General features: G+C 37.5%; 1 protein-coding gene across 1 annotated transcript; it reads right to left on the reverse strand.

The window, feature by feature from the left end:
* Positions 1–19428: 19428 nt before the first annotated feature.
* On the reverse strand, positions 19429–219648 carry LOC150080449 (JNK-interacting protein 1-like). The gene is made up of 12 exons (XM_090381228.1): positions 219340–219648; positions 177851–177980; positions 169188–169299; positions 158073–158262; positions 140201–140397; positions 128370–128552; positions 111468–111548; positions 77709–77812; positions 59442–59546; positions 43875–43954; positions 31963–32061; positions 19429–19501 (listed from the first exon to the last, which is right to left on the reverse strand). The coding sequence occupies exons 1-12, from the start codon at positions 219420–219422 to the stop codon at positions 19429–19431; spliced, it is 1437 nt and encodes a 478-aa protein (XP_090237354.1). The 5' UTR covers positions 219423–219648.
* Between the last annotated feature and the right edge of the window lie 43783 nt (positions 219649–263431).

Here is a 263431-nt window from a genome sequence, read left to right on the forward strand (position 1 = left end):
TTTCTTCTTTATAATGTATTAATAATTGGTTCAGAAAGTTAGGTTGAGGAAGCCTAACTAAATGGAAATACTGTAATTTAAAAAATCAAATAAAATAATTTAAATTTAAATTTAAAAAAATAAATTTTAGATTTATTTCATTTAAATGTAAAATTAAGTTGAATTTGGCATCCCTGCAAGGATACAGATAGGAGGGAAGTTCACCCCACCTGCAATTACTGAAATTTAATAGCATTCATTATGACTTTTATTTGTAAATTTTTCACAAAAGCTTTTTCTTTATTACATTAAGTCCTCCTACTATAATTAGTCTAACTACAGTCTTGCATATTTCACTATTTAAACATAATATAAACATAAATATAGTACTATATAAAATACAAAAAGATCACCTTGAAGTACTATGTACTGCAAGCTGATCTGATTGAGACGTTTAAAGGCTTTGAATATATTGGGCATACTCAACGCTGATGGAATTCTTGCTCTTGTTAAGACTGTACATGAGGGACTTAAATTCAAATTGAAGAAAGATGGTTGTAGGACAGATGTGCAGAAGTTTTCTTTCAGCAAGCTGGTAGCTGATTGTTGGAAAAAAACTTCCACCTGTTGTTGTGGAAGTAGATAGTGTCAATAAATTCAAAGAAGAACTAGGAAAACTCTATTGGTGGGGGATGAACAGGTGATGAGAAGTTTTTCTTTTTTTGGCTAATGATGTATAAGCTTGCTTTCTTGCACCAATTGTCACCACCAAATACTAAACATAGTATAAACACAGAAAGTGAAGTTTATGGAAAGTTGTGGTAGTTAATTTTCCTAAACATTTCTAATTTTTAAAAACTGAAAATCAAAATCTCAAGAAGTGCCATGTGTACTAAAATAAACCATAAATGGTCATGAGCACAACATTGCAGCCCCAGACAAATTAATTTTATACATAAGAATAACAATAGTATGCACAACCAGTCCAAAAGCATGACCACATTTTTACAACACATTTTTTTCTGGGAACTGACACTGAAAATATTAAGTAACATCAGAAATTATTATTAGACAGCCAAGAGATTTTGTTTCTTGGGATGAGTTAGCTTTTATACCTTAAAAAAAAGGTAAACCGCAGTCATTATCAATCCACTTCAGGATTGAAGCTTCCTCAACAATTCATGTTGAGGGAAATGGACCATAATCTGCCAAGTTGGTCCAGTGCAGGTTGGGAGATCAACCGTATTTAGCACTCAGGGGCTTGAAACCCCAGTCTACTCAAAGAGCATGTGCTACTGCACTACAGCTCATGGCCACTCGGCTACAGAGGCCTCATTTTTATATCTTATACCTTATTTGTCATAAATTTCAAAAGAAAATGAATTACTGGGTATTCATGAACATATTTGGGATAAATGGCACTCAAAAATCTTAAATATATCAATACCATAGTAGTCACACTGATCCAAGAATATCAGAAATGTTCAAAACTTGACTATAAGCAATTTAATAATGTTACTTACCTTATTCCATATGCTGACTGCAATTCTTATTTGAAGGAATATGTCCACAACTACATAAAATCAAAATCCACAAAATGTTTAGGAACCTCCAAATAAGCTAGTCACTCTTTTCCAAATTTAAAAAACTGCTGACATTTGAACAGTAATATATGTCCACATAAATGCAATTAATTTTTGTTATCCAATCATGATTTCTGATGTTATAGAACTAGAAACATGACTTGGTCTTTCATACATTCTTGAGTTTGTTTCCAATGTAATAAGTTTGTCTGGGTGGATTTCTACCTTTAGGAATGTTTATGTTAGTTTCTTTTAACACACAATTCTTTAACATATCTTTTCAGTATTTAAAAACTCAAAAAATTTAAGACAAGTAGCTACCATAGCTTGCTACACACTTTTCCATATCTATACACAGGTATAATTCAACTTAGAGTTTATATTAAAATCTGCTTTTGAATTTTCATTTTTCCACTTAATAATGAAACTGCTCCAGATATGCCTAGCTTCTAACCCAGTTACAGTTAAATTTCCCAAATCCGGCATCACTCATTTTCTGGCTAGTTTTGACAAAATGGGCAAATCTAACAAACCACTTGAGGCAAATTTAGTTTTCAAGTTTGCCATTCATCCAAACAGAACACCAGAGATAATTGTGCAGGTCATGTCATGGGATTGTCTTACTGCTATTTGTGAACAAGATCAGTAATTCATTGTTAATTAGTGATAACTCAGAGTCTCTGGTCTTGCAATTAATATTAACATGCTGTTTATACTGTTGAACACTGAACAACAATAGCAACCTCTGTCCATTTACTCTTGAATATACTGTATACTACATAAAAGAAAAGCAAGTGGCCCAGAGAACTGTGGTAGTTCTCTACCACAAAAAAAAAATACAAACACAGGTCTGTTGTGGGAAAGTTGCATTGTCCAAAAGTAAGACTTCAGTGAGGTAATTTTGTGCAGTATATTTTGGAAGGGGATATTATTTTATTTTTAATGTATTATGCAATTACTGAAATCAATAGCAAAGCTATTTAAGATAACTCATCTTGATGTTGCAGTTACTTTTCTCTTGATATAGACTGCACCTGGACACATATTATATACTTGTACTGTACAAATGTACAGTAATATGTACATTAAAATATAAATGCACAAAGCATAATACGATATGAGCTTAAAATATACTATAAAACATCAGTGTAAATACACCACAGATAGCTCATAAAAGAAAAACTACAATTGTAGTGTAAAGGCATCGATTTAATTGTCTCATACCGTGCCTACTTTCACGAGTTATGTATTGCACTGCCTCGAATAAGTAACACTTCACTAATAGAGAAGACTATTGTTACTTATTCTCAATGGGCACCAATCAGCCAGATGGCTGATTGGCCTATCATCAGTGGGTGGACAGGTACTTTGCTGTTGCAATCATGCCAACCCAGTTGTGAAGCTAATTCCACAATATGAGAGATGCCAAAAGGTGTACAAAATAATACTATATTAAAATATAAATGCACAAGGCATAATACGATATGAGCTTAAAATATACTATAAAATACCGGTGTAAAAACACCATAGACAGCTCATAAAATAAAAACTACAATCGCTGTGTAAAGGCATCAACTTAATTGTATCTCATATTGTGACTACCTTCACAATTTAATTGTATTTCATATTGTGACAATTAAATCAATGCCTTTACAATTGTAGTTTAGTAAATTATGATTGTAGTTTTTCTTTTATGAGCTATCTATCATGAATTTACACCAATATTTTCAGTATATTTTAGGCTCATGTCATTATGCCTTGTGCATTTATATTTTAATATAGTATTATTTTGTACACCTTTTGGCATCTCTCATACTGTGGAATCACAACTGGGTTGGCATGACTGAAACACCAGGGTACCTGCCCACCCACCAACAACAGGTCAACAAGCCTCAAAACAATGCCATCTGGGTGGTGATGCCCACTGCGAATAAGTAACAATAGTCTTCTCTATTAGTGAGGTGTTACTTATTCGAGGTAGTGCAATATATGATAACTTTTGTGAAGGTAGTCACAATATGAGATACAATTAAATCTATGTCGATTTATGCTACAATTGTAGTTTTTCTTTTATATGAGCTATCTATGGTGAATTTACACTGATATTTTATAGTAATATGTATAAGTTTTGGTATAGAAATGCATTATTTTTTTACTTATAATAATCCTTGGCACTAGTAAATTATTATGTATACATACAGGGTGATTCACTACCAGTGCGACAAACTTGCAGGAGGTGTAGGGGGCACAAAGACGAATCGGAATCACATAGCATTGCAGGGTCCGAAATGCCTTCATCATGCAGTAGAGGACGTTAAACGGGAGGTCGCGTGAACAGTGATCCCGCTGGAAGTCAGCATTTGCGAACCGGTTCCCGAGGCAGTAGGATGGACAAGTATTCAAATGTTGAACTGGCCGACATGCACCCCGTGTATGGAGCTGCAGACTGTAATGGGCACGCCGCTCTGCGCTTGTACCAGGAACGTTTCCCGCACAGGCGTGCTCCTCATCATACGATTTTCGCACGTGTGCACAGAAGGTTACGTGAGACTGGTTGTTTCACGAGAGGTACCATGAATCGAGAGTGAACGAGGACGCCAGACAATGAGGAGAATGTACTACGTCTTGCAGAAGGCAATCCGAGTATGAGTACTCGAGCAATAGGCCAATGATTGGGTATTTCCCAATTCACTGTATGGAGGATACTGTCAACAAACCAATGAGTTCATACCATCTGCAACGCGTCCAATCATTGGAGCCTGCGGATTATCCACTCCGGAGAACTTTTGCTACTTGGTTTCTTCAACAGAAATGGTTCGCAAATGCTGACTTCCAGCAGGATCACTGTTCACGCAATCTCCCGTTCAACGTCCTCTACCGCATGACGAAGGCATTTCGGACCCTGCAATGCTATGTGATTCCGATTCGTCTTTGTGCCCCCTACACCTCCTGCAAGTTTTTCGCACTGGTAGTGAATCACCCTGTATATATATATATAATCCATGGTTTGCCATGCTACTGGCAAATATCCTATTTGAATTTAGCTTATATATATATATACCTATAAAATGATCACCTGAAATCTGACAAGAACCAGGTCCCAAAGATTGCCGGATTTGGGATTACATATCAATATTTAGCATAGGTAATCCTGAAGTTCCTGTTGAGAATTATAATTCTCACAGTGGTATTGCCTATGATTTTATATGTATTAACTATATGCAAATGTTTCCTCAAAAAACTGACATTATTAAAGTTTCACCTACTCTGATAAGAGCATGTGCAACTTTACTAATAATATTAGTTTTTGAGGAAACTAATAATGATTAGTTTCCTAATGATTTTATAACATCCTTTATCAAAGTGCCACTCACTAAGCACATATACACAGTATATGTGCTTAATGGGTGGCACTTTGAAACAATTTTAGAATTTAGGAAAACAAGTATAAATTATTTTTAACCATTTTAAATATATATTGCAATCACAGAATAAATTATTTATAAAAATAAATTCAGCACCACTATTAAAATTAACTTATATAATAGTTTTCAAGTAGGAACTAAGAATCAACAACTAACTTTTTCTTATAAGCACTCTTCTGATATGATATTCCATTTTAAATGAATATATGGACTCAATAACATATTTAAGATTCTTGGTAGGAAAAAAAAATAATAAATCCCTATAATCAATCTGTGCAGCAGCTATTTAACAAACATTTAATCATATCAACCTTGGCACTAGTAAATTATTGTCAACAATGTATTCCATCACAGAAATATTTTATAGACACAGATTGTCTGATGGAAAAAAAAAATAATAAAAAGTGCAAATACATAATGCTAACCTGGATTAAGCATAAATCCAAATAAATTATATTTAAAATGATATATATAATTTTTTCCCTATTGTATCATATTCCAGAAATATACTTCACAAAAATGAAATGAATCAAATCTGGATATCCTAGATAAATTCTTTCTTGATCTATAAGTGTGCCTGCATAACATTTAAAACAGTTTTAAAGTAAAAAATATTTCTGATACCTACCTTGATAATGATACAAGTAACACAAAAATGGACTAATAACTGTATTAAAGGGGAGAAATCTAATGAATGAAAAATTCTATATTCATCTACATGCTTCTGACAGTAATAAGTTATAGGATATGATTTACAGCTTTAAAATTTCAATAGTTTTCTGTAAATGATATGCTACTTCAAAATGGACTATGATTAGGGGGAACATGTCACAAGAAAAAACAAAAAAGGGTTTTGGGTAAATATTATTTTTACAATATATAGTGTTAACAGTATATACAAATTACAAACTAAACATTTTATGCAGTAAATAAGGTTATGTGCTCTTCAAATCTTTATATAAGTAACACATCAAAAAAAAAAAAAAAAAAAAAAAAACCACAATGTTTTGAATATATTAAATTTTCATTCAGCTATAAAGTATGTTTTTTTTTGTTTTTTTTTAAATTTTATTCTTGTGTACTATATCTCTTATATTGACCAAATATCACTATGCCACAAATGGGCACCACAACAAGTAACACTGAAAATTTATCTTTAGAAACTTGTTTACGTAAAGAAACAAGTAAGCAAGCAATACTAATCCAGACAAATGGCAAATAAAAGCAAAAAAATTCAATATCAAAATCCCAATATAACAAATCAACTAAACAAACAGATGCCTACTATAGTTATTTGGAAGGACTATCTATTTGAACAGGAATTATCATCACAAAATATATAACACATTAATTAATAATTACAACACCTGCCAATAATATAATCTGCTAACAATTTTCCTGCACTTTTATGCTATTTTCACAGAATCTAGAAATGCTTACGCAATACAAGAGGTATGTCAGAGTTTAAAGTCTACTAGTTTCAATTCCCACTAGTAATATTCTCTTGAAATACAAAACCAAGAAACTTTTCCATACAATTAAAAAGACTTTTATAAGGTTTAAGAACTAGAAAAGCATTAATTTCCTTCTTATTTTTGAAATATCACTTTATTCTATACTTTATGGCATCTAAATATTCACACAAATATCAGGTGAATGCCACACTCCTTCGGTGCAGGTTTATCATCATTTAATGCACAGTTTCTATGCAAACATCTGACATCTAAACATTACAAGATGCTGAGGAGCCAAATATACTCTTTTCAGAAGACATATACAGCTGTATTATTCAGACAGGCTTAGTAGTTCTAAGCCAAGTACATCATCATGGAAATTCTAGGCAATACGTGAGGTGATCTGTGCTCCGTGGTTCCTACTAATCTGTTTGGCCCTACTGAACTCCGCTCCTAGGGTGGAGTGATCCTTTTCTGGTTTATGTTTTTAACATATTCAGAAATTAGTTTCAGAAAATAGTATAACTTAAGAGGATGTACATTACTTTGCAAAATTCCACTGTGCATTCTCATCTAATTTACAAATATACTCAGCATAGAACTACCAAGTCTATTTGAAAAATATCTCTGACCCGGATCCAGGTACTAAGATGAAACGATCTGGCTACTCAGCATATGAATAATGTCAACGCATACTCTCTCATGTAATACCTTTCTGAGGAGTGTTAGTGCCTGTTCAAGGATTCACTACTTTTTTTTTTCATAGTGTTCAGATGTCAGAAATTGTTACTAAGTAAATTTCCTGAAAGATTAGGGCATTCAGTCTGAAACATAGCCAATACATGTAAAGTATAAAATAAAGTTTCTTAAAAATGCACTTAGAGTTTCTGCAATTTCTTGAACCTCAGAAATGCTCCATATCAAGCAGTCATCATACAAATCAAGGGCTTTTAAGTCAAAAGTAGCCTTTAATTTAGAAACAAAATTAAAAACTTCCACAGACTGAATATTTGGCCTTTAAAATACCTAAGTTTTAAGCTACTCCAATGATAATATATGTAGACATTTTTTTTTTTTTTTTTGCACAGCTCAAATAATGATAATATATATCATAATTGATCATTTTGAAAGGGTGCCAAGTTCTGCAATAATGACTAATAACAATAATGATTTTGTCATATACCATATTTATTCACAGAATTTTGAGGAGCTAGTTAAGGGAAAATTTTGTTTTCGTCTTAGTAAAGAAATGTGTCACACACCTGCTAACATCTGAAACCAGAAACCAAAAATATATTCTGTAATAAAAACAGATGGAACAGAACCAGGTGTCTGCCAGGTGCAAAAACAGATGTGACTAACCAGCTTTCAGTTTTAAGGATACTAAAAGGTACACAGTGATCCCCATTGTTACTATTGACTTTAAAAATAAAAAAACTGATGACTTGTTTAAGAAATATAATGTTCAGGCCGGAAAAATATCATGAAAACTACCAGAAGTCACCGAGCACCAGGGAATTCATTTTTAAGCAACTATGTGGGATGCAGAATGCGCTGGTACCGAAGGAACTAGTAGTTGTTGGTAACTCTATTGTCAGGGAAACGGGGAACATGCTTTGTAAAAAAGATAGGTGGAACAGGACCAGGGTATGTCTGCCAGGGGCAAAGGTTGATGACGTTGTAGAGCGAATATCATCTTTTAAGGGCACAAAAGGTGATATAGTTGTACACGTTGGCACTAATAATATTAAGAGTAGGAGACCGGCAGAATTGCTTAACAAGTACAGGTCACTGTTGAAAAAAAGCCGTGAAATAGGGTTGAATTTGAAAGTGTCTGCAATTCTGCCCAGACACGATAGGAGGGAGTATATGATGAGAGCCTTGTCGATCAATTCGGCCCTGGAAAGATTGTGCAAGGCTCAAGGGGTAGAATTTTTTTCAGCCTGGACTGTACTTGTTAACAGGAGAGATTGCTTCTACAGGGATGGGATACACTTAAATAGAAAGGGTGCAAGAATATTTGCTGATGCTATCGAGGCAGTGTTAGGTGGGTCGGAAAACTGCAAGCTTGGGGGGAGACAAAGACCAATAGATCGACAGTAGCCACTGGCAGAGGTGAAAGAGATTCTTGCACTGCTTCTATGCGAATGAGCAGAAGCCTGAAAAACAAGATGCATGGTATTTCAGAGACTGCTGGGAGCCATTGCGGTACAAGTAAACACATGGGTTGTGTTAGGGTAGCTAAGAATAGAAACAGGTGCAGGTATACTTGCGTGTACACCAATGCTAGGAGTTTAGTAAATAAATTTGATGAATTTGAGGTATTGCTCAAAACATCGAAGGCAGATATTGTTGGGATATCAGAGACGTGGTGTCACACAGATATAAGGGATGCAGAACTGCAATTTGGGGAGTACAACGTCTACAGAAAGGATAGACAGGATAGGAAGGGGGGAGGGGTTATGCTATTAGTTAAGAAACACATAAAAACCAAGGAAGTGAAGCCAGTCGACATCGCTGGACAGTGCAGTGTTGAGTCAGTTTGGTGTGACATAAACATTGGGAGATCAAAATTGAGAGTAGGAGTGTGCTATAGGCCTAATGACTCTGATGAGTATAATAAGGAACTGTACAGGGAAATAGAGTGGGCCAGTAAATCAGAGAGTCTTATAATGGGAGATTTTAATTTCCCAGATATTGACTGGAATTTGGGGGCTGGTTACTCACACACTAGCAGGGCTTTTGTGGATTTATTGGATGATTGTTTTCTACATCAGCATGTTCGGGAGGCAACTAGAGGGAGTAATACTCTTGATTTGATTATCAGCAGTGATTCTTCATGCATTAAGAATCTGCAGATAAATGAACCACTAGGTGGCAGTGATCACAGTGTGCTGAAGTGGGATTTACTCAAAGAGGTAACTACCATTAGGGGTAAAGGGAAGGGTTATTGCTTCCGTAAAGGCGACTACGATGGACTGAGACAGTATTTAAATTCTATACAGTGGGACCAACTGATGATGTTACCAACAGCAAATTCAAAATGTGAAGCATTCAAAGAACTTATCTTGGAAGCTACTAGGCTTTACATACCAACTAAGAAATACTGTTTAAGGTTTAGGCCAAAATGGATGTCAGATGAACTAATGAGGCATATGGCAGAGAAGAAAAATGCATGGGATACATACAAATTAACACATGACACAGAAGCCTATGATAGATACAAGTTGATATGCAACCAAGTTACAAAGGAGGTTAGGCAGGCAAAGGCAGATTACGAGAAATCCTTGGCAAGGGATGCAAAGAAAAACAGCAAAGAGTTCTTTACTTATGTAAACTCTAGAAGGAAGGGGATGAATCAGATTGGTCCACTTGATATTGATGGGTCAACTGTTGATGATCCTGCTCAGGTGGCTAACAAACTAAATGAATATTTTGCATCGACATTCACACATGAGGAGTTATTCAGCGAGGGGAATGCCAGAGGTGTATTCAACTCTAGCAGTAAGCTACAGAATCTTGAAATAACTGGGAGTAAAGTGGAGTAGAAGCTGTTGAAGATAAACACAAGAAAGGCACCCGGGGTGGATGGGATCTATCCAGTTATATTAAGGGAGGCAGCAAAGGAAGTAAGCAAACCCTTAGCCATAATTATGAGAGCTTCCTTGGACTCAGGGGAGGTACCCATAGACTGGAAATGTGCAAATGTGACCCCAATTCACAAAGAGGATCAAAGGCTGACACAAGTAATTATAGACCTGTGAGCTTAACTTCTGTTCCAGGAAAATTAATGGAGGCACTGGTTAAAAAAGCACTGCAGGATCATTTAGACAAGACTTCAGTTATAGCTCAGACACAGCATGGTTTTGTTAAGGGGAAGTCTTGCCTGACCAACTTGATTGGATACTATGATGCAGTCACAAAAGAACTGGATGCAGGGAATAACTTTGATATTATATACTTGGATCTTAGAAAGGCTTTTGATACTGTTGCACATGGAAGACTGCTACACAAATTGGAGCAGTGTGACATTGGAGGCAAATTGCTGCTATGGATAAAGGGGTGGTTGAGGGGGAGAAGACAGAGAGTGGTAATCAATGGACACTGCTCATCGTGGACTGATGTTATTAGTGGAGTCCCTCAGGGCTCAGTGTTGGGTCCATTATTGTTTTCTGTATTTATAAATGATATTGATGATGGTATATCAGGCTTAATGTCCAAGTTTGCAGACGATACAAAGGTTGGCAGGGTTGTCAAGGACACTACTGACACTATGCTGCTGCAACAGGATCTGGAAAGGTTGAGCAGATGGGCTGAGAGGTGGCAAATGAAGTTTAACATTGACAAATGTAAAGTACTACACATGGGAAACAGCAACCCCAGAGCAATGTATCAACTCTGTGGTACTACACTGACAGTGGTAGAGAATGAAAGGGACTTGGGGGTGGTTGTGCAGGCAGATATGAAGTTCTCTGAGCAGTGCAGACGGGCTGCAAGAGTAGCTCATGGAGTATTGTCAATGATATACAGGAATTTTTCCAGCAGGGATAAGGAGGTGATTATTCCATTGTATAATGCGATGGTCAGGCCACACCTAGAGTACTGTATACAGGTCTGGAGGCCTCATTTCAAGAAGGACTTGTTTGTTTGTTTTGGTTTTTAGGAGCATTAGCAACTAAGGCCATATTGCTCCGGAATATGCGGTGGTCATTCCTTGACCTTTCCGCATCCTCCGTATTTGGTGGTGACGGGCTCGAACCCCGGTCTAATCAAGAAGCGTGTGCTACGCACTGCTGCTCCTTCCCACCTGGCTACGGAGGCGCCCATTTCAAGAAGGATGTAGAGCTGCTGGAACGAGTACAGAGAAGGGCAACAAGATTAGTGAATGGAACAAAGGGGTGCTCTTACGAAGAAAGGCTTAAGTTTTGCAAATTACAGTGTCTGGAGACTAGGCACCAGCGAGGTGATCTGATAGAGGTGTATAAAGCCTTGAATGGTTTAAGCATGCTAAATGCTGATGGGATTCTTCCTCTAGCTCAGAAAAATCACCTGAGAGGGCATAAATTCAAATTGAGGAAAGACAGATGTAGGATAGACGTGCGGAAATTTGCCTTTAGCCAGCGGGTGGTTGGTTGGTTGGTTGGTGGAACAGACTTCCATCCCTTGTGGTGGAGGTTGATAGCCTAAATAAGTTTAAGGCTCAGCTGGACAGGTATTTTGAACGAACAGAGGGGTGAAGTGGAAGTGGGTTTTTTTTTTTTGGCTGATGCTGCATAAGCTTGCTTTCTTGCATCAAATGCCTCTACTAATGCTAATGCATCCGGGTTGTGAAAAGCTAAAAGATAGAAAATGTAATTTGTTTATATAGTAATTCCAGAATTACTGTAAATAAATTAAATGAATTAGAGCTTTCAATTAGGCCAATTAATGCTGATATAATAGGACTAACAAAGACACGGTGTCATCCAGGGATAGAGAATGAAAAATTTAATTATGGGAGTACAGCATGTTTGGGGGCAGGAGGGATGGAGGTGTCGTGCTTCATATCAAAAGTTCTCTAAAAGCAATTGGACTGTAGCCAGAATCAGATCAAGTTTACTTTGACATTGAGTCTGTGTGGCAAAAGATCACATGCAGTAGAGGGAATATGATAGTCAGGGTATGTTACAGACCAAACGATACTGACGAGTATAACAAAAATATGTATAGGCAACTTGAATGTGCAAATCACGTGTAACTGCCTCATTATGGGTGACTTCAACCTACCTCTTATAGACTAGAAATCTTGGATGGGCAATAACATCATGGGGAAACAGACTTCTCAGTAATCTGCAACACATTTCTCTGGATGACTGTTATTTATCCCAACATGTCAAAGAAAATAAAAGGGGCTCTAATATCCTTTGATTTGGTTCTCACCAAGGATACCAAAACTGAATCCAAAATTTGACAGTGACATCTTTGGACACTACCCATAAAAATGGGTTAGTGTCACATATAAATGGGTTAGTGTCCAAGAAGATTTCTGTAATAAAAGGAAACGGGCTTCAGTTTCAAAAGAGAGAGAGAGAGAGAACTAACTATAATGGACTGAGGTACGTTCTTGAGCTCTAACTGGAGAGATAACAGTAAACTTCTGAATAACTGAATCCCTTGAATACTTCCCATAATGAACAGGAGGTCATTATGGGAAGTATTCAAGGGATTTTTCCTAAAAACTACCAATCCATTTATTCATTCAAGTGCAGAAGTTTCAAAAAAGAAAGATACTCAAGTGAAAGGCCAGAGAGGTCAGGGGTTTGGTTTGATTAACTTAAAAGAAAAAAGCATAGGTATAGCATGAAATATCGATTTATACAAGTATTATAAGCACACATGTAACAAAACCAACTGATGGGATAACACAGGCTGAATATGAAATTGGTTGGTGTTTTGTGGTGCACTGGCAACTAAGGCCATATTGCACTGTCAGCTGAATATGAGAAATCACTAGCAAAGAGAGCTAAAAATGGAGACAAAGAACACTTTTCACATGTGAATACATAAAGGAAGAAGATAATCAGGTAAGTCCCTTACCTGATTGAACTGGAAGGGTTATAGAAAGCCCAGCAGAAGTAGCAGATGAGTTGAATAGGTATTTTTAATGATATTTTCGGTTTGAAGACCATTAAAACCACAAGGAATTAGTGAAACGGAATTAGGATGCTGTAAATAAGTGATAGATCAATCTTCGAGAAGCGTACATAGAGAAAACTACTGAAGGTAGTTTTCTCCATGTATTCTTCTCCATACCAAATAAAGTGAATGGTATACATCCTGTTAGGCTAAAATCAGAAGCATGTGAGTGCATCACCCATTCAGAATATTAATGAGATCTTTTAAGCCTCAAAAATTAGGAAGCAGGAAAGCTTCTGAAACGTTTTAATTTCTATAAAAATTTCACACATGGTAATTTATGCAATCTTGTGTTCTTTTCTATTCTATGTGGTATTTCTTCAAAAAATATTGTTAAAAGGAAGAAACACTGCAGAAATAACGAGTTACTTTTAAGTAAAATTTACTGTGGTAAAAATTTGGTTGCAAAAGTTACAAAGTATTTGTTTACATTAGAATCTGGGGAGATTCTTCTGGACTGGAGAAGTGCTAATGCATCTCCAATCCACAAAGGAAGTGTGAAAGACATGATGGGTAACTATGGACCCGTCAGTTTGATTTCAGTAGTGGGTAAAATCATGGCGTCTCAGATTAAGGCCAATACAGGACCATCTCAATCCTTAATGGATCACAGCATGGGTTTGTAAAGGGGAAATCTTGCCTGACCAATCTAGTAAATTATTATGAAAAGTCATAAAACTGTTGAATGTAAAAGACAATTCTGGCATTATTTATATTGACTTCAGTTAAGCATCTGACACAGTTCCCAATGAAAGGATATAAACTGGAAAATTATGATTAATGGCAAGATCTTTCCTTGGTTCGAAGGATGACTAAAAGATGGGTGACAAAGTAGTCATAAATGGACATGCCTCGGGGTGGACAAGTGTAGCATAGTGTAGCATAGTGTCCCTCAGGGATCAGTGGCCACTTCTGTTTCTTATCCTCCTTAATGATACTGATGAAGGAATACAGGGAAAGCTGCCAAAGTTTGCTAATGATTTAAAGATAAGAAGGGTGCTTAATGACTATAACTAGACCATTTGGTTACACAAATTATCTGAAAAATGGAAACCGAAATTTGGGAGTTACAAGGTAGGGGGGAGTGAAATTAAAAGTGGTCCCAGGGTTCAAAGACTTAGGGATTACAATATTGTTAGATGTGAAATTTTCCATGCAGCATAAGCAGGCAGCTAGACTGCAAAGCTTGATAACTGACATCTTTTTTTTTGGGGGGGGGGATATGATAGAGGCAATAAGGCTCCAAAGGCATCAGTAATTTGAATGAGAAGATATATTTTCACTTAGAAAAGAGCAAACCAGGGAGCACAAATAAAAATTTTGGGGAGTAACAGAATGCTGGATCTTATGAAGTTACTTTCAGACAGCTTGTTATAGACCACTGGAATGAACTGCCTGCAATTGTGTCTGACGATAGCTTTACAAAGTTCAAAGTGAAATTGGATAAGTGCTTTTTTAGTGATGTGGGGATAAATGATAGAATTTTTTTTTTTTTTGGAGATGCAGAAAAAAAGTCTACTTCCCTGCATCACTCGGTGATTATAATACTAATACTAAATTGAGTTTTAAAAACGTTGTATGCATCGTCCATCATTCGCTCACCACTTCCATAAGTGGTGAGCTAACCTATCAACAAAAATTATTTGTATCAGTGATATGAATCACTGTTTGTTCAGCTTTCAACCAAAAATAATATAAAACAGGCTTCAAACATGGTAGTATTAAATTACATGTACATTCTTAATAGAGGCAAAATGAGCAATTTTCGGAAATTGAAAGGATGTTTTACAGGCTTACTACAGCTGTGTGTGTAATGTATATTCAAATCTATAATGGATATTCCTTCTTCCACCAAATGTTGAAGATAAAACATAAAGGGAAGAGAATCCAGAACCAGCTGAATTAATGCATCATAAGGACATTATGTGGTATCTCATGAAAGAATTAAATAGGGCATGTTTTTTTTTTGTTACAATGGAATAAAAGAAAAAAGTGTAAGGGGATATTCATTATTTATAATATTCTATGACTGGTAGTTATTCCTTTAGATTATTCTAAGCCTCAAAAACATCAGGCAAAACCCTCCCACCACTATACCATATATATAGTTTTAATTTCTATAAAAATTTCACATGGTAATTTACGCAATCTTGTGTCCTTTTATATTCTATGTGGTATTTCTTCAAAAAATATTGTTAAAAGGAAGAAATACTAAAAAAACAACGTGAATTACTTTCAAGTAAAATTTTACTGTAGTAAAAATTTGGTTAAGGAAGTTACAAAGTATTTGTTTACATACACCTTTACTCCAACACGAAAACTACTTTGGCAACATTTTTGGTTTCCCTGTTGAATCTGACTGAGAAGAACTTAAACAAATATGGACTTTTCTGGGGAGTAAATCAATGTGTATGTATATGTATTCTGAAAGTTGTTTTACCACAGTGTCAAATTACGTCTATACATGTACAATATTACCTTGAAACTCTACAAAGACATGGTTACAGCTGCCATCCATTAACTGTGTTTACAAGTAATAGTATCAGCATAGAAGAGAATAACCTTTAACATGGTTTGGCTTGCGTAAGCTACACCAAATTTGGTGTAGATCACACAAGCCAAAATTAAAGCAATTCTTTGGAATTCAGATCAAGAAGTTGATCAAAACTGAATTAAAAAACACATACATAAATGTAGAGGATATTAGAGCATCAAAAAAAAAAAGTAGTAACTACTTTTTTACCTGTTTTTTTTGCAAATTTTTTCACTATTTTTATCAAAATTTTATTTTTGAAAATAACTTTGCTTTAACCATAATGTCAAAATAGGAAAAAATAATAATAATTAAAAACATTACAATATAGTTTAGGGCTAAAGCCTCAGGTTATGTAAAGAGCTAACTAATTTACAAGTTAGTGCAATTGCATCATTTCAGTACATAGCCAACTACTTTGCTCCACAGTAGTTGGCTATGTACTGAAATGATGCAATTGCACTAACTTGTATATTAGTTAATTAAAAACATTTATATTATATATAGTCTTTTCAACTTTAAAAACACTTCCAAATTCCTTGGGAAAAAACTCATTCCAGGTAGCCTACATTACTGCCCAGAAATTCACTCAAGAAAGGGTTAAAAGAGAAATAAAAGTGTTTATCTTAAAGTAACTTCTGGTTGGATTCATATTATAGTCATAACTCATGCCTGTTAACAAGATTCCACAGAGAATCTAAAAATTTTGCAAATTAGTTAAGTAAACTTTTTTAAAAAAAATTTTGTGTATGTCGGAGTTGGGATTATACATGAATGTGTACCCTACTATAATTTCTAGTTCTATAGTCCAATTTTTAAAGCAGATACTTTAAACAAATCATTAATAGCAAAAATACTACACTAAAGCAAGCTTATGCAGAATCAACAACAACAAAAAAAAAAAACCTACTCATCTCCCCTCTAACAATTTGTCTAACCCCCTTATTCATTCTGATGGAAGTTTGTTCCAACAATCAATTCCCTCTGACTGAAAGCAAATTTTTACACATCTATCCTGCAACCATCCTTTTCAATTTATGTCTCCTTATGCATCTGAAAAAAAGTAACATGCACAGCTTACTTAATCCATTTAAACAGGTCTCCTTGACAGGTTTCTAGTTTCCAAGAGCTTCAATTTGTAGAATTCAAGTCTTTCTTGATAAATATCTCTTTCTTTTATGAACCTATATGTTTATAGTTTCACTGTATTATTTATTAGTATAGTTATTCCTTCAAATGTTTATTGATATTTCTTCCTTTTCACAATATTTCAATTGCCACTTACTAACCTGAGTAATAATAAATAGCTTGTCCTTGACTACGTTCTCATCATACACAAAAATCACTAAAATATCTGCAACAGTTGTGCATATTTCCATGCGAATTAAGATAAAGAATCTTAATGTGAATTATGAGAAAAATTAACATTTTTTTTATGCCAACCTAGTCTACCTTTATTATTTTATATCAGCAATCTCAGAATGTATAATAGAACTACCCATTTATTTTTTTCATTCCATGCTTCTATATAAAAAAAAAAATTTAGGGGGAGGGTTAATTCTGTGAATAAATAAAGTATACTCTTTAGATTTCAAAATTTCATATACAGATGCAGTATTTTCTATCTGAAAATGACAAATTTGCTAGGCAGTTGTCCAAAAAAAAACTTAGCAGTATTATTTATTTATTTATACAAAATATCATATAACAAAATAAAACATTTAGTACATACCTATCATTAAGTATACTATTGACGATGAATACTTTCTACTTTCTCCCAATTTTCTACCTTGTTGCAATTTCATTTCACTTTTAGTTCATTTATAAAATATAAAAATAAAGAAAAAACTCCTCTCTGTTTTAGTCTTACATTAAAAAAAAAAAATTAAATAGAGGAATAAGAACCATGCAAATAAAGTGCTGGTAAAACAATTAACCCTTTTATACTGAAACATTACATTCTATGGGAAAATGTACCTATACTTGAAAATGTCTTCCTATAATGAAGTCTTTGCATTGCGTGTGTGCATGTGCATGCATACATATTATATTATATACATGTATACATATACATTGAGTAGCAATACTCAATATAAAATATACATTCTTACATTTGTGAAGGCATCTCTTTTTGGTCAGAAAACGGGAAGAGTGCTGAAGTAGGCTTCACAATCAGATTCCACTGCCCTAAAAGTCTGAAGATACCATAACCATAACAAGAACTGTGGCATTTCAGCTGAAAGAATACCTCCACTAATTTCAAGGAATTCTTCCTTGAAATGTCTGGACAGGCTGGTAAGGAACTAGAATATCTTGGAAGACTGGCTCTTGAGTTCAAAGTGTGTAGTAACAGTAATCTGTTAACTACTGGAAAACACCATCAAAAAAGATATTGTTTCTGGCTATCATTGTATCATTTTATTCTCAACCCTACAAATTATTATATACAGAAAGTAACTTTCCTACAAAGACAACTGTCAGTGGTTTTTAAAAGTAACAGGATTTGAGAAGCATGTGAAGCAATATTTCATTCAGTTTTTCTCAAAGTAATATTTGCAGAAACCCAGAATGGAAATGGAAAATACCATCCTTAACACTGTATATGTAAAACAGTGTAATTTGCATCCCAAATATGAATTAGCAAATAAACATCTGGAACGAACTATACTAAATTCTAGTTTCAAACACTAAAACTGAATTTGAATTGATCAGTCGAACAACAAACTAATTCATAAAACTCGCTAGGTTTACACTTATCATAAACAGACCAACTGCTTGAAAAGCTTGACAAGTAGCAACCACAGAGACAACCTTTAGCAAGCCTTTTACTAACATTAGCTAGGAAAGCAGAAAGGCACAGTTGCAATGGTGCACAGAAAGACAGTGCAAAGGCAACCATTAAGGACTGGAAAAATCGCACATGGTTAAAAGAATCTCAACCCATTCTGCACTGACAGAAGAATTGTAGTACAGAAGAAATAATGAACAGCATTGGACCCTAGTTGTTATGTTTACAGTTCACACTGAAAAGACAGGATGATGATGTTTAAAATAGACTTCAAGGAGTTATCATATTCTATGATACGACTCAAACTCTACATGCTACCTGAGCATTGTGGCTCCTCTAGTTTAACATGGCCTCTAATCCATAAAATAAAAAAAAATAAAGATTCATAAGTACTGTTCAACAAAAAAATATTTCATACAGAATTACAGCATCACACTATAACTGTTCAAAATATTACCAATCATTAGTCAGCAAAAAAAGAGAAAGAAAAAGAAAATGGGGGAAAAAATGAAAGAAATCAAGCATGGCTGCCTTCTCAATACAGGATAACTTAGCCTAAATACAAACCAAGTATGTATTGCTTACTCTTTGTTTGATAATCCAGCAGTCCATATTACATATATGAAGAAACTAATTTCCATTGCTTGGAATAAGTAATTCTCATTCTTGGAAGTTGTGTTATTTATTTTGTGATGATAAAATCTACACTCTTAAATACGTTTGACTAATGCCTTAAACTTCTGAGAGAACCCTAAATCTGGAGTGAATATATATATGTGAACTCATATTTAAATTTTATTCAAATTTCAAACATTTAACACATTAAAACAAATTTCTGTAATGTGGAACAGACGGCAGCATAGTGCTGCAATTATCTTTATGTATATTTACACTGGGCCAAAAAAAAAAAAAAAAAACAGCTGCCTTATACATTCAGGTAGATGAAGTATTTTAATTATACAACTTAAAAAATATACAAGGGCATTAATTATCATTCTATATATATATCTTCTGTTGGATAAACCATCTCAATAAACTTCTGATAAAACCGACGAAACGCCCTCCTGAAATTAATAAAAAACAAAACATTACCTATCTTCAACACTTCATTAAAACAATAAATTTATAGAAGCTTGTATTTGAAATGTTAGCTCACTTATAGGAGAGAAAAGAATTATAAATGAAAATATAATTAAAATGTAACATATGAGAAGAATGTATTGCACTATACCAAGAAAAATCATACCCACCTCTCATCTGAATTTCACAGTTAATCACCGAGTTTGTTTGCATGTATTAAACATTTTGTTGAAGACGATAAATCATTGTAAGGATCATTTAATTGGATGGGCTAACCAGCTTATCAACTGGGTTCTCTCAATGCCTTGGTTGTGGTGAACAGGAAGATTTTCCCCTAATCTCTGAAGCAGACCTTCAGAGCATTCTAATATTTAAGTATAAATGGCAAAATGGTACCAAAAAAGATTTTATCTGTTAAACATTTAGTTCTGTAATATTAGTATCAGCATTTTTTAAACATGCTAGTACAAATAATAATATAGTTTATTTAAAAATGTGTCCCCACTGTGAGTTTCCTTTCCACTTGCTCCAATCAACAAAGGACAAATTGAAAAACACCCATAATAAGATGTTTACATTTGCTTGCCCACTCTATCTGTATGTAGAAGCTCTAGTCATACTCTTCACAATTTTCTGGTCAGTAGCATACCCCCAATCTCATTTTACCTTTTCACCCAACTATTTCAAATTCTGTGCTGGCATGCATAAATTCTGTATCTGGGAAAGTTTTCACACTCAAGATGATTTTGTTAAGAGATATAATATAATTCCCCCCATTTCTTTTATCTTCTCTTTCTTTCCTAAATACATCACACATACCACCACAGTGAACCTCAACCACTATTTGTGGGTGACCCCACAACATCCGTCAGGCCTATTATATCAGCATTAATTAGAATTATAATTCACTCATTTTACTGATGACACTCCTGACATTACTACAGATACAGTTAAAAACCTAAGTGTTCACGCATAGTTTAATATCAACACATATCCCTTGAAGTTATTTTTGTTTGTTTGCTCAGCATTAATTTCCCATTTGTTAACAACTTCACAACCCTCAGATTAACTTGCCAACATTGGCTGTTGTGGAAACACACATGAACTTTTGATATATGCACAAGCATTACTTTCAGCCATTTCATCAGATAAATGCTAAACTTTATTGCTCTGTTCCCACATCCATAACTATTTGTCCAAACCCATAAGGTATCCTCAATGATATTAGCAAAAACTCTTTCCCCACTTTTGTTCAAATGTATTCCATCCTATAAAACAGATTGCTTCTACATACAAGTGTGAGCTTCACTGATAAACAATTCCCCCCCAGAGAGCCTTGCAGAGAGAGTCCTTCAAGTCTGGAGTTAATTTACAAGACTTTCAGCATATTTGACCTTTACCTTTTTTTTAAATTTCTTACTCTTGACCTTTTATTCTTGATCAACACTTCAAAGTGCACAGTTGGGGTGAAGTGGTCTTCTAGGCACATCAAATTACAATTTCGTAATTGTCTGCTTTTAATAATGAGAAAAAACTAATCAATACATCTTTATTGACTTCTACTGCCATTACTGATAACATGCACCCTCTGTTTACCGGGAATGCAGGGAGAAGCTGCTGTACCGGGAAACGAGTTTGACCGCTAAAAGTTTCCCGAAGTTTCCCACGGTTCTTGTCTTGTGGTCCTCATGGACTGAAGAAGTGTGAATGTATCTCCAATTCACAATGAGGAATCAAAGGATGACATGAGTCTCCTCTACAATGAAGGCTTTCCTTTGTGGCTATTCTCAGCCTCGTGTTGTTTGGCATTATAAGGATGAGAAATGGGACGATCTGTGAGATTTCTGCTCTCCTTTTCTTTGGGTGGAATAGTGCTTTAAATATTCTGATGTCAATGTTTGCTCAGATCATGTCAATGAAATTATTCTCATAGGGATGAAATCCTTAAATTCCACACTCCATCTTAAAATCTCATCCATTATGTAAACCTTAGTTTTTCCATTAAATGTGCTACGTTTATTTCCATGAGAATGTTGCATATCACAATTGGCTCACATCCAAATCTCCAAGTTCAGTTTCTGCCTACACTAAACTCAAATCAACTGTAAAGCAGTTATGGCTAAGGTAAAGAAAACCAACACGAGAACCACGGGAAACTTTTGCCAGTCAAACGCGTTTCCCAGTACCACAGTTTCTCCCTGCATTCTCGGTAAACAGATGGTGTGTGTTATCGGTAGTGGCAGTAGAAGTTGATAATAATGTATTGATTAACTTTTTCTTATTATTAAAAGCAGATTATAGGAGTTCGTGAGTGGGCTGCAATTTATTTATCGGTACACCCTCCAGACTGCCTCAGTCTTAGGGTGTTTATCCTCCCCTACCCGCTGTTTTAACCCGATACGAAAACAACTTCTACAGACGGTGCATGTTATCGGTAGTTGCAGTAGAAGTCATTTTCCTATTGGGTTAAAACAGCAGGAAAAGGAGGGATAAACACCCTAAGACTGAGGCAGTATGGAGGGTGTACCCATAAGTAAATTTCAGCTGTGAAGGCGAACTCCAATAATCTGCTTTTAATAATGAGAAAAAACTAATCAATACATCTTTATTGACTTCTACTGCCATTACTGATAACATGCACCATCTGTTTACTGGGAATGCAGGGAGAAGCTGCTGTACCGGGAAACGAGTTTGACTGCTAAAAGTTTCCCGAAGTTTCCCATGGTTCTTGTGTTGGCTTTCTTTACCTTCGCCGCAGTTATTAATCAATCCAAACTAGATTTTAAACAGGCTAAGAGCAGAAAACTTGCATCTTGTATAAATGGTAGTTGAGCATTCTTGTCTCTTGCCAAGCAAAATTTACTTAGCTTTTCATACCAACAAAGAAATACTGTTCAAGGCTTAGACCTAAATGAATATCAGACAAACTATTGAGACAAGTGGCAGAGAAGAAAAGTGCATGACATGCTGTTGTTATGGAGGTTTAATGGCACATAAGCTGCTATGGCTATAATGTGCCCACCATGACATGCATATAAATTATCAGGTGATTCAGAAGCCAATGGTAGATATAAATTAGTCTGTACTCAAGTCAAAAAGGAGGTCAGGCAAGTTAAGGCAGATAATGAGAAGTCTCCGGCAAAGAATTCAAAGAAAAGCAACAAAGACTTCTATGCTTATATTAACATTAGGAGGAAGGTATTGAATCACATTGGGCCACTTGATGTCAGTGGGTTTACTGTTGATGACTCTACTGAGGTTTCTGACAAATTGAATAGGTATTTTGCATCTACATTCACACATGAGGAATTCTTTAGGGGAAGAAATCTCAGAAGTTTATCAAACTCCAATGGGGAATTAAATAAGTTTGTGATAAGTGAAAGGAAAAGTGAAGAGGAATTGTTGAAGCTGATGATAAAAAAGGCACCTGGGGTGGATGGGATCTATCCAATCATATTAAGAGAAATAGCAAAGGAGGTAAGCAACCTTGGATTCAGAGGTGGTCCTCACGGACTGAAGAAGTGTGAATGTATCTCCAATTCACAATGAGGAATCAAAGGATGACATGAGTCATTACACACCTGTTAGTTTAAATTCTGTTCCAGGGAAAATAATGGAGTCACTGGTTAAAGAAGTAATGCAGGACAAGAATGCAGTTACACTGCAGTCACAGCATGGATTTGTTAGGAAGCAGTCTCATCTAACCAATCTAATAAATTACTATGATGCAGTGATCAAGGAACTGGATGCAAAAAAGAATTCTGATATCATATACTTGGATTTCAGGAAGGCTTTTGATACTGTTGCACATAAAAGACTGCTGTATAAACTGAAGCAATATGGCAATAAGAGAAAATTACCGCTATGGATAAAGGGATAATTAAGTGGAAGAAGACAGAGTGCTTATCAATAAGTCCATGAAGAGTGGTTACAACTCTTCATGGACTTATTGATAAGCACTATAAGGGGGGTTAATGATAAGGGGGGGGGATTTGTGAAGTCAGATATGATATTCTTTGAGCAGTGCAGACATGATGCCAGAACAGCTCATAGGATTTTGTCAATGACATACAGAAACTTTGCTAGCATGGATAAAGAGGTGATTATACCCTTGTACAAGGCCATGGTTAGGCCTCACCTTGAGTATTGTATAAAGATCTGAAGGCCTCACTTTAGGAAGTGATGCAGATCTGCTGGAATGTGTGCAGAGAAGAGCAACCGGATTGGTGAAGGGAACAAAAGGGTGCTCTTAAGCTAGAAACCTTCAGGTGTGCAAACTGCAGATTCTGGATATTAGGAACCTGTGGGGTGATCTAAATGAGGTGTTTCAGGGCTTGAATGGATTGAGTAAGCTGAATGTGAATGGCATTCTTCCTCTTGCTGAGACTACACATATGAGGGGACAGAAATTTAAGTTGTGGAAAGATAGTTGCAGGGTAGATGTGCAGAAGTTTGCATTCACCCAGCAGTTGGGTGCTTGTTGAAACAGGCTTCTATCTGTTGTTGTGGAAGTGGATGATCTGAATAAATTCAAGGAAGAACTAGACAAATTCTTGGAGGATATGGATGGAAGAATAGTAGTAACAGTATTTGCCATACAGTGCAAGGAAGCCACAGGCATTTGCTGCAATGGCAAAAAAAAAAAAAAAAAAATCCCAACCAAGTAGTTAAGAAAACACAAATCATATGCTTCCCTCCTTACACAGATAAGCATCCAGTAGACCTTTGAATTCATTCAAACTGTCAGCCCCAACTACTTGCAAGGGCAACTTGCTCCAGCCATCAACAACTCACTGGCTAAAAGAAAACTTCCTATAATCTAATCTAAATCTCAAGCATTGTAATTTGAATTTATGACCCCTAGGTTCTAGAATTGTTTAGAACATAGTATATAGTGTTAATTGTAATGCAGCTCTAGGGATTTCCCTCAACTCTCCATCAGGCAATGCGATGAATACAAAACTCTGTAAAGGCTAGATTTATATAGTATTAGTGTGGGGTTGTGTTGTTCATCCAGCCTATTCACCTAGGGGGTCTGCTTTCACACAAAAACCTCTAGTTTACCATCCAGTGCTATGAGGAGGCAGGTCAGGCAGTATGGAATATGAAAGCACTGGCAGGGCAAACCCTGTGGTAGCCAAAGCTACAGACAGGAAAAGCTGAGTTAAAAAAAAAAAAAAAAAAAAAAAAATTAAAATTAGAAGTTGGTAGTGGAGAGATAGGAAGTGGGACTGGGTTAGTGGTAGAAGGATAGAGGGAGGCAGTGGTGAAGGTGTCCACCTGAGTGAAGGGGTGGGAGAAGACGACTTCCAGGTCAGGATGCCAATTCTGACCTGAATCAACCAACCCAGATGGTAGGAATGAAGAATATAAGGAAAGAATCCCTATATAGGAGCACCTGCATTGGTGCTCTATCCCACACTGAGCAGGGCTGGAAGCCATGGTGGCCAATGTCAGCATCCCACACCACACTGGCTAAATAGCCACAGCATGGTGTCTCCTTAGATGGGCAGGGGGCATAGGCCATCCACCCATCATCCTATCTGGGGGCGGGACATTTACTTCACTCATAATCTGCATTCTCACTCTACTTGCATTCTATTTTTATACTTTTTTCTTACATTTTACAGTATGTTTTTTATTCATATATATTTTTTCTGTTTAAGTTATATGGATTCTTTTTTTGCTCACTTATTCATCTTCTTTCTCACACGTTGGGGGGAGGGAAGAATGCAATGGTGTGTAATGTAAATTAATATACTAATACATAATAATTAAGCTAAATAAGTAAGAATATTAAAGATTAAAACTAGGGTTAGTGTATACTTAACTGTAAAATTTATAGTATATGTTCTTTCTGTCACACATTTACACTCATTCATTCTTCTGGCTTTCATTTCATTTGTTAGACTTATGCTTTCTGCACTGCACTCTCTGGGCACCTCTCAACTTACTTTAGTATTAGTAAAGGTATACGATGCAAGAAAGCAAGCTTATGCAGCATCAGCCAAAAAAAAAAAAAACGCTCCCATTTTTACCCCTCCATTCGTTCCAAATGCCTGTCCAGCTGAGCATTAAATTTATTTAGGCTATTAGCTTCCACAACAACAACAGATGGAAGCCTGTTCCACCAATCAACTACCCACTGGCTAAAAGCAAATTTCCACACATCTATTCTACAACTATCTTTCCTCAGTTTGAAACTGTGCCTCCTCAGGTCCTTAGTCTGAGCAAGAGGAAGAATCACATCAGCATTCAGCTTGCTCAACCCATTCAAGGCCTTATACACCTCAATCAGATCACCTCGCAGGCGGCTACTCTCCAGGTGGTGCAATTTGCAGAACTTAAGCCTTTCTTAGTAAGAGCACCCCTTTGTTCCCCTCACCAATCTTGTTGCCCTTCTTTGTACTTGTTCAAGCAACCCTACATCCTTCCTAAAATGAGGCCTCTGGACCTGTACACAGTAATCTAGGTGTGGCCTGACCATTGCCTTGTATAACGGGATAATCACCTCCCTGTCCCTGCTAGCAAAATTCCTATATATCATTGACAAGACTCAATGACCTGCATTGGCAGCCAGTCTGCACTGCTCAACGAACTTCATATTTGATTGCACAATTACCCCCAGGTCTTTTTCACTTTCCACTTCCCTGAGTGTAGTACCACTAAGTTGGTATGTTTCTCTTTGGTTAGCATTAGTAGAGGCATATGATGCAAGAAAGCAAGCTTATGCAGCATCAGCCAAAAAAAACAAAAAAAACTTCCACTTCACCCCTCCGTTCATTCGAAATTATTCTTACTATTATTCTTCAGTTGTGGTACGGGCCAAGGGAGAATGCAGTGAGCGTGTTTCTGTTTTTAGTACATATTTGTTAATATATATAAGCTAATGTGAGTTATTATTCAGTTTGTATTCGTTTGGACAATTACATTTGCTGTTTCACTCATTCCCATTTACCATAACACTCATTCACTCCCTCTTTCCCCCATACTGTGTCACTCTTTCACCAAAAGAGTGACACAGTATGCTTTCCTGGCTGCCTTTACATCTCCTTCCCCTACATGGTTACTTATTTGGTGTGGGGCCCCAGGTTCCTACACATGGCAGGGTAATCCTGGGGATACCTAGGTCAATCCAGTTTTGTCATGTCAGGTTACTGACAGGGTGCTGAATACAGCTATCCTGACAGATTTTAAAGTCATCATCTGGGCATGGTGGGAGACATGGGCAATTTAGCTATTGATTATTGTTTAACCGATGAGAGCTGAATTGCCCTTCTGTAGATAGTTCTGCACATTTCAAATACTTTCTGTGTAAAGGTTGTAAAAGCCTTATAATTTTCCTCTTCTATTATGAATTTGATAATAGAGAGCTATTAAGTGCTCGATAATTCATATATTCTATTATATTATGAAAACAACAGGGATTTCCTTTATTTTAGATATAGGAAGCTTCTTTTCCAGCCAACTCTCCTAGTCCAATGCTCTAATAATTCTTTGGGAAGGCAATATCAATTTTACAAAAAATGTAGACCATATTCCCCACTGTCAGAACCATAGTGTTCAGACTCCTTGGTCTTAACATTGAGCGCTCAGGACTTCTGCCTTCAAACACCATACCTCTGGCAGCAAAGAAGCCATTATGTGGATTGACATAAATTTAAATATTAAGGTCTAAAAAGCTTAATAAATATGGAGCGATTATTCTCTTCGGTTCTGTAGCTTGACATTAGAATTAAAATTTAGTGGTCTAAAAAGCTTAATGGATATGGGGGATTATTCTCTACATTCCTTAAGTCGGACTAGAACTTTTCGGGGCGTCATGTTCATAGGAATAGAGCAACTCACAATTAATCCGAAACTTTTGTCTTATGTTTTTTTTTTTTTTTGGTAGTTGTTGGCGCATAGGCTTCTGTGGCCATAATGCACCTCCCACGGTTTTTGCAGTACTTTGATCCAAGCCCGAGACCTTTGGGTTGCCAGGCAAGCACTTTATCCACCCGGCTAGCCCGGTCGGCATCTTATGTTGTAGTGTTTGTTCTTCACGCATGTGTATTTCCCTCAATGTGAATTGTTGAGGAGCCAACAAAGGCGGAGATGGATAGATGAAATTCATGAATTTTTGGGTAGTAAATGGATGGCCAGTGCTCAAAACAGAAGGAACTGGAAAGTTGCTGGAGAGGCCTTCATCCTGCAGTGGACTGAAAATGGCTGATGATGCATGTGTATAAGTGACCAATCGTCAGATAACAGGAATGGTCTACAGATATTGATTGAATTTTCACGTTAGTTTTATCTCTAAGGTTTCCGTAATAAGTAATTTGTAGTAGTTGTGTTGAATATTTATAAGTTTTGTTTCATTAAAGCCGAATGAATGTCGTTCATTTATTGCGTGGAACAAAAGTTCTGATGCATTTGAACGACCTGTCCGCACCGAAGCTGTGCTACTCCCATGGCAGATCCTACATAAACAGCGTCGCAATTTTTGCATGGGATGCTGTATACTAGGTCATGCTGTGATTGGAATGTGGTGTTTGAAGGTCGATTTCTGAAGAATGTGTATAATTTGTTCATGGGTTTTGCTATGATTTTCATGTTGGTTCCCCTGCATATTTGGTTGAGTTTCTTGTACCAGTACTCGACATATGGAATGGTAATGAAATGTATTTGGGCCTTGTCGGATTTTTGTGCAACGTTTGTTGCGAGGTTGTTGTTATTTATTTTTTCATAGGCTAATGTTTTAACTCTGTTTATATAGGTTAGCAGGTAACCCCTATTTGAGAATCTTATTTATAAAGTATAAAGCACAATTATAAAGTAGAGGAAAGTGATAGTTGGAAAGGAAGAAGAAATGCCATCAAAAATGAAAAGCAGCAGTTACTCCTCAAACTCACACTCACTCAAGTAATTCACTCATAAATCTCTTAAATAGTCAAAGCTTCCCCAGTAGGGAAGACTGGTGTTACCTATTCTTGGTAACAAAGGATATCATTGGGCTCTCCCAGATGGCACCATTTTGAAGCTTGTTGACCTCTCATTCAGTGGGCAGGTAGGTACACTGGTGATACAATGAGTAATAATCCAATTGTGAAATTTAACTCCACAATATGAGAGGTACTGGGGTACCTACTCGCCCAATGATGAGACCAACAGGCTTTGAAATGGTGCTATTTGGGTAATGGCATTCACTGAGAATATGTAACATTAGCCTTCTTTACTGGTGCAACATTGTTTATTTGAGGTAGTGCAATACAAGGCAACTTGTTGTAAAGGCATCACAATATGAGATATAACAAAAACGATGCAATTTCACTTACTTCAGTGATTTACTAAAAACTAAAATGATGCTTTGCACTAACTTGTTGGTGCCTCCATAGCCAGGTGGGCAGGAGCAGCAATGCATAGCACATGCCTCTTGATTAGACCGGGGTTCGAGCCCGTCACCACCAAATACAGAGAATGCGGAAAGGTCAGGGAATGACCACCGCATATCCCAGAGCAATATGGCCTTAGTTGCTAATGCTCCTAAAAAAAAAAAAAAACAAACAACAAACAAACAAACTAACTTGTCTGTCTGGTAAATTTCCCGTAGTCTGAGGCTTTCAGCCCTAAACTCTTTTTAGTGGAGTAAGTTAAGGCAGTCAGCCTCAACCCCGATGGGTGTTTGAGGCTGACAGCTTTGGTGAACTCAAATGTCAGGTGGACAGACACCTATGTGAGGAGGAGTCAAATAGGCAGTTTATTTTGTTTTGCTTTTTTATTTATTGATTGATTAATTAATATTTTTTGGCTGGTGCAGCTAAAGCCTAAAGCTTTCTTGCATAATATGGTTAATACTAAAAGTGATTCATGAATCGTGTTAGAGAGAGAGAGAGAGAGAGACAGAGAGAGAGAGAGAGAGAGAGAGAGAGACAGAGAGAGAGAGAGATAGAGGGGGAGGAAGAGAATAAAAACATCTGCTTTATTTGTATGTGCAGATGGGGTGTCCTTATAGGTGCTGGTCAAAATATCTCATTACAGTATTTGTGTTTCTATTTACCTTTTTCTCCTCATTATATTATTATTTTTTGTTATTTGTTTTTTAATGGAACATTAACAAAGTTTGTTTCTAAATAACTTCAGCATTCATGTTTCCAGATTTTGACCAACGATCCAAGGGAGTAAATGAATCACATAGATAATAAACGTAAGTTAATCATGTAGAGAAACCAAAAAAGTGAGTAGCCAGCAATTCTGCAATCAGAACTGTTAAATTAGATTCACAATTCATTAGACAATTCATTTTTCTTTGACAATTCCTTAGATTTACTGCCCAAAAACAAAACCAGAAACATACAAAACTAACAATCTACAAGCCCTGAAGTTTCCAGGTTTTGGATGTTGCACCGGTCTTATGATGAGGTACAAAGGCAAAAATATAAAAGATATTTTTAATTTTTAAATTAAACTATAATTGCAATATTTGGGCCTAATTATTAAAGAAAAAATTATCAACATCATTCAAATTTGATATACCTGAATGATATTACAGATCAGTCCTTCTATTTAAGTTTATAACTATATCTAACAAGATGAGTTTCAAGTAAAAGTCAGAAAATCAAAATTTTGAACAAAATTTAAATAGGGCTTTAAGCCATTTACAAGTTGGGTTCTGGACCATATGTAGTCAAACTCAAAGCGAATTTTTTTTGAGGAATTTGGAAGTTTGTAAAAATTAAAACGATGTATATAAATGCTTTTAAATGTTAATTTTTTTTTCCTGTTGTGATTTTTTATATAACCAAATAGCACAGGATTACTATCAAAAATAAAATCAATTTCATTAAAATATTAAAAAAATCGTAAAAATATAAAGTCGTAATTACATTTTTTCCCCAGTAATAGCCTCTGCATTTATATTTGTATTATTTGATTCAGTTTTATCTACTTCTGGAGCCAAATTCCAGAGAATATGTATTATTATTATTAGTATTATATGTATTATTTGATTCAGTTTCATCAACTTCTTGATACAAATTCAATTTCAGCTTGTGTGATCCCACATCACCTTTAATCTTGCTAAAAAAGTACAACCAATCTCTGAAACTATAAAAACAGCTACTATTACTTGTAAACACAAGTAATAGTAGCTGTTTTTACTATTACACAAGTAATAGTCAATAGATGGTAACATATCTCTGTAGAGTTAAGAAACTATACATATACAGATATAATCTACTGATAACGCATTGAAGGAACCTTCAAAATGTGTATCTGTGTGTGTATGCGTGTGCACATGTGTGCATACATAATCAGGTAGACATTTTTCACTGTCATGTTATTGTTTGTTTATTTGGTTTTTAGAAGCATTAGCAACTATGGCCATATTGCTCCGGGGACATGCGGTGGTCATTCCCTGACCTTTCCGCATGCTCCACATTTGGTGGTCACGTGCTCGAACCCCGGTCTAATCAAGAAGCGTGTGCTACGCACTGCTGCTCCTGCCCACCTGGCTACGGAGGCGGCGGCCCTTCACTGTCATGAGGATAAGCAATATAAACAACAGATGTTACAGAACATAGCAAGAGCCCTTCACGATGACAGACTAGGAAACTGATGGATTCAGACTTTGCAAAGAGGCAGCTAAAGCCATGTGTCAGTTACATTATTCTATTAATTATAGATATTCTGTAGTAATTTTGACTGTTTTGCAGGATGAAGAATCGAAGTTTCTGGGAAGGTAAAAGCACCTCATACTTGTCCAACTATAACTTGGCTATAGTTGGAAAAGTATTGTGTAAAATAAAGTCCAGTTCCTTCCAACATGATGGAAATGGAACCTGGGTCTTTTCCACAGTGTGGAAAAACAGGGATTGTGGCCACTGTACTAGCCATGCAGGTTACACATGGCTAGCAGTGGGGTAAACAGAAAACTGAGTTAGAAGACGCTGTCATCCAGAGATGCCAGTTTCTTCTAACTAGGAATCAGGTATCAGTTAGCAATTAGGAAAAATTGAATTAACTTCACAACAATGCATTAGTAAAAAAAATATCTAAATAAAGAATTAGCTCAAATAATTACTGAGTGTCTTTTAAGTGCCTGGCATGGCACAAACAAAAATGTAATGAGCTGAAATGAGAATCTGAAATAAACAAGATTTTATATAATTTTTTTTCTTCTTTTAATAAGCAGCTCAAAGCTTTTTAGAACCAAAGACAATGTATCACAGTTTCTTCCTTATAACACCATTCTTTCTTTCTGATAACACTATCTCTGACCACTTTATTTTAGAAGCGATACAGAGATAGCAGTGTCAAAGAAAAACGAAACTTACTGCCTATAGAGTCCAATTAAAAAATAAAATAAAAAAAAAAGATAAACTATACACAAATTATGTATACATATATGAACTACACAAATTATGTATACATATATGAACTGGGTGAAATCTTTAATAATGCTTACCCCACAGCTTCTGCAATATCTTTTGTGGACTCTTGACCCAGGAAAACATGGCATGCAAATTTCTGTTTTAATGGATGTTTAGTAACAAAACCAAAATATCTAATAAAAAATAAAAATTTGGTTTATTAAAGAAGATAATTTAATTTTAAAAATAATAAAACAAAAATTCTTTTCAGATAATATTACTGAAAGTTTTAAAGAGTAAAACTGTCAATAAATTAATATAATTCAGGTTAAACTTAAGTTTAATAGACTATATAAGACATGGCCTGTCCACTAAATTCAATTGCCAATTAAAGTTACAAGAAATACATATACAGACTGTTGGCATTTCTCAGAGAACTTTAACTGTTTTCAATTCTCAACTACCTTGAGTTTGGTACTATCCATATGTTGATATTGTTAGAATATGAAAAGGTGCTATGCTAGTTGGCACTGCTCAGAGAACTTCAGCTGTTTTCAATTCTTAACTACTTTGAGTTTGGTACTATCCATATGTTGGTATTGTTAGAATATGAAACAATGCTATGCTATGAAACAAAGAGCATTGATTGTTGTAATAATGTATTTTAATGCACTTATTGTGCAGAGCAGAAGACCTTGAAATTTTGATGCATCACACAATAGCAGTGGAAACGCTGACTAAAAAAGCTTATTCAACAGTGTGAGGAGTTCTCATGTATTCTCAATGGAGGCCCAGATTACTCCCTAGAGAAATCTGACAAGCTTGCGAATTTAGAAACGGTGATGGTGAGGAAAATGCTTGCACTGATTTAATAAGAAAATATTTTAATTTACAGCAAATACCATCAGACTTGAAGAAGTTACATCATGTCTTGTACTGATGAGAGCCTGATTCTGTGAATGCAGTCCATTACTTCTGAAGTCTGTTAAAGTGAAGTTTACTGCACAAATCAAATCAAGTCTAATCACCCTAATCAAAAGTTACTTCTCAAATTTTTAGAGAAACTGTAGCAAAAAATTACCTTTGAAAGCACTATGAGTTACTCCATAGTACAAAGGAGTAGAGTTCTCTCTTTCCAACAGGTTAAGAGAGAAGTAAGAGTATATAGTAATAAGTGTAAATTGAATGTTTGTCCATGAAAAATTAAAATTCACTCTATATATTGGCTGCCACTTTAGATATCCAGAAGTTTTTTTTTTTTTTTGTTAGCTGTTGGCGCATTGGCTTCTGTGGCCATAATGCATCTCACAAGGTTTTTTTGAACTACTCTGAGCCTCTAATCCTGCCACAAGCCTGAGGCGGGATTCGAACCCGCAACCTTTGGGTTGTCAGGTAGGCACTTTACCCACCCGGCTAGCCCGGTTGGCCATATCCAGAAGTCTAAACATGCAGAACAGCCATATTTACATTATTGGAAAATATCTCTATCTAACAAACTTGCTGTTCACTTTTTTTTTATTTTATGAACACCACAAACATGAAAGGTATTAGAACCTACAGTACTTAGTATTATGTGTGGATTGAATAGGCCTCTAGAGTTTGGTAAGTTACACTCATACTAACTGCAATAGAATACACCAACATACATGACCAAAACTTCATTAAAATAAATTAAAATAAAACAGGATAAAATTTTATGTAAAAATAAAATATACTGTACAACTGTAGAGTTAAAAGCAATAAAAATATAGATAAAATTAAAGCAGAAGGAAAACACAAAAAATTAAAATATACATGAAATATTACAAGTTAAAAGTGATAAAAAAACACCATATTAGAATATGAAAAAGTGCTATGCTACGAAACAAAGGGCATTGATTGTTGTAATAATGTATTTTAATGAACTTTTTTTATTGTGCAGAGCAGAAGATTTTCTCTCAAAGGCAACTGCTTTTGAAATAAAAGTGACTACCTCCTTTATCAACAGTGGAGCTTTACTGTCACGGCATATCCTTTAAAAACATCAGCAGGATTACGGCTCACAGCAGGTGCTACTGTAGGAATATGGGACTACTGTGTCACAGTGAATTTTTGAAAATGTGGCTACCCCAGAAGATTCTGGACAAACATATTTCAGAAGTTGGACACAAGCAAAGAGAGAGAGAGAGGCATTCTCGCCTGCTGCTACCACATACATTCCCTACTATCTGGGCTTAACAGAGTAGAACTCTAGAATATTACAGACTTGTCAGACATGCTGTGTGCAACTACCAGGATACAGTTGTGTTAAACATATGGTCCTATACCCATTGAAGGAACAAATGGAATTAAATATGAGATCAAATGTCTGGATTGTGAGGAGTATTACATTGAAGAGACAGAATGTAACTTAATGACATGGGGGGAACACATGCTAGAGCAATAGACCACAGATTGTGAGAAATCTGCTGTGGCTGAACACTTCTGGGAGGAACCACCAAATTCCTCCAGGTAATTCCATAATCGTTGATCATTCGCATAGGTATTGGAACAGAAAATGACTTAAGGGCTTGCAGATTTGTTTTTCGGAACATAATACTATCAATAGAGGCAGGAGAATCTGTATTCACAAACTCTTTGAAACCATCATTCTTGGACAGGATGAACATTTCTGCCTGGCATGATCTGAGCCATTTTCAGTCAGTCAGCATGCACTTGCGGAGGATAATTCCCATACTCCTACAGTAGCATGAGCCATGATTCTTCTAATGCTATTTAAGGATATGTTTGTTTGTTTGTTTGTTATTTGTTATTTGGTTATTTGGAGCATTAGCAACTAAGGCCATATTGCTCCAGGATATGCGGTGGTCATTCCCCGACCTTTCCGCATCCTCCGTATTTGGTGGTGATGGGCTCGAACCCCGGGTCTAATCAAGAAGAGTATGCTACGCAGTGCTGCTCCTTCCCACCTGGCTACGGAGGCACCTTAAGGATATGCCATGGCAGTAAAGCTACACTGTTGATAAAGAATGCAGTCCCCTTTGATAGATAAAGTATCATTTTATCCCTTTTAACTAGTAATATTTTGTGTATATTGTAATTTTATGTATTTTAATTCTACTTTAAATCTAACTACATTTTTATCACTTTTAACTCTACAGTTGTCAGTGTATTTTTTTTTTTTTTTATAGTTTTTATTTGAATTTATTTTAATAAAGTTTTGGTCACATATACAGTGGCAGATAAAAAAAAACTGCATCACCTTAAAAAAAGTAACATTTGTACTGAAACATAAGATACTGTTTGATTACAATCATTTTGTTTGTCGCAAAGCAAAGGTACTGTGTCAGATAACGCTTCTATTGCATCAGACAGTAATTGAAAGGTATTGGATCAGCCATTTCTATAAATGACTTAAGCTGAATTGCTGATAAAATAGGCTGCCACCAGTTAACAGTATCCCGAGTGCCGAAATTAAAGCATGAAACTAGTGATGCGAAGAAAAGACCTGGATCAAGCCGTAAGAGAGTGACTATGCCTTCCCAAGATCGATATTTGAAACGGCTATGCCTTCGTAATTGATCTAAAACTGGACTTTGAGATGGCTTCTGGTGTTGAAACAAGTGCACGAACTATCCAAATACGGCCTTCAGAATGTGGTCAGCATGCCTATCAGCCCAAGAAGAAGCCTTTGTACACCCAACAAATGAGGAAAAAGCGACTTGCTTGGGTTAAAACGTGTTTCATGGACAAAAGAGCAATGGGACACAGTTATCTTTTCTGATGAATCGAAATTCAATCTGCATGGCTTGAATGAGAAGCGATATGTCAGAATGTGAAAATTGGAGGCATACCATCCTCACTGCATAACACCTACTGTAAAGTTCCCTGCTGGTCAGATGGATGCATAATAAGCAAAGGGGTGGGGCAAATTAAGTTTATTAACAGAACTGTGAATGCAAAAACCTACACTGCAATCTTGGAGGGCCTGAAACCCATTATTAGGGATCACCACACAGATGTCCAAAACTGCACTTTTCAACAGGACTCAGCACCCTGTACACAGCAAAATTGGTAAGTTTTATACTATTTATATTTAATGATGAGTTTGACTTCTTGTCTCACAAGGCTTAAAACATACTTACACCAACATTTTCCCACGTTTTTTCTCCCTTAAGGTGCAGTCCCTATATAAGGTGCATTCCTATATATCCCTTAAGTGATATATAGGAATTTTTCTAGCAGGGATAAGGAGGTGATTGTTCCCTTGTATAAGGCAATGGTCAGGCCACACCTAGAGTACTGTATACAGATCTGGAGGCCTCATTTCAAGAAGGATGTAGAGCTGCTGGAACGAGTACAGAGAAGGGCAACAAGATTAGTGAATGGAACAAAGGAGTGCTCTTACGAAGAAAGGCTTAAGTTTTGCAAATTACAGTGTCTGGAGACTAGGCACCAGCGAGGTGATCTGATAGAGGTGTATAAAGCCTTGAATGGTTTGAGCATGCTCAATGCCGATGGGATTCTTCCTCTTGCTCAGAATAATCACCTGAGGGGACATAAATTCAAATTGAGGAAAGACAGATGTAGGATAGACGTGCGGAAATTTGCCTTTAGCCAGCGGGTGGTTGGTTGGTGGAACAGATTTCCATCCCTTGTCGTGGAAGTTGATAGCCTAAATAAGTTTAAGGCTCAGCTGGACAGGTATTTTGAACGAACAGAGGGGTGAAGTAGTGGTTTTTTTTTTTTTTTTTTTTTTTTTTGGCTGATGCTGCATAAGCTTGCTTTCCTGCATCAAATGCCTCTACTAATGCTAATAATGCTAAGTCATACCTCAGAAATATTGACATTACTGTGTTGAACTGGGCCGGCAACAGTCCATTATGTACATTGCTGGTACATAATGACGTCTAAAATTGATCAGAAGAAAGAGAAGAGCATTACAACCCAAGGCTGTAATTGCAGCTCAAGGAGGAACAACAAAATATTGAGGACTTATTTTGCCGATTTACAGTACATAATACTATTACATTAACTTGTCATTTCAGTCTGTACACGTAAATGCAATAAAATGTATATTTGGTTGTCATGATTACCATTTGCATGATTTTTCATATTTCCATTAATTATGCATTTTACACTTTTGGAGGATATTTATGACAATTAGGTATATCAGGTGGAGTCATTTTATTGGATTTCATTCAGAGATATATATCCCATCTAACCAATGCATTTTGAACATTTCTGCAACCCACAATGCAGCACAAAACACATTATTTGCAAAATTCACAAGTGATGCAGTTTTTTTGTCTGCCACTGTAGTTGGTATATTCAACTGCAATTAGTACGAGTCATTAGATTTGAATTTCTGTAGATTATAGTTTTCAGGAAATATTTATGTAGGGAGGTTGTTCCAGAAAAAGGAAATTGAAAGAATAAATGAAGAAGAAGAAAGGTGGGTTTCGAAGAAGGATGCAGACTCATTGTGGCATGTGTTTGGACTTATTTAGACAAGGGGTGGGAATATAGAAGCCAATTCGGAAGAACAGTGCACATAGAAATATCTACAGAAAAGGCATGCAACAGAAACAAAATGTCTATGAGACTGAAAATGGAGAGACTTTGTTAGTAGATGAATCATTAATAATTCTAACTGCCTTCTTTTGAATGGAGTCTTGAAGCATGATAGAGGTTTTGACAGCACCACCCTGGAGTTGGAAACGAAATTCAATGGTAAAATGGATTTGAAATTTATACAGAGTGACCAGCAAAAGAAAAGTAATGCAGAGCGTGAAAGAGAAAACTCAGTTTTTGATATACAGAGAAGGCACTATTTGTGAATTACTTATGTCAGGAGATTAGAAATCAGGTAATCCCTAACAGAGATAGTAATTGTAGAGGCATCTGATGCAAGGAAGCAAGCTTATGTAGATCAGCCAAAAAATATATATTCCACACATCCATTCCCTCTAAACGATTGTCCAGTTCCTCCTTGAGTTTAAGCTATCAACTTCCACAACAACAGATGGAAGTTTATTCCAGCAATCAACTACCCGCTGGCTAAAGGCAAATTTCTGCACATCTTTTCTACAACTGTCTTTCCTCAATTTGAATTTATGCCCTCTCAGGTTCATAATCTGAGCAAGAGGAAAACTCCCATCAGAATTGATGGGATTCTTAAGTTTTGCAATTTGCAGAACTTAAGCTTTATTGGTAAGACCACCCCTTCATTCCCCTCACCAATCTTGTTGCCCTTCTCTGTACTTGCTCAAACAAATCTACATCCTTCCTAAAATGAGGCCTCCACACCTGTATGCAGAACTCAAGGCATGGCCTGACCTGACCATTGCCTTATACAAAGAGATAATCACCTCCTTTTCCCTACTAGAAAAATTCGTGTATATCACTGACAATACCCGATGACCTGCTCCGGCAGCCTGTCTGCACTGCTCTGAAAATTTCATATCTCACTGCTCAAGTCCTTGAGGTTGTCACAGACATTCTCTCAGATGTGGCAGACAAGCTGTACTTGCTACCTGGGAGTCTAAAACGCTGATGGAACTGATATTCAGGTGACACTCAAGTCATGTGGACCCAATTTTGGCAAAGTCCGGATGGTCTGTAACAGCCAAATCCTCTGCTTGCACCTTCACGATGGACTGTTAGTAACTCTGGGTATAACCTCAAAGGATATTAAAATTAGTTTTTGTATCAAGTTTCTTTGTAACCACATCATAGTATCCAATTAAATTTTTCAAACAAGACTTTCTCTTAACAAAGCCATGCTGTGTCTGAATTATTACAACAGTCTTGCCTAGTTGATCCTGCAATGCATCTTTAACTAGTGACTCCATTATTTTCTCCGGAACAGAAGTTAAACTAACTGGTCTGTACAGGCAGTTCTCGCTTTACAAGTTTTTTTTTCCCCAAGTATCAACAAAATCGAAAATATGAACATTAATTGCAAAAAATAAATGTTAAACATTCATAAATACCGCATTCCAAACCACGTGCATAGCTATACAATACAGTGTACCCTGCTTTACGATATTAATCAGTTCCAGAGACACAATCGTATCGTTAAAATACCATAATGTGAACCCAATAACAAATTGTTTTTTGGTAATTCGTTTCATGATCTCGGAAGTTGAAATTTTCGCTGTACAACTAAGCTATTTATCTCTCTAAAATGTCATTTTTAAGGTCACGAGTGGGACCTTAAGGCCGTATAACGGGTTGTGAGTGTGGTTTGTAAATTGCATTAGTTACCAATTCAAATCATTAAAATGCACTACACTTTCATCGTTATCATATGTTCCTTTATAAGAATCAATTTTAAACACCTCTGTGATATTTTCTAAAGCACATTTCTGGAGGTCACGAGCATAAAACAATAAAAAATTTGCATTTTCCGGTTTATTGGGCTTTTCTGTTACTGCAAGAAATTATAAATGGGTAGTAAACTCGATCTTCTTGCATTTGCGAAAATACTGATAGCTGGAATTTGTGGTTTTTTTATGTTATTATGGTGAAATGTGTTACCCCTTTACTGAAATCTTCAATCACTTAAAAAAACATAAATAAATTTTCTGAATCTCTCTTCATTGCTTTTTTTTTTTTTTAAGCTTCGTAAACTTTACTCCACGTGAATCGTGTTAGTTGCAATTTGTGTGTGCCGTTAAAAAATGCTTATGCATGCAATCATGAAATTTATAATTAAAAGAGAAGATTATCTTGGAAACAAATGCCTCTTGAAACTGAGTGCCAAGCCAATAATGAGTGATCAACGAGTATGCATTTAGTCGATGATGATGAAGAATAAACATTCTTTAACATTTATAAGTTGTAAATAATTTCTCTATTATTATAATTTGCTTGATTTTACAGGCTACTTTTTCATTTCTTTCGATAAATCAATGATTGTTTAAACAAACTAATTAACTAATTTCATTGTTGAGAGCGTAACACCTAATTTTAACCTTATGTCTATGGGAAATAAATTCCTGCTTTACGAGCATGCGCTAGGAACGAATTAACTTGCAAAGTCGAGAACTACTTGTAATTACTCATGTCACCCTTAAATGCCCCTTTGCGAATTGGCGATAGATAAGGTAAGCAAGCCCTTAGCCATAATTATGAGAGCATCCTTGGACTCAGGGGAAGTCCCCACAGACTGGAGATGTCCGTGGGGACTTCCCCTGAGTCCAAGGATGCTCTCATAATTATGGCTAAGGGCTTGCTTACTACCTTTGTCGCCTCCTTTAATATAACTTGAATGATCACATCCAGCCTGCATGCCGTTCTTATATTTAACTTCAACAATTTCTCCTCCACTTTGCTCTCAGTTATTAGAAAATCAATAAGCACCCTGTTAGTGTTTGATAAACTTCTGGCATTCTCCTCCCTTAATAACTCCTCAGGTGTGAATGCAGATGCAAAATACTCATTCAGATCGTCAGCTATCTGAGCAGGATCATCAACACTCGAATCATTGATATCAAGTGAACCAATCTGATTCAACCCCTTCCTTCTAGAGTTTATATAACTAAAGAAGCTCTTGCTGTTTTTCTTAGCATCTTTTGCCAAAGATTTCTCATAATCTGCCTATGCTTGCCTAACCTCCTTTGTGACTTGATTACATACTAGCTTATATCTACCTTGGCTTGTGTCTCCTGATAATTTATATGCATCCCATGCATTTTGCTTCAGTGCCATGAGTCTCATTAGTTCATCTGATATCTATTTAGGCCTAAACTTGAACAGTATTTCTTAATCCGTATGAAAAGCCTAGTAGCTTCCACAATTACTTCCTTGAATGCTTCCCATTTAGAATTTGCTGTTAGTAACATCGTCAGTTGGTCTCATTGTATAGAATTTAAAAACTGTCTGAGACCACTGTAGTCACTTCTACAAAAGTAAAAACCTTTCCCTTTATCCCCGATGGTAGTTACACCTTTAAGTAAATCCCACATCAGTACACTGTGATCACTTCCACTTAGTGCTTCCCTTATCTGCAAATTCTTAATGCACAAATTATCGCCTTCTGATAATTGCTTCTCTGGTATGTTACTGTAAAAAACAATCCAGTAAATCCACAAAAGTTTTGCAGATATGTGATCTTGCCAAGAAATCTGAGTATCACTGAAGATTCACTGACAGGAACAGAAGAATCCTTTTTTGCAAGATATAAGACAGGACTGCGCATTAGGAGGATCGATATCAACTAAGTTAACTTTGCTCCTCTGGATAATTACCTGGGTGTCATCATTAAAAAAATTGGTAGTGGATATTCGATTTTATGCCAGTTATGTTTCAAACTAGAAGGTGGTATGCAATGTGCTGTCATCAGCAAAACTATGGACGGGATTTCGAGTCAATGGAGGTCACTAACATACAAGAGGAAAAGAGTGGGAAAAATAGCTGAATCTTGGGAAGCACCTGCTTGTTAGTTTGTTATTTGGTTTTTAGGAGCATTAGCAACTAAGGCCACATTGCTCCAGGATATGCGGTGGTCATTTCCTGACCTTTCCGCATCCTCCGTATTTGGTGGTGACGGGCTCGAACCCCGGTCTAATCAAGAAGCGTGTGCTATGCACTGCTGCTCCTTCCCACCTGGCCACGGAGGTGCCACGGGAAATACCTGCATTAGTGGAGAATTTAGAAGACAATCTACAATCACCTGCAGTGAGCAGTCAGAGAGAAAACTGGATACCCAATTACAAAATAAAAAAAAAATTTGGAAAACAATAAGATGGAAGCTTATTTAAAAGACTTCTATGCCAAATATGATCAAAAACTTTTGAAATGTCAACAGCAACTGCTTGAGTTTCACCAAACTTTTCCACTGAATTTGTCCACAGATGGATAACATACATAAGCCAGTATATCACTAGTGGGTCAACACTGATGGAATCCATACTGGTGATCACTGATCAGATGTAAAGTTTATAGATAGCTTGAGAGTTGATGTTTAATGTATTTCTCTATTTTAGAAAGAGTAGAAGTGAGTGCAATGAGACGATAATTGGATGGGAGGAATTTGCTACCCTTTTTTAGGAATTGGTTGAATATGAGCAAATTTCCAAATAGAATATCACTAGTGGGTCAACACTGATGGAATCCGTACTGGTGATCACTGATCAGATGTAAAGTTTATAGATAGCTTGGGAGTTGATGTTTAATGTATTTCTCTATTTTAGAAAGAGTAGAAGTGAGTGCAATGAGACGATAATTGGATGGGTGAAATTTGCTACCCTTTTTTAGGAATTGGTTGAATATGAGCAAATTTCCAAATAGAAGGGGAACCACCAGGGAGTAGACAGTGTAAAAAGGCAACACAGAATTGGAGTAAGCTCGGGAGCACAGGTTTTGAGAACGAGTATAGAAATACCATCAGGACATGGCACTTTCTTAGAATCAAGACTGTTCAAACTTCTGATATCCTTTTGATGGAAGACCACAGGAGGCATTGAATGAAGTGTACTGGGGATGGCTGGAAGTGGCTTACCAAGGTCTTCAATGCACAAGTTAGAAGAAAAGTAGGATGCTTGTAGGTCAGCTTTAGCTGAGGTGGCAACAGAACCATCCGGTTTTGACAGAGATGGGCAAAAGTTGTGGCCGATAGCAAGAGACCAGAATGTTCAACTACCATTTGGACAAGAAGCAAGTTTTCTACTCTTTGCTTGTTCAAAATCTAGTTTAGACTGATTAATAACTGCTTTGTAATTGTTGTGATCTTTGGTGTAGACAAAAAATGAACCAGGAGATTGGATGCAAGCCAATTGTGATATGCAACGTATTCTTCTTGAACAACCTTAACACGTTTATTGGAAAACCGAGAACGAGGATACCCACTTTTTTTGCCTATCCCTTCTAAATAATTTGTCCAAACCTTCTTTAAATTTATTCAAAATAACTACTTCCATACCACCATATGCATGTTTTATTTCAACAAACAATTACTCCTCTGACCGAAAGCAATTTACACACACTTATCCCGCAACTATCCTTTTTTTCCTTTTAAATTTATATCCCCTTAGATATGTCTTCCAAGAAAGACTAAAGATGCCATCAGCATTAAGTTTAGTTAGCCAATTTAAAGCCTTAAACACTTCATCCAAGTCTCCTTGCAGACATCTTTTGCAATAAGAGAGCCTCTTTTGTCCCCCCTCCGAACAAACGTTGCTCTTCTCCACACCTGTTCTAAAAACAGATCTACATTCTTCTTAAAATGTGGCTTCAAATATACAGTATTCAAGCCTAACCACTGCTTTATACAACAGGATAATTCCTGTTGTATTCCTGTTGTGTAAATTTATAAACAGAAAAATTCCTGTTTATAAATAAATAAATATGATGTTTATTGTAAGGTGCAAAACTACATGCAGGTACCCTGATTTTTCAAAACACTTCACGGCACTAAGCCACGAACAAGCAGTTGAGATATCATCTCGCCGGAAACATAATACAGGATAATATCATTGACAAAACCTCAAGAGCTGTTCTAGCAGCCTGTTTTCACTGCCCACAGAATTTCATGTTAGCCTGTACAATTACCTTCAGCTCTTTTTCGTTAAAACACCTTAAGCTGGTATTACCAAATGATCATTTTGGGATTATTACTATCCAAATGCAGTACCTTGCATTTGTGAATTCTGAATTTGCCATTTTTCAGCCCATCTGACTAATTTATCAAGTTCTTTGATCTGAAATCTAACATTAGCTGTCCTCTCCAAGTGTTCAATGACAGCCAAACAAAACCAGGCATCTTGTTTCACCTGCTGACAAAATTTTTATTTAGTTATTAAGTATATACAATTGAAAACTAAACTACATTTTATTTCAGAAGCTAAATATTAAAAAACTGGATTACCTGGTTCAAAATAAGAAATAGTCATTAACCAACAGTAATCATGAAACTGGTTCAGAATAGATACAACCTTAAACCATTAAAAAGAGAGAGAGAGAGAGAAAAAAAAAAAAAAAAAATATATATATATATATATATATATATATATATTAATCTTACCTATGATCATGTGGATGATAACCACAAAATGTTACATTCTTCAAATTAAAGAAATAATCATGGGTTGGCACGTGAGAAGGCTATTTTTGAGGGAAAAAAATAAATAAAAAAAAAATATATATATATATATATATATATAAATATATTAATAATAATGCTGTGAAGTATGCAAAACTTACCAATAATAGGAAGTTTACTGCAAATTAAATACAATCCTCATAAACTCTTGATTTTTTAAGGAGTCCTTATGTGCTGTAATGTAATAACTAGATCGTATGTATAGCTTAGCTTAATTTTCAGCACTCACCTCATAGTAATCCACTTAGCTGGTGGAAAGATTTACCACATACATAGTGGTTATAGGATTCTAATAACTTACAGGGATTATGGGTTTAAAACTAAGTTGTGGGCCACAAAAATTTTTAAGAAAGGAAAGTGCACCTTCCATTCTATGGTTGCCTAATTAAATTAAATGAAGAAAAAATAGAAGCTAATAGTCACGCACAAGCGACTTTCGAGATTCCTCGTCTTCAGTTAGCTATAGTGGGGGGGGGAAGAGAGCGCGCTTGTGTTAATACGGGTTGGGTTCCCGAAATGCATTTCAGTGCACGTGGAAACTTAATGGGTGCTAAATTCCAAATGGGGGAGAAATTGGCGGGAATCTTTTTAACACATTGAGTGATGTATGGCGCTTAAACCATTCGATGACAAGGGCTTCGTTTTCAAGGATTTTGTAGCTAGAATTTAATTTAATTACTGTGATGGCTGAATCGGTGAGTGGGTTGTGATTTTGAGATTGGACGTGTTGTGTTAGTTCTGTACTTGCTGAATTAGTTTTGTAGCTATTAAAGTGGTAGTATGCACGCGTGTTGGAAATTTTTGATGTCCCAAATTTTGCTGTTGTACTGCCTATGTAACATGCTTGGCAGTCTGATTGGCATCTGATCAAATATATAATGTTGTTGTAATCTTGTGTCTCGTACTCGTGTGTTGTCTTGTATGAATTGAATTTGGAACTTAATTTGTTATAAGATGTGAATATTAATTTGATGTCTGTATTTTTAAAAATCTGTTGAAGTCTTCTAGCATATTGTTGATGATATGGGAGCGCGATAAGGGGTTTATGTATCTTATTCTTGTTCACATGGTTAATAATTTTGTTTGGGTTATTAGTGTTATTATGAACTTTGGTGATGGTTTCTTTTATTAATTGTGATGGGTATTTTCTGTCGATGAATTTTTTGGTGAGGTATTCCAATTCTACAGATAGGTCTGTTTGTGTGTGGCTATATTTTACAGCGTTGTATATCTGGTTGTATAGAACTGCTTTTTTGATGTATAGAGGGTGGTGTGAGTGGTAAAGTAAGAATTTACCTGTATGTGTGTTTTTTCTATATATTTTGGTGCCTAAAGATGTGCTTATTTTGTATACAGTGAGGTTTAGAAAATTAATTTTATTATCAGTTTCTACTTCGAGGGAGTTTTTCATGTGTTGTGTTAAAGGTGTTCAGTAAAGTATCGATGGTGGTTCTGTTGCCTATTAAGAGGACGTCATCTGCATACCTCATGTATAGTTTAATTCTTCAAAGCTTCAAAACTAATTCAGCAAGTACAGAACTAACACAACACATCCAATCTCAAAATCACAACCCACTCACCGATTCAGCCATCACAGTAATTAAATTAAATTCTAGCTACAAAATCCTTGAAAACGAAGCCCTTGTCATCGAATGGTTTAAACGCCATACATCACTCAACGTGTTAAACAAAAAGATTCCCACCAATTTCTCCCCCATTAACCTCAGGGGCTCACATCTGGTGAGTATGGGCTTGGCAAACCTAAGGGTCTTGAGCTGGATATCATCATTCTTCTCTGTCTTGCTTTCTTGGTGATTCCCTTCTCTCTCTCTCTCTCTCTCTCTCTCTCTCTCTCACACAGGGTAGGGTAACTTGGGGAATTTTTTTTGGCTAGTGCAGCATAAGCCTCAGGCTTCCTTGCACCATATGACTAATAATAATAATAATAATTTGGAATTTAGCACGCATTAAGTTTCCACGTGCACTGAAATGCATTTCGGGAACCCAACCCATATATAACACAAGCGCGCTCTCTTTCCCCCCCCCACTATAGCTAACTGAAGAAGAGGAATCTCGAAAGTCGCTCGTGCGCGACTATTAGCATCTATTTTTTCTTCATTTAATTTAATTTAATTAGGCAACCGTAGAATGGAAGGTGCACTTTCCTTTCTTAAAAACTTTTGTGGCCCACAACTTAGTTTTAAACCCATAATCCCTGTAAGTTATTAGAATCCTATAACCACTATGTATGTGGTAAATCTCTCCACCAGCTAAGCGGATTACTATGAGGTGAGTGCTGAAAATTAAGCTAAGCTATACATACGATCTAATCCTCATAAATTAAAATTAACACACAAGAGATTTAAGAGGCTGTTTATTAATATAAATTACTAGGCGCCTCCATAGCCAGGTGTGCAGGAGCAGCAGTGCGTAGCACATGCTTCTTTATTAGATTGGGGTTCAAGCCCGTGACCACCAAATACGGAGGATGCAGAAAGGTCAGGGAATGACCACTGCATATCCCGGGAGCAATATGGCCTTAGTTGCTAATGCTCCTAAAAACCAAATAATAACAACAACAACAATATAAATTACTGGTTTCATTAAACCCTAAGGTTTCATTAAACCCATGTGTACACACACACATACAGGCGTGTGTGTACACATGCGCGATCACTGAATTGTGACTACCTCATCCATAATGGACAATGCTGCATAGCTCATTGTATAAAAAGCAATTTTGCACGATAGAGCAGTGGTAATTTGCACCTGGCCATGGAAGCCAACATGATAAAGTAGCATTTATGGGATGTAGTAAAGATATCATGGAGTTTCAAAAGGGGCATGACTGTGGGAACTTATGGTGTCAGGTGCTCCATATCAGAAATGGCACATCTTGTCAGTTGCTCATGGCCCTCCACGTTGTTCAGGTTCAGCAGCAGGTCACTGTGTGACAGTTGACATCGCAATATAATATGAAAAATATAAGAATAATATTCCAAATGGTGATGCACCGCACACCCAGCCATATGGGGTTCCACAGCAGATGACCCAAGAGACAACCTCTCCTCACTACTGATCATCATCCACAGTGAATTCTGTGGTGTCAACAATACACTAGTTAGACACTGGAGGACTGGAAACATATGTGCTGATCAGATGAGTCCAAATACCTGGTGCAACACCTCAACAGATGCCTTCCTGTGTCGTGCAAGCAAGATGAGTCCATGGACCCATCATGTATGGTGCCCACTATCCATGCAGGTAGTGGAGGTTGCTTAATATGGGGCATGTTTTGCTGGCTAGAATGAGAACCCCCCCTGATGCATATGGACTGTTTCACTGGTGAGGTCCACCACCAATTCTTGGGAGACCATGTGCACCCTGCCTTGTTGCATTTTTTCCCAGACAGCAACAGGATCTTCCAAGACAATGATGCACTGTGTTATTGGACCTGCACTATGCATGACTGGTTTGAGGAACACAATGAAGATATTACCCATCTTGATTGGCCTCCAAATTCACCTGACCTCAAACCAATAGAACACCTGCAGGATATTTTGGAACAGGAAGTGAGCATATTAAGTGTCCGTAGATTTCCGTTTGTAACTTGCCATCATTATTATACAATACAAGGTTATATGCCGAACTAGATAGTATTAGCTATCTAGTTCTGGATATAACATTATATAGTGGGATATAGTATAGTATATAATATTATCAATTAATCAGTAAATTTATTAATCTTGTTGAACTTCATTGTCAATTAAATTGTACTTTTAATTAAATACATATAACGACTTAGATTTTACAAACGTAACATAATTAATTAATACATAACTTGATGCGGAACTTATAAAAAGAAATTTGAAGATAATACTTGACACTTAAAAAATATATATAGATATAAAGTGTTACAACTGCATTGGGATAAAAGTTTAGGGTAATAATTTTGTACTGAAATTGAAATTTTATTGAAATTGAATTGGAATCATGACTCAGACCAGAGCAGCAAAGCCAAAGGCTCAAGCTAAATGGAGTGTTGTGGCTCAGGGAAGAACTGTGGGAGGCAGTTGCTCTCTGAATCACAGCCTTTTAAAATGCACTGCTTGCTTGATGTTTGTGGAGCAATCGGGTACGGGACATGATATTGCCAAGGGTGATGTCTTTGTGTGCACGTGATGTAAGGAGTGTGAGTAAATCAGGCGACAACTCAGGGTTGTTATGGGCCTATATGAGAGCTTGAAGGGCAGGGTGGATGCCCTCGAAGAATCTAAATTGAGGGGCCCATCAAGCTCTCAGCTGCCCACATCATGCCAGAGCTTGCACTCGATCATCATGCAGCACAGCGACAACCCCCAAGGCAGAATGCGTCCCGCAGGAATTAGCAGTTGTTGGTGACTGTGTTGTCAGGGAAATGGGGAACATGCTATGTAAAAAGGATAGGTGGAACAGGGCCAGGGTACATCTGCCAGGGGCAAAGGTTGATGACGTAGAGCAGATATCATCTTTTAAGGGCACAAAGGGTGATATTGTTGTACACGTTGGCACTACGGATATTAAGAGTAGGAGACCGGCAGAATTACTTAACAAGTACAGGTCACTGTTCAAAAAAAAAGTCGTGAATTAGGGTTGAATTTGAAAGTGTCTGCAATTCTGCCCAGACATGATAGGAGAGAGTATATGATGAGAGCCTTGTCGATCAATTCGGCCCTGGAAAGATTGTGCAAAGCTCAAGAGGTAGAATTTTTTTCAGCCTGGTCAGTACTTGTTAACAGGAGAGACTGCTTCTACAGGGATGGGATACACTTAAATAGAAAGGGTGCAAGAATATTTGTTGATGCTATCGAGGCAGTGTTAGGTGGGTCCGAAAACTGCTAGCTTGGGGGGGGAGGATACAAGGACTAATAGATTAACAGTAGCCACTGGCAGAGGTGAAAGTGATTCGTGCACTGCTTCTATTGGAATGAGCAGCAGCCTGGAAAACAAGATGCACTGTATTTCAGAACCAGCTGGGAGTCATTGCAGTACAAGTAAACACATGGGTTGTGATAGGATAGCTAAGAATAGGAACAGGTGCATGTATACTTGCATGTACACCAATGCTAGGAGTTTGGTAAATAAATTTGAATGAATTTGAGGTATTTCTCAGAACATCAAAGGCAGATATTGTTGGGATATCAGAGACGTCTTGTCACACAGATATAAGGAATGCAGAACTGGAATTTGGGGAGTACAATGTTTACAGGAAGGGTAGACAAGATAGGAAGGGAGGAGGCTTATACTATTAGTTAAGAAACACATAAAATCCAAGAAAGTGAAGCCAGTCGACATCGCTGGACAGTGCAGTCTCGAGTCAGTTTGGTGTGACATAAGCACTGAGAGTAGGAGTGTGTTATAGGCCTAATGACTCTGATGAGTATAATAAAGAACTGTACAGGGAAATAGAGTGGAGAGTCTTATAATGGGGGATTTTAATTTCCCAGATATTGACTGGAATTTGTGGGTTGGTCACTCACACACTAGCAAGGCTTTTGTGGATTTATTGGATGATTGTTTTCTACATCAGCATGTTTGGCAGGCAACTAGAGGGAGTAATACTCTTGATCTGATTATCAGTAGTGATTCTTCATGCATTAAGAATCTGCAGATAAAGGAACCACTAGATGGCAGTGATCACAGTGTGCTGAAGTGGGATTTACTCAAAGAGGTAACTACCATCAGGGGTAAAGAGAAGGGTTTTTGCTTTCGTAAAGGTGACTACGATGGTCTGAGACAGTATTTAAATTCTATATGGTGGGACCAACTGATGATGTTACCAACAGCAAATTCAAAATGGGAAGCATTCAAAGAATTTATCTTGGAAGCTACTAGGCTTTACATACCAACTAAGAAATATTGTTCAAAGTTTAGGCCTAACGGATGTCAGATAATTGGTTTGGTTGGTTTGGTTTTTTTTTTTTTTTTTAGGAGCATTAGCAACTAAGGCCATATTGCTCCGGGATATGCGGTGGTCATTCCCTGACCTTTCCACCGTATTTGGTGGTGACGAGCTTGAACCCCGGTCTAATCAAGAAGCGTGTGCTATGCACTGCTGCTCCTTCCCACCTGGCTACGGAGGTGCCAGATGTCAGATGAACTAATGAGACATGTGGCAGAGAAGAAAAATGCATGGGATACATATAAATTAATGGGTGATGTGGAAGCCTATGATAGATATAAGTTGGTCTGTAACCAAGTCACAAAGAAGATTAGGCAGGCAAAGGCAGATTATGAGATATCCTTGGCAAAGGAAAACAACAAAGAGTTCTTTACCTATGTAAACTCTAGAAGGAAAGGGATGAATCAGATTGGTTCACTGGATATTGATGATCCTGCTCAGGTGGCTAAATGAGTATTTTGCATCAACATTCATCCATGAGGAGTTATTCAGGGAGGGGAATGCCAGAGGTGAGTTAAACGCTGGCAGTGAGCTGGATGATTTTGTAATTACTGAGAGGAAAGTGGAGGAGAAATTGTTGAAGATAGACAAAAAAAAAAAGGCACCCGGTGTGGATGGGATCTATCCAGTTACATTAAAGGAAGCAAGGAAGCAGCAAAGGAAGTAAGCAAACCCTTAGCCATAATGATGAGAGCTTCTCTGGACTCAGGGGAGGTACCCATGGACTGGAGATGTGCAAATGTGACCCCAATTCACAAAGGAGGATCAAAGGGCAACACAAGTAATTATAGACCTGTTAGTTTAACTTCTGTTCCAGGAAAATTAATGGAAGCACTGGTTAAAGAAGCACTGCAGGATCATCTAGACAAGACTTCAGTTATAACTCGGACACAGCATGGTTTTGTTAAGGGAAAGTCTTGTCTGACCAATTTGATTGGATACTATGATGTGGTCACAAAGGAACTGGATGTAGGGAATAACTTTGATATCATATATTTGGATCTTAGAATGGCTTTTGATACTGTTGCAGATGGAATACTGCTGCACAAATTGGAGCAGTATAGTGTATATAGTGTGTTTAGGGTCTAACAACACCAGGAGTTTCCCCCATCTCCACGTAGTATACATTGTGGTGTGATGCAGAACACTGTAGAGGCCAGAGGTTTAAAAGTGTGTGGATATTGTGGTGTGTAATGTTTTGTACCGTTGTTCATCTGGTCTTTTAGCCATTGGGTCTCAAATGAGACCCACCGTTGCCCACACTATACCTCGTGGAGGCAGACCAGGTACACCAGTATTTTAGAGATTTACTATTTACTCTGGCAGGTCCTGCCACCTAATTTCCTAAGATTTCAGCGGCTAGAACCTAAAAAAAAAAAAAAAAAAAAAAAAAAAAAAGTGGGGGGGAGAAACGCTAGAAATTGGGTCAGGCCAAAGAGAGATAAGTTAGGCGGGGTAGAGTTAATTTTCCCTTTTCCTTTTTTTTTATATGAGGTCAATAGTGAAGATAACCCCAAAAGTCGGCGGGGCAGGCCCATGCCTCACCAGGTGAAGATAGGGGATGGCAGGGTGGAGGGTACAGAGTAACCATCCCCCTGCCAAGGGAAGGAAAGTGAACCGAGTGAGGGTACCCGGTTCAGATCGCCTAATGATGCTTCGGCAGCAAACTGCACAATGTCTTTGTCAGGTCTTCGTATGCCATTCCTGGGACATGTTGTCCCGTCCGTGTGAGTGGTCAAGTTCAGATAATGACTCCAGTTTAAGCCAGTGGTCAGTTCCAGGTTAAGTTAATGATTAGTTGTTCTTCAGATTGTAGCTGTTAGGTTTTTGTTTGGTTGACACATCTAAGGATCTTTATTATGGATGACGAGTGGTTAGTTTGTGGGAAAATTCCTGCTAAGGTTGTGGGTATGTTCTTCTTCTAGTAAAAATATCCTGCCCAAACTGTGTTAAGGCTTTATAGTTGTCCTCGCTCTCCAGGAGATATTGTTCTTGGTTTATTGGTGAGAAACGTATTTTAGTTATTAAGAGGCAGCGGAGGTCTTCGTATAGTTGGCAGTGGTGCATGAGGTGCTCCCACATCTCTGGCTGTCCACAGTGGCAGAGAGGGGTGTCACTCAATCCGAAACTGGAGAGTTTTGCTCTTATTGCGCCGTGTCCCGTGAGTAGGTAAGATGTCAGCAGTCCCGGTGAAAACCAGTTTGGGCTTTTGGGAAACATTAGTTGATTATCCAGTATGAATTTTCGGGCAACTTCCCCTTTTGTCGAAGTTGTCCAGCGGGTTTGCCAGGCCTGCTGTAGGTGGGTGAGAAGGCATTTTTTCTCGAGTTTACAATCATTCGCCGGATCAGTTGTGTAGTCTAGGCAGGTGAATGCTTTGCCTTTAGATAGTTGATAAAGCAGCCCACAGCGGACGATCTCCAGGTCTAGGGGTAGAGCACTCAAGAGGACCTGGAGGGCGTGGGTGCTTACAGTACAGCAGGCTCTCGAGATTGTCAGTAGGATTGAACGTTTGTTATTTGTTATTTGGTTTTTAGGAGCATTAGCAACTAAGGCCATATTGCTCCGGGATATGCGGTGGTCATTTCCTGACCTTTCCGCATCCTCCGTATTTGGTGGTGACGGGCCCGAACCCCGGTCTAATCAAGAAGCGTGTGCTACGCACTGCTGCTCCTTCCCACCTGGCTACGGAGGCGCCGGATTGAACGTTGAATGGTTTCTAGCTTCCTTTTGTTTACTGCTGTTACCGCCTTGTGGAACCAGACTCCTGATGCATATGTTATTGCTGGTAAGAAGACTGCCTTATAGAAGAGGGCTAGGGTCCTCTTCTTAAGGCCCTAGTCCTGATGAGTGACTCTAGCTATTAGTGCGGAGTATTTTTTGATTTTGCTTCGGAGGTAAGTAAAATGGGGTGTGAATGAAAGATTCACACCTTTTTATCCAGCAGAATACCAAGATATTTAAGTTCGGTGGAAAGCTTAATTGTTGTTTCCTGAATCTTTATCTGGGGAGGCCTTCTGATATTGAGAGAACCTTTAAGTAGGATGGAGCAGGTTTTTGTTGGGGATATCTTTAAGTGGTTTTGGGTGGCCCAGTCTTGTAGGATATTTATAGCACAGTTTGCAGAGATCTCTAGTTGAGTTCTTGAGTCTGCCGCCAGCATCAGGATCAGGTCATCCGCATAGGCCTGTGACCTCACATCACCAAGGTCGAGGTTTAGAAAGCTGTCAAGCACCACGTTCCAGAGAAGTGGGCCAAGTACTGAGCCTTGTGGGCATCCTCTATAGACTGGTCGTGTGACTAAACAGTACAGAGCACTGACGGTTACTGTTCTGTTTGCAAGATAGGTTTTTATACAATTGTACAAATTAGCTGGTAGTTTTGCTTTCAGGAGTCTGCCGAGGACGTTTGGCCACCAGAGGGAGTCAAACACCCTGGCAAAATCCACTGAAATGACAAGGAAGTATTTATGGCTGGTAGTGGCAGCTGCTTTGATGATATTCTCTAAGGCGTCCACCGTGGAGCATTCCCTTCTAAAGCCGTATTGGTTGTCAGAGTGAAGGCCAGCCTTGGAGTAATGAATTTCTATTTTATTGCTTAGAAGATGTTCTAGGAGTTTGCTTAGTATGGATAGAAGAGCGATGGGCCGGTATGACTCCGGAAGGTCTTGTGGTTTTGTCGGATTCTTGAGAATAAGCCTTAATTTTGCAGATCTCCATACTGCTGGGAAATGGCCTGCTTCGAGGCAATGGTTGAAGAGGTTTAGGATCTCATTTGGGATGTTTTCAACAGCCTTCTTTACGATCTTGGGCTCCAGCATATCTTCTCCTGGAGATTTCTTGTTTTTTACTTTTGCTGCAGCGGTGTCCAGTTCTTCCTTGGTGAAGCTGTCTTCCACTTGGGCCGTGGTGTATGTGCTGTTTTCCTCACATAGTAGTATTTGCTCTGGGGTGCTTGGTGGCGTGTGTTGATGGAACATGGCATCAAGGATGTTATTTATAGATTCGGACCATGTCTTTATATACGTGCCTTGTGGCGTCTTGGTGGCTGGGATGACTTCTCCCCTGGGGAGTTTGTTTGTGATTACTCTGTAGACCACTTCCCATGGAGCAGAATTTCCAACTGTGGAGACTAGGTGCTCCCAGGAGCGCTTCTTCCTTTGTTTAATCAGGGCTGTGTATTCATTTCTTGCCATTCGGTACTGCTGCTTGAGATACTCTACTTCCGCTTCCGGCCATGTCCGTCTTGCACGTTGAAAATTTTTCCGTCGGGTGTAAACCTCCCATCGCAGTTGTTGGAGCTCTGGGCACCACCAAGGTACGGCTCCAAGAGAAGGTTTCTTCCTTTTAATAGAGTTAATTGAGCTTTCAGTGACTAGACTTACAATTGCCTTTTGGTGCTGGTCTGCGTTCAGTCCAACTGTGCTGAGAGAGTGGGCGGCCATGATCAGTGAATCCTTAAATTGCTGCCAGTTTGCCTTGTCAATTGCAAATCTATGTAGAGTTTGCCTTATAATTGGTTATTGGCTTACTAATCGGTGCAGTTGGAAAGTTATTACATGGTTGTCTGAAGTGGTACAGCTTTCTCTAACTGTCCAGGATGAAAGGTGTCGTGCAACAGATCTTGTGGCCAGTGTGATATCAATTTTGGCTTCCCACGTTGTACTAGAGAAGGTCGGTAGGTTATTTGGTTGGTTGAGAATTGAGAAAGAACTGTTTGAGAGATATTCTTCCAGTCTTTGTCCGCTGTTTGTGCCTCGTCTATCTTGAGTTTCACTGAACCACGCTGGCGACCTGCAGTTTATGTCGGCGGGAACGATGATTTTCGCATTTGGGAATTCCAGAGAGATTCTTTGTAAGTATCTAATAATCAGGAGAATATCCTCCCCTGGCCGAGAGTAGGGAGAAACTGCGTAAAATTCCCCCAAAGGGGTGATGATATGGGCAGCAGTGAGGCATTGGAGGCAAATTGCTGCTATGGATAAAGGGATGGTTGAGTGGGAGAAGACAGATTTGATTGATTTTGATTTTATTGGCGCAAAAAGGGTACACCTCAATTTGATTACCACAGAGAGTGGTAATCAATGGACACTGCTCATCATGGACTAATGTTATTAGTGGAGTCCCTCAGGATTCAGTATTGGGTCCAAAATGATATTGATGATGGTACATGAAGCTTAATATCCAAGTTTGCAGACGATACAAGGTTGGCAGGGTTGTTAAGGACACTAATGGCAGTATGTTGCTGCAACAGGATCTAGAAAAGTTGAGCAGATGGGCTGAGAGGTGGCAAATGAAGTTTAACATTCACAAATGTAAAGTACTACATATGGGAAGCAGCAACCCCAGAATGACGTATCAATTCTGTGGTACTACACTGACAGTGGTAGAGAATGAAAAGGACCTAGGGGTAATTGTGCAGGCAGATATGAAGTTCTCTGAGCAGTGCAGACGGTCTACAAGAGTAGCTCATAGTGTCTTGTCAATGATATATAGGAATTTTTCTAGCAGGGATAAGGAGGTGATTATCCCCTTATATAAGGCAATGGTCAGGCCACACCTTGAGTACTGTTTACAGGTGTGGAGGCCTCATTTTAAGAAGGATTTAGAGCTGTTGGAACGAGTACAGAAAAGGGCAACAAGATTAGTGAATGGAACAAAGGGTTGCTCTTACGAAGAAAGGGCAAATTTTGCAAATTACAGCGTCTGGAGACTAGGCTTTATACACCTCAATTAGATCACCTGCGAGGTGATCTAATTGAGGTGTATAAAGCCTTGAATGGTTTGAGTATGCTCAATGCTGATGGAATTCTTCCTCTTGCTCAGAATAATCATTTGAGAGGGCATAAATTCAAATTGAGAAAAGACAGATGTAGGGCAGATGTGCAGAAATTTGCCTTTAGCCAGTGGGTAGTTGGTTGGTGGAACAGACTTCCATCCTTTTTTTTGGGAAGTTGATAGCCTAAATAAATTTAAGGCTGAGCTGGACAGGAACTTGGAACGAACGGAGGGGTGAAATGGGAGCATTTTTTTTTTTTTTTTGGCTGATACTGTATAACCTTGCTTTCTTGCATCATATGCCTCTACTAATGCTAATATGGACAGGCAACCGTCATTTATTCCGACACTAGAAAAAAAGCCTTGCAGGTAGCACAGCTACTATCCATGTGAAAGGTGGTCCACGGCATTAGGTGGGGTCATGATACAATGATCACTCAGTGTATTTCTCTTCTATCTATAAATGGTTTTAGTGGTGCATATTGAATGCACCTGCATCTTCTTAAAAGTGGAATTCCCATGCACAGTGGACAGACAACCTGTGTTGTGAGACAATCTGCATTGTAATAATATCATATAATAATATGCCTTGTAATAATATCACATTATAATCTGCTTTGTAATAATATCACATCCTTGAGTAAAATCAAGGATGTGATATTATTTTTATTACCATTTCATTGCACTTTGTAATTCTAAGTTTATACCAAGTGATCAATCAAGTATTAAAATTTTTCAGAGCATTGAAGGTATTTTTTCTTTCATAAAATATTCTGCAGAAATTTATTGTAAAATATTTTTGAATCATTATTAAATGAAGCATATTTCCATGTCATTCATAGTACGCTTGAAAATTTCATAACAGAAGTTATGAGTTACATACATCATACAACTGAAATGCTTTGACAACTGAAATTATGCACTGAAGAAAAGTTTGTTCCCTTAAATGCTTTAAAAATTTTTACTGATCACAAATGCAGAGTGAAGTACCAGATATTATTGGTATGAATTTCAAATATTTAATTATTTAATATTTAATCAGATTTCTTTGCTTAAAAATTTCATTTTAAAAGAGTTGAAAGGAAGGATGGGCCCTTGTAGGCAGAATAGTGGTTATAATTACTTTCCTTCCACACCAGATGGAAATGGCCCAAGTTTGAACAACACTGATGATGATGTTAGGAATTTATATGGGCTTTTTTCATAAAATAGCTGAGTTAGATAGTATCGGGCAAAGGGGTGCAAGGTTTTTTTCGTCTGGAAACACAGGGTTTTGTTTTGTTTTGTTTTTTCATCTAGCAAAACAACCAAAGAATACATACAATTATAGACATAACATGCTGATGTCTCACAGGCTTAGTTACTCTGATACTTGTTATCCTACTAACCCTAATCATGTAATGGTTGGTAGCAGTCACTGATTTTTTTTTTTTTCCAAAATTTATATTTCAAGAACAGATACCAGAAATTGAAAAATGATCTGGTATTTTGTTTGCAATTCTAGCACATAACAGAAATGCTGAAAAAACTTTTCAGAAATACATGAATCATTATTCAAATTTATCATTAATAGCCACAACTCAGCTATCATTAATAGCCAGTTCTCAAAAAACATATTTGAGAAAAAATACATATAACTGATTTAAAAGTACCAAAAGCTATTTAAATTTTCTTGGAATATGCATAGTTTTAACACACAACACATTAATTAAAGTACAGCAATACCTTGCTTAGCATGGCTTCAAACAGCACGGATTTCACTATAACACGGTTTTCAATTAAGTTTAAGTCAAAAATTTACTGTACATATTAAAACTCATTCAATAGCCTAGACATGTACTCTACATATATGCTGCATTGTTGTAGCCTAGGAATGCGTACATATATGCTGCAGTGCCAACTCTATTGTCTCACATGAACATGTGCCAATAGCTTCCCTCAGGCAGTCATTAGCAAAGTGCAACAGTGTCCAGTATTCTTAATTCCATCCTGACAAGACATGATAGCTTTTCATTTCACAATTTATTTTTTACTCCTTTAAATACAATCAAAAATATATTTGCATCTTGGCTAGAAACTGCTGCCAAACAACATGCATAGTGTTTGGCAGCATGTTTTGCCCCATTTTGCAAATTATTTCACTGGTTTTGAATTACGAATTCAGACAATTGCCAAAGACATTGCGAATAACCCCAGGGGCTCACATCTGGTATGGGCTTAGCACACCCAGGATCCTGAGCTGGATATCATCATTCTTCTCTTTCTTGGTGATTCCCTTCTATTTCTGACTCTTGCTCTCTTTCTCTTTCTCTCAAGGTAACTCAGAAATTTTTTTTTGGCTGGTGCAACATAAGCCTTAGACTTCCTTGTACTATATGGTTAATAATAATAATAATAAGATCAGAAAAGACTTTGGATTTTAAACTTTTTGACACTGCCAATGTACGTGACTGCACTGACTCACATGCAAATGACTTAGAGGATGCAACTCTCCTTGAAATTGACAAGCAAACTGCATATGAAGAAGAGGAAAACAATTCTGAAGTGGATAACACTGAAGTGGCACCAAAAAAATTTTCAACGGGGGAGGGGGGGTTGACTTGGCCTGCAAGGCGATTATGAGTGGAGATCCGTTTGTTGAATGTAGCATCAACAGCAAATTTAAAAGATGGGTTTTGATGCTACAAAAATGCTTCTTTGATGCTTCTTTTTCTTGGCATACAAGTCAAAAACTTGTATGCCAAGAAAAAGAAGAGACGACTTCACCGGACTTTATTATTGAAATACCTAAATAAACAATACAGCTTTTTTCTCATCTCTAATGATGTTACCTTTCATTAATAAAATTTTTGCAATATTTTTAATTTAAAATCCTTTTAATTGGCTATCAACCGCAAATTGTTTATAGATTTATTATAATTTGTTTATAGACTGTTTCTCTGGTACGCATTCAATTAAAACCCATTATAATTATACCTCAATCAGCACGATTTCGGCACCTCCGTAGCCAGGTGGGCAGGAGCAGCAGTGCATAGCACATGCTTCTTGATTAGACCGGGGTTCGAGCTCATGAGCCACTAAATATGGGGGATGCGGAAAGGTCAGGGAACGCCCACCGCATATCCCCAGAGCAATATGGCCTTAGTTGCTAATGCTCCTAAAAACCAAATAACAACAACAGCACGGTTTCACATAACACAACAGTTTTGGTACCAATTATCAGTGCTGTGCGAGGTATTGCTGTATGTGTTTAGAATGCCACAGCGTCCTGCCAATGTTCATTGGTCAGATGGACAAAACCATCTACATGTAAAACCAATTAATGCCATTATGCTATATAATTTACATAAAATTAACATAAAGATTTTTACTAATCAAAATATGTTAATGGAAGAAAGAAATTCAATAAAATAAGATTGAGTAAAACCTTTGGTTCTTGATTTATTTTATTGCAATACTATTTAATTATTCCTCAAATATATTAATGTAATTATTTTTTACAATATATTAAACCATGTTTTCCCTTTCATAAATATTTCTGTTTCATTTTTAGGCCCCATATTACCTAAACATGCGAGGTTCTTGTCTTTCTGATTTTTTTTTTCCTGAAAATTTTCACATATTTTAGGCTTTAAAACTCATTTTGTCGAAGTTGTGACCATTAGAATCTGGTCAACCTATGCTATTATAATTTTTAGTGTAATACAATTTTTGTTATTTTATAAAAGTATAATTATAGTCTTTTAATTAAAAAATAAATAAAAATATTACCAAAGGTCTTCTTCGGTCTACCATGTGAAGTCCTTGATCACTAATTTCGAGAATACAGGGATGCGGCTCTGTTACCACAACACCTGATGACCGTGCTTTGGCAACCTATACAATCAAAAATAATGAACTTAAGAAACCATACATTATTATTACTAACTACAAAATGGGCATCCTAAATATCATAAAGAATAGTTTATATGGATATGCTAGGGTCTGCAAAGAACACGTTCATTAAAAGACACTATTTATACATAATACTGATATAACTAGAAAAATAGCATTTCCCTGCTTAAATTTAAAAAGTGCTTAATAAACTGATAAATATACGGAATTTAAATTAAAAAAAAAAAAAGGAGTTATACCATTGAAAACTGTGATATACATAACAATGAAACTTAAAATGCCAAAATAAACCATTTGAGTATAATATTAAGGGTACATCTCAAAGTTTTAAATTTAAATGCATCTTAATCAATCATTAATTAATCAATACAGTGAAGTGTTTTCTGCAGATAAATCTCACGAAATTAGACATAATAAGATGCATTATTGTGAACTTCAATCAGTGATTATTTTATGTATCAATGTTCGGATTCAAATTCATAACTGAATAATTAAATTCATAGAAAGAAATATGCTTGATTAGAAAAACAGATAAAGCAGTTTTCAGTTTCTGCGATCCTGTTAAAAGAAAACCCCCAAAGCTAATTCAATCATTTAAGAATGACACACACAACAATTTAGTTTTTCTGGTTAATGGAGTTGAAAAACTGAAAATGCCTTTCTTTTCTTTATTTCATATGTGCATATGTTTCCAACTCAATGAAGTTTTAGTTTTTAATATTCCATAATCTACCAATGCTTAATCTATATTCAATTCCTTTGAGTTCAGCTCAAAAGAACTGCACATGAATTAGGCATGTGCAACTCTTTTGTAGCAGTGTTCAAATTGTGTTTTTACAACTACAGTAGACTCTCAATTTTTCAGGATAGATGGTAAAAAAAAAAATCCCGGATAATTGATTTCCAGGTTAATCCAAAAATACAGAAGTCCCCGACACACATAAGCGATATGTTCCAGGACTTCTTATGTAAGTTGAGTTTTACGTAACTTGGGAATGACTAATAACATATTGCTACTATATTATTATTGACAAATCTGAATTCCGCGCAATACTTGTTAACGGTTGGCCATTTTCATACATCCTTATTATTTTAATTTTCTGATCCAACTTGATTGATCGCTCTCCTTTTCTTGGTAGATTTACTAGTAGCGCTGTCACTTATTCTCTTAGTCAGCACACCATGATAACAGTCAAAATGATATTTTCTGTAACGAACTTCACAGGGTAAAGGCGAAAACTCACTATTATCACCCCACACGAGCTCACATTTTACTAAAGCTCATTTCTGAAGGTCACTACCAGATAAGAACAATTTGAAGTTTCTGGTTTACTGGGCTTTTCTGTTCATGCATCTAATTATAAACAGCTAGTAAACTCGATCTTATTGCATTTGCAATAATACCAATAGCTGGAATTCTGTGGGTTTTTACGTTATTATGGTGAAATGTGTGTCCCCTTCACTGAAATCTTCAGTCATATAAAAAAAAAACAAATTTTAAGAATCTTCTCTTCTCTCCTATTTTTTTGCTTGTTACTCCTTTTCTCACTTGTGCAATTTGTGCATGCCATGATCGTCATTCTTCATCATCATCAGCCATTTTCAATCCACTGCAGGATGAAGGCCTCTTCAGCAACTTTCCAGTTCCTTCTGTTTGTGCAATGGCAATCCATTTACTACCCACAAACTCATGAATTTCATCTGTCCATCTCGGACAGATGGTTTTCTCTTGGCACCTCTTGGGTGCCATTCTGTTATTTTCTTAGTCCATCTGTCATCATGCCTTCGAGCTATGTGCCCTGCCCAACACCATTTTAGTTCTTTAGTTTTGATAAGAATGTCCTTTAGTGTGAGTTTGCTGCCTAATTCATGTGTTTCTCTTCTTATCTAACAGTCTGATTCCCAATATAATTCGTTTCATTCTTTGCTGTGTAGTTCTCAGCTTCTCTTCCATTCTTTTGGTGAGTGCCCAAGTTTCACTTCCATAAGTCATGGTGGGGAGTATACATTGGTTCATTTTTTTACGTTTCAGACAAATTGGGATATTGCTCCTCAGTTGTTGTTGTTGTTGTTGTATTTGAGGCTTTTGGCACAAGGGCCTCTTGGGCCATATTGCGCCTGTTCATGGTTTGGGTATCACTGATTTCACATTATGATTAGATGCTATTATATAAATTTATGTGTTTTAAATACTTAAACAGATCCTCGAAATTTGCTTCATTACCAAGAATATGTGATAAGGTTAAGGGTTCCTGCAAGTTGGACATGGAGCTGAAGCTGGAATTTCGGACAGATGAAAGGTGGGGACATTCAATGAGAATATGTTTTATTGTTAGGTGCGACTGGCAAAAGAAGCACTGAGGAGGAGTCTCTCCCAAAAGCAAATGCAGATGAGTTGGATGTGAATGACCTTGCCAGAATTACATCGTTTCCAACATGTTTTTTTAATAATGGATTTGTAGTCAGTGTATGGAACTTTCAGTTGACTTTATGAGCTTTATGAACTTTCTGCCTCATCCGCACGATTTACCTTGGATGCCGACATGACCAGGAATCCAGCAGAAGGTAACCTTGTGGTTGGCTGTTTGATGATAAAATAATTTAGACCGGATCTCTTTAAGAACGGGATGAAAGGCACTGATTGCACTTAAAGAATCTGTATATATCAGAGATTGTTTGATATGATATTTGTTTATGTTATCTAGAACCAGTTTTATTGCAAATAATTCTGCAGTATAGATACTGCATTCAGTGGGAAGAGAGGCAGCTGTTAAGAAAATGGTAGAAACTGCTGCTTCACCAACAGCCGTATCTGTTTTGGAGCCGTCGGTATAGATATGAACTTTTTCTGAGTTTTCCAAAGAATGCAATTTATGTAGCTGTTGAAAGTTGGTATTTGCCAGGGAGGATTTTCCCCATCTTGAAAAGAAATTTTCACAGAGAGGTATGAATTCAGTCCAGTGAGGTTCAGAAGTAGCAAGGTCTTGGAATATATTCTTAAAATTAATTTTCCAACTGATCATGAGTTCTTGCAGTCGAATCCCTGTGGGGCAGTTTTCATTGGGTTTATTGTGATATAGCAGGGTGTGTTGAGGATCAAACAGATACTGCCAGCTGGGGGTGGGCTGGAGTACTTCCAACTTTGCTGCATAGTTAAACAATAAAATTTTTCACCTAAGATGCAGAGGGGGTTCATTTGCCTCAATATACAGGCTGTGAACTGGAGATGTTCTGAAGGCTCCAACAGCTATCCTAAGGAGACTATGCTTGTTATTGTTTTTTTGTTATTTGGTTTTTAGAAGCATTAGCAACTAAAGCCATATTGCTCCGGGGATATGTGGTGGTCATTCCCTAACCTTTCTGCATCCTCTGTATTTGGTGGTCACGGGCTCAAACCCTGGTCTAATCAAGAAGCATGTGCTATGCACTGCTGCTCCTGCCCACCTGGCTATGGAGGCACCACACCGCACTATGCTGGATAGTGTTCAGACGTAACAGAGAACTTTTCCTGGCAGAGTCGTGGACAGGTACTCCATAATCCAAGCGCGATCTTATTAAAGCTCTATTGAGACGTAGGAGAGAGCTTCTGTCAGCAGCCCAGGACATAGCAGAGACAGCTCTTAGGATATTCAGTTTTCTAAGACAAGTATTCCGGAGGTACTCTATATGGGAAGCAAAATTAAGTTTATTATCTAAACGTAACCCCAACAGACAGACATTGTTAGTGACAGGAATCAGGCTGTTTTTTAAAAAATATTTCTGGATCCGGATGTAGTTTCCGTTTTTTACAGAAATGAATAGCAGTAGACTTCTTTTCTGCTAGAGAATAACCATTCTGCAATGTCCATGATTCTATTCTAGCTATAGCAATTTGAAGTTGCCTTTCAATGATGTTCATAGTCTGCGATTAAGTAGAGAGTAGATTGAGTATTCCTTGTCATGTTGGTGATTCTCATTGCAAATAACGTTGGACTGAGAATGGAACCCTGTGGTACACCTTCCTCTTGTTCAAATGTTTTGGATAAATTATTCATATATCTGACCTGAAAAGTTCTATGGCATAGGAAGCTTTGTATAAATTGGGGTAGATGACCTCTCAAGCCGAAAGAATGAAGATCTCGAAGAACACCATATCGCCAGGTGGTATCGAAGGCTTTCTCAATATCGAGATTAATCATGACCAGATGCTGTCCCCTTATGAAGGCATTATGTATATCTGCCTCTGCTTTTATCATTATGGTTTTTTTGAAACCCATACTGATTACTATTTAGCAAGTTGTTAGTTTCCAGGAACCACATTAACTGCCTGTGAACCATTTTTTTCAGGACTTTGCCTAAACAATTGGTCAGCGAAATTGGCCTATAGTTATGTGGAAAGTAACGATCCTTTCCGGGCTCTGGGAAGGCTAGAACTATTGAGTGACACCAGGAGATTGGGTAAGCATTTTCTAAGAATATTTGGTTGTAACAGTTTAACAATGACCTTTTTGCTCTGTTTTAACATTATATAGTAGATCCCATCTGGACCAGCAGAGCTATTTGATGTTTTATTGAGTGCTCCAAAAAGTTCTGTTAATGTGAATGGCTGGTTATATGGATGTGAAACTCTCTTGGAAAAATTAATCTTATGCTGCTCTGCAGTTTTTTAATTCGCTGAAAGGTTGGTTTGTAGGAGGCTATTGCTGATATACTGGCGAATGATTCCATTAAGGCATTTGCTATTTCTCCCAGGGATGACAACTCTTTCCCTTCCCAGTTTAGTATTGTAGCTGGGGACTGAATGTTTTTGCCATTAAGCGTTTGTATTTTCCTCCAGATAATTCTGCTGTCTGTATCCTTGTTTATACTCGAGGAAAAGGTAATCCAGGCATCTTTCTTTGCTTTTTGTCTTATTTGGCAGAACGTGGCTTTCAGTCTTTTGAAGTTAATTAGATTGGTAGTTGTGGGAAATTTACAAAATAAATTCAAAGTTCTATTTTTGTACTGTTTGGTATGCGTGCGATCTTGATTCCACCAGTAATTACTATGTTTCCGTTTCCCTGGGAAAGATTTTCATATTGCAGAGGTAGCAGCATGTAATATTTGTTACATGTTCTGTGACATTGTCTATGGTTTGAGATTGGATTATTTTATTGTCTAACTGCACATGAGATGCATATTCATACCAGTGTGCCCTACGAAATTTCTAAGTTGAGCGACGTAGTGAAGGAGAGTTTGCCTGTGTTTGCAGCTTGCAGAGAATCGGAAGGTGATCACTGTTTAGTGGATTTTCAAAAACAGACCACTCTATAATACTATATATGGAGGGAGAACAGATTGACAGGTCTATTGCGTTCATGGATCCTGTCGAAAAATGAATATAGGTAGGTTCACCAGTGTTCAAATGGGTAAGTTGATAAGAGTCCAGAAGGGATTCTATTAACTTGCCTCTCTTTTCAATTGTTGGAGATCCCCACATTGGATGATGAGTATTAAAGTCTCCAAGTAAGCAGAAAGGAGACGGTAGCTGTTCTATTAGATTTTCTAGGTCATCTGAAGAAAATGAGAAATTAGGAGGAATATATATAGATGCTATTGTAAGAGTGATGCCAATTTCAATGCGCACTGCCACTACTTCAAAAGGAGTCTGAAGAGCAATATGTTTGGATGGTACGTTGTTTCTTACAAGAACCAACACTCCTCCACGTGCTGGCGAGTCGATATTTCTTTCCACTGCTGGCATTATTCCCTCGCTCCTTGTATAACTCTTTATAGTAGTCGTCTGCTATTTGAATTATGCCTTCTCTGCTATTTATAAGTACACCATCGCTATTCTTCAGTTTCAGTATCATTTGCCTTTCTGTATTACTGCCCATGGCTGCTGATTTAAATCCTTTGTTTTCCCTTAGTGCTTGTTCTACTTGTGTTAAATCTTCTTATGTCCTCTCTGAGTCTCTTTCTAATGGCTTTGCATAACTCAGTATACTCAATTTTCTCCCTGTCAGTGTTTTTCTTGCTCTTCATTTGTCGTCTTCGGTTCATCATGACAAGTGTTTCTTGACTGATTTTTTCTTCTTTGGATTTCTTTTTACCTATATGTTTCTTGGGCATTATCACTTTCAGAAAGTTGTAATATTCCTCGTCGATATCGTGGTCCTGAGCAGTCTGCAGAAGCTCAAACTTGTTCTTAAATTCCAGCACATACTGCTTTTTCTCCTCTTCTCAAAGACCTTTGTATTATTTACTCGAGTTTTTTCCTTTCTTTTCTTACATCTATATGAAGTGCGCATCTTACCATTCTGTGATCACTTCCAACATTTACCTTGTTTAGGACAGTAACATCATTCACGATATATCTTCTATTAGTGAGGATGAATTCAATTTCATTAGTTGTTAATCCATTTGGGCTCTTCCATGTCCACTTTCTGTTCCCCCTTTTCTTGAAAAAAGGGTTCATTACTGACATTCCTCGAGATTCTGCAAATTCCACAAGTCTTTCACCTCTTTTATTTCTTTCACCAATTCCAAAATTTCCTATAGTTCCACTTTCTGTGCTGTTTTGTCTCTTTTCAACCTTAGCATTGAAGTCCTCCATAATGATAGTGTAGTGAGTTTTCTGTTCATCTAGAAGACTCTCAATTTCGGTGTACATTTCTTCAACCTCTTCTTCATCATGACTCAATGTTGGTGCATAAATCATTATAACCTTTAGCGTATATCTCTTAGAAATCCTGAGTAGTAGTCTTGACACCCTTGGTGATGTACTTTTGAATTCCAAAATGTTGTTTTTTATATCTTTATGTACCAGAAAGTCAACTCCACCTTCACTCCTTTCACTGTTTCCATTGGTGTACAGCAGATTTCCACTTGATAAACTTATAAGTGATTCATTTCTTCTTCTTGTTTCAGCCAAACCAATGATATTCCAATTCACATTTTCTAATTCCTTTTCCAGCTTTAATATCCTGTCTTCACTGATGAGTGATCTTACGTTGTAACAGGCCAAGTTCAGTTTCCGTGCATGGCAGCCTGGTCATACCCAGAGAGTCTTAGCACCCTCTGCTTCCACTCTGATCCTCTTGCTGCCGTAAGAGGGGGAGTGAAAGCCGCTGGGGACTGAGGGCCATTTGTTTCATCTTACTGTCAAGTACTGGAGGGTTTGGTCTTTTCCTCTTCATGCTGACCAAGCGTCTTGAAGAGAACCACTCTAAATGTTCGTTGCCACCTAAGTGACATAACAGGGCTTACCATTGAGAAGGTGTGCATGAGTGGATTTTAGGGAGGCAGGCCAACCGGACTTCTCCTAGATCTTCTGAAATAGAAAGATATTGGATCCATTCGTGTTTTAGACTGTGTCTGATAACACACAGAATGCCTGTTTCCCTCTAAGCCCCTAAGAGCAAATAATAAGCAATCGTCGGTACTGATTGCTTATTATTGTTTTTTTTTTTTTTTTGTTTGTTTTAAATTTTACAATCCTAAAAAAAAAAAAAAAAAAATTTGAGTAAAAAAATATGTACGTCCGAAGCTGCATAAGTTTGGGGACTTACTGTATCGATAAATGTTCAGAAACCTATGTAAAAAATATGACGATAGATAAAAAATGAAACACTTACCACGCACTACTCGCATGACTAACACGATGCTTCCCTTTATTTTTTACGATGTTGTGTATGGTTTGGTCACCAACATTATAATGATTCTTTAGAGATTTAACGGATGCACCATTTTCAAACTTTTGAATAATTTCAAGTTTTTGTTTAACTGAATTTACCCATCATTTTTAACCATCATTTTTTAATCATCATTTACCCATAATTTTTTAATCATCATTTATCCATTATTTTAACTGAATTTACCCATCATTTTTAACCATCATTTTTTAATCATCATTTACCCATAATTTTTTAATCATCATTTATCCATTATTTTAACTGAATTTACCCATCATTTTTGCGATTTCTAAACAAAAAAATATACATATTTACTATAAAAAATTTTCAACACCATCTGACCTAAATAATGAAACGAAATTTGTCTTTTTGCGGTGCAATGGAACACAATAATCGACGCACTAAAACTAACTAAGCATTTCTTCTCTTTCTTTTCATTTTTTTGAGCGGCACGTGTGAAGACAGCGCGGGTTGCAAGATAATAGGCACACTAATCTCCCAATGCACCGCTTCTTGTCACTTATTTACGACTTGCAAAACTCTGTTTATACTTATTATAGTTATTACTTGAAATTTATGATTTCTGGTCAATTTTTTTTCCTTTTGTCTTTTTTTTTTTAATTTGGAGTCTTGAACTGTCCCATTTAATCCGCTTCCCGGTAAATCAAGAGTCTGCTGTATTTTCAACACCACTATTCTTATGAATTAGCATCTGAAATTCCATTCCTTTTTATCAAGCCAGTTCAAATGCATTCATCAGCTAATCAACATTCATTCACAGTTCAACTCCAAACTTTCAAACTATCTTTTCTTCTCCCTTTTAACTTTTGTTCTTGAACAACCTTCACTCTTACATATTTCATGAAAATACTATCAATAAAAGTTCAAGTCCAATGTCAATAAGCACCTCCTTCTGTTACCATTAAAATATAAATAAAAAAATAAAAAATTCACTCCATTCTCCATTTGGTTTGATACTGCTATTGTTATGAGGGTTAGCATTAGCATTAGTAGAGGCATTTGATGCAAGAAAGCAAGCTTATGCAGCATCAGCCAAAAAAAAAAAAAAAAAAACCCACTTCCACTTCACCTCTCTGTTCGTTCAAAATACCTGTCCAGCCGAGCCTTAAACTTATTCAGGCTATCAACCTCCACCACAAGGGATGGCAGTCTGTTCCACCAACCAACCACCCGCTGGCTAAAGGCAAATTTCCGCACGTCTATCCTACATCTGTCTTTCCTCAATTTGAATTTATGCCCTCTCAGGTGATTTTTCTGAGCTAGAGGAAGAATCCTATCAGCATTGAGCATGCTTAAACCATTCAAGGCTTTATACACCTCTATCAGATCACCTCGCTGGTGCCTAGTCTCCAGACACTGTAATTTGCAAAACTTAAGCCTTTCTTCGTAAGAGCACCCCTTTGTTCCATTCACTAATCTTGTTGCCCTTCTCTGTACTCATTCCAGCAGCTCTACATCCTTCTTGAAATGAGGCCTCCAGACCTGTATACAGTACTCTAGGTGTGGCCTGACCATTGCCTTGTACAATGGAATAATCACCTCCTTATCCCTGCTGGAAAAATTCCTGTATATCATTGACAATACTCCATGAGCTACTCTTGCAGCCCATCTGCACTGCTCAGAGAACTTCATATCTGCCTGCACAATCACCCCCAAGTCCCTTTCATTCTCTACCACTGTCAGTGTAGTACCACAGAGTTGATACGTTGCTCTGGGGTTGCTGTTTCCCATGTGTAGTACTTTACATTTGTCAATGTTAAACTTCATTTGCCACCTCTCAGCCCATCTGCTCAACCTTTCCAGATCCTGTTGCAGCAGCATAGTGTCAGTAGTGTCCTTGACAACCCTGCCAACCTTTGTATCATCTGCAAACTTGGACATTAAGCTTGATATACCATCATCAATATCATTTATAAATACAGAAAACAACAATGGACCCAACACTGAGCCCTGAGGGACTCCACTAATAACATTAGTCCACGATGAGCAGTGTCCATTGATTACCACTCTCTGTCTTCTCCCCCTCAACCACCCCTTTATCCATAGCAGCAATTTGCCTCCAATGTCACACTGCTCCAATTTGTGTAGCAGTCTTCCATGTGCAACAGTATCAAAAGCCTTTCTAAGATCCAAGTATATAATATCAAAGTTATTCCCTGCATCCAGTTCTTTTGTGACTGCATCATAGTATCCAATCAAGTTGGTCAGGCAAGACTTCCCCTTAACAAAACCATGCTGTGTCTGAGCTATAACTGAAGTCTTGTCTAAATGATCCTGCAGTGCTTCTTTAACCAGTGCCTCCATTAATTTTCCTGGAACAGAAGTTAAGCTCACAGGTCTATAATTACTTGTGTCAGCCTTTGATCCTCCTTTGTGAATTGGGGTCACATTTGCACATTTCCAGTCTATGGGTACCTCCCCTGAGTCCAAGGAAGCTCTCATAATTATGGCTAAGGGTTTGCTTACTTCCTTTGCTGCCTCCTTTAATATAACTGGATAGATCCCATCCACCCCGGGTGCCTTTCTTGTGTTTATCTTCAACAGTTTCTCCTCCACTTTACTCCCAGTTATTTCAAGATTCTGTAGCTTACTGCTAGAGTTGAATACACCTCTGGCATTCCCTTTGCTGAATAACTCCTCATGTGTGAATGTCGATGCAAAATATTCATTTAGTTTGTTAGCTACCTGAGCAGGATCATCAACAGTTGACCCATCAATATCAAGTGGACCAATCTGATTCATCCCCTTCCTTCTAGAGTTTACATAAGTAAAGAACTCTTTGCTGTTTTTCTTTGCATCCCTTGCCAAGGATTTCTCGTAATCTGCCTTCACCTGCCTAACCTCCTTTGTAACTTGGTTGCATATCAACTTGTATCTATCATAGGCTTCTGTGTCATGTGTTAATTTGTAAGTATCCCATGCATTTTTCTTCTCTGCTATATGCCTCATTAGTTCATCTGACATCCATTTTGGCCTAAACCTTGAACATTATTTCTTAGTTGGTATGTAAAGCCTAGTAGCTTCCAAGATAAGTTCTTTGAATGCTTCCCATTTTGAATTTGCTGTTGGTAACATCATCAGTTGGTCCCACTGTATAGAATTTAAATACTGTCTCAGTCCATCGTAGTCGCCTTTACGGAAGCAATAACCCTTCCCTTTACCCCTAATGGTAGTTACCTCTTTGAGTAAATCCCACTTCAGCACACTGTGATCACTGCCACCTAGTGGTTCATTTATCTGCAGATTCTTAATGCATGAAGAATCACTGCTGATAATCAAATCAAGAGTATTACTCCCTCTAGTTGCCTCCCGAACATGCTGATGTAGAAAACAATCATCCAATAAATCCACAAAAACTCTGCTAGTGCGTGAGTAACCAGCCCCCAAATTCCAGTCAATATCTGGGAAATTAAAATCTCCCATTATAAGACTCTCTGATTTACTGGCCCACTATTTCCCTGTACAGTTCCTTATTATACTCATCAGAGTCATTAGGCCTATAGCACACTCCTACTCTCAATTTTGATCTCCCAATGCTTATGTCACACCAAACTGACTCAACACTGCACTGTCCAGCGATGTCGACTGGCTTCACTTCCTTGGTTTTTATGTGTTTCTTAACTAATAGCATAACCCCTCCCCCCTTCCTATCCTGTCTATCCTTTCTGTAGACGTTGTACTCCCCAAATTGCAGTTCTGCATCCCTTATATCTGTGTGACACCACGTCTCTGATATCCCAACAATATCTGCCTTTGATGTTTTGAGTTTCAAGTGCAATATCTGCACTTGAAACACTGCAACAATATCTGCCTTTGGGTTTCAAGTGCAAGGGCTACTTAGGCCACATTGCACATATCAACATGATTACAGTTAACCATGATAACAGTGTAAGAAAACAAATAAGATGAATTTGAAGGGTTTTTTTTAAGAAAGCAGAGAAAACTCTTCCCTTTACCCCTAATGGTAAGGCGCCTCCATAGCCAGGTGGGAAGGAGCAGCAGTGCGTAGCACACGCTTCTTGATTAGACCGGGGTTCGAGCCCGTCACCACCAAATACGGAGAATGCGGGAAGGTCAGGGAATGACCACCGCATATCCCCGGAGCAATATGGCCTTAGTTGCTAATGCTCCTAAAATCCAAATAACAAACAAACAACAGCTCTGAAGATTCTTTAATTTGCTGAAAGATTGGGTTGTAGGTGGATATGCCTGATGTACTGGCAAATGATTTGGCTAAGGCATTTGCAATTTCTACAGGAGAGGACAACTCCTTTCCTTTCCAGTTTAATATTAAAGCCGGGGACTGCACATATTTGCCATTAAGTGTTTGTATTTTCTTCGAGATGAGTCTGATATCTGTGTCTTTGTTTATACAGAGGAAAACCTAATCCATGCTTCTTTTTTTGCTTTCCTTCTTATTTGGCGGAACTTGGCTTTCATTCTTTTAAAACTAATTAGGTTACTGGTTGTGGGGAATTTGCGAAACAAATTCCAAGCCCTATTTTTTTCCTGTTTAGCGTATCTACAATCCAGATTCCACCAGTAATTACTGTGTTTTCGTTTCCCAGGCAAGGACTTTGGTATTGTGGAGTTGGCAGTTGTAATATTTGATTAGTTATATGTTGTGTGACATAATCTATGGGCTGGAATTGGATTATTTCATCATCAAACTGAACATTTGAAGCGTATTCATTCCAGTGTGCCCTATGAAATTTCCAATTGGAGCGACCCGGCAAAGGGGAATTTACCCATGTTTGCAGCTTGCAGAGAATTGGTAGATGATCATTATTTAGTGGATTTTCAAGAACAGACCACTCCGTATTGGTACATATGGAGGGAGAGCAGATTGAAAGGGCTATTGCACTCATGGATCCTGTAGAAAAATGAATATAGGTAGGCTCACCAATGTTCAAAATTGTAAGTTGACAAACATCAAGAAGAGTTTCTATTAATTTACCTCTTCTGTCATTTTGTTGGAGATCCCCACAGCGAATGATGAGCATTGACGTCTCCGAGCAAATAGAAAGGAGGTGGTAGCTGGTCTACTAGATTTTCTGAGGAGAATGAGGAATTTGGAGGAATATATAAAGATGCTACTGTAACAGTCATGACAATTTCTGCACACACTGCCACTACCTCAAAAGGAGTCTGAAGAGCAACAGGTTTGGATGGAATATTATTTCTAACAAAGACCACCACGCATCCACGTAGTCAATACTCCTATCTCTGCTGATCATGGTATAATTTTTAATGGTAGAACACACTTGTGGATTTAAATAGGTTTCTTGTAGGGATATACCTGCTGATTCATAGCGGTTGATGAGATCATGCAAGTCGTCTTTTGCATTACGAAAGCCTCTACAATTCCACTGAAGGATCCTTTCCATTATGCGTTCTTGTTAGTTGTTTTTGTTTCTGACTGCTTTTTGATTGTATCTTGTTTATACCTCTCTATTTTTACTTTGTCTTTCTCATGAAAGAAAGGACGTGTCGTGTCCATCTCATCAGTTGTGTGAAGTTCTAAAATTCCATCATCTGAATTATTCTGCTGATCAATATCCATTTCCGTTGAAATCTGTGGTTGAACCATTGGGTTTTCTGTAGCTTTTAGTTTCACTGTTGAAGGCGCATCGGCTGGAATGGAAATTGGAGTATTGCTGGCTTGTTCAGTTGTTTGTTGTGAAGGACAATGTTTGGGAGAAGTGAGCTTGGATCATGCCCAATTCGCAATAGATGTATTAGGAGGAACTGTAACATCTGTTTGGATACTTAATGATTGGACCTGTTTAGCAGCTGTGGCATACGTATACTTTGGCTCCATTTTGATTATTTCTCTTCTCGCCTCTGAATAAGTGACTTTGTTCTCCACTTTATATTTCTGTATTTTTTCCCCTTGCTTCCATAGTTTGCATATTTTGGAGAAAGCTGGGTGATTACTTTTACAATTTGGGCAATGAGGAGTGGTAGCATTGCAATTGGATTGGTTGTGAAACTTAGTTACAGATCATAAGACTAAGTTTACTATTATTTAATGAGAACATAAGAAAACTTTTAGAAATGAACAAAAACTGTAGCTTCGAGAAAAACGCTCTAGAAATCACTGAGAATCGCTTGATCACTATAATGCTTGGCACTTGGGGCCAGGTGGAACAGGACCAGGGTATATCTGATGACGTTATAGAGCTGACGAGATATCAGATGTTGTTTCCTAGATGTGGCAACCTACCTCCTCGTGGTGTGGACAGTAACTTGTGGTGAGGTAGCATCACCATCCCCGCCAAGAGGCCAAAGGTCGTTAGTTCAGTTATTTTGTCAAAGTCAATTTTTGTTGTGATAAAAATTGACCTTTAATGTCAAGGAATAAACACAACGTGGAAAAGTGGCATATGGACAGAATTCTGGGTGGCCACAATCTGAGCTTGACAAATGACATGACACCAGAATATGGCCATCCTAACCCAGACAATAATTACAATATGCTTCATTCATCTCTTTAACTGTTTCCAATGCATTTAAGCACCATCTGATACAATAAAGAATCACATATTCGCTTGCTTTAAAACGATCACCGGTGACACGCAGCTAAAAAAAACTCTGCATGCAAAACACTAGCTCGACAAGCACTGGCATGCACAGAGTGGCGATCGGGGAGAGCACCTCTAGTGGCAGTTATGGAAAGTTCATGCAGTAAACAAACTCTTGCACCAGTCCACAAATTAAAAAGCATTTCACAAAAAAGAAGGATTCTTCTGTTTGAGGCAAAAGTTTCCTCAAATCAAACCGCTATTCCAAGATGAGGAATTCACTAAAAAATTAAATGCTTCAGAAATAAGAGCCTGGGGGGAATTCTGCTAGAACTTTTTAGGCAATGAGAAATCACAAAATTACAGTGAAGTTGTGAATGAGCTAATTTTAGCATACAGAGAGTTGGAATGCAACATGTCATTAATGCTTCATTTCCTACATTCCCATTTAGATTTTTTTTCTGAAAACTAGGGAGCAGTCTCCGATGAACACAGTAAAAGGTTTCACAAAGATATTTCTCAAATGGAAAAAGATACCAAGGGAAAATAGAGTCCAAATATGTTGGAATCTCATATGGAGAGACACCAATGGATGATTATAAAAGGCAAAAAATTACAAAATAAGTATTTTGTTATCAGATAAATATTTGATAACAAATTTTTTTGTAAATAGAATAGAATAAGGTTAATAAACCCACTGTTCAATATTTAGTATTGCATGTAATTTTCTTAAAATATATGAAATCTTTTTATCTAGAAACTTAGTTTTTGACTTTAATCCCTTCTCCCTTAAAATTGGTGGGTGCTACCAATATGCTAGCAATATCGTTGCCATATTTAAATTCAGCAATGTCAAATCTATAAGAATCATCCTGAATTTTAACAGGGAGCAAAAAAAATGTTTTTTTTTGCTGATCAGCATAATTTGTCCTTTAAATTTATTCAAACTACTCAGGTCCACAACACCAGTTGGTTCCAACAATTACTCCTTGGCTAAAAGCAAAATGTTTGCACATCTCTCCTACAACCCATTATTTTCCAATTTAAATTTACACCTTCTACACATTTCATCTGAGATATACTAAAGATTCTCTCTCTCTACATTTATTTTACTTAATCCATTTAAAGTCTTAAAAACTTCAGTCAGTTTTTCTCTTAGGTGCATAGTTTCAAGATAATACAATCTACAGAACTGAAGTCTTTTTTGGAAAACAAACCCTTTTGTACCCCCCCCCCATGTAATCTTGTTACCCTTCTCATTCATTCCAACAGATTTCCAGATTACACAGATTTCCAGATGTGGCCTGACCTTACACAACAGGATATTAACCTCTTTGTCCTTGTAGCAAAATTTCTGTATACAGCAGCCTCTCAGAATAACGGCACCTTCGGGAATTCAAGGCACCGTTATTTAGATTTTTCCGTTATCTAGAAAGTTTTATTTTTAATGTATTTAATGCAGAAATAATGAGGTCAAATAAGAAAGAGAGAGAGATTAAGAATGCAATTTTATTAACTGCACATAAAAAAACATACATGTTGATGATCCAATATTATATTCTGCCATTAATACACTTCTTCTTATGCCTCGTTCTATTTTCTTTATTATATCAAGTTTAGTCTGTACGGGTAACACAGTGACATCGTCAGCATCCTCCCCACTTAGCATTAGTAGAGGCATTTGATGCAAGAAAGCAAGCTTATGCAGCATCAGCCAAAAAAAATAAATAAATAAAAAATACCACTTCCACTTCACCCCTCTGTTCATTCGAAATACCTGTCCAGCTGAGCCTTAAACTTATTTAGGCTATCAACTTCCACGACAAGGGATGGAAGTCTATTCCACCAACCAACCACCCGCTGGCTAAAGGCAAATTTCCTCACATCTATCCTACATCTGTCTTTTCTCAATTTGAATTTATGCCCTCTCAGGTGATTATTCTGAGCAAGAGGAAGAATCCCATCAGTATTGAGCATGCTCAAACCATTCAAGGCTTTATACACCTCTATCGGATCACCTCGCTGGTGCCTAGTCTCCAGATACTGTAATTTGCAAAACTTAAGCCTTTCTTTGTCAGAGCACCCCTTTGTTCCATTCACTAATCTTGTTGCCCTTCTCTGTACTCGTTCCAGCATCTCTACATCCTTCTTGAAATGAGGCCTCCAGACCTGTATACAGTACTCTAGGTGTGGTCTGACTATTGCCTTATACAAGGGAATAATCACCTCCTTATCCCTGATAGAAAAATTCCTATATATCATCGACAATACACCATGAGCTACTCTTGCAGCCCATCTGCACTGCTCAGAAAACTTCATATCTGCCTGCACAACCACCCCCAGGTCCCTTTCATTCTCTACCAATGTCAGTGTAGTACCACAGAGTTGATACGTTGCTCTGGGGTTGCTGTTTCCCATATGTAGTACTTTACATTTGTCAATGTTAAACTTCATTTGCCACCTCTCAGCCCATCTGCTCAACCTTTCCAGATCCTGTTGCAGTAGCATAGTGTCAGTAGTGTCCTTGACAACCCTGCCAACCTTCGTATCGTCTGCAAACTTGGACATTAAGCTTGATATACCATCATCAATATCATTTATAAATACAGAAAACAATAATGGACCCAACACTGAGCCCTGAGTGACTCCACTAATAACATTAGTCCACGATGAGCAGTGTCCATTGATTACCACTCTCTGTCTTCTTCCCCTCAACCACCCCTTTATCCATAGCAGCAATTTGCCTCCAATGCCACACTGCTCCAATTTGTGCAGCAGTCTTCCATGTGCAACAGTATCAAAAGCCTTTCTAAGATCCAAGTATATAATATCAAAGTTATTCCCTGCATCCAGTTCTTTTGTGACTGCATCACAGTATCCAATCAAATTGGTCAGGCAAGACGTCCCCTTAACAAAACCATGCTGTGTCTGAGCTATAACTGAAGTCTTGTCTAGATGATCCTGCAATGCTTCTTTAACCAGTGCTTCCATTAATTTTCCAGGAACAGAAGTTAAACTAACAGGTCTATAATTACTTGTGTCACCCTTTGATCCTCCTTTGTGAATTGGGGTCACATTTGCACATCTCCAGTCCATGGATACTTTCCCTGAGTCCAAGGAAGCTCTCATAATTATGGCTAAGGGTTTGCTTACTTCCTTTGCTGCCTCCTTTAATATAACTGAATAGATCCCATCCCTGGGCCTTTTCCACCCACACTTCGGGTGGAAAAGGCCCAGGTTTAAATCCCGTCGATTTAAACCTGGTGAGAGCAACTTTATAGGTTTTTTCCAGTCTCTGGCTGAGTCAGTGGGTCTCAGGCATAGTAGCAAAGTTTTAACCCCCAGAAACTGGTTTTTCGTCCAGCAAAAGAGGCAAATCAAGCAATTTACAGATGCAATACACATGGGTATACGAATTAACATTCCAGGTGACTGTAATGTAACAGTTTAGATTATATTAAGTTTGTCACTAAGCTTTAATGTTGTTCTTCTTTTCTTCTCTGTTTTAAATTAAAATAAATGTAAACCAGCAGTATAATCCGTGATATCAGTACAGAATTCATTTTGAAAATGGCGAACGTAATAAACAAATACCAGTAATCACATGACTTGCTGTTTTCTTTTTTTCAGCAGTGCAAGACATCTGCACTTTATGTACACATCAGATCTCAATGTACCGTTATTTTTGGAATGCCATTATTTTGAGTCTACTGTATTACACAGAGAAGTCTTATGAGCTGTCCTAGCAGCCCATCTCCAATACTTGCAGAACTTAATAAAGCAGACTACAATTTATAGCTCTTTATCATTCTGCATTATTATAGCAGAATTATATTTATTTTTACATGTGAAATACTTTATAGAGCTAGGGCGAAAAATTACCTGCAGATGGTTAATAACCATAAATATGTAAAAATAAACATAAAAGTACATCATAAATTGCTTACCTTTCTAACTGCCTGACAAAGAACTTCATTGCCTTTATGAGACACTACTTCTATAGACCCAAGGAAGTCCACTAAGTATCGTTCCTTTTTAGCATTAGTTCCATCTATAGCATAAATGCCAATAAATCATTTTAGATACTTTTATTATTCAAGAAACCGAGTTGTAATATCTTAAAAATAGTCCAATATTTAAGTCATTCAAAAAAGTACATGATAATTTGTCATTTTGAATTCCATCAAATTTAATTTTTAGTAAATTTATTAAAATTAAAATAGGATTTAAAACAATGGTTCCCCAACCCTGTTAAAAATTAAAAATTCTAACATACAGAATGGTTATAAGTGCACTTACAAATTTCAATTATAGTTGGACCATTTCATACAGAAGTTGTTCTTTTAATTATTAAAATAAAAATTACTTTCTAGTATTATTTCTGGCATGAAACTGTTCCTGGAAGCCACAAGGTGGCCAAATCTTTTTACAATATAGATTCCTGAAATAGCCTAATGAATAAAAAAATTTCCCTGTACTTTAAAATAAAGTACAGAAAACCTTGATTAATGAATCACATGGGGGAGGAGAACTAAATCAGACTGTACACTAAACTCACAAGAAATATATATAGTTGCCAAAGTTGCCAAATATTATGAAAATGTGCTGTACTATGAAAAAAAATATATATTTTTTTAAATAGATGCTGTAATACTGTATTTTGCGGCACTTATAGTGTGAAAGACCTCCGTAGCCAAGTGGTCAGGAGTGAGAGTGCAGTAGCACACGCTCTTTGAGTAGTCAAGCCTCTGACTGCTAAATACGGTCGATCTGCCAACCCGCACTGGACCAGACTGGCAGATTATGGTCCATTTCCCTCATCATGAATTGTTGAGGAGGCTTCCATCCTGCAGTGGGCTGATGATGGCTGCAGTTTACTTTTATAGTGTGAAGCAGTTGAACATAAAATTTTGCAGTGTCTTTGTAGTGGCAGTGGAAACTAATTAAATATTTAAAAATATTTCTTGACTAAATGCCTAAGAGTATGAAAGAGTTTGTTTATGCGTGGGTACTTCACATACATCGTTTCTACTACCCAGGTAGTATGAATGCATCGTTTAATTATATCTCATATTGTGAATACCTTCACAACAAGTGGCCGAGGTATTGCACTGCTTTGAATAAGTAATGCTTCACCAGTGGAGAAGACTAATGTTACTTATTCTTGGCGGATACCACCACCTAGATGGCACCGTTTCGAAGCTTGTTTGTATATGTGTGGGATAATAACTCTACTATTCACTTGTCCCTATTAGACTTAAAAGCAAAAGGTAGAGGGAAAGTTATAGTAGGAGTGGAAGAAAAAAATAAATGGTGTAGAAGAATTAAAGGGACAGTAACTCCTTCAACTCACACCACTCAAAAACTCATAAATTCCTCGAATAGGCAATGCTTCCCCAGTAGAGAAGACTGTTGTTAACTATTCTCGAAAAGTCCATGAATATCAGGCTTCCCCTGGTGACCATTTCAAAGCTTGTTGGCCTTTCATCAGTGGGTGGGCAGGTACCCTGGTATCGAAGCTTTTTGGCTTACTCATCAGTGGGTGGGCAAGTATCCTGTTGTTGCAATAGTGACAACCCAGTTATGAAGAGTATAACTCCACAATACGAGAGATACTTGATGGTGTGCATGGTTTAATCTAAAAATATTTCTTGGCTAAATCCCTAAGAGTATGAAAGTTTGTTTATGGATGGGTACTGTATATACATCACTTCTACTAACCAGATTCTTTCACTGATTAAAGATTGTTTAGAATCTGAAAAGTTCACCTGTAATCTTGCTGGGGGGGAGGGGGGAATTCAGATGACTGTATACCGATGTTTGATATGCTTGAAAGGCTCAGGGAAGGAGATAATGAAAAAATTTCAGACTCCATGGCACTCTGCTTTATTGAAAATATTTAAGTGATGGCAAGTACCAACAGACTGAGGTAGTTGTATCAATGCTGTACAGACAATTCTGGTTGAGTGGATACTGACCTTACAGAAGTCCATTAAAATGAGGTTCGTTGGAGCAAGGCTTTATCGTATATACAATATTTTTCAGTGTAATACCTTTGGTATTATATATTTATATGATAAATAATCAGACAAACAGATTACATTCTTCAGTGAATGAAAAACTGAAGACTGTGAAAGATGCCAGAAAACCTGAAATCATATTGTGGTGGCAGTGGGAAAGGGAATGGAAATAAATGAAACTTGTATCAGAGACCAGATGTAAAGAATGAATTATTAATTACTATTAAAATGACCAACTGATGACTAAATTCTGCAGATAGGTGAGATAGGGCTAGGTATTCAGACATGCTGTAGAGCAGCTATTGTAATTCAAGGCACAAAAGGTGATAATGTTGTTAATATCAACATGTTGATATTAAGAGTAGGAGATCAGAGGATTTAGTTAACAAGTACAAGGCAATGGGGAGAAAAAATCGTGAGTTAGAATTAAATTTCAAAGTGTCAGCAATTCTACCAGACACAACAGAAGGGAGTAAATGAGAAGAGCAGCAATTCAGCCCAGAAGACCTTGGGCAAGGCTCATGGAGTAAAATTCTTCTGAATGTGGTCTGTGCTTGTTAACAAGACAGTAGTGCATCCCATTTTTACAGGGTTGGGATACACTTAAATAGAAAGGGCAGAGGTATAAATGATTATTGCATTGCATCTATTGGAACATGCAGCAGTCTGGAAAGTAAGGCATGGGGATCCTCATGGTAGAAGAAAATACAGGCATACCTCGGTTAACGTTACCTCTGATAACGAAGCCTCGATATAACGAAGTCCGCAATTTCAAGCCCCATTTAACATAAAAAAATATTCCATTTTTGTTTAATCACCTGAAATCTAAACAAACAAGAAATTACGGAAACCTTTGGGGCTTCTCGTGGTTGGTTCGAGAAATTTAAAAAACGGGCCAGGATTCATAGTGTAAAATTAACAGGAGAAGCTGCAAGTGCAGATGTTGAAGCTGCAAATAAGTTTCCAGAAAAACTAAAGGAAATAATTAAACGTGAAAATTTTCCACCAAATTTGGTGTTCAATGTTGACGAAAGCGGTTTGTTCTGGAAACGGCTACCAACAAAAAGCTTCATTTCTATTGAAGAAAAATCAGCTGCTGGGTTCAAAGCAGCCAAAGACCGTTTAACGTTACTCTTTGGATCAAATGTCTCTGGCGATTATAAATTAAAATTGTTATTAGTTTACCATTCAGAAAATCCGAGGGCGTTAAAAGGTAACATAAAAATGAATTTACCTGTAATATGGAAAGCAAATAGAAAAGCGTGGGTTACCAAGAAGTTATTTACTGATTGGTTTGTTAACCACTTTTGTCCTGAAGTAAAACGGTATTGTCAAAAAAACAACTTTGAAGAAAAAGCTCTTTTGTTGTTAGACAATGCTCCGGGACATCCTACTGATCTTAACACGTTGGACACATGCATTCCTGTCAAAGTTGTGTTTCTTCCAGCAAACACAACTTCCCTGATTCAACCATTGGATCAGGGAGTAATAGCATCATTTAAAGCTTATTATCTGCGTCGAACTTTAAGCAATTTAACTGAACTAGAGGATAAAGAGGAAATGACAGTTAAAACTTTTTGGAAAAACTACACCATTAAAAACGCAATAGAAAGCATTGATAGTTCTTGGAAAGAAGTCACTAAGAAATGCTTAAATGGAGTTTGGCGCAAAATATGGACAGAAGTTGTACTAGAAGAAGAAAATAACATCCAAGAATTAGAAATGAAGTTATCCAGATGGCTCAATCAAATAGGTTTCGAAAATGTCGATGAAGAGGATGTTAGAAATTTATTGAATGCAGAAGATGATGGTTTTTCAGTGGAAGATTTAGAAAGCCTTGTTAGCAACGAAGACAAAGATAATGAAGGCGAAGTTAAAGAACTTCCTGCCGAAAAAGTGTTAACAACCAAAGATTTAAAAAGGTGCTTAAGTGATATTGAAAACGTTTTAAATTTTTTTAGTGAAAATGATCCTGACTTAGGAAGAAGTGTTATAGTTAAGCGATCAGTGTTAAATGCAATAACTCCGTATAGGCAATTGTTAAATGAAAGAGAAAAAAAGCATAAACAATCAACTTTAACCTCATATTTTAAAATGTGATTTCACTTTGTATGTAAGTTGACTGTTTATTTAATAAAACTTTTCTTTGTTCGAAAAAAAAGCTTTTCATTTTCTTTACGTAGGAACGTATCCCTATTCTGGCCATAGTATTTTTACCTCTGAAAACGAAGTTTCGCTTAACGAAGTAATTTCGTGGAACGCATCCTATTCGTTAATCGAGGTATGCCTGTACATGTTCTGTGTTACTTAGGCCTAATAAAAGTTAGGACTATATATACATATATATATATATATATATATATATACAGTCAGTCCTCATATAGCACAATAGTTGTGTTCTATAAACCCTCGTGCAATGCAAAATCGTGCAATATAAATAACAGGCCCTATGGGAAAAATAGGGTTAGGTGCCGACCACCCAAGATTGAACACCCACATATTTTGAAACCAAAACATTCCCAAACACAATAAATAATCGTAATAAAATACTTACGTATTAAGTATTTTATTACTATTATTACATAATAAAATATCGCTAATGCTTCTATCATACGCAAACTTGTTCTTTGTTTGATCTTCTATCCAAACAGACGTTCCATCTCTTCCAATTCTTTGTCTTGATCTAATGGATTTTGTTACGCTTTGAGTTATTCCTGCTATGAAAGCTGTTTTTATTTTCTCTGCATTCTTTCTAATTCTCAGCATTACATGATTTAGGCCTGTAGCATGCGCAATATCACATGGTCTTCATTTCGCTCAAAGTGTTTCACGATTTCATATTTTTTTCTCTATCAGCAGAGGTGGACTGGCCATAAGCCTTACCGGGAAACCCAGGTGGGCCGGAAGCCAGAAGACGATGGAGGTCGGTGTGATTTTGGCCATAAATGCTAGTATGAGGTCACTACAAATTTTCCCGGGTAAGAATTTTTGACCCAGTCCGCCTCTGTCTATCCCCATATTGCTTTTCTTTTTCTCTCTGAATCTGTAGTGTCTTCACCAGGATGCTTCCTTTTCACACATTTTCAGTATTTTACTCATTTTTAGGGAATAAAGCACAATTACAAAATGACGAGGCACGTTTGATACACATAAACAAAGCTGCGCATGTGTAGCAAATGAATAAACAACACCATAAAGGCAGAGACACTATTAACACCTCACTAGCTCACATTTCACTAAAGCACATTTCTGGGGTTTACTACCATAAAACAATAAAAACAATTTCCAGTTGCATTTCTGCGGTTACTGGCAGTAAACTTGATCCAATTGCATTTGCGATAATACCGATAGCTGGAATTGTGTGGTTTTTATGTTATTATGGGAAAATGTGTTTCCCCTTCACCGATATAAAAAACATACATTTTCAGAATCGTCTCTTCATTCTAAATTAGCATTAGCAGAGGCACATGATGCAAGAAAGCAAGTTTATGTAGCATCAGCCAAAAAAAACTCTCCCATTTCACACCTCCTTTTGTTCCAAATACCTGTCCAGCTGAGCCTTAAATTTATTTAGGCTATCAACTTCCATAACAAAGGGGATGGAAGTCTGTTCCACCAACCAACTACCCACTGGCTAAAGGCAAACTTCTGCATATCTATCCAACATCTGTCTTTCCACAATATGAATTTATGTCCTCTCAGGTGATTATTCTGAGAAAGAGGAAGAATCCCATCAGCATTGAGCATGCTCAAACCATTCAAGGCCTTATAGACCTCAATCAGATCACCTCGCAGGTGCCTAGTCTCCAGACACTGTAATTTGCAAAACTTAAGCCTTTCTTTGTAAGAGCAACCCTTTGTTTCATTCACTAATCTTGTTGCCCTTCTCTGTACTCGTTCCAACAGCTCTCCATCCTTCTTAAAATGAGGCCTCCAGACCTGTATACAGTGCTCAAGGTGTGGCCTGACCATTGCCTTATACAAGGGGATAATCACCTCCTTATCCCTGCTAGAAACATTCCTGTATATCATTGACAAGACACCATGAGCTACTCTTGCAGACCGTCTGCACTGCTCAGAAAACTTCATATCTCCCTGCACAATTTCTCTACCACTGTCAGTGTAGTACCACAGTTATTGTTATCATTTGGTTTTTAGAAGCATTAGCAACTAAGGCCATATTGCTCCGGAGATATGCAGTGGTCATTCCCTGATCTTTCCGCATCCTTCGTATTTGGTGGTCACAGGCTCGAACCCCGGTATAATCAAGATATGTGTGCTACGCACTGCTGCACCTACCCACCTGGCTATGAAGGCACCTGTAGTACCACAGAGTTGATATGTTACTCTGGGGTTACTGCTTCCCATATGTAGTACTTTACATTTGTTGATGTTAAACTTCATTTGCCACCTTGAGGGCGCGTGACTCTCTTTAAAAATTGTTTTGTCTTTGCCTTTTTATTTACCTAATTGTTATTTTATATTGTACTTTATACGTAGTCTTATAGTTATTGTTACGCTGGTTATTTTTATTTTTAATTTAGATAAAGAATTTTTGTAGATTACTACTTAATATACGTAAAACCGTTATTTTGTTTGAATCTTGCAGCCATTGTTTTTGTATAGAGTAGTAGGGAATTCAAATTTTTAATTGTGGTAACTAGGCAGCTCTAACGTATAATTATATAGAGTAATACGCATCACTGCATTTAGGATTCTATTAGATAGCGTAGTATTGACGATTAATTAATTAAATTTGTTGATCTTATTAATTTAAAATATCATGCCCCAGACTAGAGCAGCAAAGCAATGGGCACAAAGTGGCAGGACTGCTGTGACATAGGGGGAGAACTGAGGGGGGGCAATTCTCCAACGCATCACAGCCTAAAAAAATGTGCAACTTGTGAAATGTTTGCCGAACTCTATGGAACAGAACAGAACGTGATATAGCCAAGGAGGATGTCTTTGTGTGTGCCAGGGGCAGAGAGTGTCTAGAAATTAGGCATCAACTCAGCGTTGTACTGGGTGTCTATGAGAGCTTGAGGTGTCGGGTAGATGCCCTCGAAGAAATTAATATGAGGGGCCCGTCAAGCTCTCAGCTGTGCAACTCAACACCAGAGCTCACTCCTGGGCATCAGGCAACACAGCGGCAATCTCCAAGGCAGAATGCGCTGGGCCAAAAGGAACTAGTTATTGTTGGTGACTCTATTGTCAGGGAGACGGGGAATATATTGTGTAAAAAGGATAGATGGAATAGGAGCAGGGTATGTCTGCCAGGGACAAAAGTTGATGATATTGTAAATTATATATCATCTTTTAAGGGCACAAAGGGTGATATTGTTGTACACGTTGGCACCAATGACATTAAGAGTAGGAGATCTGCAGATTTACTAAACAAGTACAGGTCAATGTTACAAAAACGTTGTGAATTAGGGTTAAATTTGAAAGTGTCTGCAATTCTGCCCAGACGCGATAGGAGGGAGTATATAATGAGAGCCTTGTCAATCAATTCGGCCCTGCAGGGAATGTGCAAGGCTCAAGGGGTAGAATTTTTTTCAGCCTAGTCTGTACTTGTTAACAGGAGAGACTGCTTCTACAGGGATGGAATGCACTTAAATAGAAAGGGTGCAAGAATATTTGCTGATGCTATCGAAGCAGTGTTAGTTGGGTCGGAAAACTGCTAGCTTGGGGGGATTCACAGACTAAAAGGTTAAAAGTAGCCGCAGGCAGAGGTGAAGGTGATTCTTGCACTTCTGTTAGAATAAGTGGCGACCTGGAACGAGGGGTGCTGGGGGTTTCAGGGACTGATGGCAGTCATCGTGAAACAGGTGGGTATATAGGATGTGTTAGGGTAACTAATAATAAGGATAGGTACATGTATACTTCCATGTATACGTATGCTAGAAGTATAGTAAATAAATTTGAAGAATTTGAAGTGTTGGTTAAGACATCAAAGGCGGATATTTTTGGGATAGCAGAGACGTGGTGTCACACAGATATAAGGAATGCAGAACTGGAATTTGGGTAGTACAATGTGTACAGAAAGGATAGACAGGATAGGAAGGGAGGAGGTGTTATGCTGTTAATTAAGAAAAACATAAAATTAAAAGTGCATCCAGTTGACATAGATGAACAGTGCACTGTTGAGTCAGTTTTGGTGTGACATAAGCACTGCGAAAGCAAAAATAAGACTAAGAGTGTGTTATAGGCGTAATGACTCGAATGAGTACAATTAAACAATTGTACAGAGAGATATAGAGTGGGCTAGTAAATCAGAATGTCTTATAATGGGGGATTTTAACTTCCCAGCTATTGACTGGAACTTGTGGGTTGGTCACTCACACACTAGTAAGACTTTTGTGGATTTATAGGATGATTGTTTTCTGCAGCAGCATGTTCGAGAGGCAACCAGAGAGAGTAATACTCTTGATCTGGTTATCAGCAGTGATCATTCGTGTATTAAGAATTTGCAGATAAAGAAACCACTAGGTGGCAGTGATCACAGTATACTGATGTGGGATTTACTTAAAGATATAATTACCATCAGGGGTAAAGGAAAGGGTTTTTGCTGCCGTAAAGGTGAGTACAGTGGTCTCAGACAGTTTCTAAATTCTGTACAGTGGGATCAATTGACGATGTTACCAACAGTAAATTCTAAGTGGGAAACATTCAAGGAATTAATCGTGGATGCTACTAAAAGTTTCATACCTATTAAGAAATATTGTTCAAGGTTAGGCCTAAATGGTTATCAAATGAACTAATGAGACTCGTGACAGAGAAGAAAAATGCATGGGACGCATATAAATTATCAAGCGACTCAGAAGCCTATGGCAGATATAAGCTAGTCGTAATCAGGTCACAAAGGGGTTTAGGCAGGCGAAGGCACATTATGAGAAATCTTTGGCAAAAGATGTTAAGAAAAACAGCAATTCTTTACTTATATAAAGAATATATATAAAGATTTATATAAAGATTTCTTTACTTATATAAACTCTAAAAGGAAGAGGATGAATCTGATTGGTCCACTTGATATCGATGGTTCGACTGTTGATGATCCTGCTCAGATAGCAAACAAACTGAATGAGTATTTTGCATCTACATTCACACATGAGGAGTTATTAAGGTTTGAAAATGGCAGAAGGTTATCAAATTGTAGCAAGGTGCTTAATAATTTTGTAATAACTGAGAGCAAAGTGGAGGAGAAATTGTTGAAGTTAAACATAAGAAAAGCGCCTGGGGTGGATCGGATCTATCCAGTTATATTAAAGGAGACGGCAAAGCAACTATGCAAACCCTTAGCCATAATTATGAGAGCATCCTTGGACTCAGCGGAGGTTCCAATGGACTGCAGATGTGCAAATGTATCCTAAATTCAAAGCAGTATCGAAGGGTGACACAAGTAATTACAGACCAATTAGTTTAACTTCTGTTCCGGGTAAAATAATGGAGTCACTGGTTAAAGACGCATTGCAGGATCATCTAGACAAGACTGCAGCAATAATTCAGACACAGCATGGGTTTGTTAAGGGAAAGTCTTGTCTGACAAATTTGATAGGATATTATGATGTGGTTACAAAGGAACTGGATGCAAAAAATAATTTTGATATCATATATTTAGATTTCAGGAAAGCTTTTGACACTATTGCGCATGGAAGACTATTGTACAAATTGGAGCAGAATGGAATTAAGGGTAAGTTGCTACAATGGATAAAAGGATGGTTGAGTGGGAGAAGACAGTGGGTGGTAATTAATGGGTGCAGCTCTCCATGGACTAATGTAATTAGTGGAGTCCCACAGGGTTCGGTGTTGGGTCCTCTGTTGTTTTGTATATTTATCAATGATATCGATGAAGGTATATCAGGCTTAATGTCGAAGTTTGCAGATGATACAAAGGTTGGCAGGGTTGTTAATGACAGTAATGGTAGTCTGCTACTGCAACAGGATCTAGATAATTTGGGCAGATGGGCTAAGAAGTGGCAACTGAAGTTTAACCTTGACAAATGCAAAGTACTGCATATGGGTAGAAATAACCCCAGAGAAACATACCAACTGTGTGGTACTACACTTAAGGTGGTAGAAAATGAAAAAGACCTGGGAGTAATTGTGTAGTCAGATATGAAGTTTTCTGAGCAATGCAGATTGGCTGCCAGGGCAGATCATGGGGTTTTGTCAATGATAAATAGGAATTTTGCTAGCAGGGAAAAGGAGGTGATTGTCCCTCTGTATAAGGCAAAGGTCAAGCCATGCCTTGAGTACTGTGTACAGGTCTGGAGGCCTCATTTTAGGAAAGATGTAGATTTCCTTGAGCATGTTCAGAGAAGGGCAACAAGGTTGGTGAGGGGAATGAAGGGATCCTCTTACCAACAGAGGCTTAAGTACTGTAAACTGCAGTGGATGGACACTAGGCACCTGCGCGGTGATCTGAATGACGCGTATAAGGCCTTGAATGGATTGAGCACGCTGAATTCTGATGGCACCCTTCCACTTGTTCAGATTATGAATCTAATGGAGCATAAATTCAAATTAAGAAAAGACAGATGTAGAATAGATGTGTGGAAATTTGCCTTTAGACAGCATGTGTTTAATTGCTGGAACAAACTTGCATCTGTTGTTGTGGAAGTTGGTAGGTTAAATAAATTTAAGGAGGAACTGTACAGGCATTTGGAGGGAATGGGGCGATTTTTTTTTGGCTGATGCTGCATAAGCTCATACACTTGCTTTCTTGCATCACATGCCACTACTACTATCACCACCACCTCTCAGCCCATCTGCTCAACTTTTCTAGATCCTGTTGCAGCAGCGTACTATCATTAGTGTCCTTAACAACCTTGGTATCATCTGCCAACTTGGACATTAAGCTTGATATACCATCATCAATATTATTTATAAATACAGAAAACAACAATGGATCCAACACTGAACCCTGCGGAACTCCACTAATAACATTAGTCCACGATGAGCAGGGACTTGATTACCACTCTCTGTCTTCTGCCACCCAACCATCCCTTTATCCATAGCAGCAATTTGCCTCCAATGCCACACTGCTCTAATTTGTTCAGCAGTCTTCGATGTGCAACAGTATCAAAAGCCTTTCTAAGATCCAAATATATGTTATCAAAGTTATTCCCTGCATCCAGTTCGTTTGTGACCACATTATAGTATCCAATCAAATTGGTCAGGCAAAACCTTCCCTTAACAAAACCATGCTGTGTCCGAGTTATAACTGAAGTCTTGTCTAGATGATCCTGCAGTTCTTCCCCGGCACCTCCGTAGCCAGGTGGGAAGGAGCAGCAGTGTGTAGTACACGCTTCTTGATTAGACCGGGGTTCGAGCCCGTCACCACCAAATACGGAGGATTCGGAAAGGTCAGGGAATGACCACTGCATATCCCGGAGCAATATGGCCTTAGTTGCTAATGCTTCTAAAAACCAAATAACAAACAAACAAAAAACAAACAGCAGTGCTTCTTTTACCAGTGCCTCCATTATTTTTCCTGGAACAGAAGTTAAACTAACAGGTCTATAATTACTTGTGTCGAAATTTGCCCACTCTATTTCCCTGTATAAGTTATTATGGCAAAATGTGTTTCCCCTTCACCGATAAAAAACAAATACATTTTCAGAATCTTCTCTTCATTCCTATTGCGTTGTGTTCAGTTGGGGTGATTCCGCATTCGACTGCCATTTCTTGTAAAAACCTCCTTTGTGAATTGGATTCAAATTTGCACATCTCCAGTCCATGGGTACCTCCCCCGAGTCCAAAGAAGCTTTCATAATTATGGCTAAGGGTTTGCTTACTTCCTTTAATATAACTGGATAGATCCCATCCACCACGGGTGGCTTTTTTATGTTTATCTTCAACAATTTCTCCTCTACTTTTCTCTCAGTTATTAAAAAATCATCTAGCTCATTGCCAGAGTTAAATTCACCTCTGGAATTCCCCTTCCTAAATAACTCCTCATGTGTGAATGTAGATGGAAAATACTCATTTAGTTTGTTAGCCACCTGAGCAGGATCATCACCAGTTGAACCATCAATATCCATCCCCTGATTCATCCCCTTCCTTCTAGAGTTTACATAGGTAAAGAACTCTTTGCTGTTTTCTTTGCATCCTTTGCCAAAGATTTCTCATAATCTCCCTTTGCCTGCCTAATCTCATTTATGACTTGGTTACAGACCAGCTTATATCTATCATAAGCTTCCATGTCACCCATTAATTTATATGTATCCCATGCATTTTTCTTCTCTGCCATATGTCTCATTAGTTCATCTCACATTCATTTAGGTCTGAACCTTGAACAATATTTCTTAGTTGGTATGTAAAGCCTAGTAGCTTCCAAGATGAATTCTTTGAATGGTTCCCATGTTGAATTTGCTGTTGGTAACATCATCAGTTGGTCCCACCGTATAGAATTTAAATACTGTCTCAGACCACCGTAGTCGCCTTTACAAAGGCTAAAACCCTTCCCTTTACCCCTGATGGTAGTTACCTCGTTGAGTAAATCCCACTTCAGCACACTGTGATCACTGCCACCTAGTGGTTCCTTTATCTGCAGATTCTTAATGCATGAAGAATCACTATTGATAATAAGATCGAGAGTATTACTCCCTCTAGTTGCCTCCCGAATATTCTGATGTAGAAAACAATCATCCAATAAATCCACAAAAGCCTTGCTAGTGCGTGAGTGACCAACCCACAAATTCCAGTCAATATCTGGGAAATTAAAATCCTCCATTATAAGACTCTCTGATTTACTGGCCCACTCTATTTCCCTGTATAAGTTATTATGGCAAAATGTGTTTCCCCTTCACCGATAAAAAACAAATACATTTTCAGAATCTTCTCTTCATTCCTATTGCGTTGTGTTCAGTTGGGGTGATTCCGCATTCGACTGCCATTTCTTGTAAAAACAAAGGCGAATTCGGTCGTGTTATATGCGATATCGTTCCCCTATTTATAAATCGTGTATGATCGAATTTGTGTAATGTAAACACATGTTATATGAGGACTGACTGTATGTGTGTGTGTGTGTGTGTGTGTGTGTGTATATATACCGGGTGGTTATAAAATAAATTTTCCTATTCAGGAGACCCTAGTGTCGACGGTGGGAATGTCATTTAGGGTATGGGGAAGCAATTTGCAAAAGAAAAAAAAATTATTTAAAATTTCCACCACCAGGGTATAAATTGGCACTGTAAACATGAGATGGAATACTTAACTTACACCAATGATCCAAAAAATTATGACCAGTGAGTCGTTATGCAAATCAAAGCAACTGCAGGTGAACTACGGCGCATGCGTAGTTTGGGACATGGTATAAAAAACACCTGATACTGAGCTCTGTTAATCAGTGTTAATCTTGTTCTTCAGATGGGAAAGGCAACAGACTTAAGCAAGTTTGACAAAGGCCAAATTGTAATGGCCAGACGAATTGGTCAGAGCATATCCGAAACAGCACGGCTGGTGGGGTGCTCACAGTTAGCCATGGTTAGTACCTACCGAAAATGGTCAGAGGAGGAAAAACCCACAAACCGCTGGCGAGGTGTTGGACGACCATGGCTCATCGATGCTCAAAGTGGACAAAGGCTCTCCCGGATGGTACGTGGCAATAGAATGTTGACTTTGGCGCAACTCGCTGATAATTCGAATGCTGGTGATGGGAATAATGTATCCCAACACAGTACATTGAACCATGCTGAAAATGGGGCTGTGTAGCCTCAGGCCACTCTGGGTACCCATGCCAACCACAGTTTACTCGCAATGGCGCCTACAGTGAGCATACAAGCATCGAAACTGGACTTTGAGTGATTGGAAGAAGGTTGTCTGGTCCGATGAATCACATTTCCTGTTGCACCATGTGGATGGCCAGACATGTGCGTTGTTTACCTGGGGAAGTGATGGTGCCTGGATGCACCTTGAGACAAAAACAAGCCGGTTGCAGCGGTGTCATACTTTGGGCAATGTTCTGCTGAGATATTCTGGGTCCATTCATCCATGTGCCGGGCACTCTGACATCTACCATCTACAGCACTGCTGACCATGTACACCCTTTCGTGGCAACAGTCTTCTCCTCTGGCGGTACCATCTTTCAGCAGGATAATGCGCCATGCCACACCACCCGGAGTGTTCGAGACTGGTTCGTGGAACATGAGGAAGACTTCCAGGTATTGCCCTGGCCTCCAAATTCTCCAGACATCAATCCCAACGAGCATCTGTGGTTTGTGTTGGAACAGCAACTCCGATCCGCAGCAGGTTTGTGTTGGAACAGCAACTCCGATCCGCGGCATCTCAACCACGGACCTTTCGGGAGTTAAAGGATCTGCTAGTTACATGTTAGTACCAGATACCACAAGACACATTTAGAAATCTCGTTGCATCCATGCCTGCACGTGGAGGACCAACATCATATTAGGTAGGTGGTCACAATGTTTTGGCTCACTGGTGTAGGATTAGATTCTAATATCAGAACATAGAAATCTACAGATATTGTTCTATGTGCTTTCCTTCAGTTGAGATGACATTCTGAAAATGGAGGACTTCGTGCGACACAGTTTCGCATAGCATCTCATTGGGGATGTTGGCTACGTGCTGGTTAATGCTTGCTTTCAAATCGACAAGCGTCTGTATGCAGCCACAGTAAACTCTCTTTCTGGTATCCCAATAGCTAGAAATCACAGGGATTGAGACCTGTGATTGGGCTGGCCAGAACTGCGGAGAGTCTCTAGAAATGATTTCTGCATGTTGAACAGAGCAGTTCCTTGACTTATCAACCAACGTGGGGAGGAGCATCATCTTGCACGATGTCTCCAAACATTGCCTTTCTTGCAGAGCAGAAATAATGTGATCTCTTAGAAGAGCACAGTACCGTGCACTAGTTACTGTAAACCTTATGGGGGGGGCATGAGATGTAGTTGCTTCAAAGAAAAATTATCCAATTATAAACTCTGCTATGAATCCACACCATACTGTAACGTATGGACTTTGTTGAGGTCTTTTTCAGGAAACTTATCGTTTTGTTAAGTTTTGTGCATTTACAGCCCCACGAAGAGTGAAATGTGCCTCATCAGACCACACGATCATTCGAGCACATGTATCTTCAACTTCCATACGAGCCAGAAATCGTAGAGCAGTCTATTCGTTGTTGCTGATCACAAGACTTTAGTTCCTGCAATACGTGAATCCTGTACAGGAACCAGCATAAAATTCAAAGCACTTTATGTACAATAGACCAAGGAAGGTTCAAATCTCTTGACACACCTCTGGCAGGAACTACTGACTGGTAGTGCTTCGCATTCTGACCATTGCAAGCGCCACTTCATCCACTACCTCCATTCAGATACGTGGTCATCCCCTGCTTGGAATTACATCTAACTCCCTGGTCACTTCAAATTTCTTTATTAGTTTTTGAAGCCCCACTGACATCAGAGGTCTTTTACCAAAACCTTTAAGTTTCCAATATTCATGCAGTGCTGCATTAGCCTTACTATTATTCTGATAGAACAGTTTTACTAAAAGGCCATGTTCCTTTTTTGTAAGAGCCATAATGGTTATTGACAGTCACGTTGGCTTTCTGCTTTTTATCTAACAAGATGTCATTTGCATAAGCAGTGTGTTTTGAAGTAAATGACAACTTTTACATATGTGCAATGCTGTTTTCCCCCTGGTGGCAGAAATTTTAACTAATTTTTTTTTCCTTCCACAAATTGCTTCCCCATACCCTAAATGATATACCCACCAATTTTCACAGCACTAACTCTAACCGTTTTGACACTAGGGTCTCCTGAATAGGGAAACTTATTTTATAACCACCCGGTATATATAATGTACAAATTAATGTACAAATTTGTATTAATAACAATTGGTTGTAGTGAAACAGCATAATAAAGAATGATATTTAGAGATATATTAGATTGGTTTAAGGACCAGGGCAACTACTAGAAATAGCAGAAATATCCAAAGACCATAATGGAATGTAGATAAGTAGGTTTGAGTAAGAGAGGATAAATGCCGACAAAGCCAGAAGTAGTAACAATGGAACAAATTATTAGGTATCTGAAAAATAAAAGTAAAATAATACAAGCAGTACTTAACGCTATAGATCCGATGCTATAGGTCAGCAGCCAAAACCAAAGGAAATATAACAAGAAGTAAGGTCTCTGTTTCTGATATGAAATATTTGTAGCAAGAGGTAAAAAACATTGAAAAGGTAATGATAAGCAAGTGAGGAGCTGAACGTATATTTCAAAGCCGACCCAACAGAGACTGGAACAGAAAGGAATAAATAAAATCTAATAATATAAAAAAATAATAATAATAATAATAAAAAGTAATATACATTTTAAAAAATATATATATACAGTGAACCCTCGCTAATCCCGATTAATTAGGGGCAGGAGTCATCAGGATTAAGTGATAATCTGGATTATGAAGCAAAAGATAGCCCTAAAAGACAAAAAAACTTAGACCACAAATAAATGGAAAATTTAATGATATAGGTTGTGCTGATGAAAATAAATAAAAAAATATCACTGTAGAGCCTTTATTTAAAAACTATAAAAAGACAATACATTTATCCACCGATAGATGGACAAATGTACAGCCAGGCCTCGCATAATGCGAGTTCGATTAACACGTGTTTCAGTTACTGCTATTTGAAAAAATTATACCACTTTTCACTTTACACAATGCAAATTTCCAGTTAAAGCGAACTTTTTTTTTTTTATGCGATAGTTGAAAAAGATTTGAACTGTGCGCTAAGCTTACCACGCGTCGGACGGGCAATAAACAAACATTTGCCTGCTTAGTTGTGTTTCATCAACCATCGGAAGAAGACGTGTCACTCGTTTGTCTCCCGCTAATAAAGTCAATGCAGACTTGCATTTAAAAAAATCAAATTTTTAAATGAGGCAGATGAAAATGTTACCGCGAAGGAGATAACAGTAAAAGAACTAGATGAAATCTTTCGTATCGCAGAGAACCTCAAACAAAAGGAATAAATATCGCAGAGGTTCTCTGTGATATTTATTTCGCCAGGGCCCAGAGAAGATTGTTGTCAGCTATCGGAAATTGAATGATGAAAAGAAAAAGTCAACGCTGTTCAAATATCTCCACAACAGTCTTTATTCATTGTGTATTTTATGTCAGAGGTTTCCAAACTTTCTCGGTCACGGCGCCCTTAGTGTCTCAGTAATTTTTTCATGGCGCACCCAGACCAAAAGAAATACCTAACAGTTCCATTTAGTAGTTAGGTCCAAACACCTTAATAAGAAATGTTGAAACTGTGAACTACTTCCAGCTAGTAGTTCGCGCAGTGTCCGACAGATGTCAAGTATCGCTGTGTTTCCCTCGAACATTTAAAATATTCCCCGGCGCACAGTTTGGGAACCGCTGCTTTATGCAATAAACATTTAATTCCATTATTATTTTCATTATATTTTACATTGTATACAGTTAAAAAATTATTTAAAAGGTATTTTTAAAATTCTTTATAGACATTCCAGAAGGTCAAGGACCAATTATAATTTTTCCTATTGACTATTATATTCGGTTAACGCGTTTCCGTTTTGCGCAATACGCTCGCGGGACGAATTAATCGCGTTAATCGAGGCCAGCCTGTATTGTCTTTTGTCTTTTTACATTTATCAGGTGCCACTTGCATCACATACCAATGCCACTTGATCGTTGCTGTGCATACCACTTAAGTACACTGTCCTACCATTAATATCTGGACACTTGTCTTTAGACAAAAAAAATAGCTTTTATTGTGTCATTTAATATTTTGTGCTGAAACCTTTTGCTTTTATGACAACCTTCAATCTTTGCATCATACCCTCAACCAGCTTTTTATAAATGTCGGGTGATATGTTCCTCCACTCAGCCTTTAACACAGCCACCAGTTCGGCCTTGTTCTTTGGGCGATCTCAATGTGCACATACTTGACAATCCAATACATCCCAAAGATGTTGGATAGGGTTCAGATCAACACTCCGGGCTGGCCAATCCAACTTTTTCACGCCCATGTCCTCAGACCACTCTGTTATTACGACCCAAGCAGTATGGCATGGTGCATTGTTTGCTGATACAGGTATGGGCCTTCCCCGAAGTATTGCCATAACGTTAGAAGTGCATAATTGTCCAGGCTGTCCTGGTATTGCACAGCATTCATGGTTTTGTTGATAATGACTAATGAGCCCAAGCCAAACCATGAAAGGAGCCCCATACCATGACACTGCCTCCAAACTTCATCGTTGGGAGGATACAATCAGGAAGGAATTGTTCCTCTGGCATTTGCCACACCCAGGAACAGCCATCAAACTGGTAGAATGTGAATCTTGAATTATCTGTCCATAGGACTGCTTTCCACTGCTCTACAGTCCAGGATTCACACTCCTTACACTATGTTAATCAGCATCTAGCATTTGTTGAGGTGATCAATTCTGTTGAACTGCTGAGGTAGTTCTGTTCAACATGTCATTTTGCATGCCCACTTTTGCAATTGTCTGTTTGAAGCCCAGTGTGCATATTTATAATCAATGGACACTGCTCATCGTGGACTAATGTTATTAGTGGAGTTCCTCAGGGCTCAGTGTTGGGTCCATTGTTTTCTGTATTTATAAATGATATTGATGATGGTATATTGGGCTTAATGTCCAAGTTTGCAGACGATACAAAGGTTGGCAGGGTTGTCAAGGACACTACTGACACTATGCTGCTGCAGCAGGATCTGGATAGGTTGAGCAGATGGGCTGAGAGGTGGCAAATGAAGTTTAACATTGACAAATGTAAAGTACTACACATGGGAAACAGCAACCCCAGAGCAACGTATCCACTCTGTGGTACTACACTGACAGTGGTAGAGAATGAAAGGGACTTGGGGGTGGTTGTGCAGGCAGATATGAAGTTCTCTGAGCAGTGCAGACGGGCTGCAAGAGTAGCTCATGGAGTATTGTCAATGATATACAGGAATTTTTCCAGCAGGGATAAAGGGATAAGGAGGTGATTATTCCATTGTATAAGGCGATGGTCAGGCCACACCTAGAGTACTGTATACAGGTCTGGAGGCCTCATTTCAAGAAGGATGTAGAGCTGCTGGAACGAGTACAGAGAAGGGCAACAAGATTAGTGAATGGAACAAAGGGGTGCTCTTACGAAGAAAGGCTAAGGTTTTGCAAATTACAGTGTCTGGAGACTAGGCACCAGCGAGGTGATCTGATAGAGGTGTATAAAGCCTTGAATGGTTTAAGCATGCTCAATGCTGATGAGATTCTTTCTCTAGCTCAGAAAAATCACCTGAGAGGACATAAATTCAAATTGAGGAAAGACAGATGTAGGATAGACGTGCGGAAATTTGCCTTTAGCCAGCGGGTGGTTGGTTGGTGGAACAGACTTCCATCCCTTGTGGTGGAGGTTGATAGCCTAAATAAGTTTAAGGCTCAGCTGGACAGGTATTTTGAACGAACAGAGGGGTGAAGTGGAAGTGGTTTTTTTTTTTTTTTTGCTGATGCTGCATAAGCTTGCTTTCTTGCATCAAATGCCTCTACTAATGCTAATACTAATTTATAACAGTTTCTGTTGATGTGCTGCATGCATAGGACCGGTTACCCTATCCATGGAGGGATGTTCTGATATTAATGGTAGGGCAGTGTACATCTTCTTCTAGCAACATTCCTTTTGGCTTTTTTAATGCCTATCTATTTGATACACTGCTTTTATGTCTCCCGACATCGAATTTTAAAGCTTCTTTATAGATTCTTTTTAGTCTTTATAGAATCTTTTTGTTTTTTAATACCTGACAGCCTGTTGGCCAATACCAAATTCTTCAGCGATTTTTTTTTCTAGGAACACCATTTTCAAGTTGTTCCTTTGAGCTTGTTAATGATAAAGTAGTGTTTTCTTTTTATTTCACTTTTTAATTCTTTAGAGCCCATAATTATATAAAATATGTAAACGTATGTACATATGTTATTATTATTGGCACCATGCAGAGTAGGTCATAGAAAAAGATCACATTTCAGAATTCATTGTCTTTATTACAATTGAAGGTATACAAAGGAAAGAGAAACCAATTAGTGGTACAGCTTCTCTCTTTTTTTTTAAAGATAAACGTGTTTAAAATGTTTTCAATATTTGTTCTCATAAGTTTCCAAAAATGAAGATCAGTGTTTTCGGTGATCTTTTCCCCTTTTCTAATGTTTTTATTGGTATACTATCAGTCTTTTAAATAACATCCTTGAAAATACCTTCAAAAATACATGAGTCGGACATCCGTCCGACTCAGAGTCAACAACAATACTGAACAACATGCAAGACAATGTAATATATGTTCCGTCTCTCTCTCTGCGCAGTCAATCAGCGCAGTGAAAGCTACTCATCTGCCTTCCTAAATCCTGTGTGTCTTTCAAAATACTCAATTGTGAACAGAAATTTTCATATTTCGATCCAGATTAACCGTAACCGGATTAGTATATATATATATATATATATATATATATATATATGAGTTAAGTTAATAATGGTAAGAGTTTTTTTAAAGGTAAAATATGATATACTAGCTTATCAGGTAAACCATAAACCATGGCGGGTACCCAACGTGACCTGGAAAAAATTAATCTATGCCATGACATAAGCAATAAATTATAAACATATATAAAAATACCATTAAAATGTTAGTTATGGCAATAAGATACATTGCAAGGGACTTTTTCGAGGGCTAACCCTTACAATGTATCAACCATAATTAACGAGCTATCCGTTTCTGTCCGTTAACACTTCTTAGTATTAAATACAGTCTGTAATGGTGGCCTCTCAGACAGCCTTTTTCCCTGTTTGGGTCTTCTGACGTTTACTGGAGAATTTTATATGTATGCGCACATCTTATATTTATACGATCATGAGTTTCTACACAAATAAGAATAACATAATGCTACGTCGGTCGCGTAGAATACACTGTACCGCGGATATCACTGGGGCTCTGGGTGATCCGACAAGTTCTTCTACTAGCCATTCAGCATCTAATGCTGCTGTCCAATTGAATCTATTCAGTGCCAATGCTGAGGCTCCTACTAACATAGCATGCTATACTAATGATCTTACCGAGATAGCAAATAATAATGTGGCGCTTACCGATATTGCCTGCGATGCTCCTGATACTACAGACGTAGTAACTTGCAATAAACATAATGGCAGCTATCTAAAATTTAATAGTTGTAACAATACACTTTGTCAGACCTGTCCTAACATGAGCAAGTACCATATTACTAATAACCTCGACGCTCCAGTTTTTTGCCATGCTAGTGGGGTGGTGTACCTCATTAATTGCAACTTATGTGAAGCTAAATACATAGGACAAACTGGAGGGGAGCTACACATTAGAATTAACGTGCATAGATCCCACATTAAAAACTTCGTTAATATTAAAGACATCGAACTACAGCACTTTCAACTACACAGCTTTAGCAATACTTCTATTATTATTAGCTATTGAAAGTAACCACAATACCAGGCTAGAATCCGAAAATATCAATATATTAAAATATAAAACACTGTATCCTTATGGTCTTAATAATAAATTTAATGGAAATTGCTACACTAGCAATACTATGAACGATACTTGTATATATAGCCTGTTTCAAATAGTGAAAAGACCCAAATCTAACAGAATAACCAAAACATACAATAAAAAAGCCCGCACACCAAATATAACTGACGATTTTAATGACATGTTAATGCATTGGGACAAACCAATTATACATGTCAAACAGATTCATGATTTTATATTCGGGTTGAAACATAGTAAAATCCGAGCCCTTGACACCATCAACTCCAACTATAGACATAATAACTTACACTTTAACCTCCTGATTAAAGACATAATTAAATTTATTTTTAGTAATAAAAAAACCAAGGTTACATATGAATATATAAACATTAAATTCAGCCACGCATTATTCGATTATGTCTGCCTAGATAAAACCATTAACGTATATATAAGTGATTTACCTATTACCAATGCACTGTTACGTACCAGATTCAGCTATAATAAACCGTTTGGACTATTGGTCTGTAACTATAAAAAAGCAGCTACTAACCTCGTCAATAGTGATATTGAGGCGGATTGCTATTGCCATTTACCGCAATATCAGACATGTGGACGCACACCATAAACACATTATCACAGGAGATTTGAACATTATAGACTATCCTGAGCTACGTGAGATTCTATCATTTGGTTTTAAATTTCGACCAAATACCGATATTAATACCTATGCCATCATTAAACAACTACATTCAGATATAATGAAGTTCTGCCTAAAGTTATCCTACAAATATAACATATCCTTGGAAGCCTTCCACAAGTGGCTTACACTCACCTTTCAGGCCATCAAGAAACAGATAAAGTCCGCAAGCATGAAACTACCACCTACTAAGATTTTTAATATAGATGCAATTAAGCGTAAGCTTAAACTCATACAAAATAAGTTTATAATTACTACTATTGATAAAGCCTCCAATAACTACAGCATCATATGTAAAAAATTTTACACTACAGCATTACTAAATGAACTTAACAACAGTAGCACATACAAAATAGTAACGGACAAACGTAACGCTATTACTAAGAAAATACGTGCGTGGCATAAAAAATTAAAACTTACCAACCATACAACTACATACCCATACATATGTTATTTGTTGTTGTTATTTGGTTTTTTAGGAGCATTAGCAACTAAGGCCATATTGCTCCGATGCGGTGGTCATTCCCTGACCTTTCCGCATGTTCCGTATTTGGTGGTGACGGGCTCGAACCCCGGTCTAATCAAGAAGGGTGTGCTACGCACTGCTGCTCCTTCCCACCTGGCTACGGAGGCGCCTGCCCATACATATACTGTATACCTAAGTTTCATAAAAATCCGACAGGTTTTAGATTTATAACTTCGTGTAGGGATAGCTACGCTAAGATTCCGCATCGCAAACTAGTTAATTTACTTCAAATTATTTTTGATAGCATAGGTCATTCAAATATTATTCTCAATAATAGACCGGTATTGAATTACATCAATAGCAACACAGGCATCAATACGATAGAACATATCAATACGTTCGACTTTAATAACTTGTTTACTAGCATCCCACATAACAGCCTAAAAACTGTGTTCGGCCATTATTATGATAAATACAAAAATATCTTACCCTGTGAGAAACACTACTGGGATGACCTTTTCAACCTTTGCATCTTCAATAACTATATATTTAATGGCAGTAACCTTTATAGGCAACATACAGGGATACCGATGGGCGCATGTAGCTCATGCATTGTGGCAAATTTATACCTACACCACTTCGAATATAATTTTAAACAAAATATGGTTCTATACAGATATATTGACGATTTGATAGTTTTTAATATGCCTGACTTCCATACGGAAGCAATCAAATATTATCCGCCTGAATTAACATTAGAACGCACCAACACTAATAATTCCAAATCTGCTACCTTCCTTGACTTGGATATAAGGATAGATAACAATACTGTACACACTAAACTGTATGATAAACGCAAAAATTTTCATTTTAATACTATTGACCTCACTAACTGGAGCTCGAATATCTCAAAAAGGATACATCGCAATACCCTAATCGCGCAAAGCATCAGAAGAATACACATATGTAACCAGACAGATTATATTATAGATACACTCATTGAATTCAGATCCAAGCTTTTAGAAAATTACTTCCCACACCGCATAATTACAAGATATATGTATAGAGCTATATTGATAGCAAACAACAAGGGGAACTATAACCTTAACGCGCAGAGTATTATAGATAAAGTCCTAAACAGGCGCTAATATAACATAGCCGTTGTAAAATTTTCGTAGGTGTTTCTTTGGCTTAGATAAATTTCGTTGGATATGTAATTATGTAAATAGTAGGCACTGCCCATGGAGTAAGTTACATATAGCTTACTCGCATTAAAAACTTGTACCTATATTTGCTCCATGGGTAGGAACTTATTCTGTAAACTTCTATTATTACTTCGAGATATACTTATTTGACGGCTTTTCTATGTGTAATACTATACAGTATATTAAATAACAGCAGAGGGCGCTGTATATAATTATACTTATTTTATCACTTAACTTAACTATTACTTTTCCTAGGGGGGGGGCTGCGATCGGTAGTTATATATGCTACACGCGCCAATACATGTGGTTTTCTAGTACCTTGGCCATACGGTGGTAAGCATTCTAATTTTAATCTTAAATCATTCTAACCCGGATACCTTACTATAAGGTTACATCCTATGTTAATTATTTTGCTTTTTCTTTGCTGTTTAACTTTCACTTTCTTATCCCTATTTTTTCATACCTCATGAACTATTAGAGTATTCGAGGGGGATTGAGGTACTATATCTATTCCTATACCTTTGTTCCGTTCGCCTTTGTTAGCTATAGCTCACACTGTTATTAATTTTGATTAGACTACCGTGGCAGCATTTACTATCAACTACGCACATATGCCTAACAATAATTATAGCTCTTTCTATAATTTTAATTTAATTTAATATTTTGGCTATCCGTCGGGCTAACAGTCATCTTGCCAGTTTACTGCTAAATTTGGGATTAATTAACAAATTTTATTACTACCATTTGGCTCTAACTTACTACAAATTTTATACTTTTGGCTCTAACTACTACAAAATTTATACATTTGGCTCTAACTTAATACTAACTTAATACTATTTTACGTATATTAGGACATAGTTATGCTGGACGATGACTACAGAAACGGATAGCTCGTTAATTATGGTTGATACATTGTAAGGGTTAGCCCTCGAAAAAGTCCCTTGCAATGTATCTTATTGCCATAACTAACATTTTAATGGTATTTTTATATATGTTTATAATTTATTGCTTATGTCATGGCATAGATTAATTTTTTCCAGGTCACGTTGGGTACCCGCCATGGTTTATGGTTTACCTGATAAGCTAGTATATCATATTTTACCTTTAAAAAAACTCTTACCATTATTAACTTAACTCATATTCATACAGACCGATGTAATGTTTAATCGTCCTAGATGGCATTAATTGGTTATGTTACTGCTTAATATTTATTATAATATTTATATTTATTATAACATTTAATATTTGCTTTGTTATACTTGGAAATATATATATATATATATATATACAGAAACACCCCGACTTACATAAGGATTGCAATCCGCGGCACGCTACACAAGTTGGATTTTACATAAGTCGGAATTTCTCTCATGCTTGTGCAGTACTCGCAACTATGCTCGCAGAATTGATAGAATCAAAAAAGAAATGTTCAACGAACATGTAAACAGAATTGTTTATTGTATTTATTCAATTTTTTATCTCATGCATAGGAAAAATTACAAAAGCATGCAATTTAAAAAAATTATAAAATAATGAAAAAGAGAGGAGACAGGCATACATCAGCAAGTTTTACCTCTCGAGCATTGCTGCCAGAATCTACATCTTCAGCTGATAAGTACACCACTGCGAAGGTTGAGGGCTGTGGAGATTTAGAAGGGGTCAGCCACTCAGCCTTACGAAAGAACATATTAATGGATGACTGGACGGTGGCTTTTTTTCTTTTCACCATAGATTCCTTTGTAGCAAGCAAGCAAGCATATTATTCACCCCTCTCTTAACTTTTAAGAATCGTTCACTGTCAGGATCCATCTTCTCAAACCTCACCATTGTCAATGCAATTTCACGAAATGCCATTGCCATCTCGCTGGTGATGAAGCTCGGCTCCTCATTTAGATCATCTTGAGCTTTGTCAGCATTTTCTTCTTTCACTGGCTGCAAGTCAATAAGTTCTTCGTTAGATAATTCTTTCTCTTCTTCTTCTATTAACTCCTCCACGTCTTTGGCATCATCCTCCAACTGAAGTAGCCTGCAACCTTTACAATCTTACCTGTAACCTCTTCATATGATTTGTCTTTTTCAAATCCTTCGAAGCCTTTTACGTGCCGTGGGCATATTTTCTTCCATGCGCCATTTAAACAACTTTTAGTAATTTCCACCCGGGCCTTATGATGGAGTGGTAAATATTGTAAGATTTCCAAAAGTCTCTTAACGTTAAATTTTTCTCCTTTACTGCAGACAATGCCTGAGCAAATGTGCGTAAATAGTATGCTTTGAAATTCTAAATAACACCCCGATCCATAGGTTCGATGAGTTAAGTCATGTTTGGCAATAGAAATATGACTCTCACGTTCAAATTGAAATCATCTAGATGCATTAGATATCCAGGAGTATTATCTAATAGAAGCAAAATCTTGAAAGGAATGTTGTTGTCTTTACAATATTTTGCAACCTCTGGAATGAAGCAGCATTTAAACCAATCCTCAAAGAGAGAGAGAGATATTGTTATCCATGCTCTCTGGTTCAATCGGAAATGCACAGGTAGGGTGGCTTTATTGATGTCCTTAAATCCATGAGGATTTCCAGAATGGTACACAAGTAGTGGTTTTAATCTGTAATCTCCCGCTGCATTAGCCCCAAGCAAGAGTGTGGCCCTATCTTTTGAAGCCTTGAAACCTGGCATGGTATTTTCTTCTTTGGCAATGTATGTTCGATCCGGCATTTTATTTCCAATACAGAGCAGTCTCGTCAACATTAATTTGCTCCGTTGAATAGCCGCCTTCATCAATAATTTTTTCCAACACATCACAAAATTTCTCTGCAGCTGCAGAATCAGCACTGGCGACTTAACTGCATACTTTAACGTTGTGGAAACTAATGCGATGCTTAAACCTATTAAATCATCCATTGCTTGCCACGAACTTGGGTTGGGGTTCGCCGTACTTATCCTTAATATCTTTATAAATACTTCTTGCTTTTGCTTGAATGGTCATTAGACTCAGAGGCACTCGCTTCTGAATCTAATTTTCCATCCATATTATTAATAGTTGTCCTATCTTCGATATAGCACTTCAACACTGTTTTGTGATCGCCATTAATCCTAAGTGCATTGATCCTTTGACATGTTCTTTTATACGCACACTGTCCTTTAAAATAGTATTCACTGTTGAAGCAGTGAGACATTATTTCCATGCAATAGATGACAAACTTTGTCCTGCTTCATACTTCTTAATCATTTTCATGATTAAGCTGGCGCTACCACCACTTGCGCTTTTCATTGGTCGCTTTCCCTTCATCATTGTAATACGTAAATAGGAATGAAGAGAAGTTTCTGAAAATTTATTTGTCATATGATTGAAGATTTCGGTGAAGGGGAACACATTTCACCATAACAGCATAAAAACCCACACAACTGCAGTTATCGGTATTATCGCAAATGCAATAAGATCGAGTTTACTACCCATTTATAATCTCTTGCACTACCAGAAAAGCCCAATAAACTGGAAAGTGCAAATTGTTTTTATTGTTTTATGGTCGTGACCTCCAGAAACGTGCTTTAGAAAAACATCACAAAAGCATTCAAAAATTGAATCTTTAACGGGAACATATGATAACAATGAAAGGGTAGTGAAATTTCAATTATAAATATGACCTTTTAGAGAGATAAATAGCTTAGTAAAATAGCAAAAATTTCAACTTCCAAGGACTCTGAACGAATTACAAAAAAAAAAAAAAAAAAAAACACAATGTGTTATTGGGTTCACATTACGATATTTTCACGATACCTCCATTTATTCCTAAAGGATGCAAAATATGCTTCCATGTTTTTTTTTAAGTTTGTACCAGCCAGCAAAAACTTACATAAAATCGAATTTCCATATTACATAAGTCATAAGTAGAGTATTACATAAGTTGTTGTTATTTGGTTTTTAGGAGCATTAGCAACTAAGGCCATATTGCTCCGGGATATGCGGTGGTCATTCCCTGACCTTTCCACATCCTCCGTATTTGGTGGATGTGGATGTTTTAGTGTTCTTGATTAGACCGGGCTCGAACCCCGGTCTAATCAAGAAGCGTGTGCTACGCACTGCTGCTCCTTCCTACCTGGCTACAGAGGCAGCTATTACATAAGTCAGGGAGTTCCTCTGTGTGTGTGTGTGTGTGTGTGTGTGTGTGTGTGTGTGTGTGTGTGTGTGTGTGTGTGTGTGTGTGTGTGTGTGTGTGTGTACACAGTCAGTCCTCGTATTGGGTTAGGTGCCGACCAGCCAAGATTGAACACACATATTTGTAACCAAAACATTACCAAACACAATAAATAATCGTAATAAAATACATATTTTATTACGACTATTACATAATAAAATATTGCTAATGCTTTTGCTTCTATCGTAAGCAAACTTGTTTTTTGTTTGATTTTCTATCCAAACAGATGACAGCCGTTCCATCTCTTCCAATTCTTTGTGTGTTAATCTAATGGATTTTAATTACACTTTGAGTTGTTCCTGCTATCAAAGTCGTTTTTATTTTTTCTGAATTCTTTGTAATTCTCAGCGTTGCCTCATTTAGGTCTGTAGCACGTGCAATATCACATGGCCTTTCATTTTGCTCAAAGCGTTTCACAATTTCATATTTTTTCTCTATCGACAGAGGCAGACTGGCCATAAGCCTTACCGGGCAAACCCCGGAGGCCAGTGTGATTTTGGCCATAAACCATAGTATGAGGCCACTATAAATTTTCCCAGGTAAGAATTTTTGACCCAGTCCGCCTCTGTTTATCGATATTGCTTTTCTTTTTCTCTGTAAATCTGCAGTGTCTTCACCAGGACGCTTCCTTTTCACACTTTTAAGTATTTTACTCATTTTTAGGGAATAGAGCGCAATTACAAAACGAGGAGTCACTCTTGATACACATAAACAAAGCTGTGCGCGTGTAGCAACTGAATAAACAACACCGTAAAGGCAGAGTACACTATTAACACCTCACATTTTACTAAAGCACATTTCTAGGGGTTACTACCATAAAACAATAAAAACAATTTCCAGTTGCGTTTCTGCTAGTGGAATCTCATAAACTGGTAGTAAATTCGATCTAATTGCATATTCGATTATACTGATAGCTAGAATTGTGTTGGTTTTTACGTTATTATGGTGAAATGTGTTTCCCCTTCACTGATATAAAAAACATAAATACATTTTCAGAATCTTCTCTTCATTCCTATTGTGTTGTGTTCGGTTGGGGTGATTCTGCATTCGACTGCCATTTCTTGTAAACACAAAGGCAAATCGTGCATAAGTGAATTCTGTTTGTGTTATATAAGATATCATTCCCCTATTTATAAATCGTGTATGATCGAATTTGTGTAGTGTAAACACTGATTATACGAGGACTGACTGTATATTTATACATATATATATATATATATATACACACACATTTTTTTTTTTTTTAACTAGGAAATTTTGCTTTTTAATAAGGATATAACTAATTTAAAACTGTGATCATAACGTATATCTTAAACTTGATAGCGAAAGTTAGAGGTAGTTCTCGACTTTACGAGTTTATTCGTTCCTAGCACACACTCGTATAGCAGGAATTTATTTCCTATAGACATAAGGTAAAAAATAGGGGTTAACGTTTATGTGCACATAAATATACAGGTAACCTGCGAAATCAGTCTTTTGTTCAGTTTGGCTAGTAATGGTAAGTCCTTGTCTTACGGTATATACAGTTTTTCCTTACTTTTGGCTTTACTTTTCTCACTTACTTCTGTAAGGTCATCCATGATCTGTATGCAACACCTCTATTAGAACATTAACGTTATATCAAATTTTGTATAATTATATTCAAAATTTTAAATTTTAAAATTAAATTTGTAAATTACCAAGTGTCTTTTCGCACATGTACCTATGCAGACAGAGCATGTCGGAAACAGAAGTAAGAGCATTGCTGTCTTTTTCATTATTTTGGTGGATAACCTCTGATGAAGACAAAAATTATGAAAGACACTGCAATGTTATTTCCACCTTGATAGTTCGTTCAAAATCTTTCAAGTTTTTTCAAAATCTTTCAAGTTTTTCAAAATTTATTTGGTATTGTTTCAATCGGTGCAAATCTTATTGTTTTATTTTCCTGTTCATTTCATCCCCCTTTATTTCACAACATATATCGCTCCCAGGGTATACCGTATATTCATCAGTTTTAATTTTTAATTTTAATTTTTACATAAAGCCCGTTAACATTTTCTACCTACAATATTTTGTATATACATGTACACATTATGGCTGTAGGGTATTTTTTGCTATAGCAGTGTCCCTGATCCATAAGTTATGTTATTGTAATTCAGAATTATCTAATTTTAAACTTAATTTTCCTCCCATATCATATAGCTTCTCTATATCATTATTCTTGATTATATAATTGACTAATATATATATATATCACTTTGTAACAGTGATATATATATATATATATATATATATATATCACTGTTACAAAGTAATAAAGGTCAGAGGCCTTTTGTTGAACAAGACTTCTTTCTCACAGTCATTAAATTGATGCCTGTGAGAAGTTGTTTTCAATGTCTCATATGTTTGCAGAATTAACATTTATATATCTGATTGCCAATTGGAAATGCAGATAAAAAACCCAGGTACTACGTAATGGTTGGTTGGTGATATCAGTGGTGTCAGATATATTCCAGGTATGATAATACTTCCCCACAATAAATCTAAAAATATACAGTTTGTGGTAAAATGCCAATTTCAAAACAGAAACTGGCAAAAGCAAACAACCATGAACCAGAGTGCAAATGAATGCTCAAGTTAAATTCAAATATTTCAACTAAAGAATACAAAGTGAAAATGTTGCTAATTTAAGAAAAGCACTGTTAAAGTTCAGAAACCACTGAGCTACTGCATTCTCTCCTGCTGTGCATTCAATTATTGCAACTTGGTGCTTTATAAACTGGACTTATCTGAGAATAATCCAGTAGATTTACAGTTTCTCTCCTACCTCTTTCTCTCAACTAGAGATGCTGCAATAAAATAACATATCAATGAAAAACTATTTGCATACAAGAAACTCATAAAAGTAAATATTTAAACCCTTTGTGACCAATGTCCCATCAGATGCGCCTTTCTGTTTTGTCACTTTCCTCCTCAGAAAGGACTTTTTTGAGGTGTTTTACCCACTTTTCCATGAAATGACTGAATTGCCTTTTATTTATACTCCACGCTTTCCCATTTAATCCCATTCACAAAACTAACTGAATGTTTACATTCAACTGTTAACAGCTAGTGGCTCTGGCTTTACTTAATTTTTAGTGTTCACTTTGTTTTTTGTTTCAGAAACAAAATTCATGGTGTCAACACCTCAAAAAAGCCCTTTCTGAGGAGGAAAGTGATTCAGAAATTGTTAGAACTTTCTGATTCAAAATTTGATTTACTTTTGTCCAATAGTGATGATGATGTTATTTTCAGTCACAATGATAGCTTGTGGTGTTGATGAAGAAATTGATGACAACCTATCCACCAATGCTGGTGTAGAAAATTGAAGAACAAGCAAGATAAATGATGTTTCATTCAAAAATTTTCCATTTGCTATTTTAAAATGTGGATTCTGTTTGAGTAATTTAAGTATTCCAAAAACTGAACTTGAATATTTTCAGTCTTTTTTTTTTTTTTTTTTTTTTTCTACAGATTCTTTGAATAAAACAAATAATTATGCCAATAAAACTCTTTCAAACTTTCTTTTTTTTTGTTTTGTGCCTTCACCCCATTTAATCCCATTAATATGGGATTAAATGAAAAACTTCTATAAAAGAAGGAAGTGGAAGCAGTGGAAGAAAAGAAATAGTCTGGTATTCGAAACACATCCCAGAAAACCAAGATTGCATCCATGAGTGTTTCAAGAAAAACCACACACTAAAATCATATAAATAATAAATATTTAAAATGTCTGAAATTTTTTTAATGTTTTATCAAACACTTTTATATAATAAGTCATATAAACTTGAAAATAACATTTGAGGATCTCATTTACAGTATTCTTTTCTTTTTTTTCTTTTCATGCTGGACTGGAATGGGAAAATATCAAAAATAATGCTAGACCACAAAAGATTAACTCTAAGAGAGAGAAAAATTGATGCATTTGTCAATTGTGGTATATTCAGTTTACAAAGCAAGAGATTAAATTTTTGTAAATAGCAGCACATGCCATCCATTTTTTAGATTATGAAATCACATCTAGAATAACAAAAAACTGCTATCAACATAACACAAAGTATGCATACTGCTGGTTACAGATAGTGTTCTTTGTAATCAAACAGTACTGTGAAGCTTACTTATGTTCAGCAAAGCAAAGGGGAGGGTGGGGACTTTTTTTTGTAATGACATGGACAAGCATATTTCTTTCTTTTAAAATTAAAACCATACTACTTTATTACATTTAAGCTTATTTTACAAAGCACCACTTTCCATGATTTTGAAAGGGATTTCAGAAAGAACCATCATCTTCACTTTCTGCTTTTAGCTGTTAATATAATTTTGTATGCTGAAAAAAGCTTATCACAATTATATCTTTCTGAAAAATGAACTACAATTTTTAATGTTAATAAATTTTATTCTTATTAAACTTTATTAGTTTGTGGAGATTGGGAAGCAAATATGCTCCATTTATGTTAGGTTATGCTGAACACACTCTACCCACACTCTACATTAGAATGCCACCCTTGGACTCTCTTACAGTTAATTATACTGCAACATTTTTAATAGCACTGTACAGTAAACTGCAAAGAAAGTGGTAAGTGTCAAAGTTACTCCTTTATGAAGCTCATGGAAAGCCCAAAACCTATAAGAGCTCGCCAATGTTACATAATTCTGATTTGTGAGACACCTGTTCATTTATAATACTGCATTGTTAACTAGCTTCCCACAAATAATACATCATTTGGAAGCATCAGATCATTGTAAGAAATTGGTAATTTGCATCCAGCACTGTTTTTAACATTTTTATGTACAGCATTATTTTAAAAAAAAAAATACAGTAATGTTGTCCTGACCATTTAAAATGTCATTATTTTTAGTCCACTAGAATAAAAAAAAGTTAAGCATTAAAAAAAAAAGTATACAATGAAATTTGTTTAGTACTTCATAATCTTTTAGACAGCATGAATTTATATAAAAAAATTAGGAAAGTTTTATTTTTGGCTGTAATGCTGTTACTTTATAATACAAGGTATTAAAGCTGTCCACCAACACCCACATCTTATCACCATACTTCAAAACTTTCCTGGACAATGTCAAGAACAAAAAAAAAAGAGAGATGAAAATACAATAAGTAATGCCACACAGCAATTTAATGTACCATGCATCACAGATGACATCAAATTGCCACTATGCCTCATTCTAAAACAGGCACCTCCGTAGCCAGGTGGGCAGGAGCAGCAGTGCGTAGCACACGCTTCTTGATTAGACCGGGGTTCGAGCCCGTGTCCACCAAATACGGAGGATGCGGAGAGGTCAGGGAATGACCACTGCATATCCCTGGAGCAATAAGGCCTTAGTTGCTAATGCTCCTAAAACCTAAATAACAAACAAACAACAAACAAATATTCTAAAACAGAAGTTTCTGCTTCAATTTTAAAATTTCACCCTCAAAAGATGAGGGATGCACTACTTATATGTGCATGGTATTCAAAGAAATCTCAAATATATTAGAGTCACAGAAGATCATAGAAGACTAATACTTTCTAAATCAATAAAAGTATACATTTTTTATATCTACCTGATTCAAAATCTTCATAGTCAACATCTGTAACATAAGCACTCGGAAAGATTCCCATGAATCCAGTTCTTAAATTGACCCCTTTTTAAAATAAAAAAGAAATAATTCTACTTGTCTTCTTAAATAATCATATTTCTACAGAGTGATTTCAATTTTAAATAAAAAATCCAAGAACTTTAATGTAGATAAACATTAAAATCAAACAAACTGCAGCCAAACACTTGTCACTTACCTGAGTCAATCGCTTTAATGGTGTTGCAGATATTCTGAAATTGATAATGCCATACATAAACTGACATTTTACATCAATCTCTTTTTTTGCAGTTTGATATGTGTGTTTCTCAATTCTTTTTTTTCATGGACAAAAAAGACTGATAAACAGATACAGCGCTTCCTGGTTATACTGCTGGGTTTTGGGAGCAAGTTGTGAATACATTATAAGACAACCATGCTATGATGAGATTACGAGAAATTGTTGGCAAAGGATGCTAAGAAAAACAGCAAGGATTTCTTTACTTACATAAACTCTAAAAGGAAGGGGTGAATCGGATTAGTCCACTTGATATCAATGGTTCGAATGTTGATGATCCTGCTCAGATAGCAAAGATAAGGGAAAGTCTTGTCTGACAAATTTGATTGGATACTATGATATGGTTACAAAGGAACTGGATGCAAAAAATAATTTTGATATAATATACTTGGATTTCAGGAAAGTTTTTGACACTGTTGTGTATAGAAGACTATTGTACAAATTGAAGTAGAATGGTATTAAGGGTAGGTTGCTACAATCGATAAAAGGATGGTTGAGTGGGAGAAGACAGAGGTTGGTAATCAATGGATGCTGCTCTTCATTGACTAATGTTATTAGTGGAGACCCAAGGGTTCAGTGTTGGGTCCATTGTTATTTTGAATATTTATCAATGATATTGATGAAGGTATATCAGACTTAATGTTGAAGTTTGCAGATGATATAAAGGTTGACAGGGTTGTTAATGACAGTGTGACATGTGCTACTGCAACAGGATCTAGAAAAGTTGAGCAAATGGGCTGAGAAGTGGCAACTGAAGTTTAACATTGACAAATGCAAAGTGCTGCATATGGGTAGAAATATCCCCAGAGGAATGTACCAACTGTGTGGTACTACACTTAGGGTGGTAGAAAATGAAAAAAACCTGAGAGTAATTGTGCAGTGAGATATGAAGTTTTCTGAGCAATGCAGACAGGCTGCAAGAGCAGGTCATGGGGTTTTGTCAATGATATACAGGAATTTTCGTAGCAGGCAAGGAAAAGGAGGTGATTATCCCTTTGTATAAGGCAGTCGGGCCATGCCTTGAGTACTGTGTACAGGTCTGCAGGCCTCATTTTAGGAAGGATGTAGGTTTGCTTGAGCGTGTACAAAGAAGGGCACCAAGATTGGTGAGGGGGAATGAAGGGATCCTCTTACCAAGAGAGGCATAAGTGCTACAAATTGTAGCAGCTGGTGACCAGGCACTTAAGGTAATCTGATTGAGGTGTATAAGGCCTTGAATGGGTTGAGCACGCTGAATTCAGATGGCATTCTTCCACTTGCTGTGATTACGAACCTAAGGGGGCATAAATTCAAATTGAGGAAAGACAGTTGTAGAATAGATAGATGGTACTACACTTAGGGTGGTTGAAAATGAAAAAAACCTGGGAGTCTTTTTCATTGTGCGGAAATTTGCCTTTAGCTAGTGGGTGGTTAATTGCTGGAACAAACTTCCATCTGTCGTTGTGGAAGTTGATAGCTTAAATAAATTCAAGGAGGAACTGGACAAACTTTTAGAGGGAAAGGTTTTGTAATTTTTTTTTTTTTTTTTTGGCTGGTGCAACATAAGCTCATACGCTCGCTTTCTTGCATCACATGCCTCTATTACTATTACTATAACAGATGTTTACAAATTTTCTCCAATTCATTGATTCTCACTTCGAACAGACTCCAAACATTTTTACAAGAGAAATCAGAACATATTTGCAATATTTACTGTGCTCCATTAAGTGATTCCGTGCATTAATTTTTTTTAATTCCACCTGCAGACCAAAAAAAATCCACTTGGGAAGGGTTAATACTAATGTGTGAACAAATGCATTTTTCAAAAATTATTTATTTTCACAAAAAATATGTAGCAATAGAACGATAATTATAAAAAATTCAAGGAATATATCTGATCACTTCTTTAAAGAGTCTGTAATTTTTTGTTGCTTTTTACGGGAAAATCGTTTTTGCAAGATCATATTTTTTAATGACACTAATTGCAAAATCTTTACTTGCTCAACGTACTGCTGTGCTTGTAACCACCCAATCACAGTCTCTGAGCCTTGTACTGCTTCCTGATCTGTGGGAACTTCGACAGGCTGCTCTTCTAGTTCTTCTGTTTCCCCATCACTTCCATCTGTCCTTTTCGTGTTGGTGACACTTTCAACAATGTTTTCGTCAGCTAATAAGTGACACACTAATTCTTCTTTGTCAATAGCAACCCACTGATCGATCATATTCTCTGTGAGTTCCTGTTCCTCAAGGGTATCTCTAACTGCCTGTATATCACAATGTATAGCAATTTGTCCACTGTTTTGCTCTTTATCGGTCACAGCTTGATTCTCTCCATCAGCCATTCTCAGAAAACCACTTTTTCTCCAACAATTTTGAATTGTATCTTGCAAAATACTCCCCCAAGCAAGACCAATTTTGTATGCTACTTCCTTTAAATTGAACAACTTTAGAAATTCAGGAACCTCACGATCGAAGAACAGCAAAGATAAAAGTAGCTCACATTTGTAATTTACCTTAAAATTATAAATGATTCCTAGATCAAGGGGCTAGATTAATGCTGTTGTATTTTTTAGTAAATACATGGTGCAAATCTTTCCATCTTTGAATATGAGACTGTCAGCAGGTAGGTGTGCTGGACAGTTATCTAAAAACAGTAATGCTTTTTGGTTTGATGAGTATTTTTCTCAAATACCATTGCATTGATGATACAAACGTTTCGTGGAACCAGGTCAAAAATAAATTTGCAGTCATCCATGCTTTTGAGCTGCTTTCACGTATTCAACAGGGAGATGTTTTTGGTTGATGGATTTAAAACATCGCAGATTCTTACTTTTCTTGATTACCACTGGAGGCAGCTTATGGGTTCCTGTTTTATTCAAGAAAAACAACAGAGTGACACAATCCTTACTTAACTTCAATTCTGCTTTATTCAGAGCTGATTTTAAATCCATAGATTTCATAGATAACATTCTGTAAAAGAGTGCAGACTCATCACAACTGTATAGTTGCTCATCACAGAAACCTTCACACGTAAATTTTAAGTCACTAATAAATTGTTTTGCACTATCAGCATCTGATGATTTTGCTTCACTGCTAATTGTTATTTCCCCAATACCATGATGTTTCTGCCAATGCCTGACAGAGAATTCACCATCAAGCTTTTAAGTCTTGAAAAAAAATTTTCTACTTGCATCTTCAGAATGGTACCTGACAGTGGAAATCTTAAACAATGCATTTATGAACGAACCACATGTATAAACAATCATCCACTGCCTCGTTTTTGAAGGGTCTTGATTTCTTCCTTTCCAGTCCTGTGGTTTTGTCGAACTTATTCAAGAAGGTTGTTGTTGTTATTTGGTTTTTAGGAGCATTAGCAACTAAGGCCATATTGCTCCGGGATATGCGGTGGTCATTCCTTGACCTTTCCGCATCCTCCGTATTTGGTGGTGACGGGCTCGAACCCCAGTCTAATCAAGAAGCGTGTGCTACGCACTGCTGCTCCTTCCCACCTGGATATGGAGGCGCCTATTCAAGAAGGAACATAGTCTTCCTTCTTCTGTAATTCATCCTTGTATTGTTCCCTTCAGAATATCCAACTCCTGTTTTATTTGTGCTTTTGAGATACCACTTTTTACTCGTTCGATTACAGTCAGCTTTTCTTTGATGGTGTACGACTTCATTTTATTAACGTTCACCATAACCCCCGAAATCAATTTTAATCTATTATGAATGATAGCTACGTCTATAAAGCTTGCAAAAATGTAAAAAAAATCACCGATACATGTCGAACAGTCACAAAAAAACACAACCAACACAGTAAAGTCTCAACCTACAGATTGCCTTTTTTTTGCAGTGACAACCCTTCACAAGGAAAAATGATAGATGCTAACTGCAGAAGCTAAAACAACCCCACATCTTTCAAATGTACTGCTCCTATCTGACTCATTTTCGAGGAAACCGCCCTTTTGTGTTGGAGGAGATAAGGAAATCACAAAACTCAAGTTATGGGTGAGATTTCCGAGAACCCGTGCTTTTTCCCTCTCTAGCAAACACTGGGTCATTTGAGTGGGGAAGCCTCCTGTAGTGCAAGGTTTGCAAAAGAATGTTAATATTTTTCTTGGAATTTTTTCCAATGATTGCGCAATGTCAGGCAGTAAGAGCCAGAGTATATCCGAATCCGCGGTATAAATGATGCCATTATATCTGGGGAGCGGTATACTACAAATTTTTATCAATAACTTGCCACTTACTACTTAATTTAAGTGGCTGTAAGGTTGCACATCAGTAATTTACATTATTTTTTAAGTAAATGTGTTCTTATTAAGTAACTTATTAAGTAACATCTTAATATTAAGTAACATGTGTTCTTATTAAGTAACATCTCGGAAAATATACTCTAAGGCTTTTTTAATTCTTAGAAATGAAATATTACTTGAGAACTAGCCTTGAATCAAGGTTGGGGGATTTCCCACTTTAGATAATATGAAAGAAGAGGGACACTATTGTGCCATCCATCGTTTTTTAAAATTAAATGAACTATGCATATTCATAAAAAATATTCCTGTTTAATAGTTATACCTTATTAGGAACATACTAGAGAAATATACTTCAGGTCACCCCATAAGACAATTTTTGTAATACTACAATACCCCCCCTGCCCCCACAACGATGAATAAAACTTTTGATTTCATTTGGAGTACAGCTGGGCAAGAAATTACTATATCTTTTACTGCTGATTACAATAATTAAATTTTAATCAAGACAAATGAAGTGCTAGTCAAGACATCAAAGGTAGATGCTGTTGGGATATCAGAGACGTGGTGTCACACAGACATAAGCAGTGCAGAATTGGAATTTGGGAAGTACAATGTGTACAGGAAGGAAAGATAGGACAGGAAGTGAGGAGGGGTTATGCTGTTAGTTAAGAAACACATAAAATCTAAGGAAGCATCCAACTGATGTTGAGGGACAATGTAATTTTGAGTCTGTTTGGTGTGACATAAGCACTGGGAAAAGAAAATGAGAGTAGGTGTTTGTTATAGGCCTAATGAATTTAATGATTATAATGAGCAATTGTGTGGAGAAATAGAGTGGGCCAGTAAATCAGAGTGTCTTAAAATGGGGGATTTTAATTTCCCAGAGATTGATTGGAATTCGTGGGTTGGCCACTCACACAACTAGCAAGGCTTTTGTGAATTTATTGGATAATTGTTTTCTACAGCAGCATATTTGGGAGGCATCTAGAAGGAGTAATACTCTTGATCTGATTATCAGTAGTGATTCTTCATGCATTAAGAATCTGCAGATAAAGGAACCACTAGGTGGCAGTGATCATAGAGTGCTGAAGTGGGATTTACTCAAAGAGGTAACTACCATCAAGGGTAAAGGGAAGGGTTTTTTCTTCAGTAAAGGTGATCTGAGATGGTATTTAAATTCTATACGGTGGGACCAACTCATGACGTTATCAACAGCATATTCAAAATGGGAAGCATTCAAAGAATTAATCTTGGAAGCTACTAGGCTTTTCATACCAACAAAGAAATATTGTGCAAGATTTGGGCCTAAATGGATGTCAGATGAACTAATGAGACATGTGGCAGAGAAGAAAAATGCATGGGTAAATAAAAATTAACAGGTGACACAGAAGCCTATGATAGATATAAGCTGGTCTGTAACCAAGTCACAAAGGAGGTTAGGTAGGCAAAGGCAGATTACGAGAAATCTTTGGCAAATGATGCAAATAAAAACAGCAGAGTTCTTTACTTATGTAAACTCTAGAAGGAAGGGGATGAATCAAATTGGTCCACTTGATATCGATGGTTTAACTGTTGATGATCTTGCTCTGGTAGCTAACAAACTAAATGAATATTTTGCATTTACATTCACACATGAGGAGTTATTCAGGAAGAGGAATGCCAGAGATGTAGTAAAGTAGACAATCTTGTAATAACTGAGAGTAAAGTGGAGGAGAAATTGTTGAAGATAAATATAAGAAAGGCACCTGGGGTGGATGGGATCTATCCAGTTATATTAAAGGAGGCGGCAAATTAAGTAAGCAAACCCTTAGCCATAATTATGAGAACTTCCTTGGACTCAGGGGAGGTACCCATGGACTGGAGATGTGCAAATGTGACCCCAATTCACAAAGGAGAATCAAAGGGTGACAAAAGTAATTACAGACCTGTTAGTTTACCTTCTGTTCTAGGAAAATTAATGAAGGCACTGTTTAAAGAAGCATTGCAGGATCATCTAGACAAGACTTCAGTTATAGCTCGGACACAGTATGGATTGTTAAGGGAAAGTCTTTCCTGACCAATTTGATTGGATACTATGATGTAGTCACAAAGGAACTGGATGCAAAGAATAATTTTGATATCATATATTTGGATCTTAGAAAGGCTTTTGATACTATTGCACATGGAAGACTGCTGCACAAATTAGAGCAGTGTGGCATTGGAGACAAACTGCTGCTAGGGATAAAAGGATGGTTGAGTGGGAGAAGGCAGAGAGTGGTAATCAATGGACACTGCTCTTCATGGAGTAATGTTATTAGTGAAATCCCCCAGGGTTCACTGTTGGGTCCATTGTTGTTTTCTGTATTCATTAATGATATTGATGATGGTATATCAGGCTTAATGTCCAAGTTTGCAGATGATACGAAGGTCAGCAGGGTTGTTAATGACAGTACACTGCTGCAATAGGATCTAGAAAAGTTGAGCAGATGGGCTGAGAGGTGGCAACTGAAGCTTAACATTGACAATTTTAAAGTACTGCATATGGGAAGCAGTAACCTCAGAGTAACGTATCAACTGTGAGGTACTACACTGACAGTGGTAGAGAGTGAAAACGGACCTGGAGGTAATTGTGCATGTGGATATGAAGTTTTCTGAGCAGTACAGATGGTCTGCAAGAGTAGTTCATGGTGTCTTGTCAATGATATACAATAATTTTTTTTAGCAGGGATAAGGAGGTGATTATCCCCTTGTATAAGGCAATGGTCAGGCCACACCTTGAGTACTGTAAACAGGTCTGGAAGCCTCATTTTAAGAAGGATGTAGAGCTGTTGGAACGAGTACTAAGAATAGCAACAAGATTAGTAAATGGAATGAAGGGTTGCTCTTACGAAAAAAGATTTAAGTTTTGCAGATTACATCGTCTGGAGATCAGGCACCTGCAAGGTGATCTGAGTGAGTGTATAAACCCTTGAATGGTTTGAGCATGCTCAATGCTGATGGGATTCTTTCTCTTGCTCAGAATAATTGCCGAGAGGGCATAAATTCAAAAGATTTAAGTTTTGCAGATTACATCGTCTGGAGATCAGGCACCTGCAAGGTGATCTGAGTGAGTGTATAAACCCTTGAATGGTTTGAGCATGCTCAATGCTGATGGGATTCTTTCTCTTGCTCAGAATAATTGCCGAGAGGGCATAAATTCAAATTGAGGAAGGACAGTTGTAGGATGGATGTATGGAAGTTTGCCTTTAGCCAGCGGGTGGTTGATTGCTGGAACAAACTTCCATCTGTCACAAAAGTTGATAGCTTAAATAGATTCAAGGCAGACCTAGACAAACATCTGGAGCGAGTGGATGGGTGAAATAAGGGGTTTTTTTTGGCTGATGCTTGTTTTCTTGCATCATGTGCCTTTGCTAATGCTAATTACAAAACTTTGACATTTTTGACAAACAGATAGGCAAGTATAAAAAAAAAAGTTCATTTCAAAGCAACATTCTATAACATAAATAATAATTTAAATTATCATTTATATTATAGAATATGTTTAACAGCTCACAAAGCCTTATGCCTCTGCTAAGAAAAGTAAACAGGGAAAACTGATTCACATGCTTAATATCACTCAAAAGTCTGAGTTTGAATACCATGCCCAAGAAAAAAATGTGAAATAAGAAAATTTTGTGACCTCCCTCCAAGTGGCTTGTGACTCACAGTTTTAGAATCCCCTACAGTAAGTGATGGTATGTTTCACATTAACAGACAAGCCTCTTATTTATATGTGAATACATGAAGTACACATGGAACAGTCCTATATTCTAATTTGTGTAGATGTGAAATATCAGACTAGATGTAAGTTTTAAAGAGTTAACAGAACTGTTTTTTTAAGATATTAAAGATAGGATAGAGGTATCACAATGCATTAGGCATAAAGTTTTTTTAATTTAAAAAGGGCATAATCAGAAATTGTTACTACAGAAGGAAGATAAATTATACTACTGTCTTTAATGCTGGTAAAGTATAAATAATCTCATGGTAATCCTAAGTTAAATTACCAATTCTGTACCTGTTTAGGAAGGGGGGGGGGAATAATACACCGAACAATACTTAAGATGGAAACCCTGGGGTTGTACTACAATCTGTTCCGAACAATCCATATAAAGCTTTCTAATGGGCATCTATGAAAGTTTGAAGAGTAGCAGTAGTAGTGGCATGTGATGCAAGAAAGCAAGTGTATGAGCTTATGCAGCATCAGCCAAAAAAAAAAAAAAAAAAAAAACACGCCATTCCCTCCAAATGCCTGTCCAGTTCCTCCTTAAATTTCAATCAGATCACTGCGCAGGTGCCAGGTCTCCAGCCACTGCAATTTGCAGAACTTAAGCCTCTCTTGGTAAGAGGATCCATTCTGGCTTTAATGCTGGAATCCCAATCTTGTTGCCCTTCTCTGTACACGCTCAAGCAAATCTACATCCTTCCTAAAATGAGGCCTCCAGACCTGTACGCAGTACTCAAGGCGTGGCCTGACCATTGCCTTATACAGAGGGATAATCACCTCCTCCCTGCTAGCAAAATTCCTATATATCATTAACAAAACCCCATGACCTGCCCTGGCAGCCTGTCTGCATTGCTCAGAAAGCTTCATATCTGACTGCACAATTATTCCCAGGTCTTTTTCATTTTCTACCACCTTAAGTGTAGTACCACACAGTTGGTACGTTTCTCTGGGGTTACTTCTACCCATATGCAGTACTTTGCATTTGTCAAGGTTAAACTTCAGTTGCCACTTCTTAGTCCATCTGCCCAAATTATCTAGATCCGGTTGCAGTAGCACACTGCCATTACTGTCATTAACAACCCTGCCAACCTTTGTATCATCAGCAAACTTCGACACTAAGCCTGATATACCTTCATCAATATCACTGATAAATATACAAAACAACAGAGGACCCAACACCACACCCTGTGGGACTCCACTAATAACATTAGCCCACAAAGAGCAGCACCCATTAATTACCACCCACTGTCTTCTCCCACTCAACCATCCTTTTATCCATTGTAGCAACTTACCCTTAATTCCATTCTGCTCCAATTTGTACAATAGTCTTCCATGCGCAATAGTGTCAAAAGCTTTCCTGAAATCTAAATATATGATATCAAAATTATTTTTTGCATCCAGTTCCTTTGTAACCACATCATAATATCCTATCAAATTTGTCAGACAAGACTTTCCCTTAACAAACCCATGCTGTGTCTGAATTATTGCTGCAGTCTTGTCTAGATGATCCTGCAATGCATCTTTAACCAGTGACTCCATTATTTTACCCAGAACAGAAGTTAAACTAACTGGTCTGTAATTACTCATGTCACCCTTTGATCCCCCTTTGTGAATTGGGGATACATTAGTAGGGCAGATGTCCTCAAAGGAATTAAAATGGGGGCTATCAAGCTCTCAGCTGCACAACTCAACACTAAAGCTCAGTCTTCTGCATCAGGCAACACAGCGACAATCTTCAATGCAGAATATGGTGGTCCCACAGGAGCTAGTTATTGTTGGTGACTCTATTGTTGGGGAAATGGGAAATAGATTGTGCACAAAGGATAGATGGAAAAGAACCAGGGTATGTCTGCCAGGGGTAAAAGTTGATGACGTAGAGCAGATATCTTTTAAGGGCACAAAAGGTGATATTGTGCACGTAGGCACTAATGACATTAGGAGGAGATCTGCAGACTTACTTAGCAAGCACAGATCAATGTTGAAAAAGTCACAAGTTAGGATTAAATTTGAAAGTGTCTGCAATTCTGCCCAAAGACGATAGGAGGGAGTATATGATGAGTACCTTGTCAATAAATTCAGCCCGGGAGAGATTGTGCAAGGCTCATGGGATAGAATTTTTCTCAGGGTGATCAGTGCTTGTTAACAGTCGAGACTTCTACAGGGATGGTATACATTTCAATAGAAAGGGTGCAAGAATATTTGCTGATGCTATTGAGGCAGTGATAGGTGGGTCGGAAAACTACTAGCTTCGGGGAATTCGCAGACTAATAGATTAACAGTAGCCGCAGGCAGAGGTGAAATTGATTATTGCACTGCTTCTACTGGAATGAGCAGCAGCCTAGAAAGCAAGGTGCTGGGGATTTCAAGGACTGCTGGAAGTCGTCATGGAACAAATAAATACATGGGCTGTATTAGGGTAACTAAGAATAAGAACAGGTGCAAATACAGTTGCATGTACACCAATGCTAGAAGTATAGTAAATAAACTTGATGAATTTGAGGTGCTGGTCAAGAAATCAAAGGCAGATATTGTTGGGATATCAGAGATGTGGTGCCACTAAGATATAAGGAATGCAGAATTGGAATGTGGGGAGTAGAATGTGTACAGAAAGGATAGATAAGATAGAAAGGGATCAGGGGTTATGTTGTTAGTTAAGAAACACAAAATCTAAGGAAGTGCATCAAGTTGACACGGGCGGACAAAGCAATGTTGAGTCATTTTGGTGTGACATAAACAATAGGAAAAACAAAAGTGAGAGTAGGAATGTGTTATGGGCGTAACGAGTAAAACAAATAACTGTACAGAGAAATAGAGTGGGCCAGTAAATCAAGGAATTCAAGGAAGAACTAGACAAACATTTGGATCAAATGTATAGGTGAAATGGGAAGGTGTGTTTTTTTTTTTTTTTTGCCTGATGTTGTAATACATATATATATATATATATATATATATATATACATACAGGATGTCTCAAAAATATTGGTACAAACATTTAGGAGAGGTAGGTAACATCTAAAGGAATGTGAATCGCATAGGAACCCATAACTGGAAATGTCACCATAAGTCAGTACACGGCGATATTCCTCAGTTCTCGAGAGGGAAAATTTCTGGTTTACTCATTCAAGCAGTAATTGCTGCACGAAGAGCCTGCATCGATATATACGAACTGTGAGCTGGCAGACATGTACCTAGTGTATGGATTAGCAGCTCAACGAATTTATGGAGAACGCTTCCCAGAGAGACATGTACCGGACCACCGTTTGTTTGAGCATGTGCATCAAAATTTGTGCGATTATGGTTTATTTAGAGATAATAGGAGTAGCACGGGCAGACCACATTCGACGCAAACTCCTGCCATGGGAGAAAGTGTGTTGAATGCCTTCCAGGATAATCCTACTACCAGCACACGTGCCGTTGCCTCTGCCTTAGGAGTGTCTTGTTGCAGTGTACAGCATGTCTGGCACCACGATTCCTTGCACCACTTTCATCTCAAAAGGGTTTGGTTACTGCTCCCCCAAGATCATCCTGCACGTTTGTCTTTTGCGCAGTGGTTTCTCCTAAATGGATGTCGGATGAACTAATGAGACATATGGCAGAGAAGAAAAATGCATGGGATACATACAAATTAACACTTGACACAGAAGCCTATGATAGATACAAGTTGATATGCAACCAAGTTACAAAGGAGGTTAGGCAGGCGAAGGCAGATTACGAGAAATCCTTGGCAAGGGATGCAAAGAAAAACAGCAAACAGTTCTTTACTTATGTAAACTCTAGAAGGAAGGGGGATGAATCAGATTGGTCCACTTGATATCGATAGGTCAACTGGTGATGAACCTGCTCAGGTAGCTAACAAACTAAATGAATATTTTGCATCGACATTCACACATGAGGAGTTATTCAGCAAAGGGAATGCCGGAGGTGTATTCAACTCTGGCAGTAAGCTAGAGAATCTTGTAATAACTGAGAGTAAAGTGGAGGAGAAATTTTTGAAGATAAACACAAGAAAGGCACCTGGGGTGGATGGGATCTATCCAGTTATATTAAAGGAGGCAGCAAAGGAAGTAAGCAAACCCTTAGCCATAATTATGAGAGCTTCCTTGGACTCGGGGGAGGTACCCACAGACTGGAGATGTGCAAATGTGACTCCAATTCACAAAGGAGGGTCAAAGGCTGACACAAGTAATTATAGACCTGTTAGTTTACCTTCTGTTCAAGGAAAATTAATAGAGGCACTGGTTAAAGAAGCACACGCAGTACTCAAGCCGCTAGGTGGCAGTGATCACAGTGTACTGATGTGGGATTTACTTAAAGATTTAATTACCATCAGGGGGAAAGGAAAGGGTTTTTGCTTCCATAAAGGTGAGTACAGTGGTCTCAGACAGTTTTTAAATTCTGTACAGTGGGATCAACTGAAGATGTTACCAACAGTAAATTCTAAGTGGGAAGAATTCAAGGAATTAATCGTGGATGCTACTAAAAGTTTCATACCTATTAAGAAATATTGTTCAAGGTTTAGGCCTAAATGGTTATCTAATGAACTAATGAGACTCGTAACAGAGAAGAAAAATGCATGGGATGCATATAAATTATGAAGTGTCTCAGAAGCCTATGGCAGATATAAGCTAGTCTGTAATCAGGTCACAAAGGAGGTTATGTAGGCGAAGGCAGATTACGAGAAATCTTTGGCAAAAGATGCTAAGAAAAACAGCAAGGATTTCTTTACTTATATAAACTCTAAAAGGAAGGGGATGAATTTGATTGGTCCAACTTGACATCGATGGTTCGACTGTTGATGGTCCTGCACAGATAGCAAACAAACTGAATGAGTATTTTGCATCTACATTCACACGTGAGGAATTATTAAGGTTTGAAAATGACAGAAGGTTATCAAATTGTAGCAGGGTACTTAATGATTTTGTAATAACTGAGAGCAAAGTGGAGGAGAAATTTTTGAAGTTAAACATAAGAAAAGCACCTGCGGTGGATGGGATCTCTTCAGTTATATTAAAGGAGGCGGCAAAGCAACTAAGCAAACCCTTAGCCATAATTATGAGAGCATCCTTTTACTCAGGGGAGGTTCCCATGGACTGGAGATGTGCAAATGTGTTTAACTTCTGTTCCGGGTAAAATAATGGAGTCACTGGTTAAAGACGCATTGCAGGATCATCTAGACAAGACTGCAGCAATAATTCAGACACAGCATGGGTTTGTTAAGGGAAAGTCTTGTCTGACAAATTTGATTGGTTATTATGATGTGGTTACAAAGGACCTGGATGCAAAAAATAATTTTGATATCCTATATTTAGATTTCAGGAAAGCTTTTGACACTGTTGCGCATGGAAGACTACTGTACAAATTGGAGCAGAATGGTATTAAGGGTTAGTTGCTACAATGGATAAAAGGATGGTTAAGTGGGAGAAGACAGAGGGTGGTAATCAATGGGTGCTGCTCTTCGTGACTAATGTTATTAGTGGAGTCCCACAGGGTTCGTTGTTGGGTCCACTGTTGTTTTGTATATTTATCAATGATATTGATGAAGGTATATCAGGCTAAGTGTCGAAGTTTGCTGATGATACAAAGGTTGGCAGGGTTGTTAATGACAGTAATGGCAGTGTGCTACTGCAAAAGGAACTAGACAATTTGGGCAGATGGGCTAAGAAGTGGCAACTGAAGTTTAACCTTGACAAATGCAAAGTACTGCATATCGGTAGAAGTAACTCCAGAGAAAAGTACCAACTGTGTGGTACTGCACTTAAGGTGGTAGAAAATGAAAAAGACCTGGGAATAATTGTGCAGTCAGATATGAAGTTTTCTGAGCAATGCAGACAGGCTGCTAGGGCAGGTCATGGGGTTTTGTCAATGATATATAGGAATTTTGCTAGCAGGGAAAAGGAGGTGATTGTCCCTCTGTATAAGGCAATGGTCAGGCCATGCCTTGAGTACTGCGTACAAGTCTGGAGGCCTCATTTTAGGAAGGATGTCAATTTGCTTGAGCATGCACAGAGAAGGGCAACAAGATTGGTGAGGGGAATGAAGGGATCCTCTTACCAAGAGAGGCTAAAATTCTGCAAATTGCAGTGGCTGGAGACTAGGCACCTGCACGGTGATCTGATTGAGGTGTATAAGGCCTTGAATGGGTTCAGCACGCTGAATTCTGATGGGATCCTTCCACTTGTTCAATTACAAACCTAAGGGGGCATAAATTCAAATTAAGAAGACTGATGTAGAATAGATGTGCGGAAATTTGCCTTTAGCCAGCGGGTGGTTAATTGCTGGAACAAACTTCCATCTATCGTTGTGAAGTTGATAGGTTGAATAAATTTAAGGAGGAACTGGACAGGCATTTGGAGGGAATGGTGTGATTTTTTTTTTTTTGGCTGATGCTGCATAAGCTCACACTTGCTTTCTTGCATCACATGCCACTACCACTACTACTACCATCCTGCATGAACTCCGCTAAATATCGGATCTTTCTTGAACAAGTTCTACCAGAGTTACTTGACGATGTTCCAGAAAATTTGAGATGCAACATTTGGTTTCAACATGACGGGACACCTGCCAATTATGGAAGGTGTGTTCGTGACCATTTGAACAGGCGTTTTGGGCATCGATGGATTGGCCGGGGTGGACCTGTTGCCTGGCCCCCATGTTCACCTGATTTATCGAGCCTTGATTTCTTTCTGTGGGGGGGCCCTCAAATCTATCGTATATGAATCGCCTGTGGAGATGGAAATGGATCTTGTGGCGAGACTTGTCTGCTATGCTGCTACTGTCAAAGAAACTCCTGGTGTGTTTGACAGTGTCCGCCAATTTATGCTGTGTCAGTGTCATGCAAGCATCGCATCTCATGGTGAAACCTTCGAGCATTTGTTGTAACATCATGAAATGCATCCATCTTGTACTCCATTGTTAATATTATGTCAAATAAATGTTTGCCACTAATTACTGTCTTGTGTCATTTCTGCTTCTTGTGCCTCTGCTACTACTTTCCAGTGACTTTTCCGGTTATGGGTTCCTATGTGATTCACATTCCTTTAGATGTTATCTACCTCCCCTAAACGTTAGTACCAATATTTTTGAGACACCCTGTATATAGGAAGGAGGGAGGGAATGGTTCAAGGTTGACCTGGTCATTTATCTTTTACAAAAGCCAAACCAAAATCATCACTCTTACTAGTAAAGAGGAACAATATCTTGTAAAAAGAGTATTGCCCTTTTTTTCAAGATATTTTTCCTCTATACTAAGACATTTTTGCCATTGCTAAAAAAGGCACTGATGCCAGCAGCATAGACACAGAATGACATTTACAATCTATCACAAAATAATGATTTATACAAGTATTTTTATGGGTATTAAGCATATATAACAAAACTACTGATAGAAAAAGATGGGCAATGTGGCAAATCAATAGCAAAGAGAGCTAAGAATGTGAAAGGGTTTCTACTGATACATGAATAATGTAAAAAAAAAAAAAAAGGAAAGAATGAATAAAATAAGCCCCATATCTGACCCAAGTGGAAGAATCATCAAATGCTTGACAGAAATGAATGATGAGGTAAACAGGTGCTTTACAACATTTACAGCTGAAAGACCATCAAGTTGGAGGATCAAATGACACCAACTTGATGGTCTTTCAACTGTAAATGTTGACTGTCAACTTCCACCCGTCTGAAAAGACTGATGGAGAATGATGGTAATGAAAATTCTGCCTAACATGTACACTTGAAGAAGTATGCAAGCATCAATTGGGCAGTTTACTGGTGCTGCCTCCAAAAAACAATCTCCTCAAGAGTCCATAGTGATGAAAATAAGGTTACAAACTAATTGAAGTTAACAGCCATATCCAATGACTTACTTTTTACAGGCTTTAGCTTGTAGGTGGTATTGCAATGGAAAATTTTACACCATGCTCACAAGAGAAAAATTTCTCATCTTGTCTATGAATTTCAATCATTCACTGGATACATTCCCATGCCACATGAATTCCATCTTGTTTACATTTACAGTTCTTTCATAACAGCAGCAATTTATAAACACAAGTTAGGTACAGTATTTCAACAAGTTACTTCAATGATCATAAAAGAGACAAAAATGCTTCATAGTATTTCATTATTCTATCTCATACTGCACTGATAAATGAAAGTAAGGCTAACCTTTTTATCAGCTGTGAGTTAAATTTGCTTTGTTGTTAAAATATTTTAAAAGATGGTAAATACTAATGGACTGAGGCAGTCACATCATGGGGTCTCAAATATATATAAAAATCCTTGTTCAGTGGATGTTGTCAATTTTTTCCAAAGTTCATTAAACTGAAAAATATTAAAGGGAATATTTACTGTACCAGATAATTTAATGCATTAAGGGGTACTCCACATTAAACTAAATTATCTAGTACCAAATAACCTATCTAAATTCACAGTGCAACAAAGTGTTATTCATTCCACTTAGTTTAATATCTTACTTAACCATGACCTGCAAATACTACATTAATGAAAACTTTGTATGAGATCAATACTTTAAATAAACTGTTTCACTAAGTAATAAATTCTTCTCTCACATGAAGATATGATATAGAATTAAAGAAAAACTTTATTTTAAATTATTATACCTTCAAACCAAAAATCATCTGCCTCTTTCTGTACATAAATAGGATCCCCTATCTCTATTTCCATTTCATCTCTGTGGCGAGGCACAAATTTGTGCAGAGCTCTATGTGTAGCATCCTGAAGTTGCAAGTTACTTGTTGAAGGAGCTGAACTTAGTGTACAAGATGAAGAGCGAGAGAGAGAACCTGAAAATAATACAAAATACAAAAATAATTCTGCTAAAATAAGACACTTGCTTCATCATCATTAATAAAGTGATGGATCATTATAATGATGCATTAATACATCAGAAGCAGATAAGCGGATTTAATGCCATACATTTCAATTTTACCCTATAAGTCCTCGACAATGGACAGAAACAACCAAATAATAAATAAATTTACATGATTTCAATAGCAAAGTAACAAATATAAGTTACAGTAAACAATTTGCAGTTTAACAAAAGTAAAATGTACTCGGTGAAATGCTAGTCGTTATGTGAATAAGTCATGTGAAAGTTAATGTGAAATAGTGTGATATAAGGAATGCAGAACTGGAATTTGAGGAGTACAATGTGTACAGAAAGGATAGACAGGATAGGAAGGGAGGAGGGGTTATGTTATTAGTTAATGTAATTCTAGTATAGTCTTGTTTTAACCCTGTTAACCATTCAGCCATAGTGTTGTATATTAATGTATAACTTGAGTGGTCAATTAAGTCAGTATACACGTATGCGTGAAGTATAGTTCTAAAAGGAGCAATCAAATTTTGAATTTTGAGTGGAGAGCGAGAAGCGAAGTGTAAAGTCAACGATCTGTGGTATTTAATAGATTTGATAATAGAGAGCTATTAAGTGCTCGATAATTCCTATACTCTATTATATTATGAATCAACAGGGATTACCTTTATTTTAGATATAGGAAGCTTCTTTTCCAACTCGCTAATAATTCTTGGGGAAGGCAATATCAATTTTGCAAAACATGTGGGACATCTTCCCCACTGTCAGAACCGTAGTGTTCAGACCGTGCGGTCTCAACAATGAGCGCTCAAGACTTCTGTCTTCAAACACCATACCTCTGGCAGCAAGGAAACCATTATGTGGATTGGCATAAAATTAGATTAGATTTTTGAAGATCTAAACTGCTAAATAAATATGGACCGATTATTTCTTTTGGTCCTGTTGCTGGACTTTAGAGTTAAATTTAGGAGTCTAAAAAAATTGGATATGGGGGTGGGGTTTATTCTCTACATTCCTTAAATCGGACTAGAACTTTCGGGGCGTCATGTTCACAGGAATAGAGCAACTCACAATTAATCTGAAACTTTTGTCTTATGTTGTAGTGTTTCTTCTTCATGCATGCGTATATGTGACCAATCGTCGGACAATAGGAATGGTCTATGGATATTGATTGAAGTTTCATGTAGTTTCATCTCTAAGGTTTCCGCAATAAGTAGTTTGTGGTAGTTGTGTTGAATATTTATAATTTTTGTTTCATTAAAGCCGAATGAATGTCGTTCATTTATTGCATGGAACGAAAGTTTCGATGCATCTGAACGAAAGTTTCGACGCCCACACAGAAGCTTCGTGTTGTTTTGCTCAAAGCTGTGCCACTCCCATGGTTAGATCCTACATAAACATCATCGCAATTTTTGCATGGGATGCTGTATACTAGGTCATGCTGTGATTGGAATGTGGTAATTTGAAGGTCGATTTCTGAAGAATGTGTATAATTTGTTCATGGGTTTTGCTATGATTTTCATGTCGGTTCCCTTGCATATTTGGTTAAGTTTATTGTACCAGTACTCGACATATGGAATGGTGATGAAATGTATTTTGGTCTTGTCAGATTTTTGTGCAATGTTTGTTGCGAGGTTGTTGTTATTTATTTTATCACGGGCTATTGTTTTAACTTTGTTTATATAGGTTAGCGGGTAACCCCTATTTAAGAATCTTCTGGTTAATTCATTTATTTCAGTGGTTAGAGAAATCTGGGTGGAAGAATATTTAAAGGCGTTAAGAAATTGGGTCAGTATGACCGATTTTTTGTATGGTTGGGGATGATAACTGTGAAAATGCAAAAGCATCTCCTTATTAGTGGGTTTTCTATATATGCTGAAATTAAGTTTTTGGTCTAATCTGTGTATTATTATTATTATTATCATCAGCCATATGGTGCAAGGAAACCTGAGGCTTATGCTGCACCAGCCAAAAAAAAAAAAATTCTGAATTACCTTGAGAGAGAGAGAAAACAAGAGTCAGAAGTAGAAGGGAATCACCAAAGATGAGAAGAATGATGATATCCAGCTCAGGACCCTGGGTGTGCCAAGCCCACACTCACCAGATGTGAGCCCCTGGGGTGAATATGATAAAATTAAGGAAATTTATGGAGTGGGTTTCTGCTTCAATTTCTAATCTCTGATGGATGTTATTAAAAACCTGTAGAATATTGTTTATGGTCAAATGATCTGTGATAATTAGGATGTCATCCAGATATCTTCCGTAATATGTGATCTGTGGTATAAATGGATCAAGATGGATCTTTTCTAATTTGTCTAAGTATAGTTCGGCAATGAGTCCACTGATGTTTAGGCCCATTGGGAGACCGAAAATCTGTCTGTATATTTTTTCTTGAAAGAGAATGTAATTAGCATTTACTAATAGTTTTGTTAGTTCGAATATTCTGTCTTTGGGGAGTCTGGTGTTATTAATTTTTATGTTATCATTGTTTAAGTAGGCCTAGACTATGTCTAAGGCATAAGGTACATTTACATTAGTGTATAGTGAAATCACATCCAGTGAATATAACTTCATATCCTCCTTGATATGGAGATCTTTGAGGTTCATGAATAAAGCATCGTAGTTTTTTATGTTATATGTTAAGAGTTCTCAGAGTAGTTTTAGAATTGGGTAGATGAACATGGCTAAGGAAGCAAAAGCTGAATTCTTATATGACACGATTGGACATATTGGGTATCCTGTTTTGTGTAATTTTACTTGGCCGAATAAGGTTGGGATATTGTATGTGCAGGCTTTAATTTGTTTAAGTTGGGCCATAGTGATGTGGTCATCTTTCCTATAGGTGGTGAGCATTTTGTTATATTTGTTAACTAAGCTGTTGAACTCTGATGGTGCAACCTCTTCGTATGTCGTGTCTGAAATGATGGTGTTTAATTTATTTATATAGTCTCCATTATTGAGAATAACTACTGTATCACCTTTGTCGGCCTTTTGAATAATGATATCTCGGTTTTGTCTAAGTGTGTTTAAAGCTTTTACTCCTTCTCTATGTTGTTTTGATATTGAGGGGATAGTTTGGTTTATAATTCGATTAGTCTTTTGGATTAATACGTTTTTTTGAGGCAAATCTCTAAGAGCGAACTCAAGATCAATAATCATTTGTTTCTTGGGGGGGGGGGGAATCTTGGTGGTAAATTATAATTTAAACCTTTATTAATAGGGCTATTTGCTGAGAAGTTAGCGTAACAGATGAGTTCTTTACATTATCTGATGGATTAGGGTCGTTATGGGAACCAGTGTTTAAATAGACCCAGAAGTCATTAATATGTGGTAGATTTCTATTGAGAAAGGTGTGGGAATTTTTATCTGCGTTTTTGGTGTTTTGGTATGCACTCTGATTCTCAAAATGATTGTGTGACGAATGATGACCTCTGCTGTGTGGAAAACCCCTAAGGGCTTGTAATTTTAGGTTATGTCTATTCTCTAATGTGGTGGATTGGGCGTCGATTTTTTATTGAATGGCTTGCTATAGAGTATCCAAATCAAAACTGTTTAGGTGTTTTATAAAAATATTGTGATATTGTTGAATCTGTTTAAAATATATCTTTTTTAGATTAAATCGAGATTTCAAAGCTAGTTTTACACACTTAGACAAAACCGAGATATCATTATTCAAAAGGCCGACAAAGGCGATACAGTAGTTATTCTCAATAATGGAGACTATATAAATAAATTAAACACCATCATTTCAGACACAACGACATACGAAGAGGTTGCACCATAAGAGTTCAACAGCTTAGTTAACAAATATAACAAAATGCTCACCACCTATAGGAAAGATGACCACATCACTATGGCCCAACTTAAACAAATTAAAGCCGCACATACAATATCCCAACCTTATTCGGCCAAGTAAAATTACACAAAACAGGATACCCAATACGTGGAATCGTGTCATATAAGAATTCAGCTTTTGCTTCCTTAGCCATGTTCATCTACCCAATTCTAAAACAACTCCAAGAACTCCTAACATATAACATAAAAAACTACGATGCTTTATTCATGAACCTCAAAGATCTCCATATCAAGGAGGATATGAAGTTATATTCACCGGATGTGACTTCGCTATACACTAATGTAAATGTACCTTACGCCTTAGACATAGTCTAGGCCTACTTAAACGATGATAACATAAAAATTAATAACACCAGACTCCCCAAAGACAGAATATTCGAACTAACAAAACTATTAGTAAATGCTAATTACATTCTCTTTCAAGAAAAAATATACAGACAGATTTTCGGTCTCTCAATGGGCCTAAACATCAGTGGACTCATTGCCGAACTATACTTAGACAAATTAGAAAAGATCCATCTTGATCCATTTATACCACAGATCACATATTACGGAAGATATCTGGATGACATCCTAATTATCACAGATCATTTGACCATAAACAATATTCTACAGGTTTTTAATAACATCCATCAGAGATTAAAATTTGAATTAGAAATTGAAGCAGAAACCCACTCGATAAATTTCCTTAATTTTACCATACACAGATTAGACCAAAAACTAAATTTCAGCATATGCAGAAAACCCACTAATAAGGGGATGCTTTTCCATTTCCACAGTTATCAACCCCAACCATACAAAAAAATCGGTCATGCTGAACCAATTTCTTAACGCCTTTAAATATTCTTCCACCCAGATTTCTCTAACCACTGAAATAAATGAATTAACTAGAAGATTCTCAAATAGGGGTTACCCGCTAACCTATATAAACAAAGTTAAAATAATAGCCCGTGATAAAATAAATAACAACAACCTCGCAACAAACATTGCACAAAAATCTGACAAGACCAAAATACATTTCATCACCATTCCATATGTCGAGTACTGGTACAATAAACTTAACCAAATATGCAAGGGAACCGACATGAAAATCATAGCAAAACCCATGAACAAATTATACACATTCTTCAGAAATCGACCTTCAAATCACCACATTCCAATCACAGCATGACCTAGTATACAGCATCCCATGCAAAAATTGCAACGCTGTTTATGTAGGATCTAACCATGGGAGTGGCACAGCTTTGAGCAAAACAACATGAAGTTTCTGTGTGGGCAGGTCGTTCAAATGCATCGAAACATTCGTTCCACGCAATAAATGAACGACATTCATTCGGCTTTAATGAAACAAAAATTATAAATATTCAAAACAACTACCACAAACTACTTATTGCGGAAACCTTACAGATGAAACTTCAATCAATATCCGTAGACCATTCCTATTGTCCGACGATTGGTCACATATACGCATGCATGAAGAAGAAACACTACAACATAAGGCAAAAGTTTCGGATTAATTGTGAATTGCTCTATTCCTGTGAACATGATGCCCTGAAAAGTTCTAGTCCGACTTAAGGAATGTAGAGAATAAACCCCACCCCCATATCCAATTTTTTTAGACCCCTAAATTTAACTCTAAAGTCCAGCTACAGGGCCAAAAGAAATAATCGGTCCATATTTATTAAGCAGTTTAGACCTTCAAAAATCTAATTTTATGCCAATCCATGTAATGGTTTCCTTGCTGCCAGAGGTATGGTGTTTGAAGACAGAAGTCTTGAGCGCTCATTGTTGAGGCCGCACGGGCTGAACACTACGGTTCTGACAGTGGGAAAGATGTCCCACATGTTTTGCAAAATTGATATTGCCTTCCCCAAGAATTATTAGCGAGTTGGAAAAGAAGCTTCCTATATCTAAAATAAAGGTAATCCCTGTTGATTCATAATATAATAGAATATAGGAATTATCAAGCACTTAACAGCTCTCTATTATCAAAGTTATTAGCTAAGAAACACAAAATGCAAGGAAGTGAAGCCAGTCAACATCCCTGGACAGTGCAGTGTCGAGTTTGGTGTGATATTTGGATGGCACAAAATTGAGAGTAGTAGTGTGTTATAGGCCTAATGACTCCGATGATTATAATAAGAAACTGTACAGAGAAATAGAGCGGGCCAGTAAATCAGAGATTCTTATAATGGGGGATTTTAATTTCCCAGATATTGACTGGAATTTGTGGGTTGGTCACTCATACACTAGCAAGGCTTTTGTGGATTTATTGGATGATTGTTTTCTACATCAGAATGTTCGGGAGGCAACTAGAGGGAGTAATACTCTTGATCTGATTATCAGTAGTGATTCTTCATGCATTAAGAATCTGCAGATAAAGGAACCACTAGGTGGCAGTGATCGCAGTGTGCTGAAGTGGGATTTATTCAAAGAGGTAACTACCATTAGGGTTGTTACTGTTGTTGTTTGGTTTTTAGGAGCATTAGCAACTAAGGCCATATTGCTCCAGGAATATGCGGTGGTCATTCCCTGACCTTTCCGCATCCTCCATATTTGGTGGTGACGGGCTCGAACCCCGGTCTAATCAAGAAGCGTGTGCTACGCACTGCTGCTCCTTCCCACCTGGTTACAGAGGCGCCTTACCATTAGGGGTAAAAGGAATAGTTTTTGCTTTCGTAAAGGCGACTAGAGTGGTCTGAGACAGTATTTAAATTCTATACGGTGGGAACAACTGATATTACCAACAGCAAATTCAAAATGGAAAGTTTTCAAAGATTTAATCTTGAAAACTAGGCTTTACATACCAACTAAGAAATATTGTTCAAGGTTTATGCCTAAATGGATGTCATATGAACTAATGAGATACGGCAGAGAAGAAAAATGCATGGAATATATATAAATTAATGGGTGACATGGAGGCTTATGATAGATATAAGCTGGTCTGTAACCAAGTCACAAAGGAGATTAGGCAGGCAAAGGCAGATTATGAGAAATCTTTGGCAAAGGATGCAAAGAAAAACAGCAAAGAATTCTTTACCTATGTAAACTCTAGAAGGAAAGGGATGAATCAGATTGGTCCACTGGATATTGATGGTTCAACTGTTGATGATCCTGCACAGGTGGCTAACAAACTAAATGAGTAGTTTTCACCTACATTCACACATGAGGAGTTATTTAGGGATGGGAATGCCAGAGGTGAATTGAACTCTGGCAGTGAGCTAGATGATTTTTGTAATAACTGAGAGGAAAGTGGAGGAGAAATTGTTGAAGATAAACATATAAAAGGCAAGAGGAATGGATGGGATCTATCCAGTTATATTAAAGGAGACAGCAAAGGAAGTAAGCAAACCCTTAGCCATAATTATGAGAGCTTTTTTGGACTCAGGGGAGGTACCCATGGACTGGAGATGTGCAAATGTGACCCCAATTCACAAAGGAGAATCAAAGGGCGACAAAAGTAATTACAGACCTGTTAGTTTACCTTCTGTTCTAGGAAAATTAATGAATTCACTGGTAAAAGAAGCACTGCAGAATCATCTAGACAAGACTTCAGTTATAGCTCGGACACAGCATGGTTTTGTTAAGGGAAAGTCTTGCGTGACCAATTTGATTGGATACTATGATGTGGTCACAAAGGAACTGGATGCAGGGAATAACTTTGATATCATATATTTGGATCTTAGAATGGCTTTTGATACTGTCGCACATGGAAGACTGCTGAAGAAATTGGAGCAGTGTGTCATTGGAGGCAAACTGCTGCTACGGATAAACGGATGGTTGAGTGGAAGAAGACAGAGTGGTAATCAATGGTCACTGCTCATCGTGGACTAATGTTATTAGTGGAGTCCCGCAGAGTTCAGTGTTGGGTCCATTATTGTTTTCTGTATTTATAAATGACATTGATGATGGTATATCAAGCTTAAATGTCCAAGTTTGCAGACGATACGAAGATTGGCAGGGTTATTAAGGACACTAATGACAGTACGCTGCTGCAACAGGATCTAGAAAAGTTGAGCAGATGGGCCGAGAGGTGGCAAATGAAGTTGAACAATGACAAATGTAAAGTACTACATATGGGAAACAGTAACCCCAGAGTAATGTATCATCTCTGTGGTACTACACTGACAGTGGTAGAGAATGAAAAGTACCTGGAGATAATTGTGCAGGCAGATATGAAGTTTTCTGAGCAGTACAGATGGTCTGCAAGAGTAGCTCATGGTATGTTGTCAATGATATACAGAAATTTTTCTAGCAGGGATAAGGAGGTGATTATCCCATTATATAAGGCAATGGTCAGGCCACACCTTGAGTACTGTGTACAGGTCTGGAGGCCTCATTTTAAGAAGGATGTAGGGCTGTTGGAACGAGTACAGAGAAGGGCAACAAGATTAGTGATTGGAACAAAGGGTTGCTCTTACAAAGAAAGCCTTAAGTTTTGCAAATTACAGTGTCTGGAGACTAGGCACCTGCAAGGTGATCTGATAGAGGTGTATAAAGCCTTGAATGGTTTGAGCATGCTCAATGCCGATGGGATTCTTCCTATTGCTCAGAATAATCACCTGAGAGGGCATAAACTCAAATTGAGGAAAGACAGATGTAAGATAGATGTGCAGAAGTTTGCCTTTAGCCAGCGGGTAGTTGGTTGGTGGAACAGACTTCCATCCTTTGTTGTGGAAATTGATAGCCTAAATAAATTTAAGGCTAGGCTGGACAGGTATTTGGAATGAACGGAGGGGTGAAATGGAAGAGGGCTTTTTTTTTTTTTTTTTTGGCTGATGCTGCATAAGATTGCTTTCTTGCATCATGTGCCTCTACTAATGCTAATAATGCTAAGTCAGTCATTTGGCAATAAGATTAAGAGCATCCAACAACAAATGATTCTCACAAAGCATCATTGTTGTGTACTGAAAGCTGTAAGGAATCTAGATGACTGGTCTCTGCTGTCTCTTTGTGTGGGGCTTTGGTTTGGGAGAGGAGCATGCTCAGATCACTGTAGTTCAGAACTACAGGATATCTATTAAGTGTATGAGTGGGGAAGTATAGGTGAGTCAATGTCCAGATAGTCACCACTGGATGCCTGAATCCTCACCCATTTATTAATGGGTGGGGATTAAGGACTCTGTTTATGTCAACTATCAAAGATCACCAGCCTGGGATCATAACATATGGAATTAAACCCATTTATAATCTAAAGAAATTTTTCCTTTTTCTTTATTAACAAAAAAAGCCTTTATCACATGAAACTGAAGATTCTTCTATCTTACAAGAACAACACTGTCAAACATGGCATTCTCATGTGTACTATACAGATTTTACTATCACCACAGAATTCCAAAATTTGTGAGATTTAATAGAGATACTGTGGTATCCACAGCCAACTAGAAATGAGTCCACTGGGACTCATTGTTATAGATAAACAGTTATCTCAAAAATAGGTCACAGTTTGTTGATAATAATGAGCTGTTATATGCCCATATAATACTCTCTGGTGTCTCTCTCTCTCATTTCTTTGACTGAATTATGGGACCATCACTATTGCATATATGTATATTATATGCCTGTAATAACCAAACACGCATTGTTTAATCTGCATCAAGCATAGACAACTCTTTTACAAACGAGGAACTGGTGGAATTTTTAAAACTGCCTATGAGCCAGAACCCTAAATTACAACTGTTATAAAAAAATTAAAAAAAGTTAGAGAATATTTTATTATTGAAAACTCAACAAAACCAAAATAATTATTTATTTAAACCAGAACATATTATTACTAATTTACAAGGCCTAAAATTATTCAGATAGGCATGAAAATAGCAATTGATGGATAACAACGTATTCAGGTGGTACCAAGCTCATGCAGTTGATAATTAACAAGATCTGGAGGATAACTGCACAGTTCAACATGAAGTTTTTTGGGCAGAGGCTTCTAGGATTCTGTCAATAATATACCGCTATATAAAGCAATTAGCATTAGCAGTGGCAAATGATGCAAGGAAACAAGCTTACATAGCATCAGCCAAAAAAAAACCAAGATACCTCCCATTTCACCTATTCATTCACTACAGTAGTTTGTCTAGTCTTTCCTTGAATTTATTTAAATTATCAACTTACACAACAACAGATGAAAGTTTGTTCCAACAATTAACCACCTATTGGCTAAAGGCAAACATCCACACAACTATTCTGCAACTGTCCTTCCTTAATTTGAATTTGTGCCTCCTCGCGCGTGGGCGTGTGTGTGTGTGTGTGTGTGTGTGTGTGTGTGTGTGTGTGTGTGTGTGTGTGTGTGTGTGTGTGGTCTGAGCAAGAGGAGGAATCCATTCAAAGCCTTAAATACCTCAATCAGATCACCCTCAGGTGCCTAATCCTCCAAAATCTGCAATTTGCAGACCCGAAACTGATCACCTCACAGGTACCTAATCTCCAGAATCTTCAATTTGCAGAACCAAAGCCTTTCTTGGTAAAAGCACTTCTTTATCCACTCACCAATCTTGTTGCCCTTCTCTGTACTCGTTTCAACAGCTCCACATCCTCCTGAAGTGTGGCCTCCAGACCTGTATGCAGTAGTCAATTTGTGGCCTGACCATTATAAATCCTTATAAAATGGGATAATCATATTTCTCCTTCTAGCAAAATTCCTGTATATCATTGACAAAACCAAATGAGCTGTCCTGGTAGCCTGTTTGCATTGCTCAGAGAACTTCATATCTGATGGCACAATTACCCCCAGGTCTTTTTCATTTTCCACTATCCCGAGTTTAGTACCACATGCTCAGGTATGTTACTCTGGGGTTACTGCTACCCAATATGCAGTACTTTGGGTTTTTTTTTTTTTTTTTAGGAAACCCCCAAACATGAGGTATTTAGAACCTATAGTACCGTGCACAGGTAAGAAGGTTGAGAAGATGAAAGAAGATACTTGTTAACATTAGATTTGAACTGCTGGAGATTGTAATTTTCAGGAAATATGTATGAAGGAAGGTTGTTCAAGAAAATGGAAGTTGAATGAATAAATGAGGAAGAGTTGGTTCTGTGAATTTGAAGTGGAACAGTAAAAGGTTGTTGACTAGTTGAGGCACTTGTTCAGAACAAGGAGAGAGGGGAAATTATAGAAGCCAATTAGGCAGAACAGTGCCAATGGAAAAATCTACAGAAAAGGCATGCAGCAGAAACAGAACACCTATGAGACAGAGAATGGAGAGTCTCTGTTAGAGGTAACTCATTAATTAACCTAACTGCCCTCTTTTGAATGGAATCTAGAATCCTGATAGAGCTAGCTATTCATTTTTTTTTTCCTTTTTCCTTTGGGCCCAACCTTGTCAGAAACCACTTTAATTTTTGCATTCACCAACCTTGCCTTGGTGAATGCAAAAATTAAAGGGTTACAGCATTTGAATAATCCCAAAACCTGTCACAGAGCTAGGTTAGAAAGCTGTGACCTTATATTATGCCAACACACCTCAATTTCAATATATTTATCAGGCTGAGAACTGAGGGACAAAAGAAAATAAGTTTACCAATGACCAATCCATTAAATACTAAAATATAGTGCTTGATTACTAGAAACTTCAATCAGAATGTTGGAACAAGTTTTATCTCATCAATCCCACTAACAAGGGAAAGGGAGGCCAAAATAAATGCCTAAAATAATGTATGAGTATAATATTACCTTTATATAAATTTTTATATTAAATTGTCATCTAGATCAGTGAAGTTTTTGATCATAATATATTTTATAAAAGATTCTTTCTGACTTACCATTTATTACAGGTGAAGTACACTTGATACCCTCCGGAGTATGTAAAGTTGAATTTCCACTATCAATATCAACACTAAGCCTCCCAGTACCATGAAAATCCTCAGGACTAGAATCCTCTTCTAGATGGAGGTCCTTGGTATTATACCTGGGAAAAGAAAGGCTCTGGCTGTTGCCAAGAACCAATGTAATGATACACCTAAGAGGATAAAACTATTATGTCTGATTCCTGGTTACAGAACTTAAATTATAGGTATCAGAGAAACAAATTTTTAGTTAAAAGCAAACTGATTTTTGAAAAAAAAAAATTGTTTTTTTTTTTTTTTTTTTTTTTTTCAAAAATAAAATGTTCCTAATAGTATATAGAGTTAAATTGAGAAGAATTTATCTCTTTCTCTAATGTGAACTGAATGCGGGGTTCAAAAACCACAAGGCTTTCAAGCATATAAGACTGTTCCCACCAAAATCATGCCTGGCCAGAATTGCAGAGACAAACGTTCTAACCAACAAAGTGTTAGTTTGGATGTGTTTAATACCTTATACGAATAATAATGCTCTCTCTTTATCTCCCTTAATATCTGACAATCTGCTGGCAACGTCATTAATTGTACATCCCTAGCACACCCACCTTACTGCAAAACGTGATCCACTTTCCCTAAAAACGAAATCTCTCAATATATATAAATCCTCTTAAACCAGCATGGACTGACTTGATTATTCTGTTCTGGAGCCCTTACTGGGGGGGGGGGGGGAGTAGAAGATGCATCACCTGGCAGGTCGCTATAAACCAGAGGCCCTGACTAGTTACCAGTTCTGTCTATCTCCAGCAAGTGCCCATTTCTCCAATGAGAGAAATTCATCTGGTAAAGCACAAAGTTTTAATTTGAGATTGGTACACTCCATAGATCAGGAACAAAGAAAAGAACTGTTACATGAGCTATGATTATGAACTAGATCAGCCTCTGAATATATGCCAGTCTAGACATGTGATGAACTTGCAACTCATATGGGAATTGGCAATGGACATTTACATCTGAGTTGTGGTATTCTCAGATAAAGTATTTATTGTGGCTCTTGTATCAATCACAATTAAGGCAAGAATTAAACCAACAAACTATTACAGTAATTAATCAGTAACCAAAACTTTACCTACTAATGAAATTAAAAAAATTCTACACTTATAAGACACTAAAAAGAATGTGACTTAATGGCACCAGTTTTAGAAAAGACAAGAATTAAATTTACAAAATATTACAGGAAATAAATTCACAAAATTAATGAAATTAAATTTATACAATTACAGAAAGAAAAGAAAATTACAAGCTATTTTTACAAATAGTGGAAAAATAAATATTTGTTTACTAAGCTCTAAAACCAATCTCCATTCAATCTTGAATGTAACCCTACATAAACTGCAGCCATTATCAACCCACTGCAGGATGGAAGCTTCCTCAACAATTCATGTTGAGGGGAAATGGACCATAATCTGCCACGCTGGTCCAGTGCGGATCGGCAAAAGGACTGTATTTAGTAGTCAGGGGCTTGAACCCCGGTCTACTCAAGGAGTGTGTACTACTGCACTCCCGCTCCTGACCACTCGGCTACAGAGACCAACCCTACATAGCTCACAGTCAAAATCTGATTTCTAAATTTATCCATTTTCACTATAGGTCCATTGTAAACGGCATAATACTGATGAGCCTGTTCAGGTTACTGATAAATTGGACAAATATTTTACATCACATTCACATAAGAAGTGTTTGGGGATAGGTATTCCAGAAATATACCAATTTAGAAACGGAAGCAAAATGCTTTTTGAGATAACTCAATGAAAAGCAGAACAAAAACTGTTAAGGTTAAAAAGTATGAGAGGTGTTCAATAAAGAATGATCATAATTTTTTTCGCAACATACCTTTATTAATCATCCGTATTTTGATGGTCCTTTTCATAGTAGTCCCCATTTGATGAAATGCATGTACTCCATTTCTGCCATTCATCAAAAGCATGGTGGAAGCCATTTCTTTATATGTATAAGAATCACCGCTGGTGTCTTTACAACTTCTTCTGATGACTGGAAATGTTTTCTTCACAGCTTTAACTTTGAAAATAAATAAATAAAAAAATCACAGGGGGCAAGGTAAGGGAGGGCTGTACGGTGGATGAGGAGCACATTTCACACTAATGCTCGTTAAATATTCGATGACAATATGAGCAACGTGGCATCTCACACTGTGGTGATACAGCATCCACTCATCTGGGTGCAGTTGTGGTCATTTGCAACAAATGTGATCCCACAAAGTGTGTAAGTATAGTTCTGCAGTAAGGTCCCATAACAGTTGTATGACATGGCACAACATGCTGGTAAACCATTCCTGCAGAAGTCACAACTTTTGCCTTTTTTGGTGTTGGGAATGACAGACTTTCAAACAGAGCTTTCTTACTTATCTCTCGGTCAAAATGATGAATGAGTCTCATCCACGTTATCACCTTGTGCAGAAATTCACCATCTTCAAGTAACCATCTTTTGCAGTTCCTAATAAACCCCATGTGAACTCAATGCTGTTCAGATGTGAATAGTCTTGGAACCCAGTGTGCACAAACATGTATCATATGCAAATGGTCAGGGAGAACAGAATACTGTGCACACTTCCTACTGATATTCTTAATATCTCTGCCAGTTGCCTTAAAGTTATACAAGTCTTCTCTCATGATTACAGAAGCAATGTTTATGGTTTCTGTAGTGGCAGCAGGGGTTGGAGCTCAATGACTACTGATTTTTGTAATTAAATCGCCTCCATCTTTAAATATTCTAAACCACCTGAGAGCTGTCCTATATGGAAACATATTTTTACCATAAGTCGCTTTTAACATTTCGTATGCGTCAGCTGATATTTTCTTGAGATGGAAATAAAATTTAAGATCAGCATGCTGTTCCTCGCATGGTACATCCATTATTACACAGGCAAAACTGAACAGGTATAAGAACAACCAAGGTCAGACCATGCGTACAAGTCAACTGCACAGCTGCTATGTAATGCATCTTGGTTTGGTCTTAAATTCCATAGCTTTGCTAGAAATAGCAAGCAGTACAGATGTTCATGAAAAATTATAATCAAGTGTTATTAAGCAGCTCTTGTAAATAAGGCACCTGAGATTGACAGAATTTAACCAAGTATAAAAGAAGCAGAAAAAGAAGTAAATCAACCAATGGTCATAATTATGAGAGTATTCTGGATTCAGGGGAGTTTCCTACAGATCGGAGATGGACAAATGTCTCCTCTATTCATAAAAGGGATCAAAGAGAGTCATTATAGACCTGTAAGCTTAATTTCTGTTCAAAGAAAAATAATGGAATCAGTGGTCAGAGAAGTAATGCAGGGTCATAGCATGGATCTGATAAGGGAAGATCTTATCAGACAAATCTGATTAGCTACAGTGATGCAGTAAAAAAGGAGCTGGATGCAAAAAATCCATTTTGATATTGTTTATACTTAGATTTCAAGTAGTTCTGGTTCTGATATGGTTGGTATTACTATTAGTAGTAGAAAATGATTCATGAAAGCAAGTACAGAGTTGTTAAAATTAAAGTATCCCTATGTAGAGGGCTCTGGAGTGAGTTCTAAGGCTCATACTGAAGAGAAATTTGGAAAACAGGTACAATAAAGAATGCGCTTCCCATTTATTGGGGAAAAAAATTAGTTACAAAATTTGTCACTGTATGGCGCGTAACTATCTTAGTTACGATTATGCAAATAACTTATGTTACTTGTATAATCGTAAGTTATTGCCACAGCACCACTACTTAGTTCTACTGTACTGTATAAAAGCAAAGCAGTCTCTTCAAAATCATACAATAGATGTTTGCCTGCACTACAACAGCAATGCCAACAACGTTGCAGGAAAAGGTGCTATTAGTGAAGCTATACTATCAGAACAGCAACAATACAGCTATGGCTATCAGAGAATTCTGGCATCAGAAGCGCATAAGGCGTGGACTGTTTGTGCTGTCCGCAAAATGATTGCGAAATTTGAAGCGACAGGACATCTTGGTGTTCAACCAGGTAGAGGTCGAAAATGAGTGGACTTCTCTCGTGTTGATAATGTGGCTATGGCTGTCATGGATTTATCAAATCAATCTCCATGTGATAGTGCAAGTGTGCCAGTTGTTTCTCGTGAAGTGGACATGCCGTATTCCACTGTACGGCTAGTAATGCATCAAGTGTTACACTACTATCCTTACAAGATGCACATGCTACAACAGCTAAAGCATGGTGATGCAGATATCCATTTCACATACGCATTTCAGTTTCTGGCCGAATGACAGTGGATATCACTTGACCATGGACCATTCTTTGGAGTGATGAAGCCCACTTCTGCTTAAATGGACAAGTGAATATGCACAACTGTTGCATTTGGGCAACAGAAAACCCTCAAGTTATCCTAAAGGTCCCGTTGCATTCTCCAAAAGTGACAGTGTGGTGTGGATTTATGACCACATTCATGATTGGGCCATATTTTTTTTAACAGGTAACACCGACTGGACTCCACACATGTTCCGTCACTGTACAGCAATATTATGAAATGTTGGCAAATTTTGCAATACCAGAGTTGCAACAACGTGGGTGCCTTCAGGATACCATATTCATGCAAGATGGTGCACCACCCCACATCCACCGTTGTGTCCAAAGATTGCTAAGGCAACACGTTACAGACGAACTGGTCATCAGTCATTGTTTCCAGACATCTTGGCCACCCTGATCACCGGACCTCACCCCATGCGACTTCTGGTTGTGGGGTTTTTTTTGAAGAACCAGGTGTATCGGGAAGGATGTCAAACTCTGGCAGATCTGAAGGACAGCATTAGACATCACGTGCTGGCTATTCCAGTTGACATGTTATGTTCTGCTGTAGAAAATGCTGTTCTTCAAATGGAAACTACTGTTGACCAAAATGGAGGACACATTGAACAATTGTAGTGCTGTTCAAGTGATTTGTATTGGATGTCAGTGCCATATAGTGACAAATTTTGTAACTATTTCTTTTTTTTTTTTCAATAAATGTCGAGCGCATTCTTTATTGTACCTGTTGTCCAAATTTCTCTTCAGTACAAGCCTTAGAACTCGCTCCAGAGCTCTCTACATAGGGATACTTTAATTTTAACAACCCTGTATATAAAGCATGAGCCAAAAAAAAGTAAATAAAAATGCTCTCCATATCACCTGCCCATCACATCTAATAGTTTGTCTAGTTCTTCCTTGAATTTATTCAAATTACCCACTTCTACACCACCAGATGAAGTTTGTTCCAACAATCAACTACACGCAGGCTGAAAGCAAACTTCTATTCTGCAACCATCTGTCCTCACTTTGATTTATGTTCCATCATGTGTGTAGTCTCAGCAAGAGGAAGGATTCCATTGACTGAGTTTGCTCATCAATTCAAATCCTTAGACACCTTAATAAGATTTCCTTGCAGGTGCTAGTCTCCAGACGATGCAATTTACAGAACTGAATACCTTTCCTGGCAAGAGAGCCATTTTGTTCCCTTCGCTAATTTCTGTTGTTGTTGTTATTTGGTTTTTAGGAGCATTAACAACTAAGGCCATATTGCTCCGGGGATATGCGGTGGTCATTCCCTGACCTTCCCGCATCCTCCGTATTTGGTGGTCATGGGCCCGAATCCCGGTCTAATGAAGAAGTGTGTGCTACGCACTGCTGCTCCTGCCCACCTGGCTACGGAGGCACCACTAATCTCTGAGAAAAGCCTCAAAGGCATTCTCCTTCATAATGAAAACAAGTATGCATACATTCCTGTAGCCCATTCAGCACACTTAAAAGAAAACTACAAAAAGTTAAGCTTCTTTTTGAAAAAATTCAGTACAAGGTTCATAGATGGTTAGTATATAGAGATTTTAAAGCTGTTGATCTAGTAGTCAGCCAACAACCTGATTACACAAATAAGCCCAGTTTTCTGGGAGAGTGGGATAGTCAAGCAAGAAGTGAACACTGGGCATGGGAAGTGTGAACAATATTTTAGTTCAAAGATCATTAAAGATGAGTTGCTAGTAGAGTGTAACAAAGTACTGATACAAACAGAGTACTATGCATATAAAGCTAGGTTTAATGAAACAGTTCATCCAAAGTGTGAATAAAGAAGGAAATTGTTTTCAAAAAATTCAAAAATCAAATCAATAAGCTACTACTAGACTCTGAATTTGAAGAATCCACAAACCAAACTGAAAGAGAAGCTTGGACTGGCTTTAAAAATGTGGTACACAAATTTTTGAAAAACATAAACATCCAGATTGAGGTGATTATGAGTGACATGCTGGAGACGTCCAGAAAACTAGGCTGCAATATGAGTATTAAGATACACTTTGTGCACTCTCATCTCAACAATTTCCCAGAAAATTTAAGCAGTTTAAATGAAGGGCAGGGGAAAAGATTCTATCAGGATATAAAGAAGTTAGGAAAAAAAAGTATCAATGGGGATGGAATGTCAATATGATGACTGAATACTGCTGGATGCTAAAAAAAAAGGAACAACCACCAGTTCCTAGCTGCCTGAGAAAGTCAAAAAGGCACATATTTAACCCAGTCTAATGAAATAAGAAATCCAGTTTTCAGCCACTTATATTTGGCAGGATGATGCAATCTTTGATATTTCTGTTTTTACATTTTTTTTTATTTGTATTTTTATATAAAAATAACTTATCTGTAAAAGCTGTAAAAATTAAAAAAAAAAAAAAAAAAGCAACAATATTTTAATCTTTCTTATTTGTAAAAATTTCTGATGTGATAGAGCAATATCAAGTACACTCAGTTCTGCTATAACACAGTACATGTGTTCCTAAAAATCTCCACATTATGGTATTTTGTGTATTAAAAACAACAGGGCTTATGGGAAAAATAGGGATAGGAGCAGAGCACTCCAAATGAAAATGTTCAGTCTGATAAGTAAAGAATTTAAAAAATTTTTTTTTAATTTTTCTTAAGAGCAAATAATATCAACCACAGTCAGTTCTGCTATGACATGGTACATGTGTTCCTAAAAATCTCCACGTTGGATGAAGGAAATGGGAAAGGTTTTTTTTTTTTTTTTTTTTAGCTGATGCTAATAAAGCTTGCTTTCTTGCATCATATACCTCTACTAATGCTAAGTAAAACACTAAAAAAAGTTAGAAACCCAATAAAATTGCTAACACGTTTAAACATCTTAAACTTCTAATAAATAAATAAATATTACAGTAAATATAGCACTTTACCTTGACAAGATACCTTGCATTGTTCGGAGATATGTACGCTTACGTATTTAGCTTAATTGATACTGTAATATATGCATATTATTCATATTTCTGTTCACTTACAATTTTTTTTTTTGGATTGCAAAATTTAAAACAGTAAAAAAAAAAAAAAAACAGCAATCAATAACGACGAATATGGCACGCACAAATCACACAAGTGAGATATGGAGTAACGAGTTTACGAAGCTTAAAAAATAAGAATGAAGAGAAGATTCTGAAAATTTGTTTAAGTTTTTTATATGATTGAAGATTTTATGGAAGGGGAAATGCATCTGGCCATAATAACATAAAAATCCACAGAATTTCAGGGCGCCTCCATAGCCAGGTGGGAAGGAGCAGCAGTGCCTAGCACACGCTTCTTGATTAGAAGGTTTTCAAGCCCGCCACTACCAAATACGGAGGATGCGGAAAGGTCAGGGAATAATCACCGCATATCCTGGAGCAATATGGCCTTAGTTGCTAATGCTCCTAAAAACCAAACAAACAAACAAACGACAGAATTTCAGCTATTGATATTATCACAAATGCAATAAAATTGAGTTTATTACTGGTTCATAATAGATTGCACTAACAGAAAAGCCATAAACCAGGAACTGCAAATTGTTTTTACTGTTTTATGGTAGTGACCTCCAGAAATGTGCTCCTCAGCTCACGCTATCATGCTTCATGAAATTTCTGTTCAAACTGAAAAACATGAGTGGGCCTACAATACACCTGTTACCTTGTGAATACAGCGAATGACAACAGTGTGTCCCTGACCATTACAACTATAGTAAATGGGAAATACAGCTCTCACACATTTGACATTTTTTAAGCATTGTAAACTTGTATGTATTGCAATGCAGGTTGCTCCGTTCAGCTTGGTGTGCCGGATTTTGCGTTCACATGGTGTTTGCTTGCAGATGAAATTGTGTGCGGGCCAACACGAAAATCGCATTATACTTGCATTGTTCCCTAATATATCAGTCGCACTGAAGCAAATTCGCATTGCTAAAATGAGTGTTATAGTGGGAACTGACTGTAACTATTGAAAATTTTATTAAAAATGTAGTTTGATTACTGATCAGCTGTAAAACATCAGAGAACTTTTCTTAAATGCATACCAATGTTATCAAAGTTTCTAGACACACTGGGCATTCTCTCTCTCTCTCTCTCTCTCTCTCTCTCTCTCTCTCTCTCTCTCTCTCTCTCTCTCTCTCTCTCTCTCTCCACACAAGCACTTTAATATGTAGCTCTAGTATATTAAAAAGTTTATTGAATGATTGATATGCTGGAGAGAGAGAGATGCTGCTTTTTTTTTGCATAGATTACAAAATATATACACTCCTCCTTTTATCTGTCTATATATATACTTTGTATATATACAGGGTGTCCATAAATGATGTTTCTGATTTTGATATTTTTGATCAATTCAATAAGTTTTATGAGGGTACATAAAGTCATTGGTAAAGTTCAATGTGGACACCCTGAGTAACTCAAACAATAGCTTAGAAATATTCAACCTCTGGCCACATGCTGTGCTTCAATTTTATGATCAATTTTACCAAAGGCCTCTATGATCTGTGCCTTCAGCTCCTGCAGTGTCGTTGGTAGTGGACGGATGTACACATTGTCCTTCACATAACCCCACTAAAAGAAATCCATTGGCATCACATTAGGATTCATGAAATGCTAACACATAAAATGCTTTCTGTCCTGTCCTGTCCAGTCGCCATTTTGCCATTCGGATGAATGTAGTGCTGCATAGCAGGTAGAATGCAAAAACTGGCAGTCAAGTGCCAATTTTAATAAAACTTATTGAATTGATCTTTCAGCTGGTATGTGTTTCATGAGTATAGATTGAAGTAATTCTGAATTAAAAAATATCAAAATCAGAAACATTATTTACGGACACCCTGTATATATATATATAATTTTATATATCAAGATCCATAACTATTTTGGTGGCAAAAATGAAACTCCAGTACTTTTTTTTTATATGTGAGAAATTAAATATTCTCACTACCTTATATTGTAAATTCCTTAAGAATAGTTAATTTTTTCTTTCAGTCCTCCAATTCAAAATTATTTTTTCTCTAAATCATACTCATTTTCATTAACTCTTAAACTGGATCTATACACAGTGACTGAAAATTATGCATTTTGCATTGTTAGCAATTTTTTTTTTTAAACAGCATAAATACATGAATTCTCTGCGATTCAAGTGGCAATTCTTGGAGAAGTGAACAGAAATAATTAATTTAAAGATGCCATATAACATTATCATATGCAGTACACAATAGAAAATTTTCATTGTGGCTCAATTCAACTGGGTTGTAACCAGTGCTTTTTTTGTAAAAAAATAGGTGACGGTTGTTCTTTGCTATCGGGAAAAATTGAAAATTAAAAGGACATGAAAAGTACAGTACTCTAAAAAAATATTTCCTGATATTGTTGCTTTAGTAGTAATGTTTTTGGAATAAGAAAAACAAATTAAGTATATTAACATACAGTTAATATACTTAATTTGTATATAATATACTTGAATAATAAATTTATTAAGCATAAACTTATTATTCAAGTATTAGTAAAATAATAACAAGTTTAATAAAATAATTAAAACTGAAAAAACGAAAAAAATCAAAAACTTACCGGTACATTAGAGTAAAATATAAATAATTAAATAATCAATTTAACACAATTCAAATCGATTTAAAACAATTAAAAATCAAATTAACTCAATTAAAAGAATCTAACAAAAATATTCAAAACGATTTTCCTTCCTTCCTTAAGGAAGAGAGGGCCAGTAAATCAGAGTGTCTTATATAATGGGGGATTTTAATTTCCCAGACATTGACTGGAATTTGTGGGTTGGTCACTCACACACTAGCAAGGCTTTTGTGGATTTATTGGATGATTGTTTTCTACAGCAGCATGTTCGGGAGGCAACTAGAGGGAGTAATACTCTTGATCTGATTATCAGTGGTGATTCTTCATGCATTAAGAATCTGCAGATAAAGAAACCACTAGGTGGCACTAATCACAGTGTGCTGAAGTGGGATTTACTCAAAGAGGTTGAAGGCAGCATGTTCAGGAGGCAACTAGAGGGAGCAATACTCTTGATCTGATTATAAGTGGTGATTCATCATGCATTAAGAATCTGCAGAAAAAGAAACCACTAGGTGGCAGTGATCACAGTGTGCTGAAGTGGAATTTACTCAAAGAGGTAACTACCATCAGGGGTAAAGGGAAGGGGAGGGCATTCCTAAGGTATGTTGTGCAGGATGCCAACTGAAATTTTCCAACCCCTCTTTTAAAATTTTCTTCAATATGTGTATGTAAGTTTCAGGTGCCCCTTGAACATTGCTGCCTGGGTGCAATGCACTCCTTGCTTCCTCAGGACGGCCTGCCTTTGGGGAAGGGCTTTTGCTTTCATAAAAGTAGCTACGGTGGCCTGAGACAGTATTTAAATTCTATACGATGGGACCAACTGATGAGGTTACCAACAGCAAATTCAAAATGGGAAGCATTCAAAGATGTAAGATGAAATAATGAGACGTGGCACAGAAGAAAAATGCATGGGATACATATAAATTAAGAGGTCACGTGGAAGCCTATGAGATATAGGCTGGTCTGTAACCAATCTCATAGGAGGTTAGGCAGGCAAAGGCAGATTACGAGAAATCTTTGACAAAGGATGCAAAGAAAAACAGCAAAGAGTTCTTTACTTATGTAAACTCTAGAAGGAAGGGGATGAATCAGATTGGTCCACTTGATATCGATGGTTTAACTGTTGATGATCCTGCTCTGGTAGCTAACAAACTAAATGAATATTTTGCATTTACATTCACACATGAGGAGTTATTCAGGAAGGGGAATGCCAGAGATGTAGTAAGGTAGACAATCTTGTAATAACTGAGAGTAAATAAAGGACTCAAGATAAATGGAGATTACCTGAACCACTTACAATTTTCAGATAATATCATTCTCTTTGCCAATGATCTGGAAGAATTGTAACATGAGAGCAAGAAGTTCAGTTTTAAGATTAATAACAAAAAAACACAGGTTATGTTCAACAAATTTACTAGATCAAAGAAAATCATGGTCAATGAACAAGAACTAGAAGTGGAAAGATATGTTTACCTTGGACATGAAATTTCAATAGATGGAAACATCATAATGGAAATTGAATGGTGCATAAAATTGGGATGGCAAACATTTGAAAAGCTTATTATAGTTTTCGAGACAAACTTACCACTGTCTCAAATGAAAAGTTTTTGATCAATGTATCCTTCTTGCCCTAACATATGGTTGCCAAAGATAGTATAGAACTGAATTCTGAACATAACCAAAAGAGACTGAAAAACATGCATGGATTCACCAACAAACCAAGATCTGTGACATCATTGAAAGAACAAAGCTTTTAAAATGGAAATGGGCATGTCATATATCAAGAACTAACAACAGATGGACCAAATGAATTTTGTAATGAACACCCCTTGAATCCAGATATCCAAGGAAAAAGACCAAGGATGAGCTGGATCAATGAAATTGTGAAATTTGATTGTGTTCAACAGAATGGCAACAGAAAGCACAAGACTATAGTTCCTGGAAATGTGTTGAGGAGGCCTTCATTCTGCAGTGAATCAACAATGGCTGAAGAAAATGATGATGATGATGGTATATATGTCTATGTGCATGCCACGAATGGGACTACCAATTAGTACACCATATGGAATGGTCACTAAAGCATGATGAGTGTTGCTACCAGTAACTTTTGGCATAATAATATGCAAATAAAAATGTGATATTCATTGAATATCACATTAGTTATATTTAATGAATTAATTATATCACAATTATTCATTATATCACAAAATAATATTTAACTATTTATTATGGATATGTAAATTTATATCCAGATTAAAATATGATTGATTATTGCATAAAAAGTAGTATTTTACTATATGATATATGAAAGCTCACTGTTTTATTTTATAAAGAAATTGTAAAATTGATCAAAAATAATGGCATCTCATTGATCTGTCTTAACATCATAAATAAATGCAATGCCATGTTTTCAATCTTAATAAAGAGGTAATAGATATACACTTAAGCTCATAAAAGAGATCCTGTAAACAGCCTGATACGTATATAAGCAGGCATATATTTAATATACACAATTTTATATATATATATATATATATATATATATATATATATATTTATTTATAATTATTGATAAAAAAGTAAAGAAAGAAAGTTAAAAACGACAATAACTGTAACTAATATGTAAATAATATTTATGAGTCAATGCAGTTGCAAGCAATCATGCAATACACCCATAATGTCTATAATATTAAGGATAATATAAAGAACCATTAGAATAAGCAAATCAATCCAATAATAATATCATCAGGGACCTAAGAAAACGCAAAGAAAAAAAAAAAAAATTATTATCGCTTTTTACCGACAATCTAGATGACTTCAACTGGGGCCAACCACCCAGAATGAAAGCAAAAAACGACAAGAGGTTCTCTGTTTCTGTGATGATCAATATATGTTAAGTAATTTAAATCTAAACCAAATATAAACCAGTATAGGCCGAATGTAAATCGAATATAAATAAATCAAAAGATGATAATAAAAGTTAAGAAAATTTAGAAATATTAGAATCAAAGGTAAGAAATATAAGTAAAATATAAATGTAAGCATATATTAATTATCGTTGACCCGACAGAGAACGTAATTTAATGATTAAAATAAGATTAAATATATAATGCATACTACATATTGACCGTATCTAGGACATAATGTAATAGTCGTCAAAATAATATGTGGTGCCCCCTAATGTGATGGATATGGTAAAAATAAATAATTAAATTAACGCATAGAGAAACATGCAGATAGTAAGAAGAAAAACTAAAGGAGTAGGAATAATAGAACCTGAACTCCACAAAGGCGAAAAATAGTGGTATAGATAAGAAATAGTTTCTCCTACATCCTCGGATTGCCCTAATAATTTCGGAGAAATAAAAATAAAGAGTGTAGGACAGTTTAAAGACATTACAAGATATAAGTTGTGGCTCGGGTATGCCCGGGATCGCAAACCCGTTCCTATAGTAGGACCCTGAGCTGAATTTGCATGTTATCTCAGCATGAACTTAAGTAAATTTAAATGAATTTAACTATATATTAACTATATATTAAAAAAAAAAAAAAAAAAAAAAAAATGATACACTGTAATTTGCAAGCCGGTGGGTACAAGTTTTCTACGCCGTAAGACACCAAGAATGCAAAGTGTATCCTATTTACATATATACATGGCACTAAATATAACGATTATATTGAAAATTATATTAAAACAATAGGTTCAGAAAACAAATTTTTGAAATTAATTATGTTTATCGCTTTCCTGAAATGATATTTCAGGTAAGAGATAGGGAAATTATTATTGATCAACCTGCCGTACAATGCTGTTAAGCCCGCTGAACAATTTTTATTACTATTGCAGATATAAGCAATCCTTAGACATTGCGATAAAATTATATTAGCATGCACTGATTTTGATATATTAGATTTCCAGTTTGTAAGGCTGACTACGTTAAAATTAAATGCATCTCTTTTATTATATATGTTTACGTCTATATTATTATTATGAAATATTTCTATATGAAGATCCAGATAATTTGCTATAGTATCGGAACTATTAGTTTTTTCTAATACAAGTTCTACTGGATATAATTTACTGTAATCCTGGACAAAATGTGGACAATTAAAAACACATATATCATCTACGTATCTATATATAAGTAGGTTATCTTGGAATTCTCTTTCTGTATAATGTAGATAAAGGTTTGCGATTATGCTTGATGCTGGACTTCCCATAGGGGTGCCAGTCACTTGTAGGTATAACGATGTTCCGTCACATACATAATTATTAAAGATGCATAATTTTATTAGAGAATCCCAATAGGTTAAATCAACGTTTATAGCATTTTTATTTTCTAAATATAGTTTCTGGAGGACGACTTTTAAGTTATCAAGATTAATGCTCGTAAATAGACTGTTAAAGTCAAATGTTTGTATTTGATGAATATTGTTATTTTTTTAGAGCATTTATAATAGGTAAGTTATTATTTATTATAATAGTTTTATTTAAGTTATTTAATATAATTTTAAGTAACTTTTCTAACGTTTTTCCGGGAAATTTAGCATAACTATCTCTTCATGATGTTATGAATCTAAAAGCAATCGGTGTTTTATGAAATTTGGGTATGCCATATATAAATGGATATTTTAGGTTATTATACTTTAACTTTAATTTTTTATGCAATGCAATTAATTAAACAGATAACATCTTCCTCTAATATAATAATCAAAAAATTAATTGCATTGCATAAAAAATTAAAGTTAAAGTATAATAACCTAAAATATCCATTTATATATGGCATATCCAAATTTCATAAAACACCGACTGCTTTTAGATTCATAACATCATGTAGAGATAGTTATGCTAAATTTCCCGGAAAAACGTTAGAAAAGTTACTTAAAATTATATTAAATAACTTAAATAAAACTATTATAATAAATAATAACTTACCTATTATAAATGCTCTAAAAAATAACAATATTCATCAAATGCAAACATTTGACTTTAACAGTCTATTTACGAGCATTAATCTTGATAACTTAAAAGTCGTCCTCCAGAAACTATATTTAGAAAATAAAAATGCATCTTTAATAATTATGTATACGACGGAACATTGTTATACCTACAAGTGACTGGCACCCCTATGGGAAGTCCAGCATCAAGCATAATCGCAAACCTTTATCTACATTATACAGAAAGAGAATTCCAAGATAACCTACTTATATATAGATACATAGATGATATATGTGTTTTTAATTGTCCACATTTTGTCCAGGATTACAGTAAATTATATCCAGTAGAACTTGTATTGGAAAAAACTAATAGTTCCGATACTATAGCAAATTATCTGGATCTTCACATAGAAATATTCCATAATAATAATATAGACGTAAACATATATAATAAAAGAGATGCATTTAATTTTAACGTAGTCAGCCTTACAAACTGGAAATCTAATACATCAAAATCAGTGCATGCTAATATAATTTTATCGCAATGTCTAAGGATTGCTTATATCTGCAATAGTAATAAAAATTGTTCAGCGGGCTTAACAGCGTTGTACGGCAGGTTGTTCAATAATAATTTCCCTATCGCTTACCTGAAATATCATTTCAGGAAAGCGATAAACATAATTAATTTCAAAAATTTGTTTTCTGAACCTATTGTTTTAATATAATTTTCAATATAATCGTTATATTTAGTGCCACGTATATATGTAAATAGGATATACTTTGCATTCTTGGTGTCTTACGGCGTAGAAAACTTGTACCCACCGGCTTGCAAATTACAGTGTATCATTTGTTTTTTTTTTTTTTTTTAATATATAGTTAATACAGTAAACCCCCGCTATTCGCGGGGGTTACGTTCCTGAGAAATGTCGCGAATACCGAAAACGCGAATACTGAGTTATGGCTCCCATAGTAATAAAGGGGTTCCGCTCCAAAGTATGAAATATATCAGAAAAATTAGTCTAAAATTTTGTCTGTGTATGTATTATATGTACCTTCATAATATATGACTATGTATATAGACAGTAGATACTGAAATGCAAGCATATGGCATCGAAATGAAAATAAGAAACAATTTAATATTAAATGTAATATTTATTAGAAATTTCAAACAAATCTTTCAAACCAGCGCCTTTGCTTGCTAGCAAAAAAAAACATCCCGCCAGTGCTATCACCAGTTTCGCTAAAGTGTTGATAAAGGAGTTTGGCCTTTTCGCGAATGATGAGTGAACTTAACGGAATTTTATTTTGAATTCGGTCTTCTATCCACAGATTTAAAGTTTTTTCCATTTTTTCTAATTTAACATCATGAGTTACAGAGCAAATTTTTGAAACAATTAGCGCATTTTCACGGACACTACGGCAGATTTTTTCTTCCGATTTTTTGATTGATCGTACCGTTGACTCATTGATTTTATAATGTTTTGCCACTGAGGAAACACTTTCACCATTAGAAATTTTATTTAACTCAATTTTATTCGCTAATGTCATCACCTTCTTTGATATTTTCACATTTCTCTTGTTATTCGTAGACATATTTTTGTATGGGTTAGAAAGAACTTATCCACAATAAAGTCACTTTCTTCCGTTAACACACTCGAAAAAGTCTGTTTTACACTGCAAAACGGTAGATTTATCATTTTTGTAAGCATATCAATTTATAAATTGATAAATTTATAAACATATAAATTAAAAGCAAAAGACGAAACCTTCCATGACAAACGCATAACACATACTGTACTGAACAAGGATTAGCGAGAAACATTCACGCTCGCGATTTTGTCACCCCTCTCCCCCCACCCACTGAGCGCTGTTTTGACCGGGAAAGATAATTTTAGCCATGCCCATGTTTTTATGGCGGAAAATATTCACGGCGCTTTAAAATTCACATTTTTTTAGGTTTCATTTTATATTAAATCGGTGATCGCGAATACCCGAAACCGCGAATACAGATACCGCGAATACAGATACCGCGAATAGCGGGGGTTTACTGTATATAGTTAAATTCATTTAAATTTACTTAAGTTCACGCTGAGATAACATGCAAATTCAACTCAGGGTCCTACTATAGGAACGGGTTTGCGATCCCGGGCATACCCGAGCCACAACTTATATCTTGTAATGTCTTTAAACTGTCCTACACTCTTTATTTTTATTTCTCCGAAATTATTAGGGCAATCCGAGGACGTAGGAGAAACTATTTCTTATCTATACCACTATTTTTCGCCTTTGTGGAGTTCAGGTTCTATTATTCCTATTCCTTTAGTTTTTCTTCTTACTATCTGCATGTTTCTCTATGCGTTAATTTAATTATTTATTTTTACCGTATCCATCACATAGGGGGCACCACATATTATTTTGACGACTATTACATTATGTCCTAGATACAGTCAATATGTAGTATGTATTATATATTTAATCTTATTTTAATCATTAAATTACGTTCTCTGTCGGGTCAACGATGATTAATATATGCTTACATTTATATTTTACTTATATTTCTTACCTTTGATTCTAATATTTCTAAATTTTCTTAACTTTTATTATCATCTTTCGATTTATTTATATTCGATTTACATTCGGCCTATACTGGTTTATATTTGGTTTAGATTTAAATTACTTAGCATATATTGATCATCACAGAAACAGAGAACCTCTTGTTGTTTTTTGCCTTCATTCTGGGTGGTTGGCCCCAGCTGAAGTCATCTAGATTGTCGGTAAAAAGCGATAATAATTTTTTTTTTTTTTTTTTTCTTTGCGTTTTCTTAGGTCCCTGAAGGTATTATTATTGGATTGATTTGCTTATTCTAATGGTTCTTTATATTATCCTTAATATTATATATATATATATATATATCACTATTAATGATATACAAGGATAAATCTGTATTATATGAAAAAACTTTTTCCTGCTGTTCTTACTGCTTACCTCAAACATGGCTTTAGTTTTCCTCCAGATGCATTAATTTCTAAATACAAGTTTTTTGATACTGGATGAAGAAGAAATGGTTTAATATCATTACTGTGTGCACTATCATCACCATTTTTCCACTCATCACATTCTTGCAATTCTTGTGCTAAGGATACTGCCCTCTGTAACTGACATAACCTGCCTAATGCTTAAATGAAAAGGAAAATAATTTCATCATCTCTTTAAATGACACCACACAGAATTTTAAGAACTGGCAAAACCTGCTGTGAAAATCTTATTCATTTAGTAAAGATCACAGAGATATATATATATATATATATATTCAAGTTTCAAATTATTTTAAGCATTGATATAACTGAAACTGCTAGCTAAAAGCCAGTCTATGTCAGTGAAAGAATCAAAGTCTCCCTAAGACAGTAATGCAATGTAGAAATGTTAGTAAATTAACAAGAGGAGTTTACCTCAATATAGTACGTAGAACACTTCCGTATGATACCCTCCAGAAATTAAAACGGAAAAAATGAAAAAAATCGACAACTTACCGGTATGTTAAAGTAAAATATAAATAATTAAATAATCAATTTAACACAATTCAAAATCAATTTAAAACAATTAAAATTCAAATTAACGCAATTAAAAGAATCTAACGAAAATATTCAAAACGATTTTCCTTCATGAAGCTGACAATGCTTTTCGACCGACTGTCATGATCACAGGAATGAAAATTCCTGTGATCACGACAGTCGCGACTAATATTATTATCAACGTAGAACATATTGAGTATTAAAGCTCTGATTCATACTATCTAATGTAGAAATGTATATAAATTTTCAAATCACTTCCGCAGTTAATTTTTTATTACAATACACAATATATATATGGTTGGTAACATAAATATAGTGTCTGTAAAAATGGAAATGAAAAATACACACAGTTCCTGAACTAAGAGAAGTTTAAAGAACAGTAGAAACTGGAAGTAAAGTAGTGGTAAAAAAGGGAAAGAATTTGAAAAACCTAGTAAAAAATGAACTGAGACTAAGGAAGCAAACAATATACAAAATTGATTTTGTACAAATAAATAACACTGTATTCAGATATGGGAGGGCAATTTTAGCAAGAGGTCGAATCAAGGGATGGCAAAAATGCAAAATCTTAATACGGTAAATGAAAAAAATGTTGCATAGCCAGGAATGATTCCACCTCTTGCTAAAATTGCCCTCCCATATTTGAATAGTGTTATTTATCTATTTATTTTTTTATTTATTTTTACAAAATTATTTTTGTATATTGTTTGCTTCCTTAGTCCCAGTTCATTTTTGTACTAGGTTTTTCAAATTCTTTCACTTTTTCATCACTACTTTACTTCCAGTTTCTACTATCCTTTAAACTTCTCTTAGTTCAGGCACTTTCTGTATTTTTCATTTCCATTTTCACAGACACTATATTCATGTTACAAACCACACTTTGTTTATATCCTTTTGCTTCCTTTACTGCTGCACTGCACATTTTGGAGCATTAAACATATGATTACTTTTGTTTTTTTTCCTTTTTCTGCTTTTTTTAACAATTTAATATTGCTACTATATATATATAGGTAATCAATAATGTTTTACTTTTATATACAACATTTATTTGATGAATGGTAAAATCTAAATGATTACAACACTAAAAGCTGAATGTACAAACAAAAGTATATTTTTCATGCTAGGTAAATTAGGTTTGAAAATTGCACACTGTTTTGTAGACAATGCTGTATACAAAAAATTTTGACCTTTAGCTCAGAGTTTTGCCACACTTCCCATAGGGCCAGAATTAGCATCCAATGCCACTAACTTAATGCCACAAACAATGTCTAGCTGGAAAGAAATTTCATCAATTCTACAGGGAGACACAAACTACCACATATACAGCAATACCTTGCACAATGCAGTTAATGCTTTGTAAAAAACTACGCACTGACTGAATCAGCACTAAATGGGGAATAGTTTCAATGGGGAAAATGATATGTGGTTATCATAAGATTTTTTATAGTATAAATAATTATGCATGATTAGTTAGAAATATAATAAATACAAATAGTAATGAGGTAGAGTAAGATCAAAATTAATTGATAAACTTTATCAATTAATTTTTGAAAAAGGAAAACCGACAATTTTATTTTGAAAAAATAAAAGCCAGAAAATTTTAATTATTAAAGAAAAATCTATCTAATCTAAGTTGCACCATTTTGTTTTTCTTCTTTTCTTTGTGGAGTTCTCGGTAACATTGAATGGTATTTTCTAACACTCGTCAGGCATTAATGCTAAACTCTACATCTGGATCATGATTCATATTTAAGTCTTAAGCAGTTTCCACTGCACTAAACATTTTTTCAAGTTCTTGTAAGGGAAATTCTTTTTCTCAAACTTTACTAGCTCCTTCATTACACTCTGGACTTCTTTACGCTTTGGACTTCTTCTGCTCCCTAATATGCCCGTTCTTGGTCTAAAATCTCCAGATGCATTTCCACACAGCAAAAGTGTCAGATGATCTTTCGATGCTTTGTAATCTGGTTTAGTTTTTTCATTTTCTGATAGAAAAGTTCTAGAGGGCATTTTTTCTCAAAAAATGACCATTTCAACAACATTAAAAATTTTATCATCTTTTACCCACCTTTCCCAATAATTTCTATAAATTCTTTAGGAAATTTTTTGACAGCATCTTTGCCTGCACTTGCACTTTCGCCTACAATACGGACATTATGAATCCCCAAGATTTTTTAAAATGAAAGAATCAACCGCAACTTGCTGAAAACATTTCATCAGTTGCCCTGCTCTGTAATTTTCTTCCATTACATTTTCTTTAAGTGCGTTTAAGTTAAAGTTAAAAAAGGCTCAGCTTTCATTTGAATTTCCATTTGACTTAATGGGATTCGCTTCTGATTGCAATCTTCTAACCATATCAATAGCAATTCTATATTTACTATTAGAGAGTTCCTTTTCTTTACAATTGTTTTTGTGGCAAAAGAGTTGGTAGTTATTCCATACTCTTTGTACTGATTCTTTTCTTTTACAATTCTTCTTATAGATGATTCATTTATTCCTTTGTCTTGTGTGAGTTTGGCAAACAAAGCACCTTCTTCATGGCATTTGAAGATTTCAAGTTTCTCTTCTAATTTTAACCATTTACATACCACAAACCGCTAGAATGAATCCTGTACTGATTGAAGCCAAACTGGAGGTGTTACTGTATATGGTTGAATGGCCAGAAAGTAATCATCCAAAGAAAATAATGGAATCACTGGTTAAAGAAGTAATGAAGGATCATCTGGACAGGCATGCAATTATACTGCAATCACAGCATGAATTTGTTAAGGGATGGTCTTGTATAACCAATCTGATAGGCTACTATGATGCAGTGACTAAGGAACTGGAGGCAAAAAATAATTATGACAGCATATACTTGGATTTCAGGAAGGCTTTTGATACTGTTGCACATAAAAGACAACTGTACAAAGTGGAGCAATGCAGCATTAAAGGCAAGTTACTACTGGATAAAGGAATGGTTAAGTAGAAGAATACAGAGAGTAGTTATCAATGGACATGGCTCTTCATGGACTAATGTTACTAGTGAAGTTCCCTAGGGTTCAGTGCAGGTTCCGATGTTGTTTTCAATGTTTATTAATGATACTGACAAAGGTATATTGAGCTTAATGCCTAAGTTTTCAGATAATACAAATGTTTGCGAGATGATTAATGACAGTCATCAGGGTGAGCTACTGCAACAAGATCGAGGAAAATTGGGTGAATGGGCTGAGAAATGGCAGTTGAAGTTAACATTGACAAAACTGCATATGGATAGCAATAACCCCCATAACTCCAGATTAGTGGAAAATGAAAAAGACCTGGGTATAAATGCGTGCAGTCAGACATGAAATTCTCTGGACAGTGCAGACATGCTGCTAGGAGATGGTGTTGTTGTTAGTTTTGTTGGTCCATCAGCATCTCAGGCTATAATGCACACTGTTAGGAGAGCTCATGGAGTTTTGTCAATGATATACAAAAAATTTGCTAGCAGGGATAAGGAGGTGATTATCCCTTTGTATAAGGTCATGGTTAGGCCGCATCTTGAGTACTGTATACAGGTCTGTACATCCCACTTTAGGAAGGATGTAGATCTGCTGGAATGGGTGCAGAGAAGGGCAACCAGACTGGTAAAAAGAACAAAAGGGTGCTGTTACCTAGAAAGGATTCAGTTCTGCAAATTGTAGTGTCTCAAGACTAGGCAGCTGCGGGGAGATCTGATTGGGATGTTTACAGCCTTGAATGGATTGAGTAAGCTAAATGTTAATAGCATTCTTCCAATTGCTAAGACTACACAATAGGGGGCATAAATTCAAGTTTAGGAAGGATGATTTCAGCACAGGATAGATGTACAGAAGTTTGCTTTTAGCGAGTGGGTGGTTGATTGTTGGTACAGGCTTCCATCAATTAATTTATTCAAGGAAGAACTAGACAAATCCTCGAATGGTACGAATAATTATGTAGGGTTTTTTTTTTTTTTTTTTTGCTGATGCTTTCATAAGCTTGCTTTCTTACATAATTTGCCATTACTACTGCAGGCACTGCATGACTTAGTAATACTCAACTTACGTAAATTGACTTTATAAATTTTTGCCGGCCGGTGCTGTTGTTGTTGTTATTTGGTTTTTAGGAGCATTAGCAACTAAGGCCATACTGCTCCGGGAATATGCGGTGGTCATTCCATGACCTTTCCGCATCCTCCGTATTCGGTGGTCATGAGCTCGAACCCCGGTCTAATCAAGAAGCGTGTGCTACGCACTGCTGCTCCTGCCCACCTGGCTAGGGAGGCACCATGCCGGCTGGTGCAAACTTAAAAAAATCGTGGAAGTGTATTTTGTATCCTGTAGGAATAAATGGAGATATTGTGAAAATATAGCAATGTGAACCCAATAACACATTGTTTTTTTTTTTGGTAATTCGCTCAAAGATCTGAGAAGTTGAAATTTTCGCTATATAACTAAACTATTTATCTCTCTATAAAAGATCGTACACTTTCATCATTATCATATGTTCCATTACCAGAATCTTGAATTCCTTTGTGTTTTCTAAAGAACACTTCTGGAGGTCTCCACCATAAAACAATAAAAACAATTTGCACTTTCCAGTTTATTGGATTTTTCTGTTAGTGCAATCTATTATACATGGGTAGTAAACTTGATCTTATTGCATTTGTGATAATACCGATAACTAGAATTGTGTGGATTTTACATTATTATGGTGAAATGTATTTCACCTTCACTGAAATCTTCAATATAAAAATCATAAATAAATTTTCAGAATCTTCTCTTCATTCCTATTTACTTATTACAATGATGAAGAGAAAGCAACCAAAGAAAATGCAAGTGGTGGCAGTGCTAGGAACAAAACAAAATTGATTCAGAAGATGAAAATGATTAAGAAGTACGAAGCAGGAGAAAGTTTGTCATCTATTGCAAGGGAATTAGGTCCCACTGCTTCAACAGTGAATACTATTATAAAGGACAGAGCTCATATAAAAGAACATGTTATAGGATCAACACATTTAAGATGAACAGTGATCACAAAACAGCATTCAGGCGCTATATCAGAAATGGAAAAGCTATTAATAATAAGGATGGAAAATCAGATTCAGAAGCGAATCCCAATCCAAGTTCATGGCAAACAATGGGTGGTTTAATAGGTTCAATTATCATGCTGGTTTCCACAGCATTGAAGTATGCGGTGACATCGCCAGTACCAATTCTGCAGCTGCAGAGAAATTTTGTGATGTGTCAGAAAAAGCCCCTTTTAAATCTCTATAGCGGCATACTTATCATGGAGACGTTGATTCTGGCAACAATGCTTTTTTTTTTTTTTTTTGGCTGATGCTGCATAAGCTTGCTTTCTTGCATCATATGCCTCTACTAATGCTAATACTAAAAAGGTAAAACTTGCTGAGTTATGCCTCTCCCCTCTCTTTTTTTGTAATTTTATAATTTTGAAATTGTGATTTTGTACACTTTTGTAATTTTTCCAGCACATGAGATAAAAAAAAATTAATAAATAATTCTATTTAGATGTTCGTCAAACATTTCTTTTTTTGCATAGTTGCGAGTACTGCATAAGCATCTAGGGGAAATTCCGACTTACGTAGAGTTCCACAGAATGCAACCCTTACATAAGTCGGGGAGTGGCTATATTACTACTTTTAAGAAGAGCATATTTTCTAACTCATGCAACAATGGGATAAATACAAAAAATATCAATGTCATCAAATAAGTACGGAAATGTACTTTTACTTGTACATTAAACCCTCATTAAACCGGGCTAATAGGGGCTGAGAGGTGTCCGTTTTAATGAAAGTCCGGATTATATGAAATACGTTTTGTAATGTCGGTAAAGCTTATTTAAACAACATAATGTACGTGGATATCAGTAAAAATATGTTTATTTTACATTAAAAATATGTAGTAAATATATGTATGTATGTACATATTGTATTTACATTAAAAATACAACTGTATGAACTGCAGCCGGGAACAGGTTGTTTGTGCAGTGTGAGTTATCACGACCCAATGACCTCGGACACAATATATATGACCTTTGAGTGCAATCGTCATTTGAATTTTACACTTTTAAATTTTTTTAGAGCTTTCCGGATTAAGCAACGTACGGATTACAGGGGTCCAGATTAATGAGGATTTACTGTATATTCAAATTTTACCATTCACAAAATAAATTTTGCTCAAAAAAACTACCCCTTATACATTTCTAATACCTAATATTTATGCAACCAAACATGTATTTCAAAAAAAAGAAAGCAATATAAGTTGTATTTTATATCTATATATCTGACATAAAAAATATAAATCTCATTTAAAAATCTTCGTTACAACATAATACAGCCAGGTCTCGCATAACACGAGTTCGATTAACGCATGTTTCAGTTACCGCTATTTGAAAAAATTATACCACTTTTCACTTTACACAATGCAAATTTCCAGTTAACGCAATCTTTTTTTTTATGTGATATTTGAAAAAGTTTGAATCGTGCATTAAGCTTAAAAATTTAGTTTAAAAATTCAAATTTTTAAATGAGCCAGATGAAAATGTTACCACGAAGGAGATAACGGTAAAAGAACTTGATGAAATCTTTCGTATCGCAGAGAACCTCAAACAAAAGGTTTGAGGTTCTCTGTGATATTTATTTTGCCAGGGCCCAGAGAAGATTGTTGTCGGCTATCGGAAATTGACTGATGGAAAGAGAAAATCAACGCTGTTCAAATATTTCCACAACAGTCATTTCTTCATTGTGTATTTTATGTCAAAGGTTCCCAAACTTTCTCGGTTCAGGGCGCCCTTAGTGTCTCAGTAATTTTTTCACGGTGCACCCAGACCAAAAGAAATACCTAACAGTTCCGTTTAGTAGTCAGGTCCAAACAACTTAATAAGAAATGTTGAAACTGTGAACTACCTCCAGATCATCCCATGTCAAAATTATCCTAGCCCTACACCCAAAATTCTTAATTCCACTGTATAACTTAAAACTCCTTTGGCCTGACCCAACCTCTAGCGCACCTCTTTTCTTTCTTTCTTTTTTTTTTTTATATGGTCCTAGCTACTGAAATTCCAGGAAATTAGGTGGCAGGACCTGCCAGAGTATTTATTTAAAAATACTGGTGTACCTGGCTTGCCTCCACAGGGCTAAGTGTGGACAATGTTGGGCCTCAGTAGGGGTCCAGCAGCTAAATGGCCAGATGAACAACGGTACACGACACTACATCCAACAATATCCATACACTTTTAAATCTCTGGCCTTTACAGTGTTCTGTAACACACGACAACGTAGATTACACAGAGATGGGGAAAACCCCTGGTGCCATTAGACCCTAAACACACTTTACACTTTAACCTCCAGCTAGTAGTTCGCGCAGTGTCCGACAGATGTCGAGTATCACTGTGTTTCCCTCGAACATTTAAAATATTCCCCGGCGCACAGTTTGGGAACTGCTGTTTTATGCAATAAACATTTAATTCCATAATTATTTTCATTATATTTTATACAATTAAAAAATTATTTAAAAGGTATTTTTAAAATTCTTTATAGACATTCCATAAAGTCAAGGACCAATTATAATTTTTCCTATTGACTATTATATTCGATTAATGTGTTTCCGTTTTGCACGATGCGCTCGTGGGACCAATTAATCACGTTAATCGAGGCCAGCCTGTAATATATAAATAATCCTTAATGCAATAAAAGGTCTTACACTTGGGAAAGAGCAACCCCAAAACAACTTATACAGGGTGTTTCAGTTAAACGTTTCAGAACTTCTTAAGAGGGGTAGGGTACATCCTGACAACTCGAAATCATATAGCAATGTGGGGTCGGAAATGCTTTCCTGAAGCGGTGTTGTACACAGAAGCACCATAAAGAAAAGAGACCGTAAGTGAGAAATCGTTTTAATAATACATGAAAAGAAGCAAAAGGTACATGGATTAAAGTAAGTGTTCGAAGTTTCTTCCACGGGCTACAATGCACGCCTCACATCTCCGACGCATGGACATCCGAACATTCTGGAATACTCCAGGCGAATTTCGAATTTCTTGAACAAGAACGCCAAGTTAGTAGGATGGATGATTACACGAACGCAGAGTTAGCCGATATGCATTTGGCTTACGGGGCTGCAAATTGTAGTGGGCCAGCCGCACAGCGTTTGTACGCGGAACGATATCCGACGAGGCGTATTCCCAGTCATAATTTCTTTGCAAGACTGCACCAGAGGTTAGCTGAGAGAGGTTCATTTGAAAGAGCTGACAGGGACAGGGTAAGAACAGCACGGACTCCAGCCGTCGAACAGAATGTGCTGCAGCATGTACAGGGGAATCCAAGAACGAGTACACGAAGTCTAGCAAACGCAGTCGGGGTTTCCCATTGCAGCGTCTGGAGGATTCTCCGAGAACAAGACATGCATCCGTTTCACGTGCAGCGTGTCCAGACACAGCAACCGGAGGATTATGCACCTCGTATTGCTTTCGCACAGTGGTACCTTGGAAAATGTGATACAAATTCCCTTTTTCCTGCTGAAGTGTTGTTTTCCGATGAGGCATCCTTCACAAGGGAAGAAATTTTCAACACGCATAACGACCATATCTGGGCAGTCGAGAACCCGCATGCAATACGACGTCGTGCAGCACAGATTCGATTTTCGGTCAATGTATGGGCCGGTATTATGGGAGATCACCTCATTGGACCTTACCTGTTACCCTGTCGTCTAACCGGACCTATCTACTTGATCTTTCTGCAGCAAGTATTGCCACAACTTTTGAGAGATGAACAGATTTCTGCATCGACGCAACAGACAATGTGGTTCCAACACGATGGAGCCCCTGCCCATTATAGCGGAGATGTTCGTAACTACCTGGATGTCACATTTGGTCAACGGTGGATCGGACGTGGTGGTCCCGTGCGTTGGCCTGCTCTGTCACCCGACCTATCATGTCTTGATTTTTATTTCTGGGGTCATATGAAACCGTTAGTTTATGACACCCCTGTTGACAATGCTGAGGAGCTGGTTGCAAGAATCGCAGTAGCTGCCGAAGAAATTCGTAATTCGCCTGGAGTATTCCAGAATGTTCGGATGTCCATGCGTCGGAGATGTGAGGCGTGCATTATAGCCCGTGGAAGAAACTTCGAAAACTTACTTTAATCCATGTACCTTTTGCTTCTTTTCATGTATTATTAAAACGATTTCTCACTTACGGTCTCTTTTCTTTATGGTGCTTATGTGTACAACACCGCTTCAGGAAAGCATTTCCGACCCCACATTGCTATATGATTTCGAGTTGTCAGGATGTACCCTACCCCTCTTAGAAGTTCTGAAACGTTTAACTGAAACACCCTGTATACTTCATGGGGTTGAATTAAAATCCATAGAATAAAGGGATTTTGGACTTAATATGGGCAGAAATGATGACACCTAAAAAAAAAAAAAAAATGGGCATTAAGCTTTTTGAAAGGGTCCAAAGATGGGAAACTCATGCAATGAGATCTGTTTTTAAAAAAAGGGTAATTGCATGAGAAAAGGTTCAAGTATGTGCGCTACAGAGCTTGGCAACTAAGCACCTTAAACTTAGAGATCTCGTTGAGGTCTATAAAGATTTCATAGGGAAAGAGTAAAATGAATGAAAGCAAAATTTTCACCATTAAAAATGTTCCAGAACTAGGGGCAATAAATTCAAATGACAGAGAAAGAGATTTAAGACTGGATTGTAGGAAGTTTTCCCTTAGTCAGAAAGTTGTTAATTATTGGAATAGATTGCCTCCATGGATAGTTGGCAAACAGATAAGGCAAATTCAAAGATTAGCTGGATATTCACCTACATGAGGAGAGAAGCACATAGGTAGTTTTTTTTTGTTTTTTTATTGTTTATTTTTGCCTGGTGCAACAAAAGCATGTGGCTTCCTTACACTATATGGATAATACTAATATTCTTAGAATAAGTCTATCCATATAAGTATCATAATCAACAGGTTGAAAAAATAAATGATATTGGTAGTTATGTTTTTCTGTTTTTACTGACTGGGGGCAGTATGATCCCTTATGTTACAGTGACAGAGCTTGGACTTATGCTCTTTGAAAATAACAGTTATAGACATGAGTTAACCTAAAGTTACTGACACTGCTGAATTAAATTATATATATATAACAAAAGTTGTTTTCAGTCATGTTCTACACACCATTTAGTCTGCTTGTTTAGATGTGATAATTTATTTGCTGCTCGGCATAAAGTTGCTAATTGAGCCTACCTACTTACTGTCTGAAATTAGTACCTTCCAATTTTTAATATTATTCATTTAAAAATGAAATCGGTAACTTTAGGTTGACTTGTGTACAAATCATTTCTGAGGAGTATATTCTGTAAGGAGCTAAGCTGTATCACTGCCACAATACTATCCCCAGGCAGTAAAGACAGAAAAAAATGCAAAATAATTATTTTCTCAACTTATTTCAATTTCTGGGTTGAAATAGTACCCTGCTCCTTTATTGAAATGTCTTAATCAAGTCTTGTCCTAATCATATTAACTTACGTTTCTTGTCAGGTGGTATAACTGGAAGCTGCCTTCTTTTACGATCGCCTTCATTTTTCTCTCCATTTGATGCTCTTAATGTTGGCAGGTGTGAATTATTATTTACAAGTGACTGGAAAAAAGAAACATGAATATTTTTCACATGTATGAAGTCTAACATTCATTTTATTTATACACACTTTAACAAACAAAAAGTAACTCTGAAGCTTAACACATTAACATGCTGTGAGAAAATTAATTTTGCACAGAAGCAGAAGCTTACAGCATGTTTACCTGAAATAACTGCAAGTTTTTACCATTATTACTATTCCAGGCTCACTTATCAATTTACTTTTTATCTTACAACAAAGCTGCATAACAGACAATAAATTATTTATATATAAACTAATGGATTTGCATTATTCGTTATTCCTTTCATGACATATTATAATTTGAACAGCTATAGTGTTGTCAACAAAACTACTTAAATAAGGCCAAAGTAAAATATTTATTACTTTGGTCTCATACACTGAAAGGACAGAATTCATGGGATACCTAGTTCATGAGCAATGCGACGCTGTCAACCCTCTTTCTAGTGGACAAACCCACTGCTTGGCAGATATATAGGTACACTGCATCACTGCATTCACATAGACAGCAATTTGATGTCCGTGTGGATATTGCGAGTTAACCGACTTTGAAAGAGGGATGATAATGGGTGCCCGATGCATGGGTAACTCTATTGCCGAGGTGGTACAGAAATTGTACTATCCCCATTCAGCAGTATCAGGAGTGTATTGGGAATATGCCATTTCCAGAATAACATCTCATCGTGGACAGAGCTGTGGGCAGAGAAAGGTGGTGGATGAACATGGCCATTGACTTCTGTCTCGCATTGTTTCAGCCAACCGGAGAGTGAGTGGCACAAATCACTGCCGACTTCAATGACGGAGATGCCAGAAATGTCTCCACCAAGACCATCAGCTGATCATTAGCCGCAATAGGTTATGGGAGCCACTGACCCACCAGAGTCTCATTGCTAACACCATGACATAGGACTCTACACCTCAACTGGGCAAAAGAACATCAGCACTGGACCTTGGATGATTGGAGATGGGTCTCCTGGCCCGATGAGTCCTGTTTCCAGTTATTTCGAACAGATGGGATGGTGATATCTGGCGGAAACCGCACAAAGCTCTAAACCCATCATGTCAACAAGGAACTGTTCAGGCAGGTGGACAATCGGTAATGGTCTGGGGTGAGTTCTGGTACATCTAGATGCATCTCTGAATGGTTACATGTCCATCCTTGCAGACCATCTGCATCCTATCATGGTCATCATGCAACCACAGGGCAATCAACTCTTCCAGGAGGACAATGTGCCTCCCCACAGAGCCGTGGTGACTAGAACATGGTTCAAAGAGCATTCCACAAATTTTATCATCATGGAATGGCCTCCCTGTTCACCGGACATGAACCCTGTGGAGCATCTTCAGGATGCTGTGGAAAGGTCAGTTCGAGCTTTGGATTCTCCACCCAGGAATGCAACAGAAATATGGACAGCGGTGCAGCGAGCATGGATGGAAACACCTGTGGAACACTTTCTTGAAGTAGTGGCCTCAATGCCTTGTTGTATGACTGCCCTTATCCGGGCAAAAGTTGGGCCTACCCATTACTAGGTAGGCATCCCATGATTTCTGTCCACTCAGTATATAACATTTATAAATTGCAAAAACAGTTTATTGTAAAGGAGCAGGCAGAAATGCAAGGATTGTTTGATGTGGGCTTTGAAGCTTTTTTTTTTTTTTTTTTTTAGTTTCTTTGTGGAAACTTACAATACAATACTCCTAATGATTCCAATAGTTCTGCTGTCAGGAGTTTAAGCTCCTGGTATAGCCACCCTAGCCAGACAGGTTGAAGAATAGAGGCAAGACAAACTGTGGTCCAACATCAAAGAGAGGAGCTAGAAATGCTTCAGATATAAAATTAAAATGCTCAAAGAAAACTGAAGGTTAGAAACTAGACTAAAAAAGGAAACAGCTAGGAAATGGATTAGGGAAACTATGAGAAAAGGAATAACTGTAGGACCATGGAATGTAAGATCTCTTAATGGGAAAGGAAAAATAGCAGGAGAATTAGAAAATAGAAATATTAAAATCAGTGGATGAACATAAACTAAAAAGAAAGGAAAAGGTATAATAAATGCAGGAAATTAATATATAAATATATAGCGAGGTGCAGAAAATTGAAATAGCTGCTAAAGGCATAGGGATCTTAATACACGAATTGCTGAAATGAAACACGGAACAATATAATCTAAAATTATAAAAAATATTACACTTAAAAATGAAATTGCAAAAGAAAATATTAAACATATTAGGCTTACGTGAGTCATAATTCAGAAGGAAAATCTAAAGAAGTTGATAAATTCTACAATCAACTAAAAGATTTAACTAATAAAATATATAATAAAAATGAATTGGTAATAATAACAGGAGATTTAAATGCCTGAATAGGAAATAAAATAATAGCAGAAAACTGTGAGCAGTGTAATGAACAGACAACGAACCAAAACGGAATTTTGCACATACGGTGAATATAGAATTTAACAATACAGGCATACCTCGGTTAACGTTACCTCTGATAACGAAGCTTCGATATAACGAAGTCCGCAATTTCAAGCCCCATTTAACATAAAAAAAATATTCCAGTTTAATCACCTGAAATCTAAACAAACTGAAGAAATTACGGAAACCTTTGGGGCTTCTCGTGGTTGGTTCGAGAAATTTAAAAAACGGGCCAGGATTCATAGTGTAAAATTAACAGGAGAAGTTTCCAGAAAAACTAAAGGAAATAATTGAACGTGAAAATTTTCCACCAAATTTGGTGTTCAATGTTGACGAAAGCGGTTTGTTCTGGAAACGGCTACCAACAAAAAGCTTCATTTCTATTGAAGAAAAATCAGCTGCTGGGTTCAAAGCAGCCAAAGACCGTTTAACGTTACTCTTTGGATCAAATGCCTCTGGCGATTATAAATTAAAATTGTTATTAGTTTACCATTCAGAAAATCCGAGGGCGTTAAAAGGTAACATAAAAATGAATTTACCTGTAATATGGAAAGCAAATAGAAAAGCGTGGGTTGCCAAGGAGTTATTTACTGATTGGTTTGTTAACCACTTTTGTCCTGAAGTAAAACGGTATTTTCAAAAAAACAACTTTGAAGAAAAAGCTCTTTTGTTGTTAGACAATGCTCTGGGACATCCTACTGATCTTAACACGTTAGACACATGCATTCCTGTCAAAGTTGTGTTTCTTCCAGCAAACACAACTTCCCTGCTTCAACCATTGGATTAGGGAGTAATAGCATCATTTAAAGCTTATTATCTGCGTCGAACATTAAGCAATTTAACTGAACTAGAGGATAAAGAGGAAATGACAGTTAAAACTTTTTGGAAAAACTACACCATTAAAAACGCAATTGAAAACACTGATAGTTCTTGGAAAGAAGTCACTAAGAAATGCTTACATGGAGTTTGGTGCAAAATATGGCCAGAAGTTGTACTAGAAGAAGAAAATAACATCCAAGAAATTAGAAATGAAGATGGCTCAATCAATAGGTTTCGAAAATGTCGATGAAGAGGATGTTAGAAATTTACTGAATGCAGAAGATGATGGTTTTTCAGTGGAAGATTTAGAAAACCTTGTTAGCAACGAAGACAAAGATAATGAAGACGAAGTTAAAGCAGTTCCTGCCGAAAAAGTGTTAACAACCAAAGATTTAAAAAGGTGCTTAAATGACATTGAAAACATTTTAAATTTTTTTAGTGAAAATGATCCTGATTTAGGAAGAAGTTTTATTGTTAAGCGATCAGTGTTAAATGCAATAACTCCTTTGGGCAATTGTTAAATGAAAGAGAAAAAAAGCATAAGCAATCAACTTTAGACTCATATTTTAAAATGTGATTTCACTTTGTATGTAAGTTGACTGTTTATTTAATAAAACTTTTCTTTGTTCGAAAAAAAAGCTTTTCACCATAGTATTTTTACCTCTGAAAACGAAGTTTCGCTTAACGAAGTAATTTCGTGGAACGCATCCTATTCGTTATTCGAGGTATGCCTGTACTTTGTTTGTACATAAAATAACATGGAAACATAATAGGAACGGTAAATTAGGAAGTAATAGGAAGTAATTGATCATATAATCACTAATAGAAATATAAAACCAGAAATTATAAAGAAGGTAAAAGAAATACCATTAGTAGATATTGGAAGTGTTCATAAATCACTAGTGGGAACATTCAGATTTAAAATTCTTTAAGAAAAAGCAAAAAATAAACAATGATACAAAAACAAAATTCAAAATTTAATCATAACAAGATGAAAGATACAGAAATACTTAAGAGAATATTCAGAATTAAAAGAAATAAAATATGAAAATCAGTCAACAGAAAAAAATATGATTTGTATACATAAAGCAGCATAAGAAACATTAGAACAAAATATAAAAAAATAATTAAAAATGTACACCATGATATACAGAAGTAAAGGACTTAGCTAAGATCAAAGCAAAAGCATTTCAGTTGTTGTTGTTGTTTTGGTTTTTAGGAGCATTAGCAACTAAGGCCATATTGCTTCGGGATATGCGGTTGTCATTCCCTGATCTTTCCACATCTTCCATATTTGGTGGTGATGGGCTCAAACCCCGGTCTAATCAAGAAGCATGTGATACGCACTACTGCTCCTTCCCACCTGACTATGGAGGCGCCCAAAGCATTTCAGAAACATTTTTAAAAAATAAAATAGATGCGGATCTACCAAGAATATAAGAAAATTCAAATTAGAATCAGTGAGATAAGAAAAAAAATAGTAAAATAAGAGTACTGGCACAGGCTCTCAAGAGTTAGAACATGATTTCTATGGAGCACATAAGTAAAATTTGGAAAATAAGAAGAAATTAAAGAAAATAATTAAATTAAAATGTTAAAATAATGAACATAGATTCAGTAACATGGGAAAATTATTTTTAAAAAATTATATAAACGTGAAAGGCAACAAAATATTAGAAAACAAAAAAAAAATAAAAATAAGATCAGTGAAGAGCACGCGAATTAAATGTGACAAAAATTAAAAGAATAAAAGGAAAACTGAAAATAGGAAAGTGCAGGCAAAGATAAAAAAAAAAATGAGTTAATAGAATTATTGAAATGGTGCTGAGACATGGGCGATTACAAGGACCCAGGAGAAAAAGATGGAAGTGGCGGAGATGAGGATGCTAAGATGGATGTGTGGTGTGACGAGGAAGGACAGGATAAGAAACGACTACCTCAGAGGTACAGTTAAGGTGGGGCCTCTGAGTAAAAAAATGCAGGAATCTAGGTTGAGGTGGCTTGGACATGTGGAACGAAGAAGTGAGGAGTATGTGGGGAAGAGGTGCGAAAAGTTGGAGGTGATGAGGAAGAGGGGGAGACCTAAGCTGAGATGGAAGGACAAGGTGGCAGAGGATTTAAAAGAGAGAGGATGGAGGAGAGAGGAAGCTCAGGATAGGGAGGAATGCAGGAAAAGAATTAAGGACGGAAATGCTGACCCCATATAAACTTGGGAAGGCAAAGATAAAGAAGAAGAGAATTATTGAAACGGATTTTTAAAGAAAGAACATACCAAGCAATTGGCAAAAAAATATAATACCAATATATATATAAAAAAAAAAAAAAAAAAAACAATTGGCAAAAAATTATAGGGATATAAATTTATTAAACACCTTGTTGAAACTATACGAGGTAATAATTAGAAAAATTAAATAAAATTATAGAATTAAATGATGAGCAGCAAGGATTTTAAAAAAATAGATCATGCATAGATGCAGCATTCGTGACAAAGCAGATAATAGAAAAATCATTAAAGTATAGCAGCTCAATTTATGTGTGTTTCATACATTTAACAAAATCTTTTGACAGAGTTAAAATAAAAGATGAAATAGACATCTTAAAGCTGCAGAAAGTTCCTGAACAATTAATAGAAGTAATCAGACATATATATATATACACACACACACAGATAATATATATATCTGATTATTTGATTAAGACAAAGAGGCTTGTTGAGTCCAACTTCCCAGCTTGATAATTGATGAATTAATTAATGGAGTAAATATAAGGAATTAGAATAAAAATTTTAAAAATTAGATATAATCTAACAACTAATGGCAGGAAATAAAAATTATTGGCAAAGAGAGAATTAATTATGCAAAATAGTATAATATAGAAATATCCACAGGGAAAACAAAGAGCATAACAATAGCAAAAGTAGTACTCAGATGTAAATTAGAAGGGAAAATGCTAGAACAAGTAATGAAATTTAACTACCTAGGAATACATATAAATAGTTCAGGAATATCTCCTGAAGTAGGAGAAGCAGTGAGTACAAAGTTGAAAGTGAGTAGAACAACATGAGGGGTTAAATAATACACTTTGGAACAATCCAAACATCAACTGGGATGCTAAAGTTAAAATATGCAAAACAATAGTAAGACTTATGCATCTTAGACAAGAGACACAAAAATAAAACAAATAAATGAAAAAAACCACAGAAATGAAAGCACTAAGGAAAATAACTAATAAAACACTAATAAAATAACTAGTAAAGTTAAAAGTGAGGGTACCAGGAAAAAATGCAAAATACAACCTATTAATGAATGGATAATGACAAGTGGACAAAAACAGTAAAAAACTAGAGACCTATTAGCAAACAAAGTAAAGGAAGGCAAAGAAGATGGAAGAATGATTTATCCTAACCCAACAAGCAGAATGCTTAATGGGAAAAGAAGTGAAATGTATTATCAGAAGGTGACAAAACCCTCACATGAAGCATTGAACTGTATGGAACTGAGACAAGGAATACAAGAAATCACTAGTAAAGAGGACTAAATATGGACATAGAGTTCTTTTCATACATGGAAAGTTCTTTTCAAAAAAAAAAAAAAGGGGGGGGGGTGAATCAAATAGCTCCTTACTTGATTAAAGTGGAAAAGTCAAGAAAGTCCAGCAAAAGTGGTAGACAAGTTGAATAAGCACTTTAAAATTCACAATTGAAACACCATTCAAACACAATAGAACAATGATTGAGAGCAAGAGTGCTGTAAATTAAGTGACATAACAATCTCAAAGAAAAGTTTACTGTAAAAGGTACTGAACCTTGAAAGAAGGGCAAAACTCCAGGAATAGATACTGAATGAGTGCATCATCCTATTGGGATGTTAATAAGATCATTAGATTCCAGAACAATCCCCCCCCACCGGATTGTAAAAGTGCTGTCTTCCCAATCCACAAAGGAGGAGCAAAAGATGTGATGCCTACTAAAGACCATAAAGTCTGACTTTAGTGATGGGAAAGTTCATGGGGATCTGTAGTTAAGGATACAATACAGGGCCCCTCTGATAGGAATGGCATCCATAATGGATCACTTTATCACTTTATAATTAATTAGATTGGTCTTGCCTGACCAATCTAATTAATTAAAAAGTGATAAAATGGTTAAATGTAAGAAAAAAAATAACTTTGGCATTATTTTCCTTGACTTCAGTAACGCTTGTGATATAATTCCCCATAAGAGGCTATTATACAGGGTGGTCTATAAGTAAGGAAACATGTTGACTATAAATAACACTGTTTTAAATATATATATATTTTTTTTTAATTAATGTTAGCACAATAGAAAGGGCATAAACTTTAAAAAAACAAGAAATTTTTACAATGTGTTCAATATGGCTGCCATTTTGTTCTTTAAAAAATTTTAATATTTTTAACACAGTAATACACAAAAAGGCACAACTCAGAAACTCCAGCAGAGACCTGTGCTTATTGCTAAATATGTTATCCCTTAATTCAATCTTCTACTTCATTATATTCAATCCTCTACTTCATTATAGGTCTCATGATACTTTTCTTATGTTTAAATTATTCTGAAGCAATAAAAAAAAAAATGACTATATAACAACTAAGTTCCAAGTTATAAGCAAAGCATGTTAGCTGAAAATAATCTCAATTTTTTTAATATCAATTCACAATTACTAAAAGACAATCTATTAAGCAAGCACTTTTATGAAAGCAAACTTCATTTTGCGCATTTTTCTTTTCTTTTAGTTTATTTTTTTGTCAGTGGATGAAATTGGTTAAATGTTTTAAATGACAAATGCATTGTTACAGTATTTTTTTAAATTAATGCTGCACTTTAAAATAAAAATATATTCAACAGCAATCCTTTTAATACACTTAAAATATTGAATTTTAAAATTGTCAATTTCTTACAATGATCCCACACTTCCAAATGAGACATGTTTACAGGGAATCCAATTTATAGTACAGTGCATAAGAGGAAATAAGCAATAACTTAGCCACATAACTATACGCTACATAATCTAATTTGTTTTTTGTCCCTATTGGAGGTTGTGATCACACTCAAAAACAGCAGTATAACACCAGGTGTAGTATATAAAGGTTGCACTCAACTAGGATACATTCTAGCCACAAGGTTCACTTTGTCACAAAATTTAATAAAGGTTGATGACTTCAAAAGTACTGCATAAGAATAAAACTAGGAAAAACTAAGTTCAAATCATAAACATTATTAACATACTCAAAATTTAACAAGCGCATTCACAAAGGCAAAAGATAACATTTAAAATGTACCTCTTGGTATTGGCTTCTACTGTTTCCATTACTTAATTGTTTTTCTGTGATAGATGAGTCTGTGCAGTTATCAAGCTTAGAACTTTCCAAATTATCTTCTAGCATTAATGGATCAATACCATGAGCAATTCTTCAAAAGATGTAAAAAAAAAAAAAGAAAATTGTGGGTCAGAAACATTCAATGAATAAAAGCAAATTTTGAAATGCATTAACTAATATCACTAAATCTTTTCACACTATAAATTTAGACTAAAGAAAATTACATAAACAACAAAATAAAATGAAGTGCCAAGTAAAATAAGATCTAAAGCAGGTCATATGCAAAATTAGATGCTGCAAGTAATCCCACAACTTCCGAGGTAAGTTTCACTCACTGTACAGGGTGATTCTGAATTCACACATCCCAAATTGTAGATATTAATTTATTATTATTATTTATTATTATTATTATTATTATTAGCCATATGGTACAAGGAAGCCTGAGGCTTATGCTGCACCAGCCAAAAAAAAAAAAAAAAAAATTCCCGAGTTACCCCCTGTGTGTGTGTGTGTGTGTGAGAGAGAGAGAGAGAGAGAGAGAGAGAGAGAGAGAGAGAGAGAGAGAGAGAGAGAGAGAGAGAGAGAGAGAAGTAGAAAGGCATCACCAAGAAAGAGAAGAATGATGATATCCAGCTCAGGACCCTGGGTTTGCCAAGCCCATACTCACCAGACATGAGCCCCCGGGGTTATCACTGACAACTCAATGAAACTTGATTCTGACTGCAACGGTAGTGCTAGCAGTGATTCTCCAAATGTCTGACAGTTATTGTTTCTGTTATGCCACCATTCATCAGTAGTGTTTTGTTAATGTTAGTGTTATGTTATGCCATCATACAACTGTTATGAAAATGTGCAGCTCTGAGAAAACTTAACCCTCTCTTGGTCACTCTCCTATAGAGAAAACAAAATTGCTTGTATGACTTGTATTCTTCATCATCATCATCATCAGCCGTTTTCAATTCCACTGCAGGATGAAGGCCTCTCCAGCAACTTTCCAGTTTCTTCTGTTTTGTGCAATGGCCATCCATTTACTATCCACGAACTCGTGAATTTCATCTGCCCATCTCCGTTGTTGTCTTCCAGGTTTTCTTTTAGCTCTCTTGGGTACCATTCTGTTATTTTCTTAGTCCATCTATCATCATGTCTTCGAGCTATGTGTCCTGCCCAAGTCCATTTCAGTTCTTTGGTTTTGATAAGAATGTTCTTTATTTGTGTTTGCTGCCTAATCCATCTGTACCTCTTCTTATCTAACAGTCTGATTCCCAATATAATTCGTTCCATTCTTCGTTGTGTAGTTCTCAGCTTCTCTTCCATTCTTTAGGTGAGTGCCCAAGTTTCACTTCCATAAGTCATGGTGGAAAGTATACATTGGTTCATTATTTTGTTTCAGACAAATTGAGATATTGCTCCTTAGTATGTGATTAAATTTCCTGAATGCTATCCATCCAAAATTTATTCTTCTCTTGACTTCCAGCCATTTATCATTATTACAGGTAATGACTTGTCCCAGATAAGTATACGACTCCACCTTTTCAATTATTGCTCCTTCAATCATTATATCCCTTTCTGTGGCATACTTATCCATCATTACTTTTGTTTTAGCCATATTCATCTTTAGTCCAAAATCCTTACTAACTCTGCATAACTGATTCAGATTTTCCTCTAATTCTTTGGGATCGTGGCTTATGACCACAATGTCATCTGCAAATCGTAAATGGTTTAGGTACTCTCCATTCACATTGACTCCTTTCTGCGACCAGTCTAATCTTCTGAAAGCTTCCTCAGGGGCAGCAGTAAACAGCTTCGGAGATATTGTGTCTCCTTGTCGAACTCCTTTCTCAATTTTATATTTCCTACTGTCTTTGTCTAGTCTAATAAAGGAGGTAGCACTCTCATATTTTCTTCAAAATCATAATATATGGGGTATCTATGCCTTGTCTTTGCAGTGCCCGAAACATTGCCTTATGCTGTATGGAGTCAAATGCCTTTTCATAATCCACAAATGCCAGGCATAATGGCGTTTTAAATTCATTTGCTTTCTCCATTAGCTGTGATATTACATGAAGGTGATCCATAGTTGAGAATCCTGTCCTAAAGCCAGCTTGCTCTTTTGGTTGATTATCATCAAGTATTCTTTCTAACCTGTTAGTAATGACCCTTGTGAACAACTTGTAGATGTGAGATAACAAGCTAATTGGTCCATAATTTCCAATTTCTGATTTATCTCCTTTCTTATGCTGCAAAACTATGATTGCATTATTCCACTCCTTAGGCGTCACACCTTTTCTAATGCATTCTGTGAAGAGTCTTGCCAGTTTTTGTGTCATGTGTCTTCATCCCAATTTTAATAACTCTACAGTAACTTCATCTTTCCCCGGGGCTTTCTGATTCTTCAACGCATGTTCTACCTCATCAGGAAGGATATCAGGTATGTTGTATGTGTTACTAATTTGCGATCCATCTTCCCCACTGCTGGCATCATTCCCTTGCTCCTTGTATAACTCTTTATAGTAGTCTTCTGCTATTTGAATTATGCCTTCTCTGCTATTTATAAGTACACCATCGCTATTCTTCAGTTTCAGTATCATTTGCCTTTCTGTATTACTGCTCATGGCTGCTGATTTAAATCCTTTGTTTTCCCTTAGTGCTTGTTCTGCTTTTCTTGTGTTAAATCCTCTTATGTCCTCTCTGAGTCTCTAATGGCTTTGCATAACTCAGTATACTCAATTTTCTTCCTTTCAGTGTTTTTCTTGCTCTTCATTTGTCGTCTTCGGTTCATCACGACAAGTGTTTCTTGACTGATTTTTTCTTCTTTGGATTTATTTTTACCTATAGGTTTCTTGGGCTTTATCACTTTTAGAAAATTGTAATATTCCTCGTCAATATCTTGGTCCTCAGCAGTCTGCAGAGCTCAAACTTGTTCTTAAGTTCCAGTACGTACTGCTTTTTCTCCTCTTCTGTTATCTCAAAGACTTTTGTATTATTTATTTGAGTCAGTTTAAACTTTATTAAACTCTATTAATTCAGTTTTTTTTTATAATAAAAAAATAAATTTTTAGCTATCTTGTCGAATTGAAAATAATCTTTTAATAATTATCATTTATACAGGGTGATTCAGGAGGAATAGTATGAAATATTTTGGGACATTATAGTGTCAATTATTTTGAGTTCAAAAGTTCATATAAACATGTGTCCAATTCTGAATGGATACAGAGATACAGTTTAAAACTGGCACGCACAGCTCAATGAATCAGATGTGACCAAGAAGCAGTTATAACCCGACACTGTTTGGTGTTAGAAGTGTTGTTAAGAATGCTGCACATCTTCACACATGCTGAGAAAACTTAACCCTTATGCCGATATGGTGTTTGTCTATAGTTTTTGTGGTGGAAGTGCTACTACTGCTTGTAGAGAATACCATTGACGGTTTCCTAACCACAAAATACGGGATTCAAGAGTGTTTATTAGCGTTTACACCAAACTATATGATACTGGTACAGTTCATATTTCTTTTGAATGTGCAAACGAATAAAATGTGGATAAAATAGAACGCATTCTTCAGTCAGTAGAAAGTAGTCCTACTATTAGAATGAAGAATTTCTATGCATATCAGTGTTCCACAGACAAGAGTATGGTGAACATTATGTGAGCACGGCTTGTATCCATTTCACGCCGACCGGGCTAGCCGGGTGGGTAAAGTGCCTGCCTGGCAACCCAAAGGTCGCGGGTTCGATTCCCGCCTCGGGCTTGGATCAAAGTACTGCAAAAAACCTTGGGAGGTGCATTATGGCCACAGAAGCCTATGCGCCAACAACTACCAAAAAAAAAAAAAAAAAAAATCCATTTCACATACAGTGGGATGCAACACCTTCAACCAGAAGACATCCAGCAATTGGAATTTTGTCGGTGGGCTAATCGCCGATTAATTTCATTAATACTGTTCGGCGATGAAGCTACTTTCACATGACATTATCAACAACACCTGTAACTCTCATAGTTGTTGTTGTTATTTGGTTTTTAGGAGCATTAGCAACTAAAGTCATATTGCTCCGGGTATATGCGGTGGTCATTCCCTGACCTTTCTGCATCCTCCGTATTTGGTGGTCATGGGCTCGAACCCCAGTCTAATCAAGAAGCATGTGCTACGCATTACTGCTCCTGCCTACCTGGCTACGGAGGCGCCATAACTCTCATAGGTGGTCAGACAAAAATCCACATGCCACTATGACATGTGGCTTTTTGTTGCTTCTCTGTAAAGTGTGGTATCATCAACAATCAGTTGACTGGGCCTACTCTGTTATAAAATCATCTTATGGGGCCCATTTACCTAGAATTTCTGCAAAACGAACTTCCACTACTATTGGAAGGTGTTCACTTGGCTATGATTGGTATGTACTTTCAGCAAGATGGAGCTCCTGCACATTATACCCATCTGGTTACACAATATCTAAATTGAACTTTCCTTGAACGATCGATCGACTGCGGTGGTCATTTCATTGGCCACCAAGGTCTCCAGACCTCACTCCGTTAGATTTTTGTTTGTGGTGATGGATAAAAAGAAAGCATAGTATAAAAGGTGAATACGAGAGATGAATTGCTCGCTTGCATTTTGGATACTGCTGCCCTCATAAAGGAACGCCAAGATGACCTCAGAAGAACAACACGTCATATTACCACAAGAGTTGCAAAGTGCACTGAGGTTGGTGGTGGGATTTTCGAACATTTATTGTGAACTGTAAAAAATTTGTCAATTATTTGTGTTTTGTATCATTCAAAAAGTCAATAAATATGAACAAGAAGTAATTTATTGTTCTTTAATACCTCTCATAATGGCTTTGTGCATGAGAGTTTCAAACAGCTATCGCACCATATCCATTGAGAACTGTACACATGTTTATATATACCTTTTTACTCAGAATAATCGATACTATGACCTCCCAAAATATTTACTATTCCTCCTGAATTATCCTGTATAATTTATCCCATTTCTCATTGTTTGAATTTTGTTGTGTAGTAATTTTTTTTTTGCTCATCTTCTATTATACTGAACCCCTTTCTCCTCAATTTTGAGCTTTTCATCTGCCAAATCTTCTTAGAGGAAAAAGAAAGTTTGACAGATTTCAGAAAAATAATCACGAGTGAAATTACAGAATATCAGTGGTTCAGATATATTACCCACAATTCAGTAGTTATGGGTCATTAAAATTGCAAAATGAGTGGCATTTGTATACTCCAGCTATTACCAAAAAAAAAAAAAAGAAAGACTTCACTCGTGTGGCAACTATAAAATGAAAAAAAATAAGAGGTATCTTCTGTTACACCAGAAAATGGGTCGGAAAACTGCTAGATTGGGGGAATACAAGGACTAATAGATTAACAGTAACCACTGGCAGAGGTGAAAGTGATTCTTGCACTGCTTCTATTGGAATGAGCCGCAGCCTGGAAAATAAGATGCAGGATATTTCAGAGCCTGCTGGGAATCATTGGGGTACAAATAAACACATAGGTTGTCTTAGGGTAGCTAAGAAAAAGAAAAGGTGCATGTATACTTGCGTGTACACCAATGCTAGGAGTTTAGTAAATAAATTTGATGAATTTGAGGTATTGCTCAAAACATCAAAGGTAGATATTGTGGGGATTTCAGAGACGTGGTGTCACACAGATATAAGGAATGCAGAACTGGAATTTGGGGAGTACAATGTCTACAGAAAGGATAGACAGGGTGAGAGTAGGAGTGTGCTATAGGCCTAATGACTCTGATGAGTATAATAAGAAACTGTACGGGGAAATAGAGTGGGCCAGTAAATCAGAGAGTCTATAATGGGGGATTTTAATTTCCCAGATATTGACTGGAATTTGGGGGCTGGTCACTCACACACTAGCAAGGCTTTTGTGGATTTATTGGATGATTGTTTTCTACATCAGCATGTTCGGGAGGCAACTAGAGGGAGTAATACTCTTGATTTGATTATCAGTAGTGATTCTTCATGCATTAAGAATCTGCAGGTAAATGAAGCACTAGGTGGCAGTGATCACAGTGTGCTGAAGTGGGATTTACTCAAAGAGGTAAGTACCATTAGGGATAAAGGGAAGGGTTATTACTTTCGTAAAGGCAACTACGATGGACTGAGACAGTATTTAAATTCTATACAGTGGGACCAACTGATGATGTTACCAACAGCAAATTCAAAATGGGAAGCATTCAAAGAACTTATCTTGGAAGCTACTAGGCTTTACATACCAACTAAGAAATACTGTTCAAGGTTTAGACCTAAGTGGATGTCAGATGAACTAATGAGACATATGGCAGAGAAGAAAAATGCATGGGATACATACAAATTAACACGTGACACAGAAGCCTATGATAGATACAAGTTGATCTGTAACCAAGTTACAAAGGAGGTTAGGCAGGCGAAGGCAGATTAGAGAAATCTTTGGCAAGGGATGCAAATAAAAACAGCAAAGAGTTCTTTACTTATGTAAACTCTAGAAGGAAGGGGATGAATCAGATTGGTCCACTTGATATCGATGGGTCAACTGTTGATGATCCTGCTCAGGTAGCTAACAAACTGAATGAATATTTTGCATCGACATTCACACATGACGAGTTATTCAGCGAGGGGAATGCCAGAGGTGTATTCAACTCTGGCAGTAAGCTAGAGAATCTTGTAATAACTGAGAGTAAAGTGGAGGAGAAATTGTTGAAGATAAATACAAGAAAGGCATATGGGGTAGTAGTAGTGGCATGTGATGCAAGAAAGCAAGTGTATGAGCTTATGCAGCATCAGCCAAAAAAAAAAAAAAAAAAATCACACCATTCCCTCCAAATGCCTGTCCAGTTCCTCCTTAAATTTATTCAACCTATCAACTTCCACAACGACGGATGGAAGTTTGTTCCAGCAATTAACCACCCGCTGGCTAAAGGCAAATTTCCGCACATCTATTCTACATCTGTCCTTTCTTAATTTGAATTTATGCCCCCTTAGGTTCGTAATCTGAACAAGGGGAAGGATCCCATCAGAATTCAGCATGCTGAACCCATTCAAGGCCTTATACACCTCAATCAGATCACCGCGCAGGCGCCTAGTCTCCAGCCACTGCAACTTGCAGAACTTAAGCCTCTCTTGATAAGAGGATCCCTTCATTCCCCTCACCAATCTTGTTGCCCTTCTCTGTACACGCTCAAGCAAATCTACATCCTTCCTAAAATGAGGCCTCCAGACCTGTATGCAGAACTCAAGGCATGGCCTGACCATTGCCTTATACAGAGGGATAATCACCTCCTTTTCCCTGCTAGCAAAATTCCTATATATCATTGACAAAACCCCATGACCTGCCCTGGCAGCCTGTCTGCATTGCTCAGAAAACTTCATATCTGCCTGCACAATTACTCCCAGGTCTTTTTCATTTTCTACCACCTTAAGTGTAGTACCACACAGTTGGTACGTTTCTCTGGGGTTACTTCTACCCATATGCAGTAATTTGCATTTGTCAAGGTTAAACTTCAGTTGCCACTTCTTAGCCCATCTGCACAAATTATCTAGATCCTGTTGCAGTAGCACACTGCCATTACTGTCATTAACAACCTGCCAACATTTGTATCATCTGCAAACTTCGCCATTAAGCCTGATATACCTTCAACAATATCATTGATAAATATACAAAACAACAGTGCACCCAACACAGAACCCTGTGGGACTCCACTAATAACATTAGTCCAAGAAGAGCAGCACCCATTGATTACTACCCTCTGTCTTCTCCCACTTAACCATCCTTTTATCCATTGTAGAAACTTACCCTTAATACCATTCTGCTCCAATTTGTACAGTAGTCTTCCATGCACAACAGTGTCAAAAGCTTTCCTGAAATCCAAATATATGATATCAAAATTATTTTTTGCGTCCAGTTCCTTTGTAACCACATCATAATATCCTATCAAATTTGTCAGACAAGACTTTCCCTTAACAAACCCATGCTGTGTCTGAATTATTGCTGCAGTCTTGTCTAGATGATCCTGCAATGCATCTTTAAACAGTGACTCCATTATTTTACCAGGAACAGAAGTTAAACTAACTGGTCTGTAATTACTCGTGTCACCCTTCGATCCCCCTTTGTGAATTGGGGATACATTTGCACATCTCCAGTCCGTGGGAAACTCCCATGAGTCCAAGGCCGCTCTCATAATTATGGCTAAGGGTTTGCTTAGTTGCTTTGTCGCCTCCTTTAATATAACTGAATAGATCCCATCCACCCCAGGTGCTTTTCTTACTTTTAACTTCAACAATTTCTCTTCCACTTTGCTCTCAGTGATTACAAAATCATTAAGTATCCTGCTACAATTTGATAACCTTCTGTCATTTTCAAACCTTAATAATTCCTCACGTGTGAATGTAGATGCAAAATACTCATTCAGTTTGTTTGCTATCTGAGCAGGATCATCAACAGTCGAACCATCGATGTCAAGTGGACCAATCTGATTCATCCCCTTCCTTTTAGAGTTTATATAAGTAAAGAAATCCTTGCTGTTTTTCTTAGCATCTTTTGCCAAGGATTTCTCGTAATCTGATAATCTCGTAATCTGATGGTAATTAAATCTTTAAGTAAATCCCACGTCAGTACACTGTGATCACTGCCACCTAGTGGTTCTTTTATCTGCAAATTCCTAATACATGAATGATCACTGCTGATAACCAGATCAAGAGTATTACTTTCTCTGGTTGCCTCTCGAATGGATGGGATCTATCCAGTTATATTAAAAGAGGCAGCAAAGTAAGTAAGCAAACCCTTAGCCATAATTATGAGAGCTTCCTTGGACTCAGGGGAAGTACCCATGGACTGGAGATGTGCAAATGTGACCCCAATTCACAAAGGAGGATCAAAGGGCGACACAAGTAATTATAGACCTGTTAGTTTAACTTCTGTTCCTGGAAAATTAATGGAGGCACTGGTTAAAGAAGCAATGCAGGATCATCTAGACAAGACTTCAGTTATAGCTCAGACACAGCATGGTTTTGTTAAGGGGAAGTCTTGCCTGACCAATTTGATTGGATACTATGACGCAGTCACAAAAGAACTGGATGCAGGGAATAGCTTTGATATTATATACTTGGATCTTAGAAAGGCTTTTGATACTGTTGCACATGGAAGACTGCTACACAAATTGGAGCAGTGTGGCATTGGAGGCAAATTGCTGCTATGGATAAAGGGGTGGTTGAGGGGGAGAAGACAGAGAGTGGTAATCAATGGACACTGCTCATCGTGGACTAATGTTATTAGTGGAGTCCCTCAGGGTTCAGTATTGGGTCCATTATTGTTTTCTGTATTTATAAATGATATTGATGATGGATATCAAGCTTAATGTCGAAGTTTGCAGACGATACGAAGGTTGGCAGGGTTGTCAAGGACACTACTGACACTATGCTACTGCAACAGGATCTGGAAAGGTTGAGCAGATGGGCTGAGAGGTGGCAAATGAAGTTTAACATTGACAAATGTAAAGTACTACATATGGGAAACAGCAACCCCAGAGCAACGTATCAACTCTGTGGTACTACACTGACAGTGGTAGAGAATGAAAGGGAACTGGGGTGGTTGTGCAGGCAGATATGAAGTTTTCTGACAGTGCAGACGGACTGCAAGAGTAGCTCATGGTGTATTGTCGATGATATATAGGAATTTTTCTAGCAGGGATAAGGAGGTGATTATTCCCTTGTATAAAGCAATAGTCAGACCACACCTAGAGTACTGTATACAGGTCTGGAGGCCTCATTTCAAGGATGTAGAGATGCTGGAATGAGTACAGAGAAGGGCAACAAGATTAGTGAATGAAACAAAGGGGGTGCTCTTACGAAGAAAGGCTTAAGTTTTGCAAATTACAGTGTCTGGAGACTAGGCACCGGCGAGGTGATCTGATAGAGGTGTATAAAGCCTTGAATGGTTTGAGCATGCTCAATGCTGATGGGATTCTTCCTCTTGCTCAGAATAATCACCTGAGAGGGCATAAATTCAAATTGAGAAAAGACAGATGTAGAATAGACGTGAGGAAATTTGCCTTTAGCCAGCGGGTGGTTGGTTGGTGGAATAGACTTCCATCCCTTGTCGTGGAAGTTGATAGCCTAAATAAGTTTAATGCTCAGCTGGATAGGTATTTCGATCGAACAGAGGGGTTAAGTGGAAGTGGTTATTTTTTATTTATTTATTTTTTTTTTTTTTTTTTTTTTTTGGCTGATGCTGCATAAGCTTGCTTTCTTGCATCAAATGCCTCTACTAATGCTAATGCTAAATCAAGAAAAAAAATAAAATACTGCATCATCATTTAGAGAAAATTAGTGGAGAAACAAACATGGGAGGATATGATTTTATTCCCAAATTTTAAAAAAATAACATTTCAAAGAAATGTGGTATCTGTCCGACAGCATGTGACTGAAACAAAGGTAAAAGTGGTATACACTAGCAATCCTAATACATCCGAACATTTTTAAAATCCCTACTGAATTAAAATTTCAATGATAACAGTTCAAACACTAAGATCAAATCTCATCAAACATGATGAAAAAGTTTGTGCTTGCCTTCAGCAATAAAGTCCAATTCAATAATACTCTTGATCCGATTATGAGCAGTGATTCTTCATGCATTAAGAATTTGCAGATAAAAGAATCACTAAGTGACAGTGATCACAGTGTATTGATGTGGGATGTAACTACTAAGTTTAACAGGGGCTCACATCTGGAGAGTATGGGCTTCGCACACCCAGGGTACTGAGTGGGATATCATCATTTTTCTCTTTCTTGGCGATTCCTTTCTACTTCTTTCTCTCTCTCTCTCTCTCTCTCTCTCTCTCTCTCTCTCAAGGTAACTTTTTTTTTTTTTTGGGCTGGTGCAGCATAAGTCTCAGGCTTCCTTGCATCATATGGCTAATAACAATAGAGGGAAGGGTTTTTGCTTTCATAAAGGAGACTACAGACAGTTGTCTCAGACAGTTTCTAAATTCTGTACAGTGGGACCAACTAAAGATATTAACAACAACAAATTCTAAATGGTAAGCATTCGGGGAATTACTAGGCTTTTCATACCAACTAAGAAACACAGTTCAAGGCTTAGACCTAAATGGATGACAGATGAACTGTTAAGACACATGGCAGACAAGGAAAATGCATGGGATGCATATAAATTATCAGGTGCTACAGAAGCCTATGGTAGATGTAAACTGCAAACTTCTTGTATTCTGCTTAGGCAAGCCAAAGCATATTACAAGAAGTCACAGGCAAAGAAAGCCAAGAAAAGGAGCAACGGCTCCTTAACTTATATTAACAGTAGAAGGAGGGGATTGAATCACATTGGTTCACTTGATGTCGATGAATCTGCTCAGATTGCTGACAAGGCTGAATAAGTATTTTGCATCTACATCCACACATGAGGAATTCTTTAGGGAAGGGGATACCAAAGTTTATGAAACTCTAACAACAAGCTAAATGATTTTGTAAGAACTGAAAAGAAAGGAGATGAGAAATTGTTGAAGTTAAACATAAACAAGGCACCTGGCATAGATGCAATCTATCCAATCATATTGAAGGAGACAGCAAAGGAGGTAAGCAAACCCTTTGTTATAATTATGGGAGCATATTTGGATTAGGGGAGATTCCTGTTAGCTGGAGATATGAGCATATCCACAATCGGGATCAAAGGGTGGCATGGGTAATTACAGACCTGTTAGCTTAACTTCTGGTTCAGGGAAAATAATGGAGTCACTAGTTAAAGAAATGCAGGACAATCTAGACAGGAGTGCAGCTATATTTCAGTCACAGCATCTTTCTGACCAATTTAAGAGTAATTTAATGGTAAGAGTTCCCCTCACCAACAAGATTGGTGAAGAGAACTCTTACCAAGAAAGGCTTAAGTTCTGCAAACTGCAGCACCAGGAGAGTAGGCACCTGCAAGGTGATCTGATTGAGGTGTATAAGGCCTTGCATGGGTTGAGCAAGTTGAATGCTGATGGAATTCTTTCTCTTGCTCAGACTAAGAACCTGAGGGGGCACTGTTTCAAATTGAGGAAAGATAGTTGTAGAAAAGATGTGTAGAAATTTGCCTTTAGCCAGCAGGTAGTTGATAGGTGGAACAGACTTCCATCTTTTATTGCAGAAGCTGATAGCCTAAATAAATTTAAGGCTGAGCTGGACAGGCATTTGGAATGAATGGAGGGGTGAAATGGGAGGCTTTTTTCCTTTTTTTTTGGCTGATGCTGTATAAGCTTACTTTCTTGCATCATATGCCTGTTCTAACTACACATAAAAAATATAAACATGTTGATGATCAAGTTTAGTCTGCATGGGTAGCACAGTGGTATTGTCACCATCCTCCCCACCAAGGATGGAAAAGGCCATTGTTTGAATCTTGTTGGTGACACGAGTAACTTTTATGGGCTTTTTTCACTCTGTGAATGAGTTAGTCAGTCTCAGGCATAGATAGCAAGGGTATCTCCCCAGAAACTGAGGTTCTTCATCCTGCAAAACAAGCAAATTGACCAGAGAACACATGCAATTTATAGACACAATACACATGGATATATGAATTAACTTTCCGGGTGATCCTAATGTAATAGTTTGAATTATATCAAGTTTGTCACTAAGCTTTAATGTTGTTGTTCTTTTCTTCTCTGTATGAGGTTTATTAGCTTTAGGACATAGGGTGACATGGGTAATTACAGACCTGTTAGCTGAACTTCTGGTTCAGGGAAAATAATGGAGTTGCTAGTTAAAGAAATGCAGGACAATCTAGACAGGAGTGCAGCTATATTTCAGTCACAGCATCTTTCTGACCAATTTAAGAGTAATTTAATGGTAAGAGTTCCCCTCACCAACAAGATTGGTGAAGGGAACTCTTAAAAAGAAAGGCTTAAGTTCTGCAAATTCAGGTCACCTACTCTCAATCAGATCACCTCTCTGGAGGTGATCTGATTGAGAGTAGGTGACCTGTATACAGGTTATTATACAGGTCACCTACTCTCCAGGTGCTGCAATTTACAGAACTTAAGCCTTTCTTGGTAAGAGCATCCCTTTGTTCCCCTCACTAATCTTGTTGTCCTTGTTTGTACTCATTCCAGCAACTCTACATCCTTCCTAAAATGAGGCCTCCAGACCTGTACACAGTACTCTAGGTGTGGACTGACCATTGCCATGTATAACAGGATAATCACCTACCTGTCCATGCTAGCAAAATTCCTATATATCACTGACAAGACTCCATGACCTGCCCTGGCAGCCCATCTGCACTGCTCAGTGAACTTCATATTTGACTGCACAATTACCCCCAGGTCTTTTTCACTTTCCACTTCCCTGAGTGTAGTACCACACGGTTGGTAGGTTTCTCTTCGGTTATTGCTACCCATATGCGGTAATTTGCATTTGTCAATGTTAAATTTCAGTTGCCACTTCTCAGCCCATTTTCCCAACTTATCTTCTTCTTCTTCGGTCCTTAGCTGGCAGCTGGGGGAGGCGGTTGGCCACGCAACCAGTATGCTGCTGTAGGTGCCGCAGGGTTTCGGACTTGCTCTGTGATGTTCTTCCATACCTTACGATCCATGGCTTCAGTCCTGGCCTGGTTAAGGTCGAGACGTCGGCTCTTCAAGTCATCTTCCACTTGCTTGGCCCACGTTTTCCTAGGCGCGGTCCGTTTGATGCTCCATTGGGTGGGTCGTTGTCTCCAAAGGAGTGTGGATGGTATTCTGTTCGTGCCCATTCTACATACGTGGCCAAACCATCTGAGCCTTCGCTTCTGGATTTGGTCGGCAATGGTTGGTTGCTGTTGGCATCTGGCGCGGATGGTATCATTAGTGATGCGGTCGCGAAGAGAGATGCCCAAGATCTGCCGCAGGCATCGCATTTGGAATACCTCAAGTTTGTTCAAATCTAACTTGAGACAAATCCATGTTTCCGATCCGTAAAGAAGAATGGGCAGGATCAAAGTCCGGAAGAGTCGGATTTTAGTCTTTGTGGAAATGTTGGTCCTCTTCCACAGACACCATTTGAGCGAGGTGAACGCAGTGGCCGCCTGTCCAATTCTGCTGTGAATTTCCATGGTGGATGCAACTTTCTTCTCCTGGACCAGCGACCCAAGGTATTTAAAGTGCTGCACTTGCTCGATCTGGACGCCTTCGAGATAGATGGTGGCCTGCGACCCATCTGTTGTCAGGGCCTTTGTCTTACCAGCATTGATCTTCAAACCGTATGGCCGGGCAATGCGGGCAATGTCGTAGAGGATTTCCGTGGCTTCAGCGTCGTTACCGGCAAGGATAGCACTATCATCAGCAAACATCAGGTCAGTCAAATAGTGATCCTTGTCATATTGTATGCCCTGTCTGTTTCTGAATGCTTGCCTCATAATGGCGTCGACCACGATGTTGAAAAGCAACGGGGAGGCTACATCCCCTTGGCGGACTCCAGTTTGGATGGTAAATTCCTCAGATAAATCGTTCTGGATGCGTACCTGGCTGGTTAAACCGTTGTATGCAGTTTGGAGGAGTGTGATGACTTTTCGAAGTACATGTTCAACCTCTAGTAGTTTCCATAAGGCAGGCCGGTGGACACAGTCGAAAGCAGACTTAAAGTCAATGAAAACAATGACGGTTCGCTGTCCACACCGGATCCTCTCCTCCATCAGCTGACGAATGGCAAAGATTTGATCACAGCATCCTCGCCCGGGTCTAAATCCTGCCTGTTCTTCTCGGCTGGTTTGCTCGCGATGTTTTTGCAGTCTTGACTGGATAATCTTCATAAAGACCTTTCCAATGATGGAAAGGAGGCTGATGCCACGGTAGTTCTTGCAGTCCCGGTTATCACCTTTCTTGTGGATCGGTACGATAATGGCTTTCCTCCATGTTAACGGAATTTGTTCAGTGCACCAGATGGTTTTGAGGAGTGAGTGTAGTCGGCGAAGCAGTACATCTCCCCCGGCTTTGATCGCTTCTGTGGTGACTTGGTCCACTCCTGGTGCCTTGCCATTCTTCAGGGATTGTATGGCTGCTTTCACTTCTTCTACTGTAGGCTCAACATCGACCATGGAGACCTCAGGGGGGTCAATCGAGAGTGCTGTTGCTGGCGGTCCCTGAGGTGGGTCGTGATTATACAGAGCTTTGAAGAATTCACTCCACCGTTGCAGGCGTTCGGATGGTGATCGCACGAAGGTCCCATCAGCATTCTTGATGTTGTCACTAGTCAATTTAGTCTTTCCACTCAGACATCTGAGGGTGCGGTACTCGTTTTTGGATGCCGCCACTTCAAGATCGTCTGCCACTTGGTTCCAGTATGCTTCTCTTTCTGCTGTCATTCTTTGTCGGACTTCTCGGTTTAGCTGCCGGTACCGTTCAAAGTCGACCAACTTTGCCTGTTTCCGTTTGTCCACGAGGTCGAGGCACTCATCTGATATCCATGGTTGCGTTCGACGTCGGGCAGGTGGACATAGGGGCTTGGCACATTCCAGGATGGCATCAGAGATCTGCTTTTCTTCTTCATTTATATCCTCGGGCACGGCCAGCATCTCGAAGCGGTTGGATAGGGCGATCTGATATGCCTGTTTGTTGGCAGCATTCATTAGCTGCCTCCAGTCCAGCTTGGCTGACCGAGATGATCTAGATCCAGTTGGAGTAGCATACTGAAGTTCAACCTTGACAAATGCAAAGTACTGCATATGGGTAGAAGTAACCCCAGAGAAACGTACCAACTGTGTGGTACTACACTTAAGGTGGTAGAAAATGAAAAAGACCTGGGAGTAATTGTGCAGTCAGATATGAAGTTTTCTGAGCAATGCAGACAGGCTGCTAGGGCAGGTCATGGGGTTTTGTCAATGATATATAGGAATTTTGCTAGCAGGGAAAAGGAGGTGATTGTCCCTCTGTATAAGGCAATGGTCAGGCCACGCCTTGAGTACTGCGTACAGGTCTGGAGGCCTCATTTTAGGAAGGATGTAGATTTGCTTGAGCGTGTACAGAGAAGAGCAACACGATTGGTGAGGGGAATGAAGGGATTCTCTTACCAAGAGAGGCTTAAGTTCTGCAAATTGCAGTGGCTGGAGACTAGGCACCTGCGCGGTGATCTGATTGAGGTCTATAAGGCCTTGAATGGGTTGAGCACGCTGAATTCTGATGGGATCCTTCCACTTGTTCAGATTACGAACCTACGGGGACATAAGTTCAAATTAAGAAAGGACAGATGTAGAATAGATGTGCGGAAATTTGCCTTTAGCCAGCGGGTGGTTAATTGCTGGAACAAACTTCCATCTGTCGTTGTGGAAGTTGATAGGTTAAATAAATTTAAGGAGGAACTGGACAGGCATTTGGAGGGAATGGCGTGATGATTTTTTTTTTTTTTTTTTTTGGCTGATGCTGCATAAGCTCCTACACTTGCTTTCTTGCATCATGTGCCACTACTACTACTACTACTACTACTACTACTGTCTTTACTATCATTAACAACCTTGCCAATCTTTGTATCATCTGCAAACTTGGACATTAAACCTGATATACCTTCATCAATATCACTGATAAATACTAAAAACAACAACGGGCCCAACACCGAACCCTGGGAAACTCCACTAATAACATTTGTCCACAAAGAGCAGTGTCCATTGATTACCACTCTCTGTCATCTCCCACTCAACCATCCCTTTATCCATTGTAGCAACTTACCCTTAATGCCATACCTCTCCAATTTGTACAGCAGTCTTCCATGTGCACCAGTATCAAAAGCTTTCCTGAAACCCAAGTATATGATATCAAAATTATTTTTGACATTCAGTTCCTTTGTGACCACATCATAGTATCCAATCAAACTGGTCAGAGAAGACCTCCCTTTAACAAACCCATGCTGTGTCTTAACTATTATTGCAGTCTTGTCTAGATGATCCTGCAATGCTTTTTAACTAGTGATTCCATTATTTTCCCAGGAACACAAGTTTAACTAAGAGGTCTGTAGTTACTTGTGTCACCTTCTGAACCCCCCTTGTGAATTGGTGATACATTTTCACACCTCCAGTACATGGGGACTCCCCAGAGTCCAAGGAAGCTCTCATAATTATGGCTAAGGGTTTGCTTACTTTCTTTGCTGCCTCCTTTAATATAACTGGATAGATCCCGTCCACCCCAGGTGCCTTCCTTATGTTTAACTTCAACAATTTCTCCTCCACTTTGCTCTCAGTTATTACAAAAATCACTTAGCTCCCTGTTAGAATTTGATAAACTTCTGGCACTCCCCTCATTGAATAACTCATGTGTGAATGTAGATGCAAAATAATCATTCAGTTTATCAGCTACCTGAGAATGATCATCAATAGTCAACCCATCTATGTTTAGTGGTCCAATCATTAATTATTATTTATTAATGATATTGATGAAGATATATCTGGCTTAATGTCTTAGTTTGCAGGGCAGTTAATGAGAGTAATGACAGTATGCCACTGCAACAAGATCTAGAAAAATTAATATTGATAAATGCAAAGTACTGCATATGAGTAGAAGTAATCTCAGATTAACATACCAACTGTGTGGTAAAATACTCAGGGTAGTGGAAAATGAAAAAGACATGGGGGCAATTGTGCAGATATGAAATTCTCTGAGCAGTGCAGACAGTCTGTTAGGACAACACATGGGGCTGCTGTGTATGATATACAGTAATTTTGCTAACAGTGATAAGGTGATTATTCCACTGTATAAGGCAATGGTCAGACCACATCTTGATAGTACTGCATTCAAGTCTAGAGGTCTCATTTTAAGAAGGATGTAGAGCTGCTGGAACGAGACAGAGAAGGGCAAAGAGATTGGTGAGGAGAAAAAAGAGGCGCTCCTACCAAGAAAGGCTTCAGTTCTGCAAATTGCAGCATCTGCAGACTAGGCATCTGTAAAGTGATATGACTGAAGTGTTTAAGGCTTTGAATGAATTGAGCAAGCTCAATACTGATGAGATTCTTCCTCTTGCTCAGACTATGCACATCAGGCATAAATTCAAACTGAGGAAGGATGGTTGCAGAACAGATGTGCAGAAGCTTGCCTTTAGCCAATGGATGGATGATTGCCACAACAAACTTGTGTCTGATGTTGTGGCAGTACAAACTTGAATAAATTCAAGGAAGAATTAGACAAACTATGGGAGGGAATGAATAGGTGAAATGGAATTTTTTTTGGCTGATGCTGTATAAAGCTTATACATCTTTAAAGCTTGCCTTCTTGCATCATTTTCCACTATTAATATTAATTTAAGAAACATTTAGGGATTCCCCCCTACTGTGTTGGGGACTGAATGCTTCCTCCTTTTGTACTACTGTGGTACTAGGTAATGTTTTGAATCCTAGCTGTATAAGCCTGAAACTGAATCTAGAGATTGTTAAAATGTAGATGTGAGAAGCTGTTAGGCAGTATGAGCCAAGCTATGCACATGAAAAACCATGCTTTGGAACTTCCACACTACGATGCAAAATGTGTAAGTCTAGAAGCAGATGAACACCTGTGTTTTGGCTGAGTAGCCTACTGTAGTATCATGTCAAGTCAGTCTATAAAGCAGGCTGAAGGTACTGAAAGGTTGTCAGTATTAAAGATTCCTATCAGTTGGGTTTAAGAGAATGGATTTTCCTCGAATTTCTCTGGAAGGAAAAGTGGGTACTTCTGAATAGGATAAAATTATTGTCAAGTAAATGTAGTTATAATCAGAACAGTGAATGACAAACTCAGTTCTCTTTATTCTGATTCAATGAAGGTCTGGCTGATGTGGACTTGGCTACATTCACTGTCTGGCTGATGTGGACTTGGCTACACTCACATAAAGAATGCTGCAGACTGCCCCTCCACAGTGTTGATGGAATCAGACAGGGGTGGAGCTCAACCATCAGACGAGAGGGGAGGACCACAAACTGTATCAACACATTTCGAGAACTATAGCTAGAATCCCTTAACCAGGTGCAAAAAATTTCTAATAAACCAATGTGACCACTAAAGGTTAAAAAACAAGTGTACCAATTATTAGAAGGAATGGGAAAAAAAGTACTGTTTGGAACATTCCTTCGTGCAGGTTTAAAATAATTTTAAACTCCTGACAATCAATGCTTGGATTCTCTTTGCCCCTGTTCCTGATACAGGGTTTAATCTATACAAGCTGCTGGTAACTCTGATATGATTTTTCTGTAATTTTTCTGGTTTAAATGAAGACAAGAATATCAAGAGTCCTACAATATGTTTCAATCACCCACCTTGCCATGGAATGAATGATTGCAAAGGTAGTTTTTGAGGTTTTGCCAGCATCTACAGGTTTCTTGTAGATGAATTTACTGAGAAATGATGGAAGCGTTACCATTAAGATATAATGGGATAGTAGTGCTGCATTGTCTCAACTTGAAAAGTGATGGAAGGATATAAACTGTTCATGTGAGAGAAGGAATGCTGAAGTTCAGTATTTCCATGTTTCCACAGAGCAAAAGTTATCTCCATATCAAACCTACACCTTAGATGTGGTGTTATATGAACAAAGGGCCTGTCTTCAAAATCCTCCACAAAAGATTTCTGCTAGGATGGGGAGAAGGATGTCCACGCTCAGCTTGTTGGAATAACTCCCCATTGAAAATAAAATGTGGACACCCTTAAAATAAAATTACAATTATAAACTTATAATTAGTAACACCATTAATCCTCAATATTTATCTGTATAAAGAGCATCATGTTCCAGGGTCTACACCAATCCCTTGATCATATCCACAGCTCCTCTCAGTGGTCAGGATGTCCAGGCAAGTAAGAAAAGGGGAAAAGGTAGTAACTGACTCCCTGGCTGTATAACACCAATGTGCATAAATATAAAAGAATTGATCTTTACGGGATGGGATATATTTTCTTGGTGTCTCTCTCATGGGGGAATTTGGGACCAATCACTCTCTTATGACATCTTCCCTTTCTTACTTGCTTAGATATCCTGACCACTGAGAGGAGTTGCATGTGTGATCAAGATCTACCCCGATAGAGATCAGTATAGATCCCAGAACATGATGCTCTCAGGTAAATATGAAGGAGTAATGGTGTTTAACCATATCTTATGGAATTAACTTGCACAGGTAATAACTCATTTAAGGTCATGATTAGGAAAATGGATGCCTGTTTTTAATTTTAGGAGGTCAATGATTTCATAAATGATAAGTAGGTTAGTACTGACTATGTATATCTCTTTATCTAGCTTTCTTCTGCATACAGCTCTAATGTCTTGCAGGGGGTGCCTGAGTAAACAATGAATTTACTCATGGAATGGTAATTAAGACTAGTCACCAACCAGAACCTTATGATTTGTCACCATCAGCCTGAATTTACTTAGTTTGATTATAAATTATAAGTGACAAATTATATGTGTTTCGCTGTTGTCTCCTGTGATAACAATGCGCCACAGGAAATGATGGCAAAAACACATATTACACAATGGACTGCACAGATAACTTTGATCAGCAGCACATAGGACTTTTCTGCATTCATGAATATACTATACTTCAATATTTGAAGATTAAATGCGCAAGGCATAATATGATATGATACACCATAGTTTACCCATAAATTTAACTACATACATACATAGTGTAAAAGCATTATTTAATTTTATCTCATATTGTGGCTGCCTTCACAATGAGATACCAGACATTGCACTACTTCGAATAAATAGCACTCCTCTAGTAGATGAGACTACTGTTATTTATTCTCAGTGGGCACCACCACCCAGATGGCCGTTTTGAAGCTAGCTGGCTTCTGCCCACTGAGAATAAATAACAGTAGTCTCCTCTACTAGAGGAGCATTATTTATTCAAAATAGTGCAATATTTGGTATCTCGTTGTGAAGGCAGCCACAATGTTTGTTTGTTATTTGGTTTTTAGGAGCATTAGCAACTAAGGCCATATTGCTCCGGGGATATGCGGTGGTCATTCCCTGACCTTTCCACATCCTCCATATTTGGTGGTCACGGGCTCCAACACCGGTCTAATCAAGAAGGGTGCGCTACACACTGCTGCTCCTGCCCACCTGGCTACGGAGGCGCCAGCCAGGCACCACAATACGAGATAAAATTAAACGATACCTTTACACTATGTATGTAATTAAATTTGTGGGTAAACTATGGTGTATTTACACCAAAATTATATATACTATACATCAATAAAAGGAAGGTGATGCTTGACATTACTTTAATGACTGCTTTAGCAAATCTTTTGTTGTCAACTTTTTGGCTGAGGGATGATGAAAATTTTTTCATGCTGACACACTATTTTCACTCAGTAGTTAGATGTGGTCGTTGCTTAAGTAACTCCACATAAAGCTATTATCAAAGTTTGTTTCTGTATGCAGATGTTTCCCTCTGAACAACTGGTCAAAATTTTGCTATGCAATTACACTGATTGAGTGTTAATTTTTTTAAGAAATTTCTTGCCATCTGCAGAACTGTATACAGAAATATAAAAAGGGAGAGGTTTAGGCCAGATAAAGGGGGTAAAGAGGATAATTTTCCATGAATGACCATTTAAATTTGAAAAATAAACCAGTTTCCTTAAGTTTCAACATTAGCATTAGTAGAGCCATATGATGCAAGAAAGGAAGCTTATACAGCATCAGCCAAAAAAAAAACACTTTTCCAATTCACCCATCCAATCATTCCAAATGATTGTCTAGTTCTGCCTTGAATTTATTTAAGCTATCAACTTCCACAATAACAAATGGGAGTTTATTCCAGCAATCAACTACCCGCTGGCTAAAAATGGCAAATTTTCGCACATCTATTCGACAACCGTCTTTCCTCAATTTCAATTTATGCCCCCTCAGGTAAGTAAATCTGAGCAAGAAGAAGAATCCCATCAGCATTGAGCCTGCTCAATCCATTACAGGCTTTATACACCTCAATCAGATCGCCTCAAAGGTGCCTACTCGCCAGGCACTGCAATTTGCAGAACTTAAGCCTTTCTTCATAAGCACACCCTATTGTTCTCCTCACCAGTATTGTTGCCCATCTCTGTACTCATTCTAGCAACTCTACATCCTTCCTAAAATGAAGCTTCCAGACCTGTATGCAGTACTCAAGGTGTGGCCTGACTATTGCCTTATACAAGGGGATAATTACCTCATTTTCCCTGCTTGCAAAATTCCTGTATATCATTGACAAGACCCCATGACATACACTGGCAGTCTGTCTGCACTGCCAGAAACCTTCATATCTGACTGCACAATTACCCCCAGGTCTCTTTCATTCTCCACTAACCTAAGTGTAACACCACCCAGTTGGTACATTTCTCTAGGGTTACTGCTACCCATAAATATATACTTTGCATTTATCAATGTTAAACTTCAGCTGCCACTTCTCAGCCCATCTGCCCAACTTCTACAGATCCTGTTGCAGCAGTATACTGTTATTAACAATCCTGCCAACCTTTGTATCATCTGCAAACTTTGACATTAAGCTTGATATACCTTCATAAATATCATTGATAAATATACAAAACAACAATGGGTCCAACACTGAACTCTGGCAGACACCACTAATAAAATTAGTGCACGAAGAGCAGTGTCCATTGACACTGCTACCCTTCGTGTCTCTGTCTTCTCACACTCAGGCATCACTTTATCCATTGCAACAATTTGCCCTTAATGACATAGTGCTCCAATTTGTACAATAGTCTTCCATGAGCAACAATATCAAAAGCTCTTCTAAAATCCAAGTATATGATATCAAAATTATTTTTTGCATCCAGTTCCTTTGTGACCATGTCATAGCATCCAATCAAATTGGTCAGACAAGACTTCCCCCTTAACAAACCCATGCTGTGTCTGAATTATTACTACAGTCTTGTCTAGATGATCCTGCAATGCTTCTTTAACCAGTGACTCCATTAATTTCTCTGCAACAGAAGTCAAACTAACAGATCTGTGTCACCCTTTGATCCCCTTTTGTGATTTGGTGATACATTTGCACGTCTCCAGTCTGTGGAGACTTCCCCTGTGTCCAAGGATGCTCTCATAATCATGGCTAAGGGTTTGCTTACTTCCTTTGCCTCCTCCTTTAATATAACTGGATAAATCCCATCCACCCCAAGTGCCTTTCTTATATTTAACTTCAACCATTTCTCCGCCACTTTACTCTCAGTTATTACAAAATCATTTAACTCCCTGTTAGAGTTTGATAAACATCTTGCCGTCTCCTCCATGAATAACTTCTCATGTGTGAATGTAGATGCAAAATACTCAGTTAGGCAGCTATCTGAGAATGATCATCTACAGTCAAACTTTTGATATCAAGTGGACCAATCTGATTCATCCCTTCCTTTTAGAGTTTATATAAGTAAAGAAGTCTTTGCTTTTTTCTTTGCATGCTTTGCCAAAGGTTTCTCATAATCTGTCTTCACTTGCCTAAGCTCTTTTGTGACTTGACTACAGACTAGCTTTTATGTACCATAGGTTTCTGTGTCGCCTGATAATTTATATGCATCCCATGCATTTTTCTTCTCTGCCGCAAGTCTGATTAGTTCTTCTGACATCCATTTGGGCCTAAACCTAAAACAGTATTTCTTAGTTTGAACAAAAAGCCTAGCAGCTTCCAAGATTACTTCCTTGAGTGCTTCCCATTTAGAATTTGCTGTTGGTAACATCATCAGTTGGTCCCAATGAATATATTTAAGAATTGTCTGAAACCAATGTAATCACCTTTACAAAAGCAAAAACCCTTCCCTTTACCCTTGATAATAGTTACATCTTTAAGTAAATCCCACATTGGTACACTGTGATCCCTACCTAGTGGTTCCTTTATCTGTAAATTCTTAATGCATGAATAATCACTGCTGATAATCAGATCAAGAGTGTTACTCTCTCTGGTTGCCTCCCTAACATACTGCTGTAGAAAACAATCATCCAATAAATCCACAAAAGCCTTGCTAGTGTGCAAGTGACCAATTCACAAGTTTCAGTCAATATCTGGGAAGTAAAAATACCTCATTATAAGACACTGATTTACTAGCCCACTCTATTTCTCTGTACACCTGTTCATTGTACTCATCAGTTAGGCTTATAACAAACTGCTACCCTCATTTTTTCTTTCCCAGTGCTTATGTCACACCAAACTGACTCAACATTGCACTGTCCATCTATGTCAACTGGTTGCATTTTCTTAGATTTTGTTTCTTAACTAACAGCATAACCTGTCCTCCCTTCCTATCCTGTCTATCCTTTCTGTTCACATTGTACTCCCCAAATTCCAATTCTGCATTCCTTATATCTGTGTGGCACCACATCTCTGATATCCCAACAATATCCACCTTTGATGTCTTGACCAACACTTCAAATTCATCAAACTTATTTACTAAAAATGAACCAGTTTTACAAATAAATGACCTTTTTTATTAGCTACTTTGTTCATCCTTATTCTTGTGCAGAATAATTTTGAATGTGATCATACTTTTAGTCTTATCAAGGCTTATAGAACTCTGTTCATTCACATCCAAAAAAACATAACTGTCCATTTCAGTTGTGAAATGCATGATACTCAGTCACCGCATTGAACAAAACTTTTAGTACATATTCTGTAAAATCAGTGAAAAGAGGCTTCTGCTGGTTCTTTGAAATGTTATACACCAAAACAGTAGACAAAGAATGACATCCTATAACTTTGAATATGTTTTTGTAATGCATGGTAATTTCTTTAAATAATGAAAATTGAAAATTAAATAATGGAAAAAGGAGGTCACAGAACACAAAAAATTTTCAATAGTCAAAATGTGTATTGCATTCAATAATGATATGTGTAATTCTCCTAACACATCATATGAGATACCATTTATTATAATTTGTATGAAATAATGTCTTTACTCTTATTATAGTGCAAGTATATTATAAACATGCTCTGATTTCTTTCTTGTGATCGAGTAAATTATCACCTCTCATTCTTTCCTAAGGAGAAAATAGATATGCCTGCTATAAAACTCAAAAAAACTGTTTCTTAATTCAAATTTGAAAACGATTCACTTATAAATTTTGCTTTTACATGCTTGTGTTAAATTGAAATAGTGTATGTGAGTCCACCATTAGTATTTGGAAAAGTTATAATAATATTAATCAATTTCATGATATCTGAATTTAATATTATCAGCCATACATGCCATAAGTACATGTATGGCTGATAAGTACATGCCATAAATTAAATTACTTATATTTCTCATGTTTTTAAATTTCTTTATTGATATAACTAGTACACCCCAATGAGGGCTCATTTTTATTAAAATGTATATTTTAGTAAAAATTAGTAAAATGCAATTCATGTTAAAATACACTTTCCAATTTTACATCTGGCTCATAACTGTATTTGGACTAAAAAAAAATTTGTGGCTTCCAACTTCAAAGAGCTGATCAATTGTAAATCATGTCTGGCCCTGCAGTCACAGTAACAAAAGAAAAAATATCTTATACAAATTATTAACATATCAGCAAATAAAAGACAAAGATAACTGTTTTGCATTCATGTATAGCTGTAGTGTACACAAATTCCTCTTTACGTATTCACTAAAGTACATGTACACTGTTTCAACATTTGTATTCTTTAAGTAATAATAAATTTATGCAAAAAGCCTATAAACTATAAAAAATAAAAAAAAAAATTAATCCTTGTTCTGCTGCAGCCTGAAGGTTAATAGACATGTAATGAGAGAATGCAGATGAGCATAACTGTAACCCACAATTCCTCAAATATATACAAATGAAAAGGAAATTATATACTGAAAAAAAAAAAAAAAAAAAAAAAAAAGTGGCTCATTCAATCAAATTTCTTATAGATGCCAGAAAATCGACTGTTTAAAATTTTGCATTCAAATAATTAAAGATTATTTAACTACAACGTATACTGATTATCAAACCAAACTGAATTTTTAAACTGCTATTCCTAATTTATTTTAAGCACAATTTCAGAAAGCTAGAGTGGATTAAATTTTTTTCTTTTGATTTTTATTGAGTATCCTAGATGAAAATGCATGTGAAGTACCATTGGCAAATAGTAAGCCTGACTTTCCAATTTTCAAAACACAAAGCAATTTTTGGGACTATAACAAAAGTACACACATTCCTGTTCATAAATGCCTGCTATGAAACAAAAACATGAAATTCACAACAAAATTAAAAATTAAAAAATACAGAAATTTAATCAGTTATAGACAAGACATTTAATCAGATGAATTTATTTCCACAACTTCTTGGATAAATTCATCTCTATAATTCTTTACAGAAAGTTATATGGTTTCTTTTGAGATTTATTAAAATGAAATTTATATTAAGCACTAAAATAGTGTGCAGTTAAGGTTTACTTACCAAAATATATTTACACAGGTGATAATTATTCTTGTTTAACAAACAACACATTCAAACGAAACAGAATTAATGCTCCATGCAACCAAGGATAACAGAACTAAACAAAATGAAAAGTAATTTAAGGGAAGCATGAAATTAGCACAATGAAACAAAATATTAAAATTTTCATAATTTATGCCAAAATAAACAAAAATTATTTAATCTTACTCTAAATTAACTAAAGTCATACATAATGTCTAGTCTTGTGAAATACGGCAAAATTCAGTAACAAAACTTAGAATTAGCATTAGTTGAGGCATATGATGCAAGAAAGCAAGTTATACAGCATCAGCCAAAAAAAAAAAAAAAAAAAAACCATTCCCATTTCACCCATCTGGTCACTCCAGAAATATGTCTAGTTCAGCCTTATATTTATTTAAATTTAAAGTTGAACTAGACAAACAACTAGAAATGCAGATAAGTTGATTTCAACTTATCTGCATTTCTGAAATAATTTTTTTAAATAGTCATTAATTAAAACAGTTCAAAGGTGAATTCGAGTTGAATGTAAGGGAATAATCTAAAACACCCTTACTTTCTTTGTAAAGCTTTTCAAGAGAATAAAAATTCTAATTCATTAGCATTATATTTACATTCTGCTTTTCAACAAAAACTTTTCTATGAGTTTCATGCTGTGTACATTATTAATGCTACCTTTTTATTAATTATATACAGGTTATTATAGTTATTACAGTATACTTTTGATTTCAATTTCCCTGGTGAGAACACCACTTGTTCTACACGTATAAGCATCAAAACAAATTTAAGAATGGTTTATATAGTATGAATCAGAGCTGTAATACTCAATACGTTCTACGTTGATAATAATATTTGTAAAATAATAAGAGGAGTTTACCTCAATATAGTACGTAGAACACTTCCTTATGATACCCTCCAGAAATTAAAATGGGAAAAACGAAAAAAGCCGACAACTTACCGGTACATTAGAGTAAAATATAAATAATTAAATAATTAAAAAACCAATTTAACACAATTCAAATCAATTTAAAACAATTAAAAATTAAATTAATGCAATTAAAAGAATTAAAAGAATTGTGTTAAATTGGTTTTTTAATTATTTAATTATTTATATTTTACTTTAATGTACCGGTAAGTTGTTGATTTTTTTGTTTTTCCCGTTTTAATTTCTGGAGGATATCATACAGAAGTGTTCTACATACTATATTGAGGTAAACTCCTCTTATTATTTTACAAAGAATGGTTTATGAATCAAGATATAGGCTGGTTTTGGGTAAACATACATTCACATGAACATTTAGCATTAGCAGTGGCAAATGATGCAAGAGAACAAACTTATGCAGAATCAGCCAAAAAAAAAAAAAAATATATATATATATATATATATATATATATATATATATATGATACTTCTCATTTCACCTATTCATTCCCTCCAATAATTTTTCTGGTTCTTCCTTGAATTTACTTAAACAACTTCTGCAAGAGAAGAAACTTTTTGTTCCAACAATTAACCACCTATTAGCTAAAGGCAAACTTCCACACATACATTCTGCAACCATCCTTCCTCAATTTGAATATGTGTCCCCTCATGTAGCCTGAACAAGAGGATGAATCCCATCAACATTGAGCTGGCTCAATCAATTCAAAGCTTTAAACACCTCAATCAGATCACCTCACAGGTGCCTAGTCTCCAGACACTGCAATTTGCAAAACTGAAGCCTTTCATGGTAAGAGCACTTCTTTGTTCCCCTCACCAATTTCATTGCCCTTCTCTGTACTCGTTCCAGCAGCAGTTGCAGATCCTTTCTAAAATAAGGCCTCCAAACCTGTAAGCAGTATTCAAGACGTCTTATACAATGTAAATACAGACCACTGTCTTATACAATGGGATAATCACCTCCTTATCCCTGCTAGCAAAATTTCTGTATATCAATCACAAAACACCATGAGCTGTCCTGGCAGCCTATCAGCATTGCTCAGAGAACTTCATAACTGGCTGCACAATTACCCCCATGTCTTTTTCATTTTCCACTACCGCGAGTGTACTAACACACAGTTATACATTACTCTGGAGTTACTGCTACACATATGCAGTACTTTGCATTTATCAATGTTTAAACTTCAACTGAAATTTGCCAGCCTATCTGCCTAACTTTTCTATATCCTGTTGCAGTAGCATACTGTCATTACTGTCCTTAACCACTCTGCCAACCTTTGTATCATCTGGAACCTTGTCCAGTATGCCTTCATCAATATCATTGATAAATACAGAAAACAACAATGGGTTCAACAGTGAACACTAGGAGACTCCACTAAAAAGATTAGTCTATGAACAGCAATATCCATTGACTACCACTCTCTGTGTGCTCCCATTCATTCAACCCTTTATCCATAGCAGCAAACTTGCTCTTAATGCCACGCTGCTCCAATTTGTACAGCAGTAATTTATATGCAACAGTATCAAAAGTTTCCCTGAAATCCAAGTATATCTTAAAAAATTATGGTGAAGGTAAAGAAAGCCAACATGAGAACCACGGAAAACTTACTGGACAAACTGGTTTGCAGCTACCACAGTTTCTCCCCGAATCCTTGGTAAAAATATGGTGCGCGGTAACATCATAGCATTAAGTGATTGATTGACGTTATGATACGCAAATATAAAGAATTTTTCTTTCTTTTCCTATTATTTCTTAACCTAACGTTTAAGGTCACATTAGGAAATATAATGAAAAATAAAGAAACCTTGGAGTAAAACTTTTCCTTTTTCATAAACCTTTCATAACCTTAAAAACGTACAAATAAATCAGTAATATAGTTTTTTTTTTTAACAGCGAAAACACTCAAACTCCAATAATCTGCTTTTAATGAGGAAAAAAAACTAATCATTACATAGTCTGTCAATGTCTGCGTGTCAATCAATATATCTTTCTCGACTTGTATTACAGCTACTCATTTTGGCTTTCTTTACCTTAGCCAAAATTATTTTTTGCATCCATTTCCTTTGTGATCGCATTGTAGTAACCAATAAAATTGGTCAAACAAGATTTACCCTTAACAAACTCATGCTGTTTTGAAGTATATCTGCGGCCTTCTCTAGATGATCACGTATTACTTCTTTTACCAGTGACTGCATTATTTCCATGAAACAGAAGTTAAACTAAGAGGTCTATAATTATTCGTGTCATGCTTTGGTCTCCCTTTGCGAATTTGGGATACATTTACACATCTCCAGTCCACGGGGACTGAATGCAGCCACTTTGAGTGACCTGTGTCACTCAAAGTGGCTTCATTCATAATGACTCTGATGAGTACAATTGTTAATTGTACTCATCAGAGTCATTAGGTTTATAACAAACTGCTACCCTCATTTTTGCTTTCCCAGTGCTTATGTCACACCACACTGACTTAACATTGCATTAGCCACCAATGTCAAATGAATGCATTGCCTTAGATTTTAGTGTTTCTTAAGTAAGAGCATTATCCCTCCCACCTCCTGTCCTGTCTGTCCTTTCTGTATGCATTGTACCCCATATTCAAATTCTGCCTCCCATGTATCTGAGTGACACCGCATCTCTGAAATCCCAACAATGTCTACATTTGATGTCTTGACCAGCACCTCAAATTCATCAAATTTACTTACTATGCTCCTAGAATTAGTGTATGTGCAAGTATACATACACCTGTTATTATTATTATTATTATTATTAATAGCCATATGGCGCAAGGAAGCCTGAGGCTTATGCTGCACCGGCCAAAAAAAAATTTCCCTATTACCCTGAGAGAGAGAGAAGTAGAAAGGAATCACAAAGAAAGAGAAGAATGATGATATCCAGCTCAAGACCCTGGGTGTGCCAAGCCCATACTCACCAGATGTGATCTTACTCTTAGTTACCCTAACACAGTCTATGTATTTACATGTTTCATGATGACTCCCAGCAGTTCTTGAAATCCCCAGCACCTTGCTTTCAAGGCTGCTGCTCATTCCAAAAGAAGCAGTGCAAGAATCACTTTCGACTCTGCCTGCAGTCCCTGTTAGAGCTTGATAAACATCTGGCATCCCCTTCCATAAAGAAGTCCTCATGTGTGAATGTAGATGCAAAATACTCATTCAGTTTGTTAATCTATTAGTCTGTGTATTCCCCCAAGACTGCAGTTTTCTGACCCACCTAACACTGTCTCAATAGTATCAGCAAATATTCTTGCACCCTTTCTATTTAAGTAAATCTCATCCCCGCAGAAGCACTGAGAGATCTAGCAAATACCCTGCCACAAAAATGGAACTGCCCATTGTTAACTGTTGCATTGGGTTATCTGTTGAAATTAAACCATTACAATAAACTTTTAATCTGCAAAGTTGCTGCATTCAGTATCAATAGAAATTTATTTACTTACTACTATTTTCTGAAACAATGTGAACAGGTGAACCAAACAAATACAAGTTGAAATTAATTTGTAATTTGATACTAACATTTTTATTGTAATGGGATCTAACATTAATTATATTCCAGATTTAGTTCCTCACCACATTGAAAGAATGAACCCAGACCGGATCCCAAAATTAGCCTTTAACTACAAACCTACAGGCAAGAGAGATGTGGGTTGACTAAGACTGATGGCAAGAGCAAGACCACCTCCAAGAGCTACAATGGAACATGAACTTGGTCCGGCTTGGGTCTTTTAAGACCCAAGCCGGACCAAGTTCATGATGATTTAGTTCCTCAAAGTTAAAGAGACCAAATAACTGTTGAAATATATACTACCCTACCCACCCTGAAAGTTCACAGTGATGGACTTTTGCAACTATGCATCTTCAAATGAACTCAAGGTGAAGCAAACGGGAGAGAGTTTTAATAAACTTCAGAGTTGGCACATGATCCTTTAAATGGCCTCCGTAGCCGAGTGGTCAGGAACAGGAGTGCAGTAGCACATGCTCTTTGAGTAGACTGGGGTTCAAGCCCAACTGCTAAATACGGTCGACCTGCCAACCCGCACTGGACCAGAGTGGCAAATTATGGTCCATTTCTCTTAGCATGAATTGTTGAGGAGGGTTCCATCCTGCAGTGGGTTGATAATGGCTGCAGTTTTTTTTTTGTTTTTGTTTTTTTTTTTTACCTTTAGAGCAGCATTTCCCAAACTGTTTTAGTCATGGAACACTTTTCATCTCACAATATATTTACAGAACACTTACAAAACAAGTTTAGCAGGAGCCAAAGAACTGTTTGTAATATTTTATTACATACAACGCACTGTGCACCAGGAGCATCTTTATTTCTAACACATGTAAAGCCGAAATTCAAACAACTGTCATCATACTTTCGCTTTTGTCTTTTATTAGTTGGTTCCTATTTTTTTTTCACTTCGAATTTTTGGGGAAAAAAAAGGCTGCAATTGTTCATCCTCACTTTGAAGTGTGACAATATTGTGTTCCTTTTCATCGACCACAGTTGCAATACTATCCCTCTCATTTTAAAGTTCCTTTTTTCAACCACAAATCCATGGTCATTTATTTTAATAATAGCACTTTGAAATACTGATAATTATCAAAAAAAATTTAAATAAGGAAGCGAGTTTAGTTATGATATCGGTTCGCTTCCCTCTCTCCTTTAACCCATATACTCCAGGCTAAATCGCATATGAATGGCATATTAGATCACTACATTGCTACTTTTTAGTAGATGTCATTACCTCAACGCATACTTCTCTATGCAAAAGCCCGCCAAAATAAAGTGTTCCGTGGTCTATTTGATTATTAGTCTATGCGAGCATATTATTTTTTCAGCATATAACTGAAAAATCCCATTTCAGCACACTGTGATCACTGCCACCTAGTGGTTCATTTATCTGCAGATTCTTAATGCATGAAGAATCACTGCTGATAATCAAATCAAGAGTATTACTCCCTCTAGTTGCCTCCCGAACATGCTGATGTAGAAAACAATCATCCAATAAATCCACAAAAGCCCTGCTACTGTGTGAGTGACCAGCTCCCAATTTCCAGTCAATATCTGGGAAATTAAAATCTCCCATTATAAGACTCTCTGATTTACTGGCCCACTCTATTTCCCTGTACAGTTTCTTATTATACTCATCAGAGTCATTAGGCCTATAGCACACTCCTCTCAATTTTGATCTCCCAATGCTTATGTCACACCAAACTGACTCAACACTGCACTGTCCAGCGATGTCGACTGGCTTCACTTCCTTGGTTTTTATGTGTTTCTTAACTAATAGCATAACCCCTCCCCCCTTCCTATCCTGTCTATCCTTTCTGTAGACGTTGTACTCCCCAAATTCCAGTTCTGCATCCCTTATATCTGTGTGACACCACGTCTCTGATATCCCAACAATATCTGCCTTTGATGTTTTGGGCAATACCTCAAATTCATCAAATTTATTTACTCAACTCCTAGCATTGGTGTACACGCAAGTATACCTGCACCTGTTTCTATTCTTAGCTACCCTAACACAACCCATGTGTTTACTTGTACCGCAATGGCTCCCAGCAGTCTCTGAAATATCATGCATCTTGTTTTTCAGGCTTCTGCTCATTCTAATAGAAGCAGTGCAAGAATCTCTTTCACCTCTGCCAGTGGCTACTGTCAATCTATTGGTCTTTGTCTCCCCCCAAGCTAGCAGTTTTCCGACCCACCTAACACTGCCTCGATAGCATCAGCAAATATTCTTGCACCCTTTCTATTTAAGTGTATCCCATCCCTGTAGAAGCAATCTCTCATGTTAACAAGTACAGTCCAGGCTGAAAAAAATTCTACCCCTTGAGCCTTGCACAATCTTTCCAGGGCCGAATTGATCGACAAAGCTCTCATCATATACTCCCTCCTATCGTGTCTGGGCAGAATTGCAGACACTTTCAAATTCAACCCTAATTCTCGGCTTTTGTTCAACAGTGACCTGTACTTGTTAAGTAATTCTGCCGGTCTCCTACTCTTAATATTATTAGTGCCAACATGTAGTACAACTATATCACCTTTTGTGCCCTTAAAAGATGATATTCGCTCTACAACGTCATCAACCTTTGCCCCTGGCAGACATACCCTGGGCAGACATAGTTGGAACAAACTACCATCTGTTGTAGTGAAGGTCAGCAACTTAAATAAGTTCCAGGCAGAACTAGACAAACATTTGAAGTGAAATGGGGAGGGGTTTTATTTTATTTATTTATCTTTTTTTTTTTTGGCTGATGCTATATAAGCTTGCTTTCTTACATCATATGCCTCTACTAATGCTGATGCTAAATAATTATTCTTAAATCATCATATGAAACTTAAAATTAAGGACTGTCATGTTTGTATGCCTTTTTAGAACTTTAACGTAACACTGAAATAAAGCATTTCTGGACACATTTATATGACTTTTTTTTTTTTTTTTTCTTCTTATTTTGTACCCTAGAATACGTTCAAGTAACAACAAGGACTTTTATTCTTCTTGTTATTAAATTCTTTGACAAAACTTAATGCATCATTTTCTCTTTGTATTCGAATTATTCTTGAATTTATTTATTATTATTTTTTTTAATCTGGATCATTCCTTGTTTATACCAGATAAACTAGATATTAGAAATCCTTGTTTCTGGACCTAGCTAATAACTCAATTCATAACTTGCTTGTAATTAAATTGAAGTTACTTCATTTTCCTCAGTGTTTTAAAATGGGAAGTTAAGTGCACAATGAATTATTAATATAAACAAAGTCATTATTGTTATCATTTAAATATCATTATTAGTGAGAAATATATTCCTTGCTTGTTTTTGGCCACAACTGCTAAATAGGAAGTGTTATATATCGCATAATTAGTGAAGCTTTATCCTGATTCCTTCTGCTATAATTAACATAAAGAAGTTCATTATCAACTAGATCACAAGATTTAAGGAAGAAACAAATTTAGTATGAGGTCTACATCAAATGTACCATTAGGCTTGCTTACTTATCCATTCTAGTTCCAGCTTCTTGCTGGGTCAATAAGGAAACACCATTCCCGCCCCTCCCCCCTCTCTCTCTCTCCAGCTAACACACTTTTCTCGACATCACTCTAACTTATTCTTGCCATTGTCTTCTCAGCCTTCCTGTTGGTCTTTTACCCTCTATTTTCATTTCTAATGTCACCTTTGGCAGTCTGTTATCCTGCATTCTCTTTACATGTCCAAACCATCTGTCTGTTCCTCTCAATCTTTTCTTGTAATCGTTCTTCTCCCACTTTCTTCCAAATGCCATATTTCTTACTCTGTCTCTTCTTGTTGCAGAAGGAAGTTATTTTATACACTAGTTGCTTATAGTTCATTTTTGATTCCAGTTATTTCAAAATATTAAAACAAAGATTTATCAAATATTTTTGTAAGAAATAAGACAGGACTAAGTTTAAAAAGAATTGAAGTTGAAAATTTTCTTTGCCCCATTAAAGAATTATCTGGAGATCAGTATGTAAGGAATTGATGATGAATATTTGAGAAGTTGAATCTGTTTGTGAATGACAAAGTTTCTCAAACTTTGGAATTTCTCAAGATGGAATACAGTGTACTATCATCATAAAACTCTGGAGTGGATTTTGAGTCAGTAGAAGTGGGTCATTAATATATAAAAGGGGAATAGAGTGGGAGAAAGAACTAAAACTTGGTGTCCTACTAACATGAACGAAGAAGTTAGAAGAGAGAGTACCATCCATAGTGAGTGGTCTGAGAGAAAAATGGATACCCAACTTCAAAAAATAGTCAGTAATCCATAAGATGGGAGCTTATTTAAAAGGCCGTTATACTAAGCATAATCAAAACTGAGTTTCACTAAATTTTTCCATCCAATTTGTCCAAAAATAACTAACATAAGTCAATAATATGAAGAATGATGAAATCTAAATTGGCGATCATTGATCAGATGGAAAATTTTGAGATAGCTTAATAGGATATGTGGTGGTCATTCCATGACCTTTCTGCATCCTCCATATTTGGTGGTCACAGGCTCGAACCCTGGTCTAATCAAGAAGCATGTGCTATGCACTGCTGCTCCTGCCCAGGTAAGCGTATTGGAGTGGTAATCGCAAGAGAGATTTGCCACCCTTTTTTTTAGGAACTTGGTGGATATGAGCAAATTTCCAAGCAGAAGGAAAAACACCAGTGAAATAAGAAAGTGCAAAATGGTGATACAGAACAGGAGCAAGTTGAAACACACATGTTTTGAACACAAGTGGAGGGATGCCATTAGGACCTGGAGCTTTCTTGGCATCAAGACTGTTCAGAATTTGTCTAACATCCTTCTGTTGAAGGACCACCGGAGGCACGTCGAGTGGAAGGTACAAGGAGGTGGTTCACCAAGATTATCAATGCAAGTTAGAAGAAAAACAGGATGGTTGTAAATTGGCTTGTCCTTAACTGAGATACAATAAGGCTGTAAAATAGGACATTAATGAAAAGAAGTTGCAGCCAATATATCTGGCACAAAAACAGAATGTTCAAATTAGCATTAGTAGAGGCATATGATGCAAAAAAGCAAGCTTATGCAGCATTAGCCAAAAAAAAAAACACACTTCCATTTCACAACTCTGTTCGTTCGAAATACCTGTCCAGCTAAGCCTTAAATTTATTTAGGCTATTAACTTCCACAACAAGGGATGGAAGTCTTTTCCACCAACCAACAAATGTGCTATCTGGACAAGAAACAAATTTTCTCCTCTTGGCCAGTTCAAAATCGGGTTTGGACTGATTAATAACTGTTTACAATTGTTTTAAGCTTTAGAGTAAGCAGAAAATGAAGACAGATATTTGGATATAAGCCAATTACAATATGCTACATCCTTATCTTGAATTGCCTCAGCACATTTGTTTAAAACCAAGCCTAGATAAGGTCTAAGATTTTAGAGTGGAATGCAAAATAAAGTATTTCATCCCTACAAGAATAATTTTACTGACACGATCTAAGCAGACGTTCAAATAAGAATGCTGAAAACAGTAATTCAACCAAAACCAAAGAAAAGAAAAATAGGATCAAAGGCAATATCATCCTATTTCACTTTTCACATCCTTGTAATGCCAACAACACAAGGCTCTGTGTGTGTGTGTGTGTGTAAGAGAGAGAGTGTCAACTGGGGATGAGACCATTGCCAAATTGTGATCTGAAGTGCAGACTACTTTTATATTCAAAGTGAAGGCTACAGACCACAAAAAATATTAAAGTATACACACTGATATATTAATAACCATTTTTTTAAATTCAATTATATGTATGTATACTTAACACATACAGTATGTTAGGTTGTTATAGGCATACAAGATCTCCCATCACTATTAATGAGATTGTTCCTTATCACAAACAAACTGTTTTGTTGTTATCCCAAAGACCACTTTATAAGTTGCACAGACCATAGGTTGGGAGATACTGGCTAGAGGACCATTAATATTACCATGTACTTGGAAGGATTATTGATGAGAAAGAGATAAAGGGTATTGGGTGTGCGAAGTAGGGTTGTCAGTATTCTGGTAGGTATATGAACAAGCTGTGTAAGGTCATTAGTAATTTGTGAAAGTCTTGGCATGACCAGACAGGCCCATGTAACTACAAAACTGAAACCAACTGGAGTTGTGCATATTAAAATCACACGAAAACTTACCTAACTATCATGCAAGAAAAATTACCACACTGTTAAACTTGAGAAAGTTGAGTTTCAAAGAAAGGAAGTCAAAGAGTTACAAGTAATTAGTTGAGATGGGAGAACAATAGAGGCAATGAATGAATTTAACAGTGAGTCAGCGAAATTTTAAGCCAGAGGAGATCAAAAAAGATTCCAAATTAGCAAGTCTCTGAGAAGGAAAATCAGTGTATAAAAAGTACCACCTTTGAAGCATAAAAGGAATCGTAGCAAGTAGTTGGGGCAACTGAGATGAGTAGTGGTTGAGACAACTGATAATTATTGAGGCTATTGGGTCTTGGCAGATTATAGGTGGAAATGGACATCAATGAGATTAAAACTAAAACCATGTATATTTGGGAAATGAATGAAGAACCTTTTGAGAAATTTATATATTTTCACAGATATCTTTGTTCTACTAACTTGACTAAATTCATAATGCATGGAGTACACAGTGTGAAAGTGAGGGAAGGATGCATGACAATGCAAATTTTAGATACAGTGAACATGCAGCATTAATATATCCAGCTCCCTAACATAACATGGCTCCAACAATGCCCCTACATAGTGGATCTCACCACAATGAAGTTTGTCTAGTTCAAGAAAAAACTAGACAAATTGTTGGAAGGGATGGATAGGTGAAATGGAAAGGTATTTTTTTTTTTTTTTTTTTTTTTGGCTGATGCTATACAAGCTTGCTGTCTCCAACATTTGCCACTAATAATGCTCATCATAACTTCAAAAGGCATCACACCTATTATGGGCTCACCACTTCAAGCCTCCAAACAAATAAAGTGATGGTATTGCACTGAACAATGAGAGTCTACTTCCTAGTAGTGGTGCCACAGAGAGATTCTCTGAGTGAAGTGTATAACATACCTTAACCCCTGCTCATGATGGTTCACACCTGGGTAGTAACCTCAAGTATACTAAGGGCAGTGTTTCATGCCTTGCACATGTGAGATATATCCAGAGTTACTGACAGTCCCACCAACATGAAGGCACAAGCACATTTGGTTATCACAGAACAACTAGACTTCACTGAAATTCGATCCACTTGACTCGGATTTTATTGGTGCATTAGCGTCTAAGACTATTTTATGCCCCACTTGACTCGCAAAATGGAATGTGAACATCAGCTCCATCACTGTTTTATACTCCCAGGTAGCAAAGCTTTAACCTACTGCACCAGGAAGAATGCATGTCAAGCTCATAGAGAGTGGATAGCTCTATCTTTAAAATTGTATCTATTTAGAAAAGGGGTGCTTCTGTAGCCAGGTGGGAAGCAGCAGCAGTGCATAGCACACGCTTCTTGATTAGACCAGGGTTCGAGCCCATCACCACCAAATATGGAGGATGCAGAAAGGATGCAGGGAATGACCACCGCATATTCCGGAGCAATATGGCCTTAGTTGCTAATGCTCCTAAAAACCAAAATAACAACATAACATTTAGAAAAGCTTATGTCTGCTAGATAGATATGGGATGCAATGACCAGCTGAAGATCTTATAAAACTACAGTTCCATAAAACCAATTCCCTGGCAATGATATTAAAAAATACATTTAGGCTTAGACACTTTTTTTATGAATTTCGGGACTTCTATTCATTATATGGTTTATATGTTTACAGACGTTGTTAACTGGTTTTTAGGAGCATTAGCAACTAAGGTCATATTGCTCCGGGGATATGTGGTGGTCATTCCGTGACCTTTCCGCATCCTCCGTATTTGGTGGTCACGGGTTCGAACCCCGGTCTAATCAAGAAGCATGTGCTATGCACTGCTGCTCCTGCCCACCTGTGTTTACAGACACTAACATTTATTCAATTATTGAAATTAAGTATTTCTTAATAATTTACATTCTGAAAAGCATTCACACACGTTAAAGTACAAGTAAGCTTACGTAACTAGACAATTATTTAAAAATAGAATTGCCTACTGTGCAAAAGGTGCCCCATCCAACTAAAAAAAGCTTATCTTAATTAGCAATTAATTTGACATGACTTTGATATATTAACTGAAGGTTGTGGAAGATTTGTTTTTGCAATGCAGTAATTAAAGTATCAACCTTTTTTACTATCTACACAATGCACCATAGAACAAAATAAAATAAAACCCAATTATAATCATCTTAACAAAAAACCAATAAATATAGAAAATATGAGTAGGTTAAAATTTTTAAATATTTTACTCTTACTCACCAAACCATACTATATCATTTTGATTTGTTTTTCCCTCCCTAAATAGCCTCCAAATAACAGCCTTAAACAGTTAAAAAAAAAAAAAAAAAAAAACTAAACCAAAAATGAATTATTTACATGTGTGAAAAAACTAAAAAGTAATATCAGTAAAATTATGGTAGCAAGTATACAATATAAATTTCAATCCTATATTTCATCTAACAGATAAATTTTATTTGTAAAAATATATTAGCAGCTACAGGCCTATTAAAGCAAATTGCAATGCATAAGCTTCTTTCTTCTTTTCAACCCTCGACCCATACACGGTACTAAGTACTATAGGTTCTAATACCTCTTGTGCTTGGGGTTTTCGTAAAAAAATTAAATAAAAATAAGCAAAATGTTATATGTGGTAACCATTATAAGGATTCTAGGGAGATGGGTGACTTAGACCATACTTACAAATGTGTATTATGCATGTACAAGTGTATGTGTTCACAGGCTGATTTGCATGTTGGGCAGGCTGAAAAACCCAAAAAAAAAAAAAAATCCTAACTACAGCCCCAAAGAAGAAGCCTTTATAAATTCCTCCAGGCTGTAAAGGAACCAAAACCTAGGCCTCTCCAAACAAGTCATAAAACCATTACACTGTCACAGAGGACAAAGTGCTATATCAATAGTTTATTTCTATTAATAGAAATTGTGATATCTATTTCTTATTACTCACAGCCAGTTTCATCATTATATATAGTGCTAATGACATTGTTAATGCAATTGATCATTATTACATAGTTGAGTACTCACTATATAGCAACGATGCAAATGCAATAACAATGTCCTATACCTCTGGGTACCTACCCAATGATAAGAGTGGGTGAGTACACAGAATGGAGTGGTACCACCAAACAGTAGTACACAAATGGGACTAAGTAACAACAAAAACTTTCTAATGGGGAAGTGTTACTTACTTGAAGTACAAGAGGAAAGCAACTCATTGTGAAGGATTTCACAATATAAGATGTTATGATGATGCCTAATGTATAAACTTCAGTTTGTTGTAAAAATAATCGACTCCGTAGTATAATGTTTGAATTTTTCACAGCTTAGGGTTTTCCGCCCTAAAATTTTATTAGTCTAATATAGTGCTAATTTAATAATTTTTGACAACTAGATTATTTTAAAAAAAAATACCAAATTTGTACCTGGTGGAAAAGTGTTCCACTTAATCCAAATTACTAACTGAGAATTACCATTTATACAGCACTCTCTACCAGAGTTTTAGACATCAGAGCAGCTTATGTTTATGAACATATTTTTGATCCCTCACATGCAGGAATTTTCTGTGAGAGAGAAATTGAAATATAAAAAGCAGGTCTGCCCAGTATAATAACATTTTAATACTAATATTATCCAATCACACAAAATTTATAATAATACTGGCTTCTCTTAATTCTCACAAAGAGTTACATTTTTAATTTTGATTACATTGGGTTCATCTAACCAATATTTATAATTTTCTGTCAGATGCCTAAGGATTTCTATTTAAGCATTGTGACAAGTCCTCAAATATACAGTTTATGACCTGGAATATATAGTACCCATACTGTTTACATTTAACTGTAACCTTAGCATTTAGGCAACACTTACTGATTTATACTGTCGTTGCATTTCATTAAGAAATCCTGAACGCTCGCCAGAAAATATCCAGAACACTAGTTATGAAACCACAACCCGCGCTTTTATACACCGCTAATGCGATAATATTAATTAACGAATTGCTCATAGTTATCCTAGTCATAACACCAGCAATGTCGAAAACCTAAACCTTTTCTAGGTTAATTCTGATTTATTTACTATTTCAAAGGCACCGGCCTCGATGAAAACTTTTAAAATTCCAACATTTTAAATGCTAATAATCTCATTTAAGAGTAAAATAAACAATACAAAAATAAACAAGCAACATAGGATATTAACACCTGTATATGTCTTAATCCAAGTAAGAAACATCACACAGCAGAATATGAAATCTTAATCAAGTTGTTCCAATACTTGTACTAAAAACTATCTCAAACATGTACTTCAAATTTACAGCTGTTGTCGGTGAATAAACAATGCAGTAAAATGTCATCTGCGTCAAAAATTTTATCTGCAAACATAGAAGATAAGGTCAGTGACCAAAATATAGATCATTCTAACCATACCAGAGCATCTATCTTTGTATATTGATTAACACAAAAAATAATCTTCGATATAGGAAATAAAATAACACAAAGACTCTCTTCACCTATAACACTGTGGATGAGCTTTTATATGTTGTGGCATCTTGTCAAACACATCACGAAACTGTTCAAATTGTGGATCCGCCATATTCGATTCTGATAATCCGTATCCCTAAAGAAATCGCACTAGGCCCATTCCTTCGTTGCTTCCTGAAACTCTACCCCGAGATGCACCTTAACTCGAGCCTTCAGTGGCTGCGTTACTTCAGTGTCAATTTTCTGAGTAATTTTGCGTGTATGAGAACTGCTCCGCTCCTCACATCCTCTGTGATTCTTAGGCAAATGTATGGCGAATTGTAATTTATTTTCATTGATATTTTCTTTTCAAACATGAATTTATGTATAATTTGTACTGAAAATACATCCGAAGGACTAATGACTTGCAAGTTACCAAGTGAAACCAATATGAAGTTTCGATATATGACTGCGATGGGAAAGCATCCAAGGTTTCAAAAATTCAATTCCGTGATTCAGACACGAAATTTTGAGTCACATCCTACATACCTGAAAGATAAAACCAGTTTTTAGAATAAAGCACATTGATCAGCAGCTTTAGTCTAGTTTAAAAACTAGACTAATCTATGTACGGCGAATGTAAAAACTAATTTAAATAATTGATTTAAAAAGAGCATTATATTACAATTATTAGAACTTTATTTCTGAATAATTTGTTATAGAATAGATTATGTTATGTTAATAATTTATTTTAATAATAGACAACCATTGTAATGTAGGTTTGCTTTGGCGTATTTATCGTGTTTAGGAGATTTGACGTTAAAAACTGGCGTTATTCCAAAAAGTTTGTAACGATAAACCGTCATGCGAAAAGCGTTACGGAAGTGATGTCATCTTCACCTTCCGCCTGAAGCGAATTATTGTAACTTGCATTGTTGCAATCATACTTGTATAATGCCAACAATAATTTATCTTCTAGTAGACCAACTTAAATGAAATTTTGCACGGAGCTTCAAAATTAGCTCTATACTAGAGGAAAAACTTTCAAACCTCTGAAAATTGCAGTAGTTTTTCCAGGATAGTGGAAAATATGAACATGTGATCAAGGAAATTTTCTCACTTAATAAACGGGACAATGGGGACGCGTAGCATATCGTTGGAAACTAAGGAATTTAGAAACAGAAATAGTAAGTTTTTAAGATACAAAAACATTTTTGGAAACTAGGAAATGCATTAATTCGAAAACGCACCTGGTTTCAAGTCACCTGGTGTTTTCAGATTAAACTCTGAAGCGGGAAAAGAGTTGTGCACATTTATGAAAACATTCTTCAACTTGGACATGTCATCAGATCCTTCGATAAATACAACACGTAATGGAACAAATCGCGAACTCTTCATATATATATATATATATATATATATATATATATATCCTACTTTATTCATCACAGACCAATACTTTCCGTAACCGATATGTAATTATTATTAATAAAATAAAAACATTCTTATATATTATCCATGAATTTTATTAATATCTGAAAATTAAAACGTTTTTAACACCTGCCAATGACTCTTAAATGTAAAACAAGTTAAACATGCTAGCGGCAGGACATATTATGTACCTGGTACAGAATTTTTTTTCTCGGTTCTTGACTACACATTAATAAACAGCACAGAGAATCGATTCCTGTTAATGGGTTTTAGGCGCATCAGCGACTTGCACCATATATATTATGTCTGTAAACTGTGTTCTGTGGTCAATTTTCCTGTTTACTGGACGAAAAAAAAAAAAAACACAGTTTCCAGGAGAAAAATCATGTCACCAGCTCCTCAGACACAGCACTCCCGAGGAAAAGTTTCTTTCGTCATTAATGGAACTCGGAGTCGGGCCTTTTCCACCCCGGTTTTGGGAGTAGTACTTACACTGGTGCGGAAAACTTAAGGACCAACACTATTTCTAAAGGTTACAACCACAAATCAAACGAAACAGCCTGTGGCGATTTGCATAACTGTAACCGTTCAGTAGAAAGCTGGTGCACATGCAAAAATTTGAGTCTTGATGAATGGCTCACGTAAACAGATAAAAGCAACAGTTCAGCAGTTATGTGCAAATTACCGAATGGTGAGCATGATTATTACAGACGTTCCATTGGTTTCATACAGTGCTACAGACCACGAAATGGCCAGTAGACAACATCTGGATGACTTTACCCAGGGTCGAATAATTGGGAAGCTCGACGTGGTCTAAGTGCGAAGAGTGTGGCTGAAGAGTTTGGTATCGCCCGTAGCATCGTCTCACGTGCGTGGTCGGCCTTCAGGACGACAGGTACAGCTGTTCGAAGGACCAGTGGTGGTCGTCCAGCAAAAACAACACGCAATGATGACTGCCATATACTCCTACAAGCCAAGAGGGACCTACACGAGACACCGGGATCCATTACAAACCAGCTGCACAGGACGCAGGATATCGCAGTTTATTGTGGCCAGGTGACTCCACAAAGGTGGACTGTTTGCCGGAAGGCGAATACGCTGTGTCCCTTTAACACCTGCCCATCGAAGACACCGTTTACAGTGATGCAACGTGAAACATGGAGACACCTAATGTACGACTGCCATCTGTACGAAGACCTCTGCTGCGACTCATACCACCACCCAACTAATATTAGAAGACCAGGAGCACCTCCTATTAATTGAAGAAGACACTTACAATGCTTTCACCCAGTTCGCACAAGATCCCTTCACAAGAAGAAGGATGTTCCCACAACCACAATTGCAGCCGTAAAGAGTCAGCACGAACTATGGCAAACCACGGCATAGACCCGATACCAACATAACCCCTAATGGCATAAACTGTCCGCAAACAGACTACACCACCAACAGCTGCCAACTGTAGTGAGTACAAGAAGCAAGAAATGAAGACGATATGGACGGGACTAGTCCCATGAATGACTATAAAATAAATTGGACGTGGAACGTGGGCATGCCCACCCAAAATTGGTGTCATTTTGCCTGTTGACTCCAATATTTCTGTCTATCTCCTTCAGTCTCCTGCCCCCACTCTATCTATATGCAAGCGAATGCCCCATACTTTCCAAACCTAATTACATTCGCTCATTAATATTTCTGGCCTTTCAAATCCTAGCATTAACCCCACTATGCGATTATTCCTTTATTATTATTATTATTTTATTTTATTTTTTTATTTATTATTATTATTATTAGTTTTTAGGTCCTAGCCGCCGAAATCTCAGTAAATTAAGTGGCAGGACCTGCCAGAGTAAATCTTAGTCTACTGGTGTTTCCTGGTCTGCCTCCATGGGGCGAAAGTGGGGCAACGTTGGGCCTCAGCAAGGGTCCAGCAGCTAAACGACCAGAAGAACAATGGTACATGACACTACACAAATACAATATCCACACACTTTTAAATTTCTGGCATTTCCAATGAACTGGTACACCCATATTGAAAACATGGGGTAACTCCTGGTTCCGTTTGACCCTAAACATTACACTTTACACTTTTACCAGATGGATCCTCGAAACTATTCAGAGGAGCATCCTCCTTACCATGACGAGAGCAACTAGAACGATTAGCACGGCTGCCCTCCAAGTCCTGGCAGGGGTTCTTCCTCTGTACCTCGAGGCTACCTGCTGCATCTGCTCTACGATCTTGCTAGAAACACATCTGCTACAATGTATGACCTCACCACTGACATCACACTAATGACCGCCACTGTGAAAAGAGAAGAATCACGACCACCTCATCCAGATTTGGCAGAAGAAATGGAACGACACAGAAAAAGGCACAGTGACAAGAAGATTCCTCCCCACTGTCACCAAGCTGTACCCTAAGGCGCCAGCGTGGTTTTGCCCCGGTGGGAATTCCACCTTCTTCCTTATACGACACTGCCCGTTTAAAGCTAAGCTTTACCAACTTGGCATCGTAGATAACGCGCACTGTCCCTGGGGCAAATCGGAGTCCTGGAAACACTTAATGTTTGACTGCGATCTGTATGACGACTTCTGACTACGCCTATTAACGGCAATCCAATATATACCAGACAATAAAGAACCCAGACTGTTAGGCACTCAGTCAATATGCCCAGGATCTATTTTCTAGAAGCAAAACAATGATAGCAATACACCAAAGGCAACCCGACTGAAAGGACTGAAGAAGGTCAAACAAGTACGTGATATACAAAAAACTCACCATACCACAGAAAGACAAGACTTTAGAGTGACTTCGATGACCTACTGGCGACCCAAAACCGCACTCTCTTTGCGGACCTGTTTTTCCCTATTTCCCGGAGGAGAGTATTTGCTCTTCTCCTCTCCTCTCCTCTCCTCTCCTCCCCATATTTTCACTCTGGTGGGGCATAGGCATGCCCCACTGAAAATGGGGGATCACCTTCCTATCCGACCCCTCTTCTTCCTATTTCACACCCCAGTCTTCACCCTCTCCTCCCAACACTTTCTCTTGTACAGTGACTGCCCCACATGTCCAAAATCAAATCACATCAAATTTTGCCCGACCGTTTAGCCTCTCTAGAAATAGTTCTTTCGGCATAAAACCGCAAGCAGCGCTTTCTAAATGTAATTTTACTAAATCAACCGCGATTGCTCAAACCTTTATTTTAGGTCCTAGCCACCGAAATCCCAGGAAAGTAAGTGACAGAACTTGCCAGAATATAATTAGTCTCTTGGTACACCCAGCCGGCGTCCCCGTCGATAGGTATGGTAACGCCGGGTCCCACTAGCGGAATGGCGGCCAACAGGCCGGATGAACAATGGGCACAACAAACAACATACCACATGACCCATATATTATTTTTAAACCTTTGGCACGGACAAGGTACTGTCGCTCGATACATAGAACATACGCAGAGATGGGAGAAATCCCCGGAGCCATGTGACCCTCAACATACCTATACTGAATGGAAAAGACCCGAGTTCGAGTCCCGTCGATGATGTGAGGAATTTTTATGGGACTTTTCACAACGTGGCTGAGTTAGTCGATGTCAGGCGAGGACAGCATGATTTTTCAATCGTAAACGTGGGTTTTCGTCCAGCAACCAGAAAATCGACCACATATATACTGTCTGACCACATATGTGGTCAGACAGTATATAGGAGCAATGTGCCCTATCGCTGATGGTCCTAAAATTCTACAATTTCAACAACTATTAACGCGGATTTGTGTGCAATCACAGGAACTGCCTAAGAATCACACTACGTTCGCTGGATGGCATGTAGACATGTATAGTATCTTCTGTATAGCGGCTCCAGGAACATAAGTTCATCTCTGCCCTGTTCTCTGTGATGATACAAAACGGCCAGAAATGTGTAGTGTTATGTTTGTGTATATTATGTGTTGTTGTGTTATTTAGTTGTTTCTGGCCTCTTTCCCACCGGGCAGGCGATCTCCTGAAAGGCGTGCCCGATGCCCATCTGCACCACGAGGAGGTGGGCCACAACTAGATATGTCCTTAGCCAAGTGGAGATACACCATTACAATCTTTGTCTGCCCTGAAGAGGGCGAAGTCCGGCACCCACTGGAGATACTGCTATATCAGTGGGTGCCAGCAAACCTCGTACCCACAGATACCCAAACTTAGGGTACCAGCATAGAGGAAAAAATTAATAAATAAAATCATAATTAAAAAAAAAAGTTAGTTTAAAAAAACCCAAAAAGTAAAATAAAATAAAGAAATATATACATAGATACAAAGTTTAAAAAAAAGGAAATTGCTAATAAAATAAATAAATAAATAAAATGATGGTGAAGTAAAATTATATAAAATAAAATAAGATAAATAAAAAAAAAAGAACCAGTTGCCCAGACTTTCTTTTATTTTCTTTAGCGGGTGTACCGCTAAAGGAAAAAAAATTACACAAAAGTAAAAATAAAATACATACTAAAAAATAAATAAAAAAGGAGAGAAAAAAAAGAAAAGAGAAAAAAAAAATATATATATATAAATAAATTTAAAATAAAATTTAAAAAATTGATAAAATAAATAAAAGTGAATTGTCTAAGATTGGACAAATCCCACACCCACATGAGGCAGTGCAATACCAGTGGGTACCAGCAATCCTCGGGTTGGCCACGCCTGAGGGGATAAAAGTAAAAAATAAATGAAATAAAAATAATAATAATAATAAAAAAAACTGGATCTATGCGATCTTCTAAGTGAAAATATTTTATGGTTCAAGGTGAAAATTTTTTATCTTTGCAAGACACGCTCTCTTATGAGGCTGACATTATTGAAGGTGCTGGAGGCACTGTAGGAGGTGAAGCTGAAGCAGGATTGGCCAACAGAAGTTTTCTTCTAGCAAATAAATCAGAAGCAAATTGTTGTAGGATTCTAAGGTGAGAGGCAGATTCTACTAGATGATTTTCGTTGCCAGGTGAGAAGGTGTTATACAGTCTTGTAGGGATTTCCATAGGTCAGGGATAAAGCAGGTGGTTCCAGTTGGAGACAAAGGCAATAATCGGTATTGCTTATTCTGAACTGAAAGAGTTTGGTGTTGAAAGAGCCATGTCCAGCTATGATAAATGATGTGTAGATGTTTGGAGAGAACTATAGGGAATTTTTCTTGTTGGCAGTAATGGAGACATCTGGTATAAATTTATATGTAGCTCTGCCTTAAGGGGTTGTATTCCTCGATCTTGCCAAATTTTTGTTAAAGCAGCCCAAATCCGGGTTTTTTCTGCTTTGGTGTCTACAAGGACGTCATTCTGTATTAAATAGAATTCCATGGAGGTCTGATGTTTTTGAAAGTAGCAGAAGGTACGATGTAAAATGTGCAAGTCCAGAAGTAATACTCCAGCTATGACCTGCAGGGCATCAGTTGAGACAGTTCTGCAGGAACGGAGCATTGTAAGAATCACGGATCTTTGCAAGGAGAGTAGTTTTGAATTCACTTTGACGTTCTTAATTCTGTCCTACGAAACCGGAGTAGCATAGGTTGCAATAGGTATGAATACTGCCTTGTAATATAAGAGAAGAACTCTGCGTCCAAGCCCCCAGTCGGTTCTCATAATCTGAACAATAGCCATAGTAAACTTCTTGATTTTATCTATTAGGTGGTTTACGTGGAGAGTAAAATTGAGCCTATCATCAATGATCACACCAAGATGTTTTAAGTGCTTGACATATGGTATTTGCTTGTTAGCTATTTTCAAGATAGGAGGACGATGGATATTTACTTAAGTTTAAAGATCATGAGCCGGGTTTTGGATGAAGTTATTTTAAGTTTGTTGACAGTTGCCCATTTAATGAGATCCTTTAAGATCAGAGACGCTCTTTCTTGAATTAGTTGTCTGGAGTTGCCTGAGAAAACAATGACAAGGTCATCAGCATATGCGAATGGAGTAGCAAAATCGAACTGTCTGGTCAGCCACGTATTTAGTGTAATGTTCCAGAAGAAGAGCGGCCCCAGAACAGAGCCCTGATGACATCCTCTATTGACAGCTCGTGTTAGGCTGTAGGTTTTTGAAGTAACCTGTATAGATCTGTGATCAAAGTGGGCTGGGATAGCTTGGTACAACTGAGAGGAGCATGAGATGTTCCGAAGGCTTGCGAGGGCACTCTCCCACCAAAGTAGCAAAATCGAACTATCTGGTTACCCACGTAGTAATGTTCCAGAAGAGCGGCCCCAGAACAGAGCCCTGAGCACATCCTCTATTGACAGCTCGTGTTATGCTGCAGGTTTTTGAAGTAACCTGTATAGATAAATAAATAAATCTTTATTGTGAAGTAAAGTTACAGCACAATCCCATCACGGTGACGAGCGCCAGGGGTTCATATATAGCAGTTAGAGAAAAACAGAATAAGTACAGCGTACAAATACAAAAGGCTACAAAATACAGCGAACAAATTCAAAAGCCTACAAAATACAGCGAACAATTACAAAAGGCTACAAAATACCGATCACAAAGGCAAAAGAAATACAAATACAGCATAAAAACACAGAGCTAGACACAGATACAGAAATAAATACACCTTGGCAATATATCAGGGTTCAAGGGCTTTGATAAAGTTGTGTCTGTCCTTCTTGTTACTTATTATGCTGTCGATGTCGGCGTCCACACGGTTGAGGGCAAAAGTGTAAAGTGTAAAGTGTTCATTATCTAACGGCCCAAGGGGTTTCCCCCATCTCCGTGTTGTGTACTCTGTTTGTGAAACACAGAACACTGTGAAGGCCAGAGATTTTAAAAAGTGTAAGGTACATGTTTATGTTGTGTAGTGTCATGTTGTGTTGTTCCTCTGACCTTTTAGCCGTTGGGCCCCTAGTGGGACCCCCCGTTGCCCACACTTAACCCCGAGGAGGCAGGTCAGGCATAGAGGGATCGCATTAGAAGTAATTACTCTGGCAGGCCCTGTCACCTAATTTCCTAAGATTTCAGTGGCAAGGGCCTAAAAAAAAAAAAAAATAAATAAATAAAAATAAATAAATAAAAAAATAAATAAATAATAATAAATAAATAATAATAATAATAAAAATAAATAAAAATAATAAAATCTCTCAGTGAGTACAAGCCTGTTGTGATGAGCCACGAGTGCTGGTACCGACCTTAGGCTTCGCTGTGGAATCCTCCAATAGCAAGCGTTCCAAATATTTGGAGATGATATCTGGCCTGTGATGAGTTTGTCTGTGAAGACCAGCCTCTTTTCCACGATCAGGAACTTCATCCTCGGGATGTCGAGTGCTTGTGGTAGCAGGAGGTAGCCGAAGCTTGTTATTGGCCCATTTCAGTAACCAGTATTCAGCGGTGTACACCCGCTTGAGGTTTGTATGTGCAGCAGAGGCCAATATTTCTGCACCATAGAGAATGGTGGGGTAGACAGTGGAGGTGATGAACCTTTTAACAATGACGGGATGTCGGACGTGTAGCAGCTGCTGCTTTGAGATCTACCGTAGACGAGGGAATTTGGTACTGATTTTATTGATCTGGTTGACAAAGGACATCTTTTGGTCAAACAGAACGCCAAGGTCTGTGTGCGAGGGTACGTTTGGTATTCGTCCCCCTGCGAGTGAAACGTTGAGTACTGTCGGCATGGATTTAAGGGAGAATATAACCTGAGCAGACTTCAGTGGGTTGATTTTTAGATTGAAGTTTGCCAGGTACAATTCTAGTTGGGAATTGATTCTGTTGCTGAGCTGAACGGGGTTGTCGCCAGGGTTAATTTGAGTCAGCAGTTTGAGGTCATCGGCATAGCATAGGAGACCATTCGTTGAGGCAATGGGCACGATGATAGCTGTGAACGGGATACCGGATAGGACACTCCCCCTGCGGTACTCCAGCAGTAATGTCGCAGGATAGGGTGTGTTGTTGCTGATGGAGAATAAGTATTCTGTGACAGAGAAGAGATTCCAAAAAGCACAGCATATCACCTCGAATGTTAAATTTCTCCTTAAGTAGGAGGAGCAAGGCTGGGATCGACACAGCATCAAAGGCTGTGCTTATGTCGAGATATGTGGTTGCTAGCTCAGCTCTTTGTTCGAATGCTGAGAGGATGTGCTCTGTGGTAGCTGCCAAGTTAGTGATTGATGATTTTCCTGCGATGGCATAGTGGATTTCAGGTGGTTTCGTGTGCAGGATTTTTTGAGTGATTGTGGGTAGCAAAGCCTTTTCAAGAGTTTTTAACAGACAAGAGGCAACTGATATGGGTCTGAACTGGCTGACGTTTGTGGTAAATTGATTTTTAGGGATGGGGTACACTCTCTACTTATTCCACGGGGATGGGAAATAATACTCAGTGAGGTATCTGTTGTAGATCGAGAGAAGAGGGTCTATGATGAATGTGCGCATGCATTTGATCATAAATTGCGGAATTCCATTCTCCCCAACAGTGGCTGTTGTGGGAAGGGAATTGATGGCACGTATGAGCTCCTGTTTCATGATCTGAATAGTCCCTAGGACATCCGAAGGGTTTTCATAGTTAGGCTGGACAATCTGTGATCAAAGTAGGCTCGGATAGCTTGGTACAACTGAGAGGAGTGTGAGATGTTCTGAAGGCTTGCGAGGGCACTCTCCCACCAGAGGGAGTCAAAGCACCTTCAAAGTCTATGAAGATAGCCATTTCCTATTTTGATGTGGAATTCTGGACGTAAATTTTTAACGCAAGAAGTGGTTTAAAAAAATTAAAAAAGTGCGTAGTCGTTCGTAGAGTTTTCCCAAATTTGGTAGCAGAGAAATGGGACGGAAGGCTCTGGGGTCTGATGGGGGCTTGTTGGGTTTTCTTAGTAGTTTGACTAGTGCATTCTTCCAGAGACTGGGGTAAATACCACAGAGAAGACATTTGTTGAAGAGATTTAACAGGATGTTAGGATAAGTTTCTCCGAACTTCTTAATGACAGTATTCTCCAGCAAGTCAGGTCCAGAACATTTTTGGACATTGATTTTATTTAAAGCTGTTTGAAGCTCTTGTTGAGTAAACAGGTCAGTATCCACAGTGGAGGAGTATTGAAGATTGAGGGTTCTTGTTATGGATTGAGTGGGAGGGTCTGTCGACTGATCATCCTGAGCGAAAAGTCTATCCAGAAACATTGTGACAGTATCATGCCAAGTCGTGGTTTCAGAGTCATTGGTTACTATGGAGTTGTAAATATCATTGGTTGGCACTTTATCTCTGCTAAGTTTATAGAGTAGTCCCCATGGGTTCGAGTTGCCCACAATGGAGAGGAAAGACTGCCAGGTAGCGATTTTTTGCTTTGAGATTGCGAGATTATACTGAGGTTTTATGGTTCTGTATTCATTTCTGAGTCTTTGTACTTCATTGGGAGGCCAAGATCTCGTTTTTGATACAGTTTCCTTGCCCTGTGAACACGTCTTCTTAAAACCGTTAGATGGGGATTCCACCAGGGAACAGATGATTTTTTTTGGAGCTATTCTCTTAGTCGAGCATTCAGTTGCTCGTAGTAAGGCAGTTTGGATATAGAAGGCTTGTTCTTCGGCATTAAGCTGACTAAATGAATCTAAAATTTCATCACGGAAGTCATGTTTAACTGATTCCGAGAACAGTGCCATTTTATATGCTTTATAGCAAATCTTGTCAAGTCCTCAGGAGGTAACCTCCGCTTCTGTAAATTTGTGGTTAGTTTAAATGAAATTGCACGGTAGTCGCTACATGTTAGATCCTCAATTTCAGCCCAGTTTGATATTTTGTTAGTGATGTTTGCAGTTGTGAGAGTCAGGTCGATGTTAGATTCACCATTTATTGTGAAGAAGGTACTGGGTTGATTGGATTTATTTAGAATGTGCAGGTTATGTGCCAGTATGAAGTTCTCCAGTTGTCGTCCTCTGTGGTCAGTGGAGGTACTAAACCATAATGGAGACTTGGCATTGAGTCTGTAGCCATAATGATTGGTGATGGGCATAGTTTTTCAATGACAGAATCTAGATAGTTCAGGGAGATTTGGACATCTTCAGATGGAGGACAGAAGAGTGATACGAAATAGAAAGTATGAGAAAGTGACGAGGTTTGTTCACATGTAGCATTTGGTCTACACATGGAAGAAATAGCTGTTATATCAAGTGAGGTATTAAATTCTATTATTGTGGATTTTGGATGTTCTGCGTCAGCATGTATCATCCGGGCAGAGATTGGGAAACCCATTAATTTCGAGTTGTGTCCATGGAGACTTCTGGAAAAATAGGGTTCCTGTAAGCAGAGTAAATCATAGGAATTCTAAGTAATGGTAACTGGGACTTCATCTGTGACATTCTTGGAGCGATGAGCATTCAATTGCAGTATGGTAATATCCTGATGATTAGAGAAAGTTGCATTAAGGGTAAAGGTCTGGTTGATGTTACTCATTAATGGTTCTTGTTTTAACCTGTTCCAGTGCTCTAATGTATTCTGGACATGAAGTGTCCTTTACAGAGTGATCGTAATCCTTATGACGCCTCTTGCAGTTGATGCACTTTGCTGTATCCTGTGTTTGAGGACAGTCTGCGTACACATGTCCCCCCCCCATGGCAACAATGACCACACGACACAACTTTTTGATTACAGTTATGGGATGAATGACCAAAAGCCAAGCATCTAAAGCACTTGTTCACTATTGTAAACCGACGGAACTTATTGGCTTTAGATCCTGTATTAAACCTGAGATTTATGGATTCTTTGGCTTCATCAAATTTGAAGCCAAAATTCTGTAGGTTCTTATGGTATATGTAAGATATGATATCATCTTTTGATAATTCTTTGGGAACATCATACACAAGTATCGTAAGATTAGCATTAGCATTAGCATTAGTAGAGGCATATGGTGCAAAAAAGCAAGCTTCTGCAGGATCAGCCAAAAAAAAAAAAAAACCACTTCACCCCTCCGTTCGATCGAAATACCTGTCCAGCTGAGCCTTAAATTTATTTAGGCTATCAATTTCCACAACAAGGGATGGAAGTCTGCTCCGCCAACCAATTACCCGCTGGCTAAAGGCAAATTTCCGCACATCTATCTATCCTACATCTGTCTTTCCTCAATTTGAATTTATGCCCTCTGAGGTAATTATTCCGAGCAAGAGGAAGAATCCCATCAGCATTGAGCATGCTCAAACCATTCAAGGCTTTATACACCTCTATCAGATCACCTCGCCGGTGCCTAGTCTCCAGACACTGTAATTTGCAAAACTTAAGCCTTACTTCGTAAGAGCAACCCTTTGTTCCATTCTCTAATTATGTTGCCCTTCTCTGTACTCGTTCCAGCAGCTCTACATCCTCCTTGAAATGAGGCCACCAGACCTGTATACAGTACTCAAGGTGCGGCCTGACCATTGCCTTATACAAGGGAATAATCACCTCATTATCCCTGCTAGAAAAATTCCTCTATATCATTGACAAAACGCCATGAGCTACTCTTGCAGCCCGTCTGCACTGCTCAGAGAACTTCATATCTGTCTGCACAATTACCTCAGGTCCTTTTCATTCTCTACCACTGTCAGTGTAGTACCACAGAATTGATACGTTCTCTGGAGTTGCTGTTTCCCATATGTAGTACATTCGTCACGGTTAAACTTCATTTGCCACCTCTCAGCCCATCTGCTCAACCTTTCCAGATCCTGTTGCAGCAGCATAGCGTCAGTAGTGTCCTTAACAACCCTGCCAACCTTTGTATGGTCTGCAAACTTGGACATTAAGCTTGATTTACATACCATCATCAATATTATTTATAAATACAGAAAACAATAATGGACCCAAAACTGAACCCTGTCTGTCTTCTTCCCCTCAACCACCCCTTTATCCATAGCACCAATTTGCCTCTAGTGCCACACTGCTCCAGTTTGTGCAGCAGTCTTCCATGAGCAACAGTATCAAAAGCCTTTCTAAGATCCAATTATATAATATCAAAGTTATTCCCTGCATCCAGTTGTTTTGTGACTGCATCATAGTATCCAATCAAATTGGTCAGGCAAGACTTTCCCTTAACAAAACCATGCTGTGTCCGAGCTATAACTGAAGTCTTGTCTAGATGACCCTGCAGTTCTTCTTTAATCAGTGCCTCCATTAATTTTCCTGGAACAGAAGTTAAACTCACAGGTCTATAATTACTTGTGTCAGCCTTTGATCCTCCTTTGTGAATTGGGCTTACATTTGCACATCTCCAGTCTATGGGTACCTCCCCTGAGTCCAAGGAAGCTCTCATAATTATGGCTAAGGGTTTGCTTACTTCCTGTGCTGCCTCCTTTAATATAACTGGATAGATCCCATCCGCCAAAGGTGCCTTTCTTGTGTTTATCTTCAAAAATTTCTCTTCCACTATACTCTCAGTTATTACAAGATTATCTAGCTTACTGCCAGAGTTGAATACACCTCTGACATTCCCCTCGCTGAATAATTCCTCATGTGTGAATGTTGATGCAAAATATTGATTAAGTTTGTTTGCTACCTGAGCAGGATCATAAACAGTTGAACCATTGATATCAAGTGGACCAATCTGATTCATCCCCTTCCTTCTAGAGTTTACATAAGTAAAGAACTCTTTGCTGTTTTTCTTTGCATCCTTTGCCAAAGAAAGAACTCTTTGCTGTTTTTCTTTGCATCCTTTGCCAAAGAAAGAACTCTTTGCTGTTTTTCTTTGCATCCTTTGCCAAAGATTTCTCGTAATCTGCCTTCGCCTGCCTAACCTCGTTTGTGTCTTGGTTACAGGTCAACTTATATCTGTCATAGGCTTCTGTGTTCCATGTTAATAATTTATATGTATCCTATGCATTTTTCTTCTCTGCCATATGTCTCATTAGTTCATCTGACATCCATTTAGGCCTAAACCTTGAACAATTCATTCATCTTCGACTTGGCTGTAGAGAGATCTTGTTTTATAAATGTCTCAGAAGATGCAATCTTGTCTAGATCATCAGAGCTAGCGGTTTCCAGAATAATGCCTTTATTCTTAATTGTGCGTAAAGATCTAATTTTAACATTTCTGTACTCTTCTCTCAGTGTTTTTCCAACTGTGTTTTTGATTTCATTACTTGTTCTCATTTTGCAATTATTTGTGTCACGTATGATCAATACATTTTGTTTCGGAGTTGTCTGGGAAGTTTGATGCTGTTCATTTGATCTAGGTTGTCTTAGAATATAGTTGTCTGCTGCAAGTTGTGAAACAACAGAGTTAGAGTAATTTTTGCACTTCACAGTGTTCAATCGCTGTTGCAGTGTGGTGGCATGTGTCTTCTTAGAGGAATCCGATGAAACTTGAAAATGGCATTCTTGGTAGAGAATTTGTTTTTTGAGTTCTGCTCTTACTTTTAATTTCTCATTTCTATGATGAGAGTTGTTGATATGGCTTCCATTTCAGTCCATTTATCCACAATAAAGTTTTTGGCAGACATTGTTATGTTAAATGCCTCATGTGTGACATATACCACCATGTCACGTTTAATATGCGATGTGGCTTCATTTATAGATGTTAGTGAGTTAGTTATATCCTCTTTATTAATGTAGTAGTAGTAGTGGCATGTGATGCAAGAAAGCAAGTGTATGAGCTTATGCAGCATCAGCCAAAAAAAAAAAAAATTACACCATTCCCTCCAAATGCCTGTCCAGTTCCTCCTTAAATGTAATTGTTATTTTTCGTTATTGTATCTTCTGCTTTGCTACTGTATGTGTGCACCTGGCTGGAGTCATCAACAGTACACAAATGCTGTTCTGGCAGTTGGGAGCAATTTTGTGTTTCATTTGCTGGTGGGGGACAGTTTGCCTCTCTTTCTTGATTAATAATTTCCCTCAGCTCTTCTAGTTCTGGGAATTCCTGATGGTCTAACCTGTCAACCTGATCCAACGGTCTTCCCTTATCTGACGTTGCTCTGTCTGTAAGCCTATTGCCTGGAGCCCAGAACTTTGGGTGTTCCATTTTGTTTTTGTTGTAGGTGTGGTGTCCAGAAGAGAGTTTAATAATGGTTTTAAGGCTGGGGTGTTTGGTTTTTGTTTTATGTTCTTTGAAAGTCCTCAAGAGGGGATGAAAACTGTTATGGTTGAGTGACAAGTCTTTTTTGTTATCAATTTTGATAGTGTGTCCTAGAAGGGTATAGATGGCGTTAATGGAAAAAGGAGATCAAGCTAATCCTGAGAGGTTTTAATTCTTATCCAGAAAAGTGGTTGGATGAAGGTGAGGTGTAAACTAAGACTTCTGTTGGCGGTGGTTGCTGCTGGATGGCATAAAGTAAAGTGTAAACTATAAAGTGTGTTTAGGGTCAAACGGCACCAGGGGTTCCCCCATCTCCGCGTAGTTTACATTGTGGTGTAATACAGTTCACTATAAAGGCCAGAGATTTAAAAGTGTATGGATCTTGAGGTGTGTGATGTCGTGTACCGTTGTTCTTCTGGCCATTTAGCCGCCAGACCCCTGCTGAGGCCCGACGTTGCCCACACTTCGCCCCGTGGAGGCAGACCAGGTACCCAGTAGTTGTAGTTTACTCTGGCAGGTCCTGCCACCTAGTTTCCAGAGATTTCAGTGCCTAGAACCTAAAAAAAAAAAAAAAAAACGTTTGCGTGGGTTGATCGCTACTCGCAAACTCTGTCTTTGCTCCCTGGTTGTGTTCAGCAATTAATTTATGGATTGTGCACTGTCTGTTGCCCCAAACAATAAGCGCCGATCGCCGATCGCCGATCGCTGATCGCCGATCGCCGATCGCTGATCGCCGATCACCTCGACTGCCAACCAGTAGTGGTCTCCCCCGTCTCGGCACGTTGGCTAATTGTGTGTTCCTCTCCATAACAATCCTGATACACCTTCACTAAGGCAATCCTCGAAAAGCAGACAATGCTTGCGTTTGTTGAGTTGTTGCCCAACCCTCTCCTAGCGCTGCTACTCACTTCCGTTTGAAAGTTCTATGAAAGGATTCTGCATAAAATGATTATCCACCACTACGAAGTAGCAAATCTAACTGTCCTAAATCAATTTTGGTTCAAACCTGGATCTTCCACTATTGAAGCCTGAGAAATCTCCTAGATTCTGCATCCACTTGTAACCAGAAGTATTTCCTTGCAATAACTATTGAATTCTCCGGGGCGTTCGACACCATCTGGTGGCCGAGCGTCCTGGCTATGCTAAGATGCGCCCAAACCCCAGTTAACCTCTACCTAAAAATCAAGTCCTACTTCTCGCAGAGAAAAATAACTGTCGTCCCACCGTACAAAAAGTTGACCAGACCGGGTTGCAGGGTTGCCCCGAGGACTATGTTCTGGGGCTATTCCTTGGAATATGATTTTAAATCATTCCTGGCTATGGACCTTGGTGACGGTAGCTTGGTGATGGCTTTTGCTGATGACTTAATTTTGATGATCGTTGCAGATAGCAGTACCCAGCTCGAAAACCAGGCAAACCAGGCATTGAGGATCCTACAAGACTGGGAACAAATCCACTTCTTAAAAATCTCACTAACCAAGACATCCGCTATCTTACTTAAGGGAACCCTCAACCTATAGAGACCACCACAGATAAAAGTTGATAATAGAACTATCAAACTAGTAAACCAGCTAAAATATCTTAGCGTCATCTTGGACCCTAATCTATCATTGCAACACAATTTGAAGCACATAAGAACAAAGATTAAGAATTACTGTGCCCTGGTTGCCAGAATCACAAGACGAGATTGGGGGCTCAACAAGCGCACCTTGTCACTCTATTATAAGAATACATTCCTACCTGTAATAGCGCGTTTCCTGTTTCGTCTCCTGTTTCGTTCCGTAAAGCTGCAACTGCAGTAAACCGTAGAACATTGAACACACTCCAACAGTCGATACTACTCACCATCACCCGTGCCTGCCATACAAATTATTAAAATTATTATTATTATTATTTTTTAGGGTTACCCGTAATTAAATACATTAACCCGTATTTGTGTTTGTAAATTGCGTATGTTCTATGTTTGATTTGCCTCTTTTGCTGGACGAAAAAGCTCCAGTTACAGGGGAGAAAAACCTTGCTATCTACGCCTGAGACCAACTAACTCAGCCACGGAGTGAAAAAAGCCCATTAAAGTTCCTCGCGTCATCGACGGGATTCGAACCCAGGCCTTTTCCACCCGGTGTGGGGAGGACGGTGACGATACCACTGTGCTACCCGCGCAGACCGTGCCTGCCGTACAACCAGTACACACGCCCTCCACGTCCTTGCTAGAGCCCTCCCTCCTGGACCTTGAGATAATCCGCTATAGTATGGCATATTACATCGCCAAAAGATTGCTCTGCACCTTTCTGAAATTCACTGTACACCCAACAGCGAATCAGAAGACAGAAAAAACTAGACTGCAAAGGCATCTAAAGCGGGTATGGTAGGATCGATGGACTGCATCAACAAAAGACGAAATCACAGAAAAGTTCTTTCCCAGTATTCACAGGGTGTATCCAAGGGCTCCAATCTGGTTCCATCCCGGACTATTCACACCTTACCTACTGACCGGCCACGGAACATTCAATGCAAAATTAACCAACTTTGGGATCATAGAGGATCCACGCTGCACTCGAAGGGAGGCAGAGACCTGACACCACATTATGTTTGACTGTATCCATTATGAGGACCTTCGCTGCCGGTTAATAACAACAATTACTTACTTCCCGAGGAATCTGGAATCTCATCTTCTTGACTCACCAGAAGAGTACAAGGCGTTTACTAAGTATGCACATGAACTTTTTGCCCGACTCAGGACATTCATTGCCATCCACAGAGAGCACTAGCATGGACCTTACTGATGCATGCCATGGAATTGACTATATGACTAAACCGGTAAACTGACCTAACATAAATGACCAACAAAATAAATACTTCTAATGAGGGGCAGCTGAAAAATGACAGCACCTGACTTGACAACTCTGGACTTGAAACTGCACCTTGAAAATAACAACACTTACTGGATAGTACACCCTATGGACACATTGGGAATCGACATGTTCTACTATCAAATTACTGACTTGAAACAATGAGGGTGAAATCAAACTCTTAGCTGACAGACAGACATGGACCTTTTAAATGCACACCATGGAACTGACTATATGGCTATACTGTACTCTAAACTGAACAGAAACTGACAAACTATTTGGACGAACTGACCTAGCATAATTGTTTAACAAAATAATGTTTCAATGAGAGACACAGGGAATTGAAACCACTGAACTTGAAAACCCTGGACTTAAAATTGCATCCTGAAAATAACAACACCTACCGGATGGATCAATACCCTCAGGACCCATTGAGAATTGATATATACTATTACCAATTACTGACTTGAACCAATGAGAGTGAAATCAAACTGTTCGCTGACGAACTTACCTTTGTTGACCAGGAGAGATCTTACACGACCAGATGTGTTGTACTTCGATCGAGAGCCAGCGCAGTCACTAGAGATATACCATGGTTGTCCTTGAGAAATGGAAACTTAGACCATCAGCTCCTAACTGTAACTTAGTCCTATTAGAGGCAATTGAACGGGACCTGACCTGTCGAGACAATGGCCTTTGATAAGGCAAGGAAGACCCAAGAAACACCTGGAGGTGGCAAAATAACACTAAATGTCAGCCTCCTAAATGTACTTCTTGTCTGGGATAATGGATCCGTTACCTGACAATGACATTGGCGACATGAATGAGAGAGCTCTAGCCCAGTTCACTTTTAATCCCTCATCCCTTAGGCAAGGGACAGGTTTTCTGACTTCTCCCTGCTCCCATCTTTTCTGTTGGTGGGACTTGTCGCCACTGACCAGTCTGGAGTCATCTTCTCTATCATCCCCATATTTCTACCTGTCCCTTCTCCTCCAGACTCTATCCCTACTCTAACTTGTCCCATTTTTTATTGTTTTACTTTATATATATATTTCAATTTTATTTCTTTATTTATTTTTATTTTATTCATTTTTATTTTGTATAATTTTTAATTTTATTATTTTTTTAATTTATTTTTTATTATCATCTTTTTTTTTAGACCCTTGCCACTGAAATTAGGTGGAAGGGCCTGCGAGACTATTTAAGCGATTCCTCTACTGCCTGACCTGCCACTTCAGGGATTAGTTTGGGCAATGGGGTTTCCACTGGGAGGCCCAACAGCTAAATGGTCAAAAGAAGAGCATAACACAGCACTACACAACGCTAACACACACACATTACACTTTTTAAACCTTTCTCTCCTTCACAATGTGGAGATGGGGGAAACCAGGGTCATGCCGAGCCATTTTAGTAACTTAGACAAAAATGAAAAACTGTGCCCTATTGTTAATGATGGCAACGTTGGCAATAATTTAATTTTTATTTTGGCGCCCCTTTCAGCTTTTCACGTGAGCCCAAGACCTCGTTCGCCTCACCCTCTGCACGGCTCTGCGGAAACCCCTGGGGCCGTTAGACTTCGAACACTATACACTTTACACTTTTACTCCGTTTATTCTGCGCGAATAGCATCGTGGTATTGTCCCCATCTTCCCCACTCCGGGTGGAAAAGGCCCGGGATCGAATTCCGCTGATGACGCGAGGAACTTTAGTGGGCTTTATCACTCCGTGGTATTGGGAGGGGCAAATAGCTTATCTGCCATTGGTTGGATTCTCAGCGCATCTGAATAGGACCGGGGGCACTGTGGCATTTCCCTTTGTTCCCGGTTCTTGGTCTGGTGATAATCATTAACCGTGATATTCGGTGCACTGTACATGAGGTGGCAGCCAATACTGGCTAGTGGTAAGGCAGTGTGATTGAGAGGATGGGCATTAATTTTTGGCCGCTGTACCATAGCAGCATAAGTTGATTCTGAGATAGGTGTAGGGAGAAGTGTTGGCCGAGTCTGGCGGTTTGATTGTGCTGTCAGATCTGGGAGGAAAGAGTTCTGAGTGCTATGGCTGGTGCTGAAGTCCTTTGTTAGAGTATAATTTGTTTCCCTTAGTTGTTCATTAATTACTCTTAGTTGTTCATTCTGTAGTATTAAGTCATGTAACATTTTCTCGAGGGTACCCCAGCAGCCTGTAACTTTTTGGGCAGCTGGCTTGGTTACTCTACTTCCTTCAAAGCGAAGGCAGCATTCCATCTTGGACCTGAGGATCATAATTTTCTCCAAGTGAGAGCAATCCTTAGCTAGTGAGGACTGCTTGGAGTTCAGTTCTTCTTCTAGGTTCTCCCAGTGAGCAGCTGAAGGAGAACAGGTTTTAGTGGATTTCTTGACATTTTTTTGGGTTTTAGCCGTTTTCGCTCAGCTGGAGGGATGGAATTGTTCATCTTGGTGTCCACACTCGCGACCTCCTCATCAACAATAATATTACTATTATTTGGATCCCGTTGCGAGGAAACATCAGTGCCTAACTTAGCTGGTTTTTGTTGAGCCGTTTAATCAGAGCTGAGTTTGGGCAGGTGTTTTCAAGTAATTTCTCGTTGCTCGAGGTGTGCCGTTCTCTGCATGAAGGGCGCAATAGCACAACTACAGAGGTACTGTTTCCCGTTTGAGATTCAATTTTTGGCATATTTTATTTAATTTTATTGTTGTTTATTATTACTATTTTATTTATTATTATTTATTTATTATTTATTTTTTTTTGAAGTTGTTCAAAACAGCTAGAATTTATAGCCAATTAGCAGGAAGCTTCTTAATGCCAACTCGAAAAACGTGTAGGTTCGCTGAGTGAAACAATATGGTGGCGAACAAAGGTGACTGGCGAAAAACATGGTAAAAGGTAAAATAAACTACTAGGGTCTAAAATAAAGACGTTGTATGTGAGGTGACCAGTTTAAAAGTTTCCTGGGAGAACTCCGCTCCCAGTCAGTTTCACAGTTTACAGGTTTCACTGCCTCACAGCCTCTAACTAAATTACCAATCTTCACTTTTAGCCTTTCTCTAAGTTGAACATACAAACTACAATCATATAATAAATGACTCCAAGTCTCAGGTTGACCGCAAGTGCCACAACTGTGTTAGAACATTTTTCTTAGCTTTAGCTATCTCTATAGTGACATCAGATGTAATATTCATGAAAGAAACCACTTTTTTTTAAGTAATAACAAAGGTGGTCGAAGTAGTGATAGCGTCACTGAGGCAGTGAAACCTGTAAATTGTGAAACTGACTGGGAGCGGAGTTCTCCCAGGAAACTTTTAAACTTTCATAAAATACTTTGAATACTTTTTTTGAAAGTTTAAAAGTTTCCTGGGAGAACTCCGCTCCCAGTCAGTTTCACAGTTTACAGGTTTCACTGCCTCAGTGACGCTATCACTACTTCGACCACCTGGGTTTCCACAGGGAAGATACGACGATATATTCACTTGCTTGTAAAATGGCCTTCCCACATAAAAAAAAAAATGATAAAATTTTACCTGCAGGTAGAGAAAGCGATGCTGCATCCACTGAAATGGTCGTCACAGTCCAGGGAATTGATAATCCAAAGTAGTGTCCGTATTTTATGGGAACACTCTAAACGCCATTGAACACAGGGAATGAACAGTATAAAGCAACAATATAACTCTTTTTTTCGTGCCGTCAACTGCACGTAACTTACCATCCTAACACAATCAAGGAATGACTACATCTCTCGTAGAGCGCGCTTATATAACGGAAAGTAACAGCTGATGCAATATTACATTATCACCTATGCATGTCAATCTTATCTGATGCAATGTTTAAGAAATATTGCCGTATACTTACGTTATTCGGACGACAATTACAATTTTAGGGGTGATGCATTTTCTTTGAACACCACTGTATGTACAAAGGCAAAAAAAAAAAAAGATACGGAAAATTTTAGAAAGAAAATAAAATACATTTCAATATTTTAACTTCAGGAATTAAGAAAATAGTTTCTTGGCATTGAATCAGGCTCATATTAAATGTTACACGTTGAAGGTAATAGACTCTTCAATGATAGTGAAGAGAAGCCCGCCACTGTTCAAGAGTTTCTGGTCATTTATTGTGGTATTCGAGTAGAAGTCTTCTCTGCAACTTCCTCCTTAGGCTCCACTTGAGTTGGTGCATTGATGTGTTGACAGGAGGCAAGTCGTCACTGCATCTTGTGTGCTTCAAGTAAAAGTTGTAGATGATGGCCTTCGCGGCAATGAATAAGAAGTTGCACGCGGTGTGTGTGCTTTTAGTTCATAGTGAAGCAGATATCAATAATCCTCCCGAGTGTGGGCGTGGTTGCAGGTGAGCCTTGCAGTTCCAATGCGTACTCGATCAGTTTGTTGTTCCCCGGGCACGCCAGGTACGTGTGTTCCAGGGTACCTACAGTTGCGCAGAAGAGGAAGTAATTTGAGGTGCGTAATCCGAAGATTTGTGGTTTGACTGGGGTTGGAACAATGTTGTACCACATTCTCCAGTGGATGTCAGCGGCCGATTTGGAGCATTTCGTCCTGTATGGGAGGATCCACTGAAAGTTAAATGGTGGCTTGTGGTGTGTGGAGGAGGGTGCAGAAAGAGCTTGGCAAGTGGATGACGGGAAAATCATGGTTGTGTGGCATGACATAAGCAGCTGATAGACTATTTTGGAGGCAGAGGAACCAGGGGTACCATATCTTCTGTTGATGTGATGACGAAGGTTGGTGCAGGTGAGGATCCGGTGACATTTCCAATTCCTTTTGTAATCGCTGATTTTAGACGTCTGTGTTGCTGCTTTGCATTTATGGTTTTAATATCCAAGTCTTTTGATCCTTTCACTTCAAGGCGTGGTGTCAGGCGGTCGCCAATAGTCCTAATTCCTGCCCAGTTCGACGTAAGAAGTTGAAGAATTTCATCAGTTGCAGGGTCTGTTATCCAACAACCTGGCATTGGATGTAAGGAAGAGAAACAACTCCTATTTAACCACCTGCGGCAGGAGTGGCAGAGTAGGTGGTGTAACTCTACAACGGGTGAAATCACCCGGAAATTCTTGCCGAATGTAAAAATGATCTGCCCTAGACCTCCCCCATGGTTCTCACCGGGTTTGTACACAGCTTACCTACTTACCATCTTCAATGATACCCAGTGATGCACAAGCTAACATCACTGGGTATCATTAAAGATCCATCTTGTGCTTGTAGGGGGGGGCTGGAAAGCTGGCATCATCTTATGTATGATTGTTCTCTGTACAAGGACCTTAGTTATATATTAATTACCAAAATCTTGTACTTATCCAGAAATCACGAATTCTACCTATTAGATAATATAGAAGAGTATACGGCATTTGAAAATTTCATCCAAGAGCTCTTTGGAAGACGAAGAAACAATCCTACCAACCATCCTATGAACATACATATATGCCTATGAGCAATCACTGAATAGCGAATAATATATACCTAACGGCTGATATTGAGACCTACCAATTGTGACAAACACCTGGAGGAGATTAAATCATGATTTAATACCTTGATGCACTGGCATCAAGTGGCTTTATGTACTGGCATCCTTGATGCCAGTACATAAAAACCGTAAACAAGACACATACTGAGAACCTCCAATTGTGACAAATACCTGGACATGACTAAACTACTAAGGAACCTTTGTGTCCCAACTAGTGTGACAAAAACCTGGACATGACTGATTAAACCATTGATGGGACTTGGTATCACAACCGTAACCTCCATATTTTCAACTGAAATAGTTACTTGGACGTGACTAAACCACGGATAAGAACTTTGCCGCTCAACCATGACAAATACCTGGATATGACTAAACCTGCACATCTTCAATTGAAACAGTTACTTGGACGTTACTAAACCACTGGAAAGGACCTTGTCGCTCGACCATGACAAATACCTAGACATGACTAAGCCACTGAGGGAACTTGGTCTTCCAGTTGTGACCAGCACATTTTCATTTGTGACATCTTCAATTGTGACAGTTACTTGGACATGACTAAACCACAGAAAAGGACCTTGCCTTTTGACGATGATTTGTGTGCCAAGTGGCTATCAATACCAGGCTCTTTTATCTGGTGTCTTTTGACTCCCATAATCTCCCCCCCCCACTAGCCTAGTAGAGGATGCTTCATCTACGCCTCAATATTTCTTACTATTTCCCTCCCACTTGACTTTCATATTCCCCAATCTCTATTTGACTTTTTTTCAATTCTTTTTTTTTTTTTTTTGAGTCCTGTCTGGCGCAATTAGGTGGCAGTACCTGCCCGAGAATAATGGGCAGCCTGGTTTACCTCCTAGCGATGTGTGCGGGCAACGTGGGGTCCCGTTAGTGGTTCTGCGGCCAAAAGCCAGACCACAACAACAAAACCCAACACAATACTTTTCATATACAACACAGAATACTTTTTTCTGGCTTTTACGGAGTGATGTGTACTTCTAGGACAATATCTGATTTTCCTACTTGTGTAGGAACTCATATAAATACTCCTCTGGGAGTGGGACTGGCATTTGACATCAAATGCAGGGTCATGCTATTAGGCAATCTGACTTTGTGGGTCACTTGACCTCACAATCTTTTCTCTTCTTCCTGAGGTAGGGTGGGCTCCCCCCTTTTACCTCGCCCTCTTTCTTCTACTTACCTTCTTTCTTCACCTCAATCTCTCACCCCTTCTCCTATTTCAAAAAAAAAAAAAAATTTTATTTTTATTTTATTTTTTTATTTTTATTTTATTATTTTTTTTATTATTTTTTTTATTTCATTTATTTATTTATTTATTTTTATTATTATTTATTTATTTTTATTTTATTTATTTATTTATTTTTTATTTTATTTTTTTTATATATTTTTATATATATATTTTTTTTATTTGTTTTTTTATTATTATTATTTTTTTAATTTATTTTATTTTATTTTATTTATTTATTTATTTTTTATTTATTTATTTATTTTTTTTTTTTGGCTCTCCCTGGGAAGCTCAGGCGAACCCCAGGGTCGGCCAGCCAGAGTTCTCTTCTCACATACCTGGTCCGGCTCCCAGTGCCAGTGACGGTAACTAGCGGTCTGTGGTGTTCCACGGACCCTAGGCCAAGCGGCCAGATGAACAACATAACCCGCACTAAGCAAACATGAACATACACTAACATATGCTATCTGGCCTTGACAGTACTGTACTGTCTTACTTCACAAGAGATTCAAATGCGGAGTTGTGCGAAAGCACCGGTGCCGCTTGTCAAAAAACACTATGTCACTATGATGTGTACTTCACAAGAGTACTTATGGTGAAGTTGTGGGGAACCTCCGGTGGCGCTCGCTCCCCAAACACTGTATCCTTTTATTTTAGAAAAACGGTTCTGAAATATTTCAGGAAGTGATGTTCCCTCAAGGGTGTGTTGAAGGTTAAGCTTTTTCCAGCGGTACAGTGCATCTTTATAGAAGGATGGTGGTTTCAGTGGTGTCAGTGCCATGTCCATTCTCAAGATTGTTGAAACAGATAGCCCTCTAGTGTCTGTTGCTAGTATATTGCCCACATTCCATAGTGGCGAAATGTGGGCAATTCATTTGTAGTGTCTTAAGAAGAAAAGTGATCCGGAAGGCTGCGATTTTGTCATCAAGAGAGACCAATCCATAACCCCCGTGAGTGAGCGGCTGGCAGAGTTTAGAACATGATATTCAGGTGGTTTTTTCCAAAGGAAGCTTCGGATAGATGCTTGGATTTGGTGGAGAAAGTCAACAGGTGGAGTTTGAACGTTTAAGGTGTGCCACAGAACAGTTGCCGCCGTCTAGTTGACTACAATGACTCTTCCTCTCAGCGAAGATGTAGCATATACTCTTCTCCATTTCCCAACTAGTCTGTTGAAACGACTCAGCAATTCGGGCCAGTTCTTCTGGGAGAAAAGGGGGGTATAGCCAAGATACATCCCCAGATATCTTTGGCCCTCGCTGGACCATGTGCATTGGATGGGGTATTGTGTTCTGGTTTTCCAGTTTTAACCACTGGTTTTACCGTGGCTAAGTTTTGCTCCTGATGGTTGAATGTATTGGTCTTTTGGGTGTCACCAAATTCATCCTGATGGCTTATAATAATCGTGAAGTCATCTGCGTATGCTAAGTGGGTTATTTTTAGGTGAAGCTCTGATGGCAGCGTTCGTCAGAATTATAGATTGGTGGCAATTTTATTGAGGAAAGGTTCGATGGCAATTGTGTACAGTTGTCCAGAGTGTGGGCAGTCTTGTTTTATCCCTCTGGAGTAAGGACGGTTGAAAGTGAGCTGGTTATTCACTTTCAAGCAGAATTTGGCATCCTTGTAAAGGAGATGTTTGTTCGCATGATGTAGAGCCCGTATCCTAGTGCTTTCAGGGTTTCAAATAGGTAGTAGTGTCGAACTCTGTCGAATGCCTTTTCCTGGTCGAGGCCAATTAACGCTAGAAATTCCTGTTAACTGTTTGCAGTGGAGAGGAAGTCCCGGATCAGATTATTGTCGTGTATCTTCCAGGTATTGAGTATGTTTGTTGGTGATCGTTGATATCAGGAAGAGTGGATATCAATCTATTGGCGCTGGTTTTGGAAATAATTTTGCAATCTGTGTCATTATGGATATTATGGATATTGGGATCGCGAAAACATCAGAAACACCAGTTTCTGATGTTTTCACGATCTCCTTTCTTGGGTATCAATCAAAGGAGAGAGGTGATGACCGAATCTGGTAGACTGTGGAAGTGTGCTTCTTCCAGAATTCGTAAGAGGCACTCCGAGTTGATTGCAAGTTTTGAAGAATTCAGAAGTCAGTCCTTCAAGACCTGGAGATTTGTTTTTGGGAACTGTTTTGGACGCTACTGTAAGTTTTTGTAGGGTGATTAGTTTCCCTATACTATGGAGGACCATTGGGGAAGATTTTTTTGAGTCCTGAAAGGATTCCTTCATTTGCCTTTTTAGAGGTTTCTTGGGAACTGTATATTTCTTGATAAAATCTAGTTACTTTTGAGATTTCCTACGTGTCTTCAGTAATGTTTCCAACTTGCAACTTGCTCTTGATCTCAGTAGGACCCCTGTTTCAGAGTGTTCTAGGTGAGTTTCAATGGCCTGTAGCGTTGACTGCTGGGCTTGACTATTCGGTGGGAGATGCTTCAATCTTTGCTCAAGTAGATAAAGGTTAGAACGCTTTTGTTGGCTCTTCTGATGGCTGCAGATCTGCGAGAAGGATTTCAGTTGGCTTTTATATCTAGGGCACCACGTGTTGATGGGCTTCGCTCTGTCTTTGGATTTGACAAGATTGGATATCAGATCTTGCAGCTAAGATATATTCCTTGTCTTGAAGAAGGCTATTGTTAAACATCTAATAAGAGCCCACACTTTTGAAGTAATTGGGCGAGGAGAATTGCAATTTGACAAAGGAGTGATCTGAGATGAACGATAACAAATGCGTGATGCTTCTAACCAGGCAGACGGTGTATTTTGGATGTCTTCCAGATGCTGTATTTGCTGATATCCAGGTGTAGGACTTTTTATTTTGTGTGTTGGTGTCTAAACGCGTCGACCAGTTCATTGTTGTTCACATTGGCCTGCAGGTTTTTGATTAACGTTGTGCCGTGCTCAGTGCATCGGGTTCTGTCCATTTCTGGGTAAGGAGTGCACTTGAAATCACCAGCTGAGTTAGTCCGTCTCAGGCGTAAATAGCAAGGTTTCCCTCTCCCCGCGGCAACTTGGGTTTTATCGTCTCGCAAAACAGGCAAATCGACCAGAGAACACACTCAATTTACAGACACAAGTACGGGTTTACGTAATCGTTTACGGGTAACCCTAATGTAATAATTTGAATTTAAATTTGTATGAAGTTGGTGATTTGAATAGTAAGTGTGTCCTGCTGTGGCATGTAGATGTTAAAAATATCGAGGGTTTCCTTCTGGGGTGTATCCAGGAGGGCCTAAATTGCGTGGGCAGCGATCTCTGCTATTATTTTGAGCTTACAGGCAGACTTATGATGAAGGTCGATACTCACTCCTGCTCTAGGATATTGTTATTGTTGTGTTGGAGAATGATGAAATACATATGGCCAATCTGCCCATTTTGAAGATGGCCTTGTATCTGCTTTAATATTTGTTTCTTGTAGGAAGAGTAGGTAGTAGTAGTAGTAGTAGTGGCATGTGATGCAAGAAAGCAAGTGTATGAGCTTATTCAACATCAGCCAAAAAAAAAAAAAAAAATCACACCATTCCCTCCAAATGCCTGTCCAGTTCCTACTTAAATTTATTCAACCTATCAACTTCCACAACGACAGATGAAAGTTTATTCCAGCAATTAACCACCCGCTGGCTAAAGGCAAATTTCCGCACATCTGTTCTACATCTGTCCTTTCTTAATTTGAATTTATGCCCCCTTAGGTTCGTAATCTGAACAAGTGGGAGGATCCCATCAGAATTCAGCGTGCTCAACCTATTCAAGGTCTTATACACCTCAATCAGATCACTGCGCAGGTCCCTAGTCTCCAGCCACTGCAATTTGCAGAACTTAAGCCTCTCTTGGTAAGAGGATCCCTTCATTCCCCTCAGCAATTTGTTGCCCTTCTCTGTACACGCTCAAGTAAATCTACATCCTTCCTAAAACGAGGCCTCCAGACCTGTACGCAGTACTCAAGGCGTGGCCTGACCATTGCCTTATACAGAGGGACAATCACCTAGCAAAATTCCTATACATCATTGACAAAACCCCATGACCTGCCCTGGCAGCCTGTCTGCATTGCGCAGAAAATTTCATATCTGACTGCACAATTACTCCCAGGTTTTTTTTCATTTTCTACCACCTTAAGAGTAGTACCACACAGTTGGTACGTTTCTCTGGGTTTACTTCTACCCATATGCAGTACTTTGCATTTGTGAAGGTTAAATTTCAGTTGCCACTTTTTAGCCCATCTGCCCAAATTATCTAGATCCTGTTGCAGTAACACACTGCCATTACTGTCATTAACAACCCTGCCAACCTTTGTATCATCTGAAAACTTCGACATTAAGTCTGATATACCTTTATCAATATCATTGATAAATATACAAAACAACAGTGGACCCAACACCGAACCCTATGGGATTCCACTAATAACATTAGTCCAAGAAGAGCAGCACCCATTGATTACTACCCTCTGTCTTCTCCCACTTAACCATCCTTTTATCCATTGTAGAAACTTACCCTTAATACCATTCTGCTCCAATTTGTACAGTAGTCTTCCATGCGCAACAGTGTCAAAAGCTTTTCTGAAATCCAAATATATGATATCAAAATAATTTTTTGCATCCAGTTCCTTTGTAACCACATCATAATATCCTATCAAATTTGTCAAACAAGACTTTCCCTTAACAAACCCATGCTGTGTCTGAATTATTGCTGAAGTCTCGTCTAGATGATCCTACAATGCATCTTTAACCAGTAACTCCATTATTTTACCCTGAACAGAAGTTAAACTAACTGGTCTGTAATTACTCGTGTCACCCTTCGATCCACCTTTGTGAATTGGGGATACATTTGCACATCTCCAGTCCGTGGGAACCTCCCCTGACTCCAAGGATGCTCTCATAATTATGGCTAAGAGTTTGTTTAGTTGCTTTGCCGCCTCCTTTAATACAACTGAATAGATCCCATCCACCCCAGGTGCTTTTCTTATGTTTAACTTCAACAATTTATCCTCCACTTTGCTCTCAGTTATTACAAAATCATTAAGTATCCTGCTACAATTTGATAACCTTCTGTCATTTTCAAACCTTAATAATTCCTCATGTGTGAATGTAGATGCAAACTCATTCAGTTTGTTTGCTATCTGAGCAGGATCATCAACAATCGAACCATCGATGTCAAGTGGACCAATCAGATTCATCCCCTTCCTTTTAGAGTTTATATAAGTAAAGAAATCCTTGCTGTTTTTCTTAGCATCTTTTTTTCCAAGGATTTCTCGTAATCTGCCTTCGCCTGCCTAACCTCTTTTGTAACTTGGTTACAAATCAACTTGTAGCTATCATAGGCTTCTGTGTCACGTGTTAATTTGTATGCATCCCATGCGTTTTTCTTCTCTGTTACGAGTCTCATTAGTACATTAGATAACCATTTAGGCCTAAACCTTGAACAATATTTCTTAATAGGTATGAAACTTTTAGTAGCATGCACGATTAATTCCTTGAATGCTTCCCACTTAGAATTTATTGTTGGTAACATCGTCAGTTGATCCCACTCTACAGAATTTAAAATCTTTCTGAGACCACTGTACTCATCTTTACGGAAGCAAAAACCCTTTCCTTTATCCCTGATGGTTATTAAATCTTTAAGTAAATCCCACATCAGTACACTGTGATCACTGCCACCTAGTGGTTCCTTTATCTGCAAATTCTTAATACACGAATGATCACTGCTGATAACCAGATCAAGTGTATTACTCTCTCTGGTCGCCTCTCGAACATGCTGCTGCACAAAACAATCATCCAATAAATCCACAAAAGTCTGACTAGTGTGTGTGAGTGACCAACCCACAAGTTCCAGTCAATATCTGGGAAGTTAAAATCCCCCATTATAAGACATTCTGATATACTAGCCCACTCTATTTCTCTGTACAATTGTTCATTGTACTCATTCGAGTCATTAGGCCTATAACACACTCCTACTCTTATTTTTGCTTTCGCAGTGCTTATGTCACACCAAACTGACTCAACAGTGCACTGTTCATCTATATCAACTGGGTTCTTTTGATTTTATGTTTTTCTTAATTAACAGCATAACACTTCCTCCCTTTGTATCCTGTCTATCCTTTCTGTACACATTGTACTCCCCAAATTCCAGTTCTGCATTCCTTATATCCAGTGGTGGGATTCAGACGGTTCGCACCGGTTCGGCAGAACCGATACCTAATTTTTTGTTGAGTTCGGCGAACCGGTTGTTAAAATGGCACTTGTGATCAGGATTCTCTCTATGGTGGGCGCCTGGTATTCTATTCCATTTATTATTTTAGCAAGAAATTTTCGTTTAGTTTCGATAAAATGAAGAAAATGTATGTTCTGACTGATATTTATCAATGGTATATTTTATAAACATAGTGCTTTGTTTATAAAAGTTTATGATATGACCACACGTGGATAGAACCAGTAAAAATATTCAAATATATTGGCACATATCTGCTCCTGCTCTATAATATATTTAAATAAAACATTTTTAAAATTTTTTGCAGTAGCCCTTAAAAGGATGAAAAGGCAAAAGAGTTTGACAGATTTTTTTCAATAAGAAACCAAAATCAGAATTTGTACTAGGATTGGCCTTGGAATCAGTTACATCACCAACAATTTTCGTTGAACTAGTTCAATTGGAAAGACAAGATGCAGAGACGATATGTTCTTCAGTTATGGAAAGTTTAAATAATGTTGGGCTTACTAAGAACTACCTAGAAAAAAATTTAATAGGATTTTGCTCCGCTGGTGACAGCGTTATGCTTGGGAGAAAATCTGGAGTGAGCACTAGGATTGCAAAAGAGTTTCCAAACATAATAATATGGCACTGTTTAAATCATCGCCTCCATCTTGTTTTAGATGATTCGATAAAGGAAACAAAGCAAGTAAATCATTTTAAAATATTTATTGATAAGATATATACTATTTTTCATCAATCCAATAAGAACCAAATTGAACTTTCCAAAATATCCGAACAACTTGGAATCGAAAATATAAAGATTGGTAGAGTTTTGGGGCCAATATGGGCTGCCTCTAGTTTAAGGTCAACCCTAGCTGTGTGGTGCGCTTATCCAGCGCTACATCACTATTTTTATTCAAATAAAAAGTTCTTAGGTATGGCTGCCCGTCTTGAAAATATATATTTTATAACTGATTTCGCATTGATGATTGATATTTTAAACGAAATTTCTCTTCTTTTAAATGCACTGCAAGCAAGAAATATAGACATAATAAAGGCTGAAAAACTCGTGATAAGATCTATTAAAGCATTTCAAATGCTTGTAAAGGAAAAGGGTCCATACGAAAAAAAAGTTGATGAATTAATTACTTCAGAAACCTTCAAAAATATAAAATTTGTAGAAAATCATCGATTTGTCTCGTGCTTCCTCGGGAAAGACTTTTAGAAAACATCGTAACGAATTTGAAAAAAAAAAGACTAATGGATTGTGAACATTTAAAAGCAAGTGTAGCCAATTTCAAGATAGGAATAAATTACAATTTCTCAATTTTTTGGAGCCAGATTACTGGAATATTGAAGAAGTACTAGTTCCATGGAAAACAGCTGAAGAACAATTGCTCGTATTTAATGACATTTTTAATTACCAAATTGATATTAATGATTATCGAGATTTCTTGGAAAACGTTTTAAAAAATTCCCAGAATTATGCAATTCCTGAAAGTGTTCAAAGAGCTACAAATATTGTCAGAACAATTGCTGTAAATTCAGCAGAAGCGGAAAGGGGTTTTTCATAATATGAAATTTTTCATAATTTCATAATATGGTCAGAAAAGAGAAGTCGCCTAACTGTTTCTAATATATCAAACACAATGACTATTAGTCTAATCGGCATACCTCTAAAGGAATGGGATCCTACTCCTACAGTGGTTAAGGATAAATCACTCAGCCGATGATGCTCGGATAAAAGCGAAGAAAATTGCAAGCGAGGACGCCAATCAAGAAGCAATATGGAAATATCTTAAATAACAGTTTTATTGTTTTTTGTCAGGTATTATTTAATATTTTTTCATTAATATTTTAAAACTCTTTCTTATAACATAATCTAGTTTTGTGGACCTCTTTTATTGTTCTTATTTAAGTATTAACTGCATGAAATAATAAACTACATTTCGGTATATAGTTTTTTTTATACTTAGAACGGTCATTAGGGCAGCGAACCGGTTGTTCAATTATTTGAATCCCACCATTTCTTATATCTGTGTGACACCAAGTCTCTGATATCCCAACAATATCTGCCTTTGATGTCTTGACCAGCACTTCAAATTCATCAAATTTATTTACTATACTTCTAGCATTGATATACATGCAAGCATACACGCTCCTATTCCTATTCCTAGTTACCCTAACACATCCCATATACCCACCTATTTCACGATGACTGCCATCCGTCCCTGAAATCCCCAACACCCCTCACTCCAGGTCGCTTATTCTAATAGAAGTTGTGCAAGAATCACCTTCACCTCTGTCTACGGCTACTGTTAAACTATTAGTCCTTGTATACCCCCCCCCCTCAAGCTATCAGTTTTCCGTCCCACCTAACACTGCCTCGATAGCATCAGCAAATATTCTTGCACCTTTTCTATTTAAGTGTATCCCATCCCCGTAGAAGCAGTCTCTCCTGTTAATATGTAGAGACCAGGCTGAAAAAAATTCTATCCCTTGAGCCTTGCACAATCTTTCCAGGGCCGAATTGATCGTCAAGGCTCTTATCATATACTTCCTTCTATCGTGTCTGGGCAGAATTGCAGACACTTTCAAATTCAATCCTAATTCCCGGGTTTTTTTTGAACAGTGACCTGTACTTGTTAAGATATTCTGCCGGTCTCCTACTCTTAATATCATTAGTGCCAACGTGTACAACTATATCACCTTTTGTGCCCTTAAAAGATGATATCCGCTCTACAACGTCATCAACCTTTGCCCCTAGCAGACATACTCTTGTCCTGTTCCACCTATCCTTTTTACAAAGCATGTTTCCCGTTCCCCTGACAATAGAGTCACCAACAACTACTAGTTCCTGTGGGACCAGCGCATTCTGCCTTGGGGGTTGCCGCTGTGTTGCGTGATGACCAAGTGCAAGCTCTGGCGTTGATGTGGGCAGCTGAGAGCTTGATGGGTCCCTCAATTTGGATCCTTCGAGGGCGTCCACCCTATCCTTCAAGCTCTCATATAGGCCCATAACAAAGCTGAGTTGTCGCCTGATTTCCTTACACTCCTTACATCGCGCACACACAAAGACATCCCCCATGGCAATATCATGTTTCGTTCCAGAAGTTTGGCAAACATTTCACAAGTTGCACTTCTTTTAGGCTGTGATGCGTTCGAGAATCGCCCCCCCTCAGTTCTTCCCGAGTCACAGCACTCCTGCCACTTTGTGCCCGTTGCTTTGCTGCTCTAGTTTGGGGCATGCTATTTTAAATTAATAAGATCAATACATTAAATTAATTAAATGTCAATACTACGCTATCTAATAGAAACAGTAAAGCGTATTACTGTTTCTATAATTATACGTTAAAAATTTGAATTCCCTACCACTATATACGCTCACTAACATACCAGATAAGCTCTGGTATGTTAGTGAGGAAGTTCAGAGCTGTCACGAACTTCTGTTGGGGAGCCGCGTACTTCCATAGAAAGGAGAGTAGTTTTGCTGGAATCAAAGGGCCTTCAGTGTAAGGAAACTCGCTTTCTCCCTCCTTGTCCTCTGAAGCATCTAAATCATGGGAATCAGGGTTGTCCTCTTCTTAGGCCCCGAGAAATTCAAGTTCTTCTTCATTTGAGTCATAGGTGGTTTCTACATGCTTATTTATTTCCATACTTGATGCATGATGGGCTTATTTGGAATCTGACAGTTTGAATTCTGCGGTGTTCTGTATTTATTTTCATCCTTCCTGTTGTTTTGGTTGGCGGTTTGCTCTTTTCCTTCCAGCGTATACGTTGTCTTCTTGTGTTTCGTGACTTTGGATATGGATTGTCTTGGGGGGTTGATGCCGAGAAAACCCTCTTATTTCGGTTGGTGGGTCTTCTGTTATCTCTGAATGTTTTTTTTCTGACATCCTTGGCACCTGCGAGGTGATCTTATTGAGATGTAAAAGGCCTTGAATCGGTTGAGCACGCTGAATTCTGATGGGATTCTTCCACTTGTTCAGATTATGAACCTAAGTGGGCATAAATTGAAATTGAGGAGGGACTGATGTAGAATAGATGTGCGGAAATTTGCCTTTAGCCAGCGGTTGTTAATTGCCGAAACAAACTTCCATCTGACGTTGTGGAAGTTGATAGGTTAAATAAATTTAAGGAGGAACTGGAGAAATATTTAGAGGGTATTGTTTTGTAATTTTTCTTTTTTTGTTTTTTTTTTCGGCTGATGCTGCATAAGCTCATACGCTTGCTTTCTTCCATCACATGCCACTACTACTACTACTATTACTACTAGCATTAGCATTAGTAGAGGCATTTGATGCAAGAAAGCAAACTTATGCAGCATCAGCCAAAAAAAAAAAAAAAAAAAAAAAACCCACTTCCACTTCACCCCTCTGTTCGTTCAAAATACCTGTCCAGCTGAGCCTTAAACTTATTTAGGCTATCAACGTCCACGACAAGGAATGGAAGTCTGTTCCACCAACCAACCACCCGCTTGCTAAAGGCAAATTTCCGCACGTCTATCCTACATCTGTCTTTCCTCAATTTGAATTTATGCCCTAGGTGATTATTCTGAGCGAGAGGAAGAATCCCATCAGCATTGAGCATGCTCAAACCATTCAAGGCTTTATACACCTCTATCAGATCACTTCACTGGTGCCTAGTTTCCACACACTGTAATTTGCAAAACTTACGCCTTTCTTCGTAAGAGCACCCCTTTGTTCCATTCACTAATCTTGTTGCCCTTCTCTGTACTCATTCCAGCAGCTCTATATCCTTCTTGAAATGAGGCCTCCAGACATGTATACAGTACTCTAGGTGTCGCCTGACCATTGCCTTATACAATGGAATAATCACCTCCTTATCCCTGCTAGAAAAATTCCTATATATCATTGACAATACACAATGAGCTACCCTTGCAGCCCGTCTGCACTGCTCAGAGAACTTCATATCTGCCTGAACAACCACCCCCAGGTCTCTTTCATTCTCTACCACTGTCAGTGTAGTACCACAGAGTTGATACGTTGCTCTGGGGTTGCTGTTTCCCATGTGTAGTACTTTACATTTGTCAATGTTAAACTTCATTTGCCACCTCTCAGCCCATCTGCTCAACCTTTCCAGATCCTGTTGAAGCAGCATAATGTCAGTAGTGTCCTTGACAACCCTGCCAACCTTCGTATCGTCTGCAAACTTCGACATTAAGCTTGATATCCATCATCAATATCATTTATAATACAGAAAACAATAATGGACCCAACACTGAGCCCTGAGGGACTCCACTAATAACATTAATCCACGACGAGCAGTGGCCATTGATTACCACTCTTTGTCTTCTCCCCCTCAGCGACCCCTTTATCCACAGCAGCAATTTGCCTCCAATGCCACACTGCTCCAATTTGTGCAGCAGTCTTCCATGTGCAACAGTATCAAAAGCCTTTCTAAGATCCAAGTATATAATATCAAAGTTATTCCCTCCATCCAGTTCCTTTGTGACTGCATCATAGTATCCAATCAAATTGGTCAGGCAAGACTTCCCCTTAACAAAACCATGCTGTGTCCGAGCTATAACTGAAGTCTTGTGTAAATGATCCTGCAGTGCTTCTTTAACTAGTGCCTCCATAGTGAAATTATAGTACTCTTATAATACCGTGACAAAACTGATTAAAAAAATTGAATGGCAAATGCCTAAAAAACGGTACTCACCTTGTATAAATCTGCAATAAATTTATTGGTAAATGGTGGCTGAATTTAGCTTGGAAGAAGCATTAAAAAGAACTAAGACGGAGAATGGGGTAAAAATATTTTTAAACAAATTTTAAAATGAGCGCAAGGAAGTAGAAGTGCAGATCTCCAATCCTTGGTTGTCATAAAAAGGTTATAGGACGCGAATGAAAGAATGAAATAAAAGAGAAGACCGGTGGTGCCAATAGTCGCTGCGAGAGACTTTCGTTAAATGAACCGTCATCAGTTGGCAAATGGAAGAGAAGTGAGCGCGTGTTGTATTTAAAGTTGGTCTATACTCTCGTTATGCTCTTTTTGACACGTGGGAACTTTAGCTGCGAGAGGTTCCAAGCCGGTGAGAGGTTGAAGGGAAGTTTTGCGTTAATAAGATTGAGATCGGAATGGTGTCGCTACCATTCGATGGTGAGGGCTTCATATTGAAGAATTCTGTAGCTCGATCTAAGTTTAATAATAGTGATGGCAGCGTCAACAAGTGGGGGGGGGGTGTGGTTGTGGTTTTGAGCTTGCGTTGTTAACTCAGTGCAGGATTGACCTGTCCTGAAACTGTTGAAGTGGTAGTATGCGCGGGTGTCGGAAGTTGTGGAGGAACCGAATTTGGTGGTTGTGCTGCCGATGTAAGAGGTGTCGCAGTTTGGTTGGCATTTTATGAGATATATTATATTATTGAGATCATTGATGGGATACTTGTATGTTTCTTTATAAGAATTAAATAGGGAACCTAGTTTATTATAAGTAGAGAAAGTGAGGGAGATGTCAGTATCTTTGAATGTACGTCGGAATTGTGCTGCGAGTTCACTATGGTAAGGGAGAACTATGCGAGTATTTGTCTTGTTACTGTGTCTGATGGGGTTATTAATGTTGTTTTTAACGGTGGATATTGTGTGTTGGATGAGTTGAGGGGGATAGCTCCTGGCTATGAATTTATCAGTATGGTATTGAAGTTCATTGTGTAGATCGTTTTGTGAAGAGCTGAATTTGATATCATTGTAGATTTAGTAGTAGTGGTAGTAGTAGTAGTAGTAGTAGTAGTAGTAGTAGTTGTAGTAGTGGCATGTGATGTAAGAAAGCAAATGTATGAGCTTATGCAGCATCAGCCAAAAAAAAAAAAAATCACACCATTCCCTCCAAATGCCTGTCCAGTTCCTCCTTAAATTTATTCAACCTATCAACTTCCACAACGACAGATGGAAGTTTATTCCAGCAATTAACCACCCGCTGGCTAAAGGAAAATTTCCGCACATCTATTCTACATCTGTCCTTTCTTAATTTGAATTTATGCCCCCTTAGGTTAGTAATCTGAACAAGTGGAAGGGTCCCATCAGAATTCAGCGTGCTCAACCCATTCAAGGCCTAATATATCTCAATCAGATCACCGCGAAGGTGCCTAGTCTCCAGCCACTGCAATTTGCAGAACTTAAGCCTCTCTTGGTAAGAGGATCCCTTCATTACCCTCACCAATCTTGTTGCCCTTCTCTGTACACGCTCAAGTAAATCTACATCCTTCCTAAAATGAGGCCTCCAGACCTGTACGCAGTACTCAAGCCGTGGCCTGACCATTGCCTTATACAGAGGGATAATCACCTCCTTTTCCCTGCTAGCAAAATTCCTATATATCATTGACAAAACCCCATGACCTGCTCTGGCAGCCTGTCTGCATTGCTCAGAAAACTTCATATCTGCCTGCACAATTACTCCCAGGTCTTTTTCATTTTCTACCACCTTATATGTACTACCACACAGTTGGTACGTTTCTCTGGGGTTACTTCTACCCATATGTAGTACTTTGCATTTGTCAAGGTTAAACTTCAGTTGCCACTTCTTAGCCCATCTGCCCAAATTATCTAGATCCTGTTGCAGTAGCACACTGCCATTACTGTCATTAACAACCCTGCCAACCTTTGTATCATCTGCAAACGTCGACATTAAGTCTGATATACCTTCATCAATATCATTGATAAATATACAAAACAACAGTGGACCCAACACCGAACCCTGTGGGACTCCACTAATAACATTAGTCCAAGAAGAGCAGCACCCATTGATTACCACCCTCTGTCTTCTAGCACTTAACCATCCTTTTATCCATTGTAGCAACTTACCCTTAATACCATTCTGCTCCAATTTGTACAATAGTCTTCCATGCGCAACAGTGTCAAAAGCTTTCCTGAAATCCAAATATATGATATCAAAATTATTTTTCGCATCCAGTTCCTTTGTAACCACATCATAATATCCTATCAAATTTGTCAGACAAGACTTTCCCTTAACAAACCCATGCTGTGTCTGAATTATTGCTGCAGTCTTGTCTAGATGATCCTGCAATGCATCTTTAACCAGTTACTCCATTCTTTTACCCGGAACAGAAGTTAAACTAACTGGTCTGTATTTACTCGTGACACCCTTCGATCCCCCTTTGTGAATTGGGGATACATTTGCAGATCTCCAGTCCGTGGGAACCTCCCCTGAGTCCAAGGATGCTCTCATAATTATGGCTAAGGGTTTGCTTAGTTGCTTTTCCGCCTCCTTTAATATAACTGGATAGATCCCATCCACCCCAGGTGCTTTTCTTACGTTTAACTTCAACAATTTCTCTTCCACGTTGCTCTCAGTTATTACAAAATCATTAAGTATCTTGCTACAATTTGATAACCTTCTGCCATTTTCAAACCTTAATAATTCCTCACGTGTGAATGTAGATGCAAAATACTCATTCAGTTTCTTTGCTATCTGAGCAGGATCATCAACAGTCGAACCATCGATGTCAAGTGGACCAATCAGATTCATCCCCTTCCTTTTAGAGTTTATATAAGTAAAGAAATCCTTGCTGTTTTTCTTAGCATCTTTTGCCAAGGATTTCTCGTAATCTGCCTTCGCCTGCCGAACCTCCTTTGTGACCTGATTACAGATTAACTTATATCTGCCATAGGCTTCTGAGTCGCTTGATTTGGTTGTATAGGACGGCTTTTTTGGTACTAAGGGGATGATGTGAAGTGAAATGTAGATATTTACCAGTGTGCGTGTTTTTTCTGAAAATCTTGGTATTTAGATTTGTGTCTGTTGTATAAATAGTGAGATTAAGAAAATTAATTTGGTTGTCCGTTCCGATTTCGAGGGTAAGCTTTAGCCTGTCATGTATTGTACTGAATTTTAAAAAAAGATTGTCTATGGTTTGAAAACTCAGACAGGACAAAGAAATCAACCTCTTTACTTTACAACAGATAGGTATTCGCAACAACATTCTGCTCCACGTGTTTGGAATAACCAAGCTACACAAACCTGGCCACCCACTAAGACCTATTGTTTCTTTTAGTAGATCAGCTTTTGCTAATTTATCCACCTTCCTCGTTAAAATTATATCCCCACTCACTCGATTCTCTACATTCAAAATTAATAATACAAACCAAGCGTTCCAAAAAATCAGCAACACCACCATATCCGACGAAGACATATTAGCTTCTTTTGACGTCATATCCCTATACACTAACCTACATATTCCTTTCACCCTACAAGCATTACGCGTACTTCTAACAGCTGATGACACTTTAACGAAACGTACCTCTCTTTCAGTTGACCACATCCTTGAACTTACTACTCTTTTACTAGACGCTAGATATTGTAGATTTAATAATAAAATTTATCGACAAACATTCGGTTTACCAATGGGTTTAGGCATTTCTGCTCCCCTTTCTGAAATTTATCTCCCCACTATTGAAAACCAAATTTTACAACCATTCCCTTCTGGAATTAAATTATATATCCGCTACGCCGATGATGTCTTAATAATAGGCAACAGAACAACCATAGACAATCTTTTTTTAAAATTCAGTACAATACATGACAGGCTAAAGCTTACCCTCGAAATCGGAACGGACAACCAAATTAATTTTCTTAATCTCACTATTTATACAACAGACACAAATCTAAATACCAAGATTTTCAGAAAAAACACGCACACTGGTAAATATCTACATTTCACTTCACATCATCCCCTTAGTACCAAAAAAGCCGTCCTATACAACCAAATCTACAATGCTATCAAATTGAGCTCTTCACAAAACGATCTACACAATGAACTTCAATACCTTACTGATTAATTCATAGCCAGGAGCTATCCCCCTCAACTCATCCAACACACAATATCCACCGTTAAAAACAACATTAATAACCCCATCAGACACAGTAACAAGACAAATACTCGCATAGTTCTCCCTTACCATAGTGAACTCGCAGCACAATTCCGAAGTACATTCAAAGATACTGACATCTCCCTCACTTTCTCTACTTATAATAAACTAGGTTCCCTATTTAATTCTTATAAAGAAACATACAAGTATCCCATCAATGATCTCAATAATATAATATATCTCATAAAATGCCAACCAAACTGCGACACCTCTTACATCGGCAGCACTACCACCAAATTCGGTTCCTCCACAACTTCCGACACCCGCGCATACTACCACTTCAACAGTTTCAGGACAGGTCAATCCTGCACTGAGTTAACAACCCATGCTCAAAACCACAACCACACCCCCCTTGTTGACTCTGCCATCACTATTATTAAACTTAGATCGAGCTACAGAATTCTTCAATATGAAGCCCTCACCATCGAATGGTACCGACACCATTCCGATCTCAATATTATTAACGCAAAACTTCCCTTCAACCTCTCACTGGCTTGGAACCTCTCGCAGCTAAAGTTCCCACGTGTCAAAAAGAGCATGACGAGAGTATAGACCAACTTTAAATACAACACGCGCTCACTTCTCTTCCATTTGCCAACTGATGACGGTTCATTTAACGAAAGTCTCTCGCAACGAGTATTGGCACCACCGGTCTTCTCTTTTATTTCATTCTTTCATTCGCGTCCTATAACCTTTTTATGACAACCAAGGATTGGAGATCTGCACTTCTACTTCCTTGCGCTCATTTTAAAATTTATTTAAAAATATTTTTACCCCATTCTCCGCCTTAGTTCTTTTTAATGCTTCTTCCAAACTAAATTCAGCCACCATTTACCAATAAATTTATTGCAGATTTATACAAGGTGAGTACCGTTTTTTAGGCATTTGCCATTCAATTGTTTTTTTCTAGTGCCTCCATTAATTTTCCTGGAACAGAAGTTGAACTCAGAGGTCTATTATTACTTGTGTCAGCCTTTGATTCTCCTTTGTGAATTGGGGTCACATTTGCACATCTCCAGTCTGTGGGTACCTCCCCTGAGTCCAAGGAAACTCTCATAATTATGCCTAAGGGTTTGCTTACTTCCTCTGCTGCCTCCTTTAATATAACTGGATAGATCCCATCCACCCCAAGAGTCTTTTTTTTTTGTTTATCCTCAATAATTTCTCCTCCACTTTACTCTCAGTTATTACAAGATTCTCTAGCTTACTGCTAGAGTTGAATACACCTCTGGCTTTCCCCTCGCTAAATAACTCCTCATGTGTGAATGTCGATGCAAAATATTCATTTAGTGTGTTAGCTACCTGAGCAGGATCATCAACAGTTGACCCATCGATATCAAGTGGACCAATCTGATTCATCCCCTTCCTTCTAGAGTTTACATAAGTAAAGATCTCTTTGCTGTTTTTCTTTGCATCCCTTGCCAAAGATTTCTCGTAATCTGCCTTCGCCTGCCTAACCTCCTTGGTAACTTGGTTACAGATCAACTTGTATCTATCATACGCTTCTGTGTCATCTGTTAATTTGTATGTATCCCATACATGTTTCTTCTCTGCCATATGCCTCATTAGTTCATCTGACATCCATTTAGGCCTAAACCCTGAACAATATTTCTTAGTTGGTATGTAAAGCCTAGTAGCTTCCAAGATAAGTTCTTTGAATGCTTCCCATTTTGCATTTGCTGTTGGTAACATCATCAGTTGGTCCCACTGTTACTACTATTACTACTACTATTACTATTACTACTACTACTACTACTACATCAGTGACTTAGGCAAAATTGCGCCGTATATTTTGTGTCTCTTAATTACATGTGTTCTGTGGTAGAGTTGCCTGTGTGACAGATGAAAAATCATGATAATCTTATCTGAGACCAACTTACTGAGCCAATTTGTGTGGTAGTCCATAAAAATGTCTCGCGTTCTTTATGGGTTTCAAATCCCTGTTTTTTCCTCTCTGTTTTCCACTGGTGGTTACAGAGGACCAGACCAATATTAATTAATGTAACTGATGGTTGTTGTACTGTTTTAGGGGATTAGCAAGCCGTATTGCGCAGTTTACTCTGATCAATTTGCTGTTTGCTGAAGGAATACTCGACTTTCCGGGGAAAAACCACGCTATGCCCACCTGAGACCGACTGATTTACTTACTGTAATTTGTGCAAAAGGCACATAAAAATTTGTCGCTTCATTTACCAGATTCTAACTGATTTTTTTCCCACCCGGTGTGGTGTGGGACGGTGATTATTTGAACTGTTCTACCCTCTAGTCTCTGTGTGGGTAGCACTGTGGTATCGACACCGCCCTCCTCACACCACTTGGAAAAGCCCGGGTTTCGAATCTCGTCGACGACGACTGGAACTGTTATGGGCTTTTTTCACTCCAGGAAACCAGGCATATCGACGAGAGAACACGTGCAATTTACAGACACAATGCACATGGATATATGAATTAATTTTCCACTGTGATCCTAATGTAATGGTTTATTATTATTTTTTTGTTGTTCTACCCTGGAGAGTCTGCGCTAGAAGCACAGTGGTATCGTTACCATCCTCCCCACACCGTGTGGAAAAGGCCTGAGTTCGAATCCCGTCGATGACGGGAAGAAGTTTTTTGTGCTTTTTTTTTCACTCCGTGACTGAGTTAGGTCTTTCGGTCTCAGGCACAGATAGATAGGAAGCTTTTCCCCCTAGAGAAACTGCGGGTTTTCGTCCAGCAAAACAAGCAAATTGACCAGAGAACACACGTCATTTACAATCACAATGAGCCCTCGTGTGTGTTGCACAGTTGGTAGAATCGCCGTCCTCTCCACACCGTCGGAAAAGACCCGAGTTCGAATCCCTTCGATGACGGGAAATTTTTTATAAGCCTTTTTCGGAACGTGGCTAGTTATGCGGTCTGGGCGAGAGTAGCATGGTTTGGTCACCCGGATACTGGGTTTTTTTGTCCAGCAAACAGAAAATCGACATCAGAACACACGCAGTTTACCGACAATATACATGAAGCAACATGGCCTTAGTTGCCCTTGCTTCTAAAAGCCAAACAACAACAACAGCAACAGACACAATGCA

The sequence above is a fragment of the Mastigoproctus giganteus genome, chromosome 9, assembly GCF_048544385.1.
Source record: "Mastigoproctus giganteus isolate SK-2022 chromosome 9, ASM4854438v1, whole genome shotgun sequence".
NCBI classification, from domain to species: domain Eukaryota; kingdom Metazoa; phylum Arthropoda; class Arachnida; order Uropygi; family Thelyphonidae; genus Mastigoproctus; species Mastigoproctus giganteus.

Coding starts and splice junctions, on each gene's coding strand:
- LOC150080449 (XM_090381228.1), bottom strand. CDS start 219,422: ATGGCGGATCCACAATTTGAACAGTTTCGTGATGTGTTTGACAAGATG. Junction 59,547..77,708: donor TTTGTCAGGCAGTTAGAAAG/GTAAGCAATTTA, acceptor TTGATTGTATAG/GTTGCCAAAGCACGGTCATC. Junction 43,955..59,441: donor TAGACCGAAGAAGACCTTTG/GTAATATTTTTA, acceptor CCTCAAAAATAG/CCTTCTCACGTGCCAACCCA.